Consider the following 238,850-nt stretch of genomic DNA (forward strand, 5'->3'; position numbering starts at 1 on the left):
GGAAACGCTGGATGGCTTTTACACCAACAGGACGAGGCCACTTGAGTACTGCAGAGAGTTTCTCTGGATCCATCTTCAGGCCGGAATCTGTGACAATATATCCCAAGAAGGGTAACGATGTTTGCTCAAAGAGGCATTTTTAAATTTTGGCGTAGAGTTGATTCTCTCGAAGACGATGCAGGACCATGCGCACGCTCCTCCGATGAGAGGGCAGATCGGGCGAGAAGATGAGAATATCATCTAAGTACACCACCACGCAGGAGTAGAGTAGATCCCGGAACACCTCGTTAACGAATTCCTGTAACACAGCCGGAGCATTGCAGAGACCGAATGGCATGACTAGATACTCATAATGCCCATCACGGGAATTGAAGACCGTCTTCCACTCATCCCCTGTGCGGATCTGGATCTGATTGTAGGCTCCCCGCAGATCCAACTTCGTAAAGATCCGAGCCCCTCTCAAACGGTCTAAGAGTTCTGGAATCAGCGGGAGCGGGTATCGATTCTTCACGGTGATGTTGTTCAGGCTCCGGTAATCAATGCATGGTCACAGTGATCCATCCTTTTTCCGGACAAAGAGAAAACCCGCACCCGCAGGGGATGAGGATTTCCGAATAAACCCCTTGGCCAGGTTTTCTTGTATGTATACCGTCATAGCCGTGGTCTCTGCTGGGGAGAGAGGATATGTTCTTCCTCTGGGAGGAACAGCTCCGGGAATAGGGTCGATAGGGCAGTCATAGGACCGATGTGGTGGCAGAGACTCCGCTTCCTTCTTGCTGAAAACATCGGCGTATGCATGATATGGTGCAGGATGGCCCGGGAGATCAACTGGCCTAGGCAGAGAATGAGGACGAACTAGGGCTCGCAGACAGCATTCATGACAGGAGTGCCCCCAGCGCAAGATCTCTCCAGAGCACCAGTCGATAACTGGCTCATGCAGCCTGAGCCAGGGTAACCCTAGAAGAGCAGCATGGGACAACTGAGGCAGGACGTAGAAGGCTATTCTCTCGAGGTGGAGTGCACCAATTTGCAGGTCAATTTCGGCGGTAACCGTGGTGATGAGTTCGGGTAGAGGTTTGCCATCGACGGAGTGATTGCACGCAGATTTCTTAGGAAGACCACCGGAATCTGGAGTTTGTCAACCTCTTCTTGGCGAATGAAATTACCTGCCGCGCCTGAGTCCACATACGCCTCCACAGATCCACGCCCCCGACCTGTAATAATCAGAGCTGAAAGGGTAAGTGGTAGAGAGGAGTTATGATCACCTAGGAGGTCCTCTCTTACCTGGCCTAGGTGGAGGCGTTTCCCGGCTTCTCAGGACAGGTGCGTACGAAGTGGTTGGCTCCACCGAAGTACAAACAGAGTCCATTTGTCATCAGCTCCCTGCACCATTGCTCGGAGAGCTTGATACGATCTATCTGCATGGGCTCGGGAGCGGAGCTAATAGGAGGTGCGGAAGAACGCGGAATAGGAGCTTGATACAACCTAAAGGGCCTTTTCTCTCTGGCCAACTCTCTGGCGCATTCCAAAAAGCGCAGATCAATACGAGTAGCCAGAGAAATGAGATCTTCCAGGGTGGTGGGAGTGTCTCGCCTGGCAAGCTTGTCCTTGATTTTACTAGAAAGGCCTCTCCAGAAGGCACCCACAAGAGCTTCATTATTCCACCCCAGCTCCGAAGACAGGGTCTGAAAGCGGATGGCGTATTGCCCTACCGTAAGGGATCCCTGGCAAAGATTAAAAAGGGCCTCCGTAGTGGAAGCTAGGCGCCCGGGTTCATCAAACACCTTGTGGAATGTCTCCAAAAAATTCTGGATACTGGAAACCATGGGATCATCCCTCTCCCATAAAGGATTCACCCAAGCCAGCGCCTCTCCCTCGAGATGGGACACTATAAACGTCACTTTGGCGCGATCTGTGTGGTATTGTTGGGGCAGAAGCTCAAAGTGCAGTCTGCACTGGTTTAAAAAGCCCCTACATAACTTAGGGTCCCCGCTAAACCTGGGAGGCTTTCCCAGGCGGGGGGGTGGAAATGAAACAACATCCTGGGCTTGGGTGGAAGCGGCCGCAGAGGACTGCAAAGCAAACAGTCGATCGTCAACGGACGCCATATACCCCAAAATGTGAGATTGGGCATCGCGCTCCTACGCGAGCTCCTGCTGGAGGCTGGCTAAGAGGGGAGCATGTCCTGGGTCAGTGATTTGCAGGGCGGAGAGCCGGGTGTCCATGGATTTCATGAAGGACATTATCTGGGTCTGATTCTCTCGTAAGAAAAGCAGCTCTTTCTGCGTAGCAGCCGCGGCACTGGCGGGGTCCATGGCCTGGTGATACTGTGACAATTAGAAGCAGGTTAGGTCCGAGAGTGGACCCTCTGGATCGCGGATCTGGAGCCCCTGGGGCGAGCACGCCAGGTGAAGACCGACCCCTATACAGGGATCGTTTGGGGCAGGACCACAGGGGACAGAAGCGCGACAGCCGGAACCAAGAGGAACGGCTCGAAGGACAGCAATTCTATGGGAGACAGACGGAATTAAAGGAACTAGAGGAGTTCCTGGGCAGGAAGGAGGAGCAATAGAAACAGCAGGGAAAGGTACAGAGAGACTGGCGGAGAGGCTCATACCCAAGCGACAGACAGGGAAGACACTGGGGAATGCACGGACAGAGCAAGGCAAAGGCAGGCAAGGAGGACGGCACAGGAACAAGGACAGAGGCGGAACAAATGGGTGACAAGGAATGCACGTGAAGTGAGAACTACAGTGGAACTGTAGCGGCCAGAAAGGTGCAGGGGTACCACACGATCACCAGGCGCCCTCCTCATAGGGAGGACGCCTGAAATATCCTAGAGCCAGGAAGTACGTCCTCCAGCCCCACCCCTCAGCGACGCCCCCCACCAGAGGAAGAGAGAGGGAGGATGCGCGCCCGCGACCTAAGGCCGGCGCATGTGCCCGCAGCAGGGCGGAAGGCAGAGCGGGCGTGCACGTGGATGGGGGCATGCAGGTGAGGAGACGCTGCGGCAGGCGCCGCCGCTGAAGGGGCATCGGCGGTCACGGCCGCCGATGTCACACTATCTGTGTGTGACTCTGGAAAAACAAGCCGAGGAGATTTTCCATTTTTCCAGACCTACACCTTAGACAGCTGTCCACTTTTCAAACAGTTTTGTATATCTGCTGTTTGATTATGGTCAAAACTAGACAGCGACAGTGTGTGTCAGTCCGTAAACAAATAGACAGGGATTGATAATTTTCCATACAGACACCGTATAGCGGTGTACGCTCCTCACACACTACAGTGCACCGCCTTGTATCACGGACAAATATAAGCTATCTGTGTGTGACTCTGGAAAAACAAGCCGAGGAGATTTTCCATTTTTACAGACCTACACCTTAGACAGCTGTCCGCTTTTCAAACAGTTCCGTATATCTGCTGTTTGATGACAGTCAAAACTAGACAGAGACAGCATGCGTCCGTCCGTATACAAATGTGTCAGTCCATATACAAATAGACGGAGATTAACAATTTTCCATACACACAACGTATAGAGCTGTCCGACTCTCAAACAGTATTGTATATCTGCCGTTCGCATTACAGTCACATCTATACAGAGTCAGCGTGTGTGTGTGACACTCCGTAAATACATATACGGAGATTGTTAGTTACACAAAAAACGTATACAGCTGTACACTTCTGATACAGTTCCGTATATCTGCTTGTTGGATAACGGTCAAATACATACTGTGAGAGCGTCTGTGACTAACAAAATATTTACGTAGATTTAATTTTTTTAATACACCTTACACAGGTGGATGCTCCTCATACAGTACCATCTCTCTGCTGGTATTTTTGGTACATTTTCCCAAACATGAGGAAGTATGGTGGAAGAGGCTGTGGACGTTGGCAGGGTGGCGCAGCTGGTACTGATGGTGGTGGTGCATCGGCTGGTTCTGGCGAAAGCACAATAGCAGCTAAGGCAGGAGGTGTTGAGCCTGCGTCATCATCTGGCCCAAGAAGGCCTGTAAGGTTGCCTTTTCTTGGAGTAGGAAAACCGCTTTTAAAGCCGGAGCATCAGGAACCGGTTTTAGCGTACATTGCTGAAACAGCCACCAGCTCTATTGCCTCCTCTTCTGAACGTTCGAAAGCTGCAAGCACGGATTCGTCAGTGCAGGGTTCTGGTCAGGAAAAACACCTCTCCTTGAGTCCTTCACCTCCACCAAAAGTTAAGGATGTGGCAGCCCACACTTCAGATTACTCTATGGAGCTGTTTTCACATACCATGCCTGGGTTATGCAGTCAAATCCTGAATTCCCCAGTCCAAGATGAATCTGACATGGAGTGCACTGATGCACAGCCACAGCTACTTAAGATGATTCTGCTGGTACATTGACCCAGAGCACTACATTGCCCTCGCAGTCTATTGAGCCAGAATCTGACCCTGATGAAACTCAGGTGCCCCTTCCCGCATACTATACCACTAGTGTTGAGCATTCCGATACTGCAAATATCGGGTATCGGCCGATATTCGCTGTATCGGAGTTCCGATACCGAGTTCCGATATTTTTACAATATCGAATACCGGAATCGGAAGTTCCCATAATGCAATGAGCCAGTTGTGTTAGCCATGTTAACTAATGGCATGGCTGTGATTGGCTGCTGAAATGATGTCATCATGATGCGCGGTCTGTGCGGACCTGACGGGGGTCTGTGCAGGTCTGCCGGGGGTCTGTACGGGCCTGCCGGGGGTCTGTGCGGGCTGCCGGGGGTCTGTACGGGCCTGCCGTGGGTCTGTGCGGGCTGCCGGGGGTCTGTGCGAGCCTGCCGGGGGTCTGTGCGGGCTGCCGGGGGTCTGTGCGGGCCTGCCGGGGGTTTGTGCGGGCTGCCGGGGGTCTGTATGGGCCTGCCGGGGGTCTGTGCGGGCTGCGGGGGTCTGTGCGGGCCTGCCGGGGGTTGTGGGCCCCGAGAGGCCCGTACAGACCCTGCTCGCACACACACACACGCACAGTCTCCGCCCACGCACCGCCCACACTCTTCCCCCCTCCCGAACTGGATGTGCAAGGAAGGAAAGGGTTTATTTTTATTCCGATATTTGTGCCCCATTGACTTGCATGGGTTTCCGGTATCGGAATCGGCGATACCCGATATTTTTGGGATATCGGTCCGATCCAATCCGATCCGATATTTCCTGATATCGGAAGGTATCGCTCAACACTATATACCACCTTACATGGTGACACAGAGGAAGGTAAAGAGGAAGGTGCAGATGACTTTGAAGAGGAGGTGATGGATGACCCAGTTCTTGACCCGGATTGGCATCCTTTGGGGGAGGAGGGTGGCGCTGGCAATAGTTCAGATACGGAGAAGGATCCGCAGCAGGCATTGACATCGCAGCAGCGGTTATCTGGCAGGCACGTAGCTGTTCAAAAACGTGGACCCAAAACTAAAAGAGTTGCAGGACAGCTTGGCCAGACGGGCAACTTAGCACAGCGTGCAAGGCCAGAAAATGTATAGCATAGTAGGAAGAGTGCAGTGTGGCACTTCTTTGTCCAAAATCCTACTGATGAGGCAAAGGTTACCTGTAAGACGTGCAGAAGGACCTTTAGCCGAGAAACAACTCAGAAATTTGAATATCAGTTGCATGCTTAGACATTTAATCAACATGCACTTGCAAGCGTGGATGGACTACAAAACCTCAGGTAGCACATGTGCACCTGCTCCGACTGAAGGTAGCCAGCAACGCTCCATCGCTTCCCCCACTGTAAGACCACCGCCACCATTAAGCACACCACCAGCACTAAATGTGGAGGTGTCGTCGCAAGGCCAAAGCACTCAGGGAATCACAATGGTTTTGCAACACAACACTGACAACACAACACTAGGCCATCACCACCAATACCATCACCAACCCCCTCTCACTCTGTCCGGTCCACCGCTACTTCCCCCATATGCAGCTCTCCAGTCCAGCTCACCCTACCAGACACTCTGAGTAGGACAAGAAAGAACTCATCCTCTCATCAGCGTACACTGTGTTTGAATGCTTACATTGCCAAACTAATCTCATTAGAGATGATGCCCTACCGTTTGGTTGAAAGCGAAGCTTTCCACGAGCTCATGGCCTACGCAGTCCCACACTATGACCTACCCAGTCGGCAGTTCTTTTCTCGAAAAGCCATCCCAGCCCTCCACCCCCAAGTGAAAGACAGCATTGTCCATGCACTCAAGCAATCAGTGAGTGGAAAAGGTGCACCTCACAACAGATGCATGGGCCAGTAGGCATGGCCAGGGCCATTACGTGTCCTTCACTGCGTACTGGGTTAATGTGGTGGATGCAGGCTCCACAGGGGACAGCAGCGGTGGAACAGTGCTGCCTAGCCCAAGGTATAGGAAACAGTTGGCTGTAGGCTTTCCACCCTCCTTCTCCTCCTCCATCAGTGAAAGCTCGTCCACAGAGCGCAGTCACATTAACACTCCATCCGCAGCTGGCAGTGTTGCACACAATCTGTCCCACTATCAAACAGCTAGTGATAAGTGTCAGCAGGCTGTGTTAAAGATGATGTCTTTGGGCGACAACAGACACACCGCGGAGGTAGTGGCCGACTACTTGCAGCAACAAACTGAGTCATGGCTGGGCAGTCTACATCTTGAGGCAGGCAAGGTAGTCAGTGATAACGGCCGTAATTTTGTGGCAACCATAGCACGTGCAAAACTCACACACATACCTTGCCTGGCTCACACTTTGAATCTGGTGGTGCAGTGCTTCCTTAATAATTATCCGGAGTTAACATGTCTGCTACATAAGGTGCGAAGACTGTGCTCCCACATCTGTAGCTCAAACGTCCACTCCAGTCGTATACAGAAGCTGCAGCGATTGCTCCACCTCCCCAAGCACCGCCTAATCATAGACATTGCAACAAGGTGGAACTCCACCCTGCACATGGTTGAGAGGCTGTGCGAACAGAGGCAGGCTGTAATGCATTTGTGGGAGGATACACGGGCAGGCAGTTTGAGGGAAGACATGGAATTGTCGGGTGTGCAGTGGTCAAAGCTGAAAGACCTCTGCAAAGTCCTTCAGTGTTTTGAGGAATGCACATGGCTGTTAAGCGCAGACAATGCCATCATAAGCATGAGCATCCCACTTATGCATCTGCTCATGCACAGTTTGACGCACATTAAGGATCAGGCGTCTGCAGCGGAGGAGGAGGAGTAGGGAAGCCTTGATGACAGTCAGCCATTGTCTGGTCAGGGAACTGTCCTGGACGAGGTGCAGGAGGAAGAGGAGGAGGAGGATGAGGGGGATGATTATTTTGGGCAGGAGGATGCTTCTCAGGGGGCAAGAGAACATGTAACACAGTAACATAGTAACGTAGTTATTAAGGTTGAAGGAAGACTTTAAGTCCATCTAGTTCATCCCATATCCTATCCTAACTTGCCCTAACATGTTGATCCAGAGGAAGGCAAAAAAAAACAATGTGGCAAACAGTAAGCTTCACATTGGGGAAAAAAATTCCTTCCCGACTCCACATACGGCAATCAAACTAGCTCCATGGATCAACGCAATATTAAGGAAACTAGTGTATATACCCTGTAATATTATACTTTTCATGAAAGGCATCCATGCCCTTCGTAAATTTTAGTAGGGAATCACTAATTAAATAGGAACCAAAAGCGGGGGCACCACAGTCGAATAATAATGGGATCCGACCTAGGCCTATACTGAGAAGCTATATGAAACACAGAAAAGAGGAATAGGCCATATAAAAGGGGATCACCACAAGCAAGGAATTAGCATTTAGAAAAAGATTGTCAGCACGTGCGCTATGTCATCCCGGCGCATGCGCAGTTGACTTGTCTATTGAGAGATCACCACGATAACCTCGCGTTATGACGCGCTCCTAGATATCCGAAGGATAGCGCATGCGCAGTATACTCAATTCGACTTTGGCACCAGCACACGCCCCCTCTGATGGTAGCTACTTCCACGCTAGCCTGGTAAGTGGCACAGCTGTGCGCTATTGCTCAGTTATCAAGCATATATAAGGACATGAATAGACTGCACTCACTACCCCTGACAAAGCCACTGCGGGTGGCGACACGAGTCGGGTATCCATCCTATTTGGCTCCACTCCATATGGGTCTTGTAACTTGTTACTACCGCTCCATGTTATAATACATGGGTGGTTTTTTCAGTCTATACCTCTAATGCCAGTGTGCCTATACTATCGTCCCAGGGTTTGATGTTATACTGACTCCTTTCTGAACCTATATGCATTCTCTTTTGATAGGCATTGTTGTCTGTGGTGACCACCTTTTACTTTTGGTATTTATTTAAACTTTGCAACATTCATGCCTTCTAAATTATGTGGTTCTTCTACATTGACTATTTCTGCTAGACTCAAAAAGGTATAATATATTATATTAATGTCTGCATCCCTTGGGGGCACCTCTTACATTTTCAGCTGTCATTTGGTATGCTGTCTATATGATTTTTTGGCTGTCACACAATTTGTATAACCATTCTGGAGTGTTGCCTTTATTATGAACCTATGACTGTTGCTGCTACATCACATAGGTGACTTTTTAATGTTTTTAAATGTCGTGTTGGTTTGTTTATGTCCAATAAAAATCTTTTTCTAAATGCCAATTCCTTTCTTGTGGTGATCCCCTTTTATATGGCCTATTCCTCTTTTCTGTGTTTCGAATCACTAATTACAACTTCATACGGCAGAGAGTTCCAGTCTCACTGCTCTTACAGTAAAGAATCCGCGTCTGTGAGTATGCTTAAACCTTCTTTCCTCCAGACGTAGAGGATGCCCCCTTGTCCCCGTCACAGGTCTAAAAGTAAAAAGATCATAGAATCATAGAATCGTAGAGTTGGAAGGGACCTCCTGGGCCATCTTGTCCAACCCCCTGCTCAAAGCAGGATTTGCTAAATCATCCCAGTCAGATGTCTGTCCAGCTTCTGTTTGAAGACTTCCATTGAAGGAGAACTCACCACCTCTCGTGGCAGCTTGTTCCACTCATTGATCACTCTGTCAAAAAGTTTTTTCTAATATCTATTCTGTGTCTCCTCCCATTCAGTTTCATCCCATTGCTTTTAGTCTTTCCTTGTGCAAATGAGAATAAAGTTGATCCTTCTACAATGTGACAGCCCTTTAGATATTTGTAGACAGCTATTAAGTCTCCTCTCAGTCTTCTCTTTTGTACACAGATCATTAGAAAGGTCTTTGTATTGTCCCCACATATATTTATACATTGTAATAAGATCACCCCTAAGCCTTCGATTTTCCAAACTAAATAACCCCAAGTGTGTCATAACCTGTCTTGGTATTGCAGACCCCCCAGTTCCCTAATAACCTTGGTCGCTCTTCTCTGCACCCGCTCCAGTTCAGCTATGTCTTTCTTATACACCGGAGACCAGAACTGTACACAGTATTCTAAGTGTGGTCGAACTAGTGACTTATATAGAGGTAAAATTATGTTCTCCTCCTGAGCATCTATGCCTCTTTTAATGCATCCCATTATTTTATTTGCCTTTGCAGCAGCTGCCTGACACTGGCCACTAAATGTGAGTTTGTCGTCCACCCATATACCCAGGTCTTTTTCAGTGACAGTTTTGCCCAGTGTTTTACAATTAAGCACATAATTATACATCTTGTTCGTTCCACCCAAGTGCATGACCTTACATTTATCCCCATTAAAGCTCATTTGCTATTTATCAGCCCAAGCTTCTAGTTTACACAAATCCTCCAGTAATATAAAATTGTCCTCCTCAGTATTGGTTACCCTGCAGAGTTTAGTGTCATCTGCAAATATTGAAATTCTACTCTCTATGCCCCCTACAAGGTCATTAATAAAAATGTTAAAAAGAAGCGGGCCCAAAACTGACCCCTGTGGTACCCCACTGCTAACCGTGACCCAGTCCGAGTGTGCTCCGTTAATAACCACCCTTTGTTTCCTATCCCTGAGCCAGCTCTTAACCCACTTACACATATTTTCCCCTATCCCCATTGTTCTCATTTTATGTATCAACCTTTTGTGTGGCACCGTATCAAAAGCTTTTGAAAAGTCCATGTACACCACGTCCACTGCATTCCCTTGGTCCAGTCCGGAACTTACCTCTTCATAAAAGCTGATCAGATTAGTCTGACAGGAACGGTCCCTCATAAACCCATGTTGATATTGGGTCATGAGGTTATTCTTCTTCAGATACTCCAGTATAGTATCTCTTAGAAAGCCCTCCAGGATTTTACCCACAGTTGAGGTTAAACTTACTGGCCTATAATTTCCAAGTTCATTTTTTGCCCCCTTTTTGAATATTGGCACCGCATTTGCTATACGCCAGTCCTGTGGTACAGACCCTGTTATTATGGAATCTTTAAAGATTAAAAATAATGGTCTATCTATGACTGTACTTAATTCCTGCAGTACTCGGGGGTGTATCCCATCCGGGCCCGGGGATTTGTCAATTTTAGTGATTTGTAGACGCCGCTGTACTTCTTGCTGGGTTAAGCAGGTGACATTTAATGGAGAATTTTTATCTCTGATCATGTTATCCATCATGGGATTTTCTTGTGCAAATACTGTTGAAAAAAAGTCATTTAGCATATTGTTTTTTTCCTCATCCCCATCCACCATTTCTCCCAGACTATTTTAAGGGGACCAACACTATCATTTTTTAGCTTCATACTATTTATGTAGGTAAAGAATATTTTGGGATTATTTTTACTTTCTCTGGCAATGAGTCTCTCTGTCTCAATCTTTGCTATATTGATTTGCTTTTTACAGAATTTATTTAATTTTCTGTATTTATTTAAAGGGAATCTGTCACCCCTTTTTTGAGATATCATATAATGATATCATTCAATTGTGTGTCACATAAGGATTCTCTTAGTACTTTTGCTTCCCCCTGACCCCGCACCTTTCATGCATAAATACCTTTTTTATATCGGTTCAGATGTATGTAAACTGCCGCGGTCCGGTCCAATGGGCAGGGCTTATTCACCTGCTCCCCCCTCCCTGTCTTGCTCTACACAAGAAGAAATGCAATGTATTTCAGGGTAGTTGAAGTCCCCCATAATAATGACTTCTCCTTGAGTCGCAGCTTCATCTATTTGCTTTTGAGGATATTCTCTGTTGCTTCCATTATTTTTGGAGACTTATAACAAACCCCTATCAGTAATGTATTATCCCCCCCTTATCTCCACCCACAGGGACTCTACATTTTCATTAGATTCATATATATTATCACGAAGGATGGGTTTTAAGGATGATTTTACATATAAACACACACCTCCCCCTCGCTTATTTGTACGGTCATTTCTGAACAGCCCTGTAAATTAACCGCCCAGTCGCGGCTCTTGTCCAGCCATGTCTCAGATATCCCCACCATGTCGTAATTATGTTCCAACAACATTAACTCCAATTCCTCCATCTTGTTGGCGAGGCTTCTGGCATTAGTATACATGCACTTTATGTATCTCTCTGTACCTCTATTCTTTCTTAAATTATTAACTGTTCTAACCCCACCCCCCATGCCATCCCCACCCCCAATGTCATTATTTGTGCCCAGATCTCTATCTGCACTGTCTTCCCCTCCTTTAAAAGGAATACCCTCCCCCCGTCCCTAGTTTAAACACTCCTCCAACCTTCTAGCCATTTTCTCCCCCAGCACAGCTGCACCCTCCTCATTGAGGTGCAGCCCGCCCCTAGCGTAGAACCTGTAGCCAACTGAGAAGTCGGCCCAGTTCTGCAGGAACCCAAACCCCTCCTTCCTACACCAATTCCTGAGCCACTTATTAACCTCCCTAATCTCCCGTTGCCTCTCTGGCGTGGCACGTGGTACAGGAAATATTTCCGAAAATACCACTTTGGAGGTCCTTGCTTTAAGCTTACAGCCTAATGCCCTGAAATCATCTTTAAGGACCTTCCACCTACCTCTAACTTTGTCATTTGTGCCAATGTGCACCATGACCGCTGGATCCTCACCAGCCCCTATAGGATACAACTTTATAATATTTAGGGGGCGAACAATAATCTAAGCTCTCCCTCCTATAACAACTCTCCCTGAGCTGCCTCCTGAGGACGGTGTGCCGAGCGTCGCGTCACTGGGTCTTCTATAAACCTGATAACGTGATGCGGCCGGACAGTCACAGTAATGTCAGTAGCCAACATGACTACAGCCTTGCCGTATATGGCGGGCAATCCCAGCATGTTTATTGGCTGGGAACTCGAGCATGGCGCTCCATCACCTGCGATAATCGAGTAACAAGCTTGTCCGAGCTCCCGATGTCTGATCGAGTAGTGGAGAGCGGCTCACTCATCACTAGTATCTACATTATTGTGCTGGAGCGGAGCTAGGAGAGAAATAATCACATTGTGTGGGAACTTCTTTGGGCTTCTGTCCTCTCATCCCGCAGTTGTCTAAATGGATCTAATGTGGACTTGGGAATCAGCTAAGCCGCATTCTGTCCACAGCTGTTACGTCACTGTTCACACCACACAGAGACCCCAAAAGAGTCTCAGTGCTGAAAGGGTTAATGTCCCCCCGCATCTCCACAACCCTCCACCCGCAGAGCCGCACTCCACATATATGGCTGCTCTGTGCACACAGGACCTGTGATGAGGTCACAGGAGGGGAGGAGTCAGGGGTCACATGATCAGGGCCCTCAGTGTGTGCAGGACTCCGCTGTGCTGAGAGGTATTCAGCTTTTCTGCTGGAGTTGCTGTCATGTCGGTCACTGTTCGCACCAGGGTGTCTGGCAGACAGCGGTAATACCCAATGGCGGATCTTAATAGGGGCGGATGGGGCGGTCGCCCCGGGCCAAAGGTTTTTAGGGGGCCCAGGGCAGGGGCCAATTGGTCGGTCGGCATCGCATATGATCTGTCACTGTGTGAGCCGCTCAGCCGCCCGCCGCCGCCCAGTGGCGTAGGAACTTGGAAGGGGGGCGGCGGGCAGTCCCAGGCGGCACGTGTGTGGGGGCGGCGCAGCACGGCAGGAGGCAGAGCAGAAGTTCCTCCTCTCTCTGTGTGCTGTGGGCGGCTGGGACTGAGAAGCGTGGAGGCGGCGGCGCCGACTGGCAGTGCACAGTGAGGAGGACTCGCTCAGCCCAGGAGATTTTGGCAGCGGCTAGCGCAGGGCAGGTGGGTCACTGACACACTCACCGTCGGCGTCACCATTTGGGAGGAGGATGCTCTGCCTCTCCCCAGCCTCCCTCCCTGGCTGCTCCCTCCGCTCCAATCCAATGCATTATGCAATTTATGCGGCTGCCTCCAAATTGGAGGGAGCAGCCAGGGAGGCTGGGGAGAGGCAGAGCATGGAGGCAGCCACATAATACATTGGAGGGAGGCTGGGGAGAGGCAGAGCATGGAGGCAGCTACATAATGCATTAGAGGGAGGCTGGGGAGAGAGGCAGAGCATGGAGGCAGCCACATAATGCATTAGAGGGAGGCTGGGGAGAGAGGCAGAGCATGGAGGCAGCCACATAATGCATTGGAGGGAGGCTGGGGAGAGAGGCAGAGCATGGAGGCAGCCGCATAATGCATTGGAGGGAGGCTGGGGAGAAGCAGAGCATGGAGGTAGCCACATAATGCATTGGAGGGAGGCTGGGGAGAGAGGCAGAGCATGGAGGCAGCCGCATAATGCATTGGAGGGAGGCTGGGGAGAAGCAGAGCATGGAGGCAGCCGCATAATGCATTGGAGGGAGCAGCCAGGGAGGCTGGGGAGAGAGGCAGAGCATGGAGGCAGCCGCATAATGCATTGGAGCCGGGAGCAGCCAGGGAGGCTGGGGAGAGAGGCAGAGCATGGAGGCAGCCGCATAATGCATTGGAGCCGGGAGCAGCCAGGGAGGCTGGGGAGAGGCAGACCTGGCAGAGCATGGAGGCAGGTGACTGTGTGATTAATAATTAACATCCCTAACCAGTAGCCGGCCAGGCCGGCGGTACCCCCTCCCAAGCGCGGCCATTTTATTCCTTTCCAGACCCCGCAATTTGTATACCTAAAAATCAGCATATGCAGTGTTTTTGTGAGAAGAGCCACAAAATGTGGACAGAAAATGTTTTCCTGGGAAGGGGGGTACAGGGGCCCAGGTTTTATGAACAGCCCCGGGCCCATAGTCCACTTAATCCGCCACTGGTAATACCCCATCCTACTACATGGTTCTCTGCGGCGCTGGTTGGTCTTCTGATCCGGCTTGGATTGGGTTAACCAGGTTGTCATTCTGGCTGAGGGCTTAGCCACGCCCTCTGTCTTTAAATTGTCCTGCATGACTATGGGCGTCGCCGACTATAGCTCTTGCTTTGTGCTAGCGATACCGGTCTGGAGTGGTGGTCTAAGGAGCATACAGTGTTTGGTGTAGTATATTCCATTGTTGCCATTTTGCCTCCCTGTGTTGTATTTTTTGGTTGCCCTTGCACATTATTGTTTTCTCCTGTGTGTACGCGGTGTGGTGCGTTTCCTTTATCCCTGTCCATACTTATTTGTGGGGTCTGGTGTTTGGTCTCCTCACTGGGTGGAGGGTGGTGGGTTCAGCTTAGGGCTGGACAAGAGACAAGGACAGGGTGGAGGCCCAGGCAGGCACACCTTCAGTGTAAACCCTTTGTTGAGGGACAGACAGGGTTTCCCCTAGTCTGAGGGACACCGCAGGGGCCCCAGGGTTTCAGCCTAAAGTTACTTAGGCTTCCCATGACAGTTGCTCTTTTAAGAACAGGGAACGTTGCAAACAGTAGAACAATTCCCCCCATTAAGTGATTGGATCCTTCCAGATCTGGGAAAGATCTTACAGGCGGGAGTTTCCAAGAGCGCTAGATTCAGGGGTGATCCTGGTGCTGAATGAGCCGTGCGGCCTCCATCTTAGAGAGCAGTCACAATCCCAGACAATGCAGCGGCCGGAGCAATGTTATTGATGGAGAGAATTTCTGCAAGCAGCAGATTAATGAAGAATGTTTTACCGGAACCTCCTGGGGCATCAAGGAAAACCCGTCTCCCATCTCCACTTGGAATCTGAGCCATAATTGCCAAATCCTCCGATCTGTGGTCATCACCAATAGAAGCTTATATAATGGGACAAATTCTTTCATCGTCTCCAAATCATGGCTTTTCTCTCAGAATATCTCCGTCCATAACACCATAGTCCGGTGGAGCTGGTGCCGGTAACCCCAATGCTAGTAGAGCTTTACTATTGATACATTTGCTCCTTTCTTCTGGTGTCAGGAGGACTTTGGTGAATATGTCGGCAGTGAAATGTAAGTCTAAGTCCGGATTATCTCTCCTGTGCTCTCTATGAATATCTTCTGTAGGATATTCTCTGTATTTGTCCCAAAGAGCCCGGGGATTGGAAGGTGCACAGGTTGGAGTTATTACAGGGAGCAGGGTTAGAAGATGAGGTGGAAAGTGAGTGAGGGACGCCTCCTGCAATGTCATGTCCTCATATCTCGGCTTAGAAGGTCCCGTCCAACCATTACTATAGCCACTTCATTAACACTGGGAGACGTAAATCTCCTTTTGTGCTCACCAACCGGTGTCTTGTCTGCTCTTATTACAGCCTGTTAATACAACCTTGGCATTCTTTCTAAGGTTGTTCTACAAAGGTTTACTAACTGATTGTGTGGATGGAGAAATCTTTGCAAATTTAAAACAATGTCTTCTGTGTCTCAGGTATAGCTTCACAATGTCGATCAGCTCGCATCTGTTCATCTCCCAAACAGTAGGTTCGTAAAAATATTGGGTCTTCATTTGCTGCAGGAAGCATCAAACCTGTTCTGTGATATATTTGTCCCTGGACTTTAAAAGTCGGCATAAATCCTGCTTTCTCGAGTCCAGCTGTCGTACCAAAGGATGTCATCTGGAAGGATGGATTGTGTCTCCTAATAATTTGCAGTAAATGCTTAGACTCATGAGTTGTTCCTGACATGTATGAAAAAAGTGGTTTGGGAGGTAGAGATAAAGGTGACATACTGACATTGCCATTTGTCCACCACATACCAGGCGATTTCAAGTTAAACTTCTTTGCTTGACAATGTTCTCATATTACCTCCATTTTACTTATTATGACTTTCAGATGTGACCTATAGTCCTGAATTGAGTCGTAGTGAAACGTTTCCAATCTCAGGTTAGCCTGCCTATGTCATTTTGCCGACATTCATCCTTTTGTTCAGATTCATCATTTTTCCTACATTCATCCCTTGATTCAGCCTGTCTCATCCGATTCTCCTGAAGATGACGTTCCAGTGTTCAGATGTCTCAGCTTTCCTTGATTCAGCCTGTCTCATCCTTTCCTTTTAAGCCAGGACTCACATTGTTCACTTGTATTAGCTGTTTGAGACAGTTTTGCTTTCTTAGCTTTTGGATTAACTTGCTCAATAGATGGTGTTTTTTTGGGCTGCCATTTAAAAAACAGTTCTTAGTATTAGGACGCTTAAAGGGAATCTGACACTCCCCCAGGGAGTTTTTAACTAAAAGAGCCACCTTCAGCAGCACTAAGGCTGCATTCTGTGAAGGTGGCTCTTCTGTTTCTGAGCCCCATTAACGGCGATATACTGACTTTTATAACTAGGTCCTCATACCTGGAATCAGTCACAGAGGTATGGTGTGTCTCCCTGTTTAAGCCACCTCCCAGCTGTCCATCATTGCTGTGTTGTGTCCCTGCCCCACTGTCATGGTTAGGACATGGTTAATGTCCGGTTCTCACAGGGTTAACTTTTGCTGGCCTCTCTTTGGAGGGGTATTTATACTCACTCCAAACTAGCTATACTGCTGTTCTGGTGTGTCTGACCCCTGGTGTGCGTGTACTCTGCGTTGTTTGTTTGCTTCCCGTGTATGACCCGGCTTGTTCCTTCACTCTGTACTCTGTCTCACGTTTTGGTACTGTTGTCTTTTCTGGTTCTGACCTCCTGGCTTGGCTATTGTTACTCCGTTACAGTTTACCCCTATTGTACCGTCTAATGCCCGTTCTGGTTTTCTGATCTATTGCTACATCCTGGCTATCCTTTCTGTCTAACCCTTTGGTACTGTCCTGCTGTCTCATGCTTTGACCTTGGCTTGATCTGGTTTCTGTCTCTGTCTATGCCCCTTGGTAACATTGTCCTGTAGTTACCTTTCTAGGAGTTTCCCTGCAGCTCCTTGCTCTGTGGAGCTTAGGCCATGCCCCCAGCAGTCACGTGCTTCAGGTACTGGAGCATGCATTGTCACCACTGCTGCCAGCTCCGCAGATATCTTTGTGCACAGTCTTTGTACTCAGGACATGCGCACTGGCTCAGTAAGCAAGTGCAGTGCGGTGTTCCTGACACCTGCCTCCTCCTGTATTGTTGTTTGCTAATGCCGGAGGGTGCCTGTGTTGTTCCAAAAGTTCTCGGGCAATACTTCATAACACTGCGGGGCGGGATCAGGGGACTCCAAAACATGCAGGCGCGATAGCCTGATGTCAGATCTCGGGCAACGCGCACTGCGCATGCCCGGGAACTGTTGTCACAGTGCAGGTGCCCGCCGGCATGTAACGGCAACAAGACAGGAGGAGGCGGTGCCAGGACGCTACAGGGGGATGATGGACAGCTGGGAAGCAGCTTAAACAGAGGGACACACAATACCTCCGTGACTGATTCCAGGTATGAGGACCTAGTTATAAAAGTCAATATTTCGCCCTTAATGGGGGTCAGAAACAGAAGTGCCACCTTCACAGAATACAGCCTTAGTGCTGCTGAAGGTGGCTCTTTTAGTTAAAAACTCCCTGAGGGGGTGACAGGTTCCCTTTAATAATCACCTCACACTGATCAGAGGTCTAACTTGTGAAAATATCTCTCTCTCTCTCTCTCTCTCTCTCTATATATATATATATATATATATATATATATATATATATATATATATAACTAGCTGAAGAGCCCGGCACTGCCCGGGCATAGTAACTAACTGTGGTTGGTTATAGCAAATATAATTATCCTCCATCCCATAGTCCCGTGACCATATACCCATCATCCATCCCATAGTCCTGTGCCCATATACCCATCATACATATGCACGATCCCATAGGCCCGTGCCCATATACCCATCATACATATCCTCTATCCCATAGTCCCATGCCAATAAACCCATCATACATATTCTCCATCCCATAGTCCCATGCCCATATACCCATCATACATATTCGCCATCCCATAGTCGAGTGCCCATAAACCCATCACACATCCTTCATCTCATAGTCCCATGCCCATATACCCATCATACATATCCTCCATCCCATAGTCCCGTGCCCATATACCCATCATACATATCCGCCATCCCATAGTCCTGTGCCCATATACCCGTCATACATATCCTCCATCCCATAGTCCAGTGCCCATATACCCATCACACATCCTCCATCCCATAGTCCCGTGCCCATATACATATCCACCATCCCATAGTCGAGTGCCCATATACCCATCACACATCCTTCATCTCATAGTCCCATGCCCATATACCAATCATACATATCCTCCATCCCATAGTCCCGTGCCCATATACCCATCATACATATCCGCCATCCCATAGTCCCGTGCCCATATACCCATCATACATATCCTCCATCCCATAGTCCGGTGCCCATATACCCATCACACATCCTCCATCCCATAGTCAACAATTATGACATCATAATGAGCGGCGGCGGGGCTTGCAACCTATGATGACATCAGCGTCGCCAAGGCAACCATTGTGGCATCATAATGAGGGGGCGGGGCTTGATACGCACACACTGTTTCCCCATTATGCAAATAGGGGCATTATGACATCTGTGATGGTGTGATATGCTATGTGGATGTCATTTTTTGTATATTCCTATTTTTAACAATTCCAGTTATTTTCATAGTGATTTTCTTATTACATTGTAAGTCTACAGCCTCACTGTATCTGTCTCTTGATGACCCCCTGTAGTGCATTAATCCCTAAGGCCTTTTGTTCTCCTCTGGGAGGCAACTTGCTGGACTACCCCTGGACAAGGAAGGGGGTGGGGGGAAGAACGGCAGCTGGACAGGTCAGTTCCGGTATAGACATGATGGTGAAAAGGCTGCATTTCAGAGAGAAGGATCCATTTTTATCCTCTGAATGCTAGAGTTGTGGAATCTCGTTTCCCTTGACATTTTATCCTGATACTGGAATGCATTCTTATTCTGGACTATCTTATCCTTTGTGTGGTGGAGTGAATATGGACCTTTTCGTATTTTTGCCTGAATAAAGGTCTTGGAATTGTTCACTCTTCGCTTGCTCTGTTGATTGTGTGATACCAGAGAAGGACCCCGTGACAACTGGTGGCAGCGGTGGGATCAACAGAGCGTAACCCAATGGAGAACCACCCACAGAGTGAGTGCAGAAATTGGACTGTATGCAGTTTACAGGAGAGAGCCAGAGACCTGGGCCTGAACTACTAGGGACTGACTAAAGAGGCCTTAATCGATCTACAGGTGGGCGCTAGCCCGGCCACCTCCTCACAGATGTCTGAAGGACAAGCACTGGAGAGCGGGATCCCCATCCAGAAAAGCCAGTGGTTGGTGTGGTATGAAGAAGAGATGGCGGTTCTGGGCCCCGGCGTCTCTCAGGAGTACAAGGAGGAGGCTGCCCGCCAGGCACAGCAGAGACAGGAAGCAATGGAGCTTGAACAAGGGAGTGACGCAATGTGGAGTGCAACCCCAACAATCCGTGAGCCTGTACGGATCACCAGGACAGAGTTTAAGCCATTTGATGAGGCTTCTGGAGATGTGGAGGGGTTCTTCAAAGACTTTGAGCAGCAGTGTGCTGTGATGGAGGTGCCCCACTCTAGCTGGATGCGTTTGTTAGTGGGGCTCCTGAACGGAAGCTTGGCGGAGGCTTACCGAACCATTGATGCACTGCGGAATCAGGATTATAACATTGTAAAGCGGACTATCCTGGATTACCATGCTATCACCCCAGACTCATATAGGGCCAAGTTCCGAGACCTCCCATGCACCACGGGGGGATCGTTTAGGATGTATGCACATAAGATGTCCGAGGCATGTCGGAGATGGCTGGAAGCAGAAAACGCCTTTACTGTGGAAGATGTTATACAGGTGTTCCTTATAGAACAATTTCTTGCCAAGTGCCCTGCAGAGGTACGGGAATGGGTCCGGGAGCGCACGCCGTGTACCGTGGATAGAGCTGCAGCCCTGGCCGATGAAGCCCTTACTATCCGGCCGCAATGGAGGATGCTTCTGGACAATGAACCACGGCCTGCTCCCGCGCCCCGTCCCCCTCCAATTATATCTGCCCTTCCACCTAGTCGCAAGCCGATGATAATCACGGCTCACAATCCTAGGCCCCAACAGTTCCGACCACGACCTGGGGGTATCACAGAGAGGAGGTGTTATGGGTGTGGGCAACCTGGACATTTGCAGTCTGGCTGCCCCTCCAAGATTCGGAGGGAGCCCCACGCAGCCCCACCTCGTCCAGTGCATCTTGTACATTCCACCACACCTGAGGAAGAGCTACCACCACCCCCACCAGAGTGGACCACCGACCACGGCACCATAGATACCCCTCCTGGAGTGTACGGACTCCGGCCTCTGTCCTTTACCTACTCAGAGCAACGGCAACGCCACCTGCAGGATGTCTTTATTGATGGATACAAAGTGTCAGGATTTAGAGACACGGGGGCATTCTTGGCTATCGCTGACCCCCGTGTGGTTCGACCCGAGGCAATTTACCAGGGTCCGGGAATTCCCATTGTCCTGGCGGGCGGTGCCCGCAAATATATACAGCAAGCTTCTGTGCGTTTGGATTATGGTTGTGGAGAAAAACTGTGTTGGATTGGAGTTATGGGAGGACTTCCTGCAGATATCCTCCTTGGGAACGACATTGGTGAGTTACAGTGCCAATTTGTGGGAGCAGTCACCCGACTACATGCCCTTCAAGCACTACGTCATCCGGACCCCACCGGGGAGCAACCACCACGAACCGCATCAGAGTCGGTAAGAAATACTTTCGCTGCTACTACATTGGGAGAGTCTTGGGACAGAGAGGAGTTTAGGAGAGAAATAGAGGGTGACACTACCTTAGCAGCCCTTAGGCGAAAGGCAGAAACTGGGCACATGGGAGATAATGGGGATGGCTTCACTTGAGAAAACAGACTGTATTATCGTGTAACAAAGGGCAGTGACCAGGGCAACCCTGATGCAACGACCAGGCAACTCATTGTCCCTCAGAAGTACAGGGCACAGCTACTTCAACTGGCCCATGACATCCCCTTGGCTGGGCATCAAGGGAGAAAAAGGACTGAAAAGAGACTCACCCAAAGTTTTTACTGGCCGGGCGTCTCGCAGTCTGTAGCCCATTATTGCCGCACCTGTGATGTGTGCCAGCGAATGCGGCATCCAGGAGCTCGACATAAGGTACCCCTGCAATCCCTGCCCATAATTGAGGAACCATTTCAACGTGTAGCCGTCGACATCATAGGTCCTCTGGCCCACCCCAGCAGGTCGGGGAAAAAATATATCCTGACCGTGGTGGACTATGCCACTAGGTATCCTGAAGCTGTGGCTCTGTCCAGTATTACAGCAGTAAAGGTAGCCGAGGCCCTTGTTACCATCTTTACCCGGGTAGGGTTTCCAAGTGAAATATTGTCAGATCAAGGCACTCAGTTCATGTCAGATCTGGTTCAGTCCCTATGGCATACCTGTGGTGTTCGAGCCATTCGCTCCACCCCATACCACCCACAGACCAACGGACTATGTGAACGCTTTAATGGAACCCTAAAAAATATGCTGAGGGCTTTTGTTGACGTTGAAAAAGACTGGGAAAAGTACCTGCCACATCTCTTCGCCTATCGGGAGGTTCCCCAAGAGTCCACAGGGTTCTCTCCCTTCGAACTACTGTTTAGCCGGAAGGTCCGTGGGCCTCTCACTCTTCTGAAAGAACATTTGGAAGGAGACATCTCAGATACCGGAATGCCCATCGTTCCCTATGTTCTAGAGCTCAGAGACCGTCTCGCCCAGCTAGCTACTTTCGCTAAAGAACATCAGCGAATGGCCCAGTCCAGACAAAAAATCTGGTATGACCGTAATGCCAGGAACTGGGAATTTATGAAAGGATAACAAGTGCTCATGATTACTGCTTCCCCTGCCAACAAGCTTCAAGCTGTGTGGGAAGGCCCTTATCAGGTTGTCAAGAAAATGAATGACACTAACTATGTTATTGCCCTGGACTCTAGTGGTCGACGACAGAAAACCGTCCACATTAACATGCTGAAAGACTACCACGACCGATCTCTGCCTGTTCTAGCTGTCTGCCACCCCCCTAGTGATACCGCCGCCGACGAGTATCTCCCAGATCTCCTTCAGGTTGCCCAATCGGGAGGATCACTGGAACAAGTGCCCCTGGGCTCCCATTTATCGGATATAGAAAAGGACGATATTGTCGCCGTACTAAGGCCGAGGGCTGCTGCTTTCTCCTCAAAGCCGGGGAAGACTACTCTCACCAGTCACCATGTGGAAACCCCCGGACAACGCCCCATCCAGCAGGCTGCCTACCGGGTTCCAGAGGCTGTTCAAGGCATGATAAAGAACGAACTGGAGGAGATGAAACAACTGGGAGTTATTCAGCCATCTCACAGTTCTTGGGCCTCTCCTGTCGTCCTGGTCCCCAAGAAGGATGGTACAACACGATTCTGTGTTGATTACAGACGACTAAATGATGCCACCAAGAGTGATGCTTATCCCATGCCCAGGATTGATGATCTATTGGATCGTCTGGCCAGTGCCCAATTTGTGACCACGTTAGACTTGAGCAAGGGGTACTGGCAGATACCCCTAACGGAGGACGCTCGGGAGCGCTCAGCCTTCATTACTCCATTTGGGCTTTATGAGTTCCTGGGAATGCCCTTTGGGATGAAAACTGCCCCCGCTACTTTCCAGAGACTGGTGGATCGACTGTTACAACAATGTCAGGACTTTGCCTGTGCTTACTTAGACGACATCGCCATTTTTAGCACAACCTGGGAGGAACATCTTAAACACTTGGGCATAGTGCTGGACTGTATCCTTACTGCAGGACTGACCATTCGCCCTGATAAGTGCCAAATAGGGATGGCTGAGGTGCAGTACCTCGGGCATAGAGTAGGGGGTGGGACACTAAGGCCTGAGCCTGCCAAGGTGGAAGCCATTAGCAACTGGTGTACACCCCAGACTAAAAAGCAGGTACTTGCGTTTTTAGGAACTGCTGGTTACTATCACAAATTTGTTTCTAACTTCAGCACCTTGGCCAAGCCCCTAACCGACTTGACCCGCAAGAACATGCCTAGGAATGTGACGTGGACGACGGCATGCAAGGATGCCTTTTCAGCGTTAAAGACTGCCCTCGTCACTTCTCCTGTCTTGGCTGCCCCGGATTATAAACGCAGGTTCCTCGTGCAGACAGGTGCATCCACCTTTGGGATTGGGGCAGTACTTAGCCAAGTGAACGCCGCCGGAGAAGAACATCCTGTTGCTTTTGCCAGTCAGAAACTACTGGATCGGGAAGTTGCCTATGCAACTATTGAAAAGGAGTGCCTTGCCATCGTATGGGCGCTAAAAAAATTGCAGCCCTACTTGTATGGCAGAGACTTCACAATTGTTACAGACCACAGCCCCCTCACATGGCTGAACCGCGTATCAGGGGACAATGGAAGATTGCTGCGGTGGAGCTTGTCCTTACAACCCTACAGCTTCTCCATCCAATACAAGCGGGGAAGCCAACACCAGAACGCCGATGGACTGTCTCGACAAGAAGAACCATAGGCTCCCCAGGCCGACCAACCCCTGCCACTGTACAAGGAACTATAAATAACTGAGCAATGTGGACTAAAGTGAGCAGGCCAGAGGTCTGTGTAGACCTCATGGCGTGCTCACTTATTATGGGGGGGGAGAGGTTGTGATGGTGTGATATGTTATGTGGATGTCATTTTTTGTATATTCCTATTTTTAACAATTCCAGTTATTTTCATAGTGATTTTCTTATTACATTGTAAGTCTACAGCCTCACTGTATCTGTCTCTTGATGACCCCCTGTAGTGCATTAATCCCTAAGGCCTTTAGTTCTCCTCTGGGAGGCATCTTGCTGGACTACCCCTGGACAAGGAAGGGGGTGGGGGGAAGAACGGCAGCTGGACAGGTCAGTTCCGGTATAGACATGATGGTGAAAAGGCTGCATTTCAGAGAGAAGGATCCATTTTTATCCTCTGAATGCTAGAGTTGTGGAATCTCGTTTCCCTGGACATTTTATCCTGATTCTGGACTGCATTCTTATTCTGGACTATCTTATCCTTTGTATGGTGGAGTGAATATGGACCTTTTCGTATTTTTGCCTGAATAAAGGTCTTGGAATTGTTCACTCTTCGCTTGCTCTGTTGATTGTGTGATACCAGAGAAGGACCCCGTGACCACATCATAATGAGGGGAGGGGCTTGACGCGCACACACTTTTTCCCCCAGTATGTAGATAGGGGCAAAATTGTTTGGTGAATTGGAATGCGCGGGGTTAAAATTTCGCCTCACAACATACGTATGTGAGTATGTCCGGGATAGGCATCCGCACCGTCGCAGCTACAGCCACAAAATTTGGCACAGTCACACGTCTGGACCCCGAGAGCGTCCTAAGCTATGTTGTGAGGCGAAATTTTAACCCCACGCGTTCCAATTCACCAAACAATTTTGCCCCTATCTGGGGAAAAAGTGTGTGTGCGTCAAGCCCCGCCCCTCATTATGATGTCACAATGGTTGCCATGGCGACGCTGATGTCATCATAGGTTGCAAGCCCCACCGCTTATTATGATGTCATAATGGTTGACTAAGGGATGGAGGATGTGTGATGGATATACGGGCACTGGACTATGGGATGGAGGATATGTATGACGGGTATATGGGCACGGGACTATGGGATGGAGGATGTGTGATGGGTATATGGGCACTCGACTATGGGATGGAGGATATGTATGACTGGTATATGGACATGGGACTATGGGATGGAGAATATGTATGATGGGTATAGGGGCATGGGACTATGGGATGGAGGATGTGTGATGGGTATACGGGCACTCGACTATGGGATGGAGGATATGTATGATGGGTATATGGGCACGGGACTATGGGATGGAGGATATGTATGACCGGTATATGGGCATGGGACTATGAGATGAAAGATGTATGATGGGTATATGGGCACTCGACTATGGGATGGAGGATATGTATGATGGGTATATGGGCACGGGACTATGGGATGGAGGATAATTATAATTTGCTATAACTAACCACAGTTAGTTACTATGCCCGGGCAGCGCCGGGCTCTTCAGCTAGTAATATATACAGGAGGAGATGACTTACAGGTATATACTATACACAGAGGAGATGACACACAGGTATATACTATATACAGTAGGAGATGACACACAGGTATATACAGGAGGAGATGACACACAGGTTTATACTATATACAGCAAGAGATGACACACAGGTATATACAGGAGGAGATGACACACAGGTTTATACTATATACAGCAAGAGATGACATACAGGTATATACTTTATACAGGGGAGGTGACATACAGGTATATACTATATACAGGAGGAGATGACACACAGGTATACACTATATACAGAGGAGATGACATACAGGTTTATACTATATACAGGGGGAGATAACATACAGGTATATACTATATATAGGAGGAGATGACATACAGGTATACACTATATACAGAGGAGATGACATACAGGTATATAATATATACAGGGGGAGATGACATACAGGTATATACTATATACAGGGGGAGATGACATACAGGTATACACTATATACAGAGGAGATGACATACAGGTATATACTATATACAGGGGGAGATAACATACAGGTATATACTATATATAGGAGGAGATGACACACAGGTATACACTATATACAGAGGAGATGACATACAGGTATATACTATATACAGGGGGAGATAACATACAGGTATATACTATATACAGTAGGAGATGACATACAGGTATATACTATATATAGGAGGAGATGACATACAGGTATATACTATATACAGGGGGAGATGACATACAGGTATATACTATATACAGGGGGAGATAGCATACAGGTATATACTATATATAGGAGGAGATGACATACAGGTATACACTATATACAGAGGAGATGACACACAGGTATACACTATATACAGGAGGAGATGACACAGGTATACACTATATATAGGAGATGACATACAGGTATATACTATATACAGGAGGAGGTGACATACAGGTATATACTATATACAGGAGGAGATGACATACAGGTATACACTATATACAGGAGGAGATGACACACAGGTATATACTATATACAGGAGGAGATGACACAGGTATACACTATATACAGGAGGAGATGACACACAGGTATATACTATATACAGGAGGAGATGACATACAGGTATACACTACATACAGGAGGAGATGACACAGGTATACACTATATACAGGAGGAGATGACACACAGGTATACACTATATACAGGAGGAGATGACATACAGGTATATACTATATACAGGAGGAGATGACACACAGGTATATACTATATACAGGAGGAGATGACATACAGGTATACACTATATACAGGAGGAGATGACACACCGGTATATACTATATACAGGAGGAGATGACACAGGTATACACTATATATAGGAGATGACATACAGGTATATACTATATACAGGAGGAGGTGACATACAGGTATATACTATATACAGGAGGAGATGATACACAGGTATATACTATATACAGGAGGAGATGACATACAGGTATACACTATATACAGGAGGAGATGACATACAGGTATATACTATATACAGGAGGAGATGACACACAGGTATATACTATATACAGGAGGAGATGACATACAGGTATATACTATATATAGGAGGAGATGACATACAGGTATATACTATATACAGGGGGAGATGACATACAGATATATACTATATACAGGGGGAGATAGCATACAGGTATATACTATATATAGGAGGAGATGACATACAGGTATATACTATATACAGGAGGAGATGACATACAGGTATAAACTATATACAGGAGGAGATGACACACAGGTATATACTATATACAGGAGGAGATGACACACAGGTATACACTATATACAGGAGGAGATGACACACAGGTATACACTATATACAGGAGGAGATGACACACAGGTATACACTATATACAGGAGGAGATGACACAGGTATACACTATATACAGAGGAGATGACATACAGGTATACACTATATACAGGAGGAGATGACACACAGGTATATACTATATACAGGAGGAGATGACACACAGGTATACACTATATACAGGAGGAGATGACACACAGGTATATACTATATACAGGAGGAGGTGACATACAGGTATATACTATATACAGGAGGAGATGACATACAGGTATATACTATATACAGGGGGAGATAGCATACAGGTATATACTATATATAGGAGGAGATGACATACAGGTATATACTATATACAGGAGGAGATGACATACAGGTATAAACTATATACAGGAGGAGATGACACACAGGTATATACTATATACAGGAGGAGATGACACACAGGTATACACTATATACAGGAGGAGATGACACACAGGTATACACTATATACAGGAGGAGATGACACACAGGTATACACTATATACAGAGGAGATGACATACAGGTATACACTATATACAGGAGGAGATGACACACAGGTATATACTATATACAGGAGGAGATGACATACAGGTATACACTACATACAGGAGGAGATGACACACAGGTATACACTATATACAGGAGGAGATGACACACAGGTATATACTATATACAGGAGGAGATGACACACAGGTATATACTATATACAGGAGGAGATGACACACAGGTATATACTATATACAGGAGGAGATGACACACAGGTATATACTATATACAGGAGGAGATGACATACAGGTATACACTACATACAGGAGGAGATGACACACAGGTATACACTATATACAGGAGGAGATGACACACAGGTATATACTATATACAGGAGGAGATGACACACAGGTATATACTATATACAGGAGGAGATGACATACAGGTATATACTATATATAGGAGGAGATGACATACAGGTATATACTATATACAGGGGGAGATGACATACAGGTATATACTATATACAGGGGGAGATAGCATACAGGTATATACTATATACAGGAGGAGATGACATACAGGTATATACTATATACAGGAGGAGATGACACACAGGTATATACTATATACAGGAGGAGATGACACACAGGTATACACTATATACAGGAGGAGATGACACACAGGTATACACTATATACAGGAGGAGATGACACAGGTATACACTATATACAGAGGAGATGACATACAGGTATACACTATATACAGGAGGAGATGACACACAGGTATATACTATATACAGGAGGAGATGACACACAGGTATACACTACATACAGGAGGAGATGACACACAGGTATACACTATATACAGGAGGAGATGACACACAGGTATATACTATATACAGGAGGAGATGACATACAGGTATATACTATATACAGGAGGAGATGACATACAGCGACAATTTATGTGCAATATAATCATTATAATTTGTTATAACTAACCACAGTTAGTTACTAAGCCCAGGCAACATCGGGCTCATCAGCTAGTATATATACAGTATAAATAGAAAATGTGTGACTACCTCACAGTCAGACTGTTCTAGTTGTCCATAGCAACCAATCAGAGCTCAGCTTTCACTTTATCTCGGTAGTTTCAATGCTGAAAGCTGCTCTCTGGTTGCTGTGGGTAACCAGAGCGATCTTACTGTGAGGCAATTCTCTTAAATGAGGCCCCAGTTCCTTCTGCAACAGCAATTGCTATAATTACAGACTTTACAGCAACTTATCAGGTCACCCCACCTTAGTGACTGTATGGTTGCTTCCCCTTTAAGACTGACTCTTTGGGCTCTGTCCTTCTAAGGCCTGTTTCACACTTTCATCTTTCAAGGTCAGTCAAAATCCGCCAGGCGGTTAAAAAACGGATCCGTCTCTGTCATGGGCCAAACTGATGCCACTGGATCCGTTATGTATACGGATCCGCTGCAGTTGGCATGAGGGTGAAATTTAAAGCAACCGCGGCCTGGAAGAGGAGGGAGAGAGAGAGAGACTGAGAATATTTTGTTTGCACGTCTTTTCTGGAACGCTATACAGGGTTAAAATCCCTGCCAGAGCAAATCTTCCGGGCATGCGCAATACAAAATAGCGGACCGTCGCTCTGAAAAAACATTTTAGAGTCCATCTCCTCCACCCGGGAGCCGCTAAAATTCTGATGGATCCGTCAAAATACAGGTGAGACGGACGACCGTCAGTCAAAATCCACTGCTAATGTAAGTCTATGGGGGAAAAAACGGATCCGCAAAAAAGGGGCGGATCCGTTTTTTTCTAAAAGTGGCGGATTTTGACTGACGTCAAAAGACGGAAATGTGAAACAGGCCTAAATCTTTAGAACCTTTTAGGCAAAAACTGTTCTTTTACATTTAATACACAGACCTCAATTTTCTCCTTCATTTCTATAGAGTCTTAATTCTGGGGGACAAATCTAGTGAAGGGGGGATATTTTGAGTTTTAATGTTCGCAGTACTTTTAGCCTGGTGTTAAAGACGAGTCGTGTATAATTTCATTAACCCTCCGTCAGGAACAATATTCGCACTAACTCGTAATGGAACAATGTGCCTGTCCAGCGCAGGCTAAAAAAATGCCTAGAATATCTAATTTTCTCAATTTCAGTGATCTAAAAGTGATCAGAGACCTTCATAGGGATGTAATAAAAGAGACTACACATTATCAGGTGCAAAACAAACCCATTTACTCAACATAAAAGTCATAACTTTGATTTACACAAATTTCAAAACTCCTGAGAAGTACACTTTCATTTGTAAGAAAATCTGCCTTATTTATATGAAATATCCACAAACCTTTCTCTATCCATTCATAAAGCAAGCTAAATAAACAATAGTAATGACTAAAAACATTACATACCAACCTTATAAAGTGTGATGTGTTCGGGACCAATGAGCATGTGAAGCCAGCACAGCTATATCTTCCTTCCTGAAGCTCTGCAGACCAACTGTGGTATCAGGTTTCTGTAAAATAATGCTTATCCTGTAAAATACTCAGGACTAGTTACCAGATAAAAATATAGTGGTTTATTTGGTTTCTTCCATCAAAGAAAGGTTATTACAGAAAAACAGGTGAATAAAAATAAGTGAAAGAGATATTGTCCATTAGATCATGCTCTGAGATCCCACATGGCAAAAGCAACATGTATTCTTCTTCTCTCTGAGATCCTGAATAGCAAATGGCTGCTGTGTCTCAGTTCGGCTTCTCACATCGCCGTCAAGTAATATACCAGCTGTTATGTCATGTCATCTTGCGTCTGTCTCTCATGATGGTGAGGGAAGAAGAGCGACCTCTACAGTTAGCCATGAATTATATACGTCTCCTAAAGCACGTGGTCTCTACATATATGGAGCTGTCTTTCTACCATGAGCCAAGCTTAAAAATAGCCTATGTCGTGTAAGCTAAAGCAATGTACAGAACTGGGTGTAATAAGAAATTAACGGATTATTAATATTTAACAATTCCCCCTTTTGAGGGAGACAGACATTAATTGGAACCCTCAAATATAACGATCTTTTTTCTTCTTTTCTTCTTCTTTGACAAAATAATTTAATATCAATAATAATAATAATAATAATAATAATAATATTAGATTACCGTTATAAGTACTCAATGACATAATTGATGTGAATTCATGTTATGGTAAGCCGTGAACAATATTCATATAAAATATGTATAATTATACTTCCCTAAGTCTAAATTGAAGCATCTCAGGTCCAGTCATCATCATCTGATGTCATCTGGTCTTCATTTTGATGTCTTCTGTCTTCTTCTTGGTTCTTTTAAAAATACAGTTTTCTTATAGCATATAGATGTTGTAGGAATTGTGTGGTGTATCAAATCAAAGTCCATAAATTCAAATGTTGATAAGAAACAAAGTCTATAGATGAAATGCAGCTTTAATATCTGTGCAGTGTCATCTTTAAAAACCTGGGCTTACATTGGCTCGCCTTGGATATTCTGGAATCCTCCATCGGCACTGGTCTTTGAACAGGTGTGACGTCTTTGGTCAGCAAAGCAAGGGTTAAAATGACTCTTCCTTGCTAAACATAGCACCATAACCAGTCCTTGTCCTAATGCACAGGACATATGTCAGGGTTAATTACCTTCATTGTTCACCAGCTTTCATCGAAGCTTTTCAGGTGATTGAAAACCTCTGGAACTTGATAAGAACGTGATAACACAGTTCTTCTCAGCATCATAGGATCATCGTCCTCTGGTTGTCAGGTTAGACACTTTAATCGTGACTGTCAGTGGTGGATACTGCACTTGTGACTGTCGGTGGTGGATACTGCACTTGTGACTGTCAGTGGTGGATACTGCACTTGTGACTGTCAATGGTGGATACTGCACTTGTGACTGTCAGTGGTGGATACTGCACTTGTAATTAACACAGTTCATTTCTCAGAAATCATAGCTTTGTTACCTTCTGGGACTTCTGGATCGCGGCATTCTTCTTCTTGCAACTGATAAAAATCAATGAAGTTTAGAAATGTGAAAAGTCTTTATTAACATAATTTCAGTATCTTGCTTGAAGTCTTCATTCCCTATCCTATACCAAATCTGGTAATTTCCTATCCTATAATATCACAGCGTACCATAGCAATCAGTAATATCCATATAATTATTATCAGAATTTGTACCGTATATGGATTTCAATATTTGAAATAATAAACCAATAATAAGTGATAATACATTATTATCCATTTTTTTCATGTGATAGAACATTTTTATGTCATGGGTGTAATTACCTTTTTCAACCCATAGGTGTCACTGTGTTTTATGTAACCAGTGTTATCATCTTTATTAATAAGGAATATATTTATTATACTAATAATATGTAGGAATGTATAGCCATGAACCAAAATAAGAATATATGAGTGAGCGAATGAATGAATAAAAGAATTGTTGCATATAACTCAGAAGTGAAACATTTTCCTTAGTAATAGAACCATATAATTGCTATATTTAATGAAGCAATATTCTCAGTAGATATTACTTTACTAAATATTGGTGAAAGAATTAAAAATAATGAAAAATAAGAATAAAAATAAAAATAAGAATAAGGCCTTTATGTTGATGCAGAGTAGTTATGTCTTCAGTAACATATACCCTTAATATTTCCATGATCTGGATTATTTCATAATTGTCATAAACTTGTGTTACCAAAATATTCAAATTATGCAACTTTGCATGTAATTCCTTATAATACTTGTTATTATACCCAATACTTATACCATTGTACCTTATTAATATTTTTTTCCTATTAAAATGTGTGAAGAAGAGGTATTAATCAAATGTGATGATGTAGTCAGGATAAAAAACATATTTTCCCCCTTAATACCAAAAAATATTGTTTCATGAAATAATTCATTTATCAAAACCAAAATTAAAAATAATTAATTTATAAATTGTGTAAATATTATACTTGCTTATACCATTATTTGTCTGAAGATGTGTAACCATTAAAATTAATTTGAATATCATAAAATTATCCTTTGGAAAAATTAATTTGCATAAACCATTTTGATGTGCGATTGCACTTTGCACTTATCCACTATTAACTAAATCAAGAAATAATAATTACTATAGAAATATAGAAATATATGTTGTATAGATAATATTTCATTATATATCCTAATATTCTAATAATTTAACTGATCTGCATATTTCTCCTAAAGATAAAAGCTTTTGGGGTTTTTTTCTTTCCTCATTCAGAATCCTGAGGCCTCATACAAACGTATCACATTACTCGCTCAGCAGCTGCTCATACACTCAGTCACTGTCACTCAGACTGTGTCACATATTAACTTTAAACCAAATACCTCACATACGAAGGTGTGATGAATACACGTATTTTAACCCAAATTATCCTAATTATCAATGCATTGTAAACTATTTCAATTTAGTCTCTTAATATTTCTTTGAATATTCCCCAAATACACATGACATAAATATATGTATAGCTATACTTGACATTTAGGCCTGGAAAAAAAATTCCATTGCTTTGCAAAAGTTGAGACCCCCTTAAAATTCTTTTCCCAAAGAACAGGGACATAGTATACTGGTATACTTGTATTATTAGAACAAGGTTCAAATTCCCCTGCTGTGGTTGTCATTCAAACCATGCAGTAAAGCACACACCCAGAACATTTTAAAAAGCAATTAGTTATTTCCTTTTAAGGGTTAGATATATGAAATCATGCAATTATTGCAACTTCCTGTGTAAATAAAGGCATAAATCCTTGGAATAGAATTTTTTCCGATTAAGTCCTGCTTTGAAATGAAAATTCTAAGGAAACATAAAAAATAAGGTTAATATCATATAATTCTAAATATTATTACTGATGTAGATTTTAATTTTCATTAAAAAATACAGTTCTACTATTTCTACTTCTACAAACACTCTATATATACTGTATGACTATGTATATATCCACAAACCATAAAACTACAGGATTATACTCTATAACTCACTAATTGTATAACACTGTTACACAATATATATTACTTTTTTCCTAGCCAATTCCTACACCCATACTTATTTCTCTGCAAAAAATATCCTGAAAGGTTCTTGCCATTTTAAAGCTGATAGATTCTTGGAGCAGAGTATTCAGTTTACAGGCCATGATGTCACTCACCACCTGTTTCTGTCTGTTAAATTCGGCCATCTTTGTTACAGAAAGAAAATCAGAACTCATCATTTTTCTTAATTCCATTTGTGTCTTTTCGGTGTTCTTTTGCATCATTCCATATGGTTTATAACAAACATGTGATTTTCTTTTTCTTTCTTCGTAGATTTGATTTTGGGGAAAACTCATTTTAGAAGGCTTTGCTAATGCAGGCTTCTGATAAGATTTTACTCTGCCTGTCTTTACAAAATTAGCACAATTTACTTTCCTCTCACGATTCTCGTGTTTTCTGGCAAAATCAAGGGATTGCGCACATTCAAATAAAGAATCTTTTTGTGACGCAATAACACGAGATGCAGGATTTAGAAACCAAAATTTGCTTACAAAACTCCTTATGAGGGACTGTGTTTTGACATTCTCACTCAGCATTTTGTACAAACGTTCATATATGGACATGAACGTAAAAATACATTCCTTCCGACCAATCCTTAATTTTTGAAGAATATCAATATCTGGATGATTTTCATTTGATGAACAAAAAATGAGAATTTTTAATCTGTCTTTATCAGTTAAATTCTCATGTGTTTCACCAGATAACTTTAAAGACAATCTCCTAGCAAAATTTACAGGGATCCACATTTTGAACAACTGATTCTTCTCCTCGTTAGATAAATCAAAGTTATCAGAACAACTTTCAAAGATCTCAGAGTTCCTACAAACATCTATTTTGTTGTCATAAGCAGGAATTATTTGGCATATCTTTATCAAATCCTTCCTCACGCTACTTCGGATTTGGGCCTGTGAGTCTTCTATTTTTAGTGGTACGTCTTTCCTTTGTACATCCTCTACGTCAGTTCTGAAGTCTCCTCCTACTTCTCCATCTTGTTCCACGTCTGCAAGGTCACCTTCAATGGCTGCTACAGACACTTGATTACAGTCAATCTCCCTAACTTTACAGCCAATCTCGAGAACATCACAACAATCATTTTTGGATTTCTCTGACACAGATCTATGAAATATATCTACCATCTGTAGAATATTTTTTAATCTCTCTCTTTCTCTATTGAAAAACTTAGAATCTAACCTCTGATTCTCGAGTTCACACTCGGCATATAAACTTAACCATAAAACTTCTGAATTAGAATTGTCTACAGACTTAAATTTCAATTTACTCTGCTTAGCAAGACAATTAATGACATCCATTTTATCTTACCTTGAAATGTCTCAGCTCCTTTGATGGACAACGCTGGGTTCCTGTCTTCACACGTCTGGCTTAGGTCTGGTACTTTTGGCACTTGTAGTACTTCTCAATCTATCTGGTACTTCTTACTTCTAGGTTCTATGTGATTCTTGTAAGTAGTGGAATTCCCGATAACTTGCACATATGATTTGACGTTAGCAAAGTCCAATCCCCCGTGTGGGCAAGTTGAGGGAAATCCGCAAAAAAGTACAAAAATTCAGATCTGGCTGGCTCTCCAATGTAAAATAATGCTTATCCTGTAAAATACTCAGGACTAGTTACCAGATAAAAATATAGTGGTTTATTTGGTTTCTTCCATCAAAGAAAGGTTATTACAGAAAAACAGGTGAATAAAAATAAGTGAAAGAGATATTGTCCATTAGATCATGCTCTGAGATCCCACATGGCAAAAGCAACATGTATTCTTCTTCTCTCTGAGATCCTGAATAGCAAATGGCTGCTGTGTCTCAGTTCGGCTTCTCACATCGCCGTCAAGTAATATACCAGCTGTTATGTCATGTCATCTTGCGTCTGTCTCTCATGATGGTGAGGGAAGAAGAGCGACCTCTACAGTTAGCCATGAATTATATACGTCTCCTAAAGCACGTGGTCTCTACATATATGGAGCTGTCTTTCTACCATGAGCCAAGCTTAAAAATAGCCTATGTCGTGTAAGCTAAAGCAATGTACAGAACTGGGTGTAATAAGAAATTAACGGATTATTAATATTTAACAGTTTCACACAGCAGCTAGAGCCAGGAGACTATCTAGAGGGAGGGGGTTTCCTGAAAATCTGGTGAGAAGGGAGAAATGAAAGTAGAAGAGCTGCGCCTGTCAGATCCATTGTTCCTGACGGAGGGAGAGTGAAAAAATGTGTTTTTTTTTTTATTCCATGGGCTACCACACACAGATTTTCTGCTTTATATATTTATGTAGATGTAAAAAAGAAAACTTACTACTGTAGAATAGTAAATCTCCTCATATATTTCCTTTTTACCTCCAGTAATTGTATTATTACACAGGATTTTTATGATGTTACATCGGCTCATCTTCTCATTCAGATCTCTACAATATCGGATCCTCTCAGTGAAGATCTTCTACATAAGGGAATTTTACTGATTTACCCATCAAAGATGGATATGGACAGAGACAAGATAGCAGAGAGGATATTACACCTCACCCTAGAGATCCTCTTCCGGCTTACTGGAGAGGTGAGAGATCCTGATGACGTCACATTACATCATTCTTATCTATGGGAATAACAGATGGACAGAACTGGAGAGGTGAGGACTCTGGAAATGTCTGTAGTGAGATTTATTAATGTGTCTCTCCATAACCAGGATTACACAGTGGTGAAGAAGACCTCTAATGAGCGCTGTCAGGACCCTGTGTCTGAGGGATGGGGAAGACCCCTGAGCCCAATCACGGGGCCTCCACCTCTCCCCCTGAAACATGACGACATCTATGACCAGAAGATCCTAGAACTCACCTATAAGATGATTGAGCTGCTGACTGGAGAGGTGACACTGCTGGGAATGTTGGGACATTATACAGTAACGCTATGAAGGGATCGGGGGATGACGGTATCATTGTATGTGTCAGGTTCCTATAAGGTGTCAGGATGTCGCTGTCTATTTCTCCATGGATGAGTGGGAGTATTTAGAAGGGCACAAAGATCTATACAAGGACATCATGATAGAGGTTCCCCTGTCCCTCACATCACCAGGTAATAGACAGGACTAAATACACACAGCCTATAATTATCTGTTTGTAAAGAATGAATTCAGTCCCTGTATGTGTTTCCTCCAGATCTATCCAGTAAGAGGACAACACCAGAGAGATGTCCCCATCCTCTTCTTCCACAAGACTGTAAACAAGAACATCCCAATGCTCCTCAGGATCATCAGGTAGATGGAGAGAAGGTGTCATGAGATCTCCCCTATGATGTGTAGATGTGTCAGGGCTGCTGCAATGCAGATAGGTGCAGGCTCCACTAGATGGCAGTAGAGGGAAAGCAGACCTGCACCCAAACAGCAGGCTTGTAATTCAGCAGCCCGGCTACCACAGGTGGCAGCAGATTAGTCAGACAGGCCGAGTCAAGCAACACACTGTAGCATGGTACAAAGCGGAATAGACAAACTCAGGGTCATAGGCAGGCGAGAAGGTCAGTAGCAGTCAGGAACGGATAACACAAAAGACAGAAGCAGATCAGGATACAAGCCAAGTCAGATCCAGGAAGTCAATACACTAAAGGGGAACACTGAGTCAAAACGGGAAAGGGGGAAAACAGAGACACAGGTTCAGGCAGCAAATGCAGAAGGACAAATCAGAGCAATCAGAGTCAGCTACAGCAGCCCTAGGCAAAACTATTACAGACATAGCCTGCAGGAAGCAGCAGCGATAAATAGCAAACCTGAACCCAGACTGAGGCTGTGAAAGTTTAACCCCTTCATGACGATACTCAGAAAAAGGGAAAACAGGACTCCAACCACGGTCTGGATCATGACAAGATGGCTGTGAAGGTCTTGTGTTCAGTCTGGTTTTATCCACCAGTGTTATATGTTTTATACTTGTGTAATGAGAACTGTGGAGATGGCAGGATTAGAGCTGATCATAGATGGGACTTCTCCGTCTGTCTGTGACTTTTACAATATTTGTTTCAGGGTGAAGATCTGACCCATATTACTACTACAGAGACATATGTGAGGGGTGATGAGCGGTGTAAAGAGGAGATTCCTACATATGACTACCCAGGTGAGTAGTGACCACTAAATGCAGAGAAATCACAGATTCTTCTCAGTCACCGGCTGTGGCTGCTTTATTGGTTGTGTAGTCTGGCCGTATTACAATCTTGTGGTCACCATTTTGCTACTCGACCACAACATATTCAACCAACCAAAAGTGTTCAAATGACTTTAGGCATTGAAAGCCCTTTTCTATAGAACTGGTAGATCCAATCACCACCTGAAATAAAAAGATGTTGACCGTTACCTGCCCTGATCTGTAAACTACAAAGCCAAATGACAATGTACATAGAATGTGCTGACAAGTTAGAAAATCACTTGAAGAAAAATATGATAGCCTCTAAAAGAAAGTGGAGGGTAATGATTCTGTTCTTCTCCAGTGTGAACAGGTCCAAACCTATTCCCTCATACCTGTCTATATTTCCATCCTTTCTGAACCAGGTCCTGCACCTCCTGTGTTATGAGGTCTCTAGCTATTCCATACACCACTCTTTCCTGCCTGTGTCCCTGTGCCTTCCCAGTCAGTTCCTGCCCCTTGTGTCTCAGCCGTGCCCGCCTGCCAGTGTCTCAGCCATGCCCGCCTGCCTCAATACCAGCCGTGCCTGCCTACTCATCTGAGTATCAGCCGTGCTCACCTCCTTGTCTGCCAGTCGTGCTTGTCACCCGCACCTGTCCGAGCATTCTGTTCCCCAATGGGATCAGCAGCCACAGCCAGACACCAACCTGGAGTGGCACCTGACAGCTACTTGCCGCAAAAGCCTGACCTCACCATCAGAGACTCCAGTGAACACCAAGGTAGCTGCTTAGTCACTCCCCTTCCAGGGTAGTCTGGTTTGTGGCACAGTGGGGCCACATCCCCACGCTCGCGCCAAGAAGTCAGGGTGCGAGCGTGACAGAACCCTGGTATCTTATTGGATGAATCTACCTTCTCTCCCTTCTGTGCTGCTGAATGTGCTCATATGGTCCCTAAAAGACCAGGTACAGTCTTTCTGGCCAAACTTCAGTTTAATGAACGACAACATTGAATGTGCGGTGAGGCCAGGTGTGAATTTCTGTACAATAATAAGAGTTTCCTTTTATCACTTTTAAATTTCTTTTAAAACTGACTAACTTCAAATATGATTGTGATAAACTCTACAAAAACATTTACACCTGTGCTATGATATATCTGTGGCGCCCCTGAGGGTTCAGTCGCCGCAGAGGTACTGCACCTCCTCCTGAGGTGTGGTACCCCACCATCCAGGTAAGGTGGAGGCACCAGACCACACTCCAACACCTGCATCCCACACAACATAGTAGTGTAGCAAAGCACCCTTTGGTGGCTCCCTACTTGGAACACAAACGGTGCTGGGAGGTGGGTGGAGTTTAGTTTGCATCAAAAGAGCGGGAAGAGTGTAGGATTTGGTCAGTCTGACAGAGTCAGAGGAAGAGTGAAGATCTCCTGAGTGGGATGGATGAAGGACGTGCTGCAGCAGACCTCAGTGACCTGGGTCCTCTGGCACAAGAAAGGGACATTGATAGAAAGACTGACTCTCTCCATAAGAAGGAAAGGATTTGTACGGAACGTGAGAAGAGGAGGACTAAGGATTAGAGTTAGAGCAGAACCCTTCCCAAGTTCACAGCGCAAGGCCGGGGTCCGGTCCCCAAGGTTGTATGGATACTAATGGTCCTGCAGCAGACACCGGAGGGATAGAAGTTGTCACCACTTTATTCCCACACAAGACTTGGGGACACAACAGCAACGTGAGTGAGCCGGGACTTAGTAACAAGGAGTCCCCGAAGCAGGCTACAGCTGTCTGTCGTACAAGTAGAGTTCATAGGAACATCTGACAGGAGGAACTCCAGTATAACTCAGTACTGTGAGTACTTCACTATAGGCGCAAAAGGGAGACGTTCAGAAAAGGCACATATGTTGGTGGAGTGTTGGAAGGGAGTACTTCATCTTGCCTGGAAGTTGGCTGAGCTCCTGACCTGGAGGGCACGGCACGGATGCGGGCATCTGTACCTGCAACAGACAGTGAGTAGAGCTTTGGCACTACATGCCCTGGGGTCCTCCACTTATTCCTGCGTCAACACACCCAGCACTGCTATTTCCTTGTGCCTAGCCCTGCACCATCCAAGTCTCTCCCTTATCTCTTCATCTACACTGCCCTGGGACTACAGCCCTGCCTGTGGAGGGCTACACCATCATTGCTGCACCACACCATCTGTCCCAGAGGATCTGTCTGCAGCATCGGCTTAACATCTTCATTGCCGAATACCACAGGTGGCGTCACGAAACATTCATTAATAAACTTTATTCCATCACTCAACATTCCCCTTTTACAATGGATGCCCAGGGCCACGGACTGGGTCACAGCTACCGTGACAACTCCCATTGAAACCCACGGGCCCGGTACCGAGTACCCCACGGCCCTGGCAAGGGGGCGCTCCATATCTCTAGGCTGTGCGAGGCTGATGGCTGTAATATACATTTATTCACACCTGCAGGCGATGTGTTGGCATGGCTCGAGCCCTGGATTCATGGATTCACTCCTCGTCATTAATTTCAATATGTTTTCAATCCTAAGGAATTCAGGTTACTGCACAATCTCTCCTGAAATGGGGAGCAATGTTATTTTCTCTAATCTTCTGGTCAGGACTCACAGTAGCTCCAATGGTCCACCATTAATGAGTTCGGTTTCGTTTTGGCGTTCTCCCCTCATACGTACGTTGTTGTAAAAGATGTAACATAGAATTAATAAAAAATCTTTTTTTACAGGTTCATTCTGTATGATAGTTTGATTGTGGTGGGATCGGCCTGCCTCACTTATGCAAGTCTACAACTCTCTGGTATTTTAAAAAAAAGGTTCCCATTCCCTCTGCCAAATGCCTGAGATCTAAATTTCAGAGACATCAGCTCTGCACTGTTATAAAAAGTTCTCTTTAAATGTGTAATATTTCTTCTTGAAATTCATCTGATAAAAAATATTGGCCCTTACGATAATTTAGATTGCCAAGAGCCACCGAGCCCCATACACTAATTACACCTGAGAGGTTTCTCCACTAGTAACTCATTTATTATTGAAGAAGACTGTTGAGTTTAATAATTTCAATAGACGTGTTGTTGTCTATTGTCAGTTTTTGACTCTAGTAGTTAGTGTCCAAAATACTCTAATTTAACCACTTCCCGCAGCCAGTTTGTGTTTTTATTCAGGGCCCATTTTTCTAATCTGACATGTGCCATTTTATGTGGTGACAACTTTGGAATTCCTCACAAAGATAATAGGAAACAAGTGGACCTTCCAAATTATTTTCCAAATTCTCTTGAACCCTACAATACCCTGCATACCGTTGTACACTACAGTCTGGGCACATGACAGAGTTAAGAAGGGAAGGAGCGCCATTTAGTTATTTGATTGAAGATCTTGCTGGGATACATTGCAAACATGATGTAATCTTTTTGGTTGGACAAAGCTTGTGCTGCCCAGAATTTTTTGTTACCACGTCTCCTCCATTACCAGCGCTGCCTGCAGAATGAATAAAGCCGTGCCTGGTGACAGAGGACGTCACAGGAGCAGATCCCAGAGAAGATGGGACACACTATGCACAGAAGAACTAATATGGCAAAAGGCCAGAAAACTAGAGAAGTAGAAATCCCCATAAAGTGACACCGTTTTGGAAATGATAACCCCGAATGAATTAATCTTTACAAGTAAAGAATATTTTGACTCCACAGACACTTTCCAGAAATTAACAAGCAGTGGATATTGGAGAGTGAAAATTGCTCAATTGCCGTTTTTTTACCCAACACATAGTGCCCAGATTGTGCTCCAGGAGACACACACCGTAAATTAAAGGGAATCTGTCACCTATTTTTTGGCCTATGAGATGTGGCCACCCTCCAACATGGGCTTTTCTACAGCATTCTGTAATTCTGTAGATAAACCCCCGATGTAACCTGAAAGAGAAGAAAAACGAGTTAGATTATACTCAACCGGGGGTCTGGTCCAGTCCGATGGGTGTCGCGGTCCGGCGCCTCCCATATTCTAGCGATGACGTCCTCCTCCTTACTTCTGCCGCAGCTCCTGCGCAGGCATACTTTATCTGCCCTGTTGAGGGCAGAGCAGAGCACTGCAGTCCGCTTGGCGCTGGGAAAGGTCAGAGAGGTCCGGCGCCTACGCACTGCATACTTTACTCTGCCCTCAACAGGTCAGATAAAGTACGCCTGCGCAGGAGCCGCGGCAGAAGGAGGAGGATGTCATCGCTAGAAGATGGGAGGCGCCGGCCCGGACTGCGACACCCACCACACCGGACCGCGCCCCCCGATGAGTATAATCTAACTCGTTTTTCTTATCTTTCATGTTACATCGGGGGCTTATCTACAGCATTACAGAATGCTGTAGATAAGTTCCTGGAGGCGGTGGCTGCATCTCATAGGCCAAAAAATAGGTGACAGATTTCCGTTAAGTGGTTTCTTATCACTACAGTAATGCCAAACACATGGATGCTAAAGTGGTTTTGGGCACACTGCAAAGCTCCAATGTGAGGGGGAGATTTGACTTTGGAAGAGTGGATATTATGGAAGCCATGTTGCTTTTCAAAATCCTTTGAGCCACTAATATATGTGGAAACCTTTGTTTTTTCACTGAAAGATAATGAACTTGAGTCAGTGACTTATTTTTTGTGTGACGAGTAGAAGTTTTTATTGGTATTATTTTCACCTACATAACATTGCTTGGTGGCTTTTTGTTCCATATGTAGGAGGCAGAATGAACAAACAATTGAACACCACGCTCTACTGGTTCATACAATGAGGTTTTCTATTAGACTGTGAACCTTCTTTCATCCTGGTATATAGTTCAATATTTTTACATAGCATGCTATTTTTACTGACAGTTTAAGTAGAAATGTTCAATAAAATTCAAGGATATTTTATTCAAAAATAATAATTGATTTTATTCTTGGCAGATGACTGTACCAGGAGATCAGGGGGACAGCTGACATCATCAATTTTTAAATCTGATGATCTTGAGATCACGCAGGATACAATTGAAGTGAATGCCATTACTCAAGATATACCATCATCCCTTCACAGCAAAGATCTGTCATCTGATCCTTTGAAACAGGTCCCATCTTTTGATTCATTACTGACTACTAAGAAAAATCAAAGTTACAAAATCAGCATTCAAAAACAAACTGCTCCTAAAGCAAAGAATTCATTTTCACTTTCAGAATGTGGAAATAGTTTTCCCCTTGAAAAGTCTTTTCTTAAATTTCAGAAAATTCACACAGCGACGAATAGATTCTCTTGTTTTGAGTGTGGGAAATGTTTAGTCCAGAAATCAGATCATGTTTGTCACCAGAGAATTCACACAGGGGAGAAGCCTTTTTCCTGTTCAGAATGTGGGAAATGTTTTAACCAGAAATCAAATTTTGCTAAGCACCAAAGAACACACACAGGGGAAAAACCTTTTTCATGTTCAGAATGTGGGAAATGTTTTAACCAGAAATCAAATTTTGTTACTCACCAGAGAACCCACACAGGGGAGAAGCCTTTTTGCTGTTCAGAGTGTGGGAAATGTTTTAACCGGAAATGGGGTCTTGTTTTACACCAAAGAACTCACACAGGGGAGAAGCCTTTTTCATGTTCAGAATGTGGGAAATGTTTTAACCAGAAATCAGATTTTGATAAGCATCAGAGAACCCACACAGGGGAGAAGCCTTTTTCATGCTCAGAATGTGGGAAATGTTTTAACCAGAAATGGAATCTTGTTATACACCAGAGAACCCACTCAGGGGAGAAGCCTTTTTTATGTTCAGAATGTGGGAAATGTTTTAACCGGAAATCAGATTTTGAAAAGCACCAGAGAACCCACACACGGAAGAAGCCTTTGTCATGTTCAGAATGTGGGAAATGTTTTACACAGAAATCAAATTTTGTTAAGCACCAAAGAACTCACACAGGGGAGAAGCCTTTTTCATGTTTTTAACGTGGGAAATGTTTTACACGAAAATAAACTCTTGATAAATATCAGAAAAGTCACACGGGGAGAAGTCTTTTTCATGTTCAGAATGTGGGAAATGTTTTAAACAGAAATCAAATTTTTAATAAGCGCTAAAGAACTCATACAGGTGAGAAGCCTTTTTAATGTGGAAAATGTTTTATACAGAAATCAACTTGTAATAAGCATTAGAGATGTCACACAGGGGAGAAGCCTGTTGGAAATCTTTTAACAAAAATCTGTATCTTCTTAAAGGGGATGTCCACTGCCAGGACAACCCCTCATGTTTGGCTTCCTTAAAGTAAAAACACTCATACTCACCTTTTGTGCCAACCCCGTTCCAGCGATGTAGACATGGGGGGCAGTGGGTTCTCTCGTCCATAGGCCTGGTTGTTTTTAGAAAGATGGCATGGGCCATGTTTCATCCCACTGGATGCCAATACTCCTCAGTCTGCAGGTAAAAGGTCTGGAGCTGATTCTAGGTGTGGCATTTGTATTTGAAAGCTGTTGTTGTGAACCGATCACATGTAAAGTAACTCTCAATGGAAGTGAATCTGACCATCATTCGGCTGAAAAACAAGATCAAATCCCTCAAAGAGATATGAGAAATGTTGGGAGTGGCCAAATAAAAAAGTTTGGTACATTGTCCAAAAAAAAATAAAAATTAGTGCACTGGTGAGATTTGGAACTCAAAAAGTCGTGGCAGTCCACTGAACAAAACAGTAATAGATGATTTCAGAATCTTTTCCATAGTGAAGAAAAACCCCTTCACAATATCAACCTAAGGGAAAAACACTTTTCAGAAAGTAGTGACCCCATTTTGGAAACTAGACCCCCTAAGGAGCTTGTCTCGATGTGTGGTGAGCACTTTGAACCTCTAAGTGCTTCACAGAAGTTTAAAAAAAAATTTTTTTTAGCCCCCAATTTTTTATTTTCCCAAGTGTAACAGGGTGTGTGCGGTGGTTTCGGTAAAAAATGGCCACTGGCGCATGAACAGATGTGATCTCGGGACCAAGATCTCGAGAGATGAGATTTTAGCGCTGAGATCTCATCTCTCGAGATCTTGGTCCAGAGATCACATTTGCACATGCGCCGGTGGTCATTTTTTTTACTAGAACCACCGCACACACAGGTAACCGTGGAAATGCCAGGGCTCTGGCCTGTCGCAAAATGTTGGCAGAGCCCCGGGAAGCGCCGGACACGCATGCAGCACTGCTGGGCACCGGAGACACCCAAAGCACCAGCCAGCAACCGCCGGGCACCCGGAGACACCCGGCAGCAGCACAAGACCCACCGCAGCAGCACAAGACCTTCGCAGCAGCGGTGCACATCGGAGCCCCCTCATCACAGCCTGCGGCCTGCAGCATCACCCCACTCCTGCCTCCTCCAGCAAAGACCCTGGGACCCCGCTTCACCATAGCTACCACCCCCGGTAAGCAATAAGATGCAAGGATTATAAGAAGCACCACCATATTATTAAAAAATATTTTTTTTATTATTTTTCTCCTCAAGATTTGGGGTGCGTCTTATAATCCGGAGCATCTTATAAAGTGAAAATACGGTATATATATGCCTAGCACCAGCTGTTTCTAATGGGGGACATTCCGTATGGCGCATGCGCACGCGACGTGAGCGCCGGAAGTTGCATCACAGCCCGGCTTCCCATGTGACAGCGAGGGGTCAGGGAGCCGTTCCCCTAGAAACCATGACCCACAAGCGTCACACGTCGAACGCCAGGGGCGATGCTCTGGAATGCACGCGTCACGGGCATGCGCACATGTCACCTGCACAAGAATCTAAGAAAGAAGAGAGTAAGTGAAGAGACGTAGTGTACGGTGTGTTCAATAGACCAATCTACTGCAATGTCATTAGAACAAAAAGTGCAAATTAAAATGTGAATGTGCTAAAATATATATGTCTCATGTGAAAATGTGAACCAAATAAGATATGCACAAATTGCATAATAATAACATAAGTACTTCAATGTGTATATCCATTCCTTCTTTAGAATGAATACAATATATAATAATTGCAACACTGTGACAATAATAATAAATAATAATATTAGTGAACAGATAAATAGCAACACACTATCATAAAGTGGACTACGAATCCCATAGAAACATATGAAACAAATGTCATAAACACCCTCTTCAAATAGAATATAACAACAACATCATTATACGTCATAAACAATAGAGAATGGTATACAGAACCTGGCCCTATCAATAAATGAGCGATGTTCAAATCCAGATGTGCAAAGGGTTAGTATGGCGAAATCCACATCATCAGAGTGGCTAATGATTACTGAGTCCGTTCATTAGTCCTGAAGTTTTGGAAGTACTTCAAATGATGTACAGATGATGCTGCAGCAATATAACACAAATCACCCAATAATATAATGGCTGTAATAAATAACAATGACAAACACAGATTAAAAACATAAAACAGACGCACACAATAAAAACCAAATCCAGAGAAAAGAGGCTACAAAAAAGAGGCAAAGCTGAGTTGTTCACTCAGTCCATGTGGTACCAACGTACCTAGAACCATGATCCACCTGCATAAAGATATATTATACTAAATGCGCATGTAATCTGATCTACATAGTTCTCACCTTGCGTGAATTGCACGTACGTACGCGTGAACACGTGAGGGATATTCTGGCCGTCCGTGCCGTGAGGAGAGCGACATGAGGGTTCTGCAAACCATTCCGAGGCATTTCAAAGAGAGACATAATTGTAATCCAAAAGAACTGAGAATTTGTGGAATTGATAGGATCCATACTGGAATTAGGGGTGGGGATATGAAACGCCTACTTTCCCAATGTGAATGCAGGTGGATCATGGTTCTAGGTACATTGGTTCCACATGGATTGAATGAACAACTCAGCTTCGCCTCTGCGACCGAAGCTGGGGGTATACAGGTGTATACTGTTACTCAACATACAATCCTATGTCTCCAAACACAGACAGCCCCCTCATGCCCTCTCCTGCTCCCACCTGCTAACACTTTCTCTGCTCCTTATCACTGCTGGTGATATCTCTCCAAATCCTGGTCCTCTTCACCACATCCCCACAATCATTTCTACCTTCCATCCACGCTCTATCACAACTTCCGTAACCACTCCAACCTTATACCCATTCACCCGGCCCCGCTTCCCCAGTCCCACTAACAGGAGCTCTGTGGAACGCTCGCTCTGTCTGCAACAAACTTTCCTATATCTATGATCTTTTTATTACTAAGAAACTTTCCTTCCTCGCCATCACCAAATCCTGGCTCACCTGTGACACAGCCTCTCCTGTTGCACTCTCGTATGGTGGATTCCACCTTTCCCATACCCCCCACCCCAGCAGCAAGCATGGTGGAGGAGTTGGTTTTCTCCCGTCAGATAACTGCTCCTTCACCCCCATTCCCACTACCAGCTGATCAGCCGGAGCAATCCAGGAAGCTGGGATTCCGCTGTAGCTTATTCGGTAAGCGCTTTAGCTTGCCGAATAAGCGGGGAACCAGATATTTACTCAACTCTAGTTATGAGGTAATAACTCTGGCGCTTCAGCGGATCCCGGAGATTCTGACATTGTTTTATTGTGACAAATTGTTCTTTGTGTTACTGGGAAATTTAGGATGGCATTATCCCCTTTAATAGTGAAAATAACTTGGCACTCAAATTAAGATGTCCTTAATCAGAAGACAAATTTTTGTTAATGCAGTCTGTACAACGTTTCGGCCTATATGGCCTTCCTCAGCCTGCAATATGAAATGACAAGCAAAAATCCATAGAAAGAAATTATTAATCATGTCCTCATTTCAACATATTCAAGTAAGAATTGCAATACAATGTATACACACATGTATTAAAGCACAGAAAACAAGTTGATAACACATCAGTATTCAGGGAAAACCAGGTGGAAGAATTGAGAAGTGAAAAAATGAAAAAAAAAATGAAAAAGACCTACCTGACTGCTTAAAAATTGGTGGATATGTAATGAAGCCAGTCCCCAGACGGGGGGGTGATCGCATCAGGATCCTAAAAAAACGGGAATCCTATTGGATTCATGAGCTGCAGACACATCCCCCAAGAGCTTAAACCGAGACTATGACCTATTATCGATCATGTAATGTACCAAATGTATCAGATTTTACGTCATGAATTGCCGCATGTATTTTTTTGTTTATATATTTTATTTTGTATGGTCTGTATAAGGGGTTTTTAGGAATATGAGCTTAATACTTATCTATAGTCCATTATGCGCCTTAATGATATGTCAATATATTAATACTATTTTTCCTCTGTTACAGAGTCGTTTATATTGATTGTTCCTGGCTCTCCTCACGTTTATTCCGTCCACCTGGACCTTTCACTACCCACTCGACTGCGACCATCTATATGGGCCTTAATAGGATACTGCTCCTCATTATAATCATCCCATATTGATTTTTTTCATTTTTTTTTCCTTTTTTTTCATTTTTCATTTCTTCATTTTCCCTGAAATCATCTTTAAGGACCTTCCACCTACCTCTAACTTTGTCATTTGTGCCAATGTGCACCATGACCGCTGGATCCTCACCAGCCCCTCCCAGTAATCTGTCAACCCGATCAGTGATGTGTCGGACTCAAGCGCCAGGTAGGCAGCACACCGTTCGACGATCCCTGTCTTTGTGACAGATTGCCCTATCTGTTCCCCTAATAATTGAGTCTCCCACTACCAGAACCTGTCTGGCCTGCCCTGCTCTCCTATTTCCCCCCTTACTGGAGCAGACACTCCTCCGGCTTTCAGAGGACATGCCTTGCTGCAGCAGTGCTACTCCTGCACTAACACTCCCCTTATCTGCCAACTTAGCAAACTTATTGGGGTGTGCCAGATCAGGACTAGCCTCCCTGGCACTCTTCCCTCTACCTCTCCTTCTGTCACCCAGCTAGCTGCTTTATTGTCCTGCAGCTCCAACCTAGCATCCCCCCCTATCTATCCCATTGAGCGTCTGCTCAGTGAGCAGAAGACTCCTTTCCGTATTGTCTATGGATCTCAGTGTTGCCAGCTGCACATTTAGATCCAGTATCTGGGCTTCCAAATGCAAAACGTGCTCACATCTCGCACAGCAGTATGCACCCTCGACCGGCTGTTCAAAGATTGCATATATGCGGCACGACATACACTGGATGACATTGGCAATAATGAAGCACATCCTAATGGGGATTGTGTGGTGCCCCTGAGGCTGTCGCCACAGAGGTACTGCACCTTCTCCTAAGGTGTAGTGCCCCACCACCTAGGTAAGTTGGGAACTCCTTTCCACACTCCAACACCTGCACCCACACACAGGATAGTTCAGCAATGGATGGATTGCGGCTCCATGCTTAGAGGTTAGCAGAGCACCTTTCGTGGGTCCTTGCTTCGTAACACAAAATGTGCTGGGAGGTGGGTGGAGTTAGTATAAAAGAAGGGGAAAGTAGGAAATAACAGGTCAGTCTCGGAGGTCAGTCTCGGAGGGGAGTCTGACAGAAGGTCAGTTGGGAAGGAAGTCACTCAGACAGGAGTGAAGGTCCCTGGAAGAGGGATGGAGGAAGGAGTGCTGCAGCTGCCTCAGTGACCTGAGCCAGCTGGTATGGGAAGGAGAATAGAAGGAGAAGGAGAGAGACGTAGAACTGCAACCTAAGTTTCCATAAGAGAGAGAAGGAACAGCGCGGAATGAAGTGGTAGGAGAACAGAGAGGAGTTGTGGGTTGGAAGAGGAACCCTGCCTATAGGTTCTCAGCACAAGGCCGGGGCCTGGTCCCCGAGGTTGTATGGACACTTATGGTTCTGCAGCAGACACCGGTGGAGTAGTTGGCTGTAAATGCACTACTCCCATCTAAGACTTGGGCCACAACAGCAAAATGGATAGAGAGCCGGGATCCAGGAGGTCCCTGATCAGGCTACAGCTGTCTGTCATACAAGTAAGGTTCTAGGAACATCTGACAGGAGGAACTTCAGAGTACCACGGTGCTGGAGTACTTCACACTACAAGGCGCAATAGAGGAATCGTTCAGGAAAGGTACATGTTGGAGGAGTGTTGGAGAGGAGAGCCCTGACATGCCCGGGAGATTGATTGAGTCTCTTCCCCGGAGGACACGGCATGGAAGCGGGCACCAGTGTGCACTACGAACTGTGAGTAAACCTTTGGAACTGCAAGCCCTGGTGTCCTCCATTCCTTTGTATGCCAGCACCGTCAGTACTGCTACATCTGGGTACCAGCATTCCTCACATCTCCTGCACCGGACATTACACCATCACAGTGTCCCCACATCTAAACTGCTCTGGGACAACAGCCCTGCCTGTGGAGGGCTATACCACCATTGCTGCACCACACCATCTGTCCCAGAGGATCTGTCCGCAGTGTCGGCTTAACACCTCCCTTGCCGAACACCACAGGCGGCGTCACAAACTATTCAATTCCATTAACTACAACCCCCATTACTTGGGCCACCAGGGCCACGGTCCGGGTCACCGCTGCTGTGACACAGTCCCCTGACACCGGCCCGGTACCGAGTACCCCACAGCCCTGGGAGGGCGACCTAATTGCACCAGACAGAAAAGATAAGCAAAAATACACAGCCCTGGGAGGGCGACCTAATTGCACCAGACAGAAAAGATAAGCAAAAATAAATAAAATTTATTAATAAAATATAACAGTAATTCAGTAATACCTCCCTTGGAAACTCCCTGAATCCAAAGTCACTGAATTACAAGTCACACACCACAGTTCACACTTACGCTCAGGTCACACTCAGCTCGTTCACACTCGCTCAGGCAGAAGATTTAAAAGAGATTTTTTTCTCTTTTACCAGCAAACCACCCTGCTGCTCAATGCACTTTCCTTTAACAAAAAACATCCACGGTGACTGGAGAGGTAGATGGCCGTATATGAGCCTCAGCCGGACTCTGGAAGGGGTTAAATAAACAAGATTTCTGCATTTTAGCTCCTGGAATGAAGTCGATAGCACAATCATATGCCGCCATATAGTAGACGTCCGGTAACTGGTGATAATTCCCTCATGTGTGGGGTCTATTTGTCTCCAGAGAAATCACACGTTACATTCCACACATAACACTGTGTAGAAAAGGCGGCGCGGGGTAATTGTGCCAGTAGTGAGGGGAAATAATGGCGGGAAGGTCACTGACTGAGGAGAAGTCTCCATGTAGCATCTGCACTCCGGAGATCATGTGACCCCTGACTCCTCCCCTCCTGTGACCTCATCACAGGTCCTGTGCGCACAGAGCAGCCATATATGTGGAGTGCGGCTCTGCGAGTGGAGGTAGGTGCTGGAGATTCCCCATTACTGAGGGGGGATTAACCCCTTCATCACAGAGACCTTTGGGGGGTTTGTTGCCACTGTCTAAGAATCACTAGCTGAAGAGCCCGGCGTTGCCCGGGCATAGTAACTGTGCTTAGTTATAACAAATTATATAATAACATAATATATAATATATAGCAAATTATAATGATTATCCTCTATCCCATAGTCCAGTGCCCATATACCCATCATACATATCCTCCATCCCAGTAGCGTAGCTACCAGGGGGGGCAGAGGGTGCAGTTGCCCCAGGCCCCTTGCTGTGGGGGCCCACCCAGAGCTACTGCCACTGGGTGTACCACCTGAGTTGTAATCAGGGTTAACGGTTATGGGTCCACTCAGATTTTTGCCCCCCGAGCTGAACCCCTAGCTACGCCTCTGCTCCATCCCATTGTCTCGTGCCCATATACCCATCATACATATCCTCCATCCCATAGTCCCGTGCCCATATACCCATCATACATATCTTCCATCCTATAGTCCAGTACCCATATACCCATCACACATCCTCCATCCCATAGTCCCGTGCCATATACCCATCACACATCCTCCATCCCATAGTCCAGTGTCCATATACCATCATACATATCCTCCATCCCATAGTTCTGTGCCCATATACCCATCACACATACTCCATCTCATAGTCCCGTGCCCATATACCCATCACACATATCCTCTATCCTATAGTCCAGTGTCCATATACCATCATGCATATCCTCCATCCCATAGTCCAGTGTCCATATACCATCATACATATCCTCCATCCCATAGTCCCGCGCCCATATACCCATCACACATATCCCCCATCCCATAGTCCCATGACCATATACCCATCACACATATCCTCTGTCCCATAGTCCAGTGCCCATATACCCATCATACATATCCTCCATCCCATAGTCCAGTGTCCATATGCCATAATACATATCCTCCATCCCATAGTCCCGTGCCCATATACCCATCACACATATTCTCCATCCCATAGTCCAGTGTCCATATACCCATCACACATCCTTCATCCCATAGTCCCGATCTGGGTGGCACTGAGCAGGCAGTTGCTGGAGATGTGCTGTTATGTAACCTGGCAGTGCGGCACTGTGTGCGGCCGCTGATGATGCGGTTTTCTACACCGGTAACAACAGAGCGTGGCAGTAATAGATGAGGGGTGATTCATTTCTATCATGTGCTCTCTGCTCCTTTCTGGGGGGCAGACAATGGCTGGGAGCTTATGTTCCCGGGGATGCTAGATTTCTCCCACCCGGTCAGTGTCTGCTGAGGTGTTGTGGAGTGGGAAAACTGTTGCTCATAGCAACCAATCACAGCTCAGCTTCTTTTAAACAGCTCCGGTGAAATGAAAGATGCTTAGAGATTGGGTGGGGCTATGTGAAATGAGCATGGCTGATACACACACATATACACTCAAACATACACTCATTTTTATATATATATATATATATATATACTAGCTGAAGAGCCCGGCGCTGCCTGGGCATAGTAACTAACTGTGGATAGTTATAACAAATTATAATTATCCTCCATCCCATAGTCCCGTGCCCATATACCCATCAATACCCATCATACATATCCACCATCCCATAGTCCAGTGTCCATATACCCATCACAGATCCTCCATCCCATAGTCCCATTCCCATATACCCATCATACATATCCTCCATCCCATAGTCCCATGCCCATATACCCATCATACATATCCTCCATCCCATAGTCCAGTGCCCATATACCCATCATACATATCCTCCGTCCCATAGTCCAGTGCCCATATACCCATCATACATATTCTCCATCCCATAGTCCAGTGCCCATATACCCATCATACATATCCTCCATCCCATAGTCCAGTGCCCATATACCCATCATACATATTCTCCATCCCATAGTCGAGTGCCCATATACCCATCACAGATCCTCCATCCCATAGTCCCATTCCCATATACCCATCATACATATTCTCCATCCCATAGTCCAGTGCCCATATACCCATCATACATATTCTCCATCCCATAGTCCAGTGTCCATATACCCATCATACATATTTGCCATCCCATAGTCGAGTGCCCATATACCCATCACACATCCTCCATCCCATAGTCCCGTGCCCATATACCCATCATACATATTCTCCATCCCATAGTCCAGTGTCCATATACCCATCATACATATTCTCCATCCCATAGTCCAGTGCCCATATACCCATCATACATATCCTCCATCCCATAGTCGAGTGCCCATATACCCGTCATACATATTCTCCATCCCATAGTCCAGTGCCCATATACCCATCATACATATTCTCCATCCCATAGTTGAGTGCCCATATACCCATCACAGATCCTCCATACCATAGTCCCGTGCCCATATACCCCATCATACATATCCACCATCCCATAGTCCAGTGTCCATATACCCATCACACATATCCTCTATCCCATAGTCCAGTGCCCATATACCCATCATACATATCCTGCATCCCATAGTCCTGTGCCCATATACCCATCACACATCCTCCATCCCATAGTCCCGCGCCAATATACCCATCATACATATTCTCCATCCCATAGTCCTGTGCCCATATACCCATCATACATATCCTCCATCCCATAGTCCCGTGCCCATATACCCATCACACATCCTCCATCCCATAGTCCCGTGCCCATATACCCATCATACATATTCTCCATCCCATAGTCCCGTGCCCATATACCCATCATACATATCCTCCATCCCATAGTCCAGTGCCCATATACCCATCACAGATCCTCCATCCCATAGTCCCGTGCCCATATAGCCATCATACATATCCACCATCCCATAGTCCAGTGTCCATATACCCATCACACATATCCTCTATCCCATAGTCCCGTGCCCATATACCCATCATACATATCCTCCATCCCATAGTCCAGTATCCATATACCCATCACACATCCTCCATCCCATAGTCCAGTGCCCATATACCCATCATACATATTCTCCATCCCATAGTCCCGTGCCCATATACCCATCATACATATCCTCCATCCCATAGTCCCGTGCCAATATACCCATCACAGATCCTCCATCCCATAGTCCCGTGCCCATATAACCATCATACATATCCTCCATCCCATAGTCCAGTGCCCATATACCATTATACATATCCTCCATCCCATAGTCCCGTGCCCATATACCCATCATACATATCCTCCATCCCATAGTCCAGTGCCCATATACCATTATACATATCCTCCATCCCATAGTCCAGTGCCCATATACCCATCATACATATACTCCATCCCATAGTCCCGTGCCCAAAATACCCATCATACATATCCGCCATCCAACAGTTTTTTTAAAAACTTCTATTTGTGGACATCCCTTATTCAAATAGAAGTTTTTTTAAAAAAAACTATTTTTGCATATAAAAAGAGTAGGAGTCCGGGTGACAGACTGATTAAAGCAGACATTGGGTCCTTTAAGCAAACTAAGCAGCTGACCTTAACAAATACTCAGCGGAAGGGTTGTTTCCCCTGCTTATCATGTGTGAACTGCTCATTAATGCTTAAAGGCTCCACATTTCAAAATCCTCGCACTGGACAGTTATTAAACATCAGATATTTTTTAACGTGTAATACTGATTATGTAATATACATGTTACCATGTCCACTCTATTATATTGGAGAAGCAACATGTGATTTAAAAACACGGATAAATCAGCATAGATGTGATATACGGAAAAAACGTAAAGATCTGCCTGTCCCTAAGCACTTTAATGAACAAGGACATACAGAGAAAGATTTGAGATTTAGAATTATAGATTATGTACCGGTACATAGACGAGGAGGGAACCATACGGAAGTTTTAAAAAAAAATTAGAAATGAGATGGATATATGAGCTGGGGACATTAAAACCGGCAGGATTAAATGTTGATTTTAACCCTCTGTCAGGAACAATATTCGCACTAACTCGTAATGGAACAATGTGCCTGTCAAGCGCAGGCTAGAAAAATGCCTAGAATGTCTAATTTTCTCAATTTCAGTGATCTAAAAGTGATCAGAGACCTTCATAGGGATGTAATAAAAGAGACTACACATTATCAGGTGCAAAACAAACCCATTTACTCAACATAAAAGTCATAACTTTGATATACACAAATTTCAAAACTCCTGAGAAGCACACTTTCATTTGTAAGAAAATCTGCCTTATTTATATGAAATATCCACAAACCTTTCTCTATCCATTCATAAAACAAGCTAAATAAACAATAGTAATGACTAAAAACATTACATACCAAACTTATAAAGTGTGATGTGTTCGGGACCAATGAGCCTGAGAAGCCAGCACAGCTATATCTTCCTTCCTGAAGCTCTGCAGACCAACTGTGGTATCAGGTTTCACACAGCAGCTAGAGCCAGGAGACTATCTAGAGGAAGGCGGTTTCCTGAAAATCTGGTGAGAAGGGAGAAATGAAAGTAGAAGAGCTGCGCCTGTCAGATCCATTGTTCCTGACGGAGGGTTAAGGTACATATGTTTTGAGAAACTCCTTTTGACTATAACCTTCCATTTAGCCTGACTTCTGTGTGTTGTATGTGCTACTGATGTTTTTATATATATGGATATGTTATAACTATATCCTTTTTATTTTCTCTCCAGATATATGATGCTGTGACGAGAGTGACTACAAGATTATGAAGGGTACTTACTAAGAGGCATTAAGATAAGATTTATATTTTTCTATAGAATGAGTTTTTATGGTGATTTCACTGCAGTATACTAATGCCTGGTACCTGTGTAATAGAGTGAATGGGAACTGCATAAAGAGTGACCTCTGGTGGTGAAGGGTATTCAGGATTGGTTAATGCTGTAAAGAGAGACTGTGTGATGTTGTCATCTGTTGTTAAAATAGCAACACAGCCACATCGTCACCCTAATGGGTGCCTCTAAGGTTTGTGACCATTCCAGGTGTAAAAACCGCAACCCCAGGCACCAATATATGCATTTTAGCATAAGGGCTGTAATGCCCTGAAGCAAAATGGCAGTTCTGAACAGTATGTCTAGTGAGCATGCTCAGGCACCCTGCAATGATCGGCCATGCAGTGATGAGTCACTTGTTGGAGCTGGGCGGTAATGAACAACATTGACCACAGCTAGTAGCCAGCAGTGACAGAGAGCTGCAAAGATATAAGTGAAGTATACTAACTTTTTTAATTATATTAGCCTTAGTAGCCTCATAGGTTGTGTCATGATCAGTTTTACAGGCAAGTTGAGTCTTTTTAAAGCTCTGTATATGCACTGTTGCACTTTGTATTCTAGATCTTTAGTCTTATGCACATATGTTTAATGGAGCACTTGTAAACGTTACTATGACAATGGCTACTTTGAATATGTAAAACGGATTAATCATTGGAATTTTATACACATGTGTTACGACCATTTAAGTCTGTATTGACTATGAGTACATTGCTTGACAAAGACGGGTCACCGTTGAAACGTTGCCACCGGAGGATCAGTAAAGTATCCACTTTTTTCACATTTTATTTGAGTGCTGCCTATTTTTTTTCCATATATATATATATATATATATATATATATATATATATGGAACATATATCACATATCCAAGCCCTTTCCACTTCCTGCCGACTTCAACTCAAAAATATTTCACGAATCCGTTCATTCCTCACCCAAGAATCTGCAAAAACCCTAGTCCATGCCCTCATCATCTCTCGCCTTGACTGCAACCTCATGCTCTGTGGCCTCCCCTCAAACACTCTCGCACCCCTCCAATCTATTCTAAACTCTGCTGCCCGACTAATCCACCTGTCCCCCCGCTATTCCCCAGCTTCTCCCTTCTGTCAATCCCTTCACTGGCTCCCAATTGCCCAGAGACTCCATTACAAAACCCTAACCATGACATACAAAGCCATCCACAACCTGTCTCCTCCATACATCTGTGACCTCGTCTCCCGGTACTTTCCCGCACGCAACTCCGATCCTCACAAGATCTCCTTCTCTACTCCCCTCTTATCTCCTCTTCCCACAATCGCATACAAGATTTCTCTCGCGCATCACCCCTACTCTGGAACTCTCTACCACAACATATCAGACTCTCACCTACCATCGAAACCTTCAAAAAGAGCCTGAAGACCCACCTCTTCCGACAAGCCTACAACCTCCAGTAACCACCGATCGACCAAACCGCTGCACGACCAGCTCTACCCTCGCCTACTGTATTATCACCCATCCCTTGAATATTGTGAGCCCTCGCGGGCAGGGTCCCCTCTCCTCCTGTACCAGTTATGACTTGTATTGTTTAAGATTATTGTACTTGTTTTTATGTATACTCCTCCTTACATGTAAAGCGCCATGGAATAAATGGCGCTATAACAATAAATAATAATAATAATAATAGTAATAATATATATACATATATATACATAGATACCGTTTTTGTTCTGTTTCCTGTAATAGACACATACAACCCAACTATGGAAGACAAGAAGTGAAGAAACCGATTGCTCTCATAATACAGGGCCCCTTTCTTGGACCCCACACAGTGTAATGCCCCATTTTGCCCCTGTAACCAGGGTTCTGCCGCTGCAACCAGCTGCCTCGGGCACTTTTCCATGGCTTGGTAATGCAGATTCTTATCTATCTCCCCATTCCTTTGCTTGGCACCAAATCTGTTCTGCATTTGAGGCAATGGTCTTTATAATATCAGGAAACTGCATCATCAAGGTTACCTGAGCTGGTGGACCATCTATACTCTTCCCATTGATTCCACAGGGTCCCATGTGGACAGCATATGGCAGTCTTTTTGTACAATTGTAGCACAGCCCTGAGGATTCTTTTTTATGACACACCTTTTTACACCCCTTGTGCAGTATATATGATGCCCCTCACACAGTATAAAGTTTCCACAGTATTGGCATCTCTCACACAAAAGATATTTCTACAGTATCGCCATACCCCCACACATAGTATAATCTTCTCACAGTATCGCCATTCCCTCCTCACACTATAATGTTCCCATAGTACCACAATTTAACCAAACACAGTATAATCTTATGGTATCACCATACCCCCACACACAGTATAAAGTTCCCACAGTATCACCATCCCACCACACACAGTGTAATGTTTCCACAGTACCACCATCTCACCACACACAGTATAATGTTCCCACAGTACCACCATCCCACCACACACAGTATAATGTTCCCACAGTACCACCATCCCACCACACACAGTGTAATGTTCACACAGTACCACCATCCCACCACACACAGTATAATGTTCCCACAGTACCACCATCCCACCACACACAGTATAATATTCCCACAGTACCACCATCCCACCACACAGTATAATGTTCCCACAGTACCACCATCCCACCACACACAGTATAATGTTCCCACAGTACCACCATCCCACCACACACAGTATTGTGTTCCCACAGTACCACCATCCCACCACACACAGTATAATATTCCCACAGTACCACCATCCCACCACACACAGTATAATGTTCCCACAGTACCACCATCCCACCACACACAGTATAATGTTCCCACAGTACCACCATCCCACCACACACAGTATAATGTTCCCACAGTACCACCATCTCACCACACACAGTATAATGTTCCCACAGTTCCACCATCTCACCACACACAGTATAATGTTCCCACAGTATCACCATCTCACCACACACAGTATAATGTTCCCACAGTACCACCATCTCACCACACACAGTGTAATGTTCCCACAGTATCACCATCCCACCACACACAGTATAATGTTCCCACAGTACCACCATCCCACCACACAGTAAAATGTTCCCACAGTACCACCATCCCACCACACACAGTATAATATTCCCACAGTACCACCATCCCACCACACACAGTATAATGTTCCCACAGTATCACCATCCCACCACACACAGTATAATGTTCCCACAGTATCACCATCCCACCACACACAGTATAATGTTCCCACAGTACCACCATCCCCCCCACACACAGTATAATGTTCCCACAGTGCCACCATCCCACCACACACAATATAATGTTCCCTCAGTACCACCATCCCACCACACAGTATAATGTTCCCACAGTACCACCATCCCCCCACACACAGTATAATATTCCCACAGTACCACCATCCCACCACACACAGTATAATGTTCCCACAGTATCACCATCCCACCACACACAGTATAATGTTCCCACAGTACCACCATCCCACCACACACAGTGTTATGTTCCCACAGTACCACCATCCCCCCACACACAGTATAATGTTCCTACAATAGTGGCTTCCCACACACACAGGATAATGTTTCCACAGGACTGGCATCCCCCTCCAACACAGTATAATGTCCCCACAGTACTGCCATCCTCCACTTTCTAGTGTTCCCACAGTACTGCCCCCTACATGCACAATATGGTACCGACCACCGACAATTAATAAATACTAACTTAGCCTCATTCTTGATGCAAATACTAATGAACCCACGATCTATGAGATATTTACCACATGATAGATGGATAGGCAGGAGCATATCATCCATAAAGGTAGTCCACTCGGTCACTATTATGCCTATGAATTGACAGGCCTCGGAGGGGTTTGGTATCGTCACCCTCTTCTTCCCATCTTCACAATTTCAGCGATTTCCACACTCTCATGACGGTGATACCATTGAATAGAATAGTGAATTGTGAATCAGGGAGTCAGAAGCTCCTGATCCACCATCAAGACTTCCCTTGTGAGTCTGAGACTCCATGCACTGCAGGTACAATGGTGTCACTACATCAGACCTGTAAAACAAGAATAAAGTACACGTCACTCCGTCTTCGAGGTGCACGGAAAAGGATACCACTCCTCAAAATGTATAGTATAAGAAATTCCGGCACTCAAAAGAAATATATGCAGAAGAAATTTATTTGTACAACAGATTCTCCCAAAATTATATGAGGTTTCGGTCTACAACTCAGACCTTCATCAGACTAGAGGTATGGAGATATATGTGAGCATGGAAAGTCCTTGGAAGGCAGCCACGATAAGTAGCAAAATTCTCCTTTTTGGAGGGGAGGAGAGAGATATCAAGGTCTTAGGACAAAGGGAGAGAGTCCATGAAGGCACATAGTCAGGCGTGCACGCAGCGCTGGCAGGGGGGCTGGGTCGCCCCGTGGTAAAGCATCCAGTGAGGCATGAAGGACTTTTCATGCTCCCATATATCTCCATACCTCAAGCCTGATGAAGGTCTGAGTTGTAGACCGAAACATCATATAATTTTGGGAGAACCTGTTGTACAAATAAATTTCTTCTGCATATATTTCTTTAGAGTGCCGGAATTTCTTATACTATACATCAGACCTGTAGTATGGAGCCTCAGTACTCACAGTGCACAGGTTGGAGCAGTTCACCTCGGGAAAAGGGTTGAGTGAGCAGTGTGTGTGTGGGTGTGTGTTTTTTTTTTTCTAAATATCAGGAATTGTGGAAGCATCCTTCATCTCTCTCAACATACTCTTAGCACATTGGTATTGTGTTGGGGGTATAGGTCGGTACTGCTCCTTTATGGGTGGATGGTCTCCTGTGGGGATATGATGTTGAACCCCTTTTGCCTGCCCAAAATCTAGTGGGTGTTTGCTGAATACCCGCTCATACTCTGGTGTCACTCTGTAAACCCCATTTCTCTGGTATGAAGGTGTAGAGTCAGTTCCCACCTGCAGTTGCTGGCACCACTCTTCTAGCGGCTTTACAGGGCCATTGTCCTCCACCCGATCGGATGAGACCAACGGCCCTGCTGCCTGCAATGAGTTGTTATTAACAGTGAGCAGCTTAGCAACTGTGGCGTACCCAGGTATTGTGGCTTCCTCCTCCCCACAATTCAAAAGGCGTACAGGTACTCTCCCCTTTCGTACATCAACCCACCCCTCTGGCTGTCAGGACAGTGGGCCTGCTATCTGAATATACTGGCTCTACCAATGCCTGGTAATCCTGCCCTCTGAGACCTATGACTGCCCAACACCAAACCAAAATTTCACATCTGGCGGGTATCGCAATAGGGAATGCATCACTCACTCTGACGCTGCCAATCTCTCCACCGGAGAGTTCTACCTGTTGTCTTTGCATCAGGGCTCGGATCTCCTTCTGCAGGACTCGTTGTTGACTGGAGCCAGCAGTCTCAGCCACCTGTTGCAACAAGAAAATAACGTCGGACAGACATTTTTCAATTACATTTGTACCAAGAGTCATCATGGGATTACATTCACGTCAATCAATATCAACAATTATCAGACCTTGAGATTTCAACTCCACCCTCCCCTCTTTAACAGTAATTTCTTTGCATCCTATCTGCAACAAAGTCTGGCCATTACTGGCAACTACTGTCAGTTCATCAGTGGGGCCACGGGTGAGTTCAGAATCAGCCCAATACCTCTTGTAAAGGATATAGGGCCTGGTGGTCACCTAGGAGCCAGTGTCCAACAAAGCATTCATGGGGATACCGTCAATCACCACAGGAAGGATCGGTCTCCCTCCCACATACTTGGCTCTCCAGTTCCTTCGGCCTGGTGATCCTACTCCTGGGGGTTGGCCCTCTTCCCCAGGGGTTGCTCGTTTAAAGGACAGTACCTTGCAAAATGACCTGCCTTGTAACAGCGGCGACAGATGGGACGTCCGTCCTGGTCATAGCGATCGTTGTTCCTTCCTCGAAGTGGCGGGGCTCTCCTCTGGAGCCACGGGACATCCTCTGGACTGGAAGAAAGCTGGATCTTCTCCTTGGAGGACACCTGCAGGGACTGCACGGTTTTGGTAAGTGCAGCCATTCCTTTGGTCAGCTCCTGGACCTGAAGACGCAGCTCCTCTGTTGGATCTTTATCCAGGGTCTGGGCATCAGCCTCCACAGGGATGGAAGGAAAAGGTGTTTTTTCCTGGTGGTAGGTGATCGCTAGGTGCCTAGGGGGCGCTGGACGGCTGTCAGTTGATTCCTGCAGTACCCGAATAGCCCTGTCCTTAAAATCAGCAAAGTTCAGATCAGGGTCTTGCAGGGTTAGGATGCGTGACTGCCCCCTGTGGGTACTGGACAGGAGTCCTTCAATGAACTGCTCCTTTAACAGTTTGTCTTCTTTCACGCTGTCAGGGTCAACTTGCTTAACTGCTCGCAGCGCCTCCTGCAGGTTGAGGGCATAGTCCCTGATACTGTCTTGTGCCCTCTGCTTACAGCCAAAGAACCTCATCTTGATTTCAGCTGCAGTGCGAGTGTCAAAAGTGCTCTTCAGCTTGGCAAGGACCTTTGCAACAGTCTCTTTATCGGTGTCCTGCCAGGCTTTCACCTCCCTCAGTGCTGCACCCGTTAGCTGTCCAATCAGGATATTCACTTTCTGGCTTTCAGACAGGGGGTAAACTTTAAACAAGCTGCACAGTCTCTCTTTAAATTCACTCAGGGTATGTGACTCACCCGAGTACTGCGGTAGCCAGGCCGCTCCCAGTATGTAGGGCATAGACAGCGGCATTATGGGGACCGCTACGGGGGTGCTCCTCCTCGTGGGGCCGCGGGGTTGGCAACGGCGCCTGCCGCTGCATTATTGCCCGGTGCGGACATCCTCTTTCCCCCTAGTTAACGTTAGCTAGGCCGGGAGATTGGGGTGAGCTCCTCGACGGCTGCTTCACAGGCCCGATGCCCCGGGCTGTAGGCCTCAGCTCCTCCCCTTCTCGCGCGCTGTCCTCTCTTCCTACGCGGCACTTCTCTTCTTCGCGCTCTGCGACAGGCTCCGCCCACAGAGGCTGCCCCTCTTTCTTCCAGCGCGCGCCAAGCAGCGCGGCAATGGCGGCAGCTGGTGCCAATTTCACACACAGTCAATTGTGCAAACACAGTCTATGGCACACATGACCCGGGGGGTACCGGGCTCCGAAATCCTGTTCGTGATGCCAAGTTGGATCGCCCTCCCAGGGCTTTGGGGTACTCGGTACCGGGCCGGTGTCAGGGGGATGTGCTGCGGTGGCGGTGACCCGGTCCGTGGACCTGGGCGCCCAATAAAATGGTGGTTTAATGTGATGGTTTATAGAGATAGTTTGTGACGCCACCTGTGGTGTTTGGCAAGTAAGATGTTAAGCCAACGCTGGATGCAGAACTGCTGGGACTGATGACAGGGTGCAGCTAAGATGGTGTAGCTCCCCACAGGTGGAGCTGTAGTCCCAGGGCAGTGTAGATGTAGCTGGCATGGGGATGTAGCAGTGCCGGAAGCGTAGGGAACAGACAAGACACAGCGGTTGCAGTTTCTGTACCTTTACTTGGTGTATGCAGTCCAGGGTCCTGATTACAGATGGTATTGGAGCAGGTTAGCCTGGAAGCAGATCAGGATTCTCTCTCAGCAGAAGGGCTGTGCAGTCTCCTTCCTAGCGCTTTGTAATGTGAAGCACTCCAGTACTTAGTTACTCTGAAATGCCTCCTGACAGATGTTCTCAGAACCTCACTTGCACGGCAGACAGCTGTAGCCTCTCTCGGGGACTCCTCTCTTGAGTCCTGGCTCTCTATCCAAGCTGCTGTTGTGCCCTCAAGTCTTAGATGGGAGCAGGGCATTTACAGCCTCCTACTCCTCTGGTATCTGTGGCAGGACCGTTAGTATCTGTACCACCGTGGAAACCAAGCTCCATTTCTTGCGCTCTTGCAGTGAGGTAGCTCTCCACCCGGAGCTCAACCTCCACTTCTCTCCACACGTCTGCACACGTGGACCTCCTCACACTATCTGACTACTCCTTCCTCTTGGCCCTCAGAGAGCACTCCTCCCCTCAATCCTGGTTCAGAGTTCCCCCTGTTGGCCTGGAGTGGAACTGTGTTGCATGCATTAGGTTAACTGCTGGAGAGACCCATCACTGCTTCCAAGCCTGGCATTACCCTCCCCTGGAGGAAGGCAAAGCCAGTGTGGCGACCATACTCCTGGGGGTGCCACATATGGAGCCTCAGTACTCACAGTGCACAGACTGGAGCAGTTCACCTCGAGAACAGGGTTGAGTGAGCAGTGTGTGTGTGTGTGTGTGTGTGTGTGTGTGTTTTTTTTTTTTTTTAAATATCAGGAATTGTGGAAGCATCATATTAAGAGAAGAGCTGTTGTGACTCTCATACTGAGTGTGGGGTTGGTAGGAGCCATTATTCTGGGGTTGTTGTGAATTGTAAATGCCTCCATACTGATTTGGAGTTCTTATTTTGTGTAGCTGGTTGTGGTGGCCATAATACTGTGTGAGGTGCTGTGTGGGGCGTGAGAACACAGGAGAAGAATTTCCTAGTGATGAGTCAGATAGACCTTTGGACTATCGGATTGTAGTCCTCCTGAATTGATATGGTGTTGTGTGCCAGGAGTGAGACATCAGATAGTACAACCCCTGGCAAAAATTATGGAATCACCGACCTTGGAGGATGTTCATTCAGTTGTTTAATTTTGTAGAAAAGAAACAGATCACAGACATGGCACAAAACTAAAGTCATTTCAAATGGCAACTTTCTGGCTTTAAGAAACACTAAAAGAAATCAAGATCAAAAAATGTGGTGGTCAGTAATGGTTACTTTTTTAGACCAAGAAGAGGGGAAGAATTATGGAATCACTCAATTCTATGGGAAAAAATTATGGAATCATGAAAAACAAACAAAAAAAACACTCCAACACCTCACTAGTATTTTGTTGTACCACCTCTGGCTTTTATAACAGCTTGCAGTCTCTGAGGCACGGACTTAATGAGTGTCACACAGTACTCTTCATCAATCTGGCTCCAACTTTGTCTGATTGCTGTTGCCAGATCAGCTTTGCAGGTTGGAGCCTTGTCAGGAACCATTTTCTTCAACTTCCACCAAAGATTTTCACTTGGATTGAGATTCGGACTATTTGCAGGCCATGACATTGACCTCGTGTCTTTTTTCAAGGAATGTTTGCACAGTTTTTGCTCTATGGCAGGATGCATTATCATCATGAAAAATTATTTCATCATCCCCAAACATCCTTTCAATTGATGGGATAAGAAAAGTGTCCAAAATATCAACATAAACTTCTGCATTTATTGAAGATGTAATGACAGTCATCTCCCCAGTGCCTTTACCTGACATGCAGCCCCATATCATCAATGACTGTGGAAATTTGCATGTTCTCTTCAGGCAGTCATCTTTATAAAACTCATGGATTCATCACTGAATATGACTTTCATCCAGTCATCCACAGTCCACGATTGCTTTTCCTCAGCTCATTGTAACCTTGTTTTTTTTTGTTTAGGTGTTAATGATGGCTTTTGTTACGCTTTTCTGTATGTAAATCCCATTTCCTTTAGGCGGTTTCTTACAGTTCAGTCACAGACATTGACTCCAGTTTCCTCCCATTCGTTCCTCATTTGTTTTGTTGTGCATTTCCTGTTTTGTAGTCATATTGCTTTAAGTTACCGGTCTTGACGCTTTGATGTCTTCCTTGGTCGACCAGTATGTTTGCCTTTAACAACCTTCCCATGTTGTTTGTATTTGGTCCAGATTTTAGACACTACTGACTGTGAACAACCAACATCTTTTGCAACATTGCGTGATGATTTACCCTCTTTAAAAGTTTGATAATCCTCTCCTTTGTTTCAATTGACATCTCTGGTGTTGGAGCCATGATTAATGTCAGTCCACTTGGTGCAACAGCTCTCCAAGGTGTGGTCACTCCTTTTAAGATGCAGACTAATGAGCAGATCTAATTTGATGCAGGTGTTAGTTTTGGGGAGTAAAATTTACAGGGTGATTCCATAATTTTTTCCCTCTGCTTGGTCTAGAAAAGTAACCATTACTGACTACCACATTTTTTGATCTTGATTTCTTTAAGTGTTTCTTAAAGCCAGAAAGTTGCCATTTGAAATGACTTTAGTTTTGTGCCATGTCTGTGCTCTGCTTTTTTTCTACAAAATTAAACAACTGAATGAAAATCCTCCAAGGCCGGTGATGCCATAATTTTTACCAGGGGTTGTACATTCTGAAGGTAAGCAAAGATATAAGTGAGAATTCAGATTCCAGGAAGAGAGAATAGCGGAGACAAAGAGCTGGGTGAGGTTCTTAGCTCAGGTTTGCTGGACTATTGGATCTTATAACAAAAGTTATGTACTGCCAGATGTAACCGGAAAGTTCCTGACTCTGCATAATGCAGAAAAAGCATTCATAAAGTGTACTGCTTCATATCTGAGGTATATACTTCTCATCAAGTTCTTCTTAAATAAAGAAAAATTTGTTTTTGAACTTTTGGTCTCCCTCATTCATCTCCATAACATCTGGTCCGGGCCTGCCAAGTACAACAGCAGCATGCGACCTGCAGAGTCAGGAGTTATGACTCTGCCAAATATATATATATATATTATTATTTTTTTTTCTTTACGTTGGGGGACCCAATTCCAGCTATTGCTGTCAGACCTGTAATTTCTATCTACACCACTGTGTATAGGATAATAGAGTATAATAAAGTAGTTATGGACGTGGCTGACATTGTGCAGTGACTCTGTTTTCCATATAGTGACGGATATTTCTTGTTGCTGAAACTGTGATATCTTTTTCCACATTAAACCATTTTTTAAACCCCTCTGATCAGTGCGATCATACAACATACAAGCCTCTGATGGCTCCGGTGATGCACTGTACTACTGTAGTGCCGTATATCATCACTGCCTGTCAGTGTAATACTAACGGCCCCATACACGAGATAAGTGATGGCTGAACGGTCATTTGGCAGACGGCTATCTCTCCCGACTCCCCCATACACACAAATATTCCAGCTTTCCTGTGGTCTGTATGAGAGAGTCGCCTCCAGACTCCTCTAGCGGAGGATTATCTACAGGAAGAACAAACGGATTATCCTGTGAAATTCAGGATGCCAGATCCTTCTCTGTCATGACATAATCCATCGGGTGACCCCAAATCTAATATATAAAGCTCAATGTATGTACTATATGTGTGTGTGTGTGTGTGTGTGTGTGTATGTTCGGGATAGGCATCCTCACCATCGCAGCTACAGCCACAAAATTTGGCACAGTCACACGTCTGGACCCCGAGAGTGTCCTAAGCTATGTTGTGAGGCGAAATTTTAACCCCGCGCATTCCAATTCACCAAACAGTTTTGCCCCTGTCTACATAATGGGGAAAAAGTGTGTGCGCATCAAGCCCCGCCCCTTATTATGATGTCATAATGCCCCTATCTACATAATGGGGAAAAGTGTGTGCGTATCAGGCCCCGCCCCTCATTATGATGTCATAATGCCCCTATCTACATAATGGGGAAAAGTGTGTGCGTATCAGGCCCCGCCCCTCATTATGATGTCATAATGGTTTCCATGGCGACGCCGATTCATCATAGGTTGCAAACCCCGCCGCGCATTATGATGTCATAATGGTTGACTATGGGATGGAGGATATGTATGACGGGTATATGGGCACGGGACTATGGGATGGCGGATATGTATGATGGGTATATGGGCACTCTACTATGGGATGGAGGATGTGTGATGGGTGTATGGGCACTGCACTATGGGATGGAGGATATGTATGATGGGTATATATGGGCACGGGACTATGGGATGGGGATGTGTATGATGGGTATATGGGCACTCTACTATGGGATGGAGGATATGTATGATGGGTATATATGTGCACGGGCCTATGGGATGGAGGATGTGTGATGGGTATATGGGCACTCGACTATGGGATGGTGGATATGTATGATGGGTATATGGGCACGGGACTATGGGATGGAGGATATGTATGATGGGTATATGGGCATGGGACTATGGGATGGAGGATATGTATTATGGGTGAATGGGCACGGGACTATGAGATGGAGGATATGTATTATGGGTATATGGGCACGGGACTGTGGGATGGAGGATAATTATAATTTGTTGTAACTAACCACAGTTAGTTACTATGCCCGGGCAGCGCCGGGCTCTTCAGCTAGTACAGCTAGTTCAGATAGTCTCCCAAACCCCCCGAAATCAGTGCTTTCTCTAGTCCCCTTCCACGACAGCCATATCGGAGGATGTCTCCCCACCCTAATGGGGGACAGGAAATGCACAAGAGGTCAAATAACCCTCCCCTTCCTACAACCTCCAGTGTTTTTCCTGTCCCCTATGGGGCATGAAGAAGTCTGAATAGTGCTGCCATGGCCGGCAACCGGAGGCACTACTACATTTACCTGGAGCCGGGCTGCCGACGGTTGGGGGCTCTGCTCTCCTCCGCATGATGGCTGCGCCCGTCTCCACTTCAGCGAGACTTGGGACCCTGTCCGCCTCTCCTGCACCCCTTTGCGGGGTAAAGCAAGGCGGTGATGTGCGGCTGGGGTCCTATGTGAGCTCCCCGGTGTCCCCTCCCCATGCAGCAGGCATACGTGGGCACCGGAAGTGATGGAGGGACCGGCGCCGAACATCAGGTTTTGCCTCCCTCCTGTGTTCTCGGCTGGAACGCTTATGCGGCCGGTATTACCAGGCCGCCGATAGCATCTCGGCCCCCGTCAGTGGCTCTACCGACCGGCCGCTAAGCAAGAGGCTGGAACGGGACAAGGGGGCGGAGCCAGCAACCCCAAACGGGGTGTGGGAATGGGACGGCCACTGCAGCTGCAGAATCAGCTACGAGGAGGGGTGATTACAATGACCCCACCTGTGGACCAGGGGAGGAGGAGCACGGTACACACTGGATTGGACCTCAGCTATTAAAACCCTGGTCTGGGTGCGTCCAGGTAAGACCATTTCTGTACAGGTGACTGTGACAGACTGGCCATGGACGGCGATAAGCCCTCACGATCTGCTTCTGCGGAGCCCAGCGTTCACCCTCCTTCTGTAAGTAGCGGGGTTGGTCCCCCCTTTATTCTGTCCGGGTGGTCTCTGAGGTGACTTAGTATGCCTTCTCTCTCTGTTTTAGGGAGACAAGGCCCCTGACCCTATAAAGAAACCGAGCCGCAAGTGTGTGTGTGGTACGAAACTTCCCTCGGCATATAGGAAGAAGCTATGTTAGCACTGCACAGATGATGTAATACATGCAGAGCAGCCCTCCCTACTGGACAGTATAAAAACCCTCATCAAACAAGAAGTCCAAACTTCCATGATGGCTGTTGCCCAGACCCCGACGCCACAGCCCCCTCCTGCTAGAAAAAGGGAAGCGGCCCCGGTGGAATCTGACTCGGACTCGGGCGAAATTGATACCTCTAACTCAGAAGATGCATGGGAAAATGAGAGTTCCACTTCCGCCCCCAAACCCAATAACAAAAAATACTACTTCTCATCTGAGGACATGGGGGATTTAGTTAGTATGGTAAGGTGCACTATGGGATTGGAGGAGGCAAAAGTGGAATGCTCTATTCAGGATGAAATGTTTGGGGGACTGAAGCCCAAATATCAAAAGGGGTTTCCCATTCACGAAAACATCCGAAACCTGGTTATGCAGGAATGGGCCCTCCCTGAGAAGGGGTTTAGTGTCCCCTCAGATCTGAGGAATCAGTTTCCCTTAGAGGGAGATTGCTCCCTATGGGAGGTCCCTAAAGTGGACATGCAGGTGTCCAGGGTGACTAAGAGAACGGCTCTTCCATTCGAAGATTCAACTCAGCTCAAGGATCCCATTGATTGGAAAATGGAGAGCCTGCTCAGGAAATCCTGGGATGCCTCCACAACCCTGCTTAAGGCCAATATAGCCTCTACGTGTGTAGCCAGGTCCCTATTTCGCTGGATGCGTACTCTGGAAGACAACCTCACTCAAGGGACCTCTAGGGAAGAAATCCTTGACTCTCTTCCCCTATTACAAAAAGCAACAGGGTTCCTAACTGATGCTTCTGCGGAATCCATATGAGTAGCAGCAAAGTCTGCGGTTCTCTCCAACTCAGCCAGAAGAACACTGTGGCTGAAATCTTGGGGAGGAGACTTTACGCCAAAAACAAAACTCTGTGCGATTCCCTTCCAGGGATATTATGTATTTGGCCCAGCTCTGGATGACATTCTGGAGAAAGCCACGGATAAGAAGAAGTCGCTTCCAGAACAAAAGAAACCTAGGAAATGATTTTTTTGTCCCCCCGTGACCAGCCCTCCCAGAGAGATTTCAAAGGGAAGGGCAAAATGGGCCAGTGGAGTTATCTGAAAGGAGGTAAATATTCTGGCCCCGCAACAACAACAAAACCCTACGGACAAACAATGACAGTATTCCGGTCGGGGGCTGACTCTCGAATTTCATAGATCAATGGCTGTCCATAACCTCAAACCAATGGGTTCTTCGCACCATTTGCGAAGGACTGATATTGAAATTCGAGAGTCCTCCCCCTCAATGCCTGAGAATTACCTCCCTACAGGCGCACCTCCAAAGATCCTTGCTGTCAGACATAAAAACACTTCTGCAAACAAGAGCGATCTCCCCATTTCCACAACAGGAGATAGGCAGAGGCCACTACTCTCGCCTCTTCGTAATTGTAAAACCCTCAGGGAAGCACAGGGTTATAATAAACTTAAAGCCCTTGAGTGGTGAAATACAGACGATTCAAGATGGAGTCGGTCAAATCAGCAATCCCCCTCATAGGACAAAATTGGATGATGGCCACTATAGACCTGAAGGATGCTTACTATCACGTCCCGATTCGTCCAGACCACAGGAGATTCCTCAGGTTTGCGGTGTCCCAGGGGTCCCAGGTCAACCACTACCAGTTCAATGTCCTACCGTTCGGGGTGTCATCAGCCCCTTGAGTGTTTACCAAGGTGATGGCAGAAGCAATGATCTTCATTCGCCAGCAGGGGGTCGGCATTGTCCCATACCTAGAAGACCTTCTAATAATAGCTCTCCATCCATATCTCTCCTGAACCAGGATGTAGATCTCTGGAAATTTTACAGTCCTTGGGCTGGATTCCCAACCTGGAGAAATCAGACCTTCATCCCTATGCAAGGAAAAAGTTCTTGGGGATACTCCTGGACTCAGAAAAGCAAACATCTTTTCTACCCAGGGAACGACAGCTCGACCTTGTTCAGAGAGTCTCCAAGTTCAGAGACCAGAGGGCACCAACCCTAAGAGACTCAATGTCCATCCTGGGTTCGCTTACAGCATGCATCCAAGCCGTCTCCTGGGCTCAAGCCCATACTCAGATCCTTCAGTCCTATGTACTCCGATGCTCGAAGAAATGTCGGAATACACTGACCAAGAGAACCCCTCTTCCAGGTCATGTGAAGGCGTCCCTCCTATGGTGGCTGAACTACCAGAATCTCCAGCGGTGTGTCAGCTGGGATCAGCTCCCCCTAAAAATCGTCACCACAGATGCCAGTCAGAGAGGCTGGGGTGCTATAGTGGAGAAATCACACTTCCAGGGGATATGGCCCCCAGACGTCAGAGCCAGCTCCTCAAATGTGAGAGAACTGAAAGCTGTAGAAGAAGCATTGAAGGCAGCGTCAATCCTTGTCCAAAACCATCATGTACATATCTGCTCAGACAATATGACTACAGTGGCCTTGTTAGGCGTCGGATTTCTGCGTTTACTCTGCAGGGATCCAGACCCTCACATTCTGCAATATCCTGCTGTTTATCTACTGCAGAGGAGATTGCAGAGGAGATTGCCTTGCAGCAAATCTCTCCTGAGGCTAAGTCCTTCTGTCCTCCTACTGAGCATGCTCATGGGACGATCTCCCATTGGAGATCGGGAGTCATGTGCTCAGGTCCCGCTCCAGATCTCATTGGTCCATCTCAGAGATTTGGAAGCTTGCGGAAGGTCCCGGCTGCTATAAAAGGCGCGCATGGCGGAACAGCCATGCTCTAGTATAGACTTATTGCTGCTGTGTGTATGAGGACGGATGTATGATTCTGGTGAATGACTCATTATAAAACCCCTTCCCTCTGATATTACGTATGTGGTTAGGGACTGAGTTTAGAATCAGCGCCAGTGCTCCTCTGCTGCAACATCCACAGCTGCTTGTGCCTTAGCCTTGTCGTTTAGCGGCAGTGTCCACGCCACGCTGCAGTAGCAGCTCCTTTGCATTTGCAGTTGCGACGCTCCACAAACGGTAGGTCTAGACGGACGTAGTGCCGCCGTCTTGGGCTACTCCTGTGACCTGATACCGTGTGTGCGTTTTTTACTGAGTACTGCGACCTCAACAGGCTCAGCCTTTTGTATTTGTATTTTTTTGGCATCTCTGTGAATTAACTGAGATTGCTCTGCACCCCTGGGTGAAGTTTAACCCTGTGCGCATTACCGCCATATTGCTCCTGCCACCACTTAGTAGCGGTTATATCTCCTACTGCACGGTGGACCCCGAGCGGCGAACGCACTTTGTTATTATTTTTAATTATTGCGTTCCGCCGTTCCTAACAGTCCTACATCCGTCACCAAGGAGGCACGAAATTCTTCAACCTAAAATTGGTGGCTGAAAGAATTTTTTCTTGGGCAAAGAAACATCTGCTGTCTATATCAGCAGTACATCTAAGGGCATTGGACAATGCGGAGGCAGACTTCCTCAGCAGGAAGGATGTTCATCATGGGGAATGGAGCCTAGACCAAACAGTTTTTTTGTCTCTGGTGTCAAGGTGGGGAAATCCCAATGTGGACCTTTTTGCCAGCGGTCAAAACGCAAAGGTGGAAACGCTTTTTTCCCTCAGTCCCACCGACGGAGCGTGGGAAGTAGATGCCTTCTCCCATCCGTGGCAGTTCGATCTGGCTTACGCCTTCCCTCCGATTCCCATGATAGCGAGAACACTACAGAAAATACGGGCAGAGCAAGTCACTACAATCCTAGTAGCTCCCTTGTGGCCAGGGAGAAGTTGGTACGGAGCCCTACGAAACATGGCTCAGGAAGGTTCAATACTTCTGCCCAGAAGGCCAATCTCCTTCACCATGGCCCTCTACTGCACCTAGACTCACACAAAATGAACCTTGGGCCTAGCTACTGAAGCCGGAATTCTAAAGGCTAAAGGCCTATCCGAAAAAGTAATACAAACTCTACAGAAGAGTAGGAAACCAGTGACTAACGCCATTTACGGGAAGGTTTGGAAGACGTTCTCATCTTGGTGTTCCCCAAATGCTCCAGATCCTTTCGATCCTAATATCGCACAGACCTTAGAGTTTCTTCAAGATGGCCTAGATCTGGGGCTCACACCTAGTACTTTAAAGGTTCAGGTGTCAGCCCTGAGTTCATTCTACGACCAAGATCTGGCAAACCATCGATGGATCAAGCGATTCATAACCTCAGCATCTAGGATCCGTCCCAGACTCCATAGTCAGGTCCCCCCTGGGACTTGAACCTAGTTCTCAGGGGCTTGACCAGGGAGCCATTTGAACCACTGTCTTCCACGACTCTGAAAAACGTAATGCTAAAAACTGTCTTCCTGGTAGCAATTACTACTGCAAGGTGCATAGGAGAATTGCAGGCCCATTCAATACAGGAGCCATACTTGACCATCACGGATAGGATCATCCTGAGGTTAGATCCCTCCTTTATGCCTAAGGTAGTCTCGAACTTTCATAGGTTCCAGGACATTGTATTGCCTTCCTTCTGTCCAAACCCCTCCAACACGAAGGAAGAAGTGTTTTACACCCTCGATGTCTGTAGAATAGTTCTCTTCTACCTCCAGCAGACGGAGAGTTGGAGGATTGACCAGAATTTATTCATTCAAATTTCCGGTCGAAATAAAGGCAAAAAGGTGGCAAAAAATACAATCGCGAATTGGATCAAGCAAGCTATCAGCCTCGCCTACTCGTCACAGAACATTCCCCCTCCTACATCTTTAAAAGCCCAATCTACTCGTTCAGTATCAACATCATGGGGAGAAAGAGGGAGCGCATCTTCTGAGCAGATATGCAGAGAGACCACTTGGTCGTCTGTCCATACATTCACCAGACATTATAGATTAAATTTCAACAGGGATTTAACGTTTGGCAGATGTGTTCTGCAGGCTGTTGTCCCTCCCTAAGAAATTAGTTGTTGGTATTCCTCTGATATGACTGTCGTGGAAGGTGACTAGAGAAAATAGAATTAGTCTTACCAGTAATTCGGTTTCTAGGAACCTTCCACGACAGCACTAATTTCCCTCCCTATCTGATTCTCTTCTGGATGCTTCCTGCACTTTGGTGGTAACTATGCATACTAGTGTGTACAAAAAAAACACTGGAGGTAGTAGGAAGGGGAGGATTATTTAACCTCTTCTGCATTTCCTGTCCCCCATTAGGGCGGGGAGACATCCTCCGATAGGGTTGTCGTGGAAGGTTCCTAGAAACCGAATTACCGGTAAGACTAATTCTATTTTCATGTAACTTTAGTCTAATGTGTATGGGGGCGATAAAAGGTATCTTTTTGGATGCTGCCTCTGGCCCGGCCTAATAGACCGTCATACATTGCAGGCCCAGACACCATTATTAGGCATGTAAGTATCGTAGTAACTAGGCCGCCTCATACTATCAAGTACTTGGGGGTGGCGGACATTCAGCCAAACTCTGTCACACCGTCTTAGATGTCATGTTTGCCTTTGGCAGCAGCAAGTAGTTAAACTGCTAGGGTTTTTGTTGCAGCCGCCCCTGTGCCATCCCTGCTGTGTACATCTATGTTCTGAGACCCAAAAGAGTTAATTTCTTTTTAAAACAATTGTTTATTGTGTGAAAAAATAAAATGTGTCTTCTGCTCTTTCCATGTTTTTTTCTTTTTACAAGAATTGTTGGAGCCAATTTTGTTTAGAAACATTTTTATATCTGCTTTATTTCTGGTGTTTTTCTTGTAATATAGGAAAGTCTAAGGCCAGAAATTAACCCCATAAATCACTGTACATGGAGACTTTGGGATCAGATCATTTCTTTCCGCGGTGTTTGTGGAAACAAAAAATCTTTTCTAAAAGCCTCAAACTTCTGTGTGTGAATCAGAGCTGAGATCTAACGTGATTGAAGATTACAGTGCGGGGAAGACGGGAAACCTTCATATAGACGGCCGGTGGGGATGGAGTCAGTGACGGACTCTGGACAAATATGTTTCTAGAGCCGTAGTAGAAGATGAAGATGTCGTCCTCCTCATGAAGTAGTTATTTCTCCTGTCACGTGTAATGAATATCTCCTGCAGTATTGCTAATGCCGATTCCAGTGTCGGTAAATGAGACGAGAATTAGCGTTATGGAAGATGAGTCTATGAGGAACGTATTCAGCTGCCGACTCCGAGGAAGAAACTGCTTGTTGTCTGTGGCCTAAATATATAGGTTTTATTAGTAGATGTAAAGAAGAAAACTAAATACTGTAAGACTGGACTCACACGTAGCGTTTTTTTCGTGCTTTCACTGCGATTTTAAACGCTTGATTTTGCCGCGAAAACGCAAAAAAAGTATGCCATGCAATCCTATGGGATTCCCAATGTTGTGCTAATGCTGCGGATTTTTCCACGGCGGTATCGCATCGTGGAAAAATACGCAGCATGCTCATTAATTTTGCGGAATCGCGGCGATTCCGCCCACATAGGAATGCATTTTTCTGCTTACTTTCCGCATGTGGCTGTGCCCACCATGCGAAAGTAAGCAGAACATTTGTGGATGGTACCCAGGGGGTGGAGGAGAGGAGATTCTCCTCCAGGCTCTGGGTACCATATCCCTGTAAAAAATAGAATTAAAATAAAAAAATCATCATTTTCTCACCTTCCGATGTCCCGCGCAGCGTCCCCAGGCTTTAGCGATGCTCCAGCAGGTCCCGTTCCCAGTGATGCTTTTTGAAAATGACCTTTGACGATGTCATAGTCTCGCGATACTGTAGCGGTCTCGCGAGACCGCGACGTCATCAAAGGTCATTTCGCAATGCATCACTGGGAACGGGACCTGCCAGAGCATCACGATGATCTGGAACGCTGTGAGGGAGGCAGCCTCAATAGTAAAACGTTGGTCACACTCGTCAAACACCATGTTTGACGAATGTGACAAACCTGTCAATCAGTTTTCCAAGTGATGCTACCGATCGCATGGAAAATGCTAGTATTCTGCAAGCTAATTATGCTTGCAAATCGCTAGTTTTTCCGCTGAAAATGGGCAGAAATTAAAATGCGGTTTTCTCGCATATTTCCTGCGGAATGGAATTCAGGAATTCCCACGGAAATCTCCATGGGAATTCTGCTACGTGTTATGGTGTAGTGACCACTGTGTCCGCTAGGGGGCACTGTGTGGGTGTCCCAGGACAGGCGTATAAGCATTTCCAGTGTCCTGATAGGAGTAGGATGCTGAATCATCGTAATGTATCTCAAGGTGGGTGGCCTTGGGATAAAGGCTTGATTATGTGCTGATCAGCAGAGCTGATCTTTCGTGCCAAGAAAGAATGTATGAATGCTTGTAGGACCTGTGATAAGGTCATAGCCATGTGACCCGGTGGGCGTTACTACGGACCATATAAGGTGGCCAGGGTAGGTCACATGAGTGAATGCTGGGACCCGGTTGGTCCGTATCAAAGGTCTCGTCTGGGCTGACGTAAGACCGACAAAAGGAAGATGGGTCTGCCTTCCTGTACACGTGTGTGAGAGTTCCCTGGAGGGAATGAATGTCTACACTGAGAAGCAGTAATCCCGGACAGGGGATATAACTCTGAGACTAGAGAACCTGTGTACTGGACATTACACAACCTGTGTGACCACAGGATAAGCAGAGTGAAGCTCTGTCATGGACGCTATGCTGGTGTTATGAACTTTCTGTTGCTGTTCCTGGTTATGATGCCTAATAAACCACATGGACTGTTGGAGTTATGTTAAGAAACCTGTGCCGGATGTGATTTATTGGCTGCCAAGCGAGTGTCCCCTATCTGAATAACAAGCGCTGCCTTACAGTGTGCATATAGCCTAAAATAATAAATCTCCTCATATGTTTCCCTTATTATCTCCAGTAATTGATTACACAGGATTTTATGATGTTACATCGGCTCATCTTCTCATTCAGATCTCTACAATATCGGATCCTCTCAGTAAAGATCTTCTACATAAGAGAATTTTCCTGATTTACCCATCAAGGATGGATATGGACAGAGACAAGATGGCAGAGAGGATATTACACCTCACCCTAGAGATCCTCTTCCGGCTTACTGGAGAGGTGAAAGATTCTGATGGCGTCACATTACATCATTCTTATCTATGGGAATAACAGATGGACAGAACTGGAGAGGTGAGGACTCTGGAAATGTCTGTAGTGAGATTTATTAATGTCTCTCCATTACCAGGATTACACAGTAGTGAAGAAGACCTCTAGTGTGAGCTGTCAGGACCCTGTGTCTGAGGGATGGAGAAGACCCCTGAGCCCAATCACGGGGCCTCCACCTCACCCCCTGATACCTGAGGACATCAATGACCAGAAGATCCTAGAACTCACCTACAAAATGATTGAGCTGCTGACTGGAGAGGTGACACTGCTGGGAATGCTGGGACATTATACAGTAACACTATGAAGGGATCTGGGGATAACGGTATTATTTTATGTGTCAGGTTCCTATGAGGTGTCAGGATGTCGCTGTCTATTTCTCCATGGAGGAGTGGGAGTATTTAGAGCGACACAAAGATCTGTACAAGGACATTATGATGGAGGTTCCCCAGCCCCTCACATCACCAAGTAATAGACAGGACTAAATACACACGGCCTATAATTATCTGTATGTAAAGAATGATTTCAGTTCCTGTATGTGTTTCCTCCAGATCTATCCAGTAAGAGGACAACACCACAGAGATGTCCCCGTCCTCTTCTTCCACAGGACTGTAAACAAGAAGATACCATTGTTCCTCAGGATCATCAGGTAGATGGAGAGAAGGTGTCATGAGATCTCCCCTATGATGTGTAGACGGCTGTGAAGGTCTTGTGCTCAGTCTTGTTTTATCCACCAGTATTATATGTTTTATACTTGTGTAATGAGAGCGGTGGAGATGGCAGGATTAGAGCTGATCATAGATGGGACTTCTCCATCTTTCTGTGACTTTAACAATATTTGTTTCAGGGTGAAGATCTGACCCATATTAATACTACTGAGACATATGTGAGAGGTGATGAGTGGTGTAAAGAGGAGATTCCTACATATGACTACCCAGGTGAGTAGTAACCACTAAATGCAGAGAAGTCACAGATCTTTCTCACAGGAAAGATATGTATCTTTGTACCATGTTAGCTACTAGATAGAAATATATTTAGAATTGAGAGTCCTCAGCGGTTGATTCCTTTTAATGGCTAACTGAAAAGATGGTAACAAATTGCAGCTTTTGAGACTACTCAGGTCTCTTCATCAGGCATAGAATAATACAAAATCTTAAGAATCACATATTTATACACAACACAGCACAGAAAGAAATAATGCAACAGATAAGACAAGTGACGTGAAGCACAGCTATCATTATGGGAGGGTGATAAACAGTTGTGGCCATAAATATTGGAACAGTTCATAGTGTGAATGTTTTATTGTCCTCTGATAGGGGTCTGGTTCTGTGTTGTGATGACCCCACAAGGTCTGGGGAACAAATTACTTAACTGATATAAAAAGACATGAATCCATGAGACACATTCATTCCTGCATTGAGATTCTTCTCAGTCACCGGCTGTGGCTGCTTTGTCGGAGGTGTAGTCTGGTTGTATCACAATCATGTGATCACCATTTTGCCTCTAGACCACAACATTCTCCTCCTCCAAAAACTGTTCAAATGACTGGGTATTGAAAGCCCTTTTCCATAGAACTTACAACCTGGAGGATCCACCTACCCCCTGGGGTCAGAAGACGCCTGCCCTTACCTGCCCAGGTCTGTAAACTACAAAGCCAAATGAGACCGTATGTAGAATGTGCTGACAAGTTAGAAAATCACTTGAAGAAAAGTATTATGATGAGTTTGTAAGAGAAAGCGGAGGGTAATGATGCTGTTGGCTTCCTAGATCCCTGAGATCTTATTGGATGAATCTACCTTCTCTCCCTTCTGTGCTGCTGAATGTGCTCATATGGTCCCTACAAGACCAGGTCTTTGTGGCCAAACTTCACTTTTATGATTGACATCATTAAATGCGCAGTGAGGCCAAGTGTGAATTTCTGTACAATAACAACAGAGTTTGCCTTTATCCTGACTTTTCAATTTGTATTAAAGCTCTGTATAAATGCACCTGCCCTGTGATAGTCTCAGGGTTCTGTTTGAAGCACAGAGAGCATCATGAAGACCAAGGAACACAACAGGCAGATCCGTGATACTGTTGTGGAGAAGTTTAAAGCTGTATTTGGATACAAAATGATTTCCAAAACTTTAAACATCCCAAAGAGCACTGTGCAAGCAATCATATTGAAATGGAAGGAGTATCATACCACTGCAAATCTACCAAGACCCGGCCGTCCCTCTAAACTTTCATCTCAAACAAGGAGAAGACTGATCAGAGATGCAGCCAAGAGGCCCATGATCACTCTGGATGAAAGGGAGAGATCTACAGCTGAGGTGGGACAGTCTGTCCATAGGACAACAATCAGTCGTGCACTGCAAAAATCTGGCCTTTATGGAAGAGTGGCACGAAGAAAGCCATTTCTCAAAGATATCCATAAAAAGTGTTGTTTAAAGTTTGCAACAAGCCACCTGGGAGACACATGAAACATGTGGAAGAAAGTGCTCTGGTAAGATGAAACCAAAATCAAACTTTTTGACAACAATGCCAAGCGATATGTTTGGCATAAAGGCAACACAGCTCATCACCCTGAACACACCATCCCCTCTGTCAAACATGGTGGTGGCAGCATCATGGTATGAGCCTGCTTTTCTACAGCATGGACAGGGAAGATAGTTGAAGTTGATGGGAAGATGGATGGAGCCAAATACAGGACCATTCTTGAAGAAAACCTGTTGAAGTCTGCAAAAGACCTGAGACTGTGACGGAGATTTGACTTCCAACAAGACAATGATCCCAAACATAAAGCAAAATCTACAATGGAATGGTTCACAAATAAACGTATCCAGATGTTAGAATGGCCAAGTCAAAGTCCAGACCTGAATCCAATCGAGAATCTGTGGTAAGAGCTGAAAACTGCTGTTCACAAACCATCTCCATCCAACCTCACTGAGCTCGGGCTGTTTGCCAAGGAAGAATGGGCAAGAATTTCAGTCTCTCGATGCACAAAACTGATAGAGACATACCCCAAGCGACTTGCAGATGTAATCGCAGCAAAAGGTGGCGCAAAAAAATATAAAAATATTAAGTTAAAGGGGCTGAAAAATATTGCACGCCCCACTTTCAGTTTTTGAATTTCCACATAAATTTAAAATAACCAATAAATTTTATTCAACTTCACAGTTGTGTCCCACTTGTTGTTGATTCTTCATCAAAAATTTACATTTGGTATCTTTATGTTTGAAGCATGATATGTGGGAAAAAGTTGAAAAGTTCCAGGGGACCGAATACTTTCGCAAGGCACTGTATTCACGCCTGCAGGAGATGTGTTGGCATGGCTCGAGCCCTGGTTTCATGGATTCACTCCACGTCATAAATTACATTGTTTTCGATCCTAAGGAATTCAGATTACTGCACAATCTCTCCTGAAATGGGGAGCAATGTTATTTTCTCTAATCTTCTGGTCAGGATACATAGTAGCTCCAATGGTCCACCATAAATGAATGCATCTCCGATTTACTGTTGGAGTTCTCCCCTCATACATATGTTGTTGTTGGGGATGTAACATAGAATAAAAAAATGTCTTTTTTTACCTGTTCATTCTGTATGATAGTTTGATTGTGGTGGGATTGTCCTGCGTCACTTATGTGAGTCTGTAACTCCCTGATAGTTTTAAAAAAAAGCTCCATCGCTTCTTCCAAATGCCTAAGATCTAAATGTAAAGTGAACCTGTCAGCAGGATTGTGCACAGTAACCTACAGACACTGTCAGGTCGGCGCCGTTATACTGATTACAATGATTCCTGGTGATGAAATCCGTCTTGTGGTTGTTTCATTTCAGTAGATGTTATTATATAGCCACAGTTTTTGACTCCAGTAGTTACTGCCCAAAATACTCTGATTTATCCTCTTCCCGCAGCCAGTTTTGTGTTCCTAATCAGGCCCCATTTTTAAAATCTGACGTGTGTCACTTTATTTGCTGATAATTTTGAAATTATTCTCAAAGGATAATAGAAAACAAATGGATCTTACAAATTATTTTCCAGCTTCACACAATACCCTATATACGATTGTACACTACTGTCTGGGCACATGGCAGTATTCAGAAGGGAAGGAGCGCCATTTACCTATTTGACTGCAGATCTAACTGGAATAGTTTGCAGACACAATGTATTGGGTAACCTGGCAGCTGAAACGATGTCCACCATGAACATGCTTGGCACTATCTTCTCTGCTTTCCATATCCCATGGATTGCCTTGCTCATCTCCCTTTAACACCCTTACATGGATCTGGACTTACACAGGACCCCTAGGCTTGGACCATGGTGTTACCTGCTGTTCTGTGGTTTTAGATGGCAAGAAGAATAGTCAGGTAGCTGGGTCAGAACCAGAAGGACAGAATACAGAATCAGAAGACACAAGAGTAGTCAGTAAATGGGCCACGGTCACAACAGGAAACAAATACACAAGCCACGAGCTGAGCACAGAGGACTGAACCAGAGGAGAACAGCGCTGTATCTGGCAGATTCCGGCCATATGCTTTGAGCTTTAGTAGGGTGTGGTCCTTTCCAATTGGCTGAAGTAGGGAGCAGATTACTCCAGCTGGACACCAGGAACAGATCCCAGATGAGATTGGACACACCATATGCAGGAACCCTAATATAACTAAATGACAGAAAACCAGAAATAGTCAAAATCCCCATAAAGTGATTCCATTTTATAAATTAATTTAATGAGGGTTATAATCTATAGGAGGAGTGAATATTTTGACTCCACAGCCACTTTCCGGAAATTAACACGCAGTGGATGTTGGAGAGTGAAAATTACACATTTTGCCTTTTTATAACCCAACACATAGTGCCCAGATTGTGCTCCAGGAGACACACACCATAAATTAAGTGGGTTCTTCTCACTATAATATTGCTAAATACAGGGATCCTAAATGTTGTTTGAGCACACTGCAAGGCTCAGAAGTGAGGGCGGATTTTGCAGGATTGGTTTATAGAAACCCTGTTGCTTTTCAGCAGCCTTTGACCAGCTAATAGTGTGGGAACCTCTGTTTTTCCATTGACAGATGATGGACCTGAATGGGGAATTTTTTGTGAGATGAGAATTGGTATTATTTTCGCCTAATGAACCCCTTAACGACCACCGATACGCCTTTTAACGGTGGTAATTGAGTGTACTAAAACCACAGCGCCATTAATTCACGGTGCTGTGGAGAAAGTACATGGTGCCCCCCAGTGTCGGATTTTCTCCAGGGTTTTGGCTGCCAGGGGTAGCCGAGACCCCAGAGAACATGAATCGGTCGGCTTTTACCGACTCCGCTTTTGTGATTGCCGTTATTAACCCTATAACAGCGACCGCAAAAAAAAAAAGAAGCCGCGATTATGCATTAAATTTCTCTTTCCTCTGATGTGATCGCACATCAGAGGAGAGAGAAATAGGATCCCCAATCCCCCCAGTACCTCTCCGTGGTCTTCCGTCCCCTCCAGGTGGTCCCGCGTCCCGCCGGCGTCCTCCGATGGGCGCCGCCATCTTGAAAATGGTGGGCGCATGCACAGTGCGCCCGCCGGGAATCTGCCGGCACAGGCTGGCAGATTCCATTCATTATTTTGATCACTATGATAAACGATCATAGTGATCAAAATAAAAAAAATAGTACATAACCCCACCGTTTATCACCCCCTTATATAGGCAAACATAATGAAATAAAGAAATTTTTTTTTTTTCAGTTTTCCATTAGGGTTAGGCTAGGGTTAGTGTTAGGGTTGGGCTAGGGTTATGATTGGGCTAGGGTTAGGGTTGGACTAGGGTTAGGGCTAGGGTTAGGGCTAGGGCTCGGGTTAGGGTTAGAATTAGGGTTAGGGCGAACTAGGATTAGGGTTAGGATTAGGGTTGGGATTAGGGTTAGGGTGGGGATTAGGGTTAGGGGTGTGTTGGGGTTAGGGTTGGAGCAAGAATTGAGGGGTTTTCACTATTTACCAACTTTGGGAGTCTAAAAATTGGCGTCTAAAAAATCACTTTTGTGGAAATAAAAAAGACTTTATTTTCATGGCTCTGCGTTTATAAACTTCTGTGAAGCGCTTGGGGGTTCAAAGTGCTCACCACACATCGATATTAGTTCCTTGGGTGGTCTAATTTCCAAAATGGGGTCACTAGTGGGGGGTTTCCACTGTTTAGGCCCATCAGGGGCTCTGCAAACGCAACATGATGCCCGCAGACCATTCCATCAAAGTCTGCATTCCAAAATGGCACTCCTTCACTTCCAAGCTCTCCCATGCGCCCAAACAGTGGTTCCCCCCCACATATGGGGTATCAGCGTACTCAGGACAAATCGCACAACACCTGTGGGGGTATGATTTCTCCTGTTACCTTTGTAAAAATAAAAATTTGGGGGCGAAAAGATCATTTTTGTGGAAAAAAAATGGATTTCTTATTTTCATGGCTCTACGTTATAAACTTCTGTGAAGCACTTGCAGGTTCAAAGTGCTCACCACACATCTAGATAAGTTCCTTAATGGGTCTAGTTTCCATAATGGGGTCACTTGTTGGAGTTTTCCACTGTTTAGGCACATTAAGGGCTCTCCGAACGCAACATGGCATCCGATCTCAATTCCAGCCAATTCTGCGTTGAAAAAGTCAAACGGCGTTCCATCCCTTGCGAGCACTGCCGTGTGCTGAAAAAGTGGTTTACCCCCACATATGGGGTATCAGCATATTCAGGAGAAATTGTACAACAAATTTTGTGGTTGATTTTCTCTTTTAACACTTGTGAAAATAAAAAAATTTGGTTCTGAAGTAAATTTTTTGCAAAAAAAAGTTAAACGTTAATTTTTTTTCTTCCACATTGCTTTAGTTCCTGTGAAGCACTTAAAGGGTTAATAAACTTCTTGAATGTGGTTTTGAGCACCTTGAGGGGTCTAGTTTTTAGAATGGTGCCACTTTGGGGTATTTTCTGCCATGTACACCCCTCAAAATGACTTTAAATATGATGTGGTCCCTAGAAAAAATGGTTTTGTAAATTTTGTTGTAAAAATGAGAAATCGCTGGTCAACTTTAAGCCCTTATAACTTCCTAACAAAAAAAATTTTGCTTCCAAAATTGTGCTGATGTAAAGTAGACATGTGAGAAATGTTATTTATTAAGAAATTTGTGTGACACATCTCTCTGATTTAAGGGCATAAAAATTTAAAGTTTTAAAATTGCAAAATTTTCTAAATCTTTGCCATATTTCCGTTTTTTTCATAAATAAACACAAGACTTATCGAAGAAATTTTACCACTAACATGAAGTACAATATGTAGCAAAAAAACAGTCTCAGAATCAGCAGGATCCATTAAAGTGTTCCAGAGTTATAACCTCATAAAGGGACAGTGGTCAGAATTGCAAAAATTGGCCTGGTCATTAAGCTGCAAACTGGCTCTGTCGCTAAGGGGTTAATATTGATTGGTTTCTTTTTATTCAATATTTGGGAGGCAGAATGAACAAACAGTGAACACCACGCACTACTGGTTAATCCTGTAAGGTTTTCTATTAGACTGTAAACTGTCATTGTGTTGGTAAATAATTAAATTTTTTTTCATAAACTATCCATAAAAATGGTAAGCTAAGTAGAAATGTTCAAAAATTTAAAATTCAAGGATATTTTATTAAAAAGAAAATAATTGTTTTGTCTTAGCAGATGACTGTACCAGGAGCACAGAGGGACAGCTGATATCTTCAGTTTTTAAATCTGATGCTCTTCAGATCCTACAAGATACAACTGAAGTGAATGTTATTACTCTAGATATACCATCATCCATTCACAGCAAAGATCTGTCATCTGATCCTATGGAACAGGTCCCATATTTTGATTCATTACCAACTACTAAGGAAAATCAAAGTCACAAAAGAGACATTAAGAAACAAATTGCTTCTAAAGCAAAGAAGTCATTTTCATGTTCAGAATGTGGGAAATGTTTTACACAGAAATCATATTTTATTACCCACCAGAGAATTCACACAGGGGAGAAGCCTTTTTCCTGTTCAGAATGTGGGAAATGTTTTAACCAGAAATCGATTCTTTATAGGCACCAGAGAATTCACACAGGGGAGCAGTCTTTTTCCTGTTCAGAATGTGGGAAATGTTTTAAATGGAAAATAAGTCTTGATCTCCATCAGAGAACTCACACAGGGGAGAAGCCTTTTTCCTGTTCAGAATGTGGGAAATGTTTTAACCAGAAATCGATTCTTTATAGGCACCAGAGAATTCACACAGGGGAGAAGCCTTTTTCCTGTTCAGAATGTGGGAAATGTTTTAATCAGAAATCTGTTCTTGATAACCACTGGAGAACTCATACAGGGGAGAAGCCATTTTCCTGTTCAGAATGTGGGAAATGTTTTAACCAGAAATCGGTTCTTGATAGCCACTGGAGAACACATACAGGGGAGAAGCCTTTTTCCTGTTCAGAATGTGGGAAATGTTTTAACTGGAAAGCGCATCTTGATAGCCACTGGAGAACTCATACAGGGGAGAAGCCATTTTCCTGTTCAGAATGTGGGAAGTGTTTCAACCAGAAATCAGTTCTTGATATCCACTGGAGAACTCATACAGGGGAGAAGCCTTTTTCCTGTTCAGAATGTGGGAAATGTTTTAACTGGAAAGTGCATCTTGATAGCCACTGGAGAACTCATACAGGGGAGAAGCCTTTTTCCTGTTCAGAATGTGGGAAATGTTTTAACTGGAAAGCGCATCTTGTTAGACATCAGAGCTGTCACACAGGGGAGAAACCTTTTTCCTGTTCAGAATGTGGGAAATGTTTTAACCGGAAAGCGCATCTTGTTAGACATCAGAGCTGTCACACAGGGGAGAAATCTTTTTCCTGTTCAGAATGTGGGAAATATTTTAACCGAAAAGTGCATCTTGATAACCACTGGAGAACTCACACAGGGGAGAAGCCTTTTTCCTGTTCAGAATGTGGGAAATGTTTTAACCGGAAAGCACTTCTTGTTAGACATCAGAGCAGTCACACAGAGGTGATGTCTTTTTCATTTTCTTAATGTGGGAAATATTTTACTTGGAAATCAACTGTTAATAAACATCAGAGATGTCACATGGGGAGAAGCCTTTTTGTTCAGATTGTTGGAATTGTTTTAACCAAAATTGGATTGTCTTAAATGGGTTGTCTCTTGTCATACCTCATGTTTGCTGACAAAAGGATAAAACTTAAACTTTATTAATTCCAAATGTAAAACTATACCAATAATTTACCACCTGAAGGTTAGTCAGAGGGTGACAAATAGAAAAAACATATTCCCCATGTTTCAGTAAATAGGGTGAGGTGGCGTATTCACACTCACTCTCCAAGCCTCTCATTTCTATGGGTTTTATCATCCTCACCAAAGGCAACTCATTAAGAGACTATTTAATACTGACCTATATGCAAGTGAGAATAGACAAAAAAAAACATGTATCATGTTATCCAAAACAGTCAGAAAACTAGCCTTATATAGCAGATTCCAGACTTCAAACCATATACTTTGGAAGTTTATAAGCCAGTCCAGTGGCGGTCAGGAATAGAAAGTATGTGAAAATATAGTATAATTACTGTGTTTTTTTCTCCTATAGGGACTGCCCTAGTTTGGTACTGAAACATATAAAATACACACCAATTGAATAAAAATAATTGTAATAAAATATAATGGTAATAGAATAATAAAATAACCAATATTCAATGATGTGTCAGATTGAATGGCCGACCATTCAAATGAACTGTACACAAAAAGAGAGACCCTGGACATGAACTAGAGATAATGAATCATAAAACCAGCCATAATGAAGGAAAGATTAAAAATACCTTTATTATTAATGGTATGTAGTATTCTACATAAAAAAGTGCTTATGCATCAAAGAGATATATAATATTAAAATACTAAAATATATGGAATCACCAGTATACAAAAATATATGCTATCAGTAGTTCATAGTAATAAAGCAGCAAAGACCAAATGGAGCTTTAAAAAAAAGTGACTAATAATCATACAAAGTTACCAGTGCCAGAGTGCCTAAATATATAATGACCAAACAGCCATATTAAATGCCAATATTTATATGTATTGTGAGGTGCCAAGGGGAGAGGTACTAGAAAACAGGTATATTTCTCCCCGTTTCATTTCATATGTCTCCCTGTACTGATGATGAAGCCAGGTTATTTCACTGTAATCCAGTCCTGGTTTCCTTAGTGATCAGCATGGAAAGGACTGGTAGTTCCCCCTCCACTAATTCAATCCAGGTTTTGGTTTCCTGACTGGCCCAGCTGATATAATCAGGAGGAGCTGGGATCTCTCAGTCTCTCTCGTCTGCTGAGCTCGGAGCTGACACAGTAAGATTACATGGACTTCTTTGCTGTGATATAGGTTTATTTTGTAGTTAGCCTGCTATTGTTAGTTAGTGGCCAGACGGCCTTAGATGTTTTATTTCATGTTTGGCATGTGTAACATTGAATAACAAGTGTGCACAATAAATATGCCGTGTCCATATCCATGTGGAACTTGCTAGTCTGCTGAAGTGACTCCATAGCCACACGCTTGTGCCAAAGCAAAGATCCCAGCTGAGCTATCTATTCCCACAAATGGTGTTTCGAATGCGCGCAACTGTGGCTGCTGGACTGTGACTGCAGAGAAAACGCTGTGTATGTCCTGGGTGAAAGCTTCTGCGCTTTTGAAGAGCCAAGAGTCCAGTAATATGGAGGAACTAGTGAAACAGTTATTGCAAGCAAATGTGCAACAACAGCAGACTAATACTTGCTTCCAGAAGGCTCTGGAGCAGCAACGCCAGATGCAGCAAGAGCAGTTGGAGGCAATAAAACAGGCCTTGATTCGGCAACCCCGAGATGAGGGAGACCGTGCACAAAGCGCTGCTAGTGCGCAGAAAGCCATACAGAAGACTTTGCTTAAAATGACCGCAGACGATGATGTGGAAGCATACCTCACCGTGTTCGAACGTATTGCAGAACGTGAGCACTTACCGCTGGACAGATGGGCTGAGGTAGTTGCTCCATTTCTGAGCGGAGATCCACAAAAGGCCTATTACGATCTGAGTGGAGCGGATGCTATGGACTATATCAAACTCAAAGGCGAAATCCTTGCAAGGCTGGGAGTAAACACGTATGTAGTGCACAGAGGGTGCATTTATGGACTTTTGTGGAGCATCAGCCAGCCCGCTCACAAATGCATGATCTCATCCATCTAGTAAAAAAATGGCTGCAACCAGAGGCTTTGACGTCCGCGCAGATGGTGGAGCGTGTTGTTCTAGACAAGTTCCTGCGGTCCTTACCCGCTAAGATCCAGAGGTGGGTTGGACAGCGTGACCCAACTACCGCTGACCAGTTGGTGAATATGGTCGAACGCTACAATGCTTCTGAAAGCCTACTCCAAGGGACATTAGCACCCCACTGGCTCCCCAAGAAATCGCTGGAGGGTCCTGCGAAACCTACTTCATCTTCAAAAGAAGAGAATGTCACAATGAAGGGTAGCAGACCTACAAAGGACTATGGAGGTGGTACGGGCTCACATCAAGCCAGCAGACCTCGTCTGGGATCTCCATCGAGGAGGCAAGGGCCTATACAATGTTGGCGATGTCGCGGGCTTGGCCATGTAGCAGCTAACTGCCCAATGACTACAGAGCCAATGGACTGTAATGCTATGAGGCGTCTTTCGTTATATGTGCAGTCAGTCTGTGTGGCGGAGACCCTCATGGGAAATGAACAACACGTGTGCCACGTCGAGGTTGACGGTTATAGTGTGAATGCCGTCTTGGATTCCGGCAGTCGAGTAACTTTGGTACATGCCAGTTTGGTGGACTCTAGCACCCTAACGAACCTAACCGTGGGCATTAGTTGCATCCATGGGGATACTAAGAACTACCCCACTGCCTGGGTTACTCTTGCCACGCCAGTAGGGACCAAAAGACATCAGGCGGCAGTCATAAAGTCTATGGGACACAGTGTAATCCTGGGGAGAGACTTTCCCTTATTTTGGGACTTGTGGAACTTCAAAAGTGGCATGAACCTTCTACAGTCATGGCCAAAAGTTTTGAGAATGACACAAATATTATATTTTCACATGATCTGCTGCCCTCTGGTTTTTATGTGTGTGTCAGATGTTTTTATCACATACAGAAATAAAATTGCAATCATATTATGAGTAACAAAAGGTTATATTGACAGTTAGAATGAGTTAATGCAGCAAGTCAATATTTGCAGTGTTGACCCTCCTTCTTCAGGACTTCAGCAATTCTCCCTGGCATGCTCTCAATCAACTTCTGGATCAAATCCTGACTGATAGCAGTCCATTCTTGCAAAATCAATGCTTTTATTTTGTCTGAATTTGAAGGTTTTTGTTTGTCCACCCGTCTCTTGATGATTGACCACAAGTTCTCAATGGGATTAAGATCTGGGGAGTTTCCAGGCCATGGTCCCAAAATCTCTATGTTTTGTTCCCTGAGCCATTTAGTTATCACCTTTGCTTTATGGCAAGGTGCTCCATCATGTTGAAAAAGGCATTGTTGATCGCCAAACTGCTCTTGGACGGTTGGGAGAAGTTGCTCTTGGAGGACATTCTGGTACCATTCTTTATTCATGGCTGTGTTTTTAGGCAAGACTGAGAGAGAGCCCATTCCCTTGGCTGAGAAGGAACCCCATGAATGGTTTCAGGATGCTTGACAGTTGGCATGAGACTAGACTGTTGGTAGCGCTCACCTGGTCTTCTCCTAATAAGCCGTTTTCCAGATGTCCCAAACAATCGAAAAGGGGATTCATCAGAGAAAATGACTTTACCCCAGTCCTCAGCAGTCCACTCCCTGTACCTCTTGCAGAATATCAGTCTGTCCATGATGTTTTTTCTGGAGAGAAGTGGCTTCTTTGCTGCCCTCCTTGAGACCAGGCCTTGCTCTAAGAGTCTCCGCCTCACAGTGCGTGCAGATGCACTCACACCTGCCTGCTGCCATTCCTGAGCAAGCTCTGCACTGCTGGTAGCCCGATCCCACAGCTGAAACACTTTTAAGAGACGGTCCTGGCGCTTGCTGGTCTTTCTTGAGCGCCCTGGAGCCTTTTTGGCAACAAGGGAACCTCTCTCCTTGAAGTTCTTGATGATGCGATAGATTGTTGACTGAGGTGCAATCTTTCTAGCTGCGATACTCTTCCCTGTTAGGCCATTTTTGTGCAGTGCAATGATGACTGCACGTGTTTCTTTAGTGATAACCATGGTTAACAGAAGAGAAACAATGATGCCAAGCACCAGCCTCCTTTTAAAGTGTCCAGTGGTGTCATTCTTACTTAATCATGACAGATTGATCTCCAGCCCTGTCCTCATCAACACCCACACCTGTGTTAATGGAGCAATCACTGAAACGATGTTAGCTGGTCCTTTTAAGGCAGGGCTGCAATGATGTTGAAATGTGTTTTGGGGGATAAAGTTCATTTTCTAGGCAAATATTGATCACTCTTTATAACATTCTGGAGTATATGCAAATTGCCATTAGAAAAAATGAAGCAGTAGACTTTGTAAAAATTAATATTTGTGTCATTCTCAAAACTTTTGGCCATGACTGTAGTTGAAGACGGTACTCCGGAGTTAGCCCCTGAACCATTGCAGCAAGATGACGGAGAACCCATCTCAGAGAAAGTACTAGAATCTGTGGACTCTCCTCTGGCTGTGTATGCAGGCGAGGCAGACCAGCTAGAGGATGTTTTAGAAATGCCTGATCTTGAGGTGGCCCGTGGTAAGTTCGGGACCGCTCAGCACCAGGATCCTACTCTAGCAAGGGCGTGGGAAAACGTAAAGGTCTCCGAGGGAAGACCATTGTACCCAGGGGCTCAAAACGAGTTCCCACACATGGCGGTGCAGCAGGATATGCTGTATCACATAGACAAGGTGCGAGGAGTGGTGGTAGAACAACTAGTGGTACCTAAGTCCTTTCGCCAGGTAGTTTTGGAGTTGGCACATAAACATCCCTTGGGAGCACACCTGGTGGTAGAAAAGACAAAACACCGTATTCTGCAACATTTCTTTTGGCCGGGTCTAGTGGGAGACGTGACCCAGTACTGTCGGTCATGTCCTACGTGTCAATTGACCGCACCTATGTCACATTTTAGAAGCCCCTTAGTGCCCTTACCAATAATAGAGGTGCCCTTCGAGAGGATAGCAATGGATATAGTTCGTCCGTTAGTTAAATCTGCCAGGGGTCATCAGTACATTTTGGTAGTATTGGATTATGCCACGCGTTATCCCGAAGCAGTGCCCTTGCGGAATGCCAATGCGAAATCAATTTCAAAGGAGCTGGTTAATATGTTTTCCCACACCGGCATTCCGAAAGAGATACTTACGGATCAAGGGACCCCCTTTATGTCTCGTATACTTAAGGATTTATGTAAACTACTAAAAATCTCCCATTTGCGTACCTCAGTATATCACCCTCAGACTGACGGTTTGGTGGAGCGCTTTAACAAAACCCTAAAGGGAATGTTGAAAAGGGTGGTGGATAAGGACGGGAGAGATTGGGATGCCCTACTACCATACCTCCTGTTCGCTATACGTGAGGTACCCCAATCCTCCACAGGCTTTTCACCTTTTGAGTTGGTTTATGGGCGGTGTCCTAGAGGCCTGTTAGATATTGCCAAGGAGACTTGGGAACAAGAGGTGACTCCTTATCGCAGTGTAATTGAACACATAACACTTATGCAGGACCGAATTGCAGAAGTTATGCCAATAGTTAAAGAGTGTTTAGAGCGCGCACAACATGCCCAAAGCACGGTATACAACCGAGCGGCTAAAACACGAGTCTTTCAACCCGGAGACAGGGTGTTGGTATTGGTACCTACCGTAGAAAATAAATTTCTTGCGAAATGGCAGGGACCAAACGAAGTGCTGGAACGAATAGGTGAAGTAAATTATAAGATACACCAACCAGACAAGAGAAAGCCCGAACAAATATATCACATAAACTTGCTTAAGGCCTGGCGGGACAGGGAGAGTCTGGTGGCAGGAGCTGCCCTTGAGGATGGGCCTCGAGGAGCACCACCTTCTAAGGTAAAGGACCCCCAGGTAGCTCAGCCAGAAGTGGGTATTGCAGACAACTGAATTCCCAGCTTGGAACAGAAAGTCCTCCAAAATCTAGACACAAACTGAACTCCTCTGTCAGATACAATGTTCTCAGGAATCCCGTGCAAGCGAACCACCTGTTGAAAAAACAAGGGCACCAACTCAGAGGAAGATGGCAACTTAGGGAGTGGTACAAGATTGACCATCTTAGAGAATCTATCACAAATCACCCAAATAACAGTCATTCTCTGAGAGACAGGCATATCAGAGATAAAATCCATTGAAATATGGGTCCATGGCCTCCTGGGCACCGGCAAAGGCATCAACAAGCCACTAGAGCGAGAACAAGGTTTAGACCGGGAGCAAGTCCCACAGGACTGCACAAAATTCCTGACATCACGAGACAAGGCGGGCCACCAAAAAGACCAACTCACCAGATCTCTAGTACCAAAAATACCTGGATGACCAGCCAATGCAGAGCAATGAACTTCAGACATCACTCTCTTCCTCCACTGCTCAGGAACATACAACTTTCCACTGGGACAACGCTCAGGTTTGTCCTCCTGAAACTCTTCCAGAGCACGTCTCAAATCGGGCGAGATGGCAGAAAGAACTACCCCCTCGCCTAAGATGGTAGCAGGCTTAGTCACAACAGGAGAATCAGCAAGGAAACTCCTAGAGAGGGCATCTGACTTGACATTCTTAGTGCCCGGAAGAAAAGAGACCACAAAATCAAAACGTGTGAAAAACAAGGCCCACCTAGCCTGTCTAGGATTCAAGCGCTTGGCCGACTCCAGGTAAATCAAATTCTTGTGGTCAGTGAGGACCCCACGACTTGGTGTTTGGCTCCCTCCAACCAATGTCTCCACTCCTCAAATGCCCATTTCATGGCCAACAGTTCCCGATTTCCCACATCATAGTTACGTTCAGATGGGGAGAACTTTCGGGAAAAGAAAGCACAAGGATTCATTTTAGATGTCACAGGATCTTTTTGGGACAACACAGCTCCTGCACCAATCTCAGAAGCGTCCACCTCCACCTGAAACGGGAGTGAGACATCAGGTTGCCGCAAAACCGGAGCAGAAGTGAATCTTCGCTTCAGCTCCTGAAAGGAAGAAACAGCCTCCGGAGACCAATTCAGCACATCAGCACCCTTCCTAGTCAAATCCGTCAATGGCTTGGCAATACCAGAAAAATTAGCTATAAATTTCCGATAAAAATTAGCAAAACCCAAAAACTTCTGGAGGGCCTTCAAAGAAGTGGGCTGAACCCAATCATAAATGGCCTGTACCTTGGCCGGGTCCATTTCAATAGTTGACGGACACAAAATAAATCCCAAAAATGAAACCCTCTGTACCCCAAAAAGGCATTTCGATCCATTGACATACAGGGAATTCTCCCTCAAAATCCGGAACACAGTCCGAACATGTTCCACATGAGAGTCCCAATTCTTGGAGAAGATCAAAATATCATCCAGACAGATAATCAAAAATTTATCCACAAAGTCTCGGAATATATCGTTCATGAAGCACTGGAAGACAGAAGGGGCATTAGTGAGCCCAAAAGGCATCACCAGGTACTCAAAATGTCCCTCCGGAGTATTAAACGCCGTCTTCCATTCATCCCCATGCTTAATGCGAATAAGATTATACGCCCCCCTGAGGTCAAGCTTGGTAAACCAGCAAGCACCTTTAACTCTGGAGAATAGATCAGAAATCATTGGTAACCGATACTGATTTTTAACAGTAATTTTGTTGAGGGCACGATAGTCAATACAAGGCCTTAATGAACCCTCCTTTTTAGCCACGAAGAAAAAACCAGCACCTAAGGGTGAAGAGGATGGTCTAATATGACCCTTCTCCAATGCCTCCTTAATATAGGATCGCATAGCCTCGTGCTCGGGTACAGATAAATTGAAAAGCCGACCCTTGGGGAATTTACACCCCGGGTTCAGTTCAATTGCACAGTCATAACTCCTATGAGGAGGCAAAGACGCAGAGTCATTCTCACTAAATACATCATAAAAGTCAGCCAAATAGTCAGGAACATCATGCGACGGGAGAGGTGGAGAAAACAGGAGCATCACTAAGGGCACACCGACAACCCCAACTCACCACAGACAAAGATTTCCAATCCAGAACTGGATTATAGATTTGCAACCAGGGAAACCCCAGAACAATGGTATCATGCAAATTATGCAACACCAAAAATCTGCAATTTTCTTGATGGTCTGGGGCGACCCGCATTACCACCTGGGTCCAAAACTGAGGTTTATTCTTCGCCAAAGGAGTAGCATCAATACCCCTCAAAAGGATCGGCGTCCGCAGAGGTGTCATAGGAAATCCACAACGTTTAGCAAAATCCAAGTCCATCAGGTTCAGAGCTGCTCCTGAATCCACAAAAGCCTTGGCGGAAAATGTGGACAGGGAACAGATCAGAGTAATTGCCAGAAGAAACTTAGGTTGAACACCACCCACAGAAAACGTGTGTGCACAACGTTTCTCTCGTTTAGGGCAGACAGAAATAATATGCGAGGCATCTCCACAAAAAAACACAGCTTATTACGCCTTCTGAACTCCTGACGTTGCACCCTAGACAAAACTCTATCACATTGCATAGGTTCAGACATTTGTTCAACAGGTGGCAACATCTCTCGTGTAGTTTTGCGTTCACGTAAACACCGATCCACCTGAATGGCTAATGACATAGAATCGTCAAGACCAGAGGGAACAGGAAATCCCACCATAGTATCTTTTACAGTTTCTGACAAACCCTTCCGAAAAAGGGCTGCCAAGGCACCATCATTCCAGGTAGTAAGGACCGCCCACTTTTGGAATTACTGACAGTACAACTCTGCCGAATCCCGACCCTGGCTCAATGCCAACAGGGTCCTTTCAGCCTGATCAATAGCATTAGGTTCATCATACAACAACCCCAAGGCTTGAAAAAATGCGTTCACATTATTCAGAATAGGATCATCAGGTTTCAAAGAAAACGCCCAATCCTGGGGATCGCCGCGCAGCAAAGAGATGACAATTTTAACCTGCTGCGCGGAGTTCCCCAACAGGCTTCAAGGCAAAAAATAATTTACAATTATTCTTGAAATTCAAGAATTTAGACCGATCCCCAAAAAACACATCAGGAGTAGGAATCTTTGGATCAGCAGCATGTGAATGAGCAAGATAGGCGGAAATTCCCCGCACTTCAGCATCGAGCTGCTCCACACGATCAGACAATTGCTTCATCTCCATTGAGAGAAAAATTCCCCCTATGGCCTCAGAGATATAGAGGAAAAAATATGCACACACAAAAAAAAAATTCTGACACTTTATTTTTCTTCCCTTTTTTTTTTTTTTTTTTACAATTCTCTCCTGCTATTGAGTACCCTAGGATCTGCAGTATGGCTGGTGATTCTGTTATGATGAGTCACCGAAGGAGGAAAAAACAAAATACCAGCTAAGTCCAGAAAAACCAGAGAGGTTGGCAGCTATCGGATTGCAGACCCCTGAACCTATCCACAACAACTAGCAGTAGCCGTGGGGGGTTCCTACGGTGCCCTAGACCCCTCGATCACAGCCGGAGCGCTACATAGCCTAAAGACAGAAAGGGGAATAACTAAACTGCCCCAGAGCAGACCCCAAAGCAATAGGCAGCCCCCAACATATAATGACGGTGAAGCAAGATGAAAACACTAACACAGATAGAAAGATAGGTTAAACAAATGATGGGGCCCAAGCTAACTACATAGGACAGGATAGAAAAGCTGCTGTCTGCCATCCGCAAAAACCCTATCAAAATGAGCCAACCGACTGATAGGAAAAACAGGCCCTGAAGTCGCTAGGCTTCAAAAGACTATATCAGCACTCAGGTATATTCTGAAGACAGAGCAAAAGATCAACAGATCAGAGACAAAAATGGAATTCATCCCACCCCCGGCCGGGGATGGCAGAACTCCCAAAAAACAAGGCAAAACAAAAACAAAACTGAAGAGTACAAAGCAGAGCAGAAAAACTTAGCTTTGAGACGCAGGAATCAGACTGGTCTCCAAGAATCCAGCAGGAAAATCACCAGCCAGGAAGAAGGGCGTCGGCAGCCTTATATCCAGTCCTCAATTCCAGCCACCCAGTTATCATCTAGCTGCCCAGGTGTTTGGTAATCAGTCTCACTACCTTCCTTCACCATAGGAGGGAGTTCATCAGACCTCAATGGTGAAGGGAAAAATGAACTCACAACAGTCTAGTTTTCAAACAGTTAAATATATTTGATGTTTGATCACATTCAAAACTATAGAGAGACAGCGTGTGTCAGTCCGTATACTTAAAAAACACGGAGCTTGACAATTTTACGTACACCGGACAGCCGCATACGTGCACGCTCCTCTCTCAGTACCGTGCAATGGCTGTTATCACGGCCACAGTGAAGCTATCTGTGTGTCGCTCTGTAAGGATAAGTCGAGGACTTGTTCCGTTCTTACAGACCTACACTCTAGGGAGATTCCTATTCTGCCCAATTCTTTATACACCTTGTAGTTTGTCATACACTAGCCAATTTCTGCCTGTGACACAGTGCTGTGATATTCACTGGGCCTCACACAATCCAAAAGTGTCCAGTGTCCACAAGTGTGTGCAGAAATTCAAAATCTCCGTTATCCTCTAGTGACATTTTTCACACCTGCGACATCGAGCCTGTGACATAGCGCTGTGATATTCAGTGGGCCTCACACAATCCAAAAGTGTCCAGTGTCCACAAGTGTGTGCAGAAATTCAAAATCTCCGTTATCCTCTAGTGACATTTTTCACACCTGCAACATCGAGCCTGTGACATAGCGCTGTGATATTCAGTGGGCCTCACACAATCCAAAAGTGTCCAGTATCCACAAGTGTGTGCAGAAATTCAAAATCTCTGTTATCCTCTAGTGACATTTTTCACACCTGCGACATCGAGCCTGTGACATAGCGCTGTGATATATAGTGGGCCTCACACAATCCAAAAGTGTCCAGTGTCCACAAGTGTGACTTTGTGATAAAGGCCGATGTGGCCGAAACGTCGTTTGATGTCGCTTCCTCACTGTCAAGCAATAAATTTACTTCACATTAAGTACAATCAGCGTGTGCAGTGACTATACATTGTCTATGCGATTCTGGGACTATCCGTTCCTTCTCACTGGCACCGCGAACTCGAACCCTCTGGCCGAGTGCTAACCATCTGTATTACCTACTATAGACACCTTGTACCTTGTTTTACATTACTATATAGTTTGTTGGATTTTGTCTACATTTCTACCAAAAATGAGGAAGGCTGGAGGAAGAGGCCGTGGAATTGGGCGGGGGTTGGCAACTGGTAATGATGGTGTTGGTGGTGGATCTGATGGTAGTGGCAAAAGCAAAATAGGACCGAATGCAGGAGGTGTTGACCTTGCGTCATCGTCTGGCTCCACAAGGCCTCGAAGGCTTAGTTTTCTAGGAGTTGGCAACCCGCTTTTAAAGCCAGAGCTTCAGGAAAAAGTTTTGTCTTACATTGCTGACTCAGCCTCCAGCTCTATCGCCTCCTCTTCTGAAGTTGTAAAAAATAAAAGCACTGAGTTGTCATTGGAGGCTCATGTTCATGAACCACACCTTTCTTTGTGTCCTTCACCCCCACCAAGATTGAAGGATGACGCAGGCCATACTAATGATTACTCCATGGAGCTGTTTTCACATACCATGCCTGGATTATCAAGTGAAATGGTGAATTACCCAGGCCAAGATGAATCTGGCATGGAGTGCACTGATGCACAGCCACTGATAGATGATTCTGCTGGTACATTCACTCAGAGCACTACATTGTCCTCGCAGTGTACAGAGCCAGATTCTGACCCTGATGAGACTCAGGTGCCCCTTCCCGCACACTATACCACCATACACGGTGACACAGAGGAAGGTGCACATGACATTGAAGAGGAGGTGATGGATGACCCAGTTGTTGACCCAGATTGGCATCCATTGGGGGAAGAGGGTGCTGCTTCCAATAGCTCAGATGAGGAGGAGGAGCATCCACAGCAGACATCGACATCGCAACAGCTGTTATCTGGCAGGCCTGGAGCACTCCAAAGACAGGTTCCAAAAATCAAAAGAGTTGCTGGACAGCTTGTCCAGAGGGTCAAAATATCACAGCGTGCTAGGCCGCAAAATGTCTGCCAAAGTAGGAAGAGTGCAGTGTGGCACTTTTTTGAACAAAATCCTCATGATCAGGCCAAGGTTATCTGTAAGAAGTGCGCAAAGACCTATAGCCGAGGGAACAATCTGAAAAATTTGAATACCAGTGCATGCTTAGACATTTAACCAGCATGCACTTGCAAGCATGGACAAAACACCAAACCTCAAGTACCACATGTGCAACTGATCACAAAGAAGGTAGTCAGCAACGCTACATTGTTTCCCCCACTATAAGCCCACCGGTTAGCACAGCAGCAAATGTTGAGGTGTCGTTGCAAGGCCACAGCAGTCAGGGAATCCCACTGTTATATCAACGAAAGACTGAATCTAGGCCATCAGAAAGAACACCAACTCCATCACCATCATCAACCCTCTCTCAGTCTGCTCTGTCCACCGCTACTTCCACCATATGCAGCTCTCAAGTCCAGCTCACCCTCCCAGACACTATGAGTAGGTCAAGAACGTACTCAGTCTCTCATCCGCGTACACTGGGTTTGAACGCCCACATTGCCAAACTAATCTCGTTAGAGATGATGCCCTATCGGTTGGTGGAAAGAGCAGCTTTCCGCGAACTCAAGGCCCATGCAGTACCACGCTATGACCTACCCAGTTGCCACTTCTCTCACAAAGCCATCCCAGCCCTCCACCATCATGTGAAAGACTGCATTGTCCATGCACTCAAGCAGTCAGTGAGTGGAAAGGTGCACCTCACAACTGATGCATGGTCCAGTCGGCATGGCCAGGGCTGTTACGTGTCCATCACTGCGCACTGGGTTAATGTGGTGGATGCAGGGTCCACAGGGGACAGCAGTGGTGGGACAGTGCTTCCTAGCCCACGGTATAGGAAACAGTTGGCTGTAGGCATTCGACCCTCCTCCTCCTCCTCCAGAAGCGAAAGCTCTTCCACAGAGCGCAGTCGTACGAGCACTCCATCTGCAGCTGCCACTGTTGCACATGAGGTGTCCCCCTATCGAGCAGCTAGAGGAAAGCGTCAGCAGGCTGTGTTGCAGATGATGTGTTTGGGCGACAGACACACTGCCGAGGTGCTGGCCGAGTACTTTCAGCGATAAACTGAGTCATGGCTGGGCAGTCTACATCTTGAGGCAGGCAAGGTAGTTAGTGATAACAGCCATAATTTTGTGGCAGCCATAGCCCTTTCAAAACTCAGCCACATACCTTGCTTGGCTCACACCTTGAACCTGGTGGTGCAGTGCTTCCTCAATAATTATCCGGAGTTAACAGCCCTGCTCCAGAAGGTGCGAAGACTGTGCGCGCACATCCGCCGGTCGCTTGTACACTCTATTCGTATGCAGAAGCTGCAACGATTGCTCCACCTTCCCAACCACCGCCTCATTATTGACATTGCAACAAGGTGGAACTCCACCCTGCACATGGTTGAGCGGCTGTGCGAGCAGAGGCAGGCCATAATGCATTTGCGGGAGGATACACTGCCAGGCACTTTGAGAGCAGACATGGAGTTGACAGGTGTGCAGTGGTCCAGCATCCTGGATCCACGCTATAAAGGCAAATTACAAAACATCATGCCACAGGAAAACCTTGACCTAATATTGGCTACTAAACAAGTAACTCTGGTTAACCGGTTGGTTGAGGCATTCCCAGCACACAGCAGCGGTGATGGTTCTCACACGAGCCATACGGGCCGGGGGCAGCTTGGCAGAGGTGTTCGTGGTGCACACAGCAGAAGTGGCGTTGGAGACAGGGGTTTCATGACAATGTTGTGGACTGATTTTTCAAGTACCGCTCACACAACTGGTAATACAGCATCGATGGAAAGTGACAGGAGACAGCAGTTGTCAACTATGGTTAACAACTACTTTTCCTCCCATATCGATGTTCTCCCGCACAGGTCATTCCCCTTTGACTATTGGGCCGCTAAACCGGACACCTGGCCTGAATTGGCACAATATGCATTACAGGAACTCGCTTGCCCAGCTGCAAGTGTGCTATCGGAAAGAGTCTTCAGTGCAGCTGGATCAATCCTGACAGAAAAAAGGACCCGTCTGTCAACCCAAAATGTGGATGATCTAACCTTCATTAAAATGAACCATGCATGGGTTTCCAAGGATTTTGTCCCACCTTCACTTGATGACACATAGGTTGCCAGAAAAATGGCTTGCTTTGGTCCTCCTCCTATTCCGCGAACTTGACCTATTTCGCCTTTTGCTGCAGCTGAATGACCCACATCTACATATGCCACTTTGTAAACCTCCCTAAGTGGGCGCCCCCCCCATGGCCGGGGTCACCACCTAGCGCACAAAACCGTGCGAGTGCCGTTGCCCCGGACAGGTGGGTAGGCCGACTCTTGGGTGCGGGCACTGGCATAGGGTCCCTCATAGTGCAATCAAGTGTCTCTGACAGTGGTGGTGCACACCCGCCGTCAGACACACCGCCGTACTATGAGGGGCCAGTGCCAGTACCGACGCCCACGAGTGTGCCCCCCTTGCTTGGGCAGGGCACCAGCATTTGCAATGTTTACCTCTCCCTGCTCCTCTGCTGTGTAGTCTGGGCTGTCAAATCCTTCACTGGGACTGCAACTACAAATTGATTGAACTGAAAGATGATGGTTAAGATGTAGCTATGCCCTGTCCTGCTGGCCGGGCTCTAGCTCCAGATGATCAGTGGCTTCCATTTCTTATGGATGTCGACTCACAATTACATGCAGTGGTGGTTTATCATCAGCTTTCACAGTTTTCCTACTCACAAACGTGTGACATTCCGGCGCACATTTCAAAATGTGCCCTCTCATGCCAATCAAATAGAATCGCCTACGGCCTGTGGCTTCTGTCTTTTGCACTCCAAAGTTACGTGACAGATCATGATAGCCAGTGAGCACCATGTTTACATCGCTCCCTGTGATAAAAATTGGATTGAGATGAGTAACAGTGATTGAATCAACGGAAGAGCAATACAGCAAGACTTTATTCACAAAAAAATGTTTTCACTGTCTCAACACACAAATTAATTGAGGGTCAGCATCGCCTAAGGAAATTTTGACGGAAGTTTTTCCCATGAATAATAATTCCTAGATTTCTGCAATCAATAGCCTTTATGTCACTAATTGTATGCATCTCGTTTCCTATTGCGGAGAGGCTAGACTGTATTACTGAGACAGAAATATATATGAAGATTTAAAAATAACACCAAAAGTATATAGTTGTGTACGCCTCAAATGCATTTCCTTTTTTCCACTTTTTAGATTGCTGAGTAATCCATACTGAGAACACGGAGATTTTACATGTTTAAACTATGCTATATATACCTGCTATCCAGTGATAAAGTACCCTTTCTCAACTTTGTACAATCTGGTCAAATCCATACTGGGCCTGAGAACATCTGAGTCTGCCTCCTGATCTATAGACATATATTTTTAATGTGTAAACTAGGCTACATATATACGTGTTATCCGGTGAAACTGTACCCTTTATCAACTTTCTACAATGTTGAATCCATACTGGGCCTGAGAACGGCTGCCGAGCTGTTAAGCAAGCTACAGCACCTGTAGTTTGGACACGTAATTTTTTCAGGAATGACGGTTAGGCCTAACTCCGGAATTGCGGTTGACCTGAACTTACTGGGAAATCATCGTTCGCGGGTAATAATCTGAATCCCAGATCCCCATCACTAACGGAGTTCAGCAGGTTATCTGCACCTGTAAGCGACAAAAGCTGGTCCTTTCAGTGTAGCGTGCATGCAGCCCCGGACATGTACTGGAATGCTAGACCTGTTATTGCTCGATCTCACGTGCCACAGCCTCGCGTATCCCTCTAGTAAGCTTGACGCGTACCGTGGGGCCATTCCTGGAGTCTCGGTCGTTAACGGAATAAAGCTGAGAAATCGATAGCACAACTACAAACGGACATACCACACCACACACAGAATCGACAAAGCTTGCAATCTGTCCATCTTTTCTGTAGCTTGTATGGTAGTGGTTTCCCGTGTGCAGTCCAATTAAGCCACAGGCTCCACTCCTGGTGGTGCCCTTTTGGACATTCCTTTAAGGTTTAGCTTTGCAATCATACTGCCCCCGGAAACCAAAAACTTTGCCTTCAGGGATGCTGTTTGGCGGTTCGTGGGAATAACGCCGCCCGATCAGCAGTCGGCATATGGGTCGCCCTCCCAGTGCTGTGGGGTACTCGGTACCGGGCCGGTGTCAGTGGGATGTGTCACAGCAGCGGTGACCCAGACGGTGGCCCTGGGTGCCCATGTAAATGGTGTGGTATAATGGTAAAGAGTTTATATAGATAGTTTGACGCCACCTGTGGTGTTCGGCAACATAGATGTTAGGCCGACGCTGCATGCAGATCCTCTGGGACTGATGGTGTTGTGCAGCAAAGATGGTGAAGCTCCCCACAGGTGGAGCTGGAGTCCCAGGGAAGTGTAGATGTAGTGATGGGGGAAAGGCACAGGCAGTGTAGGTGCTGGTACCCAGATGTAGCGGTGCTGGAATAACTGTAGGACACCAGAGCGTGCAGTTCCAAAGCTTTACTCACAGTCTGCAGGTTACACAGATGCCTGCCTCCGTGCTGTGTCCTCCGGGTCAGGACCTCTGCCAACCTCCGGGACCAGAATGGAAAGCTCCCTTCCAACACTCCGCCAACATGTACCTTCCTGAATGTCTCCTTTCTAACGCTTGTGGGGGAAGCACTCACAGGACGTGGTTCACTGAAACGCCTCCTGTCTAACAGATGTTCCTCAGACTTTACTTGTATAGCAGACAGCTGTAGCCTTTTCCTTCTGCCTCGCACACGTCGATGCTGGGGCCTCCAAGCCTTAGTTGGGTACAGAGCATTTATAGCTGCTACTTCCCCGGTTTCTGCTGCAGGAACGTCAGTGTCCCTACAAACTCAGAGACCGGAATCCGGACCATGCGCTCCAGCTAGGAGTGAGCCTTAACTCTGCTCATCCTCCAGCTCCCCTTCTCACGTCCACACACTTCCCCTTTCCTGCACAGAGTGCCCTAACTTACCTCCTCTCGACCACAGAGAGCAGCTCCTCAGCAATCAGGTTCAGAGGTCTCCCTGCTGGCCTGGAGTGGGAAATGTGTTGTGTGTTGGTTTCACTGCTAGAGAGATCCTTCGTTGCTCCCAAGCTTGACAACACACTCCGTAGGAGGAAGGCAATGCCACAGTGGCGACCGTACTCTTGGGGACGCCACAAATGCACTGAGGCCCAGCCACTGCTGGATGATGCTGCTGGTACATTGACCCAGACCACTACATTCCCCTCGCACTCTACACAGCCAGAATCTGACCCAGAGGAAACTCAGGTTCCCCTCCCCGCATACTATACCACCTTACACGGTGACAAAGAGGAAGGTGCAGATGAAAGTGCAGGTTCCTTGAGCAGGTGGGGGGGCATACTCATGGGCGATGGCACTGGCACAGGGCACCGCATAGTACGCAAAAGTGTCTCTGCCGGTGGGAGGGCCTAAACAGCCAAGTGCAGTGAGATGGAAGATGGGGACGACAAGGAGTTCAGAGTAGTGCAGGGATTCCCTAGCAAGGAGACTTATGTAATTGTTTTCAATGTTGGGACAGCAATTTTTGGGGAGCACTATACTCTGGTGAATGATATATGGGGCCCACCATACACTGGAGCATTCCAAAGGTGGACATCAGACACTGGATCAGCATTTACAGGGCCCATTATACACTAGAGCAGTAGAAATGGGGCCCATTATATATGGAGCATTATTTGGGCCCATAAGACAGTGGAGCTTCATCCATTGGGACCAACATATACTGTTGCATTATGTGGAGCTCATCATATACGGTTTGAAACATTATATGGGAATAATGATTCCGCATGGAGAAATATATGGGCCTCATTACTCTGTATAGCGCACTAAGCGCTGGCCATAATACTGTATGGAGTTATATACTGTCCGTTTTGGAGGTATTGGAGAATTTAAAATGGATATCAGTCATGAGATGTAAGAAGTGAAGTATTTTTCATTGTACTATACTGCTATTTCTCTGCCATATCGGAGCATCATGAGTTGTGGTATGTGTTAAAGGGGCGCTCTTTGGCCCTGGGCCCACGAAAACCTGGAGCCAGCCCTCCCCCCCACAACTGTAGACAAATAACCCCCATTTTTCAGTGCGTAACTAGTATTATGAAGTTAATTAAGGTTGACAAGCTTCAGTAACAAGAATTTATGCTTTTGGCATTCAAATGGGCACTGTTGGTGTGTTTCCTGTCTTCCTCTCACTGCCGACTTTAATTCTCCATTGACTTACATTGGGTTTCGTGTTTTGGGACGACCCCGACTTTACCCTATAGTCGGCCGATTTTGCTCGACCCGACTTTTGGAAAAGTCGGGTTTCATGAAACGAAACTCGACCCTAAAAAGCCAAAAGTCGCTCAACACTAGTCCTTACAGCCCTTTACTATAGTTAGCCACCAAAAATTCCTGGTTACAAGTCGGATGGTGTTATTGATACCTGGATGCCCTGCAAGGACAGAATCATGCGATTCCTTCAGAACTTGAAGGCAGAATGTGGCTGGAGCAAATAATTTTTGAGGAGGAGTAGTGTCAGGGGCTTCTTCTAGGGATCTACGGATTTCTTCCAGAAGATCCAAAGACACAGACAAAACAACAATCCCGTTAGCCAATATTGGAGTCGGTTCAGAGTCCTCGACCTGTGAGGGGCAAAAACTTCGAGAAAGGGCATCAGCCCTTACATTCTTAGTGCCTGGTCGGAAAGTGATGACAAAATCAAAATCTTCTAGAGAAGAACAAGGCACACCTTGCCTGTCTAGGATTCAGTCTTTTTGCTGACTCCAAGTAGGTCAGGTTCTTGTGATCAGTAATCACAGTGATCTTATGTTTGGCACCTTCGAGGAAGTGGCGCCATTCCTCGAAGGCCCATTTTATTGCCAATAATTCCCGATTACCAATATCATAATTCCTCTCGGTGGCCGAGAATTTTCAGGAAAAGAAGGCACATGGACGAAGTTGAGTGAGGGATGCAGTGCTGTTGTGAGTTCATTCTCTGGTTCACCAGTTGTGAGTTCTCCTTCCAGACTCCCTCTGGTGGTAATGGGAGGTAGTGAGGCTGATTTCATCGGTGGAGATCTGCCACTTGAGAATGAGGATGACGATTGGACCTCAGAAATCTCAGATTGGATTTAAGACAGCCGACGCCCTATTCAGTTGCTGGTGATTCCTTCTGGCTTGTCAGCTCTTGGTTTAGAGCTCTGTTCCAGTCATCTAAAGCTAAGTTTTTCTGCTAATGTTCACACTTGATTTTGTTGGTCTATTCAGTTTTTTGTGTGTTCAGCCAGCCCCGGCTGGGGGCTGTGCTGAATTTCCACTCTTATTTATCAGTATTTTGCCAATTTGCTTTTTGTCCCTTACTAGTTTGGTCTCTTTTTGCTCTGTCTCAGAATATTTCAGAGTGCTGATATAGTGGGAGAAGTCTAGTGACTTCAGGGTTAATTTTGCTATCAGAAGTGTTGGACATTATTTTGTAGGGTTTTGGGCAGATTGCAGACAGTGTCTTTCCTTTCGTCTCCTGTCTAGTTAGTTTGGGCCCCATCGTTTGCTCAGCCTATTTTCCTACCTGTGTTTGTGTTTTCATCTTGTTTCACCGTCAATACATGTGTGGGGTGTTGTGGACTCATTTTCTCCCCCTCCTTCCGTTCTCCCTCAGGTGGTGCAAAACAGAAGCCGCGGAGACACCATCACATGCATTGCTTGCATTGAGAAACATGTGATGGTGTCTCCGCGGCTTCTATTTTGCATGTTTTGCATATTTCCCATAAGGGATGGGGGCAGTGCTCTAGAATGACTGCGTTGAGAAACACGTGATGGTGTCTCCGCAGTGTTGGATGTTGATCTCCATGAGTTCATTCATCCTCATTTTTCACACTCCCTCAGGTGGTGACAGGAGGTATTGAGGTTGGTTTAATTGGTAGTGATCTGCCACCTGATGAGGAGGATAACGATTGGATCTCTGGAGTATCAGACTGGATATAAGACAGCCGACGCCCTATCTTGGTGCTGGTGATTCAGTCTGCTTCTCAGGTCTTGGACTTCAGCTCTGTTCCAGTCTTCTCAAGTTAAGTTTGTTTTTGCTATTGTTCACACTTGCTCTTGTTGGTCAATTCAGTTTTTTGTGGCCAGCCAGCCCCTGCTGGGGTTGTGCTGAATTTCCACTACTATTTATCTGTAGTTGCCTTTTGATCCCTTATTAGATTGGCATCTTTTTGCTCTGTCTCCGAATATTTCAGAGTGCTGATATAGTGGGAGAAGTCTAGTGACTTGAGGGTTAATTTTGCTATCATAAGTGTTGGACATTATTTTGGTAGGGTTTTTGGCAGATTGCAGACAGTGTCTTTCCTTTCCTGTCCTTTCTAGTTAGTCGGGCCCCATCGTTTGCTCAGCCTATTTTTCTGCCTTTGTTTGTGTTTTCATCTTGTTTCACCGTCAATACATGTGGGGGGCTGTCTTTCCTTTGGGGTCTGCTCTGGGGCAGTTAGTTTTCCTCTTTTCCTGCTTTAGGCTTATGTAGCTCTTCGGTTGTGACGAGGCGTCTAGGATCATCGTAGGTACGCTCCACGACTGCTGCTAGTTGTGTGGTAAGATCAGGGATCTGCAATCTGCATAGTTACTAACCCTTCTGGTTTTCTGAGACTTGGCTTGTGTTGTTTTTTCCTCCTCAGTAACCAATTCATAACAGAATCATCAGCCATACCGCAGATTCTAGGGTACTCAAAAGCAGGAGAAAATTGTTTAACCCCTTCACTACCAAGGGTGGTTTGCACGTTAACTACCGGGCCAATTTTTACAATTCTGACCACTGTCCCTTTATGAGGTCATAACTCTGAAACGCTTCCGTGGATCCCGGTAATTCTGACATTGTTTTCTCATGACATATTGTACTTCATGTTAGTGGTAAAATTTCATTCATATAACTTGCGTTTATTTATGAGAAAAACGGAAATTTGGCGAAAATTCCACAATTTTCCAACTTTGAATTTTTATGCCCTTAAATCACAGAGATATGGCACACAAAAAAGTTAATAAGTAACATTTGCCACATGTTTACTTTACATCAGCACAATTTTGGAACCAAAATTTTTATTTGTTAGTAAGATATAAGGGTTAAAAGTTGACCAGCGATCTCTCATTTTTGCAACACCATTTTATTTTTACGGACCACATCACATTTGAAGCCACTTTGAGGGGTCTATATGATAGAAAATACCCAAAAGTGACACCATTCTAAAAACTGCACCCCTTAAGGTGCTTAAAACCACATTCAAGGAGTTTATTAACCCTTCAGGTGCGTCACAGGAATTTTTTGAATATTTAAAAAAAATTAACATTTAACTTTTTTTCACAAAAAAAATTACTTCAGGTTCAATTTTTTTTATTTTACCAAGTGTAACAGGAGAAATTGGACTGCAAAAATTATTGTGCAATTTGTCCTGAGTACGCTGATACCTGATATGTGGGGGGGAAACCACTGTTTCGGCGCATGGCAGAGCTCGGAAGGGAAGGAGCTCCGTTTGACTTTTTCAATGCAAAATTGGCTGGAATTCTGATCGGATGCCATGTCGCGTTTGGAGAGCCCCTGATGTACCTAAACAGTGGAAACCCCCCACAAGTGACCCCATTTTTGAAACTAGACCCCCTAAGGAACTTATCTAGATATGTGGTGAGAACTTTGAACCCATATGGGCTTCACAGAAGTTTATAATGTACAGCGGTACAATTAAAAAATCATATTTTTTCCACAAAATGATCTTTTCACCCCCAATTTTTATTTTCCCAAGGGTAACAGGACCCTAAAAGTTATTGTGCAATTTGTCCTGAGTACGCTGATACCCCATATGTGGGTGTAAATGACTATTTGGGCACATGGCAGAGCTCGGAAGGCAAGCAGCGCCATTTGACTTTTTTGGCTGGAATTGAGATCAGACACCATGTCGCGTTTGGAAAGCCCCTGATGTACCAAAACAGTGGAAACCCTCCACAAATGACCCCATTTTGGAAACTAGACCCCCCAAGGAACTTATCTAGATGTGTGGTGAGAACTTTGAACCCCCAAGTGCTTCACAGAAGTTTATAACGCCCAGGCGTGAAAATAACAAAAAAATTTTTTTCCACAAAAATGATATTTTTGCCCCAAAATTTTTATTTTTCTAAGGGCAACAGGAGAAATAGGACCCCAAAAGTTGTTTTGCAAATTGTCCTGAGTAGGCTGATACCCCATATGAGGGGGTAAAACACTGTTTGGGTGCATGGCTGAGCTTGGAAGGGAAGGAGCACCATTTGACTTTTTCAACGCAGAATTGGCTGGAATTGAGATCATATGCCATGTTACGTTTGGAGAGCACCTGATGTGCGCAAATAGTGGAAACCCCCAATTCTAACCCTAACCCTAGCCCTAACCCTAACCCTAACCCTAGCCCTAACCCTAACCCTAGCCCTAACCCTAACCCTAGCCCTAACCCTAGCCCTAACCCTAGCCCTAATCCTAACCCTAGCCCTAACCCTAATGGGAAAATGGAAATAAATACATTTTTTTAATTTTATTATTTTTCCCTAACTAAGGGGGTGATAACGGGGGGTTTGATTTACTATTTATGGCGGTTTTTATGTTTGACAGCTGTCGCACGCTAAAAGACGCTTTTTATTGTAAAAATAGTTTTTGCATCACCACATATTGAGAGCTATAATTTTTCCATATTTTGACCCACCGAGTCATGTGAGGTCTTATTTTTTGCGGGACGAGTTGACGCTTTTATTGGTATCATGTTTGGGCATGTGACATTTTTTGATCGCTTTTTATTTCATTTTTTGGGACGCAGAATTTACAAAAACCAGCGTTTCATGAATTTCTTTTGGGTGGTGCGTTTACGCCGTTCCGGGTGCGGTAAAATTTATAAGGAGGTTTTATTCTTCGGGTCAGTACGGTTACAGCGATACCTCATTTAGGTCTTTTTTTATGTTTTGGCGCTTTTATGCAATGAAAACAATTTTATATAAAAAATAATTATTTTTGCATCACTTTATTCTGCGAGCTATAACTTTTTTGTTTTTTCGCTGATGATGCTGTGTGGTGGCTCGTTTTTTGCGGGACAAGATGACATTTTCAGTGGTACCATGGATATTTATATGCGTCTTTTTGATCGCGCGTTATTACACTTTTTGCTCGGCAGTATGATAATAAATCATTATTTTTTGCTTCGTTTTTTATTTTTATTTTTTAAGGGGTTCGCTTAAGGGGTTAACTATTGGGACAGTTTTATAGGGCGGGTCGTTACGGATGCGGCGATACCAAATATGTGTACTTTTATTGTTTTTTGTTTTTTTTATTTCCAAAAAATGAATTTATTGGGGAATATTTTTTTTTTTTTTTTTAATTTATTTGGCGATTTTTTTTAAAATTATTTTTACACTTTTTTTTAAATTTTTTTTTACTTTATTACAATGTCCCAGGTGGGACTTCACTGTCCTGTGACAGATCACTGATCTGTCACATCACAGATCACTGTGACAGATCAGCGATCTGTCACAGGCACTGCACAGGCTTCCTCATGCCTGCGCTTTGCAGGCACTGAGGAAGCCAGCTTCCTGCAGGCCCCCAGAGGTCCCCGTCGCCATATTGGATCCGGGGGCCTGGAGGAAAGGAGTCCCCCGCAGCAGCGCTGCACATTGCGCTGCCGTGGGGGGCTCAGGGAAGCAAGGAGGGAGCCCCCTCCCTGCCGATGCTTCCCTTTAACCCCCGGTACACCGCGATCGTGTTTGATCGCGGTGTGCAAGGGGTTAACGTGTCGGGGGCGGTCCGTGACCGCCCCTGACACATTGTGCCGGGTGTCAGCTATGATAATTAGCTGACACTCGGCCGCGATCAGCGGCGCTCACCACGTGGGCGCCGCTGATCGCGATGACGTAATATTCCGTCCATGGTAATTAGGTCCATGGTCACATGGACGGAATATTACGTCATTTGTAGGTAAGGGGTTAAAAAGGTAAAAAAAAAAGTGTCAGAATTTTTTTTTTTTATTATTATATTTTTTCCTCTTTTTCTCTGGGGCCGTAGGAGGATTTTTTTTTCTTTTTCCTAATGGAGATTAAGCAATTGTCTGATCGTGTGGAGCAACTTGCTGCTGAAGTACAGGGAATTTCCACCTATCTCATTCAGTCACATGCTGCTGAACCCAAGATTCCTACTCCTGATGTGTTTTCTGGGGATCGGTCAAAATTTCTGAATTTTAAGAATAATTGTAAATTATTTCTTGCCTTGAAGCCTAACTCATCGGGGAGCTCTGTGCAGCAGGTTAAAATTGTCATCTCCTTGCTGCGCGGCGATCCCCAGGATTGGGCTTTTTCTCTGACATCTGAAAATCCTATTTTGACTAATGTGGATGCATTTTTTCAGGCCTTGGGGTTGTTGTATGATGAACCTAATGCCGTTGATCATGCTGAGAGAACTCTGTTGGCATTAGACCAGGGTCAGGATCCTGCAGAGTTGTACTGTCAAAAATTCCGAAAGTGGGCGGTCCTTACTACATGGAATGATAGTGCATTGGCAGCTCTCTTTCGGAAAGGTTTATCAGAGACCATAAAAGATGTTATGGTGGGATTTCCTGTTCCCTCTGGTTTGGATGATTCTGTCATTAGCCATTCAAGTTGATCGGCGTTTACGTGAACGTAAAACTACACGGGAGGTACTGCCACCTTTTGAACAAATGTCTGAACCTGTGCAATGTGATGGGGTTTTGTCTAGGGTGCAACGTCAGGAGTTTAGAAGGCGTAATAAGCTGTGTTTTTTCTGTGGAGACGCCTCTCATACTATTTCTGTCTGCCCTAAACGAGAGAAACGTTTTGCACACACATTTGCTGTGGGCAGTGTACAACCTAAGTTCCGTTTGGCAATTACTCTGATCTGCTCCTTGTCCACATTTTCCACTAAGGCTTTTGTGGATTCAGGAGCAGCTCTGAATCTGATGGATTTGGACTTTGCTAAACGTTGTGGTTTTTCCATGACGCCTCTGCAGACGCCTATTCCTTTGAGGGGTATTGATGCTACTCCTTTGGCGGAGAATAAACCTCAGTTTTGGACCCAGACCACCAAGAAAATTGTAAATTTTTGGTGCTGCATAATCTGCATGATACTATTGTTCTGGGTTTCCCCTGGTTGCAAACTCATAACCCAGTTTTGGATTGGAAATCTGGGTCTGTGGTGAGTTGGGGTTGTCAGTGTGTTCTTAGGGACGCTCCTGTTTTCTCCACCTCTCCTCAGTCTCATGATATTCCTGATTATCTGGCTGATTTCTCTGATGTATTTAATGAGAGCAAGTCTGCGTCTTTGACTCCTCATACGAGTTATGACTGTGCAATTGAGTTGATGCCTGGGTGTAAATTTCCCAAGGGTCGGCTTTTCAACTTATCAGTATCCAAACATGATGCTATGCGATCCTATATTAAGGAGTCATTGGAGAAGGGTCATATGAGACCATCCTCGTAACCTTTAGGTGCTGGGGTTTTTTTTGTGGCCAAGAAAGATGTTTCATTAAGACCGTGTATTGATTATCGTTCCCTTAACAAAATGACGGTTAAATATCAGTACCCGTTACCTCTGATGTCTGATTTATTCTCCAGAGTTAAGAGTGCCTGCTGGTTTACTAAGCTTGACCTCAGGGGGCATATAATCTTTTTCACATCAAGCACGGGGATGAATGGAAGATGGCGTTTAATACTCCGGAGGGACATTTTGAGTACCTGGTGATGCCTTTTGGGCTCACTAATGCCCCTTCTGTCTTCCAGTCCTTTATGAATGATATTTTCCGTGACTTTGTGGATAAGTTTTTGATCATATTTCTGGATGATATTTTTATCTTTTCTAGTGATTGGGATTCTCATATGGAACACGTCCGGACTGTGTTCTGGATTTTGAGGAAGAATTCCCTGTTTGTTAAGGGATCGAAATGCCTCTTTGGTGTACAGAGGATTTCATTTTTGGGATTTATCTTATCTCCATCGACTATTGAAATGGACCCGGCCAAGGTACAGGCCATTTATGATTGGGTTCAGCCTACTTCTTTGAAGGCCCTCCAGAAGTTTTTGGGTTTTGCTAATTTCTATCGTAAATTTATAGGTAATTTTTCTGGTATTGTCAAACCACTGACTGATCTGACCAAGAAGGGCGCTGATGTGCTGAATTGGTCTCCTGAGGCTATCTCAGCATTTCAGGAGCTTAAGCAGAGATTTACTTCAGCTCCCGTTTTACGGCAACTTGATGTCTCACTTCCATTTCAGGTGGAGGTAGATGCTTCTGAGATTGGTGCAGGAGCTGTTTTGTCCCCAAAAGACCCTGTGACTTCTAAGATGAATCCCTGTGCCATCTTTTCTCGAAAGTTCTCCCCATCTGAACGCAACTATGACGTGGGGAATCGGGAATTGTTGGCCATGAAGTGGGCATTTGAGGAGTGGAGAAATTGGTTGGAGGGAGCTAGACATCAAGTTTTGGTCCTCACCGATCACAAGAATTTGATTTTTCTGGAGGCGGCCAAATGCTTGAATCCTAGACATGCTAGATGAGCCTTGTTTTTCATGCGTTTTAATTTTGTGGTCTCTTTTCTCCCGGGCACTAAGAATGTTAAGGCAGACGCCTTTTCTAGGAGTTTTGTTGTGAGTTCATTTTTCCCTTCACCATTGAGGTCTGATGAACTCCCTCCTATGGTGAAGGAAGGTAGTGAGACTGATTACCAAACACCTGGGCAGCTAGATGATAACTGGGTGGCTGGAATTGAGGACTGGATATAAGGCTGCCGAGGCCCTTCTTCCTGGCTGGTGATTTTCCTGCTGGATTCTTGGAGACCAGTCTGATTCCTGCGTCTCAAAGCTAAGTTTTTCTGCTCTGCTTTGTACTCTTCAGTTTTGTTTTTGTTTTGCCTTGTTTTTTGGGAGTTCTGCCATCCCCGGTCGGGGGTGAGCTGAATTCCATTTTTGTCTCTGATCTGTTGATTTTTTGCTCTGTCTTCAGAATATACCTGAGTGCTGATATAGTCTTTTGAAGCCTAGCGACTTCAGGGCCTGTTTTTCCCATCAGTCGGTTGGCTCATTTTGATAGGGTTTTTGCGGATGGCAGACAGCAGCTTTCCTATCCTGTCCTATGTAGTTAGCTTGGGCCCCATCATTTGCTCAACCTATCTTTCTATCTGTGTTAGTGTTTTCATCTTGCTTCACCGTCATTATATGTTGGGGGCTGCCTATTGCTTTGGGGTCTGCTCTGGGGCAGTTTAGTTTTTCCCCTTTCTGTCTTTAGGCTATGTAGCTCTCCGTCTGTGATCGAGGGGTCTAGGGCACCATAGGAACCCCCCACGGCTACTGCTAGTTGTTGTGGATAGGTTCAGGGGTCTGCAATCCGATAGCTGCCAACCTCTCTGTTTTTTCTGGACTTAGCTGGTATTTTGTTTTTTCCTCCTTTGGTGACTCATCATAACAGAATCACCAGCCATACCGCAGATCCTAGGGTACTCAATAGCAGGAGAGAATGGTAAAAAAGAAAAAAAAAAAGGAAAAAAAAAAAGGTGCCAGAATTTTTTTTTTTTTGTGTGTGTGCATATTTTTTCCTCTATATCTCTGAGGCCGTAGGGGGAATTTTTCTCTCAATGGAGATGAAGCAATTGTCTGATTGTGTGGAGCAGCTCGCTGCTGAAGTGCGGGGAATTTCCGCCTATCTTGCTCATTCACATGCTGCTGAACCAAAGATTCCTACTCCTGATGTGTTTTTTGGGGATCGGTCTAAATTCTTGAATTTCAAGAATAATCGTAAATTATTTTTTGCCTTGAAGCCTAACTCGTCGGGGAACTCTGCGCAGCAGGTTAAAATTGTCATCTCTTTGCTGCGCGGCGATCTCCAGAATTGGGCATTTTCTTTGAAACCTGATGATCCTATTCTGAATAATGTGAATGCATTTTTTCAAGCCTTGGGGTTGTTGTATGATGAACCTAATGCTATTGATCAGGCTGAAAAGACCCTGTTGGCATTAAGCCAGGGTCGGAATTCGGCAGAGTCGTACTGTCAAAAATTCCGAAAGTGGGCGGTCCTTACTACCTGGAATGATGGTGCCTTGGCAGCCCTCTTTCGGAAGGGTTTGTCAGAAACTGTAAAAGATACTATGGTGGGATTTCCTGTTCCCTCTGGTCTTGACGATTCTATGTCATTAGCCATTCAGGTGGATCGGCGTTTACGTGAACGCAAAACTACACGAGAGATGTTGCCACCTGTTGAACAAATGTCTGAACCTATGCAATGTGATAGAGTTTTGTCTAGGGTGCAACGTCAGGAGTTCAGAAGGCGTAATAAGCTGTGTTTTTTTTGTGGAGATGCCTCGCATATTATTTCTGTCTGCCCTAAACGAGAGAAACGTTGTGCACACACGTTTTCTGTGGGTGGTGTTCAACCTAAGTTTCTTCTGGCAATTACTCTGATCTGCTCCCTGTCCACATTTTCCACCAAGGCTTTTGTGGATTCAGGAGCAGCTCTGAACCTGATGGACTTGGATTTTGCTAAACGTTGTGGATTTCCTATGACACCTCTGCGGACGCCTATCCCTTTGAGGGGTATTGATGCTACTCCTTTGGCGAAGAATAAACCTCAGTTTTGGACCCAGGTGGTAATGCGGGTTGCCCCAGACCATCAAGAAAATTGCAGATTTTTGGTGTTGCATAATTTGCATGATACCGATGTTCTGGGGTTTCCCTGGTTGCAAATCCATAATCCAGTTCTGGATTGGAAATCTTTGTCTGTGGTGAGTTGGGGTTGTCGGTGTGCCCTTAGTGATGCTCCTGTTTTCTCCACCTCTCCCCAGTCGCATGATGTTCCTGACTATTTGGCTGACTTTTATGATGTATTTAGTGAGAATGAGTCTGCGTCTTTACCTCCTCATAGGAGTTATGACTGTGCAATTGAGCTGAACCCAGGGTGTAAATTCCCCAAGGGTCGGCTTTTCAATTTATCTGTACCCGAGCACGAGGCTATGCGATCCTATATTAAGGAGGCATTGGAGAAGGGTCATATTAGACCATCCTCCTCACCCTTAGGTGCTGGGTTTTTTTTTGTGGCTAAAAAGGAGGGTTCATTAAGGCCTTGTATTGACTATCGTGCCCTCAACAAAATTACTGTTAAATATCAGTATCCGTTATCCCTGATTTCTGATCTATTCTCCATAGTTATAGATGCTTGCTGGTTTACCAAGCTTGACCTGAGGGGGGCGTATAATCTTATTCGCATTAAGCATGGGGATGAATGGAAGACGGCGTTTGATACTCCGGAGGGACATTTTGAGTACCTGGTGATGCCTTTTGGGCTCACTAATGCCCCTTCTGTCTTCCAGTGCTTCATGAACGCTATATTTCGAGACTTTGTGGATAAATTTTTGATTATCTATCTGGATGATATTTTGATCTTCTCCAAGAATTGGGACTCTCATGTGGAACATGTTCGGACTGTGTTCCGGATTTTGAGGGAGAATTCCCTGCATGTCAAGGGATCGAAATGCCTTTTTGGGGTACAGAGGGTTTCATTTTTGGGATTTATTTTGTCTCCGTCAACTATTGAAATGGACCCGGCCAAGGTACAGGCCATTTATGATTGGGTTCAGCCCACTTCTTTGAAGGCCCTCCAGAAGTTTTTGGGTTTTGCTAATTTTTATCGGAAATTTATAGCTAATTTTTCTGGTATTGCCAAGCCATTGACGGATTTGACTAGGAAGGGTGCTGATGTGCTGAATTGGTCTCCGGAGGCTGTTTCTTCCTTTCAGGAGCTGAAGCGAAGATTCACTTCTGCTCCGGTTTTGCGGCAACCTGATGTCTCACTCCCGTTTCAGGTGGAGGTGGACGCTTCTGAGATTGGTGCAGGAGCTGTGTTGTCCCAAAAAGATCCTGTGACATCTAAAATGAATCCTTGTGCTTTCTTTTCCCAAAAGTTCTCCCCATCCGAACGTAACTATGATGTGGGGAATCGGGAACTGTTGGCCATGAAATGGGCATTTGAGGAGTGGAGACATTGGTTGGAGGGAGCCAAACACCAAGTCGTGGTCCTTACTGACCACAAGAATTTGATTTACCTGTAGTCGGCCAAGCACTTGAATCCTAGACAGGCTAGGTGGGCCTTGTATTTCATACGTTTTGATTTTGTGGTCTCTTTTCTTCCGGGCACTAAGAATGTCAAGGCAGATGCCCTCTCTAGGAGTTTCATTGGTGATTCTCCTGTTGTGACTAAGCCTGCTGCCATCTTGGGCGAGGGGGTAGTTCTTTCTGCCATCTCGCCCGATTTGAGACGTGCTCTGGAAGAGTTTCAGGAGGACAAACCTGAGCGTTGTCCCAGTGGAAAGTTGTATGTTCCTGACCAGTGGAGGAAGAGAGTGATGTCTGAAGTTCATTGCTCTGCATTGGCTGGTCATCCAGGTACTTTTGGTACTAGAGATCTGGTGAGTCGGTCTTTTTGGTGGCCCGCCTTGTCTCGCGATGTCAGGAATTTTGTGCAGTCCTGTGGGACTTGTTCTCGCTCTAGTGGCTTGTTGATGCCTTTGCCGGTGCCCAGGAGGCCATGGACCCATATTTCAATGGATTTTATCTCTGATATGCCTGTCTCTCAGAAAATGACTGTTATTTGTGTGATTTTTGATAGATTCTCTAAGATGGTCCATCTTGTACCACTCCCTAAGTTGCCATCTTCCTCTGAGTTGGTGCCCTTGTTTTTGCAACAGGTGGTTCGCTTGCACGGGATTCCTGAGAATATTGTATCTGACAGAGGAGTTCAGTTTGTGTCTAGATTTTGGAGGACTTTCTGTTCCAAGCTGGGAATTCAGTTGTCCTTCTCCTCTGCGTTTCACCCTCAGACCAATGGGCAGACGGAGAGAACAAACCAGACTTTGGAGTCGTATTTGAGATGTTTTATTTCTGCCGATCACAATGATTGGGTTTCATTTTTGCCCTTGGCTGAATTTGCTTTAAATAATAGAGCTAGTTCTGTCACTTTGATGTCACCTTTTTTTTGTAACTTTGGTTTTCACCCTCGATTTTCTTCAGGGCAGGTGGAGCCTTCTGCCTGCCCGTTGGTCCCCAGTTTAAGGTGGGTGATATGGTTTGGTTGTCATCAAAAAATATCGCTATGAAGGTGGCTTCTCCTAAGTTTAAGCCTAGATTTATTGGACCTTACAAGATTTTGGAGATTATTAATCCGGTCTCTTTTCGGTTGGCTCTTCGTGTCACATTTAAAATTCATAATGTGTTTCATAAGTCATTGTTAAAGAGGTTTGTTGAACCAGTTGTTCCTGTGGTGGCACCTCCTGACCCTATATTGGTTGAAGGTAACATGGAATATAAGGTAGAGAAGATACTGGATTCCCGTCTGGCTAGACGGAGACTCCAGTATTTGGTTAAGTGGAAGGGTTATGGTCAGGAGGATAATTCCTGGGTCTCTGCCTCTGATATTCATGCCGAAAGATTGGTGAGTGCCTTTCATCGGGCTCACCCGGATCGCCCTGGTGGCATGGATGAGGGTTCGGTGACCCCTCCTCAAGGGGGAGGTACTGTTGTGAGTTCATTTTTCCCTTCACCATTGAGGTCTGATGAACTCCCTCCTATGGTGAAGGAAGGTAGTGAGACTGATTACCAAACACCTGGGCAGCTAGATGATAACTGGGTGGCTGGAATTGAGGACTGGATATAAGGCTGCCGACGCCCTTCTTCCTGGCTGGTGATTTTCCTGCTGGATTCTTGGAGACCAGTCTGATTCCTGCGTCTCAAAGCTAAGTTTTTCTGCTCTGCTTTGTACTCTTCAGTTTTGTTTTTGTTTTGCCTTGTTTTTTGGGAGTTCTGCCATCCCCGGTCGGGGGTGAGCTGAATTCCATTTTTGTCTCTGATCTGTTGATTTTTTGCTCTGTCTTCAGAATATACCTGAGTGCTGATATAGTCTTTTGAAGCCTAGCGACTTCAGGGCCTGTTTTTCCCATCAGTCGGTTGGCTCATTTTGATAGGGTTTTTGCGGATGGCAGACAGCAGCTTTCCTATCCTGTCCTATGTAGTTAGCTTGGGCCCCATCATTTGCTCAACCTATCTTTCTATCTGTGTTAGTGTTTTCATCTTGCTTCACCGTCATTATATGTTGGGGGCTGCCTATTGCTTTGGGGTCTGCTCTGGGGCAGTTTAGTTTTTCCCCTTTCTGTCTTTAGGCTATGTAGCTCTCCGTCTGTGATCGAGGGGTCTAGGGCAACGTAGGAACCCCCCACGGCTACTGCTAGTTGTTGTGGATAGGTTCAGGGGTCTGCAATCCGATAGCTGCCAACCTCTCTGGTTTTTTCTGGACTTAGCTGGTATTTTGTTTTTTCCTCCTTCGGTGACTCATCATAACAGAGTTTCTTTGCCGATTCTCTTAGTGCTACCATCCTAGGTGAGGGGGTAGTTCTTTCTGCCATTTCGCCCGATTTGAGACGCGCCCTGGAGGAGTTTCAGGAGGATAAACCTGAGCGTTGCCCTATGGGAAAATTGTATGTTCCTGACCAGTGGAGAAAGAGAGTGATGTCTGAAATTCATTGCTCCGCATTGGCTGGTCATCCAGGTATTTTTGGTACCAGAGATTTGGTGATTTTTTCCTTTTTGTGGCCTGCCTTATCTTGTGACGTCAGGAATTTTGTACAGTCCTGTGGGACTTGTTCTCGGTCTAAACCCTGTTCTCGTTCTAGTGGGTTGCTGATGCCCTTGCCTGTGCCCAAGAGGCCATGGACCCATACCTCAATGGATTTTATTTCTGATCTTCCTGTTTCTCAGAGAATGACTATTATCTGGGTAATTTGTGATAGATTTTCGAACATGGTCCATCTTGTACCACTCCCAAAGTTGCCATGTTCCGCTGAGTTGGTGCCCTTGTTTTTACAACAGGTGGTTCGGTTACATGGGATTCCTGAGAACATTGTGTCCGACAGAGGAGTCCAGTTTGTTTCCAGATTCTAGAAAGCCTTTTGTTCCAATCTGGGAATTCAGTTATCCTTCTCCACGTTTCATCCCCAGACCAATGGACAGACTGAGAGAACAAACCAGACCTTGGAGTCTTATTTGAGATGTTTTATATCTGCTGATCAGGATGATTGGGTCTCATTTTTGCCCTTGGCCGAATTCGCACTGAACAATAGAGCTAGTTCTGCCACTTTGATGTCACCGTTTTTCTGTAATTTTGGGTTTCATCCTCGATTCTCTTCAGGGCAAGTGGAATCTTCGTCCTGCCCAGGTGTGGACACTGTGGTTAAGAGAATGCAGCAGATATGGGACCAAGTGGTGGATAAGTTGTCACTCTCTCAGGAAAAGGCCCAGCGATTTTCCAACCGGCATAGGACCATTGGTCCCCGGTTTAAAGTGGGTGATATGGTTTGGTTGTCATCTAAGAATATTCCTATGAAAGTTGCATCTCCTAAATTTAAGCCAAGATTTATTGGTCCTTATAAGATTTTGGAAATTGTTAATCCTGTTTCGTTTCGATTGGCTCTTTCAGTTACGTTCAAGATCCATAACGTATTTCACAAATCTCTGTTGAAGAGGTTTGTTGAGCCAGTGGTTCCTATGGCAGCACCTCCTGACCCTGTGTTGGTTGAAGGCAATGTGGAATATGAGGTAGAGAAAATATTGGATTCTCGTTTGGCTAGACGGAGACTCCAGTATTTGGTCAAATGGAAGGGTTATGGTCAGGAGGATAATTCTTGGGTCTCTGCCTCCGATATTCATGCCAATAGATTGGTTCGTGCTTTTCACTGGGCCCATCCTGATCGGCCTGGTGGCGTGGATGAGGGTTCGGTCATTCTCTGGTTCACCAGTTGTGAGTTCTCCTTCCAGACTCCCTCTGGTGGTAATGGGAGGTAGTGAGGCTGATTTCATCGGTGGAGATCTGCCACCTGAGAATGAGGATGACGATTGGACCTCAGGAATCTCAGATTGGATTTAAGACAGCCGACGCCCTATTCAGTTGCTGGTGATTCATTCTGGCTTGTCAACTCTTGTTTTTCAGCTCTGTTCTAGTCTTCTAAAGCTAAGTTTTTCTGCTAATGTTCACACTTGATTTTGTTGGTCTATTCAGTTTTTTGTGTTGTCAGCCAGCCCCTGCTGGGGGCTGTGCTGAATTTCCACTCTTATTTATCAGTATTTTGCCAATTTGCTTTTTGTCCCTTATTAGATTGGCCTCTTTTTGCTCTGTCTCAGAATATTTCAGAGTGCTGATATAGTGGGAGAAGTCTAGTGACTTCAGGGTTAATTTTGCTATCAGAAGTGTTGGACATTATTTTGTAGGGTTTTGGGCAGATTGCAGACAGTGTCTTTCCTTTCCTCTCCTATCTAGTTAGTTTGGGCCCCATCGTTTGCTCAGCCTATTTTGCTACCTGTGTTTGTGTTTTCATCTTGTTTCACCGTCAATACATGTGTAGGGGCTGTCTATTCCTTTGGGGACTGCTCTGGGGCAGTTAGTTTTCCCTTTTCTTGCTTTAGGCTTATTTAGGCCTCCGGCCGTGACGAGGCGTCATCGTAGGTACGCTCCACGGCTGCTCCTAGTTGTGTGGTAGAATCAGGGATCTGCAATCTGCATAGTTACCAACCTCTCTGGTTTTTCTGGGCTTAGCATGTTTAGGTTTTTTCCTCCTCGGTGACCCATTCATAACACTAGCGGTCCTTCAACAGACACCAGAGGAGTAGGAGGCTGTAAATGCCCTACTCCCATCTAAGACTTGAGGGCACAACAGCAGCTTGGATAGTGAGCCGGGACTCAGGAGAGAGGAGTCCCCGAGATAGGCTACAGCTGTCTGCCGTGCAAGTGAGGTTCTTGAGAACATCTGACAGGAGGAACTTCAGTGTAACTCGGTACTGGAGATCCCGCAAATAAGCGCTAGAAAGGAGACTGCACAGCCCATCTGCTGAGAGAGAATCCCTGAATTGCTTCCAGGCTAACCTGCTCCAATACCATCTGTAATCAGGACCCTGGACTGCAGTTATCAAGTAAAGGTACAGAAATTGCACCCCACTGTGTCTTGTCTTCTTTCTACCTTTCCGGCACCGCTACATCCCCATGCCAACCACATCCACGCTGCCCTGGGACTATAGCTTCACCTGTGGGGAGCTTTTACATCTTTGCTGCACCATACCATCAGTCCCAGCGGATCTGCATGCAGCATCGGCTTAACACATCCCTTGCCGAGCACCACAGGTGGCGTCACAAACTATTCATTTAACTACATTCCACCATTCTCAACCTCTTCCTATTACTTGGGCGCCCAGGGCCATGGTCCGGGTCACCGCTGCTGTGACACATCCCGCCGATACCGGCCCGGTACCGAGTACCCCACGGCCTGGGAGGGCGACCCACTTGTTTCGGCAGTTCTTTGGGCCTTGTGGTCCTACTTCTGGGGGTTGGCCCTCTGCCCCAGGGGTTGCTCATTTAAATAACAGAATCTTGCGATGTGGCCTGCCTTGCGGCAGCGATGACAGGTGGGGCTTCCATTCTGGTCATAGCGATCATTGTCTCTCCCTCGGAGCGGCGGGATCCTCTTCCGTAGCCATGGGACATCCTCTGGACTGGAGACCAGCTGGATCTTCTCCTTTGAGGACACCTGCATAGACTGCACAGTTTTGGCAAGTGCAGCCGTATTTTTAGCCAGCTCTTGGACCTGAAGGCGTAGTTGTGCAGATGGATCACTATCTAGAGTCTCTACATCAGCCTCCACAGGGTTCTGAGGGAAAGATGCTGCCTCTTGGTGGTATGTAATTGCTGGGCGCCTAGGGGGTGCCGGACGGCTGACATTTGGTTAATGCAGCACCCGGATAGCCCTGTCTGTAAAGTCTGCTAAGTCTAGATCAGGGTTTTGTAGGGCTATGTTGCGCAGCTGTGCTCTGTGGGTACTGGACAGGAGTCCCTCAATAAATTGCTCCTTTAACAGTCTGTCTCCATCTTTCACACTCTCTAGATCAATCTGCTTTATGGCTCGCAGCGCCTCCTGCAGGTTAAGAGCATAGTCCCGTATACTGTCCTGCACCCTTTGTTTACACTCAAAGAATCTCATTTTTATTTCAGCTGCAGTGCGGGTGTCAAAGGTGCTCCTTAGCTTAGCCAGAATCTTTTTAACAGTCTCTTTATCAGTGTCTTGCCAAGACATTACTTCTCTTTGCACTGCACCAGTTAGCTGCCCAATAAGGATGTTCACTTTTTGGCTTTCAGACAGAGGATATACTTCAAACAAACTGCACAGTCTCTCTTTAAAATCGCTCAGAGTATGTGACTCCCCTGAGTACTGCGGTAGCCAGGCTGCTCACGGTTTATATGGCACGGATAGCGGCATTATGGGGACTGCTGCGGTGGGCGCTTGAGGTTGCTGCGCTCTGGAGGCGGCACTGGTCGCTGAATTCTGCAGCTCTATTGAAGCCGCGGCTGCACTCGTCCCTGAATCTTGTGGTGCTGTGGGGGGTGCGGTGGCATCCACCGCTGCATCTTCTCTTGCCTGAGACATTCTCTTCTCCCCTCTAGTTAACGTTTGCCAGGCTCCGTGGTCCGCTGGCTTACCAGGCTGCAGCTCCGCAGGCTGGATGATCGGGGTACACCAGGACTGCAGGCCTCAGCTCCTCACTTCCCGCCCGCTGATCTCTTCGTGAGCAGCACTTCACTTTTCGCGCTCTCTAACAGGCTCCGCCCATGACGGCACACCCCTTCGGCTTCCCACGCGCGCCAAATGGCGAGGTAATGGCGTCAATTTTCACAATCAGTCTATAGTACACAGTACAGTCTCTGGCACACAGGACCCGGTGGCACCGGGCTTCAGAATCCTGTTCGTGATGCCAAGATTGGATTACCCCCAGGGCTGTGGGATACTCTGTACCGGGCTGGTATCTCAAAGGGATGTGTCATGGTGGCGGTGACCTTGTCCATGGCCCTGGGTGGCCAATGTAAAATAGGTGGAATGGAATAAAGTTTATTTGTAGATGATTCGTGACGCCACCTGTGGTGCTCGGCAAGGAAGGTGTTAAGCCGACGCTGCGGTGCAGCTCGTCTGGGACAGATAGTGGGGCACAGCAAAGATGTGATAGTTCTCCACAGGCAGAGCTGTAGTCCCAGGGCAGTAGTAATAGGTTTTGAGGTAGATGGTGTAGTGTTAGTCACAGAAATGTAGCAGTGCTGAGTGGATTGCGGGAAGAATTCAAAGAGCACAACAGAGTGTAGTTTCTTTTACCTTTACTGAAGGTGCAGTCTAGGATTCAGATCACAGATGATACAGGAATTGGTCAGCCTGGAAGCAACTTGGGAATCTCTCTATTCAGATGGGTCGTGTAGTCTCATTTCTAGCGCTAATCTGAAGTACTTGCAGTTCTGAATTACACTCAAGTTCCTCTTGCTTGATGTTACCTAAACTCCACTCATATGGCAGGCAGCTGTAGCCGTCTCTTTCTGGCTTACACACGTTGCTGTGACACTGAGTCTTGGGTGGGAACAGAGCATTTACAGCCCCTTGTTTCTCCGGTTTCTGCTGCAGGATCATTAGTATCCATACAGCCTCGAACACCGGGGTCCGGTCAATGCGCTTCAGCTGGGAGTGAGCTTGACTTCAGCTCAATCCTTCCCAGCTCGCCACTCCACGTCCACACTCTTCCCCCTCTCTGCATGATCTGACTAACTTCCCTTTCCTGGCCACAGAGAGCAGCTCCTCAGCAGTTTGGTTCAGAGCTCCCTCTGCTGGCCTGGAGCAGGAACTGTGCTGTGTGCTGGATTTACCTGATAGAGATACCCTTCATTGCTTCCAAGCATGACATCACACTCCCTAGGAGGGAGGTAATGCCACTGTGGTGACCGTACTCCTGGGGGCGCCACAGTCACCTGGCAGCAAAAAGATTTTCACCATAAACATGCTTGGCACTATCTTCTCTGCTTTCGATATCCCAAGGATTGCCTTGCTTATTGCCCTTTAACACCCTTACATGTATCTGGACTAACACTGGGACCCCTAGGCTTGGACCATGATGTTACCTGCTATACTGTGGTGATAGAATGGCAAGAAGAATAGTCAGGTAGCTGGGTCAGAACCAGAAGGACAGAATACAGAATCAGAAGACACAAGAGTAGTCAGTAAACGGGCCACGGTCACAGCAGGAGACAAATACACAAGCCGAGAGCTGAGCACAGAGGACTGAACCAGAGGAGAACAGCGCTGTATCTGGCAGATTCCGGCCATATGCTTTGAGTTTTAATAGGGTGTGGTACTTTCCAATTGGCTGATGTAGGGAGCAGATTACTCCAGCTGGAGACCAGGAAGAGATCCCAGATGAGATTGGACACACCTTATACAGGAGCCCTAATATAACTAAATGACAGGAAACCAGAATAGTCAAAATCCTTAGGAGTGAATATTTTTTCTCCACAGCCACTTTCCAGAAATTAATATGCAGTGGATGTTGGAGCGTGAAAATTACACATTTGCTGATTTATTACGCAACACATAGTGCCCAGATTGTGCTCCAGGAGACACACTCCGTAAATTAAGTGGGTTCTTCTCACTATAGTATTGCTACATACAAGCATCCTAAATGTTGTTTGAGCACACTGCAAGACTCAGAAGTGAGAGCGGATTTTGCAGGGTTGCTTTATAGAAACCCTGATGCTTTTCAACAGCCTTTCAGCCACTAATAGTGTGGGAACCTCTGTTTTTCCATTGACAGATGATGGACCTGAGTGGGGACTTGTTTTTTGTGAGATGAGAATTGGTATTATTTTCGCCTACATAACATTGATTGGTTTCTTTTTATTCAATATTTGGGAGGCAGAATGAACAAAAAGTTGAACAGCACGCACTACTGGTTAATCCTGTAAGATTTTCTGTTAGACTGTAAACTGTTATTGTGTTGGTAACTAATTTAAATTTTTTACATAAACAGGCCATAAAAATGGCAAGCTAAGTAGAAATGTTCAAAAACATAAAATTCAAGGATATTTTATTAAAAAGAAAATAATTGTTTTGTCTTAGCACATGACTGTACCAGGAGATCAGAGGGACAGCTGACATCTTCAGTTTTTAAATCTGATGATCTTGAGATCCTGCAAGATACAACTGAAGTGAATGCTATTACTCCATATATACCATCATCCATTCACAGCAAAGATCTGTCATCTGATCCTATGGAACAGGTCCCATCTTCTGATTCATTACCGACTACTAAGGAAAATCAAAGTCACAAAAGAGACATTAAGAAACAAATTGCTCCTAAAGCAAAGAAGTCATTTTCATGTTCAGAATGTGGGAAATGTTTTACACAAAAATCATATTTTATTACCCATCAGAGAATTCACACAGGTGAGAAGCCATTTTCCTGTTCAGAATGTGGGAAATGTTTTAACCAGATATCGGTTCTTTATAGGCACCAGATAATTCACACAGGGGAGGAGCCTTTTTCCTGTTCCGAATGTGGGAAATGTTTTAAATGGAATATAAGTCTTGACCTCCATCAGAGAACTCACACAGGGGAGGAGCCTTTTTCCTGTTCCGAATGTGGGAAATGTTTTAAATGGAATATAAGTCTTGACCTCCATCAGAGAACTCACACAGGGGAGAAGCCTTTTTCCTGTTCAGAATGTGGGAAATGTTTTAACCGGAAATCGCATCTTGATAGCCACTGGAAAATTCATACAGGGGAGAAGCCTTTTTCCTGTTCACAATGTGGGAAATGTTTTAACCGGATAGCACTTCTTGATAGCCACTGGAGAACTCACACAGGGGAGAAGCCTTTTTCCTGTTCACAATGTGGGAAATGTTTTAACCGGATAGCACTTCTTGATAGCCACTGGAGAACTCACACAGGGGAGAAGCCTTTTTCCTGTTCAGAATGTGGGAAATATTTTAACCGGAAAGCGCTTCTTGTTAGACATCAGAGCGGTCACACAGAGGAGAAGCCTTTTCCATTTTCTTAATGTGGGAAATATTTTAATTGGAAATCAACTGTTAATAAACATCAGAGATGTCACATAGGGGAGAAGTCTTTTTATGTTCAGATTGTTCGAATTGTTTTATCCAAAATTGGATCGTCTTAAAGGAGTCTCTTGTCATTCCTCATGTTTGCTGACAAAAGGATAAAACTTAAACTTTATTAATTCCAAATGTAAAACTATACCAATAATTCACCCCCAGAAGGTGACTAACAGAAAAAACGTATACCCCACGTTTCAATATATAGTGTGACATATACACACTCACTCTCCAAGCCTCTCATTTCTACGAGACTAGACAAAAAAATGTATCATGCTATCCAAAACAGTCAGAAAACTCGCCTTATATAGCAGATCCCACACTTCAAACTATATACTTTGTAAGTTTATAAGCCACTGCAGTGGCGGTCAGTCAGGAATAGAAAGTATGTGAAAATGCAGTATAATTATTGTGTTTTTCTCCTAGTTTGGTATTGTAACAGCAGTCAATTATTAGTAAGGAAAAATTGTCCTGGACTAAACTCAGTTTTCAAATGGCCTAATATATACCACTCAGGGAAACTTACCTGCTCCAAAGATCATTAGCAGCTTGTAACTAATGGCCATGCTGTGGTCTGTCAGAGAGTTAGCGCAATATCATTATAAAGACTAGGGATACATGCAATCATAATGTCTGGGAGACAGGGCCGGTTTTAGGCAAAGTGGGGCCCTAGGCAAAGTTTAAAATGGGGCCCCAAAAGCTAACATATTGCATATCACACAGAAGCATTTCGGTTGTAGTTACATGCGCCTAGTTCAGGGCGCTTAACGGGTGTGATCAACAATATTGAAATGTTGTTTTTTCTCCGACATCTAATTGTTATCTGATTGTTTGTTTGCCTAACTTTGTAGTTTCATTTGTATATTTAGGAGTCTTAACAATCTTTATTCATCTGCAGTGTTTTGGCTCTCTCTAGCGGCCAGAGTCTTGGTCAGTCTATTTTTTTGTTTTTTTCTATTCTGTGTCTGAATCTCTTCTTTTGCAATGCATTATGGTAGCTCTCCCTCCACTTTGCTCCATTTTCCTTCAGCTTGTATCTAAGAAGGTGCATATCCATTGCTGTCCCCTTGAGATTGCATTGCGGTATGTATTTATGCTCTTTATAGTTAATTCCTGTCCTAATATTAGCCAGCTTAGTTAGTCCTACTCCCTGGTCAGTTACTAGCTTGTATATGTTCATGCACAATGTATGACATGTTTAATATGTATTTCTGCTGTACCCTTCACTGATTGTATGTATTATGATTGTTTACAGTTTCACCATGCCAATATACTATAAAGCTCAATAAAAGCACAGACTCAACCACAGTCTCCTGTGGTTGAGTCTGTGGTGGCTGTCTGTATACGCTATAATGAGTCTGCCTCATTTAGTGAGGACAGAACAGTGAAATGGCAGCTATCCAGTTAGTGGAATTCAGTGAAAAGACAGCCATCCAGCAAGTAGGAACTACTGAAACGGCAGCCATCCAGGACAAGATCTGTTACATCTGTCTCCTCAAAGATTGCATCCATCAGCAGCGTGATCGCCATTGCTTGGAAAGCTTCCTTCCAAAATGTCACCAGAGACTTGGGGCTACAACACAGGGAAGAGATAGACCTCTTAGTCAAATAAATGGGAGAAAAGTCAGTCAAACATGCAGTAAGGATCAGAGACATTAATATAAACCGCCCTGAGACTGGCCTCAAAGAGATCTGGAAGAGGCTGGATGAGTGATACGGCTCAGCAGAGGCAATAGAAAGAGCCTTGTTCCAAAGAATCGATGACTTTCCTAAAATATCTAACAAAGGTCGCCAGAAACTTAGAGACCTGCTAAAGGAAGTCCAATTTGCTAAATGAGAAGATGATCTACAAGGACTTGCATTCTTCGACACAGCCAGAGGTGTTAACCCTATAGTCCAAAAGTTGCCTCACAATCTACAGGAGAGGTGGCTCACACATGGTTCCACTTACAAATACAAACACATTGTTCCATTCCCTCCCTTCTCCGTTTTTGTAGAGTTTATACACCAACAAGCGAGAATTAGAAATGATCCCAGCTTTGACTTTGCAATGTCATATACCACACCATCACAAGGTGCAAATCCACGCAGAACATCTGTGGCAGTGCACAAGACTTCTGTTTCTTCTCCAGGTTCCAATTACAGGTCTGCTGGCTGCTCCCAATCAGAGACAAAGGTGCAGGACCATCAGAAGCCTCATCCTCTCCTGAAATGCAGAGCCTTCAGAGGAAAATCTATGCAAGATCGCAAAAGCTTCCTGAAAGAGAATGGTATCTTCTACAAGTGCTGCCAATCCACAACTCATCTCGCCAAGGATTGCAAGGTCAGTGTAAAATGCACAGAATATGGCACCACAGATCATAACACTGCTCTACACCCTGGCCCAGCTCCATGGAGTACACAAAACACACCAGCTGTCAGTGAGCATGGCAGGGAGGAAAGGAACACTGATGCAGCTACACCAGAGATCACTTTACAATGTACTGAAGTCTGTAAAGGGGCAATAGACAGTAGGTCCTGTTCAAACATATGCCTCATCAGAGTGTACCCAAAAGGCCATAGAGACATAGCTGTTAGACTGTATGCTATCTTGGATGATCAAAGTAATCGATCCTTAGCTAGATCAACATTCTTTGACCTATTCAACATCAAAGGGCCAAGCACTCTCTACTCATTAAAGAAGTGTGCAGGTACTGTAACAAGAGCAGACAGGAAAGTTTCTGACTACCAAATCGAGTCCTTAGACGGACAATTCTGCCTACCACTACCTACGATCATCGAGTGCAACCAGATCCCAGACAACAGATCTGAAATTCCTACGCCAGATGTGGCAATCCATCATGCTCACTTAAAACGCATAGCACACCGTATACCGGAACTCGACCATCAGGCCCAGATAATCCTGCTTTTGGGGAGAGATCCTGCAGGTTCATAAAGTGAGACGTAACATCAATTGACTCCACAATGCTCCATATGCCCAAAAGCTAGACCTAGGATGGGTTATAATAGGAAATGTATGCTTGGGACGCATGCACGCCCCATCTTCTGTGACAAGCATGCTGACAAATACATTAGTGAAAGGACGCCCATCTCTGTTTCAAACTTGTAACAACGAGTTCCATGTCAAAGAAGTACCAAACAGCATCCAACTGCCCAATCATTTCATAGAGATTACTCATGACAGCAGTATGGTGTCAGGAAGCTATGAGGATCAGTTGGGGTGCACAGTGTTCTAGAGAACTAAGCAAGACAACTAAGTAGCAATGTCAAGCAATGTCGGTAGACGACAAGTTGTTCTTAGAGGTAATGGACGAGGGACTTGTAAAAGATGAGACCAACAGCTGGGTCACACCAGCTGGGTCACACCTCTTCCCTTCAGAACCAACAGACCACATCTACCGAACAACAGAAATCATCTCCTCTCTTAAACATAATCTGCAAAGGAAAGCGGAGATGAAAGATAATTTTTTCTCCTTTATGTCAAAGATTTTTGAGAAGTGTCATGCAGAACTAGCTCCCACTCTCAACGACTCTGAAGAATGATGGTTCCTACCCATGTTTGGAGTATACCACCCTAAGAAACCAGGCCTGATTAGAGTGGTGTTTGACTCCAGTGCTAAGTTTGATGATATCTCCCAGAATGATGTTCTACTGACAGGATCAGACCTCCATAACAAACTGCTGGGAGTACTCATGCGCTTCCTTAAGGATTCCATTGCCTTCATCGCTGACATCCAGCAAATGTTCCATTGTTTCCTTGTGAGAGAGAGAGACAGGAACTTCCTAAGATTCTTCTGGTACAGAGACAATGATCCTACTAAAGAAGTCACGGAGTATCGCATGAGAGTGCACATCTTTGGCAACAGTCCTTCACCTGCAGTCGCTATTTATGGACTCAAAAGGTCAGCTCAAGAAGGAGAAACAGAATATGGATCAGATGTCAGACAATTCATAGAAAAAGACTTTTAAGTTGACGACTGTCTGAAAGTCATGCCTTCAAATGAGACTGCCATCAGTCTTCTCAAGAAAGCCCAAGAGATGCTGGCTTGCTTGAATCTCAGGCTTCACAAAATAGCCTCAAACAGCCAAGAACTCATGGAAGCATTCCCTTCACAAGACTTATGTAACAGTCTCAGAGACTAGGACTTGGGGTCAGAAGCCACACCAATGCAACGCAGCCTCGGACTTCTCTGGAATCTACAGACACTTTCACCTTTTAGGTCAGCCAGGAAGAAAAGCCTTTCACACGCAGAGGTGTCCTGTCTACCATCAACAGCCTGTACGATCCCTTGGGTTTTGCAGCTCCTGTTACTATACAAGGCAAAACCTTACTAAGAGACTTAAATAAGGAGACATCTGACTGGGATGCACCTCTGCCACCTGATAAGAGAATCCAGTGGGAAGTATGGAAGAACTCTTTAGCAGCCCTCTCCAACCTGAGTGTGCCAAGACCATACACCTCTATGCCGTCTACAGAAATACAAAGCCAAAGACTGTACGTATTTGCAGATGCTTCTGTCAAAGCAATTGCCGCTGTTGCCTATCTCAAAACTGTAAACTCCAAATGTCAGAGCTACATTGGGTTTGTTATGGGGAAGGCCAAACTTGCTCCACAGCCAGAGCATTCTATATCCAGGTTAGAGCTTTGTGCTGCAGTCTTAGCCGTCGAGTTAGCAGAGTCCATTGCATCCGAGATGGATATCGACCTGACACAGGTCAAGTTCTACTTAGACAGCAAAGTAGTCCTGGGATACATCCACAATGAAACTAGACGATTCTATGTTTATGTCAACAGAGTGCTACGAACTAGGAGATCAGTTCATCCAAAACAGTGGCATTACATTCCCACGGACCAAAATCCTGCAGATCACGCAACTAGAGCAGTTGACGCAAGTCGACTAGGAAGTACAACATGGCTCTCAGGACCAAAATTATTGTACACTGAGGAATGTTTTCTAGACACCTTTGAACTAGTGAGAGAGGACTCAGATGCTGAAATCTGCCCTCAGGTGTCCACACTCCGATTCACTACATATTCTATCAGCTTCCACCATAGTAGCTTTACCCCGATACATGCTCGCTAGGTTAATGTCTCTTGTTATCAGAACAGCTGTGATCAGAAACCAACACGCGCTCTTTGAATAGCCTGCCTTCACATACAAGATTCAATCACATTCTTGTTTTGTCAGCACTTCTATTTCTCATAGAATAGATAGAATTGTAGAGTTGGAAGGGACCTCCTGGGCCATCTGGTCCAACCCCCTGCTCAAAGCAGGATTCGCTAAATCATCCCAGTCAGATGTCTGTCCAGCCTCTGATTGAAGACTTCCATTGAAGGAGAACTCACCACTTCTCGTGGCAGCCTGTTCCACTCATTGATCACTCTAACTGTCAAAAAGTTTTTTCTAATATCTAATCTGTTTCTCCTCCCATTCAGTTTCATCCCATTGCTTCTAGTCTTTCCTTGTGCAAATGAGAATAAATATTTCTCACCATGTAACACCCCAGGCTGACATTCATTCTTATTACTAATTAACCATTGGGTTACGTATTTACCTTCTAGTTCAATTAATTCTTCTCCAATAATCCTATTTTTCTCTAGTGGCGCACAACTTTACACCACTGTACTTGTGACTTCAGAAACTTACAGATCACCAGTTCACATATTATATAGGAAACTACTGACATAACTAAATAAAACCATTTCTAAATTATTTATTTAACGGCAGGAATTTTTAATTCATGTCACATACTGCGGAACGCACCGAATAGAATAGATGGTATAAGGTGCGTTCACAGCCCGGGGTCCACCGTGCAGAGATGGGAAACTGCAGCTAGGTAATGGCGGACGTTATATGGCGGTACAATAGAGGAACACACAGGGTTAACTCCACCCTGTGTGTTCGGGGCGGACTCTGTTACCTCACAGAGCCGCACAGCCACCAAATAAAAATGCAGTGGCCTGATTATGCTCTCAGAGCACGGCATGGTAAACACTAGTGTATAGTCACAGGACTCTACCCCTGAGATACTGGGTCAGAGTCCCTCTAGACAATATCGAAAAATCTGATACATTTTTATTCATTCTTTTAGGTGACCTCACTTATTTCATAGGTACTTTTTAATATAATTAATGTATCTAAGTGTGTTTTGTTTTTTCATGAACCATAATTTATCTTTGTTTGACGGACTTTCTCATGAACGTTGACATGTCGTGCTTTGTTTGGCGTTTTTTTTCTTTTTCAAATAGACTTTATATAAAACGTTTGAAGCTTGACATGTTTATCCGCTATCAGGTGTTATCCTGGGGAAGAGGTCCTGTGTGACTTTGAAAACCTATTTAAATAAACATTTTTAAGGAAAATCTCCATATCTGATAGTCTTTATCAGCGGCGCAGGTACAAAGACATTATACCTGGATGAACTATTCGGTGTCTTGCAGCAGCTGTTTTATGGTTTGAACATGTTGTATACTCCCCTATTTTCATTATATCTTGTTATCGGTTAAGACCCTGTTTTGTGCTTGTCTTTTCCTCAGTATCTCGACTACAAGAAATCTCTGTAACGCTTTCAGGTTACTTGGTTAAAACCAATCAAGGACTGTTTGGACATTAACGGGTCCATCTGAAACCCGAATGCAGAAGCCAAATGTCCTGAGAACTGGAGATGCTGTACCTCAAATTGACATTTCTCCAGGTTAGCAAATAAATAGTTGTCATGTAGAACCTGGAGAACCTGTCTGACATTCTCACCATGCTCCCCCAGAGTGTGACGTCCGTCAGTTGCGAGTCTCAGCTGCACGTAAGACAGCACCCCGAGACCCTTTACCCCCATACAGGGATGTGGAATTACAGCGGAGTCCAAGAGGTAGCGCCTATGAGAGTAGCGGACCGGAGCAGGACGGTCGCCAGGAAGAGACTAAAAACCAGGACTGAAAGCGTAGTCAGGAGTCAAAGGTCAGAAACCGGGCGAGCAGCAGAGGTACAAAATCGGCAGGTTGTAGCAGAGTCAAAAATCCAGGCTAAGGTCAGAGACAAAAACTGGGTGAGCAGCATAGGTACAAAATCGGCAGGCTGTAGCAGAGTCAAAAATCCAAGTAAAAGTCAGAGTTAAAAGTAGCAATTAAACACTAGATCACTGGGGAAACCAAGACCACATCCAGCGGCCTGCAGGACAGGCTCCAAGGTATTTGAAGGATATGGCTATCTCTCACAGGCTCACAGCTTGATGACCTAATCTGGACCGCCCCCAGAACCAAGCCAGATGGCGATGCACCAACCCCTTCACCTCTGACAGAAGAGCGAAGCCTGCACCCACCAGACGCCTGCGCAGGGGCCCCTTCTCTGTCACCACCATCAACCACAGGAGAAATGTGGTGCCCCTGAGGGTTCAGTTGCCACAGAGGTACTGCACCTCCTCCTGAGGTGTGGTGCCTCACCATTTAGGTAAGGTGGAGACACCTGACCACACTCCAACACCTGCATCCCACACAACATAGTAGTGTAGCAAAGCACCTTTGGTGGCTCCCTGCTTGGAACACGAAGAGTGCTGAGAGGTGGGTGGAGCTTAGTCTGCACCAAAAGATTGGGAAGAGTTTAGGATTTAGTCAGTCTGAAGGGGTCAGAAGGAGAGAGAAGATCCCTGGAGAGGGATGGACGAGGGAAGTGCTGCAGCGGACCTCAGTGACCTGGGTCTGCTGGCACAGGAAAGAGACATTGATGGAAAACCTGACTCTTCCCCGAGGTTGTAAGGATGCTAATGGTCCTGCGACAGACACCGGAGGAATAGAAGTTGTCACCACTAGAGTTGAGCGATACCGTCCGATACTTCAAAGTATCGGATCGGAATGGATCGGCCGATCTTAAAAAAAAGTATCGGTATCGCTGATTCCGATACCGGAAGTCCCATTCAAGTCTATGGGACTTCCGGTATCGGAATAAGAAAAACCCTATTTTTGCCTTGTACAGCCTCTCTGGGGTCTGTACGGGCCTTTCGGGGGGCTGTGCCGGCCTGCCAGGGGGTCTGTGCAGGCTCCGGTGGTCTGTGCCGGCCTGCCGGGGGGCTGTGACGGCCTGCCGGTGGTCTGTGCAGGCTCCGGTGGGCTGTGCCGGCCTGCCGGGGGGCTGTGCCGGCCTGCCGGTGGTCTGTGCAGGCTCCGGGGGGCTGTGCCGGCCTGCCGGGGGGCTGTGCCGGCCTGCCGGTGGTCTGTGCAGGCTTCGGGGGTCTGTGCAGGCATCGTCCGATGGGACTACAAGTCCCATCGGGCGATGCCTGCTACCATGACAGTGATTGACACATTAGCCAATGATGGGACAGTAGTTGTCCCATCATCCGGCTAATGTGTTGAATGTAAAAAAAAAATAAAAAAATTACATGCTACATACATGCTACATACATACAACATGCATACTACATACACTCACTGGCCACTTTATTAGGTACACCTGTCCAACTGTGTGTTAAGACTTAATTTCTAATCAGCCAATCACATGGCGGCAACTCAGTGCATTTAGGCATGTAGACATGGTCAAGACAATCTCCTGCAGTTCAAACCGAGCATCAGTATGGGGAAGAAAGGTGATTTGAGTGCCTTTGAACGTGGCATGATTGTTGGTGCCAGAAGGGCTTGTCTGAGAATTTCAGAAACTGCTGATCTACTGGGATTTTCACGCACAACCATCTCTAGGGTTTACAGAGAATGGTCCGAAAAAGAAAAAAAAACCAGTGAGCGGCAGTTCTGTGGCCGGAAATGCCTTGTTGATGCCAGAGGTCAGAGGAGAATGGGCAGACTGGTTCGAGCTGATAGAAAGGCAACAGTGACTCAAATTGCCACCGGTTACAACCAAGGTAGGCAGAAGAGCATCTCTGAACGCACAGTGCGTCGAACTTTGAGGCAGATGGGCTACAGCAGCAGAAGACCACACTGGGTACCACTCCTCTCAGCTAAGAACAGGAAACTGAGGCTACAATTTGCACAAGCTCATCGAAATTGGACAGTAGAAGATTGGAAAAACGTTGCCTGGTCTGATGAGTCTCGATTTCTGCTGCGACATTCGGATGGTAGGGTCAGAATTTGGCGTAAACAACATGAAAGCATGGATCCATCCTGCCTTGTATCAACGGTTCAGGCTGGTGGTGGTGGTGTCATGGTGTGGGGAATTTTTTCTTGGCACTCTTTGGGCCCCTTGGTACCAATTGAGCATCGTTGCAACGCCACAGCCTACCTGAGTATTGTTGCTGACCATGTCCATCCCTTTATGACCACAATGTACCCAACATCTGATGGCTACTTTCAGCAGGATAATGCGCCATGTCATAAAGCTCGAATCATCTCAGATTGGTTTCTTGAACATGACAATGAGTTCACTGTACTCAAATGGCCTCCTCAGTCACCAGATCTCAATCCAATAGAGCATCTTTGGGATGAGGTGGAACGGGAGATTCGCATCAGGGATGTGCAGCCGACAAATCTGCGCCAACTGTGTGATGCCATCATGTCAATATGGTCCAAAATCTCTGAGGAATGCTTCCAGCACCTTGTTAAATCTCTGCCACGAAGAATTGAGGCAGTTCTGAAGGCAAAAGGGGGTCCAACCCCTTACTAGCATGGTGTACCTAATAAAGTGGCCAGTGAGTGTATATACTACATGTAACATACATACTACATATATACTACATGCAACATGCATACTACATGCATGCTACATACATGCTACATACTACATGCATGCAACATACATACTACATGCATGCAACATACATACTACATATATACTACATGCATGCAACATACATACTACATATATACTACATGCATGCAACATACATACTACATATATACTACATGCATGCAACATACATACAACATATATACTACATGCATGCAACATGCATACTACATATACAGTGGGGAAAAAAAGTATTTAGTCAGTCAGCAATAGTGCAAGTTCCACCACTTAAAAAGATGAGAGGCGTCTGTAATTTACATCATAGGTAGACCTCAACTATGGGAGACAAACGGAGAAAAAAAAATCCAGAAAATCACATTGTCTGTTTTTTTTTTCATTTTATTTGCATATTATGGTGGAAAATAAGTATTTGGTCAGAAACAAAATTTCATCTCAATACTTTGTGATATATCCTTTGTTGGCAATGACAGAGGTCAAACGTTTTCTGTAAGTCTTCACAAGGTTGCCACATACTGTTGTTGGTATGTTGGCCCATTCCTCCATGCAGATCTCCTCTAGAGCAGTGATGTTTTTGGCTTTTCGCTTGGCAACACGGACTTTCAACTCCCTCCAAAGGTTTTCTATAGGGTTGAGATCTGGAGACTGGCTAGGCCACTCCAGGACCTTGAAATGCTTCTTACGAAGCCACTCCTTCGTTGCCCTGGCGGTGTGCTTTGGATCATTGTCATGTTGAAAGACCCAGCCACGTTTCATCTTCAATGCCCTTGCTGATGGAAGGAGGTTTGCACTCAAAATCTCACGATACATGGCCCCATTCATTCTTTCATGTACCCGGATCAGTCGTCCTGGCCCCTTTGCAGAGAAACAGCCCCAAAGCATGATGTTTCCACCACCATGCTTTACAGTAGGTATGGTGTTTGATGGATGCAACTCAGTATTCTTTTTCCTCCAAACACGACAAGTTGTGTTTCTACCAAACAGTTCCAGTTTGGTTTCATCAGACCATAGGACATTCTCCCAAAACTCCTCTGGATCATCCAAATGCTCTCTAGCAAACTTCAGACGGGCCCGGACATGTACAGGCTTAAGCAGTGGGACACGTCTGGCACTGCAGGATCTGAGTCCATGGTGGCGTAGTGTGTTACTTATGGTAGGCCTTGTTACATTGGTCCCAGCTCTCTGCAGTTCATTCACTAGGTCCCCCCGCGTGGTTCTGGGATTTTTGCTCACCGTTCTTGTGATCATTCTGACCCCACGGGGTGGGATTTTGCGTGGAGCACCAGATCGAGGGAGATTATCAGTGGTCTTGTATGTCTTCCATTTTCTAATTATTGCTCCCACAGTTGATTTCTTCACTCCAAGCTGGTTGGCTATTGCAGATTCAGTCTTCCCAGCCTGGTGCAGGGCTACAATTTTGTTTCTGGTGTCCTTTGACAGCTCTTTGGTCTTCACCATAGTGGAGTTTGGAGTCAGACTGTTTGAGGGTGTGCACAGGTGTCTTTTTATACTGATAACAAGTTTAAACAGGTGCCATTACTACAGGTAATGAGTGGAGGAAAGAGGAGACTCTTAAAGAAGAAGTTACAGATCTGTGGGAGCCAGAAATCTTGATTGCTTGTTTCTGACCAAATACTAATTTTCCACCATAATATGCAAATAAAATGAAAAAAAAACAGACAATGTGATTTTCTGGATTTTTTTTTCTCAGTTTGTCTCCCATAGTTGAGGTCTACCTATAATGTAAATTACAGACGCCTCTCATCTTTTTAAGTGGTGGAACTTGCACTATTGCTGACTGACTAAATACTTTTTTTCCCCACTGTATACTACATGTAACATACATACTACATATATACTACATGCATACTACATACATGCTACATACTACATGCATGCTACATACATACTACATGCATGCTACATACATACTACATACATACTACATGCATGCTACATACATACTACATGCATGCTACATACATACTACATGCATGCTACATACATACTACATGCATGCTACATACATACTACATGCTACATACATACTACATGCATGCTACATACATACTACATGCATGCTACATACATACTACATGCTACATACATACTACATGCATGCTACATACAATACATTCATACAATACATACATAGACATACAGTTCATATAACATAGAGTAACATATTTACCAATACTTGTCACATTGTTCCCCGAAGCCATTGTCTTTTACGGAATAAATATTAACATAACAAACCACAAAAATACTCACCCATGATCCGAAGCAGTCCACGAGTGTGTCCCATGACGATCTTGGGTAGAGAACTGCAGCATCAGCTGATGCTGCCGCTCTCTACGGGCTGCAGGAATCCAATGACGGAAGGTAGGTATCCTTCCGCACTGTATTCCTCCGCCACTTAAAAAAAAAAAGTCCCTAGTCTCACTTTATGCCATTGCTGCGTGGGAATTTTTTTTTAAGTGGCGGAGGAATACAGTGCGGAAGGATACCTACCTTCCGTCATTGGATTCCTGCAGCCCGTAGAGAGCGGCAGCATCAGCTGATGCTGCAGTTCTCTACCCAAGATCGTCGTGGGACACACTCGTGGACTGCTTCGGATCATGGGTGAGTATTTTTGTGGTTTGTTATGTTAATATTTATTCCGTAAAAGACAATGGCTTCGGGGAACAATGTGACAAGTATTGGTAAGTATGTTACTCTATGTTATATGTACTGTATGTCTATGTATGTATTGTATGAATGTATTGTATGTAGCATGCATGTAGTATGTACGTAGTATGTATGTAGTATGTATGTAGCATGTAGTATGTATGTAGCATGCATGTAGTATGTATATAGCATGCATGTAGTATGTATGTAGTATATATGTAGCATGTAGTATGTATGTAGCATGTAGTATGTATGTAGCATGCATGTAGTATATATGTAGTATGTATGTAGTATGTATGTAGCATGTAGTATGTATGTAGCATGTATGTAGCATGCATGTAGTATGTATGTAGCATGCATGTAGTATGTATGTAGTATGTATGTAGCATGCATGTAGTATGTATGTAGTATGTATGTAGCATGCATGTAGTATGTATGTAGCATGCATGTAGTATGTAGCATGTATGTAGTATGCATGTAGTATATATGTAGTATGTATGTTACATGTAGTATATATGTAGCATGCATGTAGTATATATGCAGTATATATGTAGTATGTATGTTGCATGCATGTAGTATATATGTAGTATGTATGTTGCATGCATGTAGTATATATGTAGTATGTATGTTGCATGCATGTAGTATATATGTAGTATGTATGTTGCATGCATGTAGTATATATGTAGTATGTATGTTGCATGCATGTAGTATATATGTAGTATGTATGTTGCATGCATGTAGTATATATGTAGTATGTATGTTGCATGCATGTAGTATATATGTAGTATGAATGTAGCATGTATGTAGTATGTAGCATGTATGTAGCATGCATGTAGTATGTATGTTACATGTAGTATATATGTAGTATGCATGTAGTATGCATGTTGTATGTATGTAGCATGTAATTTTTTTTTTTTTTACATTCAACACATTAGCCGGATGATGGGACTACTACTGTCCCATCATTGGCTAATGTGTCAATCACTGTCATGGTAGCAGGCATCGCCAGATGGGACTTGTAGTCCCATCGGACGATGCTTGCACAGACCCCCGGACATCAGCACAGCCCCCCGGCAGGCCGGTACAGACCCCCACAGGGTGCACAGACCACCGGCAGGCCGGCACAGCCCCCCGGCAGGCCGGTACAGACCCCGGGCAGTCCACACAGCCCCCCGGCAGGCCAGCAGAGACCCCCGGAAGGCCCGAAATGACGGCGCATCATGATGCGCACACACCGCGCATCATGATGACGTCATTTCGGCTGTCAATCAACTTTGAACTTCCGATTCCGATGCCGACTTCCGATATTGAAAAAATATCGGAAGTCGGTATCGGAATTCCGATACAGCAAGTATCGGCTGATACCCGATACTTGCGGTATCGGAATGCTCAACACTAGTCACCACTTTATTCCCACACAAGACTTGAGGGCACAACAGCAACGAGAGTGAGCCGGGACTTAGTAGCAAGGAGTCCCCGAAGCAGGCTGCAGCTGTCTGCTGTACAAGTAGAGTTCATAGGAACATCTGACAGGAGGAACTCCAGTGTAACTCAGTACTGAGAGTACTTCACTATAGGTGCAAAAGGGAGACGTTCAGAAAAGGCACATATCTTGGCGGAGTGTTGGAAAGGAGTACTTCATCTTGCCTGGAAGTTGACTAAGCTCCTGACCCGGAGGACACGGCACGGATGCGGGCACCTGTATGCACAACAGACTGTGAGTAAAGCTTTGGAACTACATGCCCTGGTGTCCTCCGCTTATTCCTGTGCCAACACCCTCAGCACTGCTACATTTCTGTGCCTGACACTGCACCATCTACTACACTGCCCTGGGACTACTGCCCTACCTGTGGAGGGCCACAACATCATTGCGGCACTGCACCATCTGTCCCAGAGGATCTGCTTGCAGCGTCGGCTTAACACCTTTCTTGCCGAACACCACAGGTGGCGTCACAAATCATTCAATGAACATTTCTGCTATTTACAGTGGGCGCCCAGGGCCACGGACCGGGTCATAGCTGCCGTGGCAACAACCCCACTCGTGGACATCCGCGGGCCTGGTACCGAGTACCCTGCCGCCCTGGGTGTGAGGGCGTCCCAGAAACATGGTGATGCCCAACGACAGAGGCATGTGTCAAAGGAACGGGCCCACATGAGGACATAGCCCTCCTATCGCCGGCACCACCAGTCGAAGGAGTCTGGCGCCTCCCAGCGGCCGAGGCAGGAACACCAGGCCCCGAGTCCAACGGTGACAGTTCGGCGCCTCCCAGTGGCTGAGGCAGGAACACCAGCCCCCGAGTCCAACGGTGACAGTCCGGTGCCTCCCAGTGGCCGAGGCAGGAACACCAGCCGCCGAGTCCGACGGCGATGTGACACGGAGTATGTGAGTATCATGTTGTCCAGGTCAATTACCATAAATCTACTCACCAGTGGGAAAAAATATAATTTATGAAAATTTCAAAGACTGACGGAGCATTGGTTATCCAGAATGGCATCACCAAATTATATACAGTGCCTACAAGTAGTATTCAACCCCCTGCAGATTTAGCAGGTTTACACATTCGGAATTAACTTGGCATTGTGACATTTGGACTGTAGATCAGCCTGGAAGTGTGAAATGCACTGCAGCAAAAAATAATGTTATTTCTTTGTTTAATTTTTTTTTAAATTGTGAAAAGTTTATTCAGAGGGTCATTTATTATTCAACCCCTCAAACCACCAGAATTCTGTTTGGTTCCCCTAAAGTATTAAGAAGTATTTCAGGCACAAAGAACAATGAGCTTCACGTTTGGATTAATTATCTCTTTTTCCTGCCTTTTCTGACTATTTAAGACCCTCCCCAAACTTGTGAACAGCACTCATACATGGTCAACATGGGAAAGACAAAGGAGCATTCCAAGGCCATCAGAGACAAGATCGTGGAGGGTCACAAGGCTGGCAAGGGGTACAAAACCCTTTCCAAGGAGTTGGGCCTACCTGTCTCCACTGTTGGGAGCATCATCCGGAAGTGGAAGGCTTATGGAACTACTGTTAGCCTTCCACGGCCTGGACAGCCTTTGAAAGTTTCCTCCCGTGCCGAGGCCAGGCTTGTCCGAAGAGTCAAGGCTAACCCAAGGACAACAAGGAAGGAGCTCCGGGAAGATCTCATGGCAGTGGGGACATTGGTTTCAGTCAATACCATAATAACGTACTCCACCGCAATGGTCTCCGTTCCAGACGAGCCCGTAAGGTACCTTTACTTTCAAAGCGTCATGTCAAGGCTCGTCTACAGTTTGCTCATGATCACTTAGAGGAGTCTGAGACAGACTGGTTCAAGGTTCTCTGGTCTGATGAGACCAAGATCGAGATCTTTAGTGCCAACCACACACGTGACGTTTGGTGACTGGATGGCACTGCATACGACCCCAAGAATACCATCCCTACAGTCAAGCATGGTGGTGGCAGCATCATGCTGTGGGGCTGTTTCTCAGCCAAGGGGCCTGGCCATCTGGTCCGCATCCATGGGAAGATGGATAGCACGGCCTACCTGGAGATTTTGGCCAAGAACCTCCGCTCCTCCATCAAGGATCTTAAGATGGGTCATCATTTCATCTTTCAACAAGACAACGACCCAAAGCACACAGCCAAGAAAACCAAGGCCTGGTTCAAGAGGCAAAAAATCAAGGTGTTGGAGTGGCCTAGTCAGTCTCCTGACCTTAACCCAATTGAAAACTTGTGGAAGGAGCTCAAGATTAAAGTCCACATGAGACACCCAAAGAACCTAGATAACTTGGAGAAGATCTGCATGGAGGAGTGGGCCAAGATAACTCCAGAGACCTGTGCCGGCCTGATCAGGTCTTATAAAAGACGACTATTAGCTGTAATTGCAAACAAGGGTTATTCCACAAAATATTAAACCTAGGGGTTGAATAATAATTGACCCACACTTGTATGTTTAAAATTTATTAAAATTTAACTGAGCAACATAACTTTTTGGTTTGTAAGATTTATGCATCTGTTAATAAATCCTGCTCTTGTGTGAGGTTTGAAGGCTCTAACTTATTTGCATCTTATCAAACATGCTAAATCTGCAGGGGGTTGAATACTACTTGTAGGCACTGTATATGACCATTTACCTCCAGATAAATTGGTCAAACAGGTCAGGTATAAGGGGTAAAGGATAGGGACTGTGAGCCGAGATATTATTAATCTCTTTAAAATCCATGAACAGACGCAGCCCTCCATCCTTTTAACAAAAAAACCCACGGTGACTGGAGAGGTGGATGGCCAATTATAATCCTTATCTGAACTCTGCAAGGGGTTAAATAAATGAGATTTTGTCATTTTCGCTCCTGGAATGGCACAATCATATGCCGCCATATAGTAGCCGTCCGGTAACTGGTGATAATTCCCTCATGTGTGGGGTCTATTTGTCTCCAGAGAAATCACACGTTACATTCCACACACAACACTGTGTAGAAAAGGCGGCGCGGGGGAATTGTGCCAGTAGTGAGGGGAAATAATGGCGGGAAGGTCACTGACTGAGGAGAAGGCTCCATGTAGCGTCTGCACTCCGGAGATCATGTGACCCCTGACTCCTCCCCTCCTGTGACCTCATCACAGGTCCTGTGCACACAGAGCAGCCATATATGTGGAGTGCGGCTCTGCGGGTGGAGGTAGGTGCTGGAGATTCCCCATTACTGGCCGCATGGAATATTGACCCTTTCAGCACGGAGACTCTTTTGAGGTTTTTGTTGCCACTTTATAAGAATCACTAGCTGAAGAGCCCGGCGCTGCCCGGGCATAGTAACTAACTGTGGTTACTTATAACAAATTATGATTATCCTCCATCCCATAGTCCCGTGCCCATATACCCATCATACATCCTCCATCCCATAGTCCAGTGCCCATATACCCGTCATACATATCCTCCATCCCATAGTCCCGTGTCCATATACCCATCACACATCCTCCATCCCATAGTCCAGTGCCCATATACCCATCATACATATCCTCCATCCCATAGTCCAGTGCCCATATACCCATCATACATATCCTCCATCCCATAGTCCCGTGTCCATATACCCATCACACATCCTCCATCCCATAGTCCAGTGTCCATATACCCATCATACATATCCTCCATCCCATAGTCCAGTGCCCATATACCCATCATACACATCCTCCATCCCATAGTCCCGTGTCCATATACCCATCATACATATCCTCCATCCCATAGTCCCGTGCCCATATACCCATCATACATATCCTCCATCCCATAGTCCCGTGTCCATATACCCATCACACATCCTCCATCCCATAGTCCAGTGCCCATATACCCATCATACATATCCTCCATCCCATAGTCCCGTGTCCATATACCCATCATACATATCCTCCATCCCATAGTCCCGTGCCCATATACCCATCATACATATCCTCCATCCCATAGTCCTGTGTCCATATACCCATCACACATCCTCCATCCCATAGTCCAGTGCCCATATACCCATCACACATCCTCCATCCCATAGTCCCATACCCATATACCCATCACACATCCTCCATCCCATAGTCCCATGCCCATATACCGATCATACATATTCGCCATCCCATAGTCCCGAGCTGGGTGGCGCTGAGTAGGGAGTTCCTGGAGATGTGCTGTAATGTAACCTGGCAGTGTGGCTCTGTGTGCGACCGCTGATGATGCGATTTTCTATGCTGGTAACAATAGAGCGTGGCAGTAATAGAGGAGGGGGTGATGCATTTCTATCATGTGCTCTCTGCTCTCTTCTGGGGGGCAGACAATGACTGGGAGCTTATGTTCCCGGGGATGCTAGATTTCTCTGACCCAGTCAGTGTCTGCTGAGATTCTGTGGAGTGGGAAAACTGTTGCTCATAGCAACCAATCACAGCTCAGCTTCTTTTAAACAGCTCTGGTGAAATGAAAGATAAAGATGCTTAGAGATTGGGTGGGGCTATGTGGAGTGGGCGTGGCTGATACTCACACATATACACACACAAACATACACTCATTTTATATATATAGATAACGTTTTTGTTCGTTCTGTAATAGATACATACGACCCAACTATGGAAAACAAGAAGTGAGGAAACAGATTGTTCTCATAGTACAGGACCCCTTTCTTTGCCCCACACAGTGTAATGCCCCCATTATGCCCCTGTAAGCAGGGTTCTGCTGCCACAACCACTTTTCCATGGCTTGGTACAGCAGATTCTTATCTATCTCCCCGTTCCTTTGCTTGGCATCAAATCTGTTCTGCCTTTGGTGCTATGGTCTTTATCAGGAAACTGCGTCATCAAGGTCACCTGACCTGGTGTACCATCTATACTCTTCCCATTGATTCCGTATGGTCCTGTGTTGACGGCATATTGCAGAGTTTTTGTACAAATTTAGCACAGTCCTGAGGATTCTTTTTAATGACACACCTTTTTACACCCCTTGTGCAGTATATATGATGCCCCTCACACAGTAAAATGTTTCCATAGTACTGGCATCTCTCACACAAAAGATATTTCCACAGTATCGCCATACCCCCACACACAGTATAATCTTCTTATAGTATCGCCATACCCCCACGCATAGTATAATCTTCTTATAGTATCGCCATACCCCCACACACAGTATAATGTTCCCACAGTTCCACCATCCCCCCACACATAGTATAATCTTCCCATGGTACCACCATCCCCCACACACAGTATAATGTTCCCACAGTACCACCATCCCACCACACACAGTGTAATCTTCCCACAGTTCCACCATTCCCCCACACACAGTATAATGTTCACACAGTACCACCATCCCCCCACACATAGCATAATCTTCCCATGGTACCACCATCCCCCACACACAGTATAATGTTCCCACAGTACCACCATCCCACCACACACAGTATAATGTTCTCATATAGAGTTGAGCGACTTTTGGTTTTTTAGGGTCGCGTTTCGTTTCGTGAAACCCGACTTTTCCAAAAGTCGGGTCGAGCAAGATCGTCCGATTATAGGGAAAAGTCGGGGTCGTCCCGAAATACGAAACCCAATGTAAGTCAATGGGGAATAAAAGTCGGCAGTGAGAGGAGGACAGGAAACACACCTACAGTGCCCATTTGAATGCCAAAAGCATCAATTCTTCTTACTTAAGCTTGTCAACCTTAATTAACTTCATAATACAAGTTACGCACTGAAAAATGAGGGTTATTTGGCTAAAGTTGTGGGGGGGGAGGGCTGGCTGCAGGTTTTCATGTGCCCTGGGCGAAAGAGCGCCCCTTTAACACATACCACAACTCATCATGCTCCGATACGGCAGAGAAATAGCGGTATAGTCCAATGAAAAATACCTCACTTTTTACATCTCATGACGAGGCCCATCTATTTCTCCATACAGAATCATTGGTCCCATATAATGTTTGAAACAGTATATGATGAGCTCCACATAATGCTACAGTATATGTTGGTCCCCATGGATGAAGCTCCACTGTCTTATGGGCCCAAATAATGCTCCAAACATAATGGGCCCCATTTCTAATGCTCTAGTGTATAATGGGCCCTGTAAATGCTGCTCCAGTGTCTGATGTCCACCTTTGGAATGTTCCAGTGTATGGTGGGCCCCATCTATCATTCTCCAGAGTATAGTGCTCCCCAAAAATTGCTGTCCCAACATTGAAAACAATCAAATAAGTCTCCTCGCTAGGGAATCCCTGTACTTGTCTGGATTCCTCGTCGTCCCCATCTTCCATCTCACTGCACAGTATTTCAACTTTGCAAGTGCTGTGATCCTGAGCAAGCAGGGGGGGCCCACTTGTTGGCGACGGCACTGGCACAGGGCCCCTGATAGTACGGTGGTGTGTCTGATGGCGGGTGGGCCGAACCTGCACTTTCATCTGCAGCTTCCTCTTTGTCACCGTGTAAGATGGAACTGTATATGGGAAGGGTAACCTGAGTTTCATCAGGGTCAGATTCAGGTCATGTAGCATGCGAGGGGAATGTAGTGGTCTGGGTCAATGTACCAGCAGATTCATCGAGCAGTGGCTGGGCATCAGTGCACTTGTGTCGCCCCCAGGAGTACGGTCGCCACAGTGGCATTACCTTCTTCCTAGGGAGTGTGATGTCATGCTTGGGAGCAACGAACGATCTCTCTAGCAGGTTATCTGATTGGGCGGCGTTATTCCCATGAGTCATGACCCTCCAAACAGCGTTCATGAAGGCAAAGTGTTTGTTTTACGTGGGCAGTATGGTTGCAAAGCTGAACCTTAAAGGAATGTCCAGAAGGGCACCACCAGGAGTGGAGCCTACGGTTAAATTCGACTCCACCTGGGAAACCTCAACCATGCCAGCTACAGAACAGATGCACACATTGCAAGCTTAATTCCGTTAACGAACGAGACTCCGTCATGCCCCGCGGTCCGAGTCCGGCTTACTAGAGGGACACGTGAGGCTCTGGCACATGAGATTGGCCAATAACTGGTGTGTCATGCCCTTACATGTCCGTGGCTGCATGTGCGCTACACTGAAAAGGCCAGCGTTTGTCGCTTACAGGTGCAGATAACCCGCTGAACAACGTTAGTGATGGGGATCACTGATTACAATTATTACCCGCGAACAATGATTTCCCAGTAAGTGCAGGTCAACCGCAGTTCCGGAATTAGGCCTAACCGTCATTCCTGAAAAAATGAAAAACTTACGTGTGCAAACCACAGGTGCTGTAGCTTGCTTAACAGCTCGCCAGCCGTTCTCACGCCCAGTATGGATTACACGTGATTGCACAAAGGTGAGAAAGGGTACCGTATCCCCAGATAACATGTATGGACAGCGTACACATTCAAAATATATGTCTATACATCAGGAGGCAGGCTCAGACGGTGTTAGGCCCAGTATGGATTGCACGTGATTGCACAAAGGTTAGAAAGGGTACCGTATCCCCAGATAACATGTATGGATAGCGTACACATTCAAAATATATGTCTATACATCAGGAGGCAGGCTCAGACGGTGTTAGGCCCAGTATGGATTGCACGTGATTGCACAAAGGTTAGAAAGGGTACCGTATCCCTGGATAACATGTATGGATAGCGTACACATTCAAAATATATGTCTATAGATCAGGAGGCAGGCTCAGACGGTGTTAGGCCCAGTATGGATTGCACGTGATTGCACAAAGGTTAGAAAGGGTACCGTATCCCCAGATAACATGTATGGATAGCGTACACATTCAAAATATATGTCTATACATCAGGAGGCAGGCTCAGATGGTGTTAGGCCCAGTATGGATTGCACGTGATTGCACAAAGGTTAGAAAGGGTACCGTATCCCCAGATAACATGTATGGATAGCGTACACATTCAAAATATATGTCTATACATCAGGAGGCAGGCTCAGACGGTGTTAGGCCCAGTATGGATTGCACGTGATTGCACAAAGGTTAGAAAGGGTACCGTATCCCCAGATAACATGTATGGATAGCGTACACATTCAAAATATATGTCTATACATCAGGAGGCAGGCTCAGACGGTGTTAGGCCCAGTATGGATTGCACGTGATTGCACAAAGGTTAGAAAGGGTACCGTATCCCCAGATAACATGTATGGATAGCGTACACATTCAAAATATATGTCTATACATCAGGAGGCAGGCTCAGACGGTGTTAGGCCCAGTATGGATTGCACGTGATTGCACAAAGGTTAGAAAGGGTACCGTATCCCTGGATAACATGTATGGATAGCGTACACATTCAAAATATATGTCTATACATCAGGAGGCAGGCTCAGACGGTGTTAGGCCCAGTATGGATTGCACGTGATTGCACAAAGGTTAGAAAGGGTACCGTATCCCCAGATAACATGTATGGATAGCGTACACATTCAAAATATATGTCTATACATCAGGAGGCAGGCTCAGACGGTGTTAGGCCCAATATGGATTGCACGTGATTGCACAAAGGTTAGAAAGGGTACCGTATCCCCAGATAACATGTATGGATAGCGTACACATTCAAAATATATGTCTATACATCAGGAGGCAGGCTCAGACGGTGTCAGGCACAGTATGGATTTGACGGCCCAGACTACACAGCGGAGGAGCAGGGAGAGGTAAAGATTGCAAATGCTGGGGCCCTGCCCAAGCAAGGGGAGCCCACTCGTGGGCGTCGGTACTGGCACTGGGCTCCTCATAGTACGGCGGTGTGTCTGACGGCGGGTGTGCACCACCACCGTCAGAGACACTTGATTGCACTATGAAGGACCCTGTACCAGTGCCCGCGCCCAAGAGTCGGCCTACCCACCTGTCCAGGGCAACGGCACTCGCACGGTGTCGTGCGCTAGGTGGTGACCCCGGCCATGGGGGGGGAGGCAGCACAGTTAGGGAGTTTTAGAAAGTGGCATATGTTGATGTTGGACATTCAGCTGATGCAAAAGGTGAAATAGGTCAAGTCCCAGGAAGAGGTGGACCAAAGCAAGCCATTTTTCTGTCACCCTATGTGTCATCAGGGGAAGGTGGGACAAAATCCTTGGAAACCCATGCGTGGTTCATTTTAATGAAGGTTAGATCATCCACATTTTGGGTTGACAGACGGGTCCTTTTTTCTGTCAGGATTGATCCAGCTGCACTGAAGACTCTTTCCGATAGCACACTTGCAGCTGGGCAAGCGAGCTCCTGTAAGGCATATTGTGACAATTCAGGCCAGGTGTCCAGTTTAGCGGCCCAATAGTCAAAGGGGAATGACCTGTGTGGGAGAACATCGATATGGGAGGAAAAGTAGTTTGTAACCATAGTTGACAACTGCTGTCTCCTGTCACTTTCCATCGATGCAGTATTACCAGTTGTGTGAGCGGTACTTGAAAAATCAGTCCACAACATTGTCATGAAACCCCTGTCTCCAATGCCACTTCTGCTGTGTGCACCACGAACACCTCTGCCAAGCTGCCCCCGGCCCGTACGGCTCGTGTGAGAACCATCACCGCTGCTGTGTGCTGGGAATGCCTCAAGCAACCGATTTACCAGAGTTGCTTGTTTATTAGCCAATATTAGGTCAAGGTTCTCCTGTGGCATGATGTTTTGTAATTTGCCTTTATAGCGTGGATCCAGGATGCTGGCCAACCAGTAGTCGTCATCGTTCATCATTTTGGCAAGGCGTGGGTCCCTTTTTAGGATCTGCAAGGCATAATCTGACATGTGGGCCAATGTTCCCAGTGTCAATGATGCACTGCGAGTGCTGGTTGGAGGAGCACTTTCTGGCAAATCCACATCCCTTCAGTCACGCACAAACCCTGTACCAGACCTTGCCACGCCAACATTTTCACTTGCCCCACGAGATGCATCCTCCTGCCCTAAGTAATCATCCCCATCATCCTCCTCCTCCTCCTCTTCTTCCTCCACCTCGTCCAGGAGAGTTCCCTGAGCAAACAATGGCTGCATGTCATCAAGGATTCCCTCCTCCTCTTCCTCCTCATCAACATTGGCTGCAGACGCCTGCTCCTTAAGGTGCGTCAAAGTTTGCATGAGCAGACGCATAAGTGGGATGCTCATGCTTAGGATGGCGTCGTCTGCGCTTACCAGCCGTGTGCATTCCTCAAAACACTGAAGGACTTTACAGAGGTCTTTCAGCTTCGACCACTGCACACCTGTCAACTCCATGTCTGCTCTCAAAGTGCCTGGCCGTGTATCCTCCCACAAATGCATTATGGCCTGCCTCTGCTCGCACAGCCGCTCCACCATGTGCAGGGTGGAGTTCCACCTTGTTGCAATGTCGATAATGAGGCGGTGGTTGGGAAGGTGGAGCAATCGCTGCAGCTTCTGCATACGAACGGAGTGACAGGCGACCGGCGGATGTGCGCGCACAGTCTTCGCACCTTCTGGAGCAGGGCTGTTAACTCCGGATAATTTTTTTTTTTTTTTTTTATTCCAATCAATTTTTATTGTAGGAAGTTACATTAGAAAAAGGAAAAAATTCAGGTATCAATGGCATTAATACACAGAGAGAACAACGCTGTAACATATCTTTTGATTATGATTCACATTTCCCATCACACCACCAACAATCATGTCTGATACAAGTTACAACTTTTTTTTTTTTGGTTAATCAACACCTAATACATATAAAGTCAACCTACCATTTACTCTTTAATCCTCAAAACGAGGGTTTCAAACAACCAGAACCAGAGAGTAAGAAAGGAAGATAAGAAAGGGGAAGGGAGGAAGAGGTGGGGGGGGGAGAACCATGGATGGTTGCAAAGAGGCAACCAGGGAGGGGGGGGAGCTAGGGAATTAGATGGCGTTCCGGGGTAGCCCGAGCAGTAACAACAACATAGATATAAACACCTTGAATATTGACATGTGGTACGGATGAACTCCCTGCGTAACACTCTCTTTGACCCTATTTGACCCATTTTATTAATCTCAGACAGTTTGCCCTGGAAACAGATGCCTGACAGGGGATGCATATACAGAGTTTAGCCACGTGTCCCAAGTCTGAAGTATTTTGTTTTTGGCGCGGATGGAGTGAGCCAGACAGAACTCGTATTGGCAATGGAGATTAATTCGGTTATATAGTTCAGCTAATGTAGGTGTCTTTGGGGATTTCCAATAGCTACTTATGCAATATCTGGCAGCAACTAGAATGTGAACCAATAATCCCCTGGATTCCCAAGAGAACTCCTCTATACCCATGTTTAGCACTGCCAGACCCGGATTCGGATTAATAGTATTGCCTGTCAGCTCACCCATCAGGCCAAACACCTCCAGCCAGAATGAGAAAACCTTGGGACAAGCCCACCAGCAGTGACCAAGAGTACCCCTTTGGAGGCAGCCCTTCCAACAATGTGGCGAATAATTTGGGAGGAACTGTGCTAAGTTGGCTGGGGACCGATACCATCGCAGGTGTACTTTTTTCAGTTGCTCCAGATGATTTATGCACTTGGAATATTTTTGGATATTTGCTGAAGCCGAGTGCCAGTTTGAAGGAGAGGTAGAAACATTCAACTCCACGTCCCATTTATTCATATAAGGAGATTTTTGCTCTTCGGGGGGGTTATTGAGCCATTTGTATGTTGAGGAGATACCTTTGAATTTAATTATCTTTTTAAATACCAAAGCCTTTGTTGTAGGTAACAGAGGATTCGACTTTAGAGGAAATTTAGAGGCCAGAAAATGACTAATTTGGATGTGTTGATAGAAACAACCCTTTAAAGAGGGGTGTTTCCGCACTATTTCATTAAAGGGGTTTACACCCAAATCAGAGAGTAGATCCGCCAGCACTGTAATGCCCGATCCCTCCCACCTGGCTAGATTCAAAAAGGGGATTTGAGATTCCAACGACTTGAGGGAAATCTCTGAAAGAGGAATCTGAATCTTATGAATCAAGTCATTTCGCCAGACCTCCAGGGAAGCTGACATGGTGGGAACACACGGGGAGAACCGTGAACGGCTCAAATATTCTGCTTCCATCATTCTTCTGACCGAGCCCTGGCGGGACAGGAAATTTTCAATCTGAGCCCATCTATGTGAATTACCTGGACGCCACCATTCCTTTAGTGATTCAATTAGTAAGGCTTTATAATATGCCGATATGTTTGGGGTGCCCAGTCCCCCTGAGTCATATGGGGGATATAACACTTTACCTGCGACCCTGGCCCTTTTATTACCCCAGACAAATTTGTTAGTCAACGATTGAAGTTTCATCAGGGTTTTGTGAGAAATTTTGATGGGTAAGCATCTGAGTACATACAATATTTTGGGTAAGAAAACCATTTTAAAGGACTGTATCCTGGCCATCCAGGACAACGATATTTTTTCATACCTTTCCAATTCCTTTTCTAAATTTTGGATCAGAGGTTCCAAATTTTCTTTAATTAACATCTGCGATGGTGTCAGCTTAATACCTAAATAAGGTATCCCCCTGTCGCACCATTTGAATTGAAAGGCCCCCTCCAGCACACTCCTGGCTTCCACCGGTACATTAAACGGCAATATCAAAGACTTTGCCGCATTAAGCTTATAATACGACACTTTAGAAAAGTTCGATAATGTGTTTACCACTGCTGGAATCGAAACTACAGGGTTAGAACAGGAAATTATCACATCATCTGCGTATAAACCAAGTTTATGTTCAAATTCCCCAACCCTTATACCAGAAATGGCTATGTTTTTTCGTATAGCTTCCGCCAGAGGTTCTACCACTAAAGCAAAAATAGCGGGAGACAATGGACACCCCTGGCGAGTGCCATTACTTATTTGAAATTTAGATGACAGAAACCCCGATGCCAACACTGACGCATTTGGGTAAGAGTAGAGAGCTAGAATGGATGACTTAATTTTTCCCAAGAACCCGAATTTTGTTAGAACTCTCTCCAGGTATCCCCAGTGCACCCTGTCAAAGGCTTTTTCAGCATCAAGAGACAAGAATGCACTGGGCTCACCCGATATCTCCACCAGTCCAATCAAGTCAAGCATCCGTCTGGTGCCATCCTTAGATTGCCTGCCTGCCACAAAACCAACTTGGTCTGGGGCCACTAAGGCCGGGATCACTTTATGAAGTCTATCCGCCACTAGTTTGGCATAAATTTTAACATCACAATTTAGGAGTGAAATGGGCCTAAAATTACCCGGGGTGTCTGCAGGTTTCCCTGGCTTGGGTAGCGTGATAATAATCGCTTCCAAGTTGTCTGGGGAAATTGACCCTTTATTTTGCCAAAAATTGAAGGTTTTTAACATAAAGGGGGACAGAGTGGATGTAAATTGTTTGTAATATTCGTATGGCAGCCCATCGGGGCCCGGGGCAGAGTTAGACTTAGTCATTTTGATGGCACCTAGGATTTCATGTGTAGTAAAGGGAAGATTAAGTTCCTCTAATTGCTCATCTGAGACCCGGGGAAGATCCAGGGTGTCTAGAAAGCCCTGTATATCCACTTGAGTCGGCTGTGACGTGTTGGAATCATTTTTTAGATTATACAGGGCCTCATAATATTTCGCAAATGCTTCTGCTATTTCAATGGGATGTCTAGTGATTGTTCCATTTGGGTCCCTCAGGAATTCTATTTTAGATTGAATCTCACGTTTTTTCGTCCTTCTTGCCAATAAGGACCCCGCTCTATCCCCCATAGCATAAAATGTCGATCTATTTTTTTTTAGATTATGTTCGTAATTTTGCAGGAGTAGGGATCTTAGTTGAAATCTATGGGTTACAATTTCTTTAGTCAAGTTAGGGGTTGCTTTGGCTTTATTCAGGGATTCAAGGTGATGAATACGGGTTAATATATATTTAATATCTGCGTCTTTTTGCCGTTTTTGGATGGAGGCCAGTTTTATGAACTGCCCCCTGACTACTGCTTTATGAGCAGCCCACAGGGTCTCGTCAGAAATTTCCCCATTATTATTAAGTTTGAAATATTCTGTTAACACTGACTCTACTTCATCATGTACCTTCTGCCTACCAAGCAAGCTAGTATTCAATCTCCACCTGGGGGAATTTAGAACATTAAAGCCACCCTGAACAGACAAAGAGATCGGCGCATGATCTGTCCAAGTGATTAAACCAATATCAGCTGCAACACAATTACTTATAGATTTGCTGTCGACCAAAAGGAAATCAATTCTACTGTATGAGCGATGCCTGGAAGAGAAGAATGTATAGTCTCTTTCTGATGCATGTAAATATCTCCAGATGTCATGAAAATGGAATTCATTGATGAGATGCTTAAGTTCCTTAGCATGTGAGATGTTGATGTTGGAGCAATCCATGGAGCGTATAACAGGTATATTAAAATCTCCACAGATGATTTCCGCCCCTGTGGCAGTATCCTTGAATGCTTGGAAAAATTTCCTAGCAAAGGTCAATTGCGATGAATTTGGGGAGTAGACCGTTGCCAAGGTATAAGGGACACTGTTAATATAACAAGACAAAATAATATATCTTCCATCCGCTCCATAACTGACATTTATCAATTTAAAGGCCACTGAGTTCTTTATTAAAATGGCCACTCCTCCTCTTTTTTTTAAGTCATTAGCAAAAAAGGCGTGTTGAAACCTGGGATGAAGTAGCCGTTTATTATCTGTGGAAAGAAGGTGGGTCTCCTGAATGCACGCTATATCACAGTTAGATGCCATCACCTCTCTCCACATCATTGACCTTTTTGCTGGGGAGTTGAGTCCGTTCACATTAATAGACAATATCTTAATTTTCATATTGGAGCCGCAGGGGGGGTTGAATTCCTAGGAACGCCATCAGGGATGAGAAGGGTTAGACCAACAAGGAATTGAAAGAAATTTCCGAAAAAAATTAAAGAACATTTTTGAGAAGAAGAACAAAAACAAAAAAGTTCCATCAACACCGGTTTGCCCCGAGTAGGGTGACCGGAGTATAACCGCTCGCCATAGGCGAGAACATCAGGGGGGCTACGTGACATCCCGTGTCACAGGAGCAAGGACAGCAGGTGCCATAAGCAGGAAGGAGTCCCAGCTAAGTTGCTGACCATTCAGGGTTAATCCTGTCTGGAGATCTTCTTTGATTCTCCCGCCCGCCAGGGTTTGGTGGGTGGGCTATTCCCCAGTCATCCAGCAATTTGCCCAGCTGAGAAGGAGTATGACATATGTAAGTGCCTCCATCTTTGAAAATTATCATCCTCACCGGAAAACCCCACTTGTACTTGATGTCTTGATCTCTAAGGAGTTTAGAAAGGTGGGCGAATTCTCTTCTTTTATTAAGAGTTGTAGCAGAAAGATCTGGGAAGATTTTTAGTCCCATGAAAGTGTCTGGCAGGGCTGGACTTTCCCTCAGTGTGTACAGCACAGCTTCTTTTGTTTTATAGAAATGAAGTCTAGCCAGGACATCTTTAGGCAGAGCTGGATCTATGCCTTTGGATTTAGGGACTCTATGAATTCTGTCCACTATCAGGTCTCTGGCGTCCCATCTAGGAAGTATAAGCTGCAGAAACTTGTGGAAGTATTCATGGAGGTCTTTATCTGCTATAGATGAGGGAATCCCTCTGATTTTTAGGTTATTTCTTCGGGATCTGTCCTCTATATCACTGATTTTAAGTTTTAATGCCTCCACCTCCTTTTCCAAAGCTGTGTTAGCATCTATCAGATTGTTATGTGATGTTGCAAATTCAGCCATTTTAGTTTCTACATGCTCTGTGCGATCACCCAGAGACCTGATTTCTTCCTTCAGCTCTCTGACTATTTCTCTGAGATCACCCTGTAGGGAAGCCCTCAGCGTTTTCAGCAGAGATTGCATTGTTTCCTCTGTCAGAGGAATGCCTGTATTGCCTCTCACGCAGCCTGTATCTCCTTGTGAGGAGTGGGAAGACGCTGAGTGGGAAGCCAGCACCATCTTGCTAGGTGAGGAGACTTCTCTGTCAGCTTGGCTGGAGTGCCAGTTTTTTTAGGTCTCAACTTAGGCATCGCTAAGGGCTGGGGTTACTCACAACTCCTGTAGCTGGTAATCCTGTTATCTGTGAGCTGATAAGAGCTGGTTTATCCTGCGGAAGAACAGAGCTCTCCTTTCAAGCAGCCATCGCCATCAGCGTGCAGGCCACGCCCCCCAACTCCGGATAATTTTTGAGGAAGCACTGCACCACCAGGTTCAAGGTGTGAGCCAAGCAAGGTATATGGCTGAGTTTTGAAAGGGCTATGGCTGCCACAAAATTACGGCCGTTATCACTAACTACCTTGCCTGCCTCAAGATGTACACTGCCCAGCCATGACTCAGTTTGTCGCTTCAAGTACTCGGCCAGCACCTCGGCGGTGTGTCTGTTGCCCAAACACATCATCTGCAACACAGCCTGCTGATGCTTTCCACTAGCTGCTCGATAGGGGGACACATCGTGTGCAACAGTGGCAGCTGCAGATGGAGTGCTCGTACGACTGCACTCTGTGGACGAGCTTTCGCTTCTGGAGGAGGAGGAGGGTCGAACGCCTACAGCCAACTGTTTCCTATACCGTGGGCTAGGCAGCACTGTCCCACCACCGCTGTCCCCTGTGGACCCTGCATCCACCACATTAACCCAGTGCGCAGTGATGGACACGTAACGGCCCTGGCCATGCCGACTGGACCATGCATCAGTTGTGAGGTGCACCTTTCCGCTCACTGACTGCTTGAGTGCATGGACAATGCGGTCTTTCACATGATGGTGGAGGGCTGGGATGGCTTTGCGAGAGAAGAAGTGGCGACTGGGTAGGTCATAGCGTGGTACTGCATAGGCCATGAGTTCGTGGAAAGCTGTGCTTTCCACCAACCGAAAGGGCATCATCTCAAACGAGATTAGTTTGGCAATGTGGGCGTTCAAACCCAGTGTACGCGGATGAGAGACTGAGTACTTTCTTGACCTACTCATAGTGTCTGGGAGGGTGAGCTGGACTTGAGAGCTGCATATGGTGGAAGTAGCGGTGGACAGGGCGGACTGAGAGAGGGTTGATGATGGTGATGGAGTTGGTGTTCTTTCTGATGGCCTAGAATCAGTCTTTCGTTGATATAACAGTGGGATTCCCTGACTGCTTTGGCCTTGCAACGACACCTCAACATTTGCTGCTGTGCTAACCGGTGGGCTTACAGTGGGGGAAACAATGTAGCGTTGCTGACTACCTTCGTTGTGATCAGTTGCACATGTGGCACTTGAGGTTTGGTGTTGTGTCCACGCTTGCAAGTGCATGCTGGTTAAATGTCTAAGCATGCAACTGGTATTCAAATTTTTCAGATTTTTCCCTCGGCTAAAGGTCTTTGCGCACTTCTTACAGATAACCTTGGCCTGATCATGAGGATTTTGGTCAAAAAAGTGCCACACTGCACTCTTCCTACTTTGGCAGACATTTTGCGGCCTAGCACGCTGTGATCTTTTGACCCTCTGGACAAGCTGTCCAGCAACTCTTTTGATGTTTGGAACCTGTCTTTGGAGTGCTCCGGGCCTGCCAGATAACAGCTGTTGCGATGTCGATGTCTGCTGTGGATGCTCCTCATCTGAGCTATTGGAAGCAGCACCCTCTTCCCCCAATGGATGCCAATCTGGGTCAACAACTGGGTCATCCATCACCTCCTCTTCTATGTCATGTGCACCTTCCTCTGTGTCACCGTGTATGGTGGTATAGTGTGCGGGAAGGGGCACCTGAGTCTCATCAGGGTCAGAATCTGGCTCTGTACACTGCAAGGACAATGTAGTGCTCTGAGTGAATGTACCAGCAGAATCATCCATCAGCGGCTGTGCATCAGTGCACTCCATGTCAGATTCATCTTGGCCTGGGTAATTCACAATTTGACTTGATAATCCAGGCATGGTATGTGAAAACAGCTCCATGGAGTAATCAGTAGTATGGCCTGCGTCATCCTTCAATCTTGGTTGGGGTGAAGGACACAAGGAAAGGTGTGGTTCATGAACATGAGCCTCCAATGACGACTCAGTGCTTTTACTTTTTACAACTGAAGAAGAGGAGGCGATAGAGCTGGAGGCTGAGTCAGCAATGTAAGACAAAACTTTTTCCTTATGCTCTGGCTTTAAAAGCGGTTTGCCAACTCCTAGAAAACTAAGCGTTCGAGGCCTTATGTAGCCAGACGATGACGCAGGCTCAACACCTCCTGCATTCGGTCCTATTTTGCTCTTGCCACTACCATCAGATCCACCACCAACACCATCATTACCAACTGCCAACCCCCGCCCAATTCCACGGCCTCTTCCACCAGCCTTCCTCATTTTTGGTAGAAATGTAGACAAAATCCAACAAACTATATAGTAATGTAAAACAAGGTACAAGGTGTCTATAGGACAGGGGAGATTTTGAATTTCTGCAGACACTTGTGGACACTGGACACTTTTGGATTGTGTGAGGCCCAATGAATATCTGAGCGCTATGTGACAGGCTCGATGGCACAGCTGTGACCAAAGTGACTAGAGGATAAGGGAGATTTTGAATTTCTGCACACACTTGTAGACACTGGACACTTTTGGATTGTGTGAGGCCCAATGAATATCTGAGCGCTATGTGACAGGCTCGATGGCACAGCTGTGACCAAAGTGACTAGAGGATAAGGGAGATTTTGAATTTCTGCACACACTTGTGGACACTGGACACTTTTGGATTGTGTGAGACCCAATGAATATCTGAGCGCTATGTGACAGGCTCGATGGCACAGCTGTGACCAAAGTGACTAGAGGATAAGGGAGATTTTGAATTTCTGCACACACTTGTGGACACTGGACACTTTTGGATTGTGTGAGGCCCAATGAATATCTGAGCGCTATGTGACAGGTTCGATGGCACAGCTGTGACCAAAGTGACTAGAGGATAAGGGAGATTTTGAATTTCTGCAGACACTTGTGGACACTGGACACTTTTGGATTGTGTGAGGGCCACTGATATCTGAGCGCTATGTCACAGGCTCGATGGCACAGCTGTGACAAAAGTGTCGAGAGGATAAGGGAGATTTTGAATTTCTGCAGACACTTGTGGACACTGGACACTTTTGGATTGTGTGAGGCCCACTGATATCTGAGCGCTATGTCACAGGCTCGATGGCACAGCTGTGACAAAAGTGACTAGAGGATAAGGGAGATTGGATTGCTTTTAAAAAAGCAGTTTGCGGAGCAGTGGGTAAGCAGCAATGCCAGCCTGTCAGGAAGCCTTAAAAGGCAGCCCAACAACCAACACCACTGATACACCACAATATAGCCTCCCCTTGCACTGCACACACAGTGACTGGTGTGTTGTGCAGGCCAAATCGCTAGCAGCAGAAGCAGTTTTTTTTTCTTCTCAGCAGGACAAAAAAAAAAATTGGGATTGCTTTTAAAAAAGCAGTTTGCGGAGCAGTGGGTAAACAGCAATGCAGGAATGTCAGGAAGCCTTAGAAGGCAGTCCAACAACCAACACCACTGATAAACCACTATATAGCCTCCCCTTGCACTGCACACACAGTGACTGGTGTGTTGTACAGGCCAAATCGCTAGCAGCAGAAGCAGTTTTTTTTTCTTCTCAGCAGGACAAAAAAAAAAAATTGGGATTGCTTTTAAAAAAGCAGTTTGCGGAGCAGTGGGTAAACAGCAATGCAGGAATGTCAGGAAGCCTTAGAAGGCAGCCCAACAACCAACACCACTGATACACCACTATATAGCCTCCCCTTGCACTGCACACACAGTGACTGGTGTGTTGTGCAGGCCAAATCGCTAGCAGCAGAAGCAGTTTTTTTGTCTTCTTCCCTGCCTAACGCTCTCCCTACAGAATCAGCAGCAACCTCTCCCTATACTGAGATCGGCAGAAGTAAGATGGCAGTCGACGTGCACGCCCTTTTATACCCCCTGTGACGCCCACCAAAGCAAGCCAATCACTTGCATGCCCTTCTGAAAGATGGTGGCGACCCCTGCCTATGTCATCACGTTGCCCACAGTGTCCGTGGATCCTGATTGGCTGAAAAAGAGCGCAAAACAAACTTTTGAAACGCGACTTTTGCGCGTAAGTCGCCGACCTCGTGGCCGACCTCATCCTAGGGTCGGGTTTCGTTTCATGAAACCTGACTTTGCCAAAAGTCGGCGACTTTTGAAATTTTTCGACCCGTTTCGCTCAACTCTATTCTCATAGTATCACCATCCCCCACACACAGTATAATGTTCCCACAGTATCACCATCCCCCACACACAGTATAATGTTCCCACAGTGCCACCATCCCACCACACACAGTATAATGTTCCCACAGTACCACCATCCCACCACACACAGTATAATGTTCCCACAGTATCACCATCCCCCACACACAGTATAAAGTTCTCACAGTACCACCTCCCCCCCACACACAGTATAATGTTCTCACAGTATCACCATCCCACCACACACAGTATAATGTTCCCACAGTACCACCATCTCACCACACACAGTATAATGTTCCCACAGTACCACCATCTCACCACACACAGTATAATGTTCCCACAGTACCACCATCCCACCACACACAGTGTAATGTTCCCACAGTATCACCATCCCACCACACACAGTATAATGTTCCCACAGTACCACCATCCCACCACACACAGTATAATGTTCCCACAGTACCACCATCTCCCCACACACAGTATAATGTTCCCACAGTACCACCATCCTACCACACACAGTGTAATGTTCCCACAGTACCACCATCCCACCGCACACAGTATAATGTTCCCACAGTACCACCATCTCACCACACACAGTATAATGTTCCCACAGTACCACCATCCCACCACACACAGTATAATGTTCCCACAGTACCACCATCCCCCCCACACACAGTATAATGTTCCCACAGTACCACCATCCCACCACACACAGTATAATGTTCCCACAGTACCACCATCTCACCACACACAGTATAATGTTCCCACAGTACCACCATCCCACCACACACAGTGTAATGTTCCCACAGTATCACCATCCCACCACACACAGTATAATGTTCCCACAGTACCACCATCCCACCACACACAGTATAATGTTCCCACAGTACCACCATCTCCCCACACACAGTATAATGTTCCCACAGTACCACCATCCCACCGCACACAGTATAATGTTCCCACAGTACCATCATCTCACCACACACAGTATAATGTTCCCACAGTACCACCATCCCATCACACACAGTATAATGTTCCCACAGTACCACCATCCCACCGCACACAGTGTAATGTTCCCACAGTACCACCATCCCACCACACACAGTATAATGTTCCCACAGTACCACCATCTCCCCACACACAGTATAATGTTCCCACAGTACCACCATCCCACCGCACACAGTATAATGTTCCCACAGTACCATCATCTCACCACACACAGTATAATGTTCCCACAGTACCACCATCCCATCACACACAGTATAATGTTCCCACAGTACCACCATCCCACCGCACACAGTGTAATGTTCCCACAGTACCACCATCCCACCACACACAGTATAATGTTCCTACAGTACCACCATTCCCTCCACACAGTATAATACTAATAATAATAATACATTTTATTTCTACAGTGCCGACATATTCCACAGCACTTTACATTATAGAGAGGACTTGTACAGACAATAGACATTACAGCATAACAATAATCACATAGATTATAACAAATACCAAGAGGAATAAGGGCCCTGCTCGCAAGCTTACAATCTATGAGGAAAAAAGGTAGACACGAAAGGTGGGTGGTAACAGTTGCCCTGATTGTATGGACCAGCCATAATGTTAAGTGTGTAACAGTACAGACACAGAAGGCTAATGGATGCATAAAGCATGTGGGAACATGATGCGGGGAACCAGGTTATGGTAAAGCTTTTGGCTGTGTGACACAGGGATTTATTAGGTTAATGTGTTGAGGCGGTAGGCCAGTCTGAATAAATGCGTTTTCAGGGGACGCTTAAAATTGTGGGGATTGGGGACTAATCGTATTGACCTGGGAAGTGCATTACAAAGAATTGGCGCAGCACGTGTAAAGTCTTGGAGACGGGAGTGGGAGGTTCTCATTATTGAGGATGCTAACCTCAGGTTATCAGCAGAATGGAGAGCGCGGGTAGGGTGGTATACTGAAACAAGGGAGGAGATGTAGGGTGGTGCTGAGCCATGGAGGGCTTTGTGGGTGAGGGTAATAAGTTTATACTGAATTCTGGAGTGGATGGGTATCCAGGGTAATGACTGGCACAAGGTAGAGGCATCGGTGTAACGATTGGTGAGGAATATGATCCTGGCTGCAGCATTCAAGACAGATTGGAGAGGGGAGGGTTTGGTAAGAGGGAGACCGATTAGAAGGGAGTTACAATAGTCTAGACGAGAATGAATAAGAGAAACAGTAAGAGTTTTTGCAGACTCAAAAGTAAGAAAAGGTCAAATTCTAGAAATGTTTTTGAGGTGCAGATGACAAGAGCGAGCCAGTGATCGAATGTGGGGGGCAAAGGAAAGCTCGGAATCAAGTATGACCCCAAGACAGCGGGCATATTGCTGGGGAGTAATAGTGGAACCACACACGGAAATGGCAATGTTGGGTATAGGTACATTAGTAGCGGGAGGAAACACAAGGAGTTCAGTCTTTGACAGGTTCAGTTTCAGATATAGTGAGGACATGATGTTAGACACAGCGTTTAGACAATCGCCGGTGTTTTCTAGAAAGGCTGGCGTGATGTCAGGAGAAGAAGCGTATAATTGGGTGTCATCATAATATTCCAACAGTACCACTATCCCACCCCTCACACACAGTGTAATGTTCCCACAATAGTGGCTTCCCACACACAAGATAATGTTTCCACAGGACTGCAATCCCCCTCACACACAGTATAATGTCCTCACAGTGCTGCAATCCCCCACTTTCTGCTACCCACTGCTCCCTACATGCACAATATGGTACTGACCACCGACAATTAATAAATACTCACTAAGCCTCATTCTTGATGCAAACACTAATGAACCCAGGATCTCAGGGCTGTGGAGTCGGAGTCGTGGAGTCGGAGTCGGAGTTAGTTTTGGTTGGAGTCGGAGTCGGTAGAAATGTACCGACTCCGACTCCAGCTTTAAAAAAAATGTATTAATATTTCATAATTGAACTTTCATATGAATTTTATAAATGTTACTCAAATATATATGTTCTATCAAACTATGAACAACAGTGATAAGCAGTTCTGCTGGAGATAGAGACATTTCTTACTTCTTGTGTGTCACTGTTCTCCACTGCCCTTATCTAATCTTATACTTGGTTAACCTCATGCTGCCCCAACCCCCCTACTTACAATGTATGAAACTGAAAGTGAAAATGTGTTGCAAATTCTTAGTAGTAAAGCTCCTCCTCTAGACTAGATCATACTAGGTGTGCGTCTTCCAAGCATCTCACAGCTGCCTGCTACTCAGAAGAGGAAGACTGTAAGAAGTATTATCCTTTCAACAAACTTTGCATCAGTTAACTGTGAGTACATGAGGAATAATAACAGTATTACTGACCACTATATCAGTTGTACGACCTGGCAATAATTTTGTACAATTGTTTTTAGGAAAAACAATTGTCATTTGGATTGTGAATGCAGAATTAAAAACCTGAGAATGTCAAAGAAGCATCACATTAAATCAGCTGTATTTGAACATTTCACCATCACTCAAGATAGAAAACATTATGTCTGTCAGTGTATGACAAATGATCCAGACGAAAACAAAATGCTGTGAAGCCAAGATGAGTGCATATTCAGGCAAAGATAAAAATGCTCCTACCAGAGCTTCTAATCTAAAGAGACATTTACAGCGCTTTCATCCAGAAGTACTGAAAGCAGTGGATGAGAAAGACTGCATCCAAACCAATGAACCAGTGCCCAGCTCTTCCAACCAAACAAAGGAGCAGAGAACTTTGCAGCCATCAGTTGCAAGATATTTTGTCAGTGACAAAGTTACTGTGACAATGACAGTAGATACATTTAAAAAACAGATCATAGAGCTTGTTGTAAAGGATAGTGTGCCTATTTCATTATTTTCACGACCAGCTTTTATGTGTCTGAATGGAGAAATGGCCCGCAAGCTTGGTGTCTCTCTGGAGAGAGAGAGTATTAGAAAATTAGTAATCGAAGAAGCTTTTAAACAAAAGGAAGAACTTAAAAAAACTCTCAAGGGACGCTTTCTGTTTCTTAAAATGGATGCCTGCACACGTCACAGAGTGAACTATTTTGCCATCAATGTCCTATTTGTTTGTGACAAAAATGAAATAGTTACCAAGACATTGGCAGTAAAAGACACCAAAGCTCATCACACCAGTGAGTTTCTCCAGGTCTTGGTGGAAAAGGTTCTGCAAGACTATGAACTTAAAAAAGAGCAAGTTCTTTCTGTCGTAACTGACGATGCTTCAAATATGATAAGTACTATTAAGCTAATGAATGAGAGTAATGATGGTGACCAGCAGCTAGAAGAACATTCTGGGTCCACAGACACAGAAATGTTTGAAATAGAGGAACACAGTATTGTAACTGAGGAGCAAACTGAAGTTGCTTCAGATGAACAGCAACATGATAGTTTAGATGATCTAGTTGAAACTGTGTCAATATGTTCTTTCATTCATCACATGCGCTGTGTTGTGCATACGCTACAGCTGGCTATAAGAGACAGTCTGCAAGAAGGACATGCTGCTGCACTGATTGGCAAGGTGAGAAAATTGGCTACTGTTGCCAGAACCCCTAAAGTTGACTCAATTTTGAAGAGACGTGCTGGAAAAGGGGCAATTATTGATCAAGCCACACGATGGGGCAGTACTTACTTAATGATTCAGCGCTTGGTTGAACTGAAAACCTTTCTTGTAGACATGGCTAACCCTCAACTGACGCTAAATGAAAGTCAGTGGAATCAGGTGACTGAGCTGGAAAAATTGCTAGAGCACCCATTTATAGTGACTACAAAATTACAAGCAGAGGACTTAACTCCAGGTATTTTCTTAAAGGAGTGGAAGAACCTGATGTTTCGCCTGTCCCAAAGAGGAGGGTTAATTGCAAGTGGCACTGCTACATCAATGAAACGGAGAGAGGAGCTACTATTACAAAATAACATTCTTTTGGCAGCTGTTTATATAGACCCAATGCATCGGATTCTTCTAGATGATCAACAGCTAAGTAAAGGAAAAGAAGCTCTGTTTGAAATAGCAGTAAGGATGAAAGGGTTGCAAAACAGTCAGGAGGAACAAGAAGAATTTGGTCGTCCTGCCACATCTTCACCCTCATCATCAACTGATGAAGAATTTAATTTCGAAAAATATTTGGATCACAAGGACCGTGCAAAGCATTCCCGCATAGAAGAAGAGTCATCCCCATCAAGGAACACAGCCAGTACATTTCAGCAGAATTTTTCATGTGCACTAAAAGAAATTGAGAAATTTGACCGTTCATCAAAAATAACAGTGCAACAAGCGATTCCTCTGTATCCTGACATTGTCAGAGATGTTGCCCGAGTGGTTACTGCTTTGCCACCAACACAAGTTAGTGTAGAGAGGTTGTTCTCTGCTCTCAAAATAATTAGATCAGATTTGAGGGCATCCATGAAGGAGGATCTGACAGAGGCAATACTTTTTCTGAGGACAAATTTATAGATTTCTTCTTATTAACTGCATAAAAGTGTTTATTGCATATTTACTTACAGTTTAGAAAAGTTTATAAAAGTTATTTGCTATATTCTAATTGTATTCTAATAAATGTAGTTTTTGCTCTAAGTTTTCTGATTACTTATATGATGGTGAGAAACTGAATAAGCACGATGTTTAATATTTTACAACAGTAAATTTGTTGTTATGAATTGGCCATTTATGAAGGAGTCGGAGCCGGAGTCGGAGCCGGAGTCGGAGCCAGAGTCGGAGCCAGAGTCGGAGTCGGAGCCTGATAAAATCCAGGAGTCGGAGTCGCAACTGTGGCTTACCGACTCCACAGCCCTGCAGGATCTATGAGATATTTACCACATGATACTTGGATCGGCAGGAGTGTATCATCCAAAACAGAAGCCCACTTGGTTGCTATGGTGCCTATGGGCTCAGTGGGGTTTGGTATTGGTCATCCTCTTCTTCCCATCATCACAATTTCAGGGATATCCACACTCTCATGACGGTGATACCATTGAATAGAATAGTGAATCAGGGAGTTGAAAGCTCCTGATCCACCATTCAGCTTTCGTCTGTGAGTCTGAGACTCCGTGCACTGCAGACACAATGGCGTCACTACATCACACCTGTAGTATGGAGCCTCAGTACTCACAGTGCACAGACTGGAGCAGTTCACCTCGGGAACAGGGTTGGGTGAGAGGTGTTTTTTTTCAAATATCAGGAATTGTAGAGGCCTCATATTAAGAGAAGAGCTGTTGTGACTCTCATACTGAATGTGTGGTGGGTAGGGGTCATTATTATGGGGCTGTGGTGGACTGTAAATGCCTCCATACTGATTTGGGGTTCTTATTTTGTGTAGCTGGTTGTGGTGGCCATAATACTGTGTGAGGTGCTGTGTGGGCCGTCACACTGTGTGAGAGACCTCATACTGAGCTACCTTGAGAACACAGGATAATTTCCTAGTGATGAGTCAGATAGACCAAAGGTCTACGTTTCTTACTTTCTATCTGATTGCAGTCCTCCTGAATTGATATGGTGTTGTGTGCCAGTAGGGAGACATCAGATAGTACGTTCTGAAGGAAAGCAAAGATATAACGGCAGTGAGAAGTCGGATTCCATGCAGAGAGAATAGCAGAGACAACGAACAGGGTGAGGTTCTTAGCTCAGGTTTGCTGGACTATTGTGTCTTATAGCAAAAGTTATGTACCGCCACGCGTAACTGGAAAGTTCCTGACTGCATAATGCAGAAGAAGCATTCATAAAGTGTAGTGCCTTCTATCTGATGTACAGTATATATTTCTCATCAAGTTCTTCTTAAGTAAAGTTAAGATTTTTTTTGAATATATATATATATATATATATTCTGGAATTGGGTCCTCCAACGTAAAGAAAAAAATATATACACTACCATTCAAAAGTTTGGGGTCCCCCAGACAATTTTGTGTTTTCCATGAAAACTCATAATTTTATTAATCAAATGAGTTGCCAAATGAATTTAAAATCTAGTCCAGACATTGACAAGGTTCATAGTAACATAGTTATTAAGGTTGAAGGGAGACTTTAAGTCCATCTAGTTCAACCCATATCCTATCCTAACTTGCCCTAACATGTTGATCCAGAGGAAGGCAAAAAAAACCCATGTGGCAACAGTAAGCTTCACATTGGGGAAAAAAATTCCTTCCCGACTCCACATACGGCAATCAGACTAGCTCCCTGGATCAACGCAATATTAAGGAAACTAGTGTATATACCCTGTAATATTATACTTTTCAAGAAAGGCATCCAGTCCCTTCTTAAATTTTAGTAGTGAATCACTCATTACAACATCATATGGCAGAGAGTTCCATAGTCTCACTGCTCTTACAGTAAAGAATCCGCGTCTGTGAGTATGCTTAAACCTTCTTTCCTCCAGACGTAGAGGATGCCCCCTTGTCCCCGTCACAGGTCTAAGAGTAAAAAGATCATTAGAAAGGTCTTTGTATTGTCCCCACATATATTTATACATTGTAATAAGATCACCCCTAAGCCTTCGATTCTCCAAACTAAATAACCCCAAGTGTAATAACCTGTCTTGGTATTGCAGACCCCCTAGTTCCCTAATAACCTTGGTCGCTCTTCTCTGCACCCGCTCCAGTTCAGCTATGTCTTTCTTATACACTGGAGACCAGAACTGTACACAGTATTCTAAGTGTGGTCGCACTAGTGACTTATATAGAGGTAAAATTATGTTCTCCTCTTGAGCATCTATGCCTCTTTTAATGCATCCCATTATTTTATTTGCCTTTGCAGCAGCTGCTTGACTCTGGCCACTAAATGTGAGTTTGTCGTCCACCCATACACCCAGGTCTTTTTCAGTGACTGTTTTGCCCAGTGTTTTACAATTAAGCACATAATTATACAACTTGTTCGTTCTACCCAAGTGCATGACCTTACATTTATCCCCATTAAAGCTCATTTGCCATTTATCAGCCCAAGCTTCTAGTTTACATAAATCCTCCTGTAATATAAAATTGTCCTCTGTATTAATTACCCTGCAGAGTTTAGTGTCATCTGCAAATATTGAAATTCTACTCTCTATGCCCCCTACAAGGTCATTAATAAATATGTTAAAAAGAAGCGGGCCCAAAACTGACCCCTGTGGTACCCCACTGCTAACCGTGACCCAGTCCGAGTGTGCTCCATTAATAACCACCCTTTGTTTCCTATCCCTGAGCCAGCTCTTAACCCACCTACACATATTTCCCCTATCCCCATTGTTCTCATTTTATGTATCAACCTTTTGTGTGGCACCTTATCAAAAGCTTTTGAAAAGTCCATGTACACCACGTCCACTGCATTCCCTTGGTCCAGTCCGGAACTTACTTCTTCATAAAAGCTTATCAGATTAGTCTGACAGGAACGGTCTCTTGTAAACCCATGTTGATATTGGGTCATAAGGTTATTCTTCTCCAGATACTCCAGTATAGTATCTCTTAGAAAACCCTCCAGGATTTTACCCACAGTTGAGGTTAAACTTACTGGCCTATAATTTCCAAGTTCAGTTTTTGTCCCCTTTTTGAATATTGGCACCACATTTGCTATACGCCAGTCCTGTGGTACAGACCCTGTTATTATGGAATCTTTAAAGATTAAAAATAGTGGTCTATCTATGACTGTGCTTAATTCCTGCAGTACTCGGGGGTGTATCCCATCCGGGCCCGGGGATTTGTCAATTTTAGTGATTTGTAGACGCCGCCGTACTTCCTGCTGGGTTAAGTAGGTGACATTTAATGGAGAATTTTTATCCCTGATCATGTTATCCGTCATGGGATTTTCTTGTGTAAATACTGTTGAAAAAAAGTTATTTAGCATATTGGCTTTTTCCTCATCCTCATCCACCATTTCACCCAGACTATTTTTAAGGGGACCAACACTATCATTTTTTAGCTTCTTACTATTTATGTAGTTAAAGAATATTTTGGGATTATTTTTACTTTCTCTGGCAATGAGTCTCTCTGTCTCAATCTTTGCTATCTTGATTTGCTTTTTACAGAATTTATTTAATCTTCTGTATTTATTTAATGCCTCATCACTACCTACTTGCTTTAATTCTCTAAATGCTTTATTTTCATCTCTTATTGCGCCCCTTACAGCTCTATTTAGCCATAGTGGTTTCCTCCTATTTCTCGCATGTTTATTCCCATACGGTATATATTGTGCACAGGTCCTATTCAGGATGCTAATAAACGTCTCCCATTTTCTTTGTGTATTTTTATGTCTCAGGATATCGTCCCAGTTAATTGCACCAAGATCATCTCTCATCCGTTGGAAATTTGCCTTCCTGAAGTTTAGTGTCCTTGTAACCCCTCTACTACACATCTTATTAAAGGATACATGAAAACTTATTAATTTGTGATCACTATTACTCAAGTGACCCTCAACCCTTACATTTGATATGCGGTCTGGCCTGTTGGTTAATATTAGGTCTAGCAGTGCCCCCCCTCTTGTTGGGTCCTGAACCAGTTGTGAAAGGTAATTGTCTCTCATCGTTGTCAGAAACCTATTACCTTTGCTGGAACTGCAGGTTTCGGTTCCCCAATGTATTTCAGGGTAGTTGAAGTCCCCCATAATAATGACTTCTCCTTGAGTCGCTGCTTCATCTATTTGCTTTATGAGGATATTCTCTGCTGCTTCCATTATTTTTGGAGACTTATAACAAACCCCTATCAGTAATTTATTATTTTTCCCCCTCCCCTTATCTCTACCCACAGGGACTCTACATTTTCATTAGATTCATATATATTATCACGAAGGATGGGTTTTAAGGATGATTTTACATATAAACACACGCCTCCCCCTCGCTTATTTGTTTGGTCATTTCTGAACAGACTATAGCCCTGTAAATTATCCGCCCAGTCATGGCTCTCGTCCAGCCATGTCTCCGATATCCCCACCATGTCATATTTATGTTCCAACAACATTAACTCCAATTCCTCCATTTTGTTGGCGAGACTTCTGGCATTAGTATACATGCACTTTATGTATCTCTCTGTACCTCTATTCTTTCTTAAATTATTAACTGTTCTAACCCCACCCCCCATGCCACCTCCACCCCCAATGTCATTATTTGTGCCCAGGTCTCTATCTGCACTGTCTTCCCCTCCTATAAAAGGAATACCCTCCCCCCCCGTCCCTAGTTTAAACACTCCTCCAACCTTCTAGCCATTTTCTCCCCCAGCACAGCGGCACCCTCCCCATTGAGGTGCAGCCTATCCCTAGCGTAGAACCTGTAGCCAACTGAGAAGTCGGCCCAGTTCTGCAGGAACCCAAACCCCTCCTTCCTACACCAATTCCTGAGCCACTTATTAACCTCCCTAATCTCCCGTTGCCTCTCTGGTGTGGCACGTGGTACAGGAAGTATTTCCGAAAATACAACCTTGGAGGTCCTTGCTTTAAGCTTACAGCCTAATTCCCTGAAATCATCTTTAAGGACCTTCCACCTACCTCTAACTTTGTCATTTGTGCCAATGTGCACCATGACCGCTGGATCCTCTCCAGCCCCTCCCAGTAATCTGTCAACCCGATCAGCGATGTGTCGGACTCGTGCGCCAGGTAGGCAGCACACCTTTCGACGATCCCTGTCTTTGTGACAGATTGCCCTATCTGTTCCCCTAATAATTGAGTCTCCCACTACCAGAACCTGTCTGGCCTGCCCTGCTCTCCTATTTCCCCCCTTACTGGAGCAGACACTCCTCCGGCTTTCAGAGGACATGCCTTGCTGCAGCAGTGCTACTCCTGCACTAACACTCCCCTCATCTGCCAACTTAGCAAACTTATTGGGGTGTGCCAGATCAGGACTAGCCTCCCTGGTGCTCTTCCCTCTACCCCGCCTTCTAACTGTCACCCAGCTAGCTGCTTCATTGTCCTGCAGCTCCAACCTAGCATCCCCCCCCTCATCTATCCCATTGAGCGTCTGCTCAGTGAGCAGAAGACTCCTTTCCATATTGTCTATGGATCTCAGTGTTGCCAGCTGCACATTTAGATCCAGTATCTGGGCTTCCAAATGCACAACGTGCTCACATCTCGCACAGCAGTGTGCACCCTCGACCGGCTGTTCAAGGATTTAATACATGTGGCAAGACGTGCACTGGATGGCATTGGCAATAGTGGAGCACATCCTAATGCGGATTGCACCAGACAATAAGATAAGCAAAAATAAATTAAAAAAAAAAAAAAAGTATTAATATAACAGCAATTCAGTAAGACCTCCCTTGGAAACTCCCTGAATCTAAAGTCACTGAATTTCAAGTCACACACTTACCACAGTTCGCACTTACACTCAGGTCACACTCAGCTCGTTCACACTCGCTCAGGAAGAAGATTTAAAAGAGTTTTTTTTTTTTCCCCTTTTACCAGCACACCACCTTGCTGCTCAATGCACTTCCAAAAGGAGTTGAGCCCCAACCAGCTGCCCCTTATAAACCCCTAATTACTGTATGAACTCCCACCCTTAATTAACCCCTTGTGAATACAGTTACACCTCAAGATTTAAATGCAATATAGTTTACCCTTAAAAACACAGATAGTAAAATAAGAGATTAACCCTGAAGAGAGAAAATATAGGTTAAACAAGCCCCCAAAGCCCCGCAAAAATTGAACAGGTAGAAAGCACTCAGCAACTTACAATTCAGCAACTCACACAGGTATTTGTTATAGGTTTTCCAAATACCTCTTCACTGAATCTCAAGTCACACACTTACCACAGTTCGCACTTACGCTCAGGTCACACTCAGCTCGTTCACACTCGCTCAGGCAGAAGATTTAAAAGAGTTTTTTTTTTTTCCCCTTTTACCAGCACACCACCTTGCTGCTCAATGCACTTCCAAAAAAAAGATTTTTATTTGAAATAATAATTTTCTCCTTCAAACTTTGCTTTCGTCAAAGAATGCTCCCTTTGCAGAAATTCTAGCATTGCAGACCTTTGGCATTCTAGCAGTTAATTTGTTGAGGTAATCTGGAGACATTTCACCCCATGCTTCCAGAAGCCCCTCCCACAAGTTGGTTTGGCTTGATGGGCACTTTTTGCGTACCATACGATCAAGCTGCTCCCACAACAGCTCAGTGGGGTTGAGATCTGGTGACTGCGCTGGCCACTCCATTACAGATAGAATACCAGCTGCCTGCTTCTTCCCTAAATAGTTCTTGCGTAATTTGGAGGTGTGCTTTGGGTCATTGTCCTGTTGTAGGATGAAATTGGCTCCAATCAAGTGCTGTCCTCAGGGTATGGCATGGCATTGCAAAATGGAGTGATAACCTTCCTTATTCAAAATCCCTTTGACCTTGTACAAATCTCCCACTTTACCAGCACCAAAGCAACCCCAGACCATCACATTACCTCCACCATGCTAGACAGATGGCGTCAGGCACTCTTTCAACATCTTTGCAGTTGTTCTGCGTCTCACAAATGTTCTTCTGTGTGATCCAAACACCTCAAACTTGGATTGTCCATAACACTTTTTTCCAATCTTCCTCTGTCCAATGTGTGTGTTCTTTGCCCATATTAATCTCTTCCTTTTATTAGCCAGTCTCAGATATGGCTTTTTCTTTGCCACTATGGCCTGAAGGCCAGCATCCCGGAGTCTCCTCTTCACTATAGACGTTGACACTGGCGTTTTGCGTGTACTACTTAATGAAGCTGCCAGTTGAGGACCTGTGAGGCGTCGATTTCTCAAACTACAGACTTTAATGTACTTGTCTTGTTGCTCAGTTGTGCAGCGGGACCTCCCACTTCTCTTTCTACTCTGGTTAGAGCCTTTTTTGCTCTCCTCCTAAGGGAGTAGTACACACCGTTGTAGGAAATCTTCAGTTTCTTGGCAATTTCTCGCATGGAATAACCTTTTTTTCTAAGAACAAGAATAGACTGTCGAGTTTCACATGAAAGTTCTTTTTTTCTGGCCATTTTGAGTGTAATGGAACCAACAACAAATGTAATGCTCCAGATTTTCAACTAGCTCAAAGGAAGGTCAGGTTTATAGCTTCTCTAATCAGCCAAATTGTTTTCAGCTGTGCTAACATACTTGCACAAGGGTTTTCAAGGGTATTTTAACCATTCATTAGCCTTCTTACACATTTAGCAAACACAAAGTACCATAAGAACACTGGAGTGATGGTTGCTGGAAATGGGCCTCTATGCACCTCTGAAGATATTTAATTACAAACCAGATGTTTGCAGCTAGAATAGTCATTTACCACATTAACAATGTATAGACTGTATTTCTGACTCATTTAATGTTAGCTTCATTGGAAAAAAACTGTGCTTTTATTTCAAAAGTAAGGAAATTTCTAAGTGACCCTAACCTTTTGAACGGCAGTGCATATATATCTCGCAGAGTCATATCTCCAGACTCTACAGATTGCATGCTGCTGTTGTACTTGGCAGGCCCAGTCCAGATGGTATGGAGAGCAATGAGGTGGTCCAAAAGTAAAAAAAATAATATATATATATATATTTTTTTTTTTTCTTTACGTTGGGGGACCCAATTACAGCTATTGCTGTCAGACCTGTAATTTCTATCTACACTACTGTGTATAGGATAATAGAGTATAATAAAGTAGTTATGGACATGGCGTAACTGACATTGTGCAGTGACTCTGTTTTCCTTGTAGTGACGGATATTTCTTGTTGCTGAAACTGTGATACCTTTTTCCACTTTAAACCATTTTTTAAACCCCTCTGATTAGTGCGATCATACAAAATACAAGCCTCTCATGGCTCTGGTGATGCCCTGTACTACTGTAGTGCTGTGTATCATCACTGCCTGTCAGTGTTATACTAATGGCCCCATACACATGACGTTGGTACTGTCAAGTTGTTTACCTGAGGAGAAACAAGAGCATCTTGGCATCCCCTAGCCCCCCACCTGTATAAAATTCGTTACGCCACTCACCAAGACACGGAGACTAGAAATTTCTTTGGAATTTGTATGGCCAAAGCAGCCTTTTATTAAACACCAAACAACAATAAACAATGAATTATAAATCACATAAATACAATAACTTGAACACTGAGAAGGAGTCCTTGAAGCCACAAGATCTTGGTGAAGAAGCCCGAAATGCTGTGGACAAAGCCCATCATATTGCTCCCAGCCGTTACCCCACAGGCTCGGGAGCACCAACACAGATATATATTGTCCACTAAGCTACTTGGGGATCCACCCACTCCTGTCGGAAACTCCCCATCCACCTTTCACCAGATCACCACCAACATACCTTTGAACGAAGGAGACCCTATACACTGAGTCTCCAAAACCAATTTTCAACCGACTTCAAGGACTCCCCCCTTTTCCGAACCGACATGACCCAAAATAAACTTGATCGTCATCACGTACTAAAACAGGGAGGGAGGGTGGGACTGCTTACTGGTTGGAAAGCGGAAACTGAAAGGGGGGAATGCCCCCACCCTTCCCCTATATACCCCCTAACGCCCCTCCTCATGGGCTACTCCCCCCCCGCTAAACCTTACCACCCCCCGTCATGCTGGCCTATGCCTACGCCTCGTGTGGGAGGGTAGGGAGGCTCAGCTCCGGCCATTTCTTGACGTTGGTACTGTCAAGTTGTTTACCTGAGGGGAAACGAGAGCATCTCGGCATCCCCTAGCCCCCCACCTGTATAAAATTCGTTACGCCACTCACCAAGACACGGAGACTAGAAATTTCTTTGGCATTTGTATGGCCACAGCAGCCTTTTATTAAACACCAAACAACAATAAACAATGAATTATAAATCACATAAATACAATAACTTGAACACTGAGAAGGAGTCCTTGAAGCCACAAGATCTTGGTGAAGAAGCCCAAAATGCTATGGACAAAGCCCATCATATTGCTCCCAGCCGTTACCCCACAGGCTTGGGAGCACCAACACCGATATATATTGTCCACTAAGCTACTTGGGGATCTGCCCACTCCTGTCGGAAACTCCCCATCCACCTTTCACCAGATCACCACCAACATACCTTTGAACGAAGGAGACCCTATACACTGAGTCTCCAAAACCAATTTTCACCTGACTTCAAGGACTCCCCCCTTTTCCAAACCGCCACAACGAGGGCCGTTGAACACCTCAACGGCCCGAGACCCCCCCAACTCGCCATGCTATAGCCCTCTCTATGCCCTCCTGAAGACCGAGAGCCCAAATATCGGTGACGACCGTATTCAGATGGACCCCATCGGCCAGCCAAAAATCGCCCTCGCCCTTTTCCAAGTCAAAGTGTCGCACAGCCAGTCCCCCATTCCTAATGACGAAAGAAGACACCGCCCTGTTAACCTTTATCCTGGCCTTGTTGACCTTTGCTAAAGACCTCATGGAACGCTATCGCCTGTGAAGAACGATGTCAGACCAAACAATAGTGACCCCCTGATATAGCAACCACAGCCGCAAACAATCCTGCTTAATGTCCCTTATCGATTCCCGAAACGGTCGAACCGCCAAATCGTTACCCCCGACATGAAGAACAAGAATGTCCGGTGCACGGTCCAACCAAACGCACTCATGTATTTCCTGCAAGATCCTTCTCCACTCCATCCCCCTAAAACTGCACCACCGCAACAAGGCCGTGGTCCTGGGGAAGCCCAGCTGTCTGCCTTCGTTCCTGACATCGGCTCGCAATGCTCCCCAATAAACAAATGAATGACCAAATATCCAAACCAGCAACGGCTCGACCCCAGAAATAAAAAGGCATTGCAAACATCAAATCCTACCCGAATTAAACGTGAATGCAACCCTCTGATTCATCAGTCACCTCCCCCCCAATGTCCTACACAACTCAATCCCCCCCAAAGTTAAAGGCCTAATATAACTTTGGTAACGACTGGACGTCCAACTGCCAATGCGCTGTATAGAAGCCGAACCCAAACCCCGAACTGCCGCTTTGTCGCCGCCCCTATCCTGAACGAATGAGAAGCAAAACGGGATTCGTCCAGGCCCAACAACCGAATGGACTTCTTAAGGACAGCGCCAAATTGGTATCTGGACAAACTGGAGCCATCAATGTGACACAACAGGGAACCGTTCAAGCTGGGATGAAGTTCCCATAAACTCTGCAAACACTGAACAGGACACATTAAAGAACCAGGCACGCTGCCCAACACCACTCGACGGCCTTTTCCTGACTGATCCGTCTTGGACCGCCGCAGCCAGAACTCAACACCTCGCGCAGTCAATACAACATCCCTGGCCAGTACACCACCAATCGACTCTTTGTTGCCCGACACGAGCTCCCCTACCCTCAATGTGCCAAAGAATGCAAACGAAAAAGCTAGACGAAACAACAAAACCTTGTAGCGCGAAGAACACACCGACTCCAAAATGTGGCCCAACTGTTCCAATACATTAAAAGATAGCAGACGCCTCAGATCGCCCCCGCTTTTCAAATGGCGAAAACCCTTTGCCGCCTGTTTCACCAAGAACGTCTTTGTCAAATCACGACGGCTGCGCAAGCCGAAACCAAAAGACAACCCTACCAAAACCTGCATGGCTTTCACACCAGACCAACCCTCGGAGGCCCCTCGCCCCCACCAAGACAACAAAATTCCCTCCTGATCCAGCCCGGGCCCAACAACCACGCCGGCTGCAAGAAGTTCCTCCCACTTGTGCCAAACTGCCCGGTATGCCTCCCAAGTTTTCGGGGCTAAAGAAGATTCAATCAGCGACTCCGCAGCACGTAAGCCACTTTCCACAGCTCCTCCGGACAAGCTAAACCCATGATCTCTGCCTCTGGGGCCAAAGAGCGGAACCGATCTGTGAACGAGAAAGAGTCAGCTATATCATTCTTGACACCAGGAACATATGTTGCGGTCACATGTGCATTCAAATCCAAACACAGTAAGACCAACTGTTGCAACACTCGAACGACTGGGAGAGACGACACAGTAAGATGATTAATCGCGCACACCACGCCCATGTTGTCGCAATTAAAACACACGCGCCGGTCCCGAAACTCCCGTCCCCACAAATGCACAGCTACGAGAATTGGAAAGATCTCCAACAATGTGATGTTGCGTACCAGGCCATCCGTAATCCAGTCATTGGGCCACTGGGACGCGCACCACTGCCCCCTGAAGTAAGCCCCAAATCCGACACTGCTAGCCGCATCCGTGAACAACTCCAACGCATCGTTGCCAACCACCTCTTCCATTACCAACGAACGGCCGTTGTACCTCTCCAGAAAAGACTCCCAAATCACCAAATCTGCCCTGAGTTCTGACGATAATCTGATGAAATGATGAGGGGCTCGAATCCCTGCAGTCGTGCTTGCCAGCCGATGTGAGAAGACTCGCCCCATTGGCATAACCCGACATGCAAAATTTAGCTTCCCCAAAAAAGACTGGAGAACGCGCAGCGACAACTTTTTCAGACGGCGCGCTCAGACCACCTCTGCCCGCAGATCCGCTAACTTATCCTCAGGCAGCCGGAACTCCCAACCCACCGTGTCAATGACAATTCCCAAAAAATGCAGGCACGTACTGGGGCCCTCGGTTTTCCCTGGAGCAAGTGGAACTCCAAAACGCTCCGCCACCCACTCAATAGCTTGCAAAATCCTGTGACAACGCAAAGAATCCGCCGGGCCAACACACAGAAAGTCATCCAAGTAATGAATGACCGAATCAAAACCGGAAACATCTCGCACAACCCACTCCAGAAAGGAACTGAAGGCTTCAAAATACGCACAGGACAGCGAACATCCCATGGGTAAACACCTGTCCACAAAAAAAATGCCCTCCCAATAGCAACCCAGCAGCTTCATGCTATCCGGGTGGACCGGTAAGGCTACTTTCACACATCAGGTTTTCGGCATCAGGCGCGATCCGGCGTCGTGCCGGAACGCCGGATCCGGCAAATGTTTCGTAAAACCGGATGTGACGGATCCGGTTTTCTGGCGGATCCGTCTTTTTCTGGACAGACAAAACCGGATCCGTCTCATCCGGTTCATCCGTTTTTCTATCCGTTTTTCGACGGATTACGCCGGATCCGGATTTTAAAATTGACCCTTGTGGCCTTCCGAACGGGATTGGCTACTGGAAAACTATATATAGCATGTTCCTACAGCCCTTCTTTGACAGGTTGTAGAGGAGAAAGTGCAGGTTGGAGAGAAGAGCAAGTTACTGGCGAAGATGGATGTTGTCATTGGAAATATTTTGAAGAATTTGGTGGATTTTACAGCGGAGGCAAATCGTTTGAGGGTGATTGTTCTGGAGAAGGAGAGAGCGAGACAGCAGCGCATCAGGCATCGTAGACGACGTTTGTGGATCCACCCCATCACAGCCAAGAGAATGACGCGTGGGGTCTATTCTACACTCTGCATGGACCTTCGACGAAACCCGGATAAATTTTTTGGATATGTTCGGATGAAAATGGAGAATTTTGATTACTTGGTGGAGCGCATTGCACACCTCATAAGAAAAGCGGACACCTATTGCCGCTTCTCTGTTTCACCCGCAGAGCGTCTGATGGTGACTTTAAGGTAAGCCACATTTATTGGATGTGATCGCATCAGAGCACACTTTCACTGCAATCTTGTTGGTGGTAGTTTGTATCTCCAAGTGTTATAGGTCAGTTTTGGTATGTAATGCTGTGATTTAAAACTAATTTATTGTTTTTTAATTCCCCACAGATTTCTTGCAACTGGAGAATCCCTTTCGTCACTGCATTTCCAGTACAGACTCGGGATTTCCACCATATCTGGAATTGTGAAGTACACATGCCGTGCACTGTGGGACTCCTTAGCTGAAGAGTTTTTACCAGAGCCCACAACAGAGAGGTGGATTGAAATAGCTGACAAGTTTCAACAGATATGTCAGTTTCCAAACTGCTTGGGCGCTGTGGACGGGAAACATATCCGCATTGTAAAGCCAGCTGGATCGGGATCGGAATATTTCAATTACAAGAAATATTTTTCAATTGTCCTCATGGCCATCGCTGACGCGGAATACAAATTTATTGCGGTTGATATTGGGGCCTATGGCCGCTCCAATGACTCTCAAGTTTTCAAACTGTCTGCCATGGGGCGTAAACTGTATGGAAACACCTTCCAGTTCCCACCACCTAGACCGCTGCCGCAAACATCTGGTCCACCTATGCCATTTGTCTGTGTAGGGGATGAAGCCTTCCAGCTGTCAGAACACCTTTTGAAACCGTACTCTAGCAGAGGATTGACAAGACCAAAACGCATTTTTAATTACCGCCTCACAAGAGCAAGAAGAATGGTTGAATGTACCTTTGGTATTCTGACAGCCAAATGGCAGGTCCTATTGACTGCGATCAACCTCAAGACAGAAACTGTGGACGAGGTGATCAAAGCGTGCGTGGTACTCCACAATTTTGTTATCTGCAAGGAACCCATTTCCATTGAGGACACCTCTGAAGAAACCACCTTGCAAGATTACCATGACATTACCACTAGAAGTTCTGTGACGGTTTCAGTAATGAGGGACAATTTTGCACTATACTTTATGTCACCTCAAGGCAGAGTACACTGGCAGGATGACAGAGTGTGAAAGATTTGTGCCCTAACCAAACTTGTGTACCTTCTGTACCAACAGTATATACCTTTGCCAACCAAAGTTGGCTATCTTGTCATGGTCTCTATTTTTAGCTTTAGGCCACAGGTGTGTACCTGGTTGTGTTTTATGCAAAGTATTTCACCTTTTAACAAAAGTTGTGTACATTGTTAGGAAATCACCAACAATAAACACAACTTTTTAGGTGAAATACTTTGCTTCAAACACAACCAGGAACACAACTGTGGCAAAAAGCTAAAATTTACCCACAGTTATATACCTAGTTTTGAATACCATTTCACCTTTTAAATACCCTGTATTTAACCTTTTTTGCCGCAGAAAGAAATGACAGACAACCAGTGTAAAATAATTTAACTTTTATTGAAAAATGTTTTTTTTAGTAAACTTTTTTAAAATTTTAATAAACTTGTTTAATAAAACTTTGAAACTATAAAACTGAAACCATAAAACTGGTCATTTTTATTTAAATACACACATTATAAATCTGTGTAGTGTGTGGTGGAAATACTGCTGTAGGGGCTGCGGGACACTTCGACACTGGGAGTGTGGAGAGAGGACTGGGATCGTGGTGGGGAAGGAACAGTTAGAGGTGAAGGTGTGGAAAAAACTACAGAATGGGTGGACATGTGGGAAGCAGAAGAGGTGGTGGAGTGGAGGGTTGGGCAGGGACTGTAGGAGCAGATGATGTTGATGGCAAGTTGTATGGGGAAGGAGTTTGGTACGGGGCAGGTTGCTGGAAGTGGGGAGATGTCTGGTACGGGGCAGGTTGCTGGAAGTGGGGAGATGTCTGGTACGGGGCAGGTTGCTGGAAGTGGGGAGATGTCTGGTACGGGGCAGGTTGCTGGAAGTGGGGAGATGTCTGGTACTGGGGAGGTTGCTGGTACTGGGGAGTTTGCAGGTACTGTGGAGGTTGCTGGTACTGGGGAGGTTGCTGGTGCTGGGGAGGTTGCTGGTGCTGGGGAGGTGGATGGTGCTGGGGAGGTGGATGGTGCTGGGGAGGTGGATGGTGCTGGGGAGGTGGATGGTGCTGGGGAGGTGGATGGTATGTAATAGGAGGGGGAGGATGGAAAGTGGCTGGAGGTGGATGGTATGTAATAGGAGGGGGAGGATGGAAAGTGGCTGGAGGGGGTGTAGATGTAATAGGAGGGGGAGGATGGAAAGTGGCTGGAGGGGGTGCAGGTGGAGGAACTACTGTGGTGGGAGGAGGAGGAGGTTGGGAGGTAACTTGCTGGAGAGCAGCGTGGCATGAATGCATTACATGCATCTGCTGGGCAGGAGAGAGCGTTTCCATGCGCTCCACAACAGACCTGAAAAAGGTGTGGTTTGGCGAAGATCTTGCTTCTGAATGCATGGTTTGCAGAAGTGTCTTCACCTCCAGAATGCTGGAGTTGATCTGCTGATAGCCTGCGGAGATTTGCTCTGACAAGACTTTTAGACAGTTCTGGAAAGATGCATTCAGATGCAAGAACTCTGGCGCATAAGTCTTTTCCTGACCCCTCTGCCACTGCCGCCCAGTACCCGCAGGTGTACTAGAGGTGGCAGGGGCAGAAGGGTGGGGTAAAGGGAAAGCGATCTCCTCACCAGCAGCTTCATGTAATGTAGACGGCCACGATGCTCCTGTGCTGGTGGATGGGACAGATGGGTCGAATGTGTGGGAAGGCTGGGAAGGTGCAGATGTACCGGGGCGGTCGAAGTGTCCCTCGGTGCCGGTCTCCTCAGGGATCGCCTCAGAAGGGTCCAATCGTGCCGGCTCCCGAGTGCTGCTCACCGTGCTGTGGAATAAAGAGAAAAAAAAACAATTAAAATACTGACATGGTATGGCCCTGGCTGAAAAAAAAATTTACATATAACATTTTTTTTCACATGTGGTGTGTAATATTTACCTTCTGGTGACCATTGTTTCCCGGAGGAACGACAGGGCTTCTGCGTACTTGTACTTGCTCCTGCGTCCTCCAGATCCACTCGGAGCCCGCATCTGTTTATTGAACTCCTTCTTGAAACGATCTCTCACAGACCGCCACCGATTCACAATTCTGTTCCCTGAAACGAGAAAGGAGTGGTTAGTATACAACATCAGTGTTTCCCAAACTCCAGTCCTCATGGTCCCCAGGGGTCATGTTTTCAGGATTTCCATAGTAAATAGAAATCCTGAACACATGATCCGTGGGGACCACGAGGACTGGAGTTCAGGAAACACTGGTTTACATCAAGCAACCGGTACTGTATATACTTACGCTCTTTAATCTGGGCCCGAGCTTCGAGGTCCTCCCAGCGGCCCACAAGGAGCGAACAGATTTCCTCCCAGAGTCGTCGGGTAACGATCAGGTCAGCGTGGCGGCGGTCAGCCATATTCCAGAGCGGCTCCCATTCTCTGACGAGATCGATGAGGCAGTCCACATCAATCCCTCCATCCTCACCGTCAGAGTCGGGAGCACGCTGTGAAGGCTGTTAAAGAAAAAGACAAAAATAACATAATTAGCCTCCACAAAAGAAATGAAATAAAAAGTGCAAAAAAAACAAAGCAAAAATATTTATACTTACACGCTGGTGACCGCCGCGTTGCTGTCGCCGACGACCCTGGGAGGCACTGCGAGGACCTCTTGGCCAAGCACCAGATTGGGAAGACTAGAGAAGAAAACAAAAAATGTTATGTCTTTGGATGTAGGCATTTGTTTGCTGTGTGTGGTCTGCAGAACATTGTTTTCTATGTGTTGTGTGTAGTGTGATGTTGTGTTTCTGCGTTTGATGCAAAAAACTTACCAATTGTGAGCCCACTCCAGGTGTCTGTCCACCCCTTCCTTCTTCTTCTGGGAGCTCCTCTTCATCTTGTGATTCCTGTTTTGAAATAAAAGGCAATGAATAGACATATATTACAGAGAAGATGGATTTTGGAAATAAAAACTTACCGTCAAACGCTGACGATGCGAGGGAGGGCTCCCAGAAGATGATGTGCTGTCTTCCTGGTGGCCACACTCCATGCCTGTGGGTGGTGTTCCAGCTGCTGCCATTGCTGCTGCTGCTGCTGCATCTATTGGGCGGCTGTTGAATAAAGAGAAACAAAGGGCCAATGAATATCTTGATATTCAATAGCCCTAGTTTGGAGGAATGGGTTATTTGATAATTACCGTCTCTCATCTGCTGCTGGCCTCCCCTCCTCAGCATGTTCTATTTGCTGCTCCATTTGGGGTGGTGGTGGTGTGGATGGTGCTGCAGTGGTCTCCTGCCTTCTCCTGCTTCGCTTGGTTGCTTTCTTGGGTGGCATGTTGGGTGTGGCTGTGGGTCCCACTGTCTTGCTTTTATATATGTCTTGTGGGCAGAGCTACTGAGCATGCTCAGACCAAAAAACCGGATCCGGCCGCCGGATCCGGCGCATTGCGGCGCTCATAGGCTTTCATTGTGTGAAAAAGCCGGACGCGCCGGATCCGGCGTGTCCGGCTTTTTCGCCGGAGACAAAAAACGTTACAGTCACTGTTTTTTCCAGACGCCGGATCGCGACACATTGCCGGATCCGGCGAAAACCGGATGAAACGCATGGCCATCCGGCGCGATCCGGCGCAAATGCAAGTCAATGGGGGGGGAACCGGATCCGGCATTGCATTTCGCCGGATCCGGTTTCTGTCAAAAGCGCCGGATCGCGCCTGACGGCGAAAACCTGATGTGTGAAAGAGGCCTAACAGACGAAATGTGGATTCGACATCCGTCTTAGCCATGAGGGCCCCCCGGCCACATTTCCGCACCCACCGTGCCGCCTCATCGAAGGAAAAGTAAACCACCGAACAGATCTCTGGATCTATACCGTCGTTAACTGACCCACCGCATGGGTAAGACAAATGTTGAATAAGCCGAAACTTATTCGGCTCCTTTTTCGGAACCACTCCCAAATCCGGAAACGGGTGAGAAACAAAGGGGCCAGCCATGCGGCCCAACGAAACTTCCTTTTCCAGTTTTTCTGAAACAACCGTGGTATGCAACATAGCTGAATGCAAATTCCTGAAAACCCACGGAATTGCAAACGGGGGATGAGGGATAACAAAACCGTCCTTAAAACCCACGTACAGAAAAGCCGCTTTTTCCCTGTCCGTATATCTATTTAGATAAGGGACCATCCTTTACACTCAGTGCGAAGCGCCGTTGCAGTTGGAGCAGAGATGCTTGAATTTGCAATTCGCCCCAAACTTACACTGGCCGTCGTTAAACTGCCAGCACACCCCCAACTTATGACTCCCCGTTTGCCCTTGCCGCCTTCGCCTGAGACGCTGCTAGTCTGGCTGGTGCTCCCACTTCCCCCATGAAAGGAGCTCCCGACCTTGTTTTGAGCTATTACCCACATCCACAGCCCAATGTCCTTCTGGTCCCAACGGATAGCAGGACAGACAGCCCTCCTCTGCCGGAATTGCTCGTCGTACCGCAACCAAGCCTGCCCCCCGTCCACTCTGTAAGCCTCCCCTATGGCATCGAAGTAACAAAATAACGCTGAACAATTGTCAGGGGCCTTTTCCCCAATGACGCTTGCCAAAATGGCAAACGCCTGTTGCCAGTTGGCAAACGTTTGAGGGATCAGACGCCACCTGCGCTTTTCTTCATCCTCCTTCTTACTATTCTCTTTCTTAACCTTATCTAAATTAAATTTCTTGAGTGGTAACAAGGAAAATATTTCTACATACTCGTCCTTCCAAATTGGCTCCTTTACTTCTTTCTTTAAATGAGCCCCCAGCGGGCCTTCAAAACAAACTTACACCTCCCCATGCGCCCTGTCATCCAAATGCACACGAGATTCCTTCTTTTCGGTTTGCACTGATACCGACACCGCTTCGCTTGGCGCCCGGCCAGATCCGACCCGCTCTGCCCGGCAAGCCCCCCGGCCTGTGCCCTAACCCAGGCTGCTAATGGGGATGGCGCAACAAAACCTCGCTCCAGACGGGACAGCAAATTACGCATGTCCGTGAGCACATCGCTAACACCCCTGACTGCAGCTACACCACCGAACCCCGACCCCCCTCCGACACCGAGGTATTTCGCCAATGGCCCCCGCCTAACCCCGAAGATGAAGAAATTGGATGACGAACAGGGGACACAGAAGCATACTCACCGGGCTGCGAGGGGGCTGTGTGCCCTCCAGCCGGAAAACCTGAATCCGCGGATGCATCCTCACCGGCCTGATGTTGACCTCTGGGACTCCCCACGGGAATAACTGGGTTGGGAGGCCCGAACCCCCCGGGGGACCCCGATTGCGGGAACTCGGATAGGGATGCTGCCCGAGACACCACGCTGCAAACTCCTGCTGCCATGCCTGAATCCCGCGTGAAGGCATCCATGGCCCCCCGATGTTCCTCCTGGCCGCCCAGAAAGAGCCCACTGCCTCCATCTGTGGGTGTCAATGGTGCCTGCCCTGCAGTGCTGCAGGCCGCTGTCCCACTGCTATGACGTCTGCCTCTTCCAGGCCGCGCTGCAGGGGCCCCCCTGCCGAACCCGATGTCCCCCCGCTGTTAGAGGATGATGACGACTGCCCTGCAGGATGACAGGCCGCTGTTCCAATGTCGGTTGCACTCGGCCTGGAGGGAAATGCAGGCCGTGCGGCGAGGAGGCTACCGCCGCGGCCCCCCGCTGTTCCTGGTACCTGCCGCCGCCTGGCGCGTGACGGCTCCGCCCCCTGCCGAGAGCGAGGAGTAGACCTTGTTGGGTGAAGAGCACGGCGCCCAGCCTGGAGGGTCCCGAGAGGGGCTCCTGTGGTGACGCGAGGCCCGGGGAGCTGAGTCGGGTGAGAGCCGCTCGGAAGGCCTCACCCGTCTAGAGCGCCACTCCCTCACCGCTGCTGGGGCTGACTGCCTGGAGGTCCCCGGGACAATCTCCGCTACCTGCGCCTCCAGCCATTCTGGAGGCTGCGACCGTGCCGCAGCCCACAACTGCTCCAGCACCAGATCAACCGCTGACATGGTAGGTGCTTGCTGGTTGGAAAGCGGGAACTGAAAGGGGGGGAATGCCCCCACCCTTCCCCTATATATCCCCTAACGCCCCTCCTCAAGGGCTACTCCCCCCCGCTAAACCTTACCACCCCCCCATCATGCTGTCCTCCGCCTACGCCTCGTGTGGGAGGGTGGGGAGGCTCAACTCCGGCCATTTCTTGAGATAAGTGTTGGCTGAACGGTCATTTGGTAGACGGCTATCTCTCCTGACTCTCCCATACACACAAATATTCCAGCTTCCCTGTGGTCTGTATGAGAGAGTCGCCTCCAGACTCCTCTAGAGGAGGATTATCTACAAGAAGAACAAACGGATTAGCCTCTGAAATTCAGGATGCCAGATCCTTCTCTGCCCTGACATCATCTGTCGGGAGACACCCAAATACATTATATAGTCGCCCAAACCCCCCCGAAATCAGTGATTTCATGTAACTTTAGTCTAATGTGTATGGGGGCGATATAAGGTAACTTATTGGACGCTGCCTCTGGCCCGACCTAATAGACCTTCATACATTGCAGCCCAGACACCATTGTTAGGCATGCAAGCATCATAGTAACTAGGCCGCCCCATACTATCAAGTACTTGGGGGCGGAGGGGCATTCAGCCAGACTGTGTCCCACCTTCTTAGATGCCATGTTTGCTTTTGGCAGCAGCAAGTAGTTAAACTGCCAGGATTTTGTTGCAGCCACCCCTCTGTGTCCCTGCGGTGTACATCTATGTTCTGGGGCCTAAAACAGTTATTTTTTTAAAAAAACAATTGTTTATTGTGTGAAAAAAATAAAATGTGTCTTCTGCTCTTTCCATGTTTTTTTCTTTTTACAAGAATTGTTGGAGCCAATTTTCTTTAGAAACATTTTTATATCTGCTTTATTTCTGGTGTTTTTCTTGTAATATAGGAAAGTCTAAGGCCAGAATTAAACCCATAAATCACTGTACATGGAGACTTTGGGATCAGATCATTTCTGTCCGTTGTGTTTGTGGGAACAAAAAAGCTTTTCTAAAAGCCTCAAACTTCTGTGTGTGAATCAGACCTGAGATCTAACGTGATAGAAGATTACAGTCCGGGGAAGACGGGAAACCTTCATATAGACGGCCGGTGGGGATGGAGTCAGTGACCGACTCTGGCCAAATGTGTTTCTAGAGCCGTAGTAGAAGATGAAGATGTCATCCTCCTCATGAAGTAGTTATTCCTCATGTCACGTGTAATGAATATCTCCTGCAGTATTGCTAATGCCGATTCCAGTGTCGGTAAATGAGACGAGAATTAGCGTTATGGAAGATGAGTCTATGAGAAACGTATTCAGCTGCCGACTCCGAGGAAGAAACTGCTTGTTATCTGTGGCCTAAATATATAGGTTTTATTAGTAGATGTAAAGAAGGAAACTAAATACTGTAAAATAATAAATCTCCTCATATGTTTCCCTTATTATCTCCAGTAATTGTATTATTACACAGGATTGTTATGATGTTACATCGGCTCATCTTTTCATTCAGATCTCTACAATATCGGATCCTCTCAGTGAAGATCTTCTACATAAGAGAATTTTCCTGATTTACCCATCAAGGATGGATATGGACAGAGACAAGAAGGCGGAGAGGATATTACACCTCAGTCTAGAGATCCTCTTCCGGCTTACTGGAGAGGTGAGAGATCCTGATGAGGTCACATTACATCATTCTTATCTATGGGAATAACAGATGGACAGAACTGGAGAGGTGAGGACTCTCGGAATGTCTGTAGTGAGATTTATTAATGTGTCTCTCCATAACCAGGATTACACAGTAGTGAAGAAGACCTCTAGTGAGCGCTGTCAGGACCCTGTGTCTGAGGGATGGGGAAGACCCCTGAGCGCAATCACGGGACTTCCATCTCACCCCCTGATACATGAGGACATCAATGACCAGAAGATCCTAGAACTCATCTACAAGATGATTGAGCTGTTGACTGGACAGGTGATACTGCTGGGAATGCTGGGACATTATACAGTAACGCTATGAAGCGATCGGGGGGGATGACGGTATTATTGTATGTGTCAGGTTCCTATAAGGTGTCAGGATGTATCCGTCTATTTCTCCATGGAGGAGTGGGAGTATTTAGAGCGACACAAAGATCTGTACAAAGACATCATAATGGAGGTTCCCCAGCCCCTCACATCACCAGGTAATAGACAGGACTAAATACACACGGCCTATAATTATCTGTATGTAAAGAATGAATTCAGTCCCTGTATGTGTTTCCTCCAGATCTATCCAGTAAGAGGACAACACCAGAGAGATGTCCCCTTCCTCTTCCTCCACAGGACTGTAAACAAGAAGATCTCAATGTTCCTCAGGATCATCAGGTAGATGGAGAGAAGGTGTCAGGAGATCTCCCCTATGATGTGTAGATGGCTGTGAAGGTCTTGTGCTCAGTCTTCTTTTATCCACCAGTATTATATGTTTTATACTTGTGTAATGAGAGTGGTGGAGATGGCAGGATTAAAGCTGATCATAGATGTGACTTCTCCATCTGTCTGTGACTTTTACAATATTTGTTTCAGGGTGAAGATCTGACCCATATTAATACTACAGAGACATATGTGAGAGATGATGAGCGGTGTAAAGAGGAGATTCCTACATATGACTACCCAGGTGAGTAATAACCACTAAATGCAGAGAAGTCACAGATTCTTCTCACAGGGAAGATGTATATCTTTGTACCGTGTTAGCCAGTAGATAGAAGAATATTTAGAATTGAGAGTCCTCAGCGGATGATTCCGTTTAATGGCTAACTGAAAAGATGGTAACACATTGCAAGCTTTTGAGACTACTCAGGTCTCTTCATCAGGCATAGACTAATACAAAATCTGAAGAATCACATATTTATACACAACACAACACAGAAAGAAATAATTCAATAGATAATACAAGTGAGGTGAAGCACAGCTATCATTATGGGAGAGTGATAAACAGTTGTGGCCATAAATATTGGAACAGTTCATAGATAAGGAGTGTAAATGTTTCATTGTCCTGATTGGGGTCTGGTTCTGTGTTGTGATGCCCTCACAAGGTCTGGGGAACAAATTTAGTTGATGTAAAAAAGACATGAATCCATGAGACACATTCATTCCTGCATTGAGATTCTTCTCAGTCACCGGCTGTGGCTGCTTTGTCGGTGGTGTAGTTCGGCAGTATCTCATCTGACAAAAAATATTGGCATTACGATCGTTTAAATTGTAAAGTCCCTGAGACCCATACGCTAATTACCCCAGAGAGGTTTCACCACTAGCTACTCATTTATTACTGATGAAGACTGTTGAGTTTGATCATTTCAGTAGATGTTATTGTCTATACTCACAGTTTATTCGGACTCCCATGACAGCACCACGAGAGAGGGGATCCGCCCTTCAGGAACAGGAAACCTACAGGTACAAAAGGGCGGCATCTCTCCCACGCATCAGTTGGTTTCCTGTTCCTGAGGGGACGGGATCCTACAGACGAAATGCTGGATCCCAGCCCGGCCAGGCGGTGCAGGTGGCGGGGGGGTCTCCTACCTTGGCCAGGTGCGGAGCTCCTGGAAGATGCCACGGTGGTCCTGGATGGGCGCACGGCGGTGGCGTGTACAGCAGGGAGCGACGTCCGGAGGATGTCCGTCTCCATGGAAAAGACCAGCCGCCGGTGAGTATGCCCCCCGGGTCTCCCGGCTCCGGCGGCGCGGTTGCGTGGTCGGTGGTGGCGTAGCTGCGTGGTGCCGGGTAACTTCCAGTAACGCACGGGGTCGCGGTGACGTCGGAGGCTGAGCCTGGGGGCGCTTCCGGGTCGCGGCGCCACTGCGCAGGCATGAGGACCCCAAGATGGCGGCGCCCATCGGGAGAGGCGCCGGTAAGCGCCGGACCACCGGCCAGTGGCAGCGCCAGCTGGGGGGGAGGGGACCCAATTAAGGGGGGGATGCGGCAGGTAGCTGCTGTCTGGAGGAGGGGTATATAAGCATGGCCCTACATGGGTTCTATGCTTTGGCCACATTATTGCACGCAGTAATGGAGAGCGATCAGGAGCAGCAGCAGCCGCAACGGCGGCAGCAGCGACAATCATCACTGCCGCCCCTAGAGGACCTTCGGCAGGTCAAACAAAAGAAAAAGGAGTCCCGTGACAGTAAGGAACATGCGGGGTGAAGTGACCAATCCAGTCATAAAAGCTCCTCTAGACGGACAGGAGCATCGACTGAGAAAAATCCCCCTCATTCTCTGGTACTTAATTGCGGCATTGGTAAGTGATCTACGTGAATGTTCACTCGGTGACGGGGCCTCCCTCTATGTTTTATTTCTAGGGGAAGAAATCTACGAGTAAAACAAAACACAGAGAATGCGCACTTTGTGCATGCCCGTTACTGGACTCATGCCCCAAAAGATTGTGTACCCCCTGTATCCAGCAGACAGTGGCGGAGGAATCGCCCGTAGTAGTTGCAAGCTTAAAGGATATAGTCAGGGCAGAGATGAGGGAAACCCTGAAATCCCTGTCCCAACCGGAAAGCTTAAGGGTTGGGGACCCGGTGGAGTCAAATTCCTCGGTAGAATGGAGGAGAAGCAAGGACTCCCATGTTTCATCCCCCTCATCCTCAGAGGAGGAGGATTCGGGTTGGTTTTGTCTGCCGCTTCACCGAGTGGACAAGCTGGTAAAAGCGGTGAGAGGAACAATGGAAGTGGAGGAGCCCAGACCTCAGTTATCCATGCAGGATGTCATGTTCGGTGGGCTGGAGCAGAAGAAATGAAGGGTCTTCCCCTTAAACGAAAAGATTCAAGATCTAATCCGTAGAGAGTGGAAGAAACCAGATAATAGAGAGTCACTACCACTAGCCCTCAAACGTAGATACCCCTTCGATGATCCGACGGTGAACACTTGGGACAAGGCCCCCAAATTAGACGCGGCAATCGTGAAGGCATCAAAAAGATCCTCACTACCTTTCGAGGACTTGGGGTCCCTTAAAGATCCTTTAGATAGGAAGGCGGATACCTTCCTTAAAAGTACCTGGGAGATGGCAGCCGGTTCTTTAAGACCAGCAGTAGCCTCAACATGTACGGCCAGGTCCATGATGATCTGGTTGGACCAGTTAGAATCACAGTTGAAACAGGGGACGTCTAGACAGGCAATTCTTGGGGCCCTACCAGTAATCCAGGAGGCCACAGCCTTCCTAGCGGACGCCTCTGCTGATGCGGTAAGAATGTCCGCCTGGGCAGCAGGACTCTCTAATGCGGCTCGTAGAGCCCTGTGGCTAAAGTGCTGGCAGGGAGACATTCAATCCAGAGCAAAACTCTGTACTATCCCATGTGAGGGGGAATATTTGTTCGGAGCAGTCTTGATGAGCTGCTTGAGAAAGCCCGAATTTGTGGTCCGCATCCTACCGACGTCCATTCAATAGATTCGGTCAGGCGAGAAGGCGCAATCCTTCACCTAATAGAGACCGTCCCAGATGGGAGGATAGAAGGAGAAGAGGTACGGGCTTCATGTTCAGGCGTTCCTCAAGAGAGCGAAAGAAACCGAGCCAATGACTAGCAATTCCCGTGGGGGGTAGACTGTCAGCCTTCCCCCCAGCATGGTTGCAGATCACCAATAGTGACTGGGTGCGGAATGTAATATCCACCGGGCTCAGGTTGGAGTTCAGTTATGTTCCACGGGATACTTTTAAACTAACTCCCTTAAGATCTTCGCACCTTGAACAGGCTGCTTTAGAGGCAGAAGTAAAAAGCCTGTGTCTGAAAAATGTCCTGGTGGAGGTTCCGGAATCGAAGAGAGGTAGAGGCTTCTACTCTCCCTTATTCCTGATCCAAAAACCGGATAAGACATTTAGAACCATCAATAATTTACATTCCCTCAATGAATTTTTGGTTAATCACACCTTTAAGATGGAATCCATCAATTCAACAATAAAGATGTTGTTTGAAGGGTGTTTTATGGCAGTCGTGGATTTGAAAGACGCGTACTATCATGTGCCTATCCACGCAGATTTTCAGCAGTTCCTGAGAGTAGCAGTTGCAATAGATGGTCTGATCCTTCATTTTCAGTATAGAGCTCTTCCTTTTGGTCTCTCAGCAGCGCCTCGGGTATTTACGAAAATAGTGGCCGAGGACATGGCTCATTTGCGGAAGGCCGATATCTTGATTGTCCCGTACTTAGACGATTTTTTGATTGTGGGGAATTCAGTGGACCATTGTCTATCCCAGATAGAGAAGGCTAAATCCAGACTAGAGAGCCTCGGATGGATAATAAATTACGAGAAATCCCGTTTTCAGCCCCTAAGAGTCCAAAAGTTTCTAGGCTTACTGTTAAATTCAGAAACTCAGCAGTGTCTTTTGCCATCAGATAAATTAGAACATATACAACAGCAGGTACTTCGGGCAATTAATAGACCCTCCATGACCCTCAGGCAAGCCATGTCTCTGTTACGCTCTCTAACCTCATGTATCCCAGAAGTCAGGTGGGCACAATTTCACACTAGATCCCTTCAGAGAGACGTCCTAGTCAATAACAGGGCCTTAGAGGGGTCTCTACAGGGTCAAGTATCGCTAAGCCCTTTGACTCTTACATCTCTTAGATGGTGGCTCGATGACAAAAACTTATCCTCAGGGGTGCCCTTCGTGACGCAGATAACCCGCATAATAACCACAGATGCTAGCCCCTTGGGTTGGGGGGCCCACATGGGGGACATAGTGGTACAGGGACATTGGGACTCCGATGCGGAGACCTCATCTAACCAGAGGGAGCTGTTGGCGATTGAGTTAGCAGTTAAAAAACTCGTTATGTACCTACAGGGTCATCATGTGAGGATCCTCTCGGATAACCAGGTAGCAGTAGCCTGTGTCAACCACCAAGGTGGAACACGCTCCGAGGTCCTGATGCGGATAACGGAACGTCTTTTTCAGATAGCCGAGGAAAATTTTCAATCTTTAACTGTGCTCCACATCAGAGGGAAAGACAACATGAAGGCAGACTTTCTAAGCCGCAGGGCCCGAAGGCAAGGAGAATTGACTTTAAACACAGAGATTTACAACCTGATTGTCCGCAAATGGGGTCAGCCAGAGGTAGACCTCTTTGCCACCAAAGAAAACAGAAAGGAAAAAACATTCTGCTCTCTGAATCCCAGGGAAAATCCACTGGCAGTGGACTCCCTCCTAATAAAATGGGACTTCTCTCTGGCATACGCCTTTCCACCATTAAACCTCTTACCTCTGGTAGTAAGATCAGGGAAAATCAAGCAAGGGTCATATCAATTGCCCCCTTCTGGCCCAGATGGACCTGGTTCGCATTGTTGAGGACCATGTCGGTATGCGATCCCTGGGTACGGCCGAACCTTCCGGATCTCCTCTACCAGGGGCCAGTCAGCCACCCACAGGTAGCGGGACTTCATTTAACGGCGTGGTGTTTGAGAGGACACTATTGAAGAATAGAGGGTTCTCCAAAAATTTAATTGATACCCTCCTGAAAAGCAGAAAACAAACTACCACAATTATCTATGCTAGAACCTGGATGCGATTCCTGTCAACCTTTGAGTTTAATGTCAGGGATGGAATACCCACAAAACAGATTCTGGAATTTCTCCAGAGGGGTCTCGAATTGGGTCTCTCCACAAGTACATTAAAAGTACAGGTTTCAGCCTTGGGGGCCCTATTTGCATGTGATATTGCCAGCAACTATTGGGTACTGAGATTCATCAGAGCGGCTGCTAGATCGAGACCAATACACAAGGATAGATGTATATCATGGGACTTAAATTTAGTCCTTACAGCCATGGCAGAAAAAACATTCGAACCTCTAGATTCGGCTTCACTAAAGATATATCACTCAACACAGCTTTTCTGGTAGCGATAACATCCGCACGTAGAATAAGCGATATACAGGCACTTTCCAGATTGCCCCCTTATACAGAATTCTTACAGGATAGAGTAATCCTAAGGCCGGACCCGGCATACCTTCCCAAAGTAGCATCACACTTTCACAGGACAAAAGAGATAGTGCCTTAGGATTGGTCTGATTAGGGAGGAAGGAAGGAACAAAAACTTCAGGCGTTAGATGTTAAAAGATGCCTACTTAAATATTTATCAGCCACGGATCCTTGGAGGAAGGAGAACGCCTTATTTCTATCCTTCCTAGGAAAGGGTGTAGAGTATCAAAACGCACGTTAGCAAGGTGGATTAGGGAGGCTATCTCTCTTGCCTACACAGCAGGTGGCGGTCCGGCTCCACAGAATTTGAGGGCGCATTCCACTTGTGCCATGGCATCATCTTGGACAGAGAGATCGGGAGTGTCAATTGACCAGATATATAAGGTGGCCACCTGGTCATCTCCTTCCACCTTTTTTAACCACTATCGGTTAGACATGGGTGCCTCCTCAGATCTCACCTTCGGGCTAAGGGTGCTGCAGGCGGTAGTCCCTCCCTAAGTTAGTTTACATCTCTGTAATTCTCTCGTGGTACTGTCATGGGAGTCCGAATAAAGTACGGTAACGGTATTTTTCGGAAGCCCATGACAGCACCCTTAGTTCCCTCCCTTGTTCACGTATAGGGGTGCAATCCTTTAGAAGATTGTTTCACGGATTTACCTTATATGGGAGATAGTATAGAAATTGTAAATAGGAGACATAGATTGTATATATTGTATACTCGTATATGCTGTGCCACTAACCATGGTAGCCTCTCAAGCTCTGTAATCCAACTGATGCGTGGGAGAGGTGCCGCCCTTTTGTATCTGTAAGCTTCCTGTTGCTGAAGGGCGGATCCCCTCTCTCGTGGTGCTGTCATGGGCTTCCGAAAAATACCGTTACCGGTACGTTACTTAATACTTTTCGACTACAGTAGTTAGTGTAGTTAGTGCCCAAAATACTCTGATTTAACCTCTTCCCGCAGCCAGTTTTGTGTTCCTAATCAGGCCCTATTTTTAAAATCTGGGGTGTGTCACTTTATGTGGTGATAATTTTGAAATTATTGACAAAAGATAATAAAAAAACAAATGGATCTTATAAATTATTTTCCAACTTTACACAATACCCTATATCCGGTTGTACACTAATGTCTGGGCACATGGCGGTGTTCAGAAGGGAAGGAGCACCATTTAGCTATTTGATTATAGATCTAGCTGGAATAGTTTGCAGACACAATGTATTGGGAGCACTGCTCGTGGTCACCTGGCAGCTCAAAAGATGTCCACCATGAACATGCTTGGCACTATCTTCTCTGCTTTCCATATCCCAAGGATTGCCTTGCTCATCACCCTTTAACACCCTTACATTGATCTGGAACTTACACTGGGACCCCTAGGCTTGGACCATGGTGTTACCTGCTATTCTTTGGTTTTAGATGGCAAGAATAATAGTCAGGTAGCTGGGTCAGAATGAGAAGGACAGAATACAGAATCAGAAGGCACAAGAGTAGTTAGTAAACGGGCCACGGTCACAACAGGAGACAAATATACAAGCCGCGAGCTGAGCACAGAGGACTGAACCAGAGGAGAACAACGCTGTATCTGGCAGATTCCTGCCATGTGCTTTGAGCTTTAGTAGGGTGTGGTACTTTCCAATTGGATGAAGTAGGGAGCAGGTTACTCCAGCTGGACCCCAGGAACAGATCCCAGATGAGGTTGGACACACCATATGCAGGAGCCCTAATATAACCAAATGACAGAAAACCAGAATAGTCAAAATCCCCATAAAGTGATTCCATTTTATAAATTAATTTAATGAGGGTTATAATCCTTAGGAGGAGTGAATATTTTGACTCCACAGTCACTTTCCAGAAATTAACACACAGTGGATGTTGGAGAGTGAAAATTACACATCTGCCATTTTATTACCCAACACACAGTGCCCAGATTGTGCTCCAGGAGACGCACATCGTAAATTAAGTGGATTCTTCTCACTATAATATTGCTAAATACAGGGATCCTAAATGTTGTTTGAGCACACTGCAAGACTCAGAAGTGAGAGCAGATATTGCAGGATTGGTTTATAGAAACCCTGTTGCTTTTCAGCAGCCTTTGACCCACTAATAGTGTGGCAACCTCTTTTTTTCCATTGACAGATGATGGACCTGAGTGGGGAATTTTTTGTGAGATGAGAATTGGTATTATTTTCACCTAATTAACATTATTTTCTTTTTATTCCATATTTGGGAGGCAGAATGAACAAACAGTTGAACAACACACACTACTGATTCATCCTGTAAGGTTTTCTATTAGACTGTGAACTGTCATTGTGTTGCTAAATTAAATTTGTTACATAAACTATCCATAAAAATGGCAAGCTAAGTAGAAATGTTCAAAATTATAAAATTCAAGGATATTTTATTAAAATGAAAATAATTGTTTTATCTTAGCAGATGACTGTATCAGGAAATCAGAGGGACAGCTGATATCTTCAGTTTTTAAATATGATGGTCTTGAGATCCTACAAGATACAACTGAAGTGAATGCTATTACTCCAGATATACCATCATCCATTCACAGCAAAGATCTATCATTTGATCCTACGGAACAGGTCCCATATTTTGATTCATTACCGAATACTAAGGAAAATCAAAGTCACAAAGGAGATATTAAAAAACAAATTGCTCCCAAAGCAAAGAAGTCATTTTCATGTTCAGAATGTGGGAAATGTTTTACACAGAAATCATATTTTATTACCCACCAGAGAATTCACACAGGGGAGAAGCCTTTTTCCTGTTCAGAATGTGGAAAATGTTTTAACCAGAAATCGATTCTTTATAGACACCAGATAATTCACACAGGGGAGAAAACTTTTTCATGTTCAGAATGTGGGAAATGTTTTAAATGGAAAATAAGTCTTGATCTCCATCAGAGAACTCACACAGGGGAGAAGCTTTTTTTCTGTTCAGAATGTGGGAAATGTTTTAACCGGAAAGCGCATCTTGCTCGACATCAAAGCCGTCACACAGAGGAGAAGCCTTTTTCCTGTTCAGAATGTGGGAAATGTTTTAACCAGAAATCGGTTCTTGATAGCCACTGGAGAACTCATACAGGGGAGAAGCCTTTTTCCTGTTCAGAATGTGGGAAATGTTTTAACCGGAAAGCACATCTTGTTAGACATCAGAGTGATCACACAGGAGAGAAACCTTTTTCATGTTCAGAATGTGGGAAATGTTTTAACTGGAAAGCGCATCTTGATAACCACTGGAGAACTCATACAGGGGAGAAGCCTTTTTCCTGTTCAGAATGTGGGAAATGTTTTAACTGGAAAGCGCATCTTGTTAGACATCAGAGCGGTCACTCAGGGGAGAAGCCTTTTTCCTGTTCAGAATGTGGGAAATGTTTTAACCGGAAAGCTCATCTTGATAACCACTGGAGAACTCATACAGGGGAGAAGCCTTTTTCCTGTTCAGAATGTGGGAAATGTTTTAACCGGAAAGCGCTTCTTGTTAGACATCTGAGCGGTCACACAGGGGAGAAGCCTTTTTCCTGTTCAGAATGTGGGAAATGTTTTAACCGGAAAGCACATCTTGATAACCACTGGAGAACTCATACAGGGGAGAAGCCTTTTTCCTGTTCAGAATGTGGGAAATGTTTTAACCGGAAAGCACTTCTTGTTAGTCACCAGAGAACTCACACAGATGAGAAGCCTTTTTCATTTTCTTAATGTAGGAAATAGTTTACTTGGAAATCAACTGTTAATAAACATCAGAGATGTCACAAGGGGAGAAGTCTTTTTATGTTCAGAATGTTGGAATTGTTTTAACCAAAATTGAATCATCTTAAAGGGGTTGTCTCTTGTCATTCCTCATGTTTCCTGCCAAAAGGAAAAAACTTAAACTTTATTAATTCCAAATGTAAAACTATACCCATAATTCACCCCCTGAAGGTGACTAATAGAAAAAACATATACCCCACGTCTCAGTATATAGTGTGAGGTGACTTATACACACTCATTCTCCAAGCCTCTCATTTCTATGGGTTTCATCATCCTCACCAAAGGCGACTCATCAAGAGACTATTTAATATTGACCTATATGCAAGTGAGACTACACAAAAAAAAACACGTATCGTGTTATTCTAAACAGTCAGAAAACTAGCCTTATATAGCAGATCCCAGACTTCAAACTATATACTTTGTAAGTTTATAAGCCACTCCAGTGGCGGTCAATCAGGAATAGAAAGTATGTGAAAATACAGAATAATTATTGTGTTTTTTCTCCTATAGGGACTGCCCTAGTTTGGTATTGTAAGACCAGTCAATTAGTAGTACGGACAAATTGTCCTAGACTAAACTCAGTTTTCAGAAGGCCCAATATATACCACTCAGGGAAAACTTACCTGCTCCAAAGATCATTACCAGCTTTTAACAAATGGCCATGCTGCGGTCTGTCAGGGAGTTAGTGCAATATCATTATAAAGGCTAGGGATATGTGCAATCATAATGTCTGGGAGACAGGGCCGGTTTTAGTCAAAGTGGAGCCCTAGGTAGGGATGAGCGAGCATAATTGTAGGTGTTCGGTACTCGGCGAGTAATGAAGTACTTGCGGTACTCGGTACATAGCGAGTATTTCACTACTTGCTTCGCACTATTCGGATGTCCCGCCCAGCATTTGCCAATCACAGTAATGCCGCACCCTACTTGGTTGTGGGCGGCATTACTATGATTGGCTGGCCGCCCAGCGTCATACATGTCTCATAGCCTATGAGTCGTAGCCTGGCTCTATCTAAGCCCTGCCGCCGCCTTTTTCTGCACATTGCATGCAGAACACAGCTAGTTTAAGGAGAGTGTGAGCATCTGCTAGGGAGAGTTGTGTTTGTTTGTGCAAATCATCCAGAAATCCTCTGTAAAATCCAAAAGCTCTTTTCAGAGGTAAAGTATAAGGTCAGGGACTGAGTAGTGACAGTTTTTCCAGCTATTTTTGGGGTCTCATTTACTCCTGCAGGGCAGTTTTTTTGTGCTGTTTCGGTGCTGTGTTCACGGCGAATAGGACGCACAATACTGCACAACTGACACGCAGCCAGCACCGATGTCTTGTGTGGTTACTGGGGTGCATAATCTCGCCTTAAACCTCAGGGCAATTTTTTAGTGGCAGCACCGCTGTCTTTTGTGGTGATTTGGGTGCGTAATCTCACCTTAAACCTCACGGCAATTTTTTAGTGGCAGCACCACTGTCTTTTGTGGTTACTGCAGTGCGTAATCTCACCTTAAGCCTCAGGGCAATTAGTTAGTGGTAGCACCGCTCTTTTGTGCGGTTACTGGGGTGCGTAATCTCGCCTTAAACCTTAGGGCAATATTTTTGTGCTTTTGCGGTGTTGTTTGTGAAACACAAAGCAGTAATAGGCTGTAGTACTACCTTCCACAAAGCACTAACAGCTCATTGTTCCCCAATATCTGCATCTCAACATTTGCAACTATGGAAGAAAAATCACAAAATCCTACAAAGGCTGTTGTGAAGGGTCAGGGATGTGGAGGTGGGGTTGTCATTGGTGCCCAACAAGGCACAGAGTTTGGAAGACCGAAGAAGGTTGATGCATCTAGGTTCCTGGCGAAATTTCCCAGTCTGGAAAGTAAATGGGTCTGGAAGCCAGAAGAACAAGATCAGATACTGTCTTCGATGGCTGATAAGACCTCAATGCGATTTTCTAGCAGCACCCAATCGTCCATAACAAAACAGTCTCATGTCCATATAGAGAACGCTGGGTAATCCTATTCTCAACCTGTTCCTAGTTCATCACCCCATCAACAGTCGCAGGAAACATTTGACCCCAACCTTGGCCACTCCGAGCATCTGTTTGGTCCATTTCCTTTTGTTGCCTCTGGCCTCTCACCACGTGACATTGAAGAGGAACGTGAGGTATCGTCTGTTGATGATGGCCAAATATTTGAAACCCCATGGCCAAAAGAAAGCCACTTTCATCTACGTGATATACCGGGTGAAGAGGTGGAGGATGATGGTGATGACACACAGTTGCCATCTGGCCAGTTGCCAATATCAACACGTAAGGAGGATGATATGGACAACGAGGTGGTCGATGATGAGACCACCGATCCGACCTGAATCATTGGCACGCATAGCCAGCACAGCAGCACAGAGGAAGAAGGTGGATACGTAGCACCAACAAAGGCACCAAGGGCTACTGGTTTGAGCAGAGTGCAAAGTGTGTCAACTGTTGCCAAGAGCAATCCCTCTGTGCCCCAAGTCAAGGCAAGGGTGCATTCAGCCGCTGTCTGGAAATTTTATTCCGATAGTCCTTCTGAACCAAATGTTGTCATCTGTAGCATATGCCTTATGAAGCTGAGCAGAGGCCAGGGCAAAGGCAACCAAAGCACCACCAGTATGCAGAAACACATGGCAGCCAAGCCCCCTAGTCGGTGGGCTGAACAACAGGGTACCAAATCGGTGTCTGCTGGTCAAACCACTGCCATGTCGCCTGTGATCCATCCCTCCCAATTTGCTGGCCAGGAAGCAGGTGATCATCATACCTCTTGCTCACAAGGTGCGGTTGCACAGACACAAAGCACAACAAGCTCATCCACTTGTTTGTCCCAGGCAATCGTCCAATTGTCCATGCCCCAGATATATGAAAGGAGGTGTAAATACCAAGCTACGCACCCACAAGCACAAATACTGAACATGCACATTGCCAAGTTGCTAGCCATGGAGATGTTGCCATTTAGGCTGGTGGGGACACAGTCTTTCCGTGATCTGTTGGCTGTGGCTGCCCTACGATACTTGGTTCCCAGCCGGCACTATTTTTCCCGGTGTGCCGTCCTCACGTTACACCAGCGCGTCTTAAGCAATCTAAAGCGTGCTCTCACCAATGCCATAACTGAGAAGGTCCACCTTACAAAAGACATGTGGACAAGTACTTGTGGCTAGGGACAATACATCTGTCACTGGCTCAACCTGGTGGAGTCTCAAACTGGACCATCACATATCCTACTCACGCCACGAATAGCGGGCCCAACCTCAATCAGGGTTTCCGCCTCATCATATACGTCCTGTCTCCCCTATTCCTCCTCCACCTTGTCATCCTATGCTGAATTACCCTTCACATCACTCCCAAGTTGGGAGCTGTGCAGCAGCGAATCGGCAAAGCGGCAACATGCTCTGCTCAAACTGATCTGCTTAGGTGAAACACCACACACTGCAGCAGAGCTGTGTCAAGGACTAAAACATCAGACCGATCAGTGGCTCTCCCCACTGCAACTCCAATGCGGTCTGGTTGTCTGCGACAATGGGCGTAACCTGGTGGCGGCTTTAAAACTCGGGAAGCTGGTACACGTGCCATGCATGGCTCACGTGCTGAACCTAGTGGTGCAGAAATTTATAAAAACATACCCAGACTTGCTGTACCTACTTGAGAATGTGCGCCATATTTGCGCCCATTTCTGCCATTCCTCAAACGCTGTTGCCGGTCTTACAGTGCTTCAAAAGCAATTTAACTTGCCAAATCACCGACTCATTTGCGACCTGCCAACATGGTGGAACTCAACATACCATATGTTGGCAAGGATAAGTGAGCAGCAGAGGGCACTTGCTGAATACCAGCTTAAACATGCCCGTCACACTGAGACTCAGCCAAGACACATAACAACTGTCGAGTGGGTGTGGATCGCTGATATTTGTGAGATGCTTGATAACTTTGACTGTTGTGAATTCGCTTTCTGGCCTACCTCTGGTTACTAGTGAAGGTAGTGGAACTGGTTATATTGACAGAGGGGTCGCGAGTTCTCTTTCTCGGCTCCCTCTGGTGGTTACTTGAGGTAATGGAGCTGATCTGATTAACAGAGGCTTGCCACCTGATAATGAGGAGAACGATTGGAGATCTGGAGTCTGACTGGATTTAAGACAGCCGACTCCCTCTATCCCTGCTGGTGAGTTTTTCCTGCCTCCTAAGGTCTTGGCTTCCAGCTCAGTCCCTCCATGCTCAGCTAAGTGTTCTTTTGCTATTGTCCACATTTGATCTGGTTTTGTCTATTTCAGTTTTGTGTGGTCAGCCCGCTCCGGCTGGGGCTGTGCTGAATCTCCATCCATATGTTACTGCTTGTGCCAGTTTGTTTTTGTCCCTTATTAGATTGGCCTCTTTTTGCTCTGCTTTCAGAATATACCAGAGTGCTGATATAGTGGGCAAAGTCGTGCGACTTCAGTAATTTTCTATCAGACGTGTTGGACATTTTTTGCAGGGTTTGTCCATGCCCCAGATGTATGAAAGGAGGTGTAAATACCAAGCTACGCACCCACAAGCACAAATACTGAATATGCACATTGCCAAGTTGCTAGCCATGGAGATGTTGCCATTTAGGCTGGTGGGGACACAGTCTTTCCGTGATCTGTTGGCTGTGGCTGCCCTACGATACTTGGTTCCCAGCCGGCACTATTTTTCCCGGTGTGCCGTCCTCACGTTACACCAGCGCGTCTTAAGCAATCTAAAGCGTGCTCTCACCAATGCCATAACTGAGAAGGTCCACCTTACAAAAGACATGTGGACAAGTACTTGTGGCTAGGGACAATACATCTGTCACTGGCTCAACCTGGTGGAGTCTCAAACTGGACCATCACATATCCTACTCACGCCACGAATAGCGGGCCCAACCTCAATCAGGGTTTCCGCCTCATCATATACGTCCTGTCTCCCCTCTTCCTCCTCCACCTTGTCATCCTATGCTGAATTACCCTTCACATCACTCCCAAGTTGGGAGCTGTGCAGCAGCGCATCGGCAAAGCGGCAACATGCTCTGCTCAAACTGATCTGCTTAGGTGAAACACCACACACTGCAGCAGAGCTGTGTCAAGGACTAAAACATCAGACCGATCAGTGGCTCTCCCCACTGCAACTCCAATGCGGTCTGGTTGTCTGCGACAATGGGCGTAACCTGGTGGCGGCTTTAAAACTCGGGAAGCTGGTACACGTGCCATGCATGGCTCACGTGCTGAACCTAGTGGTGCAGAAATTTATAAAAACATACCCAGACTTGCTGTACCTTGCTGTACCTCATTTAAGCATGCCATCATACATCCACTACTTAAAAAACCATCCCTCGACCAAAACTGTGCTGCTAACTATAGACCTGTCTCTAATCTTCCCTTCATCTCTAAACTCCTGGAACGCCTGGTCCACTCCCGTCTTATCCGCTATCTCTCAGAAAACTCTGTTCTCGACCCTCTCCAATCCGGTTTCCGCTCTTTACACTCCACTGAAACTGCCCTCACTAAAGTCTTTAATGATCTGCTAACAGCTAAATCAAATGGTCATTACTCCATGCTAATTCTCTTGGATCTCTCTGCAGCATTCGACACTGTGGATCATCAGCTCCTCCTCACTATGCTCCATTCCATTGGCCTCAAGGACACCGTTCTCTCCTGGTTCTCCTACTATCTCTCCGACCGCTCCTTTACTATTTCTTTTGCCGGTTCCTCCTCCTCTCACCTTCCCCTTACTGTTGGGGTTCCACAAGGATCGGTTCTAGGCCCCCTCCTCTTCTCCTTGTACACTGCCCCTATTGGTCAAACAATCAGTAGATTTGGTTTCCAGTACCATCTCTATGCTGATGACACCCAATTATACGCTTCTTCTCCTGACATCACGCCAGCCTTTCTAGAAAACACTGGCGATTGTCTAAACGCTGTGTCTAATATCATGTCCTCACTATATCTGAAACTGAACCTGTCAAAGACTGAACTCCTTGTGTTTCCTCCCGCTACTAATGTTCCTACACCCGACATTGCCATTTCCGTCTGTGGTTCCACTATTACTCCCCAGCAACATGCCCGCTGTCTTGGGGTCATACTTGATTCCGAGCTTTCCTTTGCCCCCCACATTCGATCACTGGCTCGCTCTTGTCATCTGCACCTCAAAAACATTTCTAGAATTCGACCTTTTCTTACTTTTGACTCTGCAAAAACTCTTACTGTTTCTCTTATTCATTCTCGTCTCGACTATTGTAACTCTCTTCTAATCGGTCTCCCTCTTACAAAACTCTCCCCTCTCCAATCTGTCTTGAATGCTGCAGCCAGGATCATATTCCTCACCAATCGTTACACCGATGCCTCTACCTTGTGCCAGTCATTACACTGGCTACCCATCCACTCCAGAATTCAGTATAAACTTATTACCCTCACCCACAAAGCCCTCCATGGCTCAGCACCACCCTACATCTCCTCCCTTGTTTCAGTATACCACCCTACCCGCGCCCTCCGTTCTGCTGATGACCTGAGGTTAGTATCCTCAATAGTCAGAACCTCCCACTCCCGTCTCCAAGACTTTACACGTGCCGCGCCAATTCTTTGGAATGCACTTCCCAGGTCAATACGATTAGTCCCCAATCCCCACAATTTTAAGCGTGTCCTGAATCGCATTTATTCAGACTGGCCTATCGCCTCAACACATTAACCTAACCTATCCCTGTGTGGCAGAGCCAAAAGTTTTACCATAACCAGGTTCCCAGCATCATGTTCCCACATGCTTTATGCATCCATTAGCCCTCTGTGTCTGTACTGTTACACACTTAACATTATGGCTGGTCCATACAATCAGGGCAACTGTTACCACCCACCTTTCGTGTCTACCTCTTTCCTCATAGACTGTAAGCTTGCGAGCAAGGCCCTCACTCCTCTTGGTATTTGTTATAATCTACTGTATGTGATTATTGTTATGCTGTAATGTCTATTGTCTGTACAAATCCCCTCTGAAATGTAAAGTGCTGCGGAATATGTCGGCGCTATAAAAATAAAATTTATTATTATTATTATTATTATTACCTACTTGAGAATGTGCGCCATATTTGCGCCCATTTCTGCCATTCCTCAAACGCTGTTACCGGTCTTGCAGTGCTTCAAAAGCAATTTAACTTGCCAAACCACCGACTCATTTGCGACCTGCCAACATGGTGGAACTCAACATACCATATGTTGGCAAGGATAAGTGAGCAGCAGAGGGCACTTGCTGAATACCAGCTTAAACATGCCCGTCACACTGAGACTCAGCCAAGACACATAACAACTGTCGAGTGGGTGTGGATCGCTGATATTTGTGAGATGCTTGATAACTTTGACTGTTGTGAATTCGCTTTCTGGCCTACCTCTGGTTACTAGTGAAGGTAGTGGAACTGGTTATATTGACAGAGGGGTCGCGAGTTCTCTTTCTCGGCTCCCTCTGGTGGTTACTTGAGGTAATGGAGCTGATCTGATTAACAGAGGCTTGCCACCTGATAATGAGGAGAACGATTGGAGATCTGGAGTCTGACTGGATTTAAGACAGCCGACTCCCTCTATCCCTGCTGGTGAGTTTTTCCTGCCTCCTAAGGTCTTGGCTTCTAGCTCAGTCCCTCCATGCTCAGCTAAGTGTTCTTTTGCTATTGTTCACATTTGATCTGGTTTTGTCTATTTCAGTTTTGTGTGGTCAGCCCGCTCCGGCTGGGGCTGTGCTGAATCTCCATCCATATGTTACTGCTTGTGCCAGTTTGTTTTTGTCCCTTATTAGATTGGCCTCTTTTTGCTCTGCTTTCAGAATATACCAGAGTGCTGATATAGTGGGCGAAGTCGTGCGACTTCAGTAATTTTCTATCAGACGTGTTGGACATTTTTTGCAGGGTTTTTTGTGTGATTGCAGACAGAGTCTTTCCTTTCCTGTCCTGTCTAGTTAGTGTGGGCCCCATCATTTGCTCAGTCTATTTTCCTACCTGCGTTTGTGTTTTCATCTTGTCTCACCGACAATATATGTTTGGGGGCTATCTATTCCTTTGGGGGTCTGCTCTGGGGCAGTTTAGATTTCCCCTTTCTTGCTTTAGGCTAATTTAGCTCTCCGGCTGTGTCGAGGCATCTACGATCATCGTAGGTACGCTCTACGGCTACTGCTAGTTGTGTGGATAGGATCAGGGGTCTGCAATCCGCTTAGTTACCAACCTCTGGTTTTCTGTGGCTTAGCTTGGTCTTGCTCTACTCCTCGGTGACTCAATCATAACATTTGACTACTGCACCAAGCTTGTGAGCGGTGATCAGGCTATTATCAGCTAACCATCCCTATGCTATGTCTGCTGAAAAAATCACTGCAGAATCTAAAAATGGAATCTTTGTGTGCCCAGCAGCTGGGTATGGAGCAAAATTTCACAATTGGAGATCCTACCCAGCCTAGCCAATATCATCAGGCAACATTGGGGGATGAAGATGATTATGAAAACGAGGAGGTAGAGGACTTCTTTTTTAGTGGAACCGAGGGGACACCTCATGCTACAGAGGGGAATCCCAACCCCAGCTTCATGTCTGTCCAGCATGGGTGGGCTGGAGAGGAGGAGGTAGTGGAGGAGGAGAGTCAGTGTGAGGAGAGGATGGGTATTGTTCCTCCTTCTGGGGTCACAGAAGATTTGCCTCTTTGCAGCTTGGCACACATGGCACACTTCATATCTGATTGTCTGTGCCAAGACCCTCGTGTAATCCACATTTTCAATAGCAACCTATATTGGTTGGCCACTTTAAGTTTCTAGACCCACGGTACAAGGACAAATTTCCTTCGCTACTGTTACAGTCACCAAGGGGCTTCACAATTCAATTCTTCAAAAGGGCCGTTGTCGATCATTTGATGGCAACAGCACCCTCAGACACCGCTGCTAGCAGAGGTACCAGCTCTGTGCAACAGCATGCATTAATGAGGAGAGACATGCCAAGCAGGTCCAAAAGAGGTGGTGGTAAAATGTCCACAAACTGGGCCATCTTCAATAAACCGGCTCATCACCACGGACTAGCTGGAACAGTAACAATGTCAAGGAGGGAGACGTTGAACAAGATGGTCAGCGACTATCTAAGTGACCATACCTGTGTCCTTCCTGATGCTTCTGTTCCGTTTAATTACTGGATATCCAAGCTGCATAGTTGGCCAGACCTCTCCTTATATGCCTTGGAGGTGCTGGCCTGCCCTGCTGCTAGTGTGATGTCAGAGCGTGTTTTCAGTGCCGCTGGGGCAATTATCCCAGATACACGCACACGGTTGACAACAGAGAATGCAGACAGGTTGACTCTGATAAAATTTAACAAGGACTGGATTTCACAACAGTATTTAAGTCCTCCAGATGACAGTATCACAACCTAAAGTCACCCAAAACGTTATTTTTTGCAATTGCTGATCACGTCCATCCCTTCCCATACAAGCCCCTTTTCTTCTTCTTATACATGTTTTGAAATCCTGCTTCTGCCACATGTACCTCATGGTGAATAAGCTAAAAACAATGTTCCATTAATTAATATTTCCCATTGGAGGTATTTGTGATGAGACCCTTCTTCCTTCATCAAATATGATACAGCCCCTTGGGCTAATTTTTGGAGACACTATGGCTATGCCTGGACACTGCGCACTGCAACTACTGTGCTAATAGTCCTAGCTTCATCATAATTGTTTGGCCCACCTTGCTTCCTTCATCAAATATGATAAAGACCCCGTGGGCTAATTTTTGGAGACCCTATGGCTATACCTGGACACTGGGCACTGCAACTACTGTGCTAGTAGTCCTAGCTTCATAATTGTTTGACCCTTCAGACCTGCCCTTCTTCCTTCATCAACCATGATACAGCCCCTTGGGCTAATGTTTTGAAGACACTATGTCTATGCCTGCACATTGGGCACTGGAACTACTGTGCTAGTGTAGGCAAGTGGACTAATCTATGGACCTGTCTGAAGAGGAATAGCAAATGGAAAATGTGCAGTAGATATACTTGACGTGAATTTGTATATACATGTGGGGAGACAGCTAGAAGTAGTGAAAGATGGTGAAGTACTGGGTTTTGGCCACTAGGGGGAGACAAAGAACAGCAGGAGAAGGAGACGATGCAGTACTAAGGTTTGGCCACTAGAGGGAGACAGAAGAAGGCAGGGAAAGGACTTATCAGCAGCTAATGCTAAAGAAACCGCAAAGTCATGGTGGGCGGAGTTACAGGGACTCAAGAGGGAATTCCCAGGGATGGGAATTAAAGGGGGAGAGAGAGGGAGTCCAGGGAAGCCAGTCCAGGAGGAGATCAGCTTAGGAAGAGACTGAAGACTGAAGATCTCCGGAAGGGACTGGAAGGAGAGAAAGTCAAGGGGGTGGCCCTGACAGGAGAGCCGGAGGACAGAGGACGCCCGGGGGTATCAGACGGACGGACCCGGACAGGCGAAGTGGTGTGGTGGTAGGCCTAGGGCAGCCACAGCGATAGAACCACGAGGGACGTCACTTTAGGGGAAAGCAGGAGGTGAAAGGTACCCGGGCCAGTGCATAGGTGCTTTTGCGGTACTGTGGTCGTCAGAAAGATGGCCAATAAAGAGGACCTGTTGAACGTACATCGGTTTCTGTCTCCAGTCTGTTCGCGGCGAAAAAAGGACCATCCCCAGTTGGCACACATACCTACAAGTGGCGTAGTCGGCAAGATCATCACCGCCTAATCCACCAATGCCAGCGATGAGACCGCGGCGAAGATTTAAAGGACCTGAGCTGAGCGGGTTGAAGATTTTGCTGGAGAAAACTAAAGATTTGGATTGTGACTGGAATTTTCGGATGTGACCAAGAAATCCCCCCCAAAAAAGAGAGACTTTGTGCACCCACAGGAATGGCAGCCGTCGGGTTGGAGGATTTTGGCACCACATTGGACTGTCAGGGGCAGCTAAGTCGAGTCTGCCCCTGGAACACTGCTGGGAAAGCTGGGTGCCGCAGCTGGAAAACTGGGCCCTCTTCCACAGTGAAACACCACAGCGGGATGGTGGAGTGGAGATGGTGACGGGAGATCGAGGCCCGACGGGTCACCCGTGCATGGGAGTCCCTGCCAGTGAACCGAGTACTCACCCAAGAAGAAGAACGGCCCCGGAGTGTGCTGGAGCTGCCGGCGGCCGGACCTGCAGAGCTGGAGGTGTGCTCACCCGTGGTCCAGGCTGTGCCTGAACGGCGGCTGGAGAAGTTGCCGCTGCTACTTCCTGTGGAACCATCGGGCCTGTAGGCTGGGAGCAACAGAGGAGTGGCGGAGACCAGCTACACTGCGGACTCTCTGGTCACACGGATGCACCAACTCGTGGAGGAGCTGCGGGACGGCCTGAAGGGAGCTGGGGTGCTGGGGAAGGTGAGCGTTCCCCCGGCTCAGCCGGCAGCACTGTAGGCAGTTCCCGCCCCCACGCCCCGTACACGAGACAGGCCCAAGGGCCCCAACACCGGCCCCTAGCCTCCCTGCTCGGCCTCCCCTCGTCCAGCATCCCCGGCTCCTGATGGATCCGCGGCCCATGCAGTGCCAACCAATGTTCGCACCATTGACCCCGAGCTGCTCTGTCTGGCGGCGCCCTGTCCCGCGTCTCCGGTGCAGAGCGAATCCGCGGCCTGCTCACCGAGGCCTGCGGTCACCTCTGCCACGCTCCATACCACGGCGGTGGCCTGTGAATCGAGGCCCGCCGCCGCTCTGGCCCCACTCCAGATCGCAGCTGTGGCCGGGTTGCCAGGCTCCGCGGCCCACCCACCGGTACTCACGGCCACCTCTGCTGCCCTCTCGACTCTGGCTCTGGCCAGCTCACCGATACCCGTGGCCTCATCTACTCCACTCTCGGCCCCGGCTGCGGCCTAATCACCAGTCCCGCGGCCGCCTCTGCCCCGCTCTCGGCTCCGGCTGCGGCCTATTCACCAGGCTCCGCAGCCTATACTGGGCCCTCTGGATTGCTGGCATCATCTCGCAGAAGAAGGCCAAGGAGTGGGAGGTCTGGGCGCTGCTGCATGAAAAAGTGGAGGGAGCCATGTCTGTCCCTCGGTAATACGGACAGCTTGTCTACACAAATGTCGAGCGGGGCTATGGTTTCATCAGAGAAACTGAAACTGGGCGCAAAGTCTAGTTCAACGCAGCCTCCATCAAGCATGGGAGGGCCCTGCGGATGGGGGACTATGTATCCTTTTATAAAGAGTACTGTCCTCGCGGTTACTATTCTGTGGCCGTAGTTGTGTACCTCAAGAAGCATGGACCCCCGTAAAGGGGATGAGGACTCCTGGGCCTCGGGCACAAAAGACACTCGTGGCCCAGGGACTGCCAGACATCCCGGGGGCTCCATGGCTGTGGAGTTCCTTTTTGCCAGTGAAAAGATCGGCCGTTAGGAGAGGGCCCGGAACACCGCTAAATACAGACTACCGGGACTGCTGTGTGCTGTTGCGCAGCATGGGGACCGTTCCGCATCCCCCTAGGGGTAAGAAACCCCATCTACTGACACGGCAGTGATGTGTGGGGGTGTTTCCCACAAAGGAAGGGGGTGCACCACTGTTTAAAAAGTTTCTGATAGATGTTTAAAACGTTGCATAATGATGCTGATTGCTACAGATGTAGATATGATGGAGAATATGCTGTGGAGATAGTTAACATATATGTTGAAGAAAAAGTGAATAGACTACGGAAATAGTGAGTAGTTTAAATGTAGTATATTAGGATGATAATCAATGTAGAATGTTGCAGGAAATAGGATAAATGTTGTAACCATCAAAAGTAGTGTATGTTGAAACTATGTATAGTATGTATTGTTAGTTTAAAAATGTTATACGAGAACGATTCAATAGTTCCAAAGTGCGAGACTACAGAAAAATGCTTGCCATGACTGATTATAACTGAAAATGGTGATTATAGTCCTTGATACAGTATAATGCAGCCCACATATAGTATAATGCAGCCATCTCACAAAGTATAACCACCAAGTATAATCAACAAGTATAACCACCCCACAGAGTATAATGTAACCCCCCATAGAATATAATGTAGCCCCCTCATAGAGTATGATGCAATCACCCCTCATCTAATATATAAAGCTCAAGTGTGTGTATGTATGTATGTATGTATGTGTGTATGTCCGGGATTGGCATCCGCACCGTCGCAGCTACAGCCACAAAATTTGGCACAGTCACAAGTCTGGACCCCGAGAGTGTCCTAGGCTATGTTGTGAGGCGAAATTTTAACCCTGCGCATTCCAATTCACCAAACAATTTTGCCCCTATCTACATAATGGGGAAAAAGTGTGTGTGTATCAAGCCCCGCCCCTCGGGTATATGGGCACGGGACAATGGGATGGAGGATGTGTGATGGGTATATGGGCACTGGACTATGGGATGGAGGATATGTATGACGGGTATATGGGCACAGGACTATGGGATGGCGGATATGTATGATGGGTATATAGGCACCGGACTATGGGATGGAGGGATATGTATGATGGGCATAAGGGCATGGGACTATGAGATGAAGGATGTGTGGGTATATGGCCACTCGACTATGGGATGGTGAATATGTATGATGGGTATATGGGCATGGGACTATGGGATGGCGAATATGTGTGATGGGTATATGGGCATGGGACTATGGGATGGAGGATGTGTGATGGGTATATGGGCATGGGATGGAGGATGTGTGATGGGCATATGGGCACTCGACTATGGGATGGAGGATATGTATGATGGGTATATGGGCACGGGCCTATGGGATCGTGGATATGTATGATGGGTATATGGGCACGGGACTATGGGATGGAGGATAATTATAATTTGTTATAACTAACCACAGTTAGTTACTATGCCCGGGCAGTGCCGGGCTCTTCAGCTAGTAGAATATAATAAATATAATACAGCCCCATAGAATATAATGTTGCCTCGAATGGAATAGAATACAACCCGCCTCCCCATAGAATATTATGTAGTCCCTCATAGAATATTGTTAGGTGTCGGGTTCCTGCAACTGCACAGCGGGAATCCAGAGCCTTGCATTCAGCGGTCTCCCATTCTCCGCCGACCGCTCAGGAGCCTGCACAGCAGTCCCGGCGTGCCAGACGCCCTGCTCAGACCAGTTCTGTGGGTCTGGCTATTGCTGCCACCTCTGGGCCAGTGATAGCATCGCAGGCTGCCCTGCAGCAAACCATTCCAGAGGCTAAGTCCCTCTGTTGTTCCACTGAGCATGCTCACGAGACGATCTCCCATTGGAGATCGGGAGTCACGTGCTCAGGTCTTTCTCCAGATCTGATTGGTCCATCTCAGAGATCTGGAAGCTTCCGGAAGGTCCCAGCTATAAAAGGTTTGCATGGCCGCTCGGCCATGCGCTAGTATAGACTCTAATTGCTATCTGTGTGAATGATGATGGATGCATGTGCCTGCGAATGACTCATTAAGATCCCGTCCCTCTGACATTACGTGTGTGGATAGGGACTTAGTCATAAAGTCAGCGCCAGTCAGTGGCACGCTGGAGGCCACAGTGCACACCTCACAGCACTAGCGTCCGACAGTGCGCCCCCTCTTGGGCATTGTTTTATTGCGGCTGAGTCAGTCGCCGGACTGCAGTCAGCAGCACTGTCCTGTGACCATATACCTTGCGTGCAAACCGCTGAGACCTGTGAGGTCAACAGGCTTGGCATTTATGTTTATGCCTTAGGTGCCTCTGTGATATTAACAGAGCTCAACTGCGCATGCCGGGTGACGTTCAACCCGCGTGTGTCATACCGCCATATTGTGCATCTGCCATTATATAGCAGCAGTTTAACATCTCTGCACGGTGGACCCCGGGCAGCTAACACACTTTCTGTTATTTAATATTTAGTGCGTTCCACCGTCCCTTACATTATACTAGCACCAGGGTCTGGCTAGTAATGGCAGACCAGCAGCAGCTACTGCAGTACATTCGGCAGCTGGAGGGCAGGTTGGCGGCTCTCGAGAGTCCCACCTCAGCTGCAAAGGTTACTGCGGCCGCTGCACAGGCAGTCACAAAGGCTGTCTCTCGTATGCTTACACCCACGCCTGCACCAACATTATCCCGTCTCCCGTTGCCCGACAAGTTTTCGGGTGACAGCGCCACCTGTAGGGGTTTCGTCAGCCAGTGTTCTATCCATCTTGAGCTACTGGCCACACGGTTCCCTACAGAGCAGGCTAAGGTGGAGTTTATTGTCTCCCTCCTGTCGGGCAGGGCGTTAGAGTGGGATACGCAATTGTGGGAGCGTGATGACCCCGTGGTTCTGAGCGCTGCTCAGTTTCTAACGTCTTTAAAGCAGGTCTTTTTGGGACCACAGGTCACTCACGACACCTCTCTCCAGCTATTAGCCCTAACACAGGGATCCCTCTTTGTCAGCCATTATGCCGTCCGTTTCCGGACACTGGCTTCCGAGCTGGAGTGGCCAGATAAGGCTCTCGTCCCTGTGTTCTGGAGAGGGTTGGTGGAGCATGTCAAAGATGCTGTAGCTACCAGAGAGGTCCCCATAAGCCTGGAGGAGTTGATTGCCATTTCCACCGCATTGATCTCCTGTTTACAGAGCGCGGGCTGGAGCATGCGCAATCCAGACAAAGGTTTAACTTGGCTCCCTTTTTCTCCGAACCGCTTGAGCTTCCCGCTCAGGAGACTATACCCTCTGAACTCATGGAGGTGTCTCGCATCGGTCCCAAGCTGCGTCCGGTGCGAAGCTCCGCACGCTGTTACCAGTGCTGGCGGTTTGGTCACTCGGCTAACACGTGTCCACAGCGGCCAAAAGGACTATCACGTCCAGTGGTCATAGGTGGGAGTCTATCTGATATGAAATCTTTCTCCCCCAAACCGGTATTCCGAGGGACGGATAGATAGCGGGGCTTCCACCTGGGAGGTAGAGGTCACGGTGGACTCCGGGGCAGAAGGGAACTTTATGTCCTCGGCCTTCGCCCAAAAGCACGCTATTCCGCTGGTGCTACTGCCTCACCCCGTGACCATCAGGGTGGTCAACGGTTCACCCTTACCATCCCAGATTACCCACTAGACAGCACCCCTTGGACTCTCAATTCCACCATCTCACCACGAGACGTTGTCCTTGTCCAGGTGCTTCTCGGAGTTCCTTTGCTCTGTTGCCATTCCCCTCATAATAATAATAATAATACATTTTATTTCTATAGCTCCGACATATTCCACAGCACTTTACATTTCAGAGGGGATTTGTACAGACAATAGACATTACAGCATAACAATAATCACATAGATTATAACAAATACCAAGAGGAATTAGGGCCCTGCTTGCAAGCTTACAGTCTATGAGGAAAGAGGTAGACACGAAAGGTGGGTGGTAACAGTTGCCCTGATTGTATGGACCAGCTATAATGTTAAGTGTGTAACAGTACAGACACAGAGGGCTAATGGATGCATAAAGCATGCGGGAACATGATGCGGGGAACCTGGTTATGGTAAAACTTTTGGATGTGCCACATAGGGATAGATTAGGTTAATGTGTTGAGGCAATAGGTCAGTCCCTCATATAGAGTGGTCCTCGGGGAGTATACTGGGTTGGAGCAAGGACTGTGAAGGAAGGGGCAGTGTCCAAGTGGCCTCCATGGAGGTACCCGTGGATCACTCCGTGCTTCCCAGACAATACCACCAGTACGTGGACGTCTTCTCCAAAAAATCAGCAGACGCTTCCGCCGCTCCACCCTTACGACTGTCCAATAGACCTTTTGCCAGGCGCGGAACCTCCTAGAGGCCGCGTGTATCCTCTATCGCTCCCGGAGACAGAGGCCATGTCACAATACATTCGGGAGAACCTGGCAAGAGGGTTTATCAGGAAGTCGGTGTTGCCAGCTGGGGCGGGGTTCTTCTTCATGCAGAAGAAGAGTGGAGAGCTGCAACCCTGAATTGATTACAGAGGTTTCAATGCGATCACAGTAAAAACAAATATCCTCTCCCTCTGATCTCGGAGTTGTTTGACAGGTTGCGTGGGGTCTGGATCTTCACTAAGTTGGATCTAAGGGGGGCTTACAACCTGATCCGTATACGTGAGGGAGACAAGTGGAAGACAGCCTTTAATACCAGGGATGGCCACTATGAATATCTGGTCATGCCCTTTGGCCTCTGTAATGCACCCGCTGTCTTTCAAGACTTCGTAAATGACGTCTTTCGTGATATGCTCTCCACCTCGGTGGTGGTCTATCTGGATGACATTCTCATCTTTTCTCCAGATTTGGCCTCTCAGCAGAGAGACGTCTGCAAGGTCTTTGACCGTTTGCAGGCGAATTCTCTCTTCGCCAAGTTGGAGAAGTGCCAGTTTGAGCAGGAGTCCTTGCTGTTTCTGGGCTATATCATCTCGGCTCAGGGGTTGGCTGTGGATCCTGCCAAGCTGCAGGCGGTAATGGACTGGCAGGAGCCCCATTCTCTCAAAGTGGTGAAGCTTTTTGGGGTTCGTTAATTACTACCGGCAGTTCATCCCCGCTACTCCACACTGGTAGCTCCTCTGGTTGCCCTCACTAAAGAAGGAGCTAATCCCAAGGTTTGGTCTGAACAGGTCTCCAAGGCCTTCTTGTCTTTGAAAACCCATTTTGCCGGCGCTCCCATCCTACACCGTCCCGATGTGGATAAACCTTTTATCCTCGAGGTGGATGCCTCATCCGTCGGTGCAGGAGCAGTCCTTTTCCAGAAGGATGCTCAAGGACGGAAGCATCCCTGCTTCTTCTTCTCTAAGACCTCACCGGCGGAGAAAAATTACTCCATCGGGGACAGGGAGTTGCTGGCAATGAAGTTGGCCTTTTCCGAGTGGAGACATCTCCTGGAGGGTGCCCGGTTTCCCTTCCAGGTGTACACTGACCATAAAAATCTGGTCTATTTGCAAATGGCCCAGCGCTTGAACTCTCATCAAGCTAGGTGGTCGCTCTTCTCCCGCTTCCGCTTCACCTTGCACTATTTGTCTGGAGAGAAGAACGTCCATGCGGATGCTCTCTCTCGCTCGGTGGTCTAAGCGGAGGAAGAGGAGGCTGAGCCTCGGCTAATCATACCCACGGAGAGCCTGGGGACCTTGGGTCTGGTTGCTCATGAAGCAGTACCGCCGGGCAAGACCTTTGTCCTTCCTCGCCTGCGGCCGGTGGTCCTCGCGTGGGCACACGCGTCCAGGGTGGGTGGTCACTTTGGCATTAAGCGGACCACAGAATTCCTAGCAAGGTCTTATTGGGTCCTCCTTTCTGGATTTTCCTACTCTCTTTTAATGAGCCCCCGCAGTTGTTAATTAATAGGGAAGGCTCTACGTCTTTTCTTTTGCAGGCCGCCGAACATGAATTCTTGGGCCGTCTTTTTTGCTTTCTCATCTACCAGTCCCATGGTAGACCAGACTGCTTTTATAAGCTTGTCTTTAGCCTCCACTGGAAATGTATCTGACACGCCCCAGAGGCCGTGGAATACTTGGTACCAGGCCGGTTAACTTCAATGGGAAATGTCACAGTGGCAGTGACCCGGTCCGTGGCCCCAGGCGGTCATGTAAAAGGAGTAGAATTGAATGGGAATAAAGTTTATGTAGTGATACGTGACGCCAGTTGGAGTGTTCGACTGTAGTATAGCCGACACTGCAGATGATCCCTGGGGAGTAGATGGTGATGGCAGTGCAGATGTTAAACCCTCTCCAACCAGGGCTAACCCCCAGAGATTGTGATGGAAGTAGAAGGCACAGAGTAATAAGGCAGGAGACAAGGAAAGTCACTTTATCATTCACTGTAGTTCAGGTGCAGTTCAAAGGAGATATTACAACTCTCACCAGGTTACAGTCTGTTCTGCAGAATGGGAGTTATCCTTTCTCTCTGCTGTGACTCAGTGTATGCTTCCTGCTATTCTAATCCCTTCTAGGACCAAGGCTTTCCAAAGTCTAAAACTTCCAGTATAGCCTCTTCTCACTGTGCATTTCTCCTCTGGCAACTTGCAGCTTGGATCCTTTCTGAAGCAGCTCAGGTTCCCACTTGCACAGTCCTTCACTGATCCTAGGTTGTTGCAGTCTTTCTGGGGAGAAAACACTCTGCTGTTGGTTGTATAATCCCACACAGTCTCTCAGCTTACCACCCTGCTCTGAAAGCATGGATGGTCTAGGGGCTGACACCCTGATGCTTATTAGCTTTTCTCCTGGATCAAGCACGTCTAATGGCTTCCAAGAGCGTTCTCCGTCTCTCCTTCTTCACACTGAGAACAACAACTCAGGACTCCTCCTCCTCCCCCTCCCAGTTAGGGCATGTCTCCAAAGCTCTAAGCTTCAGACAAGTGAGGAAGTGAGGTGAATTGTGTGTGTGTGTGTTGTGGTCTCTAGCAGAGAAAGAATAACTCCCATTGCTCACAAAACACATACAAAACAGTACATATTTAACCCTTTTGTGGCAGTAAAGATGCAGAGCACCACATTCCCCCCTAGTTAAAAGTAGCATGTTCTCGGGCTACACGCGGAACATAAGCATATAACAAAATGACATAATATTTAACCTGGGTATGGGTGAACAGCCACATTAACTGAGTTGAGTCTCAAGTGGGGTACCACAGGGCTCTGTCCTGGGCCCTGTATTGTTCAACATCTTTATCAATGATTTAGATGAAGGAATTGAGGGTAAACTGATTAAATTTGCTGATGACACAAAGCTAGGAGGAATAGCTAATACTAGAGAAGAGAGAGAGGATTCAAAAAGATATAAATAAACTGAAGAAGTGGGCAGCAACTAACAGAATGGTTTTTAACAGGGAGAAATGCAAAGTACTACATCTGGGCAATAAAAATGAAAAAAGCATATACAGAATGGGAGGAATAGGGCTAAGCAACAGCACATGTGAAAAAGACTTGGGTATACTAATAGATCACAGACTGAATATGAGTCAACAGTGTGATGCAGCAGCAAAAAAGGCAAATGCAATTCTAGGATGTATTAACAGAAGCATACAGTCTAGATCACGTGAAGTCATTATTTCCCTCTATTCCTCTTTGGTCAGACCTCATCTGGAATATTGTGTCCAGTTTTGGGCACCACATTTTAAAAAAGACATCAACAAACTGGAGCAAGTTCAGAAAAGAGCGACCGGAATGGTGACCGGTCTGCAAACCCTGTCTTATGAGGAAAGGTTGCAGGATTTGGAAATGTTTAGTTTCCAAAAGAGAAGACTGAGAGGAGACTTAATAGCTGTCTACAAATATCTAAAGGGCTGTCACATTGTAGAAGGATCAACTTTATTCTCATTTGCACAAGGAAAGACTAGAAGCAATGGGATGAAACTGAATGGGAGGAGACACAGATTAGATATTAGAAAAAACTTTTTGACAGAGTGATCAATGACTGGAACAAGCTGCCACGAGAAGTGGTGAGTTCTCCTTCAATGGAAGTCTTCAAACAGAGGCTGGACAGACATCTGACTGGGATGATTTAGCGAATCCTGCTTTGAGCAGAGGGTTGGACCAGATGGCCCAGGAGGTCCCTTCCAACTCTACGATTCTATGATTCTATGAGTCGTGGATTACAGCCCAAAACCACTTCTGTTTGTTTGGATCATCCCTGAGTGCAGCTGCAGGGCACACAGACCATAACATGAAAATTCACTGCACCGACTGTTTTAGATGGCTTCCTGCCAAGGCACGATGGACAGGTTTTTTTTCTTCTCAATTTTAAGAGTCTTTACAAGAGTTCTTGTAGTAGAATAAGGCATAATAACTACTGAAATCTCACATTAGTCCATGTAGGCACAATTTCTTTAAATTTTTTAGTAACGTTACCTAATGCAACGTTCAATAATAGTACAACTCAAAACTAACTTATTAATCTTAGAATATTTTACAAATCATTTCAATAACGAGAAGGGGTTTGGCCCTGTGTGCTTCGGTGTGATCTGCGCATGATAGGAATACTAGGCAGCTTCTTACGAATCTGTGAACCTACCATGGGTACAACAGGTTCACTGCTGACTGTGGGTAAGTTTTCTGATTCTTCCTCATGTACAGTGTTAGTGGTTGGCATTAGCGACTCATCGCTTTCAGAACAATTTGGTGTCTCTAGTAAAGACCTTTGTGGGAACACCATCACTGGAACTAACACTGCGTTGTTAACTTGTAGCCAAAAACTAGGGAATTCACCTACGACAGTGCGAATCTTGGTATCAGTCTTTTCTTTTCTTCCTTAGTCTCAACTCTTTCACGCAATTGTGCTGGACATACTTTCAGATTGTCTCTGGATACGGTAGTACACGTTTTTCCACCATCTTTGGAGATAGTACACACTTTGCTGTTGTCATAGCTGGATGGTTGAATAGAGTAAGGCAGAGCCTCCCATTGGTCATCTAACTTGTGGTTTCTTCTCTTTTTCTTCAGCACTTGTTCACCTGTTGGTAAAGGGGTTGCCACAGCATGTCTGTTAAAGTTCCTTTCCTGTTTTTGCCTAGCTTGCGCAAGACTTTCCTCCATACATTGTTGAACTTTTTGATACTGCAGTTGTCTTTCCTTATTCCAGTCCGTGTCCAATTGGCTGGATATGGTTTCAGGAGTTAGGACTCCCATTTCCAGGTCGATGGGGAGTTTACTTGGCCGTGCACGCATCAAGTAAGCTGGGGCATATCCTGTTTCACTGGTTGGGATATGGTTGTACATTTCAATCAAATCAGGTAATTTCTCGGGTCATTGGTTCCTTTCTTCTAGTGGTAGGATCTGCAATAAATTGATTACCAGATGGTTCAGTTTCTTGCAAAGACCATTGCCTTGTGGATGGTATGGTGTAGTTCTGATCTTTTTACATCCATAGAAGGAGCAAAATTCTTGAAAGACTTCTGCTTCAAAGTCTGGACCTCTATCTGTCAGCCAGTGGCGTAGCAACTGTTTGTGGCGCCCGGGGCGGTCGAAAAATTTGCCGCCCCTTTGGTCGATGATAATCCGGAAGCATCAGGAGAGCCCACACTACACTCAAAGATCTAATTTTTAGTCTGCTACTAACTCTGCTGTTATTATTTCTACATTTCTAGACTTTCATCTTCTTGCAGTTCTCTCTCTATATATATATATGTATGTATTAGCTTGATGATGCTGGATGAAGACCTAATGGCTTTTTTTAATAATAATTTTTAATAATGTGACAGAAAAAAACAGAAAATATATGGGGAGGAGATGTACGAGGACACGTATATGGGGGGATGTACGAGGACACGTATAGGGGGAGATGTACGAGGACACGTATATATGGATATGGGGGATGTACGAGGACACGTATATATGGGGGGGATGTACGAGGACACGTATAGGGGGATGTACGAGGACACGTATATATGGGGGGATGTACGAGAACACTTATATGGGGGATGATTATTGTATTAGGACACCTGTGGTGTGATGTCTATGTGGCATGTGACAGCTGTCTGTGGCTTCTCCCGTACAGATGTTGGTGGTGCATTCTCCGGTAATGGCCGCGGTGCACCCAGCAGCCTCTCCCACAAATCGCCTCCATACCATGCTCCCCAGTATCCCACCTCACCCCGTGCAGTACTGTCCTACCCTTTTCCTCTCGCTCCCAGCCGGGGCAGCAGCACCGCCATATTCTTTCCTCCTCCCGGGAGCATCAATAGGGCGGAGCCTCTGCAGCTGCTACGGTGCCAGGACGGGACAGAAAACCTAGGAAAGCAGAGCTGCTGCTGTGCTGACACATGCGCAGAGTGTACACACACAGGTGTATACACACACACAGACACACACACACAGGCATACACACACACATAGGTGTATATACACACACACACACACAGGTGTATACACACACACAGGTGTATACACACACACACAGACACACACACACAGGCATACACACACACAGGCATACACACACTCATAGGTGTATACACACACACAGGCATACACAAACACAGGCATACACACACACATATGTGTATATACACAGACACACACACACAGGCGTACACACACACAGGTGTATACACACACACACACACACACAGACACAGACACACACACAGGCGTACACACACACACATAGGTGTATATACACACACACAGACACACACACACACAGGTGTATACACACACACAGACACACACACAGGCATACACAAACACAGGTGTACACACACATAGGTGGATACACACACAGGCGTACACACACACAGGTGTATACATACACACACATAGGTGGATACACACACATAGGTGTACATACACACACACATAGGTGGATACACACAAACAGGTGTACACACACACACATAGGTGTACACACACACACATAGGTGGATACACACAAACAGGTGTACATACACACACATAGGTGGATACACACACACGGGCGTACACACACACACACACACAGGTGTATACACACACACACACAGGCATACACAAACACAGGCATACACACACACATAGGTGTATATACACAGACACACACACAGGCGTACACACACACACAGACACACACACACACAGGCATACACAAATACAGGTGTACACACACATAGGTGGATACACACACACAGGTGTACACACACACACACACACAGACACACACATAGGTGGATACACACACAGGTGGATACACACACAGGTGGATACACACACACAGGTGGATACACACACACAGGTGTATACATACACACACAGACATACACACACACACAGGTGTACATACACACACACACACACATAGGTGTACATACACACACACACATAAGTGTACATACACACACACACAGGTGTACATACACACACACACACACACACACAGGTGTACATACACACACACACACACAGGTGTACATACACACACACACATAGGTGTACATACACACACACACATAAGTGTACATACACACACACACAGTGTGGCTGCATGCACAGATCCTTTCGCTGCTGCACATGGTGAGACACAGGCAGCGGTGTTGGTGGCACATAACTGCACACAATGGAGGCAGACACACACCCAGCGCAGCCTGTGATGAGGATGACAGCTGCCTGCACACAGGGCCGCCGGGGGCAGCCGCAGACCACCTTACCCCAGCCCCGCACTCACCAGCTCACTGCTTGGCTCTTCCTAACATGGCTCCTTGTGTGCATCACATTCCTGGCAGTCGCGACCATCCCACCATGACAGTCCTCCAGTGCAGCGGGGCTGACGTCAGCACTGCCTCTGCCCAGCGCAGCGCTGCTCACTGAGGGTCCAGGCGGAGAGGAGGGAGAAGCTGCTAGGTAGCAGGGGTACAGAGACTCCCGATAGGCGGAGGAGAAGGATGGAGGAAGGGTGGGAAGAGGCTGCATTACATTACCCCCTCACTGCACAGCCCCGCAGGCCGAAATGTACAGTCAGTGAGAGAGTCCAGGCTCCGCGCTTCTCCCACAGAGGAGAGGAATTGCTTCTGCTGCCGCGCCGCCCCCACACACGTGCCGCCTGGGGCGGACCGCCCCCCCCCGCCCCCCCCACGCTACGCCACTGCTGTCAGCACTTGATCTGGGTAGCCATGGGGTCTGCAGAAATATTCTTGGAATGCCTTCGCAGCTGTTCTTGCTGTTTGGTCTTTCACTGGAACGACCACTACGAAATGGGAATAGTGATCCACTATTGTTAAGGCATAGGGGTTAGTTGCACGTGGTCTAGGGCCACCAGTTCCAAAGGTTGTTTAGTGATGATGGGCTTCAAGGGGGCCCTTTGATTGGCAGAATTCTTTCATCTGAGATTACATGGGCTGCATTCCCTACACCACTGTTCAATGGACCGTCTCATACCTGTCCAGAAGAAGCATTCGCGGATGACTACTTCCAGCTTTTTCCAACCAAAATGTCCCGCTTGATTGTGGTAAGCTTTCAAGACCTATGGCACGTCTTTTCTGGTGTAGCGTTCAGGAGTGGACCCTCTGGATCGCGGATCTGGAGCCCCTGGGCCGAGCACGCCAGGTGATAACCGACCCCTATAAAGGGATCGTTAGGGGCAGGGCCGCAGGTGTCAGACCCACGACAGCCGGGACCAAGAGGGAAGGCTCAAGGACAAATAAGGATGCAGACGGGCTGGGATGCAAGGCGGAGACTAGGGTACCTGAGCAGGGAGTACCAGAGGAGGGAGGACACCGAGAGGAGCAGCAGAAGATAGGCACTGTAGGCGAGGGAAGGCAGAAGTGGAGGACCAGAGGCAGGAGAATCAGCGGACGGACAGAAGACGGGGAACCAGTAACACCAGGAACAGGAAAGGGACTATAACACCAGACGCTAGGCAGAAGGTAGCAAGGGCTAAACTAGGAGAAGGCAGGCAGGAGGGATGGCAAGGGACGGACACAGAAACAAGGAAGACGGGGGCCAGGAAAAGACTAGGCTAGAGGACTATAGAAGCACTATAGTGGCCAGAATAGTGCAGGGGCACCACACGATTACTAGGCATCTTTCCCCTAGGGAAGACGCCAGAAATACCTTTAAACCCGGAAGTGGATCACCATGGCCCTGCCCCTCAGCGACGCCCCCGCCGTGTGAAGAGAGCTGTCGGGCGCGCGCCCACGGCCTAAGGGAGGCGCACGGGAACGCAGCAGAATGGGAGGGAGGACAGGAGGAAGCCCGGGAGGAGAAGCGCAGGTGAGACGGGAGTGGTGCTAGCAGAGGGTGCAGAGGACCGGGGAATGGGAGCTTGATACAGCCTAAAGGGCTTTCTCTCCCTAGCAGACTCTCGAGCGCGTTCTTGAAAGCGAAGATCTATATGAGTAGCCAGGGATATGAGGTCCCCCAGGGTGGTGGGGGTGTCTCACCCGGCCAGCTCGTCCTTGATTTTGCTAGAGAGTCCACTCCAAAAGGCGCCCACTAATGCCTCGTTATTCCATCCCAGCTCCGAAGACAATGTCCGAAAGTGGATGGCGTACTGTCCTACAGTAAGGGAAACCTGACAGAAGTTAAAAAGGGCCTCCGTAGTAGAAGCTAGGCGTCCGGGTTCCTCAAAAACCTTACGGAACATCTCCAGAAAACTCTGGATACTGGAAACTACGGGATCATCCCGCTCCCACAAAGGATTCACCCAGGTTAAAGCCTCTCCCTCGAGGTGGGACACTATAAAGGCCACCTTGGCACGATCTGTGGGATACTGCTGGGGCAGGAGCTCAAAGTGCAGTCTGCACTGGTTTAAAAAACCCCGACATAACTTGGAATCCCCACAATACCTGGGAGGCTTTCCCAGATGAGGAGATGGAGATGAAACTGCGTCCCGGGGTAGCGTGGAAGCAGCTGCAGAGGACTGCAAAGCAAGCAGTCGATCATCTACGGATGCCATATAACTCAAGATGTAAGATTGAGCATCGCGCTGCTGCACAAGCTCCTGCTGGAGGCTGGCTAAGAGAGGAGCATGCCCTGGGTCAGTGGTTTGCAGGGCGGAAAGCCAGGTGTCCATGGATTTCATAAAGGACATAATCCGGGTCTGATTTTCTCATAAGAAAAGCAGATCCTTCTGCGTAGCAGCCGCGGTACCGGCGGGGTCCATGGCCTGGTAATACTGTGACGTTCAGGAGTAGACAATGTCCAGGAGTGGACCCTCTGGATCGCGGATCTGGAGCCCCTGGGCCGAGCACGCCAGGTGATAACCGACCCCTATACAGGGATCGTTAGGGGCAGGGTCGCAGGGGTCAGACCCACGACAGCCGGGACCAAGAAGGACGGCTCAAGGACAAATAAGGATGCAGACGGGCTGGGATGCAAGGCAGAGACTAGGGTACCTGAGCAGGGAGTACCAGAGGAGGGAGGACACCGAGAGGAGCAGCAGGAGATAGGCACTGTAGGCGAGGGAAGGCAGAAGTGGAGGACCAGAGGCAGGAGAATCAGCGGACGGACAGAAGACGGGGAACCAGTAACACCAGGAACAGGCAAGGGACTATAACACCAGACGCTAGGCAGAAGGTAGCAAGGGCTAAACTAGGAGAAGGCAGGCAGGAGGGATGGCAAGGGACGGACACAGAGACAAGGAAGACGGGGGCCAGGAAAAGACTAGGCTAGAGGACTATAGAAGCACTATAGCGGCCAGAATAGTGCAGGGGCACCACATGATTACCAGGCGTCTTCCCCTTAGGGAAGACGCCTGAAATACCTTTAAACCCGGAAGTGGATCACCATGGCCCTGCCCCTCAGAGATGCCCCCCGCCGTGTGAAGAGAGCGGTCAGGCGCGCGCCCGCGGCCTAAGGGAGTCGCATGGTAACTCAGCAGAACGGGAGGGAGGACGGGAGGAAGCCCGGGAGGAGAAGCGCAGGTGAGACAGGGCTGCGGCGGGTGCCGCCGCTGATGGAATATCGGCGGGCATGGCCACCGATGTTACATCTGGGGACCACGATCGGCCACACCAGTTCATGCGTACGTGGGTTAATAGCTCTTCGGATGAACTTGCCTTCATAAAGGAACAGTTTCTTTGTCTCTTTCCACAACTGTTGGACCTCTAGAGGCGCATCAGGAGCTGGAGATGATTCTGCTTCTCCAAGGAGTTCTTTGACCATACATATAGCTGGGTCACTGCTCTGCGTCTCTGCCCAACCATGGTGAGGTAGTGGATTAAGGGAAACTTTGTGGACAGCAAGACTTCTCCCTGTCACGTGGTTTGAGTCTTGGGAGGCACCGTGGTGGTGGAATGCCGGCATCTCTATCTCTTCCAGGTCTTCTAGATCTTCTGCTGGATCAGGAGCATTTGGCATACGGTATAAGGCATCGGCATTGGCGTTTTTAGTGCCAGCTCGGTATTTAATGACAAACTCATAATTAGACAACCGAGCCATCCATCTTTGTTCCAAGGCGCCGAGCCTGGCGGTCTCCAGATGGGTTATCGGATTGTTGTCCGTGTAGATGGTAAATTTGGATGAGGCCAAATAGTGCTTGAACCTCTCGGTCACTGCCCAAATGATAGCCAAGAATTCTAGCTTGAAGAAGCTATAGTTGGTAGGGTTCCTCTCAGTAGGACGAAGCTTCCAACTGGCATAAGCAATGACTTTCTCCTTACCCTGCTGCACTTGAGATAGGATAGCTCCTAACCCAACATTGCTGGCATCGGTGTGCAGGATAAACGGCTGATCATAGTCTGGATACGTTAAGATCTCTTCTCCAGTAAGCGCTTGCTTAAGGCTGTTGAATGACTCATCCAACCGACTATTCCACTCAATTAGGGGACTCTTGCCTCTGGCCTTTTTGGGTTGGCCAACTAGGAGATCTTGAAGAGGAGCTGCCAATTTAGTAAAGTCTTTAATAAAGCGTCTGTAGTATCCCACTAGGCCTAGGAATTATATGACCTCTTGGATGTTGGTGGGTACCTGCCAGTCTCTGATGATAGTCACTTTGTCTGGGTTGGGTGCTACTCCTTCTGCACTCACGACATGGCCTAAATACTGCACTTTGGGCTTCAGGAGATGACACTTAGATGGTTTTACCTTTAAGCTGAAGTTGGACAACGCCTCCAAGACCTCTGCCAGGTGTTGCAGATGTTCCTTATAGGTCCTGGAATATACAATCACATCGTCCAAGTACAATAGCACAGTCTCAAAGTTCATATGTCCCAGGCAACATTCCATAATTCTCTGAAAGGTTCCTGGAGCACTGCTCAATCCGAACAGCATGTAATTAAATTCACATAGCCCCATAGGAGTAGTGAATGCAGTTTTTTCTTTGTCTGCCTCAGCAACAGGAACCTGCCAGTACCCACAGGTTAAGTCCAAAGTGGGGAAGTACCTAGCTGATTTTAACGCTGCTAGAGACTCCTCTATGCACGGTAAGGGGTATGCTTCTTTGTGAGTAATTTTGTTAAGTTGTCTGTAATCTACACACATGCGCATTGTACCATCTTTCTTTTTGACTAACACCAGGGGGGCTGCCCAAGGACTGTAGCTATCTCTGATTACCCCTGCTTGTTTCATTTCTCTTAGCATACCTTTTACACACTGATAATGAGCTAGAGGTACAAGACGATACCTTTCTTTGATAGGTGGGTGATCTCCTGTGGGGATGTTATGTTGAAACCCTTTTACCTGCCCAAAATCCAAGGGATGCTTACTGAAAACCCTCTCGTATTCTTGTACCACCCGCTGCACTCCATTTTTCTGATGTACAGGAGTGGAGTCGGTGCCAACATGTATCTTTTGGAACCATTCTCCGTCTGAACAGAAGAGCCATTGCCATCCGTCACTTCTGACGGAGTCAAGGGCTCTACAGCCTGAATATCATTGTTGCTGACTGTGAATAGTTTGGCTACGGTTGCATAATGGGGCAAGCAAGCTTCCTCCTCTCCACAGTTCAGAACATGTACCGGGACCCTGCCCCTTTTAACATCAACAATACCCCTGGCCGTCAGCACAGTAGGTCTGCTGTCTGAATAGACTGGTTCAAGGAGAGCTTGGTAGTCCCGTCCTTTGATGCCTAAAGGTACTGTCACACTTAGCGATGCACCAGCGATCCCGACCAGCGATATGACGCGGTCAGGATCGCTGGTGCATCGCTAAGTGGTCGCTAGTGAGCTGCCACACAGGCAAATCTCACCAGCGACATCGCTGGGGACGGGGGTCGCTACTTACCTGTCACACTAGGCGATCCTGACGTCCTCCCGCCCGGCTCCACGCTCGTCGCTCGTCTCTCCACAGGAAGCGCCACAGGAAGCTGACGACGAGAAACGGTCCAGGACGTTCTCGCGCGATCAGCGATAACCAGCGGGGGAGCAGGTCGGAGGTAAGTATCAGACACCGTGATATCACTAGCAATATCGCTATAACGTCACAAGTTATAGCGATATCTCTTAGTGTGACAGGCCCTTATGGCTACTCTGCACCAGATGAGGGTCTCACTCCTAGGGGGGAGCGTAATGGAGTAGGGATCACTCACCCTTACACTACCAATCTCTCCACCAGTTAACACCACCTGCTGTTGCTGCACAAGGTCCTTGATATCTTTATTGAGGGCATGCTGTTCCTTGTATGGGGCCGACTCGGCTATGTCTTTCAAAATGGTGATGACCTCACTTAAACATTTTTCAATCATATTTGTGCCTAATGTTATGATAGGTTGACACTCTCCTCTTTCCACCTCTACAACCACGAGACCTTGAGCTTTGAGCTCAACCTTTCCCACTTTAATGACAACCTCCTTGTATCCCACCTGTCTCAGAGGTTGACCATTACTTCCTATTAATGACAAGTTACCATCAGGAAGTTGGGTGAAATCAGCATCAGTCCAATATCTCTGGTACAGTGTGTGAGGCATTGTGGTTACTAGAGATGAGCGAACAAAAAAATGTTCTAATCGAATCTAATTTCGAATCGAACCGCAAAAAGTGCGGCGGTTCGATTTGAAAATGTTCGATTTCATTTTTAATTCAAATAGAACATTATTTGAATACACTTTTATCTGCGAGTGCGTTCGCGTGTGAACGCGCTCGCTAAGTGGACCACATTTGCGAGCGCGAATGCGGTCACTTCCGTCACGCATAGACGGGTACAGAGCGAAACCAACGCTCGTTCTCGCGTGACCGCGCAAATGACCGTTTCAGCACTTGCAGAGTTTGCAACAGCAATGGCCAGTAGCAGCAGCCGCCACAGAAGCTCCAGCCACCGCAGCAGAGCCTCCCCCCTGGGACACAAAGAGGTGGCTGCGATGGTCCAGATCATGGATGAACTGGACTATGACATGGAGAGGGAGCACCAACGACATCCCAATGACCACAAGGAGAGGATACTGCGAAAGGTCGGAAGGGTGCTCCAGCACAAATTCAGCGTCGAACGCACCGCGGGTCAGCTACAGAAAAAGTGGAGCGACCTTAAACTGAAGGAGCGGGATCGTCTCGAGACCATACGACGGGAGATAGCGGATCGAGGTATGTAGCCATGTTTCTCACTGTGAATACCTTTCTGTATGGAAAAAAAAATATGCTGGAATTTTGCAAAAATTATTATTTTTTTAACTTTGAAATTCTCTGCTTTTCACAAAAATACAGGTACCCCCCATAATAGTTATTGTTTAACATCCTCCACATGTTTACCTCATAGTTGCATCATTTTGGAATTAAAATTTTGTTTCAGGACGTGAGAAAGTTTATAGTTTTACATGTGTTTTTTCAAATTTACAATAAAATTTCCAAAACCCACTTTTAAAAGGACCAAGTCAGTATAAAATTTCCAAAACCCACTTTTAAAAGGACCAAGTCAGTTCCAAAGTCACTTTAAGGGGTTAACAACAGAAAACGCCCATAAATGACCCCATTTCGCAAAGTAGACCCTTCAAGGTGCTCAAAACTGTTTACGAAAGCTTTGTAAACCATTTTGTTTTTCCACATGAATTTTAGGAAATTCAATTTGAAATGTCAAAATTGGACCTTTTTTTCACTCCGCCTTACTGCGCCTTGCTCCACCTCAGCTTTGATTCTTGACTTTCGGATAGCAAATTTTCAATTTTTTGTGGCCAGTATCATGAGGTACACCACCAGCCCATTTATCCAAAGTTGGGAGCCAAAAAAAAAAATTTGAATTTTTTTTGGCCCCACCCACCAAAACAAGCAAATGGGCGAGGACGTCACTCAGGACTCGGGAGACGTCCAGGCCCGCGAAGTGGTAAAATAAATAAAAAATAAATAAATTACTTATTTTTACACTGAACAATACTTTACGTGCTCATTTTAAGGGGTACTCCGGTGATTAAAAGTTATCCCCTATCCATACCCACACCGATCGCCAGAACGTGGCTCTGATTGAGCCCCATGTACTGGCAGCTCCGTCCAGGGCTGTGGAGTCGGATTCGTGGAGTCGTAGTCGGTGCCTATTTTGGTGGAGTCTGAGTCGGTATAAAATGGACCGACTCCGACTCCCAAAATATATAATAAATTGGTATAGTTAGTAGTAAAATTCAGTATGTGCTGAATATATTTTCATAAGAATTTTGGAAAATGATGAAATGTTGAAAATGATGAAATGTCCTGTAAAGTTCTGTTCTATTCCTCATATAGAGTCGGAGTCGGTGCCTATTTTGGTGGAGTCGGAGTCAGGGGAAATTGAAGAGTCGGAGTCAGGGCTTTGGCGTACTACCGACTCCACAGCCCTGGCTCCGTCCATGGACGCAGCTCCGTCCATGGACGGACCTGCGTGCAGCCGATCCATTCACTGCAATGGAGAGCTTTGAGCGGCCGCGCTGCCAGAGGCAGAGCTCCACAGCGGTCACACTGTGACTGCTGGGAGTTCCTGCCCGGAACTTGGCATTGCTGCCCGGAGGCAGCGATGACAGTGAATGCAGCATTCACGGCCATTACAGAGTCCAGCGGCACATGCGCAGTGCGCGCATGAGTCCGCCGGGCTGCCAGTACATGGGGCTCTCTCAGAGCCCCGTTCTGGTGATCGGTGGGGGTCCCAGTGGGGGGCCCCCAAACGATCAGCAAGTTATCCCCTATACTAGGGATTGGGGATAACTTGCATCCACCGGAGTACCCCTTTAAGGTCGTCTCGTCACATTTATTACACTCCCCCTTTGCGTTTCGGTGTAGTGATTTACATTGCAGGAATATTTATGCTGTATCCATGCTGTTCATTGTTCAAGCATAGGTGCAAGTGCTGCCAGTTAGAATCTACAGTGCGCGGTGCGCCTTATCTATATTGTTTTTTTGTTATTTTCTGCTTTACTCAATTACAATTTTTTTCCTATAGGCGAAACTCACAGGCAAAGGGAGCACCGCAGGGCTCGACACCGAGGACGCAAGGAGGGTCGGCGATCACGTCCTCTTCCCCCTCCTGAGGCTTCCGTGGGGTCCACCCCTCGTAAGTTTTTTTAATTTTTTTTTTAAAGTATGTCTTCTTTAACAGTACGCTATCTAAGGGCGAGGACCCAGACAGCGTATTGAGAGTTGAATACGCACCCGCGAATACCTGTCCTGACCTGCGCATCTGCCGGCCTGAACTCACGAGTGCACCTCTCCTTGTGGTCGTTGGGATGCTGCTTCTGCTCCCTCTCCATGTCATAGTCCACTTCATCCATGATCTGGACCATCACAGCCACCTCTGAATGTCCTAGGGGAGAGGCTCTGCGGCGGTCTACCTGTGATTACTAATCACAGAGGGACAGGGAGTCGCGGGTATACCCTGCAATATGCTGTATGTGTCCTGGCCCTTAGGCTCTGTTCACACTGTGCATTTTTGCCTTTTCTCAACTCTTTCAGATTTTTTTTTAACCCCTTTTTCGAATTAACAGAATTTCATACGAAAACAAAACAAAGTGCAAGTGTGAACAGAGCTGTACTCCAGTTTGTACCTTTTTTTCTGTTATTTTGTGTGTTGTTTAAGATACACCTCGGGGTCGGTTCACATCTGCGGCGTGCATAATGGCGCCTAAGGTCTTTGCTCAACGTCTTTAGTTGAGCAAGCAAAGATGGAATGCTGCCTGTGCAAAACGGAATGCACTTTGTGAATACCCTTTTCTATAGACTTCAATGGAAACAACCGTCTTTTAAACGCTGCGTCTTTTACACCGTCTTTCACGCCAAATACGGAATGCACTGCGCCGATGTGAATCGACCCTTAGTTGCTAGAACGGATTTCAGTTTGTAATTGCTGACATTTAACTTTTTCTTTCCCTTCAGCATCGCCTCATGATGATGGTCCCCCGGCCACGGTCCCACCCATGCCGGAGGCCGTCTCAGAGGAGGTGGTGGAGGTGGATTCATCACCACCACTACCGCACCTGTCCCCGGCGGTCCAGGAGGAGGAAGACGGCGTGATGGTCGTCCCCCCAGCCTCGCCAGCTGTGCCCCCTTTGCCTGGTAAGTAGAGAACTAAATGGTTTTTCTTTCAGCAAGAACCCTGTCATATAAGCCACACTAAATGGTTTGGCTCATATGAAAGGTAACGTTTCAAGGGGTCTGGTCACCTCCTTCCTGCGCCATAACATTAAGCTATGGTACTGGTAGGGGAGATGACAGGACACCTTTGAAGTGGTTGGCTCTACACAGCAAGTTTATTGATGTATCTTTAATTTTCAATGAATGTTGCAATTGGGACCACGTATGAAATCCACCGGAGGATCCCAATTTAAAAATGTTTGAAATTGAAAGATACATCAGTCCACAAACACTTGCTGTGTTGAGCCAACCCCTTTAAGCATCAACGAGGGTGCTTCGGTATACTTAACCCCTTCAGCACTAGGCCTATTTGTACCAATTGTACTAGACCATTTTTTTTAAAATCTGACCTGTGTCACTTCATGAGCTAATAAATCGGGAACGCTTTCACCTATCCATGCCATTCAGAGATTGTTTGCTCGTCGGGACATATTGTACTCCGAGTCAGTGCTAAAAGGGAGTATAAATATTTTCCCTTTCTGAAATAAAAAAAAATACGGTACAATTCTGCTAAAAAATCACGGTTTTTATCTTTGAAAATTCTCTGCTTTTATCAAAAATACGGATCCCCCCCCAATAATAGTGATTAGTGAACATTACCCACATGTCTACTTCATATTGGCATCATTTTCACTAAGAAATTTTATTTTTTGCCAACGTGATAATGCTTATAGTCTTATAGTTACGCCTGCGATTTTTTACATTTACTAACAAATTTCCCAAACCCACTTTGTAAAGGACCAAGTCAGTTCTGAAGTTACTTTAAGGGTTAACATAACAGAAACCACCCCTAAATGACCCCATTTTTCAAACTAGACCCCTCAAGGTGTTCAAAACAGCTTTTTAAATCCTTGAAAACCCTTTTGATCTTCCGCAGGAATTTTTGCAAAAGCAAGATGAAATTTCAAAATTTAAAACTTAAATTTTTTTTTTTTATATTCCATGGTAATCCAATTCTAGCTAAAATCCAGCAAGGGTTAACATTAACAGCAAAACCAAACCCTTACTGTGTTACCCCAATTTTGCAGTTAACTGAAACACCCACATATACCCTTAAACTATACCCCCCAAGGAAGGTTTTAGGGGGCTTAGCGATCAATTTGAAATCAACGGGTGCGGCTGGAAGCGTCAAAATCATGCGAAAAATAGCCTAATCACACGGGCGACTTTCGGCCGCGATAATCATGGGCAACAGTCGCGGGCGACGAGCGGGTCGCAACGCAGGACGTAGCTGTTTCCCAAGATTATCCTGGATGACAGTCGCCTCCTTTTCACTTTTATTAGTCGTCCGAGACTCACGATTTTTTAGAGTGTACCTTTCTCTTTCAGTGAGTCGGGGATCCTAATAAAAGTCAATCTGAAGGGTATGGGAAGGGGGGGTTGGGCGGCAAAACCACCCGGGACGGCGAGCCGAGGTGCCTGCCGGCCGGGGGGTGCCCCGGAATGCCGCCGTTCCCGGCACGTGGACCGGTGTAGTACCGCGACGTACACGTTCGACGCTCGTAATATGGTCCACGTTAAATGCGCAGTACATGTATGGCACTCGTAGGGAAGGGGTTAATAGACACTACGCTCCTCCTGCTCCTTCAGTGTCCATTTTCTGTTCACCAGTTCAACCCTGCAACAATAGTTAATGGGCACTGACGGGTGGTGGGCGGTGTAGGGTCTGCAAGTAAACCGGGGCACCCATCTTGTTATACTCAGGTTCACTCATCCTGATTTCATTTTTATTCCCCACAGCTGACAATCACCCCTTCCAAGACCGCATTGAGGCGTTAGGTTAGAGAGACGCTTGGAAGGGGTGATTGACGGGACCAATGCCGTCATTCGCCAGCTCCGCCATCTCCACATGGAGATCTACGGGGTCCGGGACGTTTACGGCTCCGTCCAGGAAGAGTCGCTCCGCTTTCTTCAGACCCGCGGTGCGAACGGCGCCGATTGAAGCACCCCCCGACCTTCTCCAGTATCCTCTACTTTTTGTTTTGGGTTGTCATTGGCCTCTCTCTCCATGTCATACTTCATGGCCATGATCTGGACTGTTGCCCCCCTCTTTGTGTCCCATGGACACATTTATGTAAAAATAAATGTTTATTTTTGTTATTACGAAACAATTGTCCTTGTGTGTTTCTTTGTTATTAAAATAAAGCTATAGAGTGACTATTTATAATTTGCAGCTTTTTGGCCCAGATTTTTTCCAAATGGCAAATATTTTCACAATGAATTACCGGTGAATTTTTTGCGAAAATAAGCATTGCCATTAGGTTAAGGGCTTTTTTTTAGCTTTTATAACCAAGTATTTTGAACACTTGCTAATATTTTATATTAATTTTTTTTTTTTGCCACCATTGATCTCAAACGAGTTCGTCTTCCAAACTATAAGTCCCAGCTTTTTCTTTGGACTTAGAATCTGGCGCAGCTTTCAGACTTCGAATCTGAAGCTGCGTGTAGCTCGGATTCTCTCTCCAAAAACTATCTACAAACTTGGAGCCCACAGTGCGACCATCAGCGTATTAAATGATGCGCGGCTGGAAGAACCCAAGCAGAAGTCCTTTTTGGACACAAAAGGTAAACCAGTGTTCAGCTCACTAACACAAAGTCCCCACTTTTGGACTTAGCCGCAGACCGAACCTGGGAAAAACTTATGAATAGAAGCGTGTGCTTCTGCTTATTCTCGCAAGGAAAACGCACTGGTGTGAACAGCCTCTTAACAGCATAGGCTGCTCCATCAGCTGTGGCAACAAAATCTCTGACTGGTGCAGGATACTTTCCACATCACCAGCAGCAATTACAGGCACAAACGCCCAGCCTGCATTAGGGTTCTCAGGTAAACTGCTCCGGTGTGAACAGCTCACTGAGAGGCAGGCTGATCCACCTCATGCAGCAACAGAATAGGTCGCTGGCGCAGGGTACTTTCCACATCACCAGCTGCAATAACAGGCACAAACGCTCGACCTGCATTAGGGTTCGCAGGTAAACTGCACCGGGTTGAACAGTGCACATAGAGACAGGCTGATCCACCTGGCGCAGCAACAGAATAGGTCACTGGTGCAGCGTACTTGCCACATCACCAGCTGCAATTACAGGCACAAAGGCCCGACCTGCATTAGGATTCGCAGGTAAACTGCACCGGGTTGAACAGCGCACATAGAGACAGGCTGATCCACCTGGTGCTGCAACAGAATCGCTGACTGGTGCAGCATACTTGCCACATCACCAGCAGCAATTAGAGGCACAAAGGCCAACCTGCATTAGGATTCGTAGCCCTAACAGTCATCAACATTTTTCAGACAGGATTGGGATCGTCTGCAACTTGGAAGCTGCGACTGATCCAGCCACGGTTCATTTTTATGAGCATGAGGCGGTCAATGCTTTCTTTGGACAGCTTCATGAGCCTGTCTGTTAATATGCCCCCTGCCGTGCTGAACACACGCTCGGATAGCACGCTTGCCGCGGGACATGACAGCATTTCCAAAGCATAGTGCGCTAACTCTGGCCACTGAGTTAGCCTTGCACACCAAAACTGGAATGGTTCTGGTGCCTCAGGAAATGCCTCAAAATTCAGGACTAGGCGGCCTACATTTTCCGCACCACTTCCACTTGCACGTGATGCATGATTAGGTCGTGCCAAAAAATTGCCCCACAATCTCCGAAAATTAGTTTCCCCTGCAGAACTGTGGCTGCGTGCAGGGCTTGGGATTGGAGCAGGGGAGGGCTGCACGGGGGCTGTCTCAGAAGGGTGGCGTGCCATTAGGTCGCGCAGCAGTGCAGCTTTATAATCCGCCATACGTTGACCCCTTTCTTCCTCTGGAATCAACTCTGCAAATTTTGAAGCGTAGCGCGGATCAAGCAGTGTGGCCAGCCAGTAGTGCATGCTAGACTTAGCACCCTTGGGTCCTGTTGAAAAAAATGCAGCATGAATGCACTCATGTGCGACACTGACCCTTGTGCGCCTATAGTGCGTGCTGCTGTAGGTGGAAGAAGGGGAAGATCCTCACCCTCTTCTTCTTCGTCCACCCAACCCTGAAGGAACCGCTGTGTTGGAGCTCCTCCACATCAGCGGACGTTGTACTGCTGGCTCAGCCTCACCCTCCTCTACCACATGGCTACCAAACCGCCATGTCTGCAGGGCTCTGTCTACCCTCTCGTGCACTCTGCACCTGTGTAAGTGCAGCCTCCTCCTCCTCATCGGAAGGTAGCAGTGACTGCACCTGAAATCTCAGGTTTCGGAGTAGGTGCTCGAGCAAATGAAGGACAGGCACTGTGATGCTGACCAGTGCATCATCGGCACTAAACATATGAGTGGCGGTGTCAAAGCCGCAGAGCACTGCACACAGGTCCTTCATTTGTGCCCACTCCGAAGGGCTGAAATGGCCAGTGTCTGCACTGCATTGCCCTAGGCGACGCCCCACCACATACTGCACTACAGCCTGTCTCTGCTGGCACAGACGCTGCAGCATGTGCAGGGTGGAGTTCCACCGGGTGGGAACATCGCACAGTAAGCGAGTGACAGGCAGCCCCAGTGAACGCTGCAGTGCAGCCAGACGAGCACAGGATGTGGGCGAGCACCTGAAATGTGCACACTGCTTACGCACTTTATCCAGCAGCACATGCAGACCCGGATAGTTCCTCAAGAACCTCTGCACGACCAGATTTAGCACATGTGCCATGCAGGGCACATGAGTTAGCCCACCCCTCCGAAAAGCTGCCAAAAGGTTTGTGCCGTTATCCGACGCAACCTTCCCAGGCTCAATATCATTTGGCGTGAGCCAATTTTCAAAGTCCTCTGATATTGCCGCCCACAGCTCTTCACCGGTGTGCGAGCGGTCTCCTAAGCAGTGCATATGCAGGATGGCCTGCCTGTGCATGCCGCTGCCTGTAGAGGAGAAGGAAGAGGACTCCGCAGTGGAGGTGCTGTGCACTGCTGTCTGGCCAGCCAGTCTTGGGGCTTTCAAAACTGGAAGTGGTTCACCACCAGCACGTTCGGCACTGTGTGACACTAAGTTCACCCAGTGTACCGTCAGTGTGATGTATCTCCCCTGCCCGTGCTTGCTGGTCGGTGGTAAAGTGGACCTTTTTACACACCGAGTTCCGCAGGGCATTTGTTATGTTGGCCACTACGTGCCTGTGGAGCGCTGGCATTGCAGTTTTCGAAAAGAAATGCCTGCTTGGAAGTTGGTAGCGTGGGCAAGCCAGGGAAAAGACTCCTCGGAAATCCTCCATCTCCACCAGTCTGAAGGGCAGCATTTCACTAGCCAGCAGCTTAGTGATTGCAAACGTAAGAACAAAACCGTTGGCACAACCCTGAGAATTGTAGGTGGTGCCCAAGTAGGATCCCAATCCGTGAACTAAATATATATAAACTTGGCACACACCAAAGGTTTCTGATGCAGAAAGGTGATTTTTAATTATACAACAGTACATACATACACAGACGTTTCGGTCTAGGACCTTCATCAATGTACTGTGAAATATAAATAAAGATGAAAATAATACAATTAAAAAAGAAAGTATATACAACAATATATGGGTTTTCTAGGTAAATACTTTTGAAAAAATGCTGAGACATCGGTCACATTATCGCACATAATAGATATTGGCAGAGAGTAATAAATAATCATGAAGAACAAGATCAACGTAGAAAAGAACACACATACCGATATATTGTACTGTGAGATTCTTAGTGACTGGGCTTTGTGAGATAGACCTGGGAGAGGATAAAGGTGCTATAATAGCCAATATAACTTAGTAAGTGATGAGATGGTTTGTGTTACCTAAGTTACATACCAATCCTGTGAGGAGGCACATGAAGCCGTCCCACTGCTGAAGGCAAAGAATAGCGCTGGAGTAATACTACAGTGACGTGACATGAAGTCACAAAATCTGTCTATAAGAGGCATAAAACTCTTACCGTGGTGGTTTGTGGAGTGTGGACGCAGTATCCGCCGCGAATCCCAAGTGCTGCAAAGTGTGAGAGTGGCAGGGTTATATAACCCTGTGAATTATGAGCCCTGGTTGGGGGCGCGCCACCGGAAGTCAGTGGGCGTGTATTAGACACGTCGGACGCTGAGAGAGACATAGAGGGGGCGTGTCAGCAGGGAGCACTGGGAGTCAGTGTACTACTGCCTGTCAGGCTGGCTTACAGGGCAGAGACATTAGTGAACTATCCTGATTTAACTACTGCAGCGCCGACATCATAGGTGCCAGTGGTGAAGATAGTGGGTATTCAGTGCTTTGAGGGTGACGATTCAAACAATCACAGTTGTTGGTTCTGTAAATGAGACACAATTAGATTAGTATCCATGACATTCAATGTACAGTGGCATTCAAGAGTACATTATTTATAGCATTAACCCAGTAGTGACATTGTAGAGGAAAAAAGGGGGGGGAGGGGGTAAACGTATCAGATGGTGTCAGACATTATACTTGTAAGAAGGCCTGTGAATCATAGTCTTTATTTAACCCCTTGGGTGTCAGGGTATTGAGTTCGTGAATCCAATAAGCCTCTCTCCTTTTTAATATGTTAATGCGGTTGCCTCCTCTGTGTGAGGTGTGAACCTGCTCAATGACTTGAAATTTTAATTGAGCAATGGTGTGGCCCGCAGTGATGAAATGATATGGGATGGGGAGAAGCATATTCTTGCACCTAATCGTAGACTTATGCTTGGATATGCGGTCTCTGATGTGTTGTGTGGTTTCCCCTACATAGAGTAAACCACACGGACATTTGATAATGTATACTACAAACGAGCTTTCGCAGGTGTAATATTCACGGATATTAAATTTTTTACCGGTATGGGGATGGTAGAAGAAATTACCTTTCTGTACGTTATTACATTGTGTGCATTGCAGGCAGGGGAAAGTGCCGAATTTAGGATTTGATAGAAAACGTTGTTGCTTTTTTAGAGGGCCAGGGGAGCCAATATCTGCTTTAATCAGAGTGTCACGGACATTCCGTGGTCTCCTAAAACACGGTAAAAAGGGTACTCTAAATGCCTGACGTCATTGGCATCTCCTATCTACGGCTCACCCGAACGTAGAGGCATTTAGAGTACCCTTTTTACCGTGTTTTAGGAGACCACGGAATGTCCGTGACACTCTGATTAAAGCAGATATTGGCTCCCCTGGCCCTCTAAAAAAGCAACAACGTTTTCTATCAAATCCTAAATTCGGCACTTTCCCCTGCCTGCAATGCACACAATGTAATAACGTACAGAAAGGTAATTTCTTCTACCATCCCCATACCGGTAAAAAATTTAATATCCGTGAATATTACACCTGCGACAGCTCGTTTGTAGTATACATTATCAAATGTCCGTGTGGTTTACTCTATGTAGGGGAAACCACACAACACATCAGAGACCGCATATCCAAGCATAAGTCTACAATTAGGTGCAAGAATATGCTTCTCCCCATCCCATATCATTTCATCACTG

At 46.1% G+C, this 238,850-nt stretch overlaps 2 protein-coding genes across 3 annotated transcripts; both read left to right on the forward strand.

The window, feature by feature from the left end:
* Positions 1–12,654: 12,654 nt before the first annotated feature.
* LOC141094349 (uncharacterized) lies at positions 12,655–126,527 on the forward strand. The gene is given in 10 exon segments (XM_073580188.1): positions 12,655–12,756; positions 36,151–36,300; positions 36,430–36,609; positions 36,692–36,815; positions 36,899–36,996; positions 37,753–37,843; positions 42,784–43,797; positions 73,273–73,278; positions 85,164–86,090; positions 125,785–126,527. Coding segments are annotated over 9 exon segments (3,192 nt in total). The 5' UTR covers positions 12,655–12,756; positions 36,151–36,222; the 3' UTR covers positions 126,459–126,527.
* Positions 126,528–143,524: 16,997 nt separating this feature from the next.
* Positions 143,525–197,596, forward strand: LOC141094268 (uncharacterized). Of its 2 annotated transcripts, none has more exons than XM_073580093.1 (7): positions 143,525–143,592; positions 187,418–187,567; positions 187,697–187,876; positions 187,961–188,084; positions 188,168–188,265; positions 188,464–188,554; positions 196,264–197,596. In XM_073580093.1, the coding sequence occupies exons 2-7, from the start codon at positions 187,490–187,492 to the stop codon at positions 197,538–197,540; spliced, it is 1,848 nt and encodes a 615-aa protein (XP_073436194.1). In that variant the 5' UTR covers positions 143,525–143,592; positions 187,418–187,489; the 3' UTR covers positions 197,541–197,596. The 2 variants fall into 2 exon arrangements, with proteins under 2 accessions (XP_073436194.1, XP_073436195.1); XM_073580094.1 differs by having other exon boundaries at positions 196,267–197,596.
* The last annotated feature ends 41,254 nt before the right edge of the window (positions 197,597–238,850 follow it).

Source organism: Dendrobates tinctorius, unplaced genomic scaffold, assembly GCF_039654945.1.
Source record: "Dendrobates tinctorius isolate UK_male_01 unplaced genomic scaffold, ASM3965494v1 ptg000063l, whole genome shotgun sequence".
Classification (NCBI taxonomy): Eukaryota; Metazoa; Chordata; class Amphibia; order Anura; family Dendrobatidae; genus Dendrobates; species Dendrobates tinctorius.

Bases quoted from the DNA above. Each gene is read 5' to 3' on its own strand.
- LOC141094268 (XM_073580093.1), top strand. From the start codon at position 187,490: ATGGATATGGACAGAGACAAGAAGGCGGAGAGGATATTACACCTCAGT. The intron at 188,266-188,463 runs GTAGATGGAGAG...TATTTGTTTCAG, and splicing joins ATGTTCCTCAGGATCATCAG to GGTGAAGATCTGACCCATAT. The intron at 188,555-196,263 runs GTGAGTAATAAC...GTTTTATCTTAG, and splicing joins TCCTACATATGACTACCCAG to CAGATGACTGTATCAGGAAA.